The sequence below is a fragment of the Colossoma macropomum genome, unplaced genomic scaffold, assembly GCF_904425465.1.
Source record: "Colossoma macropomum unplaced genomic scaffold, Colossoma_macropomum, whole genome shotgun sequence".
NCBI classification, from domain to species: Eukaryota; Metazoa; Chordata; class Actinopteri; order Characiformes; family Serrasalmidae; genus Colossoma; species Colossoma macropomum.
In genome coordinates, this window is record NW_023494803.1 from 40,699,811 (window position 1) to 40,982,661 (window position 282,851).

The 282,851-nt window shown below is 40.0% G+C and overlaps 5 protein-coding genes across 8 annotated transcripts; 3 read left to right on the forward strand and 2 right to left on the reverse strand.

Annotated features, from left to right (window-relative positions):
• The first annotated feature begins 566 nt into the window (after positions 1–566).
• Positions 567–10,510, forward strand: sdsl (serine dehydratase-like). Its single transcript, XM_036593898.1, has 8 exons — positions 567–693; positions 4,487–4,653; positions 5,646–5,685; positions 6,039–6,178; positions 7,029–7,117; positions 7,319–7,546; positions 8,448–8,572; positions 9,900–10,510. Exons 2-8 carry the CDS (start codon positions 4,501–4,503, stop codon positions 10,085–10,087), a joined length of 963 nt encoding a protein of 320 aa, XP_036449791.1. The 5' UTR covers positions 567–693; positions 4,487–4,500; the 3' UTR covers positions 10,088–10,510.
• Positions 10,511–22,335: 11,825 nt separating this feature from the next.
• Positions 22,336–138,540, forward strand: daam1a (dishevelled associated activator of morphogenesis 1a). 3 transcript variants are annotated; one of them, XM_036594114.1, is made up of 26 exons: positions 22,337–22,416; positions 22,666–22,757; positions 70,206–70,440; positions 77,492–77,581; positions 83,523–83,594; positions 87,259–87,353; positions 89,961–90,294; positions 91,647–91,757; positions 93,097–93,200; positions 95,057–95,123; positions 95,213–95,330; positions 97,814–97,952; positions 101,201–101,259; positions 103,441–103,628; positions 105,111–105,386; positions 108,274–108,381; positions 116,623–116,720; positions 121,135–121,219; positions 124,281–124,387; positions 126,562–126,650; positions 128,898–129,066; positions 129,819–129,926; positions 130,037–130,097; positions 130,272–130,403; positions 134,809–134,979; positions 136,475–138,540. In XM_036594114.1, the coding sequence occupies exons 3-26, from the start codon at positions 70,255–70,257 to the stop codon at positions 136,682–136,684; spliced, it is 3,177 nt and encodes a 1,058-aa protein (XP_036450007.1). In that variant the 5' UTR covers positions 22,337–22,416; positions 22,666–22,757; positions 70,206–70,254; the 3' UTR covers positions 136,685–138,540. The 3 variants fall into 3 exon arrangements, with proteins under 3 accessions (XP_036450006.1, XP_036450007.1, XP_036450005.1); XM_036594113.1 differs by having other exon boundaries at positions 22,336–22,757; XM_036594112.1 differs by lacking the exons at positions 22,337–22,416; positions 22,666–22,757 and adding an exon at positions 43,350–43,683.
• A 14,565-nt stretch (positions 138,541–153,105) lies between these two features.
• On the reverse strand, positions 153,106–155,927 carry LOC118823795 (G-protein coupled receptor 135). The gene has a single exon (XM_036593611.1). The coding sequence runs from the start codon at positions 155,735–155,737 to the stop codon at positions 154,466–154,468; it is 1,272 nt and encodes a 423-aa protein (XP_036449504.1). The 5' UTR covers positions 155,738–155,927; the 3' UTR covers positions 153,106–154,465.
• Positions 155,928–157,640: 1,713 nt separating this feature from the next.
• LOC118823959 (jnk1/mapk8 associated membrane protein) lies at positions 157,641–173,439 on the forward strand. The gene is made up of 7 exons (XM_036593833.1): positions 157,641–157,765; positions 161,140–161,216; positions 162,770–162,924; positions 165,942–166,148; positions 167,409–167,590; positions 169,964–170,040; positions 171,291–173,439. The coding sequence occupies exons 1-7, from the start codon at positions 157,762–157,764 to the stop codon at positions 171,507–171,509; spliced, it is 921 nt and encodes a 306-aa protein (XP_036449726.1). The 5' UTR covers positions 157,641–157,761; the 3' UTR covers positions 171,510–173,439.
• A 2,251-nt stretch (positions 173,440–175,690) lies between these two features.
• On the reverse strand, positions 175,691–205,250 carry ccdc175 (coiled-coil domain containing 175). Of its 2 annotated transcripts, XM_036593526.1 has the most exons (19): positions 205,085–205,250; positions 202,590–202,675; positions 197,532–197,643; positions 197,263–197,398; positions 195,503–195,731; positions 193,247–193,369; positions 189,629–189,738; positions 188,395–188,476; positions 186,259–186,395; positions 185,213–185,323; positions 182,691–182,762; positions 182,470–182,605; positions 182,254–182,382; positions 180,461–180,599; positions 179,784–179,863; positions 178,260–178,412; positions 178,067–178,170; positions 176,933–176,976; positions 175,691–175,987 (listed from the first exon to the last, which is right to left on the reverse strand). In XM_036593526.1, exons 1-18 carry the CDS (start codon positions 205,149–205,151, stop codon positions 176,946–176,948), a joined length of 2,037 nt encoding a protein of 678 aa, XP_036449419.1. In that variant the 5' UTR covers positions 205,152–205,250; the 3' UTR covers positions 175,691–175,987; positions 176,933–176,945. The 2 variants fall into 2 exon arrangements, with proteins under 2 accessions (XP_036449419.1, XP_036449420.1); XM_036593527.1 differs by lacking the exons at positions 175,691–175,987; positions 176,933–176,976; positions 178,067–178,170 and having other exon boundaries at positions 178,312–178,465.
• Positions 205,251–282,851: the final 77,601 nt, after the last annotated feature.

A 282,851-nucleotide genomic window follows, 5' to 3' on the forward strand; every position in this document is an offset into this window, starting at 1 on the left:
GGGTCCTGACCACTGAAGAACAAAGTATCAGAGAAACAGATGGACTACAGTCTGTAACTGTAGAACTACAAAGTGCACCTATACAGTAAGTGGATCTGATAAAATGGACAATGAGCGTAGAAACAAGGATGTTATGCCTAATCGGTGTAATTTTAATCATGATTGTTATGTGTGATGACATATTTATAATCAATTATGCAGTTTCTTTTATTAAAAACTTTCTTTTCTCAAGATGAGTAAAGTTGCAGATGAGAGAACAATAACATACAGGGTAACTACAGCTGTAAAATAGGTCCAGATCATAGAAACCTGAACTTCCCTCGCTTTTTTTAATAAACATTGAATGTAAATGTTGAAAACATACCACTCACTCTCCAGGCCTTAATGAAGCCAGGTTTGAATCCAACGTTTTTGTGACGTCACAACATATCAGCCTATTCAGCCTGCAGCAGTTTAGCTCCGCCCACTCACCCTGACCTCATGAGGAGTGTTTTGGTCTGAAATCCTTTTTGAATGTGGCATGATAGAGTGCAGCCAATCAGAACAGAGCTAATTTGCATATATCAGTCTTAAAGGCACAGTAACGGAACAGCCTGTTTAATTCTAAGGGATTAAGAGAGGACAGAAAGATGACATACGACTTTTTGGCTCATAAAATGAGACAAACACTGTAAGTGGATCTCAAGGAAACAGGTAGGATATGATTCAACCTATTTACAGTTGTTTGTTTCTTGTTTGAAATATTTTTATTTAGTGAAAGTGTCACGTTCCATTGGTAGATCATATTGTTTATTTTGAGGTGAATGCTCATCTTCAGTGTAAATGAGCATCAAAAGGGGAAAAAAAACAACAAAATAATAATAGATTAAGAAAAGGACAACAAAGCCCAATGATATATATGTAATTTACATATATCAGTCTTAAAGGTACAATATTAACGACAGCCTGTTTAATTCGAAAGGAATAAAGAGAGGTTGCAAAATTCATTTCAAAATGAATTGAATGTTTTTGGTAAATTAAACGACAGAATTACATCAGAAAATCATACAAGAGAGGTTTAACATGTTCGGCGTGAGTGATTATTTTTCAGTATTGTTTATTCAGTTAATAGTACACTAAATATGCAGTAATGCTGCTTAAGGTTCAGCTTGTCTCGGATTTATTGATGTTTCAGCTTCTGAACCACATTGTTAATGAGTTTATATAACCAGCGCAGTCAGTCAGCGTCTCTTCTCAGCTCCTTTCACTATTGATGTTTCATAACTGCTCATTAAAATCACTGATAAGGGAACCTGCCAAGATCACTGCCAAGCTGAGAAAGCGCTTATTATTATTATTGTTATTATGAAAGAAACTCCGACCTGCAGCATTTATAAAATTCAGAATTCAAACAAAGAGGTTCTCTCTCTCCAGAAAAGCCTTACAGCCAGGGACATAGTAAAAATACAATAATTTAGAAAAAAAAATGAATTTTGTGTGTATAAAGTCTAAAATGGTCCTGTGTTGGTCAGATTCATTCAAATAGTATTTGAATTGGCTCTAGATCTAGATCAGAAGTGCCCAGACTTTTTGCCCTGGGGGGATGAAGTGTAATGTTTGTGATTTTACTGACTTTTAAAATCATAACAGATTTCTAAAACGGAGAGCATCACAAACTTAACATCAGTTTGTCACAGAATTTCTTGTCTTTTTGTTGTGAGGCGCTCAGACTAGACGACAGGACAAAGAGAGAGAATAAAACACATAAGTTAAATGTATTCCAGGTTTCTCAAACACTAGAGGGCGCCCAGAGCGATTCCAAAATGAATGGGTTAAGATGGAGCATTTGAGTGAAATCATAGTTTATTAATGCTTAAACATTTTTAATATAAAATAAAATATTAATTTGCTGAACAGTATAAAACATTTTAACACTGCTGTTATATTTTTAAGCTTTTAAACTCGAGTTATAGGGGTTTAAAATGGTGCCTCATGTACATTCATGAGGTCAGTGAGCGCAAACAGCCAATCAGCTGCACCGCTCACTAACCAATCAGTAATGTTAGCGTCCTGCTGCCCAAAACCCGTTTGCTGTATAAATAAGGAAACATACAGGTCAGTTTTCATTGCTTTTTCAGTGAAATCCATCCTTCTACTGTCTAACATTAAAGGAAAGTTCTGGTTCAGTGATTAGAAACTATTTTAACTTTTCTTTTATAATCAGTTGAGCTTCATTTACTCCCATTCATTGAGGACTCACTCGTGGGCGCCCTCTGCTGTTTAGCAGTTATGTTTTCGATATAACGGGGGAAATAGGAAGAGGCCAGACTCCTCATAAACCAGCTCTGGTTAAAATCGAGCAAAAAGCCATGTAGTGTACGCCTAGCCATGCAAACTCCAATTCCCAAGAGCCCTCAGTTTGTCACGTGACTCCGCCAACCAATCACCAGTCAACCAGCAGATCCCAGTCATGTGAGTACTGACTGATTTCACCTGTTTGCCTGTGTATAAACGTGGGTCTGTTTCTTTGCGAAGTATTGCTCCTCTTTGTACTGAGCCGAGCTCTTGTTTGGCTGCTTATCCTGTGACTTTACTTTGTATCTTGTAGGTTTTCTGATTTACCCCTTTGGCTAAGATTACCTGTTTATTGGCTTTTTGGTTTCGACCCTTGCTTGTTCATCTACTCAGGTTTTTTCCTCATTCTATGTATCGTACGGAGCCCCGCTGGTGACATCTTGTAAAAATAAAAATAATGCGTGGCCACGACTTAGTAAGGCATGGGAATGAGATGATTAAGTCGTGGCCACGACTTAGTAAAACGTGGGAACGAGTTCCTAATAAACGTATTAAGCCGTGATCTCGATCCCACGCCTTACTAAGTCGTGGCCACAACTTAATCATCTCATTCCCACGCCTTACTAAGTCATGGCCACGCATTATTTTTATTTATACAAGATGTCACCAGCGGGGCTCCAGAGTACCAGGTTTTACTATTCTGGTTTTTGACCAGAGGGATATTCCACAAAGCAGGATTGCTTAGTTTAGCTAGATAACTTAAGCCCAAAGTCAAGCCTGTTCATTAAGAAAAGAGCAGAGGGACATTCCCATTGGACAGTCCTCATCTTTGGGCTTAGGTTATCTGGCTAACTGAGGAATCCTGCGTCGTCTGGTGTGAACCCTGGTCTTCTGGATGATCCTGCTGTCCGAAAAAACGTATGGTTTATTTTAAATCCACAAGTGTCTGATCCGTCAGCCCAGCGTTACAGTATTTATTGTATTTATTGTATTTATTTTTTTATTATTGTAATTAAAATACTTTGACATCACATTTTAAAAGTGAAATAAGAATTTACATAGAGTATTAAAATATGTTTATCTTCTCATCGGATGGGGGAGTGAGGTTACGATAGCATTCCAGGTCACGCTTTTACAGAGGCGTGCTCTATTTTTACTTTGTGAAATGAAATATTTAATGTAAACAAACTAACACTAACATTATCTTGTCCTAAGTGTTCATTACATCAACATTCAAATTAGCCTTTTGAACTTAATACCATACAAAAAGGTTCACTGTCTCCAGAGAAGAGTTACAGACAGAGAAGTAGTAAAAATTTCAGTAATTTACAAGAAAGTAATAAATTATGTGTACTGAGTGATTTTTATTAGTATTATTATTACTAAATAAAGCCTATAATTTCCTTTACCATTTATGTTCATTAATATTTGCTTTAACTCCAGGCCGTTTTTAGAGGGTCAGACCTAAAAATAATCATTCAGAGTGGTTTGGTGTGAAATGGTTCAAATGTCTTTACAGTGGTGGTGATAGGAACCGGATGTCGCCATGACTACAACACTAATACAGACATTTTATTTACTATCCAGAACCACCAGTGAACCTACACAAGTCTTCTGAGTTTATATGGAATATTGATGATGGGAAATTAGTGGAAAATCTGAAAATAAAAAGTTTTCTTTGGGGACTATTTTGACTCACAACATCCTGCATGTATCCCTCCACCATGAATGGATTTTAAAAATATGTTTTTGACCAAAACCCCCTCAAAAACAATAAAACAGTGTCTCAGACATCAGGCAGTGAATTCATAACCATTTCATGTAGGAACTTTCTGTGAGGGAGCTTTTAGAGGTGGACGTCTGGTTCCTATCACCACCACTGTGAACAGTTCTGACTCGGTAAGTTTCTCTAGAACAGAGCGTTTCACACCAAACCACTCTGAACGACTCTGCTTACATATTAACCATTTAATTGTGCTGAGTTTTTGAAAATTCAATGGAATTCCCCTTTAACATCGATCTTGTCTTGCACAAGCAGTTTGCTGTGCTGCTCAGAGCTCGTTTGGGAGCAAACTTGCTTTATCTAGGCTTAACCTGCCAGAGCACACTGACTCAGCAGCCTGCCACTGGCAGAGGCCCAAACCTTTAGACCAGGGGCTAAAGGGTGTTTCTTCGTCTTCCCTTCTTCATTCTCCTCCATTTTGCGCTGCAGGCGTTTCCGTAGCCATGTCGGACGTTCAGGGATTTCACATCAACTCTCCTCTGATTGAAAGCACTGCCATGGCCAAGCGGCTCGGCACCACCGTGTACCTGAAGATGGAGAGCTCGCAGCCGGCAGGGTCGTTCAAAATCCGTGGAATCGGACACCTGGTTCGCAAGGTGAGGAGGAACACTCAGTCCTGTAGATGGACAGATGCCTTCCAGATGACCTAGTTTAGTGCTGACAACACCCAGTTGTTTATCTATTTGCACTCGTTTTATCTAGAACTGTGTTCTGTTCTTTTCTGCTTTTATAATCCAAAGATCTGGATCTGTTTACCTGCTCAGACCCATCAGACACTTCCTGCTCACAGTCCAGATCTTATTTATTCACTTCAGTTTTCAGTCAGATTTTGCTTTTTTGAATTGCTCCTTCACTTATGCTTCTTCCATTTAACCACGTTGTGTGAAGCACCCTGAGCTGCACTTCTGTGTATGAAGAGAAATTTAAAATTTCAGTGTGTGAGATGTAAACAGAGTGATTCAGAGTGGTTTGGTGTGAAATTTCAGATTTCTTTACAGTGGTGGTGATAGGAACCAGGGGTCGCCATGACTACAACACAAATATAGACATTTTATTTACTATCCAGAACCACCAGTGAACCTACACGAGTCTTCTGAGTTTATATGTGGAATGTTGATGGTAAAATAGTCGTAAATTTGAAAATAATACATTTCTTTGGGGACTATTTTGACTCAAAACACTCTGCATGTATCCCTCCACCTTGAATGAATTGAAATAAATGGATTAAAATACATTATAAGCCAAAACTGTATCACAAAACTATCATAAAACAGTGTCTCAGTCATCAGGCAGTGAATTCATAACCATTTCATGTAGTAACTTTCTGTGAGGGAGCTTTTAGAGGTGGACGTCTGGTTCCTATCACCACCACTGTGAACAGTTCTGACTCTGTAAGTTTCTCTAGAACGGAGCGTTTCACACCAAACCACTCTGAATGACCCTGTTTACATCTCAACCATGTAATAATGTAGAATTTGTGAAATTTGAGTGGAGTTCCCCTTTAAATGTCTTGCTGTGAGTGTACAGTGCCCTCTAGTGCCTGGCACTGTTACTGCACCACACATACTAAACACCTTCTGTCTTCAAGCTTGCAGGTTCAAACTCGCATGGTGTGGTCTGTTCTTCAGGTGCGTAAAATTATGAAAGCATTAAAATTTCTTTATAATTCTTGTCACTTTGATCTCTTATGGCATCTAGACTTCAGTCTAGATCTTGTGTTTGACCAAATTACTTTGCCAGTGCAGATTCTCTATTACCAGCAGTCAGTCTGTGTCCATTCTGCTGAAAAAAATCAAAGAAAGCATTAAAAGTTTGGTTCCTGCTGGTGTCCAATAGTCATTCTTGGTGTTTGGTGTTTTCCTGTTGGGTTGATATCACAGTGTAAAGGTCTCTAATGGTTTAACGGGTGTTTGATGTGTTTGATGGTGTCCTTTTTTCAGCAGGGCAGAAAGTGTCCTCACACTGTGATTGTCCAATACAGGTGGAAATGCAGGTTTGGCTACAGTGTACGCGGCACGTAAGCTCAACATCCCGGCCACCATCATTCTGCCGTCGTCCTCGCTGCAGCTGGTGGTGGAGAAGCTGCAGGACCAGGGGGCCACAGTGAAAGTGGTGGGGAAGGTAGGAGAGACAGCAGAATAATTTATTCTGTTTTATTTTATTTTACATGTACAGTAGTGCTAAAAAAAATGGAATTACTTCTGATTTTAATTACTAATTATTTTATTCAGATATATACGGAAATCTGGAGAGGCCAGGAGCTGTTGATATAATTTCCTGGATTGTTATCTTGAGATCACAAGATAATTGACTCATGATCTCAAGATCTCATTGTTAACTCATGATCTCAAGATAACAATTTTGTGCTATTGAGATCACAAGATAATAACTTGTGATCTCAAGATAGCAACTTTGAAATCACAAGATAATTAACTCATGATCTCAAGATAGCAACATTGCAATCACAAGATAACTCGTGATCTCAAGGTAACAACTTTGAGATCACAAGATAATTAACTCATGATCTCAAGATAGCAACTTTGAGATCACAAGATAATTAACTCATGATCTCAAGATAGCAACTTTGAGATCACAAGATAATTAACGCATGATCTCAAGACAGCAACATTGTGATCACAGGATAATTAACTCGTGATCTCAAGATAACAACTCCGAGATCACAGGATAATTAACTTGTGATCTCAAGAGAGCAACTTTGTGATCTTGAAATCACAAGATAATTAACTTGTGATCTCAAGATAGCAACTTTGAGATCACAAGATAACTAACTTGTAATCACCAGATAACAACTTTTGTTATCTTGAGATCACAAGATAGTAAAGTCGTAATCTCAAGATAACAATCCCAAAAATTATAGCCACAGCTCCTGGCCCCTCCGGTTGTCCGTATATATACGGTGTCTATTGGGATATTGTAAAATAGATACAGGTGGTCGGTGTGTTTTGAGCAGGTGTGGGACGATGCGAACGCCGAGGCTCTTCGTCTGGCTGAAAGCGAGAACCTCGTCTACGTCCCACCGTTTGACCATCCTCTGTTGTGGTGAGTCGTTTTCTTCAAATGAGTCAGAATCACTTGCGTGTGGTGTATTATTTTACATAAATGGACACAGAATACAAAGAGTAGTGAATCGCTGAATCATTTCCTAAAGAATCATCTCATACTGAATCACTGTAGAGACTCACACTCCTGCTGTCTGCATTATTATCATGACAGAAGTGCTAAACTCCTGACTGTTTGCAGGGAGGGTCACTCCAGTATCGTCCACGAGCTGAAGGCCTCTCTGCCGTGCAGGCCGGGGGCTGTGGTTCTGTCTGTGGGTGGCGGGGGGCTGTTCTGTGGGGTGATGCAGGGGCTGGATGAGGTGGGCTGGGGCAGTGTGCCTGTGCTCTGTATGGAGACTTTTGGGGCAGACTGCCTCAACGCAGCCATCAAAGCTGGACATTTAGTCACTCTACCAGATATTACCAGGTAATAACTCCTCTAAGTACAGCACCTCTCAAACATGTACACCATGTAAAGCAGTTTTTCAGTGTACACAATAAAAATAACTGTAATAGATAATATTAGTGCTTCACATCTTTCAACCAATTATGAAACTAAACAGAGAAGTCTTGATTCGATTACTATCCAGAATGAGGTTCTAACAAAATTGATATCCAGAGTGAAGTTATATTATTTTTATTTTAATTTTAATTTTATTATAACTTTCTTGAATTAATAGCTAGAATGAAGTTCTAATAGTTACATTAAAACTTCATTTAATCAATATCCAGAATGAAATTCAGAACAAAGTTCTAATAAACTTTATATCCAGAATAAAGTTATACTATTTTTATTTTAATTTTTCAACTTTTTTAATTAATATCCAGAACGAAATTCTAATAGAATTAATATCCAGAAGTTCTAACAAAAATGAACATCTAGAATGAAGTTTTAATAAGATAAATATCCAGAATGAAGTTACAATAATTAAATTTAAATTTCATTCTGGATAGGAATTTTATTAGAACTTTATTCAAATGATATCCACAATTAAGTTCTAATAAAATTATCACAAATGAAACGATAATAAAGTTAATATTCAGAATGTCCTGTATTATAAAAGTGGTGATCAAATTGATCAAATCAAGTCGATCATTGCAGTGTGTTATTTATCACTGAATAACTTCTTGTAATGCGTGTAAGTGCTTAATATATTTAATAAAATGGGTACAAATACCTTCTGATGTGCAGTTTGTACTAATTATATCTATATTATATATGATATTATACATACGAACACTAACATGGCTCATCTGAGCAGTAGTGCGTGTATAGAGTCTCATTGCTCTGGACTGAATGGTGGTCTTTGTGCTGGTTTGTTTGTTAGTGAGGCAAAGTGTTTAGGAGCGAAGACGGCCTGCAGTGCAGCGTTTGAGTACAGCAAACGGTCCAACGTCATCTCAGAGCTCGTGACTGACCGGCAGGCTCTGCAGGCAGTGGAACTATTCCTGGGTACATTTTTACATTTATACATAGATTTTATTACAAATTAACTGTTTACTCTAATTATACTTTACCAAAACTAACGTCTGGCTTTTTCCCTAAGCTACCCATCCATACAGGTTTTCTGTGTCTCAGCTTCTCTTCTATGTAAGCATTTTATTATTGCAATGCAAACTTTTTACTCTGTTGGAGGTGGGGCTACTTTTTTGGCCATAGAAAGTCACAGACCACCCTTAATTTAGTGAATTTCCAGTCAAAATGGCCAGTAAGTACAAGTTATTGCTTGGTCAGGAGATTAGATATAAGATAATCTACTTGCACAAGGAAGAAGAAAGACAAAGTTTCCAAAAACTGATTAAAAGCTACAGAGAAAATGTGGCTCCTAACAACCACCTGGAAGACCTGGTAGACACCAAAACTGCCCCCCATCAGATAAACAGCACTTAAAGCTTTCATCTCTGAGAGAGAGGAGAAAATCAAGCTGCTTCAGATCTGAAAACATCCACAGGTGTTTCTGTCCATCCTTCCACTGTGAGAAGACGACTCAGCGCTGTGGGTCTGAAAGGATGTGTAGCTGTCAAGAAGAACCTCACTGAGAAAAGGAGACGGACACATCAAACAAAGAAGCTGAACAATGGACTGACCACCCCAGAGTCCAGACCTCAACACCACTGAATGTGTCTGATTGCATCGCCATTTCTACATCTCCAGCTAACATGGCTAATCTACCTTACTGTACCCTGATAGCTGTGAATTTTTCCACAAAGCGTTTATATCCTTTATTTAGTTTGGACGCCCACATTGCTGTGTGTTTGATTCTCCAGTTTTAGACACATCCTTCAGTTTCAATCTTGGCAACTATGACAAAGATGAAGTGAGACTCCTTTTGGTGGTGGCTGAAGTGATACGAACGCCTGTATTTCTGAGTAACTGTCTGTAAGGCAGCCTGTCCAGGATGTGTCCTGCCTTCTGCCCGATGACAGCTGGGATAGGCTCCGTTTCCCCCCACGACCCAGAAGGATAAGCGGCTTAGAAGATGTGTGTGTGTGTGTGCCTGTAAGGCAATAACGGAACTTGTTTTAACCAGCATTTACACACTTGTTTCTTGTGAAAAGGGTCTCTCCTCGTCTATGAATGAACGAATATGTTACCACCACACTGTTTACTCGTAACGTCTGCTGGTGTGTTTTATGAATCTGGTTCAGTGTGTCTTGTCAGCTACATGGTGATGTCTGACCTGATTAAGGGCTCATTTGTAACGTGCTAATTGTGTCAGATAACACTGTCTGACCTTTGAGACTCTGTTGTTGGAAGCCTTCATTCTGTGTGTGTGCAGATGAGGAGCGTGTGCTAGTGGAGCTGGCGTGCGGAGCGTCTCTGGCCGCGGTGTACAGCGGCGTTATCCAGCGGCTGCAGGACGAAGGCCGACTGCCCAAACCGCTCGGCCTGCTGGTGGTCATCGTCTGCGGGGGCAGCAGCGTCAGCCTCGCTCAGCTACAGCACCTGAGGACGGTCTGCAAATAATCAGAAAACTACAACTCCCATGATCCCATGAACAATAGGTTTTCACCTTAAATACATGTTTGGTGTCTGAAGTTTTGCACTGAAGCTATGAGGCTAATGTAGCTAACCAGTATTAGAGGCTACACACTGACACTGTATGACATGCACTGTAAAATATATTTTGCTGTAAAGTTACAGTAAATTACTGGCTACTGGTTGCATTACTTTCACAATCATTTACTGAACCATATTAACAGTAAACAACAGTGAAATAACAGCTCTACACTGTGACTCTGCAGTGACCTCCACAGGATTACTGTGACGTAACTGCAGTCTGCGGTAATACGGTAATAATCTGTAATTTCCAGTATTTTAACATATAAAATACACATCCTCTACAGAGAACACACTTCTGCACATTTTAGTGCAAAATTACTGTTTATTTACTGAATTTACCATATTAGGGAAAAAAAAACATAAAATCTAGCATGTGCGAAAGTTATGGCACATTTTGTATTTTTTTAACAAGTTAAACTCTGCAAATAAATAGAAATTGAGCACTAAAAATAGCAAATTTATGCATATTTATGTTCCCTGTAGAGGATGTGTTAACTTATCTTTACTTAGAAAATCAACAGCAACATATAACTTGACCAGGGTTGTTTAAACTGCATATACCTGTGTTTATTCACCACGTTTTGCACGAAGTACACACAAAACTTCTCTTAAAGTGAAAATGCACATTAACCTCATAGTGCTTTTGCACAAACTACATCTACTGTGAAAAATCTCTGTTAAATCTTGTCGTTAATTAACAGTGCGCTGTTTGTTATGAATATGGGCAAACATACTGACAAACTTTAGGCTGCAAAATGGCTGCTACTGTTTTAAGCTATGAGCTGTACTTTTGTCCGTCTTCATAGACAGCAGTAGGCCAGTGTCTTATTTTGGAGTAACAGGAAAACTTTGAAAACTCTGTCTTTCTCCAAACTTTTGTTTTCTCGCTGTTTTTCTACTTTCTATTATGATTTTAGTTCTTTTTAAAGTTTAACATAAAACACAGTGTTCTGACAAATATTCAGAATCAGAGATGTCAAACTTCAGTACACTTATGTAAAACTGTCCCACTGCCTTTAAAGGGAAACTACACAATTTTTAAAAAATTTCTGCATGATTAGCCTTGTGTGGTGTTCATGTGTTTGTTACTCAGTGGTCTGCTGGACCCACTGCATTAGAGTTTTTAAATCAACACAGCCATAACAATTTATGTAAAAATACCAGATGTTTCAAAATATCAAGTGTCCAGCGTAGGGTTCTCCTTTAGCAGCTGTAGCCAGTCAGCAGCCTGTCCATGTTGTCCACCCTCACACACACACACACACACACATATACAAACACACACACACACACACACACACACACTAACAGCAGGCCATGTAGGAGGAGAACAGAGTGAAGGACACAGCACCTCCACACTTTTACTCCCCGCGGGTTCAGCCCAACACCACATGTGTAATATAAATGTGTGGGGGGTGAACAGAGTGAAGACACTGAAAATAGGTTATTTTATATGTTCTTCACAGAAAATGAGCAAAGAACAAGAATCTGAGGTTGAAATAATAATAAATCGCATCATTTTTCTTTTGGTAAACATTGAAAATGGGTCCCCACAGACCTGAACACCACACAAGGGTTAAATGGTTGAGATGTAAACATTGATTCAACAGTGACTCAGAGTGGTTTGGTGTGAAACTCTCTGTTCTAGAGAAACTTACCGAGTCAGAATTGTTCACAGTGGTGGTGATAGGAACCAGACGCCTGAAGAATTTGTCTCTGAAAGCATAACTAACATGAAATGCTAATGCACTACCTGAGAGATAAAGAGTTCTCTCATTGTTTACTGTTGTAATAGCATAACACACACACACACACACACACACAGGCTAGTTCTCATTGTGAGTTGTTTATATGCTTCATAATGGTGCTCTATTACAGCCACCAAGGGGAGATAAAAAGCTCTATGACTTAAAGGTGATTTCCACCAATTTCAGAGTGGTGGTGAATGGAACCAGATGTCTGAAGAGTTTAATGGTTATAAATACACTACCTGATCTCTGAGACACTGTTTTAGAATAGTTTCGAGATAGAGATTAAAGATTAAAAGTAAGTGAAATAGTAAGAAAACTATTTTACCATCATCAACATTCCATATAAACTCAGAAGACTCGTGTAGGTTCACTGGTGGTTTTGGATAGTAAATAAAATGTCTATATTAGTGTTGTAGTCATGGCGACCCCTGGTTCCTATCACCACCGCTGTAAAGAGTCTCTACAATCAACCATTTCACACCAAACCACTCTGAATCACTCTGTTTACGTTAAAACATTAAAATTATGATGCAATCTTGGAAAATCAGTGGAATTCCACTTTATCTACTCCAATAATAAAACAATGTGACCAGCAGAGAGTGCTGATACTGTACTAAACACCTAATACTTTACAATGTCATTAAAACTGACTTCATCCTACTAGAATTAGACTTTAATGATGGCGGAGTTATTAGAGTATATGATAGAGTATAGGGTGTTGCTGATGGATTAAAATGTGTCCATTAAGGAAATCTAAAGAAAAGGATATTTTATCACATCAGCTCAGTCATTAAGCTTCAGGACAGCGAGGACAGTCAGTGCTTTTTATTCTATCACTGCTTCCTGCACAGCTGCTCCGGGTTATAGTTTAGTTGGGAAGCCAGTAAGCAGACCTGGGTTCTGTTCCTCGTAAACTGGGGCCACATTTAGTAGGAGATACCTGAGACCCAGTCAGTGAGTGAGTAGGTGGTGCACTGTGGAACTGTTCAGCTTTATGGGTGCTGCTTTAACCTGAACAGCGGTTTAAACACTCCTCATTCAAAACTACCTTCAGTGAATAAAATCCACATAAACCACAGGAAATACACAGTAATTGTGAATTAAAATGTGTAGATAGATAGATAGATAGATAGATAGATAGACTTCAGCTACACCCATTCAGTCTGATGTTTTAGGAAGGATTTCAGATGTGAGTGCTTTTTGATTAAGGTGCAATACAGAGCAGCCAATCAGAGCAGAGCTCATTTACATATATCAGTCTTACAGGTGCAGTAACAAAAACTGCCTGTTTAATTATCAAGGATAAACAGAGGTTGGAAAATGGTCATGTAGAAATTATTCATGACTGTTTTTGGTACAGAAACCACATCTATATCAGTAACTATCAGTTATTAAAGGTACAGTATGTTTTTTTTTCTCCTCCTGTAAAGTTTCCATTTTGGAGATACGAGGTTTCGTTCCGACAGCAGCGATATACAAGTAATGACTGCACAAAACATATAAACTAGTTAACCACTCAAATGGTCAGGGCCTACAGGAGGCCCAAAGTTTTATTACACACTTCTACAATCAAAGGACAGCTCACCCAAAGTCCCTGTAGTTACTGAATTATAAGCCTTAGTATGTAATAAGCCTGAGATTTTAAGAGATTAAAGGAGAGTATATGCTCTAATAACATTCAAATAATATTCTAATAATTACTAGAATATGCATACTAATAATTATTATTATACTTTACTTTTTATTTATACATAGATTTATAGATATAAAATATATTTAGTATCTGCTGTTAATTATTCAGTAGCTACTATAAAAGATTCGGGATTATTTATTCAGTATCTACTATGAATTATTCAGTGTCTACTATGAAACTGCTGTGTATGTTGTGCAGTTATACGAGTGAGGAAGTGAAATTTAGACCCACATACATTTAATTTGATGTTTCAGCATAATTAATATAATTCTTACACACTCAGGAGTCACTGGCAGGTCCAAACTTCTGTTCTTCACTGCTTTAGTGTAAGAAAAAGTCAGACAGTCATGTATTTACAGAATAATAAGGCTGAGATACAGAATAATAAGGCTGAGATACAGAATAATAAGCATGTAATCAGTGTGGGATTTAAGGGATGCAGTTACACACAAACTGCCTTTAGTTAACATTCGTATTACAGGTTTTAGTTAGTTTAGTTGTTGTTTACAGTCACTGATCATCACTCTTTAAAGAGGTGCCTATGCACGTATACAGACGTGTTATCTATTTGAGAAGCCCATTCGAAGGCGTATAAATAAGAATTGAGCCTGAATTTAAAGAACCTCACTTGGCTTAGGTGTCCACTGACACCCTTGACCATTACTGTACACTGTGCAGTCTAAAATCATGAGGGTTAAGTGGGGATCAAAGCCAAAGGAGTGGGCACAGTAAATACCAAAAAATCGGATATTATATTTAGTTGTTGAAGCTTCTGTATTTCATGGTGAACTGACCCACAGAAATGCTCAGACACTACTTGAAATATATATTTTTTTTGCATTGACCTTCATTAAAAGATGCTGTCTGCTTTTTTCTTGACACTGAAAAATTAATGCTTACCTTGTAATTATTGACTGGAAATAAAGCGAATGAAGGGTCTCTGACTTTCGCACAGTACTGTACATTGTACACAGACCCCACATGAAGGGAACATATATAAATATTACATTGACGCTGTTATTACCTTTCATTTTGTGTACTTTTGGCAAAAATCTCTATGGCCTGATAAAGCCTATACTTTAAAAATAGATGGTTCTTCAAAGGTTCTTTAGTAAAGGGCATGGTACTATTTAGAATAATGAGTTCTGTGTAGATCCATTTGGATGCTTAAAGCGTTCTTTGCATGGTAAAACGGTTCTCCAGATTGATGACGAATGTGTTGAGTATGGTTCAACATAGCACCAAAAAGGTTCTGCTATTGTTATGATGTTGACCTTCACTTTTAAAAAAAGATGGTTCTTCAAGGGTTCTTTAGTAAAGAAAATGGTTCTATATAGATCCTTGAACACTCAAAGAACCCTTTGCATGATTAAAGTGTTCTTTGCATCATGAGATGGTTCTTCAGACTGATGGAGAATGTGCTATAGATGGTTTTATATAGAACCTTTTCGACAAGGGTGTTCTTCAACTGTTACAAGAATCCTTTTGGGTGCTACATAGCCCATTTTCAAAAGGGTTCTATGCGGAACACCTGCAGCACATTTTCCATCAATCTGAAGAACTATTTCACCATGCAAAGAACCATTTAAGCATGCACATGGTTCTTTGAGTGTTCATGGTTCCATATAGAACGGTTGTGTTTACTAGGGAACCCTTGAAGTATGTTTTTTTAAGATTTACAAGTAAAGCATTGTTGGTTTTTGGAGCCTCTCCGGTTCCTCCTTTCTGTGAATGATGGGGAATAAATCCTGAAGAAGGTGATCCATGATTGTGGATTTCCTGTCTTTCTTCTGTTGACGTGTTTCTGGCAGTAATAGTGCTGATATAATGTATCTTATTCATGTGGAAACGCTGTTTTTCAGTCTAGTTCAGATCAGTGTAGTTTTCACTCATCGGCTCTGGAGATGTTCTGAGGATTTATGGCTGATGTTGATGCGTCTCGCTGCGTGTTTCAGGCTGTTTATCAGCCGTGGAGACGGCCGGCTGGTTAAAGACAGAGTCCCCTTTGTTCTGTGCGGCCGTATGAAGGCGGCTGGTTATGGATGTAGGGTCGCCGTTTAAATCAGTTCACCTCGGCTTTTTAAACAGACTCTGACACTTTATGAATGGCCTGGTTTGGATGCAGGTAGCAGCTGCTGGTTTGTGGCTTCACCCAATCAAACCCTGATCATTAATCACAGCCTTTCATGCTGAGCTGTACGAGTGCAGGCAGGAACTGACAGAGATTTCCTCTTGTTTAACGTTAGAGGCCGCGAGGTAGGTTAAACATCCTCCCGAGGCCAAAATAACGGAAACCAGCATCGATTTTTAAGGTTTCACAGTCAATTTGCCGACAACCAAAACAGCCTGTTCGGTCAAAGTCTTCAGTTTATCATATGCTGAAAAGATGGTTCTTCAAGGGTTCTTTAGTAAAGAAAATGGTTCTATATAGAACCATGAACACTCAAATAACCCTTTGCATGATTAAGCGTTCATCAGAATGTGCTGTAGATGGTTCTATAGATACCCTTTTTGATAAGGGTTCTAAAAAGCACCCAAAAGGGTTCTTCTATTGTTACATTGTCACGCTTTTAACAATAGAAGAACCCTTTCGGTGCTATATAGAACTCTTTTTCAGAAAGGTTCTATATTAAACAATCTGCATGTTCATGGTTCTTTATAGAATCATTTTCTTTACTAAAGAACCCCTAAAGAACCATCTTTTTAAGAGTGTTAAACTGCACATTAGAACACAGTGCTGTGAAAAAGTTAGACCTGATGAAAACTGGAAACTGAGTTCACTTTATAGAAATCACGTGATTTTCATTAATATTTTGTTCAGACAATGAAAGTAATAGTATTGAATTATTAAAAGTAATAAATACTCTGATTAAGCTTATTTTGTCCACTTACAGTCATATGTAAACATTTGTTCTGGTCAAATTACATGTTTTGTTGATTTTCTGAGTGAAAATAAGTGAACACATCCTCCACAGAGAGCACAGTTCAATATGGCATGTTTCATTTTTTGCCTCAATTTCTATTTATTTGCTGAGTTTAATATATTAGATCAAAAAATAAAACCTAAAATATAAAATGAGCTTTTGCTCAGGCTGATGAGGCATAACAACATCCTTGTTTCTACGCTCATTGTCCATTTTATCAGCTCCACTTACTATATAGGTGCACTTTGTAGTTCTACAGTTACAGACTGTAGTCCATCTGTTTCTCTGATACTTTGTTTTCAGTGGTCAGGACCCCCATGGACCCTCACAGAGCAGGTACTATTTGGGTGGTGGATCATTCTCAGCACTGCAGTAACACTGATGTGGTGGTGGTGTGTTAGTGTGTGTTGCGCTGGTCTGAGTGGATCAGACACAGCAGTGCTGCTGGAGTTTTTAAACACTGTGTCCACTCACTGTCCACTCTATTAGACACTCCTACCTTGTCAGTCCACCTTGTAGATGTAAAGTCAGAGACGATAGCTCATCTGCTGCTGCACAGTTTGTGTTGGTCATCCACTAGTCCTTCATCAGTGGTCACAGGACGCTGCCCACAGGACGCTGTTGGCTGGATATTTTTGGTTGGTGGACTATTCTCAGTCCAGCAGCGACACTGAGGTGTTTAAAAACTCCAGCAGCACTGCTGTGTCTGATCCACTCAGACCAGCGCAACACACACTAACACACCACCACCACGTCAGTGTTACTGCAGTGCTGAGAATGATCCACCACTCAAATAGTACCTGCTCTGTGAGGGTCCATGGGGGTCCTAACCACTGAAGAACAAAGTATCAGAGAAACAGATGGACTACAGTCTGTAACTGTAGAACTACAAAGTGCACCTATATAGTAAGTGGAGCTGATAAAATGGACAATGAGTGTAGAAACAAGGAGGTGGTCAGAATGTCATGTCTGATCAGTGTAGATTCATCATAATAAATATGATTAGTGAAAAGTAGCTGTTGGATTTATTTTAAACCAAGTAGAAGAGGAAATACCTGCACAATGGAATTGACATTTGTTTTACTTACATTGGTGTGTTTTTGATTAGTCTGTGCATACAAATGTCAAAAAACAGAGAGATATGTTGTTTAGTCTCGTTTACTGTTCACTGTCTCGTTTACTATTACTGTTGTAATAGTTAATACCCCCCCCCAAACCATGCAGGCTAGGTCTCGCTGTGAGCTGTTTATCATAATGGTGCTATATTACAGCCACCACAGGGAGGAGATTAGTATAATATAGGAGTGAGTTTGTGACTTAAAGGTGAATTCCAATGTCTTTTCTTTTTTTTTTTACATAATTAAGTGATTGAGATGTAAACAAACTCATTCAGAGTGATTTGATGTGAAGTGCTCTATTCAGTTTTTTACAGTCGTGGTGAATGGAACCAGACGTCTGAAGAGTTTAATGCTGCTAAAACCTCAATTCAAAAATTAAATACACTGCCTGATGTCTGAGACACTGTTCTACGATAGTTTTTAGGTTAAGATTTTAAAGGTTTATCACTATTTTACCATCATCAACATTTCATATAAAGCTCAGAAGACACGTGTAGGTTCACTGGTGGTTTTGGGTAAATAAGATGTTTATATTTGTGTTGTTGTCATGGTGACGCCTGGTTTCTATCACCACCACTGTAAAGAAATCTGAGTCTCTACAATCAACCATTTCACACCAAACCACTCTGAATGACTCTGTTTACATCTTAACCACTTAATCATTTAGAAATTTTGGGAATTCGGTGAAAGTCCCCTTTTAAACTCAAAACTCAGTAATCATAAACACAGAATCTGGAGAAACATCTGTCTGATTCCTGTGAAAGTTTACAAATGATGTGGTTACAGGAATACAAGAACATGACTTAAAGCATTTTCTACTGGAACCTTTTTAAGTATATCAAATATCCCTGGAACACTTCGCCCTGTGTTATTTCGCGTCTACTGTACGGTCACTGTGTTGGGCCATATAGCGATTAGCTAATCCACTGATTCATGGCTCTTTGGTGTTTTCTAAAATAAACATTTAAAGCCAGCTGGGAGAGAAGGAAGTAAATGTTTTGCTTCACTCCAATGGCAACAGACAAACACTGTCCGATGCGCCAGTTTGAATTATCTGAACCATTAACTGCAGTGTCAGTATGAGGATGTACGTGAGTCATGTAATCTGAGGGAACTCGGTGTGAACTCCTTGTGGTGTAACTCGTGACCAGCAGCCAAAGCTGTTTTTCAAAAGCTTATCCAAAGCCTAAGCTTATAACACGCTCCTCCGTCAGAGGCCGAACGAGTAACAGTGCGCAGACCCGCTCTGTTTAAATATTTACGCGCTGCTAATACTCCCAGCCTGACCTTTAGAAGTGCACTGCGGCCTTTACATTAAACAGACCGTGCCGCTCCTTTATACTGCTCGTAGATTGGTTTCCTTGGATGTTGGAAAGGTGAAGTTAACAGCCTTGGCCTATAATCACACATTCACTGGCTGCCAAAAGACTGGGACGCGTTAAAAGCCGAGCCAGGGCCCTTCAGTCAGTGGCTGAATAAAGACTTGGAGGGAAACAGTGATGTGGATTACGTAGCTGCCACAGAACAACGGGCTGCTTTCTCACATACTAAAGTCAGAGAAAATGTACAAAACCACACGGTGCATGGCATCACCACATTGTCTGTGAATCAGGACAGGAAGTGCATGTGCTGCTGTGTCCTAATGGTATATGTTGGTCAAGTATCAGTCTGTGAGCGGGCTTAAAGGGCTCATATCATGAGTAAGCAAAATTCTCCTCATTTTTTGAAATGGGAGTTTGGTGTAGTGTGTAAACTACGTAAAACCCCCTGTGGTTCATATACGGAAACATTCAGAAATATATTTTTTGTGATGTCACAAAATCTACAGCTTGAAGCATTTTATTTACTACCCAAGACCTCCAGAGAACCTGAACATAAGTTTTTATATGGAATGTTGATGAATGTTGTCCATGCTGATCGTATTATTAGTCACATCCTCCATAAAATAGGCTGATGTAAACATCCTGTTTACTCTCCTGTATAAGGGTGATATTTATATTCACTGGCCACTTTATTAGAAACACCCACCTTGTGCTTCCCTCACTGGCCACTTTATTAGAAACATCTACCTTGTACTTTGATTTACTGGCCGCTTTATTAGAAACACCCGCCTTGTGGTTCCACTCACTGGCCACTTTATTAGAAACACCTAGCTTGTGCTTCTACTGACTGGCCACTGTATTAGAAACACCTACCTTGTGCCTCCACTCACTGGCCACTTTATTAGAAACACCTAGCTTGTGCCTCCACTCACTGGCCACTTTATTAGAAACACCTAGCTTGTGGTTTCACTCACTGGCAACTTTATTAGAAACACCTAGCTTGTGCTTCGACTCACTGGCCACTTTATTAGAAACACCTACCTTGTACTTCAATTCAGTGGCCACTTTATTAAAATTTTGTTTTCTTTGGGGACTATTTTGCCTCACAACACCCTGCATGTATCCTTCCACCATCAATCTAATTTAAAAAATGCATTTTAATCCAAAATCTTGTTTCAAAACTGTCATAAAACACAGAATTTCAGCAAAATCAAAGTTTTTATTTTTGTCAAAGACATTTTGTTTCTTTTAAGCTGTTTTGGTATACTTAACCTATATCATATCAAAATGCTCTGTTATCTTCATCACTACTTTACAAAACCACTGCAGCAACTTCAGCAGCTGTAAACTCTCTGTACGCCATTTCTCATGTGTCTCAGGTGGACTGAATGAGGAATGAAGGGTTTCCGGCGTGATGGTCAGTCCTTAGTGATTTCCTGAGTGTCCATTGGTCAGTTTCACACAGAATGTAGATGGACACACGAATCCACCAGTTCCACACGGTGAGAGGCAGATGACGTGTATCTCAGCCCCTCTTCATAGGCTCATAACTCCAGATGTGAGACTCGTATGATCTCGTGATCAGATGGAATGGAAAGGGCGACTCTACAGATTCAGAACATGTTTGTATTGCGCTGCATTATTGTAAGAGAGAGAGACAGATATAAAAACAGAGAATTTGACGCGCAGGCACATTTGTGGACTCCAGAGGGTTAATTCATCACGTTGTCAAAATTTTCCAGCCGCAGCGCTTTGTATTCAGATTCCACAGCATGCATGTTGGATATTCTGAGTGAATCCAACTTTGTCGATGTGACAATGAATATAACAAATATATTCAAACTATAATAAACCTTTGAATTTACATAAAATGGTTTCTTGGCCCCGGCAAATAAGACACCACATTCTCCATTACACACAAAAAATATTATTATTATTATTATTATTATTATTATTATATTAAATTCAAATTATATTAGAATTTTAGAGAGTAAAAAAGAAGTATATGGTCAAATTCTCCTCTGTGTATTCAGAACAGTCAGAATTAGTGTTTAGCACACAGCTCAGACACAGCATATGTCTTCTGGGAGTGAGGCACTTCTGGACATTAAAATCTGGTGGTCGTTCAGCTCCTGGCACAATCTGCATGGCCAGCTGCTGCCATGGCCATAATTCCAGCACCCCCCCATCCCCCCAATGCACAATTATTGTCATAATCCGCAGTAATTCTGTCTGTGGCCTGTTTTTTTGCCTAAATCAGTCCCATTGACCACTCCTCCCCCAACAGGCTTTTAAGACAAATAGCTTCAGAATTCAGCTTATAAATCTGATATAAGCCTCAGATTCACTAACTGGTCACTTTATTAGAAACAACTACCTTGTACTTCCACTCACTGGCCACTTTATTAGAAACACCTACCTTGTACTTCCACTCACTGGCCACTTTATTAGAAACACCAACCTTGTGCTTCCACTCACTGGCCACTTTATTAGAAACAACAACCTTGTGCTTCCACTCACTGGCCACTTTATTAGAAACACCAAGCTTGTGCTTCCACTCACTGGCCACTTTATTAGAAACAACAACCTTGTGCTTCCACTCACTGGCCACTGTATTAGAAACACCTAGCTTGTGCTTCCACTCACTGGCCACTTTATTAGAAACACCTACATTTTGCTTCCATTCACTGGCCATTTTATTAGAAACACCTAGCTTGTACTTCAACTCACTGGCCACTTTATTAGAAACATGCAAGCTTGTGCTTCCACTAACTGGCCATTTTATTAGAAACACCTAAATTGTGCTTCCACTTATTGGCCACTTTATCAGAAACACCTAAACTGTGCTTCAAGGGGCAGCTCTGTGGTCAGAAAGTGATCACAGATGAACTTATAGGTCCACCATATGGTTGAACATTTACAGTATTTTATATTACCTTTTGGTGAAATGCGAACTAATAATAACAAAAAAAAGTATGTTTTGTAAGTTTTTATTCATTCTTTTAGTTTGTATTCTACCAGCTGTGCAAGGCAAACCAGCCCTTCCAAGCACTGAGACCATAACAAAAGACGTTTGTTTAATATTAACACTCACAGAACAAGCTTTCAAATCGCTAAACAACACTTACATTGATGTTTTCAACGAATTACAGTTGAATACGATGCTTGAAAATATTCAGAACAGGGACGACCCGGATGCCTCTAGTGAGAAACTACATTTCCCATGGACCCGAGCGCGGAGTTGGTTTACACACATGCGCACTGAGGCACGGCGTAAAATGTGGGGATGACGTCACCTGCATCCAACGAATCTCATTGTTTTAAAGTGAGCAGAGAGAGAGTGAGAGAGAGAGAGAGAGAGAGAGGAGAGAGAGAGGGAGGCTCAGAGAGTTCAGCAGCATGGGGGGTCTGTCAAACTCCGCAAGGTAAGACCCTGGTGGACACGCGCGCGCACACAGGCAGTTTAAGCTTTAAACTGAAATAAAGCTGATAAACGTGACTGTGTGGATGGGTGGGACGCTGACACTGACTGAGGGGCATGCTGCTTTATCTGATCTGAGAGAACTGAACCACGAGGAGAAACTTGGAAAACTGGGATTACATTTGTCTCACGCGCGTGCACGTGTCTTCTCTGCGGTGCGGTTTTGCCTGTTTTGCTGTGAATGGACGTGCAGGTTGTTGGTGTCAACCTCTGAGATCAGCTGGAGCTTCTAAACCCAGAAGAAGAGGAGTGAGGTTTGGCTCCGAGCAGCGCTGGAACGCACAGGTTGGTGAACATAGGATTGTTTGTGGTGGAGCCAGAGGAGGTGACCATACCTGTGACCTTTTATTTCCTGTGGTCAGTATTTTCTCTGGCCATAAGGTCTCTAACCATGTGGGCAAACACTGAGTTTTCCATCCCTTAATATCTAGAATCTTATTTTATGTCTCAAGTGTGTCGTTTTCCCTCTTTATACTGTGATATTAGTGTAATAAGACTCAGGGAAGACCTGCTTTTTATTAAAACACCAACAAAAAGGCACATAACATACAGCCAAACTGGGGGGGAGGGAGGGAGGGGGGGGGGCGGGGGGGATGTCACCAAAAGCTATAGGCTTCCACCTCACTGTGACTCCCTCCACATGAAAACAACTCGCACCCCAGATGCAAAAAAAAATTACACAACACCACATACCACATACCTTCAACTGAAGAACAGGGCGGTCTTTGCACTACGCCAAGGTAGGCAGCTGCAAAAGTAGATACACTTGTATATTAGATATACATATTGATGTTAAATAACCTATGCCTAAATATACATACAGCTTTAAAATAGCTGCTATTTGCAATTGTTGTAATTATTTTTAATGATGACAAGGCTGCCCCACCTTCCCATTATGCTTATACTGACTAATCACTGATTTTCAAATTTGTCTGCATAATTAAGTGGTTGAGATGTAAACAGAGTCATTCAGAGTGGTTTGGTGTGAAACGCTCAGGTCTAGAGAAACTTACTGAGTCAGAACTGTTCACAGTGGTGGTGATAGGAACCAGACGTCCACCTCTAAAAGCTCCCTCACAGAAAGTTACTACATGAAATGGTTTATATGTGTATATATATATCGCTGCTGTTGGGACAAAACCTGGGACTGTTGGTATGGTATCTCCAGTTTTGTCGTTTTTCAGTTTTTTGACATAATTTGACATTGTTTAGAAATTGATGAATGAACCAAAAGAAACGGCCAAAAATGACTTGGAAAAAAGTCTGGTTCCATTGAATTACATTAAAAGTAAAGTAGGTTTTGTCCTTCTTTTTGTCCTTGTTCCAACAACAGCGATATATATACACACACACATATAATATTTGTGTGTGTGTGTGTGTGTGTGTGTACATACCTCCCCCATATGAACATCATAAAGCAAAGTAGTCCACAAAGAAATATCACTTTTTTACTGTCAGCATTCCATATAAAACACGTGTAGGTTCATTGGTGGTTTTGGATAATAAATAAAAGGCTTCAAGCTGTATGTAAATGAGTTGGATTTTGTGACCTCACAAAAAATAGATTTCCATATTTTTCCATATATAGACTGCATGGGCTTTCATGTAGTTTACATGCTACACCAAACTCCCATTTCAAAAAAGTGAGGAAAATTTTACTATATTGTGTTGTAGCCATGGCGACCCCTGGTTTCCTATCACCACCACTGTAAAGACATCTGAGTCTCTACAATCAACCATTTCACACCAAACCAATCGCTCTGTTTACATTAAAAAAATTAATTATGCAGGAATTTTGGAAAATCGGTGGAATTCCCTTTTAACTACTCAAATAATAAAACAAGGTGACCAACAGAGAGCGCTGATACTGTACTAATAATCTAATACTTTCACATGTCATTAAAACAGACTTTGATAATGAAGTAGTGATTAGAGTGTATAGTAGAGTACAGGTTGTTGCAGATGGATTAAAACAGAATAATACAGAAATTTTTAAAAAACCATACGGAGACTTTCTGCTTTTTATCTGTACTGGTACATGCAGTACCATGAATGCATATAAAATAATACTGTACATACATACATACATACATCATCTAAACCGCTTATCCTTCTGGGTCGCGGTGGGGTGCTGGAGCCTATCCCAGCTGTCATTGGGCGGAAGGCAGGACAGGCCCTGGACAGGTCGCCAGTCCATCTCAGGGCTAAAATAATACTGTTACTACTTTAATTGTGGATGTTTTCTCTTTTTTTGTGTTGTGTTTTTTACCAAACAAGCTGCTGACCACCTCAGTGAAGTGACCTGGGCAGTTCTGGGGTTAATGTCCACTCCATATGTGCTGAGCTAGCGAGTGTAACAGGTGCTTTATTGCTTTTGGCCTGTTTGGAGTTTGTTTTTTGCTCCCAACTACGATAAACACTGACAGACAGAACTGCTCACGCGGTGCAGCTGCACAGCACAGGGTAGATTGTTATTGCAGTGCTGATATCTCAGAAGGCTCCGAAGTGCACAGACGTTTTCTAACCAATCACAGGGCTTTTCACTGTGTGCTGTGAGCGCCCCGACCAATCACGGTTCTAGATGCATTTCTGCTGAGTGTTTTGGTGAATCAAGATATTCATAAGTACCAATTCCAGGACGGTTTGGAAACATATAAAATTTACACGATCAAATATGGCAACAAAACACATTAAATAATATGTACATGTGATGTTTTATGCACTTTTACTGTTATAATGAGGCCTTTAAAATGCTGCGCTACAGTAAACTCACCTGACTCTGCAGTGTGTGATTTACTGGGTAAAATTAGCAGTGTTTTCTGTACAGCTTAAGTGGTTAGTTGAGCTATGAAAACTCTGTGATGACGGAAAACGCCTTGTTTTTTTTATGTGTAAAGAATGTGGGTGTAGCTTTGCCTGCGGCTAGCGATATAATAAATAATCATTTATAATAATCATATAAAATAAATATCATTCTAATTGTTTTTAGATATCTCCCAGGCTTCGTCTGTGCAGGAATGATTTTTTGCAAGTACAGTAACCCAAACAGAGTTTAGCTTACATTAGAACCAGTATAATTCTGTTAATAGTTCTGTTAATGGCCACTGAGCTGTGAGTTTGCTGTTCTGCAGAGTTTAATTCAAAATGTTTTCAGCTTCAGGAATGAAATAAAAACAGCTCCACCCTCCAGATACTCAGCATAGCATGTTCCATTGTTTCTTAGTCTAATACAGCGAATACCCAAATGTTAAGAGCCATTTTGTCCTTTCAGCGAAAATCAAACCACAACATTCTATATCCGTTTTGCCATCTTGGCTGTAAATATGTTTCAGTGTGTGTTAATGTGCTTGTATAGGCTAAATATATAAAATAAAAAAATGAAAACATACTGACTTTGCTCTGCTTTAAGCTTGAGCTCAGCTATAGACACTTTTCTCGCATCTCCGGCAGGAAACTTTTCCAAAACTGAAACAGTTTCTTGTAAAATGTCGAACACAGAGTTCCACCTTAAATGGTGCCTGAGGCAACAGAATGTAACTGCTGCACTGTTTAAGGTGGAACGGGAGAATTCAAACAAGAAGCTGGCGAATGAGAAACTGACTTCAGCTTCGTGACTTTTTAGTGTTTGTCATTTTCTCGCTGCAGATTAATCGTATCAGGAAACCAGCTGGAGTGATTATAAACACAAATAAGTCAATTCATCTCCAAATTATTGATGTTCGTCTTAAATCTCTCTCTTTGCCGTTTCGTTAGCTACTAGCTAGGTGAGATTGTTGTCTGTGTTGCTATGGTGACCAGCAGTCTGTGCTGATCTTCAGGGTTAAAGGGTGAATCAGCAGTTCTACATTAACTCCAGAGTTTAAGACCATTTATTGTTAAACTGTGTTGAACGATCAGCAGAGCTTTATTTTACTGTAAAGGAGGATTATTTTATTTTTACCTACAAACCTGATTCTGCTGTGGAGCCACAACAGGGCAGTAAAAGAGTTGCCGACCCCGCTCTAATAATTTGAAGTAATTTACTGCCGCTGTTGTTCTCACTCCAAGTTTGTTTTGAAGAGTTCGGTCAAAGTCTTTTTTCTTTGCTTGATGGAGAAATTGACTTTTCGAGTGGATTGCGATTGCAGTCAATAATAATTTTGCAAGCGGTTAATTGCATTCTGAATATTTGTGCTTAAGGTTCCACACTAAATAAAAGGTTTTTCCTAGAACCCTACATCCAAGCCGGGAACTGTTGTTTTTAAGAGTGCATGTAAATGAGCTGGTACGCCTTACTAACTTGTATATGACATAACAGGACCTAAAGCGCTCATATCCTACATTTTCGTTGTATTTTATTTTGTTACCCCTGAGGCCAGCTTACGTGCAAATCAGCTCTGTTCTGATTGGCTGCCTTGTATTGTGCCTCATTTAATAAGCACTTAGAGCTGAAACACTCTTTATAACTTCAGTGTGAGTGGGCGGGGCCAAACTGCTGTAGACTGAATATGTGTGTATATGTAAATGAGCTGGTTCTTGTGACAGAAACAAGGAATTTGCAGCATAGTTTCCATATGTGGACTGTATTAACAGTACATTTAGAAACTCTAACAATATTACTTCAGACTCCTTTATTAAAAAAGATAGATTTAAAAAAAAAAGCAAGAGAAATTTGTTTTTCCGTGATATCGGCCCTTTTAATAAACAAACAGTGCCCGTCTCAGAGGAGAATGTGTCTTAAGTTTACATTTTGGCCCTGTAGTTGCACACTTCAGGAAAACTCAGATAATGCAGATGACCGTGAGGGTCAGAGTAGATACACGCTTTATCCTACAGAATCTGCAGTGGTGTGTTTTTGAAGAATCTGCTTAGAAATGTAAACAAGCAGCTCTCTGTACGGGTGTGCAGGTTATCTCCCCCCTCGCTGGCCTTCTCTTATCTGATAGTTAGAGAAAGGCCGCAGTGTGTGTTGCAGTGTTTATGTGCGGCGGTGGGGAATTCAGCTTTGCCGAATGTCAGTGCTTACGGGAGGTGTGGGTGAGAAATGTTTCATTAGAGCGGTGAGCTCACGCTGGCATTTAAAACACCTCAGTGTGCGGGAATGTCTCGGCGGTGCCAGGAGCTGATACTGCCTCACAGGACCGATACCAAACCAGATTCTTCCCCACAGTCCTCTCAGGCCGATACAAACACAATGACAGCACAGCAGATCTAACTGATAATATTAATAATGAGCAGTGATACTGTTTATTTATAAAACATCTTTTTTCACACTTACAGTTACTTTATAATTTGGGAGGTATAGAACAGGCGCTCTTCAAACACAGCCTGGGCATATTTTTTTATTTTTATTCCAGATTTATGCAGGCATTTGCACTTGGGTTGACACCAACCTAGCTAGCCAAGCCATCCCTCCCCAACCATCAGTGCTGCATTTATAACGTGACCTATTCAAATAAAATGCCACAAAGAAACAGGAAAAATAATAATACCAGTAAAAATAAACACGAATAAATAAATAAATTATATATTCCAAAAAAGTTTGGAGAGTACGTGAAATGCTAATAAAAACAGAAAGCAGTGATTACTAATTTCTGGTTGAACTGTATTAAAATGTTTTACTTTGTTTTACTTTATGAACTTCATTGTTTTTCTTAAATATTTTGTCACTCCAAGTTTGATGCCAGCAACATAGTTCCAAATAAATTGAACAGTGGCATGTTTACCACTGTGTTACTTCACCTTTCCTGTTAACAACACATTTGGGGACTTTTTTGCCATTGTTTTGCTTTGCAAGTTTTCAGCTGTGCAACCCCATGGTGCCTTCATTGTTTTTTTTGTTTTTTGTTTTTTTTTACACACATTTTCAATGGGAGTCATTTCTGGACTGCAGGCAGGCCAGTCTAGCACCCACAGTCTATGATTATGCAGCCATGCTGTCGTAATACATGCAGAATGTTTCTTGGTGTTGTCATGTTGAAATAATAAACATGGACGTCCTTGAAAAAGATGGGCTTCCAAAAGGCAGCATGTGTTGCTCCAAAATGTGTTCAGTGTTGATGGTGCTTTCACAGATGTGCAGGTTACCCACTAATACCCCCCACACCAGGACAGATGCTGGATTTTGAACTTGGTAACAATCTAGATGGTCTTTTTCTTCTTTGGCCCGGAGAACATAACATCCATTATTTCCATAAACAATCCGAAAGGTTGCCCCCTCAGACCACAATACGTTTCCACTGAGCACTGGTTAATTTCAGGTGAGTTCGAGCCCAGAGAAGTCGGCGGCGTTTCTGGACATTGTTGATGTGTCTTTCACTGTGCATACGCTACAGTACAGACTTAACTGGCATTTGTGGATGCAATGACTGATGGTGTTCATTGACAATGTTTTTTCAAAATGTTCCCTAGTCTGTGTGATGATGCTGGATTTTGATGTAGTGCCATCTTGGAGGTCAAAGGTCACTAGCATGTGGTTTTTGGTCTTGCCCTTTATGCACAGATATTTCTCACTGTTGAATTGGTTGCAATCCCTGTACCAATACTGTTATTTCTAAACTTCTGGATTTTTTTACTCATGCATTTTTGGCAAAGCCTCAACTCATCCTCACTCCTAAAGGACTCGGTCTTTTAAAGCCAAACATTATTTAAGATCTGTTTTTAAGATGTTCTTGAATATTTCACAGTGTTTCTAGTCTTAAATTGCTCCTATCTCAACTTTTTGGGAACAAGCAAAAGGCATCCCTTTCAGCATGAACGTATATTTTGTATATCTCACCACGACACTCATCTTCGAGGGCCCCCTAAAAGAGTGTACATCTCTAAACATCCAAACAGTTTAAATACAGCGTCTCATATGCTGCCACGCAAAAAATTAAAAATCTTGGAAAGTGTAATCACCTTAATTCTAGTCTACATCTAATATTTCTCATTTTGAGAACGTTGTAGGAATATTATATGATTACTTAACTATTTCTAGACTTGTTTGACGTGATTTTATTAATTGATCTCACAATACTGGCAGATATTTTGCTTGTTTCAAGCATATTTCTAGAAATAAGCAAAATTATCTGCCAGTATTGTGAAATACATTTACTTAATTAAATTACTTCAAGCAAGTAAAATAACAACAATTCTCACAACTGTTAAAAATGAAAAACATTTAATATATAGAGTATGTTTAAGATCATTTCCAAAATGTCTTGCCATGACCCGAACTGGGCATTGTTTATTCAAAATACGCCAAAACTGCAACAGCAAAATGGACATTGAATGCTTATTAAAAATAATTCTAAATAAAAATAAATTGTATTAGGTACTGCCTATTTGCCTGAAGTAGATACCAGACATCTTATCTTTTTCTGTAACTGCTGACCCACAGATTGTTGTTGGGGCTCAAAACACACACTATGCATGCTGGGGACTGTAGTGCATCTCAGGGTGAAACAAGTTAATAAGAAAAATAGAAAATTAAAATAAATTCATGGGCCGAATAGGACTGTGTCATAGGCCTGACTGGCCCATGGGCCTTGTGTTTGAGACATGGGCTTTAAACCGAGCCTGGACATTACGGAGGGGTCCAGTAGAACCAGTCTTTTTAAACTGTGTCAGAATTAAGATCTAAGATCACTTGATATTACTTTGAAGTTTTGACATTCTCTTCCAGGGTCACGTTTAAATCTCTTTCCCACATTTTATAAGAACTAAAAGGGTTCCGTTACCAAAGCTGTGTACAAGCATGGATGATACTCTGAGGCCTCGCGACCTCTTCTGTGTATGGTTAAGTCCTTAGACAGAACCATATTAGACAGAACCATAATATCCCATAATGAATGATGCAGTTGTAGATAACTGTGATCTGGAAACACCAAACTGTTGAACCAAACCACGTTTTTTTTTTTAAGTTTCGTGGTTGTAGAGGTCAGCCAGAGTATAATGTCGCTGTCCAAAGAAAAACAAGTACCTCTAAAATAGTAACTTTGCAGGAGAAGGCAAAAACTCTGTTACCTTTTAATGTAAATCAGTGTAAAGAGATTTTATTTTAACTGATTTTAAAGCATTTCTATTGGTCCATTCTTCATAAAATTTACACACAATGTAAAGGACAGCTGGTCGGTTAAAATGAGGTAGAAAAATAAAAATCGAAAAAAATGGAGATGTTTTTCTTTGGACAGCGACGATATATAAACGAAAGCTTTAGGCCTCTCACTTTGCTGTCGCTGTCATTCAGACTGTCGTGCTGCTACTGCATCGGCTCTGTTCCCCAGCTCTGAAGTACAGTATTGGTATCTGCAAGGGAGGATAAGATGCTATGAAGCAATTTCTGATGTCTTGTATATCATAAATGAATTGGCTGATTAATTAATTAATAATAAATATTTTGAAAGTAACCAGTTACGGCTCTACACTCTTAAAAAAGATGGTTCTTTAAGTCTTCTTTAGGAAAGACAGTGGTTCTATATAGAACCATGAACACTCAAAGAACCATTGGCATGCTTAAATGGTTCTTTGTGTGGTGAAATGGTGAAATGGTTCTCCACTTTGATGGCGAATATGTTGTATATGGTTCTATGTAGCACCAAAAAGGGTCATACTATCGTTATGATGTCAAGCTTGTAACAATAGAAGAACCATTTTTAGTGTCGTATGGAACCATTTTCAAAAAGGCCCTATATAGAACCACTCTAAATAGGGCTGGGCGATAAAACGATAACGATACGTATCGCGATATAACTTTTCCTCGATAGAGCGATAAGACAGGTTCGATAAATGTTCGATATAATACACCGCTCTCACACTCCCACGTTTTAGCGAAAGCCTTGGTGGCGTTTTCTACTGTAAGGAAAGCGACACTACTCTGCTGTCGCCAGGAGAGGGCGCACTTCTGAGTTTTTCGACTTGATTAGAGAGGGAGGGGGCCACGAGTAAAAAAACGGGTTGCCAAATATACTTTAGCAACGTCTGAAACGTGGAGTTGTACAGTCCCTGTTAGAGTGGAGCGACCGGCGATCTGTTCTCCTGTGACCGAGTGTGAGTGATGAGGTCAGTGGTGTAACTGTGCTGACCTACAGCGAACTCACCTCTTTACTAACATCCTAACAGCTTTAGCGGTGTTAAATCACGTCTACAGCGCCGTGTTACAGCGCCAAACCGTCATATTTTAGTATTAGTGCATTCTCGAGCAAGGAAAGTGAAAGAAAGACGTGGATTCATGCAAATTACAGCCCTGATTTAAACGAAAGTAAACTGAGGAAGCTGTGAGGCATTGGAGAGCGGGAGAGCGCTAGCTTTACATGCTAGCTGTTTTTAGCTACTGGCTTATTACAGCAGCGCTCCGGCACGGTGAATGTACTGCGGTTCACCCCTTAAACTACTACGGTAGCATAGAGAAACCCAGCCGTCTAGCTGGTGTCTGAATACTGTGATATGCTCTGACATGGGTGTGGTAGGAGTGACCGCAGTGACCTACCGAACCGAGCTGACGTTGTTGAGAAACTAAAGAGTTTAGCTCTGTTGTCGGCCACTTGTTTAGCATTTGTAGCGGGGTAGCCGAGCGCTCGTCACCAGACAGCTAAAATAATCTGTTTTCTTTCTTAAATCATGACTATTACAAAAATTGCAGCTGTGCTTTTCCAGCTGATAAAAACAGCTCAGAAACTTTCTCCCACTCTTCCATGACAGATTAGTGAAATGTTCCACTGTTTGCCGAGTGTTTGTCATGATCGGACCATAAGTGATAGTTTAAAACCACAGTTAACCACCCAGGAGCAAAATCAGCCTTCAAACGTGAAGGAAATCATGATTTGACATTTATCGCGATATGTATCGATATCGAACGAGTCTTGTTTATCGTGATAACATTTTTGGCCATATCGCCCAGCTCTAACTCTAAATCAATCTGAAGAGTCATTTTCCCATGCAAAGAACCTTTCAAGCATGCAGATAGTTCTTTGAGTGTTTGAAGTCTTTACTGAAGAAGCATCTTTTTTGAGATTGTAGGGCAGAGCCTGCTCCCTGCGGTAAAGGCATCAGATTTGAAGTCACTTTGCCAGACGCAGAATCCTCCCACTGCATCATACTGACTGTTCGGAAGAGGCTGAGTGACATTCCTGCACGAAGGAACAACACGAACACCGTCTGTCATCAACATTGTTCTGAGCTGTTTCTGTCTGCGGAGCTGCTCTCGTGCTTCGCGGTGTTGCTGCTGTTTCGTTGTTCTCTGTGCAGAGCAGTTATGACGGAGACGACATCCAGATGTGTGAAAGAGTTTAGATCCAGAATCCAATTAAAAGTTTGATTCTGAGTGTGGTTAGAGATGTGTGTCAGTAGCTGGACTGTCCTTCAACCACCAAAGCCAAACCTCAACCTCAAGAACTGCGCTCTTAGGAAAAAAGGGACTAAACTTTTACTGGAGCAGAACCCGTCACTGGGGTGGTTCCCTCAAAGGTACGTCTTTGGCACCTTTAACCCTCTGGGTTCCACGAATGCACCTGCGCATCAAAATGTGTCTGTATCTTTGTGATGATCCAGCACAGAAATATGGTTGAAACATTTCCTGAATCTGTAGAGTCGCCCTTTCCATTCCATCTCATCACGAGATCATACGAGAGTTGATCCGGAGTTATGAGCCTATGAAGAGGGGCTGAGATAAATATATGTAACTGCAAACATAATTACACTGATACACATTTTACATTCTGTATTAACAGGTTTGAGTCTGCACTTCTCACTTTTCTGTTCATTTCGACATCAAAATGACAAAATATCGCAAAAATGTTTTTCTTTCTGCAAAACAAAACTGTAAACACTACAATAACATTTTATCCGATTCAAACTGTCATAAAATGTCTCCTCTGCTACTCATTAACACTCGTATGGTCTGGAGTGAAGGTTTAGAATCAGCACTTTACACACGATTCCTCCATTCGTTTCAATGAACTACGAGTCAGAAATAATTACAGCCTGATCTTGTTATCAGCAGCAGGAGCGGCAGCTCGGGAAGGGTTAAATGAACGTTTTGGTTGTTCTCTTATCAGCTGATCTGTCAGTAAAGTTCAGGGTTTGCTGACCTCACAGCTCTGCGCTGATGTGTGCGGTCAGAACTGACCTTGACTCCGAGTCAAACAATGGCTCATGGAAGCCTCGACATCTGCTGAATGCATCACTAAACTGCCACTAAAATAACTGTTCCAGAGTGTTCTCCTCCATTCATGCTGTTCTAGAATGTTTTTCCCATTCATACTGTTCTAGAATATTCTCTTCCAATCACTCTGTCTTAGGACATTCTCCTTCTTTCACAACGTTCCAGAAAGTTCACCCCGTTCACGAGCTGTTTATCATTTTGATGTCGAAATAAGCAGAACAGTGAGAAGTGCAGACTCGAACCTGTTAATACAGAATGTACACTGATTGTCAGTGTAATTGTGTTTGCAATTACATTTAAACAGTGTAGCAAAACAACAATAACTCTAGCCTACCCCAACAGGGTTCTTGTAGGGCTGAAAGATTAATTGCTTTTATATCGAAATCTCAATTTAACACGGTGCAATTTTCAAATCTGCAGTTTAAAAGTCTCAAGTTTTAAGAGGGGAAATTTAACCTAATAACACAGAGCTTATGAGCTGCCTGTGGATGAGTTAGTCCAGGGGTCGGCAACGTGCGGCTCTTTTACTGTCCTGTTGTGGCTCCACAGCAGAATCAGATTTGTATGTAAAAATAAAATAATCCTCCTTTACAGTAAAATAAAGCTCTGCTGATCGTTCAACACAGTTTAACAGTAAATGGTCTTAAACTCTGGAGTTAATGTAGAACTGCTGATTCACCCTTTAACTCTGAAAAGTAAAATCAAAACTGACGTTCAGAACCTCTAACCGACGTAATCTTGTCCATGTCGGTTATTTAAATTTTTTTAAAATTCTGTTAATCCTCTCCCCACTCTGTGTGTTCATGTACTGTCCCCTTAAAAACTTCCTACCGAGCGTGTCGTCACGTGACTCCGACACGTCCAGTCTGTGGAAGTTAAGGCTGCGTTCACACAGCAGGTACAAGTGGCCCAAATCTGATTTTCTCACCAAATCTGATTTTTTTTGTTTGGCTGTTCAGATTATCTTTTAAATGTGATCTGTATGAGACATCAGTCTGAACAGATCAGCTCCTAAACTGAGCCGCATGCACAAAAGAACAGAGCGTCGCGCTGCTTCACGGCTCATCCAGAGGTAAATAGTCACGACTGCCAACGAACGCCAGTGGCTCCCGGAGGATCAGCTTCATCTTCACCAGCATCACAGGAACCATCATGAAGCTTCACTGACTGACAGCTGAGCTCATCACCCAGAATGTGTACAGCTCTCTGTAAAAAGGGCGCGGTCACTTCATTGGTTTGCGTCCTCGGATTCTTTAAAGTCTTCTGACTTTGAACTGTTCTTTGACGCTGCAGCCTCGTTCTCCTACGGCCGCGTTCGGCCATTTCTTTCCAAGTCTCTTCAAACGTGGAGGGTTTTGGATGAGTCTCCAGTAATTTTTGTACAGAAATATCACCCCAAATATTTTTGAGTCTCAGCAGCGCAAAACTATGACGAATGTCGAGTTGGATTGATGTAAAAGTCGTGTGAATTATGATCTGACTGTTCAGACGATTTACATTAAGATATCCAGAGCATATTTACAGTACAAACCTTTTCAGTGAACTATGAGGGCAAAAAAACCAACCAAACAAAAAATAATTGTTCGTTAATCGTTATCAGGGTAAAACATTCAGTTAATCGTGATATTGATTTGAGGTCATATCGCCCAGCACTACTTTCAGCCTTTATAAGGGTTCTTCCAATCTGCTCTTCAAACCTGGTTCTTTAAGGAGCTGAAAGTGATTCTGTGGCTTTGTTAAAGAACCCCTTGTGGCGCCTCATTTAAGAGAGTGATTGACTCTGTAGTATTTTCCTTCCATTGTGGTGGTTCTGGTTTCTGGAGAGTTTTGGACTCCAGTAGAAGTTTGTGCTTTGCCAGAACTGAAGTGCTTAGTGGTCCATTAAAGTGAGCGCGAGTGGTTTAAGTTGAGCGGAAAAGCGAGTCCGTAACAAGACCACAGAGGCTGAAAATGCAGTCATGCCTGAAGCTTCTTAATTGGTGTTTGGGTTGAACCCTCATTAGGGACTCGGGCAGCTGCTGCGCCGTTGTGTTGAGTAACGGTTTTCTGTGGGAGTTCTCCGCTCGGGGGTGTTTTATGGCCGGTCCTCTAACCGGAACAGCTTGTTTTGTCCGTTTTCTCCGTGTTCTCTCGGAGGCAGGGTGAACTCTGGTTCTCTCTCGTGCTGTGTTTAATGAAGCCTGTAATAATCCGGGTGTGAATTCCGAATGCCTGCGTCGTGTCTCACACCAGTTTAACTGATCTGTCACCTCAGGTGAGGGCTGCTCTCTGACACACAGCCTCCGCACTGAACACGAGTGGCCCTCGGTCAAGTACACAGTATTTCACAGCGTCCTCAGCGAGATTTATTGATTTGATACTGATGTTGTCTTTCATAGAAAGTAATCTATTATCTTTATCTTAAATCACATATTGAATATGTGCAATATTCTCTTATGAATATTTGCCAAGCTTGACGTTGTAACAATAGCACAACCTTTTTTGGTGCTGTATAGGACCCTTTTCAGAAAGGTTCTATAAAGAACCACATTCAACACATTCTCCATCAATCTGATGAAGCCTTTCACCATGCAAAGAACCCTTTAATCATGCAGAGGGTTCATTCAATTTCTTTACTAAAGAACCCTTGAAGAACCATCTTTTTAAGTGTGCAGGAATGGATGTATATTGACAAATGAGATGAAGTTAAACAGATAAAACATGACTTATGTTGATACCGTCTTAAATGAAATACAAGTCAAAGTGAATTTTATTTGTTTTTTTAAGTGCATTTTCCTCACCGTCCCAACTTTTTCCGTTTTTGGGTTGTACGAAAAGAGGCGTGTTATCTTGTTGTAGCAAAAGAAAATGTATTTCATTTAAAATCTTAACTAAACATTTGTTAATCTTCATAAAAATGATATTTTTAAGGCTGATTCCTGCTCGATGACCAGCATGGGCTTTTTGGTGCCTACTACCCATGTGTCCACTAGTCTACAGTGACCCTGCACTTGTGTGTAATGTATGAGTTTTGTGGACGTTCTGATTCACGTGCCGAGCTGCGAGGTGAGTTATGAGCGTCACACCTCAGACGGAACGATGTGCATCCTGTTCTGACACGCCTAGAATGAAGAACGCTGCGGTTCTTCTGGGAGCTGTTTACCAAAACATTGCACAGATTCTCAGTAATCTAGCAGACCTGCTCTCCTCCAGCACAGATGCAGCACGAAGCTGCAGAACAGCCTCACTATCTTAAAAAAAAAAGGGTGGTTGGATTTATTTGGTTAGAAAGTTAAATACTGTATTTATTTATTTATTTTTTTGTTTTGTTTTGGTTTTTTTTCCCCCATGGATTACATTCTGATCATAATACCAAATGCACAGTAAAATTGGGGTCATATTTTGAATGGTAGTGTAATCTGATGGCTGTTAACCTCTTGTCCGAGCAAGTTTCTTTCTTTTTTTCAGAGACGAATCACTAGTAGTATAACATCTGTGTCTCCTGTATTTTGTGTATTAGAATCTGAGTGTATTCATCCCCACAGGGACTTTCTGCTTGGTGCTATTTTGAGGGACCAGGATATCCTTCTATTTGTAGACGACACACTAGAGGCTTTGTAGCGTGTAAAGTGCTATGAGACCCAGACAGAGAGTGGAATAAGTGATTAAAGTGATGTCTGTCCGCCTGTGTGGGGTTTAGCTGTTTGGGACTGTCTTATATGGGGACCTGCTGAGACCAGGCTTTCACCCAGTTCATGTTAAAGGGCCCATATCATAGAAAACTGACCTTGTAAATAAAAGTCTGTTGTCCTATTTTTAAAGTTTAGAAACATACCGTTTGCTCCAGGGTCCATACAATCCGTATATGGAAAAAAGCCTGCAAAAACAGCCTGTTTTGAATTCATGTTTATGATGTCACAACCATAAGCGCATCTATATATGACTGCCCATTCAGTCTACAGCAGTTTAGTCCCGCCTATTCAGTCTACAGCAGTTTAGCTCCACCCATTCTGCCTACAGCAGGTGAGCTCCATCTACAGTTGTTTAGCCCTGCCCATTCCTGTTGAAGTGATATGGAGTGTTGTTCCTGCAGACAGTCTATAGCGGAATTATTGGTATAGGAAAATGATTAAACGTTGTGCTGTTCATGGCAGTCGGCAAGCAGCCTTCCAAAGGATCCACACCTCTGAAAGGAGCAGCTGGCATTTATTACCTCACAGCCCTGAAGCTTTTTCCCAGTTTGACAGTTTTTTCAACATATCAGTCCATTCGTCTCCAAATTCTCAGTGTTCGTCTCAAATCTTTCTCTTTGCCTTTTCCCAACTAAGGCCCAGTCCCATTTCTTCTTTTTACCCCTACCCCTTGTTTTCGAGTGTCACCTTTCCCGTTGGAACTGAGTTACAGGGTAGTGGTTGAAATCTCCCCTCTGAAATGAGACCCTCAAATAAAAAGAGCATCACTTCATTATCAGCTACCAGCGCTGCTCTGTAGGCGACCCTGCCAGTCTGCAGTGACAGCAGAGGAGGGTAAAGTTCAGCTCCTCACTGCTGGGCTTTAGTTACATTTAGGACATCATATGATCTTCAAAGAGGGGGCAATTATTTATTATCACCCACCCCTAATTCTTCAGTGATATGAAGCTGAAGTCAGCTATTCGCCAGCTTTTTGTTCGAATTTTCCCGTTCCACCTTAAATGCTGCAGCAGTTACATTCTGGCACTTCAGGCGTCAGAACTGCTGGACTATTTAAGGTGGTATGGCAAAGTTAGCTAGCTAGCTACTGAGACATTAGCATGCTATTAGCGATTGTTTTATGCTTGTTATGAAGAAAACGACCAAAATACACTGAAACGACATTAAACTAAAGTAATACAGTGGTTATCATAATTTATTAACAGAGAAAATTCTCACATTTGTGGGTTTCTTTGGTCTCTTGTTCAGCCGTCTTGCTGGTTTTCCTATTTTTCTCATAACCCCCCATTTGGAGTCTCTGAAAAGCCTCCGTTTGGAGGGTCATGTAGCCCTAACACTTCGCCCTACCCCTCTATCTCAACAAGAATCGGGACACCCTACCCCTAGACGTGAATGCACCAAACCGAGGGCTAAGGGCTAAGTGGTAAGGGAGAGGGGTGAAATTGAATTGGGCCATAAAAGTGCTGAAGACATATTCATTTGTACACAATTCAAATATGAATGTATAAAGCTTTAGATGAAAATGTTTGATTTATAAAAAACATACATTCAGTCAGGTGGGTCCAAACTTCTGGCTGCTGCTTTATGGGTCACTCTAATTTCTAATTAAGTGTTGTTTTCTTGTACCTCACTGATTGGCTTTGCACGTTGGTCCACAAAGTCAAGCAGTCCAGGCTGCGCTAATTAGTCATGCTGAGATTAAAACAGCACGTAGCTCCTCCGGCATGCAGCTGCTTATAAAATGCTTTCAGACTTTTACACTGATTACGCCGCTCTGAGTTGTTGTGAAAGAGGCTGAGATGGAGGATCAGTCTGAGCTTTCCAGTTCTACAGTTTGCGCTTATGAAAAGGCTTCTTTATTGCCTTTCAGACAGCTTTACACTAATAAATACACCGATCAGTCATAACAATCTGACCACCTCCTTGTTTCTACGCTCATTGTCCACTTTATCAGCTCCACTTACTATATAGGTGCACTTTGTAGTTCTACAGTTACAGACTGTAGTCCATCTGTTTCTCTGATACTTTGTTAGCCCCCTTTTACCCTGTTCTTCAGTGGTCAGGACCCCCATGGACCCTCACAGAGCAGGTACTATTTGGGTGGTTGATCATTCTCAGCACTGCAGTAACACTGACGTGGTGGTGGTGTGTTAGTGTGTGTTGTGCTGGTCTGAGTGGATCAGACACAGCAGTGTTGCTGGAGTTTTTAAACACTGTGTCCACTCTCTGTCCACTCTATTAGACACTCCTACCTTGTCAGTCCACCTTGTAGATGTAAAGTCAGAGACGATAGCTCATCTGCTGCTGCACAGTTTGTGTTGGTCATCCTCTAGTCCTTCATCAGTGGTCACAGGACGCTGCCCACAGGACGCTGTTGGCTGGATATTTTTGGTTGGTGGACTATTCTCAGTCCAGCAGTGACACTGAGGTGTTTAAAAACTCCAGCAGCACTGCTGTGTCTGATCCACTCAGACCAGCACAACACACACTAACACACCACCACCACATCAGTGTTACTGCAGTGCTGAGAATGATCAACCACCCAAATAGTACCTGCTCTGTGAGGGTCCATGGGGGTCCTGACCACTGAAGAACAGGGTAAAAGAGGGGCTAACAAAGTATGCAGAGAAACAGATGGACTACAGTCTGTAACTGTAGAACTACAAAGTGCACCTATATAGTAAGTGGAGCTGATAAAATGGACAATGAGCGGAGAAACAAGGAGGTGGTCATAATGTTATGCCTGATGTCTAAATACTTCTTGGCCTGGATGAACATTTCTAGGGGAGAAGAATCTTTAATTGGTTTAAAATTCCTTAGGGAACCAAAAGTTGATCTTCTGTGACGTTGTTCTAGAGAACTTTTTTTTGGCCCCTGGAGTGCAGATGCTGAGATACGAGTGTTCATATTTATCTGATCAAATTATTTCAATCTCATGTTAAGAATCATAGCAGGGATCAATTTCAGCACATTTTTATATCTCCTCGTTATAAGGAATAGTTTGGCATAACATAAAATATATATGATATTTGCCTTCTTACCGCAGACGATCAGCCGAGACCTGTTTGGCGTCTGAAATTTGCTCTTTTAGTTTTAGCACTGGGGCTACGAGGCTAATGTAGCCAACAGGTAAAGCTTATGCCCCACCAATTAGCACTGTGCTTAGCAAGTACAGACAAAATTCGAGCCTGAAGACGGCTGCCGCTATTTTTAGCCATGATAACGTCTGTACTTTAGGCCTTGTTGATAGATAACAGTGTCATACAGAGCCAGAAACCACATAATAAAGTCTATTAGAGATTAGCGATGGTGAGTCAATTCCAAATGAATTGATTCTTCAGCACGTCTGGGAGTCGGGGTCGACTCTTGGCCAATGACTTTGAGATTCAATGTGCTTGGAGTCGACTCTTTGACTCATTTGTGTCGTGTTTTTTCATTATAATTGGCTCAAGGGAAATGTTGACGAAGGTGTGTGTAAAGTCTGCGTTTGAGTGGCGAGTTTGTTGAACGACCAGCTTTAAATAATGCTAACGCTGATTAACAGCCACTGTAAGCACAAACTCTGCTCACAAGAACATTTTTCAATATGTCCTGCACTTCGATCTCATGTTAAGAATAAATATCAGGGATCAATTTCAGTGCATTTTCTTATCTCCTCGTTATAAGGAATAGTTTAGCTGAGACATGTTTGGCGTCTGAGGTTTGCTTCTTTAGTTTTAGCACTGGAGCTACGAGGCTAATGTAGCCAAGAGATAATGGAAGCTTATACCCCAACCAATTAGCACTGTGACAAAAGTGCAGACAAAATTCGAGCCTGAAGACGGCTGCTGCTATTTTTAGCCATGATAACGTCTGTACTTTAGTCCATGTTTATGGATAATGTGTGTCAGAAGCCACATAATAAAGTCTATTAGAGATTAGTGATAGCGAGTTGATTCCAAATTAATTGATTTTTCAACACGTCTGGGAGTCGGGGTCGACTCTTGGCCAATGACTCTGAGATAAGACTTGCTTGGAATCGACTCTTTGAATCTGTCATGTTTTTTCATCATAATTGGTTTGAGGGACGTGTTGACGGAGTCGTGTGTAAAGTCTGCATTTGAGTGGCAAATTTGTTAAATGACCAACTTTAAATAATGTCGTAGCCATGTTTTTCTCTTGAACCTCTCTGGATTGAAGGAGCAGTTTTTGTCCTTTCCAGACGAAATGGTGTTGAAATCTTCTGGCTGGTGTTTACATTACATTTAATCTCTCATTTCTGCTCTAATGGCTGGAACCAGATTTAACTTTTATAAGTTGTTGACTCGACTCATTATGTTACCTTGCTGTTATGAATGGCTACCACAAACAAAGCAGAACCTAAACAAGCAAATTCTGGCATAGAACATGTCTTGGATGATTGACTACATTTGGGATAAGGGAGGGAGGACTGTGTAAATTTGATTTCTGGAAAAAACTATTGAGAATCTGTTACCAGGTCTGCTGTGTACAGTACAGTGACCCTAGCCTGACCCCTGTGACCTGTGTGATAAGGCAGGGTCATGGAGAGGAGCACACTCTGTCTGTATTTAACTTTTCTCCCAAAAACACAGGAACGGTAATCTGATCTGCTCTTGGACAAAAAGGCTCTCATCAGCGCTTCCACACGCTGCCGGGAATTCTGGAAAATGAGGGGATATAAAGTTTGAATGCTCAGAGCGGACCACTTTCTGTGAAAGCCGACTCGGATAATGAACAGACAGCGAAAGCAGACAGATTCACTTAAACATAAACTACATCAAAGTAATAGAGAGCATTCTGAGGGTCAGTTTTCCTTATAAGTCTCAGTGATGACAGAAATGTCTTACTGGCCACTTTATCAGAAACCCCTCCCTTGTGGCTCCACCTTGCTGGTGTACAGTTAGAGACTGTAGATTATCGTTTGATTCACAGTTTGTGTTAGTCACCCTCTAGTCCTTCATCAGTGGTCAGTTTCTGACCGCAGAGACGCCCTTGGAAGCACAATTTATGTGTTTCTAAAAAGTGGCCAGTGAGTGGAAGCACAAGGTGGGTGTTTCTAATAAAGTGGCCAGTGAGTGGAAGCACAAGCTTGGTGTTTCTAATAAAGTGGCCAGTGAGTGGAAGCACAAGGTAGGTGTTTCTAATAAAGTGGCCATTGAGTGGAAGCACAAGCTTGGTGTTTCTAATAAAGTGGCCAGTGAGTGGAACCACAAGGTAGGTGTTTCTAATAAAGTGGCCAGTAAGTGGAAGTACAAGGTAGTTGTTTCTAATAAAGTGGCCAGTAAGTGGAAGTACAAGGTAGTTGTTTCTAATAAAGTGGCCAGTGAGTGGAAGCACAAGGTAGGTGTTTCTAATAAAGTGGCCAGTGAGTGGAAGCACAAGGTAGGTGTTTCTAATAAAGTGGCCAGTGAGTGGAAGCACAAGGTAGGTGTTTCTAATAAAGTGGCCAGTGAGGGGAAGTACAAGCTAGGTGTTTCTAATAAAGTGGCCAGTGAGTGGAAGCACAAGGTAGGTGTTTCTAATAAAGTGGCCAGTGAGTGGAAGCACAAGGTAGGTGTTTCTAATAAAGTGGCCAGTGAGGGGAAGTACAAGGTAGTTGTTTCTAATAAAGTGGCCAGTGAGTGGAAGCACAAGGTAGGTGTTTCTAATAAAGTGGCCAGTGAGTGAAAGCACAAGGTAGGTGTTTTTAATAAAGTGGCCAGTGAATATAAATATCACCCTTATACAGGAGAGTAAACAGGATGTTTACATCAGCCTATGTTATGGAGGATGTGACTAATAATACGATCAGCATGGACAAAATTGCAGCGTCATAAAAGTAAGGCAGATTTTAATGATAAGCTACATAGTATCAGTTCCTTTTCCGCCTTTTTGATTGGGCGGTATGTGTTTCCAATGAAGAGGACAGTTTATGTTCAGTCATTCTTTTTTAACAGATACTGTGACTATTTTATCTCTCATGCCTTGTGAACGGTCTGAACTGAACTGGCTGCTGTGGGTGGTGCTTAATCTGACCCTCCTATTGGAATCAGTGAGTGGGAGTGGGTGGGGCAGGTGGAGGGGGGTGCAGAGCGACCGGGAACATCTGTGTGTGTGCAGTGTGTGCGTGCAGTGTGTGTGTGTGACTCAGCTGAGTGAAGAAGCAGCTCCGTGTGGATTTTGTATTGTAACCTGTTTCAGAGCTCCTGATTTGATCATTGGGCCCTCAGCGCCTTTTTGGAGATCACGGTGTTTCCACACTGCGAGGGCAGTTTCGCTGTGATTCAGCGGATTTGAGCTGCTGTATGGATTGATTTGGGATCTTGGAGGTTAGGACATGTAGAAATGCTGCGGGTGATCATCTGGACCTCAAACCCCAACAGTTAGGGCTCATTGACTTCAGCTGGGCTTTTCTAAACGTTTGCAGACGAGCCGAGAGGTAAGAATGCTGCGTTTATATTTACGTTGCGTTTGTTTAGAGTGAATATGTGGAGGTATTTGTGGTTGAAGGACGTTTATTTGGTTGTGGTGATGGTATTTGTGGTGATCTGAGCGTGCTCGAAGGCTGAATTACTGGGTTAACAGTTTAAAAGCTAACTATGAAGTTTGGTTCTCTTAGTTTTGTGAAGAAAATTCTCTAAGTGCACTTTACTAACTTTACTCTTACCTTTTTCAGTTTAAATGTTTCTGAGCCAGTTAAACTGCAGTCCTGCCTACACAGAAGACAATATCAATTACCAGAACTTTAACAGTGACAGACACTTTAAAATCCTGTTTAAAGTATTTAGACTGAAACGTTTGTGATGCTAACCTCATCTCTCCCAAAGCTGACCAGTGACCAAACTGACTGACTGACTTTACATTTACGACCATTACAGTATTCGTTCTTTGTTTATCAGATCAACTTATCCAGAGCAACTTTAGACGCCTGTGGCTTACAAGTGAAAGTCAAACTGATACCTAGAATCTGAATCTGTTTATCATCTAAAAGATAAAAGCATTGTCAGAGTTTGATCTCGTTAAAAATCATTGTTGTCTCCATTTTTACAATAATTATATTTTGAAAACTCTGACTACCTTTTACATTGTGTGAACATTTCAGGTTGAATGTTAAGAAGTTGCTGTTTCAGAGATGCAGTGTTTTGTCGTGATTATATATAAATATAGATATTAAGGACAGTTTAAATAATTAGGCAAATGTTGACAAATAGGACAGTTTTAATAGAGTAGACAAAAATGTTTAGGATATAGACTAAACTGTAGGGGTTTAAGACAGTCTAAAACATGTAAATTGATGTTTAGGGCAGCTTAAATGACACAGACTGAAATGTAGATTGTTAAGATGGTTTAAATGATGTAGACAGAAATGAGACATTTAGATGGTTTAAATGACTCAAATATTGATGTTTAAGAAAGTTTCAATGGTGTAGACAGACATTTAGCATGGTGTGAATGATGTAGACTGAAACGTAGCTGTTTAGGATGTAGATTGAATTGTAGACATTTGGGACAATTTAAATGATATTTAGACAAATTTAGATGGTTTAAATGACACAATGTAGTTGTTTGGCATGGTTTAAAAAGTGTAGACAGAAATAGATATTTAGCATGATTTAGATGTAGACTGAAATGTTGATAGTTGGAATGACGTAAATAACGTAGACTGAAATGTAGACATTTAAGATGTTTTGATAACAGACTGAAATGTAGATGTTTGTGATTTTTTTATTGTAGATTGAAATGTAGATGTTTGACAGTTTAAGTGGTGTAGACTGAAATGTAGACATTTAGAATGTTTTAATAACAGACTGAGATATAGATGTTTGACGATTTTAATGATGTAGACTGAAATGTAGATGTTTAGGACTGTCTTAAAGATGTAGACTGAAATGTAGACATTTAGGATGTTTTAATAACAGACTGAAATATAGATGTTTGACGATTTTAATGATGTAGACTAAAATGTAGATGTTTAGGACTGTTTTAAAGATGTAGACTGAAATGTAGACATTTAGGATGTTTTAATAACAGACTGAAATATAGATGTTTGACGATTTTAATGATGTAGACTAAAATGTAGATGTTTAGGACTGTTTTAAAGATGTAGACTGAAGTGTAGACATTTAGACGGTTTAAATGACAGACTGAAAAAGACATTTAAGAAAGTTTAAATAATGTAGACAAAAATATAGTTTAAGTTTGTGATGTAGACTGAAATGTAGATATTTAGAACAATTTTAATGATGCAGACTGAAATGTAGACATTTAGGGTGTTTTATTAACAGACTGAAATGTAGATGTTTAAGACGGTTTTCATCACGTAGACTGAAATGTAGACATTTAAAGTGATTAAAATGGTGTAGACAGAAATGTTGACATTTGGGACAGTTTAATGATGTAGACTGAAGGGAGATGTTTAGGCGGTTTAAATGACCGAGTGAAATGAAGATATTTAAGAAAGTTTAAATAATGTAGACAGAAATATAGTTTAAGTTTGTGATGTAGACTTAGGTAGACATTTAGGATATTTTAATGATGTAGACTGAAGTGTAGACATTTAGGATGTTTTAATAACAGACTGAAATATAGATGTTTGACGATTTTAATGATGTAGACTAAAATGTAGATGTTTAGGACTGTTTTAAAGATGTAGATTGAAGTGTAGACGTTTAGGCGGTTTAAATGACAGACTGAAATAAAGACATTTAAGAAAGTTTAAATAATGTAGACAAAAATATATATAGTATAGTTTAAGTTTGTGATGTAGACTGAAATGTAGATATTTAGAACAGTTTTAATAACATAGACTGAAATGTAGATGTTTAGGGACAGTTTTAATGATGTAGACTGAAACGTAGATGTTTGACGATTTAATGATGTAGGCTGAAACATAGATGTTTGACGATTTTAGTGATGTAGACTGAAACGTAGATGTTTGACAATTTTAATGATGTAGACTGAAACGTAGATGTTTGACAGTTTTAATGATGTAGACCGAAACGTAGATGTTTGACGATTTTAATGATGTAGACCGAAACGTAGATGTTTGACGATTTTAATGATGTAGACCGAAACGTAGATGTTTGACGATTTTAATGATGTAGACCGAAACATAGATGTTTGACGATTTTAATGATGTGGACTGAAATGTAGATGTTTAAGACAGTACAGCTTTTTCCTCCCCACGTAACTACCGAAGAGAGATTTTACCTACTGTATATATCTTGTGATGCTTGTCTGGTCAGTGATATGCTGATTGAGGTTGTTCTGCGCTGCCACAGACGTATCTCAGTCTGTAAATGAGACATTTTGTTTATAAAGCACTTGTAAAACAATGATTGCTGAGCAAAATGCAGTATAAAGTGCTAAATGTGCCAAACATTTCTGCACCATAACTGACCTGCTGTCTGCTGCTCTTAGGCCAGTGTGCACTCCTGTGAATCTTTGGCATCTGAGAAAATGAAAGCTGTTCAGCTGAGCAGTCAGGATTGGTTAAAAAAACACTAACATCAGAATGAATACAAATAACACGTAAACAATTCATTTTGATTGTCTTGCTTTGAGCATGTCAGCAAAACTACTCCCAGAGCTCTCCTTGGAGGAAGGTTCTATTTACAGTTACCATCCAATGCGATCTAATCAATCCTCCATTAAATTAAATCAGATGTGGGGCTGATGGGACTGAACATGTCCATACAGTGGCTGGAGTGAAGTAGATTTGAGGAAGCAGTGGGGAAATGAAAACAATCTTGAATATCGCTGTTGTCGGAAGAAAACCTCGTATCTCTATTTTTGACTTTTTCCAGATTTTGACATAATTTGAAAATACCTGTTGTCCTTTACACTGTATGCAAATTTCATGATGAATGGACTAAAAGAAACGACCCAGAATGACTTGGAAAAAATTCTGGTTCCATTGACTTACATTAAAAGTAAAGTATGTTTTTTCCTTCTGTAAAATGACCATTTTGGAGATACGAGGTTTTCGTCCGACGTCAGCGATATAATCATGCCTTTTGTGTTTAATCTCTGCAGGTATTGTAGTAATACTCTTATTTCATTATTAAGTTGTGGTTAGACATAAAAAGGGTTAAAATCTTGAACCACCAATCCAGTCAGGATTGTTTTCTCTGTGGTATCTAGGTAGATACAGCCAAGCTGCTCTCCCATTGGTTAGGACTTCAGGAGCAGGACTGAAGGCCTTACACATTAGATTAACTACCAACATAATTAGGAAGTGCCAGAGAAATCAACCAATCACATGTTGATTTACAGATGTACTGTGAACTGTGAGCTTCAGTGTGTCACAGAAAGTCTCGGCGCTCTTTCCGCAGATGAAAGGGCACTGAGCTTTAGTCCCGTTTGCCCTTTGGCCCCGGCTGAAGTGACTGAGTGAAAAAGGCACTCCTGTAAACACAGCCAGCAGAACTCAGACTGCTGTATGAATGGAATGAAACTGGAGTACATTTCAGGCCTGGGTGTGACTGACGGACACACCTTCACATCTTATACATATATCTGTCTCTCTCTCCTCCTCTCTCTCTGATTAGGGTGGATTTTAGTTTATTTTGTCTTACTGAACATGTGACAGTCAGTGTACGGCTGGTCTTTGTCTTTCTCTACTTCCACACGTACATTTACAGAACTGTGCAAAAGTCTGAGAGCACCTGTCATTAAGTACAGGTTGTCTGAGGAGATATAAGATTAGATATAAGATAATCCACTTGTATAAGGAAGGAAAAAGCCAAAGTGAAAGTGGGGAGTTTCCAAAAAAATAATTAAAAGATACAGAGAAAATGGGACTCCTAGCAACCACCTGGAAGACCTGGTAGAACATCAAAACTAAATGTGTTTGGCTTGGAAATACTTGGTATCGGGATAAGCGGAAAATGCTAAACCAACTTCTAAGACTGAACTTTGGAGGTGGGGAAAAATATCCCTGCAGATTTCTTTGAAAAACTAAAAGTGAGTCTCCAGAAGAAGTGGACACCCTCAATACGAGTAAAATACTATTAAAATCTGTTTGTGTATGTGTGTGTGTGTGTGTGTGTGTGTGTGTGTGTGTACACCAATCAGACAACATTATTTCTACGCTCATTGTCCATTTTATCAGCTCCACTTACTATATAGGTGCACTTTGTAGTTCTACAGTTACAGACTGTAGTCCATCTGTTTCTCTGATACTTTGTTAGCCCCCTTCTACCCTGTTCTTCAGTGGTCAGGACCCCCATGGACCCTCACAGAGCAGGTACTATTTGGGTGGTGGATCATTCTCAGCACTGCAGTAACACTGACGTGGTGGTGGTGCGTTAGTGTGTGTTGTGCTGGTCTGAGTGGATCAGACACAGCAGTGCTGCTGGAGTTTTTAAACACTGTGTCCACTCACTGTCCACTCTATTAGACACTCCTATCTTGTCAGTCCACCTTGTAGATGTAAAGTCAGAGATGATAGCTCATCTGCTGCTGCACAGTTTGAGCTGGTCATCCTCTAGTCCTTCATCAGTGGTCACAGGACACTGTTGGCTGGATATTTTTGGTTGGTGGACTGTTCTCAGTCCAGCAGTGACACTGAGGTGTTTAAAAACTCCAGCAGCACTGCTGTGTCTGATCCACTCCACACACCACCACCACGTCAGTGTTACTGCAGTGCTGAGAATGACCCACCACCCAAATCGTACCTGCTCTGTGAGGGTCCATGGGGGTCCTGACCACTGAAGAACAGGGTAAAAGGGGGCTAACAAAGTATCAGAGAAACAGATGGACTACAGTCTGTAACTGTAGAACTACAAAGTGCACCTATATAGTAAGTGGAGCTGATAAATGAGCGTAGAAACAAGGAGGTGCTCACAATGTTATGCCTGATCGGTGTGTGTATATAATATATCACTGCTGTCAGAACAAAACCTCGTATCTCCTTTTGTGTCATTTTCCATTTTGTAATTTTTCAGTTTTTGACATAATTTGAAAGCACCCTTTGCTCTTTACATTGTGTGTAAATTTCATGATGAATGGACCAACAGAAATTACCCAAAATTACTTGGAAAAAAGTCTGGTTCCATTGACTTTCATTAAAAGTAAAGTAGGTTTTTTCCTTCTCCTTTAAAGATAACATTTCGGAGATAAGAGTTTTTGTTCCGACAACAGCTATTGTGTATAGTACATTCTGAAGAATACAATCAATCTCTCTCTATCTCTTTATCTCTTTTTCACGTGTAGGCTATGTTAGGAATACCAGCGCTCTACAAAGAAGTTAAATCTCTGTATCTCTGTCTCTCCCTCACGTACATATATCTGTGTTATGCCGGATGTTAGGACACATTGAAGTTGTAATTTTAGTGTGATTTTGACTATAAACGTATCTGTTGTTAAAGGGGAGCTCCACTGATTTTTCGATAATTGGACATAATTCAGTGTTTGAGATGTAAACAGAGTGATTCAGAGTGGTTTGGTGTGAAATGGTTCACATGTCTTTACAGTGGTGGTGATAGGAACCAGGGGTCGCCATGACTACAACACAAATATAGGCATTTTATTTACTTACCAAAAGCACCAGTGAACCTATACATCTCTTCTGAGTTTAATATGGTGGGAAAATAGTGAGAAATCTGAAATAATACGTTTTCTTTGGGGACTATTTTGCCTCACGACGCCCTGCATATTATGTATCCCTCCACCATGAATGGATTTTAAGGCCGAAATCTTCTCAAAACTATCATAAAACAGTGTCTCAGACATCAGGCAGTGAATTCATAACCATTTCATGTAGTAACTTTCTGTGAGGGAGCTTTTAGAGGTGGACGTCTGGTTCCTATCACCACCACTGTGAACAGTTCTGACTTGGTAAGTTTCTCTAGAACTGAGCGTTTCACACCAAACCACACGGTTTATAATGATGACTATATTCTGAACAGACAGCTGAAATTAGCAGTCTTGCTGTAGTTCCTCTCCTACTACAATCTTTCTCCATTAAGGAGTGAAAATATGCGTTTTACTACCTCAGTGCTAATAGTCAACTAAAACTCCTGCTGAAATGATGCTGCATCAAAGTAAGTTTGATAATAAACTTCAACACTGTTGCATGTAGCGACATTCATAATTCAACTAGCTTAGACCCAGAGTTCAAAACATGGGCATTACGCTGACTACAGAATGATGACCCAAGTGTTCTTTGGCTTGAAAATAGCCTGAGAATATTATTTTGACCAAAAATCGCTCACATAATTTAAAAAATGTTATTGTAATTAATTTTATGTAGTGCTTCAATGTAGGAAAAATGATTAGAGCGTCGTTTTGAGCACAAAATGTGTGTGTGTGTGTGTGTGTGTATATATGTGTGTGTATATATATATATATATATATATATATATATATATATATATATGTGTGTGTGTGTGTGTGTGTGTGTGTGTGTGTGTGTGTGTGTGTGTGTGTATATATATATATATATACGTGTTAGACTGATAGCTGCTGGTCCACCCAGTGTTTATTTTGGAGAAACCCATCACTGCGGTCTGCAGTCTCTAAGTCATCCCGCAGGATTAGCACGTGTAATGCAGACCAGTGGGCCGGAAATGTGCCTGGTAACGGGGGACGTGTCTGCGTGTGAACTGTTATGATAAACATGTGAACAGGTCGTGTGGTGGACGGCATTCCAGCGTGATCTTTCCGTCTTTCTGGTTTAATGAGGGGCTCCCTGAGGGAACGACCCTTGAACTCTTCATGTAGCCCGAGGCTGAAAGGCTGTGCCACCGAGCAGCATTCTGCCAACTCTGACCTTCAGCATGTGCTCCTGTACGTGTCCAACACAATCAGTAGTTCAATTTTTATTCAGTTTGTAGTCAGTTTATAACGTTTGTGTGACTTTTGTGTATCAAAAATAGTCATAATTAATTTTTTCATGGTCTTTTTCCAACTTCTCGTCATATCTTAGACTGAAACAGGCTGTTTTTTGCAGCTTAGAAATGCATAGATCTGTAAACTTTAACTTTATATAGAGTATCACCCTCTTTTATTCCCAAAAAGCAAGGAAAATTAAATATTTCCATTGTGTAAGTCGTAACATCAGCCACTAGTGTACAGAGCACAACTGCGACGTTATCACTCGCGACTGCCATGTTAAGAAAAAGAAAACAAAGACATTCAGAGCGCCGTATAATCCCAGCCTTACATCTTTATTTCTGATGTTGATGTTTTGTGTTCAGTGGTGTACAGCATGTAGTAAGCTATCCAAAGTTAGCCCAAGGCAAAGATATAGCTGTATTTTTAATATTAAAGTATTAACCATCATTAAAGCAAGCATGCAATAATTAATGAAAAAGAAATGAATAATTAATAGTGATTACTCGGTAATAAGTCTTAATATTAGAAATTGTATAAAAGCCTGCAGTTCAGGGGGCTAAACCGATTGGTGCATAAATTAGGGGAGAGCACAGTTCAGTGCTGGGTGAAATGTATGTGATCTTTGTCTGTGAATTTTCAGCTGCTTCTCCAGATTAACGCTGGAGACTGTTTATGTGCTGCAAAAGGTGTCTTTCTTCATCATTGCTGAGTTCTGAGTATCCTGGGGTTTCAGCCAGTGATTTTTCTGTTGTGGCCGCCATATTTAGGACTGAATTTCCTGGCTTCGCTGCTCCGCACGAACAAAACTAAAGGTGAAAGATTACTGATCTTACTTTGGAAGAGAAAAAACGTGACCTCGACAAAGTCGATAAAATAGTCTGTGATCCTTATACAGTTTCCCCCTGAACTCCTGGTCCCACTTAAACTGGCAGAAAAGCTACCAACATTTATATTGATCTCATACTCAGCCCCTCTCCCTATTCTGGAGGGTCTCTCACAGCATTTAAAAGCACAGAAGCCCACCGGCTCCTCACGTCAGGGTGGGTAAAGGATCCCATGGTGTTCATAAAGAGGAGAGAACACTCCGTCATCATAGGAGGGTAACGACAGCAGCTAATTAACACAGATGTGATCAATGCTGGCCTTTAGATAACTTTAGCTGATGTTAACAGCCGAGAGATAAACAGTCGCCCCCTAACGGAGCTGCAGACCGCCGGTATAACTTCACTCTCTGTTTCTGATTTAAATGACGTTTAAATGGAGAAACATGAGCGTTAAATATCAGACTGAATGTCGTGGGTCTGAAAACGACGTCGTGTTTCGACAGACGTGATTCTGTAAGTTTGCTAGTGCAGTTAGTTCAGAGTTCAGCTCCAGTCCTGAAACCCCTGCACTGCATAACTGTGGTTTCCTGGTTGAAATACCTGATATTATTAGCTAATTAATCCCTTCCTGAGCTGAACGAGGTGTGAACAGCAGAGAGAGACACTAAACTGTACAGTGCAGCGGCTCCAAACCTGGAGTGAAAACACTGAATTAAAGGTCTGTGTGTCTCTCGTCTCTCTGCTTCTGCCGCGTCTTGCAGGTGAATCATTCACAAAGCACAGCTAATTGAAGGCATTGCGTTAGCACAGTCACTCCCTGATCCGGCCCTCAAAATGGCAGCAGCTATACAGTGTGACGAATCGCGTGTTCAGTTTGTTCAGACATAAAGGAGCGGCTGGTCTTTTTGGGGTTAGCCTTAACCTAACGTGGACACCAGAATGACCGCCGTGCTTCTGTTTCCTCTCAGCTCGGTCAGCTGCGTCAGGCGATGCCGCTGTCTCTGGGCCTTGTCTGCAAAACAAGCCGTGGAGCAGCTAGTGTCAGTGTGAATTTTCCAAATTCCAACAATGCGTGATGGTCGCCTGTGTGTGTGTGTGTGTGTGTGTGTGTGTGTGTGTGTGTTTGATGGAGGGGGCGAGTGTCTGGGATGCACGTATGAGGCCAATGACGTGAGAAATGCCTTCTTGTTTGAAATTCCTGTCCCACCTTAAATGGTGCAGTTACGCTCAGCAGCCTGCAGAGGTACCAGGATGTAACTGCTGCTCCATTTAAGGTGGAACAGAAAATCCAGACTTAAAGCTGCCCAATAAGAAGCCAACTTCAGCCTTGTTGAAACTGACATGAAACGACATTTAGCTCTATTTTTGCCGAGGTCTGGTGTTAGAAAGCAATATTCACTGATTGTTGGTCAGATTTGTTTTTACTATTTTGCGCAATAAAAAATATTTCAGGTTTCTTTGTTAAATATGAAGGGACTTCCCAGAATATAAAGCCACTGGTTACTGACAAAAATATGTTTTCTTAAACATCTAAAATGTCTTTATTTTAGAATATAACTATATAATGTGACACAGACAGAAACCGTCTGAAATTTTAATTACACTGTGATGTAAATTTTTGGCCATGCTGCCAAAAATTCAAACAACATAGGACTGTTTTGGATTATCTAATCTGACTTTTTAGTGCCTGCTACAACTCGCCCCTCCTTCTGGTACAGTTAGTCCTGTCTATGCTGTTAGATGCAACATTTGCGCACCACTTTTGGCTGAAACTGTAGCAGAGATGTGGAAGTTACTTGAGTTAAAAATGAATCCTGCTGAAATAATATTAAAATTATTAAGCAAAAAACAAAAGATGTCGTGCCAGCTCTCTCCTACACTCTCAGAAATAAAGATACTAAACTGTCACTGGTCAGTTCCCCTCTCGTCACTGGGGTGGAACCCTCAAGGGTCCATCTCAGTACCTTTAGTCAGGGAACATAACTGAACCATAATCCACTGAAATGATATGTTCTAAGCTGTACTGACTCCACACACCCCGTCTCGTCTCCAGGCTTTTATTTTACTGTTCTGTTTAAAACATTCGGTTATGAAAAGGTACAAATACGAACTTTTCACCTGGAAAAACTGATTTAAGGTTCACAATCAGACCTTAAAACCACTGTTGGAGCTTTGAGGGAACATTTACACTGTTTGTACCTTGATAATCGAAAAATGTTCCTGAACAGAGCCTTTATTTCAGACAGCGTACAGAGAGATGTCAGCATTAAGCCTGTCACGATCATGAAAATTTATCTGATAAATAATTGCTTTATAAATAATTGTGATTTTCAGTTTAATTTCCTTTTTTTTCATAGCATTCAGCTATTAAAGTACAAGCCTAAAGTTTAGATTAGCTGTCTTGCTTTGCAGTTTCGGACACTTAGTAGCTCTCAAACGAAGTCACAAACAGCTCAAGCTCAAATAAACAAACATTACTTGCTGCTCTTCCCTAAAAGTGTTATTAACTGACACCAATTAAACAAACATTACTGAGCCCTGATCTCTAAAGGTGTTAAAGCCCCAGTCAGAGGTTTCGCTTTTGTAAGACCCATGTTGTGTCTCAGATGTTTTCTGCTTTCTTTTATTTACATGCATTTGCCTGAAGCCAACTGAAAACAGTGAAATGAAAAAACTGTAGAAAATAATTGCAATTAGCTCAAATTATTTTGATCAGGCGATGATGTAATAATTGTGACAGGCCTAGTTAGTGTAGCCTTTAATAATCTTTCACTTAGGCCCAATCACGTTTCACCCCTCGCCCCTACCACTTAGCCCTAGCCCTCCGTTTTGCATGTTCACGTCTGGGGGTTGAGATAGAGGGGTAGGGTGAAGTGTTGGGGCTACATGACCCTCCAAAAGGAGGTTTTTCAGAGACTCCGAACAGAGTGATATGAGAAAAAAAGAAAAAACGGCAAGACGACTGAACAAGAGACCAAAGAAACCCACAAATGTGAGAATTTTCTCTCTTAAAAATTATAATAACCATAGTAATATGCTGATGTCTCGGTAGCTGGCTAGATAAATTTCTCGTTGCACCTTAATGGTGCTATTCGAACAAGAAGCTGGTGAATATCTGACTTCAGCTTCATATCACTGAAGAATTAGAGGTGGGTGATAATAAATAATTGCCCCCCTCTTTGAAGGCATATGATGCCCTAAATGTAACTAAAGCCCAGCAGTGAGGAGCTGAACTTTACCCTCCTCTGCTGTCACTGCAGACTGGCAGGGTCGCCTACAGAGCAGCGCTGGTAGCTGTTAATGAAGTGATGCTCTTTTTATTTGAGGGTCCCATTTCAGAGGGAAGATCTCAACCACTACCCTGTAACTCAGTTCCAATGGGCAACACTCGAAAACAAGGGATGGGGTAAAAATAAGAATAATTGGGCCTTACTCTGTTTACAACAAACTGAAAGATTGACTAACAATGCATTTAGTTTGTGTGATTAGTTTCAAAGGAGGGCTATTTTTAATTTGTATCTTGAATAAATTTCTGGTTTAACCTCATTTTTGAGCTAATCTGATTTTGGCGTTCGTCTGAGAGCTTCCTCAGTGTTCTTCACTCATCATTTCCTGTTGCATCCATTCACAAACACACAACACACTGATCAAATCTCATCATCCATTGCCCCGTGTGTCCAGTCACATGCCAGACTTCGTGTTGTTTCATTCGTTTGCAAACAGTCGATGCTTTGTGGCTGGCCATTAGCTGTATTGACCTGTTATTGACCAGTTTAGCATTATGTAACGACCTCAGCCATGTGCGCTTATTGAACTGTCTTACGTAAAGTCCAGTATGGAGGCATTTGTCCAGCACTGGAGCTGTTTTAGCTGGTTTATCGGACCTCCGTGTGCTGGATTAGCATGTCTGAGGCCAGCGATGGGGGTAGGGCGGGGGGCTTAGTGTTAGATCCACGTGGACACATCTGATATGGAACGATGGCCCTGATTTTTATATGCCCCAGTTTAATGACAGATTGAGGAACGTGGAATTTTGCCATATGCTGCTGTTTTCACTGCACTTACGCTTAATATAATATCAATGGGCAATAATAGCAGTTGATGCAGAGACAGTATCAGGATCCACCACCCAAATAGTACCTGCTCTGTGGGGGTCCATGGGGGTCCTGACCACTGAAGAACAGGGTAAAAGGGGGCTAACAAAGTATCAGAGAAACAGATGGACTACAGTCTGTAACTGTAGAACTACAAAGTGCACCTATATAGTAAGTGGAGCTGATAAAATGGACAATGAGCGTAGAAACAAGGAGGTGGTCATAATGTTATGCCTGATCGGTGTATATGTATGTGTGTGTGTGCTTTATTAAAAACACAAATATAGGTGTTCAGATTTGTAAAATTTTTATTGGTTCACCTTTTTCTAGATCATCTTTAATCAATTGGTCTTAAATAAAATAGTCATTATTTTACTGGGCCACTCATGTAGTCAGCAGTGACTGATATCATCACTGTCCAAAGAAAACCATGTATCTCCATTTTATGTTGATTTTTATTTTTCTACATCATTTCAACACCCCAGCTGTCCTTTACATTGTGTGAAAATTTAACGATGAACAGACCAATAGAAACACTCTAAAATCACTTAGAATAAAATCTCTTTACATTAACTTACATTGAAAGGTAAGAGCGTTTTTGCCTTCTCCTGTAAACGTACATTTTGGAGATACATGTTTTTCTTCGGACAGCGACAGTATGTACAATATCAGTGAAGAATCATGACTTTTAGAGCTAGACCTTATGTTTGGTCTATAAATGTCAAAACTCGGTCAAAAAATTAATTATTATTATTTTTTCTTAAGCTACAATAATGCTGATTTCTGCTTGCACTCCTGTGGATATGTTAGCTCTAAGCTAAAGCCGGTGCACATAAACAGGTTGAGAGAGAGAGAGAGAGAGAGAGAGAGAGAGAGAGACTATAGATTGCAGTGTGAAAGTGAAAGAGTGCAGTGATGGAGTGGTATCTGCCCCAGGCAAGGGCGCTTGTGGTGACTGAAAGAGGCTTCAGCATCACTCAGCTCCAGCTCCTCAGGCCTCAGTGACGGGAAACGCAGTGATTTAACCTGCAGCACGAGGATCTGCTGCGCTGGTATCTGCGTGTAGCTCTCTGTTCTTCTTTTAGGCAGCTATGAAGAGATCTCAGGATGCAGTCGGGTTCACGTTTTCTTTGGACAGTTTATGTTAGCTGTCCACAGCAGATTTGAGCTGCACTATGTACATGTTTTTGCATGTAAGTGTAACTGCATACAATGTGTGGAAGAAAAATCTGTGGCGAGGTTGTGTTTTGGACCCTTCCTCGAGTGGATAAGTCTGATGATTGAAACAGAACTCAAAGAGAACTCAGTCTAAACTTGGTGAAGGAGCGTCTTGTGAGGATGTGAGTAAATTATCTACTATTGCAATCATATCTTCATCAGTATAGTGTTGATTTTGAGATCATTCGAGACCTAAACATTGAGCCAGACCTTCGTTTCGAGTCAGTGTGTGTGACGTTAAGACATAAAGACGTTAAGACGTATGCTGTGGTGTGAAAAACACCCAACCCGACTTTTAAATGATTATTTCAGGCTTTACAGGGCGACCCGCGGCAGCTCACCCTCACCGGATTTTAGCCTGTTTTTATTCTCCTCACTGATTAACGACACTTCTTTCAGCTTCAGCAACAAAATCTCACATAGTTCAGTGTTAGATGATGAATATGAGCTCAAAGTGCAGACTAGGCTTTAATTTGAGGGTATTTAACAGTGTAGGAATTACCATTTTCATACAGAGCCCCCATTTTTAGGGGCTCAAATGTAATTGGAGCATTGGTTGCTCAGCTGTTCCGTGGTCAGATGTGTGTTATTCCCTCATTTGTTCACTTACAAGTACACAGATAAAAGTTCTGGGGGTGATTTGAAGTCTGGCATTTGCGTTTGGAATCTGTAGCTGTTACTTCTCAGTCCGAAGAGCTTCACTGCCAGTGAAACCATCCATCGTTAGGCTGAGAAATCAAAACAAACCCATCAGAAAGGGAGCAAAAACATTAGGTGAGGCCAAATCAACTATTTGGTGCATTCTTTATAAGAAGAGCTCAGAAACCCATGCAAGACTTTTGTAAAGGCAAAGAAGGGGATTTTCTGCAGTCTCAGTCCAGCCAGGCATACGTTTCTGATGCATTACTGAAGACAAAACTGACAGCATTACTGAAGACAGCTGCGGTCAAGGCCTGGCAGATCATCACCAAGGAGGAAACCCGACGTCTGGTGATGTCTGTGGATTCCAGATTTCAAACAGTCACTGAGTGGGTTTACATGCACTCAGTAATCCGATCAAGACGCAGCGAAACACTTTTGGAGTGACACTGAAACCAAATACATTCTTAATGAAGTGAAGGATTTACATATTCTTCATCTTCTAGATGATGTATGTTCGTATTTTCAGGTAAAGTGGCGATGTTTTAAAAAAAGTCGCTGTATGAAGTTTGAGGTTTACGTTATGTTTATGTCGCGTCTTCTTCTGTGAGTTTATTTGCTGGTTGTAAAGCAGAAATCTGATTACTGTCTGACTGATGTAGACCCTGGAGTTTCTTCATTATCTGTTTACTCAAGTCACGGATAATGAGTCACCGCTTCAGTGTGTCATATTAATAATTATCATATCAATATCAGCCTGTATCAGAGACGAGTGTGTTACAGTATGAGTGTATTATAGGATGTATAATTGACACTGTATGAACTACAAACACACAACAGGTTGTTTAATGGGTAAATAATTACAGCCCAGATTAGAGCTGATGTTTGATTTCTGAGGAAACATTAACTCTTTATAAACAGACTGGTGTGTGTGTGTGTATGTGTGTGTGTGTGTGTGTGTGTGTGTGTGTGTGTGTGTGTGTGTGTGTGTGTGTGTGTGTGTCGTTCAGTTCAGTTGCAAATGAGTGTGTGTTGTTCTGCTGGAGCAGAGAGAGAGAATGCAAATGGAAACAGATCATCACTTCATTTCCCTTCACTAGAGGACTCTCTCTCTCTCTCTCTCTCTCTCTCTCTCTTTCTTCTTCTCTCCTTTCTTTCTCTCTCTCACCCTCTCCCTCTCTCTCTCTCTGTTTCTTTCTTCCTCTTCCTCTCTTTCTCTCTCTCTTCCTCTCTCCTTTTTCTCTCACCCTCTCTCTCTCCCTCTCTCTCTGTCACTTTCTTTCTTCCTCTTCCTCTCCTTCTCTCTCTTTCTTCCTCTCTCTTTTTTCTCTAACCTCCTCCCTCTCTTTCTCTTTCTTCCTCTTCCTCTCTTTCTCTCTCTCTTCTTCTCTCTCTTTTCTCTCTCACCCTCTTTCTCTCCCTCTCTCTCTCACTTTTTTCTTCCTCTCTCTCTCTCTCTTCCTCTCTCCTTTTTCTCTCACCCTCTCTTTCTCTTTCTTCCTCTTCCTCTCTTTCTCTCTTTTCCTCTCTCCTTTCTTTCTCTCTCTCACCCTCCTCTCCCTCTCTCTCTCTCCTTCTCTTTCTTCCTCTTTCTCTCTCTCTTCCTCTCTCCCTTTTCTCTCTCTCCTTCTCCTTCTCTCTCTCTTACTCTCTTCCGCTCTCCTTTCTTTGTCTCATGCTCTTTCCCTATCTCACGCTCTTCCTCTCTCTCGCTTCCTCTCTTCCTTTTCTTCTTCCTCTCTCGCTCTCTCTTTCTGTCCTTCCTCTTCCTCTCTCCTCTCTTTCTGTCTCTATCTGTCTCTCTCTCTCTCTCTTTTTCTCTTGCTCTCTCTCTTTCTCCTGCTCTCTTGTCTCTCTTTCCTTCTCTCTCTTTCATTCCTCTTTTCTCTGTTCTTCCTCTCTCTATACCTGTCTTTTCCCCTCCCTTTCTGTCTCTTGCCCTCCACTTTTTCTTCTCAGTCTCCTTTCTTCACCACCTGCTCTCTTCTTTTCTCCTTTCTCTTCTTTCCCTTTTATCTCCTCATCTGTCTTTCTGTAGGTCTGTCTGTCTGTCTGTCTGTCTGTCTGTCTCTAAACGGACGTCACTGCATTCAGACTCAGACGGTGTTATTAACCCTGAATGGTCTGGTATGCTGTGCAGTGCTGTAGTGTTTGGCTCTGTGTTGTATGTATGCAGTGAACCTGTCAGACTGACTGTCTGACTCTCTATAAGCTTCCTGTTCACACTGTTGTCTGTGCTGACTGCATCCAGATAGGCGGCCTTTTATTCCCTCGGACTCTGGCTGGGTTGACAGTTCAGTGGGAGGATAACTAGGTCAGGATCTTCCTGCTTGTTCTGATGGAGCTGCTGGACAGTGTGTTCTCTGGCCTGAAACTGGTCGAAGAACAAGGTCACGTGACCTCAAACAGCTCCAATATTTACCCCAAAACTGCTGAACAATGAAGCTGATAATAACGGGAAGCTCACTGAAGAGACAAAGACCTGAAGATAACGTGGGAAAATCAGAGAAACGCGTTGTATGTTGTTGAAATAGGTTTTTTTGTTTCCTGTCTGGTTCAGTGCTGCTGGTGCAGTCGGGATGATTCAAGCTTTTCATGTTACGCTTTTGGAAAAAAGAATCAAACTGTGCCGTCACAGTGCCGATCAAAACAATTAACATCCTGCCATTGTTCGTGTCAGGATCACCAGATGTTCTGCAGCGTTTGAGGGGGGCTGTGTGTGTGTATATCTCAGAATTAGAAGACTTTAATTGTTAGCCAAGTACAGTTTCACATGCAAGTACTGTTTACTGGTGGACAAATATATTAAAATAAAAATTCCATACAATATTTTATATATATATATATATATATATATATATATATGTATATATATATGTATAGTACTATCACTACTCGCTGGCCACTGTATTAGAAACACTTACCTTGTAGGTCCACCCAGTGGCCACTTTATTAGAAGCACCTACCTTGTGCTTCCACTCACTGGCCACTTTATTGGAAACACATACCTGATACATCCTTTAATTGGCCTCTTCATTAGAAACACCCACCTTGTGCATCCACTCACTGGCCACTTTATTAGAAACACCTACCCTGTATTTCCACTAACTGGCCTTTTTATTAGAAACACCTAGCTTGTACTTCCACTCACTGGCCACTGTATTGGAAACGCATACCTTGTCTGTCCACTAAGTTGCCACTTTGTTAGAAACACCTACCATGTAAATCCACTAACTGGCCACTTTATTGGAATCACTCACCTTGTACTTCCACCCAGTGGCCACTTTATTGGAAACACATACCTTATACGTCTGTTAATTGGCCTGTTTATTAGAAACACTCACCATGTACTTCCACTCACTGGCTGCTTTATCGAAAATGCCTACCTTGTATTTCCACTCACTGGCCACTTTATTAGAAGCCTCCGTCTCATCTAACAGTGATCAGCTTTTCTCAGGTGTTTATCTCTTTAGTTCTCTGTGAACAGAATCCTCTCCGTGTTTTGTCTGGTCTCAGCATGCAGAGAACTTCAGGCTACACAGAAGAGAATAAGTGGCTCACACGCTGAGCGCTGGGCTGCTCTGAGTGTTTGTCTGCTGTGAGGCTTATCTCTGAGCTGAGTGATATATGGGTAATCTCATTACGAGCTGTTGTTCTCTCCTCTAATGGTGTGTTTTTGTAAACAGCAGAAGCGGCGTGAGTGTGTGCAGTCGCAGGGTTCGCTCCTGTTTCATAAGCAGGACTGAATCAGAAGGGTGTGCGTGTGTTTCAGACAAGAACCTGCATACACACCCTGAGAGCCTGGGGTGGAGCGCTGGGATACCCAGGCGTGGGTGGCACCGACTGGAAGAGAGATTACATAATATAAGGTGTAACTGTATGTAAAGCTGTTTGTCTGAGCAGTAATGGTTTAAATGGGTAGTTATTCCATGGCCAGACCCGATGTGTGAATAATTAACTGTATGCAAAGAATGAGCACCTCCTGGTTGGATTTACATGCTTTGTTGATTTTCTAAGTGAAACTAAGTTAACACCTCCTCTACAGAGAACACATTTAAATATGATATATGAATGTAGTGCACTGTTTCTGTTCTTTTGATGAGTTTTACATTTTGGAAAAAATAAAGCATAAAAAATATGCACTTTTGCACAGGCTACATTTCACTGTTGTCGGAAATAAACCTCTTGTTTTTTCAGTTTTTGACAATTTGAAAATGCCTGTTGCTCTTTACATTGTGTGTAAATTTCATGATAAATGGGCCAAAAGAAATGACCCAAAATGGCTTGGAAAAATATTCCGGTTACATTGACTTACATCAAAAGTAAAGTATGTTTTTTCCTTCCCCTGTAAAGTTACCATTTTGGAGATATGAGATTTTGCTCTGACAGCAACATAAAAATAAAAATTTGGTTTATTTTCTTCCCATGTGTTAGATTCAGCAAATAAAGAGTAATCATGCATTAAAACGAGCCGAAGTGTGTTTTCTGTAGAGGATGTGTTCACTTACACTTACTTTTGCCATGTAATCTGACTGGGGGTGCCTAGACTTGTGCAAATGCCTGTATGCATCAGAGAAGGAAGTGCATTCTGCGCTTCACTGTACATGCTGCCCGTAAACTGTGCGTTTAGGCTCATGCACTGGTTTCTTGCATAACATGTGTGCAGAATGTGTCATCAGTTCCTCCATTCCACTTGACTTTTCACTCTGTCAGCCACTGCAGTGCAAACCCACATTCCACTAAAGGAAGGTGAAGGGGAGTTCCACCATTTTTTTAAATATTTCTGCATAACTCAGTGGTTTAGATGTAAACAGAGTGATTCAGAGTGGTTTGAAATGGTTCAGATTTCTTTACAGGGGTCACCATGACAACAACACAAATACAGACATTTTATTTACTGTCCAAAACCACCAGTGAACCTACACGAGTCTTCTGAGTTTATATGGAAAGTTGATGATGGAAAATAGTGGAAAAACTGAAATAAAGTTTTCTTTGGGGACTATTTTGCCTCACAACGCCCTGCATGTATCCCTCCACCATGAATGGAATTTAAAAAATAAGTTGTGGGCCAAAGTCTTCTCAGAACTATCATAAAACAGTGTCTCAGTCCTCAGGCAGTGTTACTTTTCATATAGTAACTTTCTGTGAGGGAGCTTTTAAAGGTGGACGTCTGGTTCCTATCACCACCACTGTGAACAGTTCTGACTCAGTTTCTCTAGAACAGAGCGTTTCACACCAAACCACTCCGACTGACTGACTGTTTATGTCTTAACCATTTAATTATGCTAATTATAATAATTTTAATTATAACTAGTTCTCCAGGTGTTTCTGTGTGTGGTTTCTAATGCCTTTGATGGCAGAGGCAACAGAGGAGAACAGTAGGAGCATCAAGTGATGTTTTTTAATCTATAATTATGATTTTAAAGATCTTTGCCTATAAATATAAACAAAATTCAGGCTTCAGGATGGCTGCTGCTGCTGTTTAGCTATGCTCATGTTTCTTAATCCATGTTTATAGATAACAGTGAGTCCTACAGTGTCAGAAACCACATAATCAAGTCTGTTAGAGATACTGAACAACTATACACTGTTTGAGACAAGCACATCATGATTTAGGCATGCAGTTAGCACCATGCTAATTGGTGGTGTATATGCTTTCATTCCCTGTTGGCTACATTAGCTTCACAGCTCCAAAGCTAAAACTACAGAAGAAAAAAAGGAATTACTTATTTTTTCAACATTTTGACTGAGTGTTGGAAAAATGATATTTTTCTTGAAATTATTTATCATACAGAAATACTTACTTTTCATAAAATGTATTAAATTTATCATATTTAATGCTTTAATGTTCATATGATCCACAGAGTCGCTCTGACAGACTGTAATACACTAAAGGAAGAGTAGGGGGCGATATGGCTTCTACTGTTTCATTTAAAAAGCTCTATAATGTTTAGATGATCCACACAGTCATTCTGACAGACTGTAATACACTACAGGAAGTGTTGGGGGCGATATGGCTTCTACTGTTTCATTTAAAAAGCCTCTATAATCTTCATATGATCCACACAGTCACTCTGACAGACTGTAATACAGTACAGGAAGCATAGGGGGCGATATGGCTTCTACTGTTTCAGTTAAAAAGCCTCTATAATGTTCATATGATCCACACAGTCATTCTGACAGACTGTAATACACTACAGGAAGTGTAGGGGGCGATATGGCTTCTATTGTTTCGTTGCACTATAAATGAAGGAATCACTTGTCACATAAACAGATGTCCGCAACAAAGAGAGAGGAACCAGAGAAACCGGAGCCTTCTCCGTGCTGGGAGGGGGCAGGAGTCGTCCCGTTTGGAGGATAAATGTCGTGTGTAATTCACTGGGAAATGATTTGTTATGGCCAGCTGCTCCGGAGTGCTGGACGTATGGGATATACCTCCTTTTTAGCCTCTACAAGAAAAAATATATAAATTAATGGTCTGTTTTATGTGCTTTCGCGATGAGGGGGATTCCTGTTTCACTCTGGTTCTTGGAAATCTGTCCCAGCTCTCTTTTTTAGCTCCTCTCATCACTGTGTTTGTTTTCGTTGCGCTGATGATGGTGCTTTTTGAGGGTGTAAAACGAGGCCCAGTGTTGAGGGGTCATTTTCCACATTTAACACATTTGTAATGTTACACTCTGTTGAAAACTCTCGCAGATGTTTATGTACATTTTTTTTACAGTACTGTGCAGAAGTCGAGTCCCAGGCATGAAAACTGTTGAAGACTGTTTACATATCTGTGCAGAAAGTTTGCTTTATATAAAACATCAGAATAAATGAAGAGTTTTGTTCCAAATCACTGTATATTCGTCAGTAACAAGAAGAGATTTGAGAAAATCACTAACAGCTGCCACATAAAACCCACTTCTTATAACTCAGAAGAGCATTTGTATTTTCATAATAAAGGTGTTACTAATCGAAATTTAGCATTGAAATTTCTTGTATGTGTAAACATCACTGCCAACAGCATACAGCATTAAAAAAATCATTATTGATCGTACTTTGGAAAAAAGTCATTTCAATACAAATCGTACAAAACATTCTCGATGCAGCTCCAGCTGCTGCTTCCACCAGCAGCACCTGATTTAACTTAATGAAGGACTGAATAAACTGATTTAAACTCAATAAAGGACTAAATAAACTAATTTAAACTTAATGACAAATAAATTTAAGTAAATTAATTTGATGAAGGATTAAACTGATTGAGGGCAGCACGGTGGCGCAGTGGGTAGCGCTCTTGGCTCACAGCAAGAACGGCCTGGGTTCGATTCCCGGCCGGGCGACCAGGGTCGTTTCTGTGTGGGGTCTGCATGTTCTCCCCGCGTCTGTGTGGGTTTCCTCCGGGTACTCCGGTTTCCTCCCACAGTCCAAAGACATGCAGTCAGGCTGATTGGACATGCTGAATTGCCCCTACGTGTGAATGTGTATGTCTGTCTGTCTGCCCTGCGATGGACTGGCGACCTGTCCAGGGTGTATCCTGCCTTCCGCCCAATGACAGCTGGGATAGGCTCCGGCACCCCACCGCGACCCAGAAGGATAAGCGGTTTAGATGATGTATGTATGTGTGTATGTATTAAACTGATTGAACTCAATGAAGGGTTGATTAAACTGATTGAACTCAATGAAGGGTTGATTAAACTGATTGAACTCAATGAAGGATTGATTAAATTGATTAAACTCAATGAAGGATTGATTAAACTGATTGAACTCAATGAAGGATTGACTAAACTCAGTGACGGATTGATTAAACTGGTTGAACTCAATGAAGGATTGATTAAACTGATTGAACTAATGAACGATTGATTAAACTGATTGAACTCAGTGTAGGATTGATTAAACTCAATGAAGGATTGATTAAATTGATTGAACTCAATGAAGTGTTGATTAAACTGATTGAAGTCAATGAAGGATTGATTAAACTGATTGAACTGGGTGAGGAAATGATTAAAATTATTGAACTTAATAAAGGACTAATTAAACTGATTTAAGCTTAATGACAAATTTAAGTAAATTAATTTAATGAAGGATTAAAGTAATTTAACTTCATGACGGATTGATTAAACTGATTGAACTTGAGTGCTTAAACAGATATAACTTAATGAAGGATTGATTAAACTGGTTTAACCCAATGAAGGGTTGATTTAACTGATTTAACCCAATGAAGGATTGATTAAATTAATTGAACTCAATGAAGGTGAACTCATTGAAATGGCGTTGCATTAACATAGGGTGACCATCAAACTTCAACACTGTTATACCAACACCAGCTACTCAAACTGCAGCCTAAACTGCCAAAGCAACTTAAAGGGGAAATCCACTTTTGTGGAGATGTAAACAGAGTGATTCAGAGTGGTTTGGTGAGAAATGGTTGATTTATAGAGACTCAGATTTCTTTACAGTGGTGGTGATAGGAACCAGGGGTCACCATGACTACAACACAAATATAGCCATTTTATTTACTGTCCAGAACCACCAGTGAACCTAAGCGCCCTGCATGTACCCCTCCACTCTGGATGTTGTTTAGGCCAAAAACTTCTTAAAAGTGTCGTAAAACAGTGTCTCAGACATCAGGCAGTGTAGTCATGACCATTCCCTGTGTTAACTTTCAGTGAGGGAGCTTTTAGAGGTGGACGTCTGGTTCCTATCACCACCACTGTGAACAGTTCTGACTCTAAGTTTCTCTAGAACAGAGCGTTTCACACCAAACCACTCTGAACGACTCTGTTTACATCTCAACCATTTAAGTATGCAGAAAATGTGAAAGAGCATTTGAAACTCCCTTTTAACTACCACATTCAACAGAGTTTGCTAGTTTGTGTCAGTTCATCGTACAGCAGTGTAGCAATATTCATATTTTGGCTGTTTAACAACCTCAGAATTCAGCAACACTTGGCGTAAGAATGTCTGTACGGCAAAACGTATCGTGTTTGGAACATTTTTGTTTACCTCCAGACGCGACAGCAGCGATTTTTGAAAACTCCTTTCTTTTCTCCATAGATAAACCAGCTTAGTTCCTAATGTGGCCACGACACCAACTACAGAATGACGACACGACTTCCGAGGTCTATTCTGAATAAGGGTTTTGTGGTTTTGTCCCTGTGTGTTGTTGGTGGCAGTTGAGATCTGAAGGTTTTGGGGTTTTTTGTGTTTTGGATGATAAGCTGCTGTCTGGAGTCTGAGCTGAAGGACACTGTTTGCTCAGTGGCCTTCTGTAGGTCAGAGTTTGGGTTTTTTGGCAGGTGAAATGTGTTGTTCCAGCCGTGTGAGCAAGGACAAGTCCCACGAGAAATCTGACCGCAGGCTGGAAATGATTGACTCGACCTTCAGCTGCTGCTCCAGCTCTTAAAGCGATAGTTTGGCAAAAGAATCTCCACCAAATGTCGTTGATCAGCCAAGACGTGTTCAGTGTCTGAGGTTTGCTTCTGTCGTTTTGCACTGGAGCTGCAAGGCTAATGTAGCTAATGATGGAGGAAACTGTGCAGTATGTACATTTTATTTTTTGGCTGAAAAAATCTCTTTAAAGGAGAAATCCACCGATTTTTCAAAATTTCTGTATAATTAAATGTTAAATATATTAAATATAATATAATTAAGTCATTCAGAGTGGTTTGGTCTGAAACGCTCTGTTCTAGAGAAACTTACAGAGTCAGAATTGTTCACAATGGTGGTGATAGGAACCAGACGTCCACCTCTAAAAGCTCCCTCACAGAAAGTTCATTATGTGAAATGGTTATGAATTCACCGCCTGATTTCTGAGACACTATTCTGAGAAGATTTTTGGGCCTAAAAAATGTTTTAAAATATCCATCCTAACATACAGAGTTACCTACAAAAGCTCACTTCACCGCAATTTTTGGATAGTAAATAAAATGTCTATATTTGTGTTGTAGTCATGGCGACCCCTGGTTCCTATCATCGCTAATGTAAAGAAATCTGAGTCTCTACAATCAACCATTTCACACCAAACCACTCTGAATCACTCTGTTTACATCTTAAGAGAAATTTCTTAATTTTGGAAAAGTGGGTGGCGTTCCCCTTTACATGCACAATATACTTGACATTCTCATTTAAGCTTGTCCTGAGTTTAATTATGAAGATACTGGTGATAAAATGCTCACACCTATACACAAACATTTCCGTGTGTTCATAAAGAAAGTGAAACAGCCTCGTGTTTGTGCTTATCTCAGATAAGGCAGGCCTGATAGCCACACATACAGGCCCATAAACACAGATTTAAGAGTTAAGGAAGACCCTTACAGGAGAAATGTAAGAGATAAACTCACTGGCCACTTTGTTTGACCCCTTGCTTTACTGGTGTTGTTAAATTTTTACATTTTTACAGTGAAAATTGTAACTTACCTTATTTTTTACTCTATTTGGGTGAGTTTATGGCTTAAATATGAGGTTTGGGAAAGGAAGTGTTGTTCATTAGTGTTTCCAGCAAAGTAAAAAAGTGTTATTACTCCTGAATTGTTTTATGTCCTATTAAATGTCTCTGAGATATCCAGGCACCTCTGTCTGCAGATAGCTGGTAGTACTGTGTTTACATGTTGGCATGGGGCGGGGCGAGTTCTTCTCTGCCTCATTTCAGAGGTGGTGTAGGACAGTGAAGGTATGCAGCCGATGGTGGTGTAAGGAAATGGAAAAAGACCTCAGGATTGAAGAACTCAGCACCAATGCGTTCATCCTGTTTTATAAGAGCACAAAAATGACATTTTTTATTTGTAGCACTCAGAAATCTGGGGGGTCTGGTCCTGAGAGAAGGCATAGCCCACCCAGGCTAGAGCTTGAATATACTTGTCCAAACCGATGGCACCCGACTGCTCACGTCGTGTTCGGATGTCATTTTCTGAAATCGTGTTGGGTTCAGATTTTGTGTTCGGGTTCTCACAGCCTGAATGCCACTTTTAACAGATTTTACCTGCCTTTCTCGCTGCTTTAGTTATTGTCCTTATTGTATTCCTCACTGCCTCCACTAAATTAAGTACTTTTTAATCTGCTGTGCTGGAGTCACTCAGCGTGCTGACAAAATGTTACACTGACTGAGTTCAGGTTAGGACAGTTTAGTGCAGCCGAACATTTTATGATGGCGTTTTAGGGCCACTGTTAATAAAACTAAAAATAGTGGACTTCGAGAATAAATTCGTACTGTTTACGGAAAAAAATTGTAATATTCCAAGAATAAAGTAATAATATTTTGATAATAAAGTAGTAATATTTTGAGAATAAAGATGTAATATTTCGAGAAATAAAGTTGTAATATTTCGAGAAATAAAGTCGTAATATTTCGAGAACAAAGAGAATCAAGAAATCAGTGATCATTAATATAATATTGGGATAATACTGCTTTATTTCTCTGAGACAGTCTTAAGAAAGAAATTTTTCGGTGTTTTTACTTGCTCAATATATTACAGTTGTGTGCAAAGGTTTGAACATAAAATTAGAAAATAAGTTAACACGTCCTCTACAGAGAACACATTTCTACACATATTAATGCACAATTATTGTTTATTTACTGAATTCAACATATAGGGGGGAAAACAGGAAACATAAAATGTGGGCTGTGCAGAAGTTATAGCTCATTTTATATTTTTAAACTCAGTAAAAGGAAATTGTTCACTAAAATGTGCAGAATAAGTCGCGTTTAAGAGCTTGTTAACTTATTTTCATTTAGAAAATGAACAAAACATGCAGTTTGATCAAACTTGCGCATTTGACTGTATGTAAGGTGTTCTATGTGAAGAGATAAAGGTTTAGGATTAACAGGTAAAAGTTCTCAAAACAGCACGAGAGCAGCGCAGTATGGAAAGTTTACCCAGACTAAAAACGTTTGGAAAGTTGTATCAAAGCATTGCTTGATGAATAAACAGATGATGGTTTTATTTGGCACATTGGGTCATGATGAGCAGGTTTGGGTCTGTTTTGGACTCAAAACTTCATGATGTGGGTTTGGGCAGAATTATTTCGGGCTCGGGTCAGGTGTGGACTGGCCAGATTGGGTCAGGTTTGGGTCGGCTCAGACTTGGACAGGAAATTCTCAGGCTGTATTCTGGTTCAGGCTAAAATATCAGGCTCTGTTAAAGCTCTACCCCAGGTCCCCCTGCAGCTACGCCCCTGACCCGCACAGGCCTCACAGCCTCCACATCAGTCCCAGAACATTATAAAGGAAACATCTGTCCATCCTGTGCTGTTGGTGGGGCTTAATGTGCCTTTGGGTTCATGTTATGTGTAGAGTTCACTGTAGCACTGGATATTACGGTCAATTATAATAGATTATAATAACATTATTCTCTCTCTCTCTCTCTCAGCCTGCTGTAGCTGAAGCGTATCCCCTCTCCTGGTGATTATTCGGTGGTAATGATGGCCCCCCCTAAGCGCGGAGGCCGGGGTCTGTCCTTCCTTTTCTGCTGTATGAAGGGCAGTGACCACCCGGAGATTACGTACCGTCTGCGGGAGGGCAGCAGCTTCACCCTGCAGACCATGGAGCCCGCCCTGCCCATGCCCCCCACAGAGGAACTGGACGCCATGTTCTCCGAACTGGTGGTGCGTACTCATCTCCCTCATCACTCCTTCTTCTAGCAGCGACCATCGAACTGTTTACTGTTGCTCCTAATTAGACAAAAAAACCTGTCAGCCACATTAGTGATAAAAATAAATAAATAAAACAAGAAAAGAAGTTTCGGGGGCGACTTTGAGAAATCGGTTCATGAGGCGGCTCAGACTGTGAGACAAGCGGCCAAAATTTCGGACATGTCAGAAATCCGTCCGATCGTCTGACTGCTCAATCGGACGGTCGCTTTAATCGGATTAATCGGAATCGGCATGGCAAACAACGGCTGCTGAAGCTGAAATTCAGCCCGATCATGAAATTCAGTCGGCTCCAACAAAATCGGGCTTAAAATCGCAGTGTTTGATTAATAAATCAAATCAAACAACTACAAAACTAATAAAAACGTAAAACTAAATCAAATAAAACAGTACACTGATTGTATATGTGCTACAAGACTGTGGATTTTGGCTGTTTATTTGGGATTATGATATGTGACAACAGAGAACTGACAGTCATATCAGATAGTAAAGCACTGGAATCTCCCAAACGTCGCAAGCTAAAGCAGACAGGCTAGCAGACATAGCTGTAGACTACACACTACCTATAGAGGAAGTACTGAACTGAAAGATGTGTGCACTTCCATTACTGTACAGCAGCACAAGTCACTTCATAAATCATGTATGATATCTTTTGAAGTTCTCTGCCTCTGTCTCTTGAAATGCAACAGGTACAAGCTAATACAGGCCCTTAAGAAAGCCTAGCCTGAAAGGAAAAGCTAAAGTGTGGGCTAATTAGTAACAGCCTGTCAGTCTGTTGGGGTAAAACCCTGTCTGTAAGTGCTCAGAGACTGAGACCGTCAGTGTAGCGAAACGCTCAGCATGTGTAATTAAATTTGATTTAAACACATTTAGGATGCTTTGCTGCAGTCAAATCAAACGCTTAGTTAGCGATGAGTCTTTGGAAGTCTGCGCTAATGAAGCTTGAGGGAAATTTGGAGCTCAGCCAGTCTGAAAGTAAAGTCTGTCTTTACTTGCTGCTCTTAAACACTGTTATGGTAACCGTGCTGTGCGTGTCTAATAAACAAAGGCGAGGTGCTCTATGAAACGTGCTAATGACACGAGCTGACGGTGCCTCAGGTTAGCTGACGCTGCACAGGGGCTTAGCTGTGTCCTATTTTTAACTGTTTTAAAAACATCATCATAAGTATTTGCATGAATTTGTTAAAATCTAATGTGCATCATTTGATCTTTTACCCTGAATGTAGTCTGGTCTAGTTAAGCAATGGAAACCTCACCATTTAGCATGCTGCTAACTCTAAACCGTTAAGTCAAGTCAAGTCAAGTCAAATTTATTTATATAGCGCCTTTTACAACAGATGTTGTCACAAAGCAGCTTTACAGAGAATCAGGGTCCGCGCCCCCAGTGAGCAAGCCTTGGCGACAGTGGCAAGGAAGAACTCCCTCAACAGGAGGAAGAAACCTCGAGAGGAACCAGACTCAAAAGGGGAACCCATCCTCCTCTGGTCGACACCGGATAACAGCACAGACACAAAACAGTATAAGTAGATACAGTTTAACACCACTGTGCAGTGCGCCGGCCGCATCTCAGGTCAGACCCTCTTAGGACAGGCAGCCGCTCAGCTCAGGGAAGAAGAGGGGGAGAGGGAAAGAGGGGGGGGTAAGAGGGACATAGTTAGGAAAACAAATTAACCAAAGGCTCGACTAGACAGGTAAGTTTTTAGCCTAGACTTAAAGATGGAGGCTTGTCTGAGTCCCGAACACAGACTGGTGGGCTATTCCAAAGCTGGGGGCTTTGTATGTAAAGGCTCCTCCTCCTGACGTAACTTTATTAATTCTGGGTACTAATAATGAGCAGCACCTTGTGATCTAAGTGGGCGTGTCGGTTGATAATAGGAAATAAGGTCACTGAGGTACTGAGTGCAGGTACTGCATACTTACCGTTACATACTTACCTCAGACTGCTTTTTAGCCATTATTATAGTGTGTCCTTCAGTGTCAAAACCACTTAAGCAAGTCTGTTAGACATTACTTAACAGCTTCACATTGTTTGAGGTGAGTGTGTGATGCTAATTGTTGGTATATAACAAAGTCCTTATTGGAAAGTATGTCCATTCAGCAGCCGCCTTGGCAACACCGCCGGGCAGTTATTTCCAGCCATACAAGACTAGACTCCCATCTCCCTGAATGGGGAGAGAGCAAAATACTCGAAACTGAAGGTCAAATTACTGTTTCAAAAACAAATTTGAAATCTCTGGTAAAATTGGACAAAAATCTCTTAAATATTTGCAGCGTTTGGCTCAGTAACGCACAAAAAGCACGATTTTTGGGATTATTCTGGCTACGGCGGATTATTAAAGGGCGGGACTTTCTCAGTAAGCAGACGCCATGTTGAGCATTACAAGCATCCAAGTCAACCAGTGACTGGTTTCCACATTTATAACGGGATGTGAGCTGTGTCCCAATTCAGGGGCTGCATCCTTCAAAGGCTGCGTAGACCCATGAAGGCTGATCTGAAATGAGACGGTCTGCTCTACGGCGGATTTCCTGTTTGCGTCACAGCACCGCTATCCCCGCCCTCACCGCCGCGTCACGAGACTCCCCTCTTGTCAAGTTCTTTTAAAGTTCTTTAAAGATGGAGCCACAAACTTTAAGTTTTTTTAATAGTCTCCTGCTGTCTTATAAATCGCTCTGTCGGCCCTTTGCTCTCTAAAACAAAACAAAACGTAGCGTAAGTTTTGCTTCAGACCACATTGGCTTTTTTAACATCTGTATCATTAGCTATTCGACTCAGTTTAAACCCAATACTTACATTCAAAGTGTCTCCTCAGCCGCCGTTCGCTCCTCTGCTGACGCTACGGTGTTTTTGAATCTTCGCCGCCACGCAATTAACCATGGGATATGTTGGCTGGCGAGGGATCCACCCGTTGGATCCTTTGTTGCCATGACACATTTCTCGGCCACATGTGATGAAGCCTTCTAAATGGGACAGCCTAGTTGTACCGCTGTGACACAGTCGGCCTTCAAATGCAGCCTCTGAAGGATGGAGCCCCTGAATTGGGACGCGGCTGCAGTCTTCTATTACTTGTTAGGTACATTAGCTTCATAGCTCCTGTGCTAAAACTAACTTAGACACCAAACTTGGCTGACTGAATACATTTGAAATAACAGGCAAAACAGTATAAACTTGATAATTTTGCAAAACTATCATTTTAATGATTAAACTGAGAGAAAACCAAAGAGTCACTTTGACTTTTGATATAATCAAGTGTAATTGATGGACAAAAAAACAGAGAGTCTAAATTCAAATCTATGCTGCATATAAATTCACCCTCAGTTTTGGGGAAACTCATAACGGAAGCTGATATGTGATGGTGTAATTTCAAATCTTACACAACCCAAAAAAGTTGGAACGCTGGGCAAAATGTAAATAAAATCAGAATAAAATGATGGGCAAATCATTTATCCCTTGTGTGGTGTTCAGGTCTGGGGGACCATTTTCAATGTTTACCAAAAATAAAAATGATGTGATTTATTATTATTTCAACCTCAGATTCTTGGTCTTTGCTGATTTTCTGTGAAGATCATATAAAATAACCCATTTTCAGTGTCTTCACTCTGTTCACCCCCCACACATTTATATTACACATGTGGTGTTGGGTGAACCTGCGGGGAGTAAAAGTGTGGAGGTGCTGTGTCCTTCACTCTGTTCTCCTCCTACATGGCCTGCTGTTAGTGTGTGTGTGTGTGTGTGTGTGTATGTGTTTGTATATGTGTGTGTGTGAGGGTGGAAACATGGACAGGCTGCTGACTGGCTACAGCTGCTAAAGGAGAACCCTACGCTGGACACTGATATTTTAAACATCTGTATTTATTATAAAAAACAATAATATGGTGGGTCCAGCGGCCCAGTGAGTAACAAACACATCAACACCACACAAGGGTTAAACGCCATGTGTTAAACACAAGGCCTGCGGGCCAAATCAGGCCCATGGCACAACCCTATTCGGCCCCTAAATTATTTTAGTTTTCTATTAATATTAGCTCGTTTCGCTGAGCTGCACTACAGTCCCCAGCATGCACTGCAACATAATGTGCACTCTGACCCCCTTCCCTGAACAACAATCTATGGGACAGCAGTTACACAAAGAGCAAATATATATCTAATTTAAGCAAATAGGCTGTTTTAAATTAGCTGCCTCCTGGGGGCTTTTAAATAGGTTTAACACTGATCTACTGTAGCTTACTGATTTATACAAAACATTATTTTTTAATAGTTTAAGTATTAAAAGCCTATTTTGCTGTTGCAGTTTTGGCATATTTTGAATAAACAATGGCAGGTGAGGTCAAATGTTAAGCAGAAATGAAATAAAAACTCATCTGGCCCACAGATTTGTTGAGATTTTTTAATGTGGCCCTTTTAGTGGTTGGGTTTGACACCCCTGGTTTAAACCCTACATTTAACTGAAAATGGTACAAAAACAGCAGATCAAATGTTGCAACTGAGAAATTTTGTTTTTTGAAAAATTCCAATTTGAATTTGATGCCAGCAACACATTTTTATACATGCAAGTGGAATTAGCTCAAATGGTAGAGCGCTCGCTTAGCATGCGAGAGGTAGTGGGGTCAGTGCCCGCATTCTCCAGCGTGGCCTCTTCCACATTAGCGTTATGAACATTTGGAGGAAAATTGCCTTACAAGTATGTTTTTGTGGGGGCAGTCGTGGGCTGGAGGTTGGGGAACCAGCCCTGTGACCGGAAGGTTGCTGGTTCGATCCCCTGAGCTGACAGTACGTGACTGAAGTGCCCTTGAGCAACACACCTAACCCCCAACTGCTCCCTGGGTGCTGTGGATAGGGCTGCCCACCGCTTCGGGCAAGAGTGCTCACTGCCTCCTAGTGTGTGTGTTCACTAGTGTGTATGTGGTGTTTCACTGCACAGATGGGTTAAATGCGGAGGTGAAATTTCCCCAATGTGGGACTAATAAGGGTCACCTAATATTATTATTAATAACATTAAAAAGTTGTAGCTGTAGTTCTGAAAGTGAAATGTTTTCCTGTTCATGCTTGATACAGGATTTCAGCTTCTCAGCAGTTCAGGGTCTCCTTTGTCACATTTTTCATTTCATAATGCACAAAATGTTTGGACTGGAAATCTCATTTTTATGAATCCGCTTGTAAATTTTTATATCTACAGTGAAGCTTTTGTTCCATTACTGAAGATCTTGACTAAACTGGATGGTGTTTTTATTTTGTTCGAGGCTGTAAACATCAGCTGCAGTCAGTTACAACAGACACACGACGCGGCTTCAGCCGACTGAACTCTGTGTTTCTCAGTCATTCCTCTGTTTGCCCAGTGAATCGATGTTTGTCCTGTTTATCTGCAACACAGAGAATTCTCCACTAATAGTGCATTAAGTTTGTTAAGTGGGTTTTTGGACAGTGCCCGGCCCCTCATTAGCCTCACAGACTCCAGACTGTGTCCGAATAAATATGAGGCAGTATTGTGTGGCCGTCAGCCTGGGATCACACTACTATTTTAAAAAAATGAAATTACAAATTTCTGTTACTTTATAGCCTTCCGCCCAGTGACTGCTGGAATAGGCTCCAGCTCCCCCCACGACCCAGAAGGATAAGCGGCTTAGAAGATATGTGTGTGTGTGTGTGTGAGTGTGTGTGTGTTACTTTATATACATTTAAACAGGAATTCAATCTGCTTTTCTTAGTAAGTAAATTGTTGAGATGTAATCAGAGTGATTCAGATGGTTTGGTGTGAAATGGTTCAGATGTCTTTACAGTGGTGGTGATAGGAACCAGGGGTCGCCATGACTACAACACAAGTATAGATATTTTATTTACTATCCAAAACCACCAGTGAACCTAAGCGCCCTCTGTGTAACCCTCCACTGTGGATACACTTTTTAGGTCGAAACCTTCTTAAAACTATCATAAAACAGTGTCTCAGACATCAGGCAGCGTATTTATAACCATTTCATGTAGTAACTTTCTGTGAGGGAGCTTTTAGAGGTGGACGTCTGGTTCCCATCACCACCACTGTGAACAATTCTGACTCGGTAAGTTTCTCTAGAACAGAGCGTTTCACACCAAACCACTCTGAACGACTCTGTTTATATCTTACATATATAATAATGATGAAATTTTGAAAAATTGGTAGGATTGTCCTGTAATGCCTCTAAAACCTCCCTCACAGAAAGTTATTATATGAAATAGTTTTGAAAACACTGCCTGACGTGAGACATTGTTTTATGATGGTGTTGAAACAAGATTTTGGGTTAAAATGTATTTTTTAAAATCCATTGATGGTGGAGAGATGCGCTCTGAATGACTCTGCTTCCATCTTAACCACTTAATTGTGCAGGAATTTTGAAAGACTTTCTTTTAATAACTCACAGTGAGTTTATTATTATATGTATTTATTAAAAATGCTTTCAATCCAAATGAGTGGCATTACATATAAAGAGAAACGCCTACCTTGTACATCCACTCAATGGCCGCTTTATTAGAAACACCTTATCGCTCCACTGTGTAGGTGTTCAATTACAAACTGTTGCTGCACAGTTTATCAGCCCCACTCTCCCCCATTCATCATTGGTCAGTTTCTGACCACAAGACTGCTGTTGTCCAGATATTACGTGGGTGGTGGATCCGTCTCAGCACAGCAGTGACGCTGACGTGGTAGTGTGTGTTGCGCTGGTACGAGTGTATCAGACACAGTGGTGCTGCTGGAGTTTTTACACACGTCTCTGTGTCAGTGTCACTGCTAGGTTAATAGTGGACATCCACCCAAAAATGTCCATCCAGCAGTGGCTCTGTGGACAGAAACTGACCACTGATAAAGGGCTAGAAGATTACTAACACAGATAGATCATCGACAGATGAGCTACAGTCTCGTACACCAGCAGCAGGGTGGAGCAGGTTCTACAAGAGAGGGGTTTCTGATAAAGTGGCCGAGGAGTTTAATTGTTGTTGTTTTTTTAAATGACATGAAATTTGTGTTTCCTCTTTAAGGATGAGCTGGACCTCACAGATAAACACAGAGAGGCCATGTTCGCTCTGCCTGCCGAGAAGAAATGGCAGATCTACTGCAGCAAGAAGAAGGTAAGACCTTCTGCAGAACATCAGCTCTAATGTGCTCGACTGTGAGAATGCAGATCATATTCTGGGCCGTGTTAGAAATTATTTTAAGTTGCTATAAAAAAAAGAGCTGATTAAACATCTGGAGAGAGAAAGAAAAAGAGAGAGAGAAGGAGAGAAAAGAGGAGAGAGGCGAGAGAGAGAAAAGAGGTGAGAAAGAAAGAGAGACAGAAAGAAACAAAGAGAGAAGACATAAGAGAGAAGGGAAGAGAAATGATGAGTGAAAGGAAGAGATAGGGAGACAGAAAGAAATGGAGAAAGAGAAAAGGAGTGAGAAGGGGAGAGAGGAAAGGGTAGAGAAAAGAAGAGAGGAAGAGAGAGAAGGGAAGAGAAAAGGAGAGAGAAAAAGAGAAAGAAACGAAGAATGAGAGGGCAGGAGAGAGACAAAAGAGAGCTAGAGAGAAAGAGAGAGAGAAGGGAGCGAAGGAGAGAAAAGAGGAAAGAAAAACAAGACAGGAGAGAGAGAGAAAGACAAGGCGAGAGAGAGAGAAAGAAAGAGAGAGAAGGAAGCAAGAAAGAGAGAAGGGAGCGAAGGAGAGAAAAGAGGAAAGAGAAAGACAAGGCAGTAGAGAGAAAGAAAGAAAGAAAGAGACAAGACAGGAGAGAAAAAAAGAAAGAAAGACAAGGCAGGAGAGAGAGAAAGAAAGAAAGACAAGGCGAGAGAGAAAGAAAGAAAGAAAGACAAGGCGAGAGAGAGAGAAAGAAAGAGAGAGAAGGAAGCAAGAAAGAGAGAAGGGAGTGAAGGAGAGGAAAGAGAAAGACAAGGCAGTAGAGAGAAAGAAAGAAAGAAAGAGACAAGACAGGAGAGAGAAAAAAAGAAAGACCATGCGAGAGAGAGAGAGAAAGAAAGACAAGGCGAGAAAGAAAAAAAAGAAAGACAAGGCAGGAGAGAGAGAGACAGCGACAGTGTGAGAGTGAAAGAGACAGAGAAAGGGCAAGAAAGAAAGACAAGGCAGGAGAGAGAAAAAAAGAAAGAAAGACAAGGCAGGAGAGAGAGAAAGAAAGAAAGACAAGGCGAGAGAGAGAAAGAAAGAAAGACCATGCGAGAGAGAGAAAGAAAGAGAGAGAAGGAAGCAAGAAAGAGAGAAGGGAGCGAAGGAGAGGAAAGAGAAAGACAAGGCAGGAGAGAGAAAGAAAGAAAGAAAGAGACAAGACAAGAGAGAGAAAGAAAGAGACAAGGCAGGAGAGAGAGACAGCGACAGTGTGAGAGTGAAAGAGAGAGAAAGAAACAAAGGGGGAGAAAAGGAGAGGAAAGAGTGAGAGAAACAAAGAGAGAGAGACAAAAGAGGGCAAATAAGAAAAAGGGGGAGAGTACTGAGAGAAGGGGAGAGAGAGAGAAAGAAAGACAAGGCAGGAGAGAGAGTGTGAGAGACAGTGTGAGAGTGAAAGAGACTGAGTGAGAGGTGATTCAGAAAGAAGGGGAGAGGGTGAAAGAGTGAAAGAGTGAGGGAGAGAGAAAGAAGAGAGCGAGTGAGTGAGAAAGAGAGAGAAAGACAGAAGAAAGGAAAGAGTGAAAATAGAGTGAGAGGGTAGCAGAGAGAGAGCTAGAGTAAGAAGTAAGACCCTCAGAGTTGAAGGGGTTGCGAGAAAGTGATAAGAAATGCAATAAGGAGAAAAAATGGAGTGTGTCTGAAGAAGTGACAGAGAGATTGGGAGAGAAAAGAGGAGTTACTCGTCCGTTAAGTCCTTTTTCCTCTTCGGTGCCAAATAAAGCAGATGAGAGCAGGAGAACAGGAGTCCCGTCTCCACTACTGTCCTCTTACAGCGACAGTTCAGCCAAAAATCTAACTGATACCGTTTCACCTCTTAGTCTGAATGTAGTCGATCAGTAAAGACGTGTTTGGTGCCTGAAGCTCTAAAGCTACTGTAGCTAATCTGTCTAAATATTTGTCAGATTTTATTCTGAACATATCGAAATGAAGCGTTTTAAAACTGCATTATTAAAGAAGAAAAGTAGATGAAACAGCAGGAAAATGCTTTTTAAGTTGTCCTTAAAGGGTTAAAGACTCCAACTTCACATCCAATTTAGAACCATGGATGAAAGCAGCGTCGTTAATCACTGTACAAACTCATTTTTGTTGGAGCAAACGAAATGTCGGCCGTTAACAAGTGAGTTTATCTCCTGCTCTGTAAGAGACAGTGAAGGCACGTGCCTCATCAGCTCCACCAGCTCACAGATTACTAACAGATGTGGCAAAATGGGCAGAACCCACAGAGAACCCGCTTCAAACCACAGACCGTGTTGTGTTTGGAACCAGACGAAGGTTAACTTACAGACACGAGCTCCAAACGAAAACACCTTCGCTATATTAATCACTGGTTGTATCAGTGCGGCTCATACAGACTTCAGAGGAGATGCTTTGATCTGGGCAAGCACTCAGACATCAACCAGTCATACATTCATACTCATTCAGAAGGAGCCAACATCTCAACCTGAAAACACGAGTGAGGAACATCTCAACCTAAAGACGCAACTGTACCTTCTTTAAAAGTGATGGTTTGGCCAAAATACAAATGTACACACTTTTCCCTCTTTCCTCAAACGTAGTTGATCAGCCTAAACATGGTTGGTGTCTGATATTTGCTGATTTAGTTTTACCCTGGTGCAGTGATGCTACTGTAGCTAACGAGTGATGGAAACTTACACCCCACCAATTAGCTTCTGACTTGCAGCCCAGAGTCTCACGGTGCGTGGCCCAGTTAAACTCATGCACTGCGGTGAAAATCTCACAACATTCGGCCCAGTCAAACTCCAGTGCCGTGGTCAGAAAGTCTTCCAGTGTGCAGCCCAGTTGAGCTTTCACTATGGCGAAAAGTCTCATGACGTGGCCTGGTCAGACTCATGCACTGTGGTGAAGATCTCCTGACATGTGGCCCAGTCAAACTCCTGCACTGTGGTGAAAAGTCTCCCGACATGCGACCCAGTCAAACTCCTGCACTGTGGTGAAATGTCTCCCGACATGCGACCCAGTCAAACTCCTGCACTGTGGTGAAATGTCTCCCGACATGCGACCCAGTCAAACTCCTGCACTGTGGTGAAATGTCTCCCGACATGCGGCCCAGTCAAACTCATGCACTGTGGTGAAAAGTCTCCCGACATGCGGCCCAGTCAAACTCCTACACTGTGATGAAAAGTCTCCCGACATGCGGCCCAGTCAAACTCCTGCACTGTGGTGAAACGTCTCATGACATGTGGCCCAGTCAGACTCCTGCACTGTGGTGAAAAGTCTCCCGACATGCGGCCCAGTCAAACTCCTGCACTGTGGCGAAAAGTCTCCCGACATGTGGCCCAGTCAGACTCCTGCACTGTGGTGAAAAGTCTCCCGACATGTGGCCCAGTCAAACTCCTGAACTGTGGTGAAAAGTCTCCCGACATGCGACCCAGTCAAACTCCTGCACTGTGGCGAAAAGTCTCATGACATGCGGTCCACTCAAACTCATGCATTGCGGTGAAGATCTCCTGACATACGGCCCAGTCAAATGAATGCACTGGGGTGAAAAAATCTCCCAACATACGGCCCAGTCAAACTCCAGCACCACGATGAAAACTTTACCAGCATGCCGTCCATTCAAACTCTGCTACCGTGGTATAGAGTCTCGCGGCTTGTTGCCCAGACACTAATGCAGTGAGTGGTGTCCTGGTTCGCGGCCCAGTCAAGCTCCTGTGCTGCAGTAAAAAGTTTCACGGCTTCCGGCCCAGTCAAACTTCACTACTAGGGTGTGGAGTTTCACACCTCATGGCCCAGTCAAACTCCTGTACCATGGAGAAAATTCTCCTGGCTCGCTGTGGTGAAAAGGGTCCCAGCTCGTGATCAAACTCATGTTCAGTGGTGAAAAGTCTCTTAACTCTATAATGAAGGATAACACTGCTGTCTTGAGATGGAGGGTCCATACAGACCACAGACTGACCAGTGAATGTGTGGAATGATGTTTTTTTGTGCTTTATTAATGAGAGTGTCTCTTTCCTATCAGCCTCCAGGGCTTACTCTGCACCCTGAGGTCCAGAATAGTTTAGATAAATTGCATAATTGCAGAACATGGCTATAAAACAATAAGCGTACTTGTTGAAGACATTCCTGGACGCTTACGGTCAAAATGCTGTGGTGTTCATTGGAGGTTTGGACCTCTGGACACGCGCACTCTTTCCCAGAGTTACATAGTCTTGTGCTGAATGAGGCAACAGTTGGATATTATAGATGTCAAAGCCCAGTACACTACAGTATTGTTTCCTCTCCGCAGTCTTTTAAAGAACCGATTGTTGGAGTTGTTGCTTGTTGGCTTTTTTTTTATCCATCGCCAGGACTGGAGTCGGATCCAAGCTTCAGAACGTTCAGAAATTCAGGTCTACAATCCAAGAATGTGTGTGAGCTTCAGTGTTAAAGGGTCAGCGTTAAATACACTCAAACACACGATCACACAAACACTCGTTTATTTTATACATTCTCAGGACATGGGGTCAAATATGTACATGTATATATACATTTAAAATACTTATTTATAAGTATATAATGTATGTGTGTGTGTGTGTGTGTGTGTGTACACCGATCGGGCATAACATTAAGACCACCTCCTTGTTTCTACGCTCATTGTCCATTTTATCAGCTCCACTTACTATATAGGTGCACTTTGTAGTTCTACAGTTACAGACTGTAGTCCATCTGTTTCTCTGATACTTTGTTAGCCCCCTTTTACCCTGTTCTTCAGTGGTCAGGACCCCCATGGACCCTCACAGAGCAGGTACTATTTGGGTGGTGGATCATTCTCAGCACTGCAGTAACACTGACGTGGTGGTGGTGTGTTAGTGTGTGTTGCGCTGGTCTGAGTGGATCAGACACAGCAGTGCTGCTGGAGTTTTTAAACACTGTGTCCACTCACTGTCCACTCTATTAGACACTCCTACCTTGTCGGTCCACCTTGTAGATGTAAAGTCAGAGACGATAGCTCACCTGCTGCTGCACAGTTTGTGTTGGTCATCCTCTAGTCCTTCATCAGTGGTCACAGGACGCTGCCCACAGGACGCTGTTGGCTGGATATTTTTGGCACTGAGGTGTTTAAAAACTCCAGCAGCACTGCTGTGTCTGATCCACTCAGACCAGCGCAACACACACTAACACACCACCACCACATCAGTGTTACTGCAGTGCTGGGAATGATCCACCACCCAAAATAGTACCTGCTCTGTGAGGGTCCATGGGGGTCCTGACCACTGAAGAACAGGGTAAAAGGGGGCTAACAAAGTATCAGAGAAACAGATGGACTACAGTCTGTAACTGTAGAACTACAAAGTGCACCTATACAGTAAGTGGAGCTGATAAAATGGACAATGAGCGTAGAAACAAGGAGGTGGTCATAATGTTATGCCTGATCGGTGTGTGTGTGTGTGTGTGTGTGTGTGTGTGTGTGTGTGTGTGTGTGTTCCTGATGTATTAAGCATGTAACCCGTATAAAACAAGAATGTTCTAAGCCTTATCCTAAACCTAACCCTAATCTTAACCTCGAGAACCAAAAAGAAATGGTTTGGTACACATATAAACACAATTGTACACATACATGCTCCTTCCTAGTGCAAATCTTCAGTCGTACACACACCTACTCACACTCACATTGTTTCCCACACTCACAGTCCACATGTTTGAAGTTGCTCCAGTGTAAACCTAAGAAGCCTTCAAACAAAACCTATCTTGGCTGATTGACTATATTTGTGATAAGAAACTGTGTAAATTAGATACTTTGCCAAGCTTTAAGCATTTGCTTTAATAGACCTGTTTGACTTACTAAATTTGACTTTTTGTTAAATTGTGCAAATGTTATGATTGTGTGTTTGTTTTTTGGGAAAATACATGCAAACCAAGCCCAGTGAAGCTTGTGTCACAGCTAATCTGCTTTATTTCTTGTTGATGTGCAGGAGCAGGAGGAGAATAAAGGAGCAACAAGCTGGCCAGAGTATTACATAGACCAGATCAACTCCATGGCTGCTGTAAGTGCATCTCTGGCTTAAAACATACATTTACTTTCAATATTCAGTGAACTGACACCAGTGGTAGAAATGCAGTATGTCATTAATAGAGTGATGTAAAGGTGTTTTTTACACTCAGTGGCCACTTTATTAGAAATACCCACCTTGTGCTTCCACTCAGTGGCCACTATATTAGAAACACCTACCATGTGCTTCCACTCACTGGCTGGCCACTTTATTAGAAACACCCGCCTTGTGCTTCTACTCACTGGCCACTTTATTAGAAATACCCACCTTGTACTTCTACTCACTGGCCACTTTAATAGAAATACCTACCTTGTACTTCCACTCACTGGCCACTTTATTGGAAACACCCGCCTTGTGCTTCCACTCACTGGCCACTTTATTAGAAACACCCACCTTGTACTTCTACTCACTGGCCACTTTAATAGAAATACCTACCTTGTACTTCCACTCACTGGCCACTTTATTAGAAACACCTACTTTGTGTTTCCACTCACTGGCCACTTTATTAGAAATACCTACCTTGTACTTCTGCTTACTGGCCACTTTATTAGAAACACCTACTTTGTGTTTCCACTCACTGGCCACTTTATTGGAAACACCCGCCTTGTGCTTCCACTCACTGGCCACTTTATTAAAAATACCCACCTTGTACTTCTACTTACTGGCCACTTTATTAGAAACACCCACCTTGTACTTCTACTCACTGGCCACTTTAATAGAAATACCTACCTTGTACTTCCACTCACTGGCCACTTTATTAGAAACACCTACTTTGTGTTTCCACTCACTGGCCACTTTATTAGAAACACCTACCTTGTACTTCCACTCACTGGCCACATTATTAGAAACACCTATCGTGTACTTCCTCTCACTGGCCACATTATTAGAAACACCTATCTTACGCTTTCTTTGACTGGCAACTTTTTTAGAAACACTTACTTTCTGCTTGTGGTGGTCACCTTATGGGGATGAATGGGGAGTAGGGGGGCTATAGTCTGAGGGGGCTAGATGAGCTACAGTCTGTATCTATACACAGCAAGGTGGAGCTACAAGAGAGGGGTTTCTAATAAAGTGGCCAGGGAGTGAGTGTATGTGTACTTTGGTAAACAGCTGTAGATTTTTAGGGGGCATTTGTTTACGTATTTATTTAAAGAGGCAGTGAGAAAGTAAGCCATGGTGCAAAGCAGGTCACAGGCAGTGAAACACTCAGTGTGCAGTGTGTGGAAGCCACGGTGATAAAGTTAATTGACTTTGTGTTGTTCTTGCTTTTGGGAAAGACTTATCAGGCATGTGGAGTAATGAGTGTTCATAGATGGCGCAGAGTACAGATACAGTTCTGTGTATATTTATCTTCTACGCTCAGCTTCATGTTCATCAGTGTGTGTTTCTTGTTTCAGGTTTTTTTGCCTAAATAATTTTACACACTGTTAAAACCACATATTGAAACTCTTGTGGCTGAAAAGGTGGTTTAAACACCTGGAAGAGTGCTGACATCACAGCAAGGGGATGAAATGGGCGGGGCTGTAACACTTTACTCAAAGGGTATCTACATAATGCATTTCTAACATCTTACATAAACACTGTATAACATGTTAGCGAATTTTTAAATCAACAATTATAAAGTATATGGGTTTTACATGACGTTAATGTCATTTTACTGTTATACGTTTTTCAAAATAAAAGTCCTCTTTTTTTTTTTTGAAAAAGTATATTGTTTTCAGTAATCTGCCTCATTTCCGGACAGCCAAAATAAAAATGACCGGCTTTACCCATTTGTGCATTAAGTGCTTTAACACTCGGGTACGTTTCACTTTTCAGTTTAGACTTCTTTTTTATTATTTGTTTTTTTTCTTAAGCATGAGTTGCTTTGCATGTCACTTTACTACACGGACAGTAAATTACTCATATGCTATGAACAATCATTCAACTGAATCATTCGATCTTCGCATGATGGTGGGACTCACTGCATGAAGGAATTTTACAGGGCCATAATACTCATCCATTCCCTGTAGGTGCTGGATAGTCACATGAATGTGAGTAGATTACTTTGCATTGCAGTTTAAAGATCCACACAACATGCATTTCAGTCTGGTTAACTTCCATCACTTTTAAAGTAAAGATAAAACAGAATTGATTAATCCTTGGGATAACAGTGATAGCATTTAACCCCAGGAGAGCTACACTTAGAACAAACAACGTTTTCCTCAACAGTGTATAGACTGTCAAACTGGCCATATGGCACAGTAACGTTTTAAAGAAGACAGAATAAAGAGGAGAAAGAATAACCAAGTGCAAAATACAAATGCGTAAGAAGAAGCAAGTAATTAAAAAGAGGCTTAAAGTATAGACGAAATGTGCCGAGTGTTAAAGCGCTTAACAACCAAAGGGGTCAAACAAGGTCATTTTTATTTTGGCTGTCCAGAAATGAGGCATTGCACTGAAAATGATATAGTTTGCTCCCGAGTGGCGCAACTGTCTGAGTGTTGGCTTGAGTTATCATCATGAGGTGAGTTATCATCATGAGGTCGATGCCTGGTGATGCTACATCCGTCCTGGCCAGGAGTCCAAGAGAGCACAACTGGCCTCGCTCTCTCTGGGTGGGTAGGATGGCCCCCCTGTCTCCCCCCCATCACTCAGCGCGATGCTACTCAGTGCAGGCGTGTGTTAGGTGACGTAACAGATCTGGCGGTTGGCGCTTTCCTCCGAGCGCGTTCAGCTGTCCAGTGACGTTGCGTGAGCGGCAGTTCGAAAAGAAGCGGTGGCGCTTCACAGGTCTCGGAGGAAGCCTGTGTTAGCTTTCACCCTCCTAGCGCTGTTGGTATCGTGTGATTGGGGGAGTCCTAACTAGCGGGTGGAATTAAAGACATCTAAATTGGGGAGAAAATTTGAGAAAAATCAAAAGACAAAAAATAGTTTTTCAAAATAAAAAAAGATGACTTGTGCAACATGTATACTGTATGAATGTTGAGTTAAATATTCATGAACATGTTATGAAGTGTGTCTGTAAGATGTTATGAATGTGTCATGTGGACATCCTTCCAGTAAAGTGTTACCAATGGGGCTCGGCATTATTCCCAAGCTGCCTCTGTCATGAATGTTGCCCAAATATTTAAATGTGCAGTGCTGTCCTTCTCTAACTGCGTCTGATTAGGCTTTAATATGGAAAGCTTCTCCAAACTGACAAAGAAAACTCGTTTTGATTTAAAGCATTTAAAAAAAGCTCAACTTTTGACCTGAAATCTATGTGGAGGCGCAGCGTTCAGTGGTGTTGATACTTTCTACAGTGACAGTATTTTTTCCTTTTTCATTCATATGCAAAAGTTTGCGCAACCCTGGTCAAATAACATGTTTTGTTGATTTTCTAGGTGTAAATAATTGAACACTTCCCCTACAGAGAACACACTTCTGCACATTTTAATGCACAGTTACTGTTTATTTGCTGAGTTTAACACACTGGAAGAAAATAAAACAGAAAACGTGGCCTGTGCAAAAGTTATGGCACATGTTCAGTTTCATGTGTCTTCATTTCTAGTATGTTCAAATTTAAATTGTGCACTAAAATGTGTAAAAATGCCATATTTAAGAGTTCTGTCTGTAGAGGACGTGTTGTACGAGTGTATATTTGGCAACGCTAACTGACTGCACTACTCTTCCTCAGAGAAAGACAGTTCTGGCCCTGGACAGAGAGGATGAGGAGGAGAGGAACAAGACCATAGAGAGTCTGAAGACAGCCTTAAGAACGCAGCCCATGAGGTAAAGTCTGTGTGAAGATTGCAGGTTTGACACTAAACCTCTTTTTACCCCTGTTCAGGTCAAAACATGTCACTGATTCTAAGGCCCAATCTTATTTTTACTACTGACCCTTGTTTTCAAGTGTCATCTTGCCCCTTGGAACTGAGTTACAGGGTAGTGGTTGAAATCTTCCCTCTGAAATGGGACCCTCAAATAAAAAGAGCATCACTTCATTAACAGCTACCAGCGCTGCTCTGTAGGAGACCCTGCCAGTCTGCAGTGACAGCAGAGGAGGGTAAAGTTCAGCTCCTCACTGCTGGGCTTTAGTTACATTTAGGGCATCGTATGCCTTCAAAGAGGGGGGCAATTATTTATTATCACCCACCCCTAATTCTTTGGTGATATGAAGCTGAAGTCAGATATTCACCAGCTTCTTGTTTGAATTTTCCCTGTTCCACCTTAAAAGGTGAAGCAGTTACATTCTGGCGCTTCAGCATACTACTAGCAATTTATTTATGCTTGTTATGAAGAAAAGGACCAAAATACACTGAAACAACATTAAACAAAAATAATACAGTGGTTATCGTAATTTTTAACAGAGAAAATTCTCACATTTGTGGGTTTCTTTGGTCTCTTGTTCAGCCATCCTGTCGGTTTTTCTGTTTTTCTCATGTCTCTCTGTTTGGAGTCTCTGAAAAACCTCCGTTTGGAGGGTCATGTAGCCCCTAACACTTCACCCTACCCCTCTATCTCAACAAGAATCGGGACACCCTACCCCTAGACGTGAACGCGCAAAACTGAGGGGTAGGGCTAAGTGGTAGGGGTGAGGGGTGAAATGGGATTGGGCCTAACTCCCTCTCTGTGATGAGAATTTCTGTTGTATAAAAAGCTGTAGTTTTAAAATCTGCACAGTGGAGTACGTCCTTTTGGCTGAAAAAACGGTCGATATTAAAGGAACTTTTTTAATATTAAAGCATTTTTCATGATTTTTCACATAGCTCAAATGCAGTCCATCAGCCAAGATATGTTTGGTGTCCAAATTTAGCTTCTTTAATTTAATTTTAGAAGAGCCCTGAGACTAAAGTTGCTGACAAACACTGGAAGTCAATAGTAAATGCTTCCTCAAAACTTCTCTCAACCCTCTCGAACCACATCCAGGTCACACAGACAACACAATAAAAGAAGACTCAGCCATTAAGGATGACCAGAATCACTTCTTTCCTCAGCACAACTTGGTGTCTTTCTTCGTAAGACAACCAAAAACAGGAATTCACCGCATAGACACACTGTAGAGTAACTGTGACTCTATAGACCCAAATTGTCTGTTCCACCTTAAATGGTGTTGCAGTTATGTTGTAATAGAATTAACTGCTGCACTTCCCAAGCTGAACTGGCATTCCACACACAGGAGGAAGATTCGCCAAATATGGAATTTTCTGCAGGAAGAAGTGGCTGTTTTAAATTTAGTGTCAATTAAATCTGCTAAACTGAAAGCAGCTCTTCTTCCTCCTCTGTTGTCCTACAGCAGTTAGAAGGTTTCTTGGGTAAAATCACCATCAGAGCGGTTCAGGCGTTATTTTTGGGGGAATTGTGTTGTGCTATAAATCGCTACTGGTGCACGTAAATGAAGGAAAAGTGCAGCCTCACATCACACAAGCAGTAAAACACGCCAGTCATCCTTGTTCATGAAAGAACAAACATGTTACCACTGCGCTGTTTACTCTTAACATCACGCTAAACCTGCTGCTGCGTTGTATGAATCTTGTGTTAAGACACTGTTAATCTGCTGAACCTTAAAAACCTGCAAGAATTTTCGGAAGCTCCGCCCCCAGTGCTACAAAATATATAGAATTAAAACTTTCTGAGGTTTACTTATGAGTTTAGAAATTGTGAGCATTGAGAGCTGACAAGTCAATAAAGCACTCAACGGTGGTTCCAAAACGCACTTTGTCATATTCTTCATAACTTTCATATTTCATAAGCTACATTCTAAAGGTGGGGGTCATATATAAGCTGTAACTGTCTTCTTTCCAGTCAAATAGATGGGTGATGTAATTTTAAACCCTTATAATAAAAGAAGCTGAACTTCTACTGAAAGTCGACCCATTTTTCCACAAATCTGGGCCACAAACTATAAACAGATGGCGTCTCTTCGGTGATCTGCTCTGTAAACATTATTTTTATAAAATAATACAAAGAGCGTCTAAGATTTTTGGCTTTCAGCAGTAAATTGTAAGCATATAGCAATATGTGTATCATAAAACACGTTCTGTTAATTTGAGGGGAGCTTTTACAAAAAAAAAATTTAAATAAAATAAAAATTTACATTTATTTCATGCAGTTACTGAATAATTTGCCTCACGATTTGGTCATGTAAATTCAGATGGACAAACCAAAACATACCCTGGAGAATAAGAGGCCAACTAAAGCTGTTGATGTTTTTTTTTAATATTTGACCAGGTCCTTTAGTGGAGTGATCTACTGTAGTTCTGAATAAAGTGGTTTCTTAAAGGATTCCTAACTACTCATGAAGGTTTTACAGAAATAAATAAAAATGAGCATTTTTCCGAGTTAGAATGTGGTTCTTTTCCACTGGATTAAATCCGAACTGCCTTCTCTTCTCTGCAGGTTTGTGACGCGCTTCATCGACCTGGACGGTCTGACGTGTATCCTGAACTTCCTGAAGAACATGGACTACGAGACGACGGAGTCTCAGATTCACACCTCGCTCATCGGCTGCATCAAGGCGCTGATGAATAACTCTCAGGGCCGAGCGCACGTCCTCGCCCACTCCGAGAGCATCAACATCATCGCCCAGAGCCTGGCCACAGAGAACATCAAAACCAAGGTGGCCGTGCTGGAGATCATGGGGGCCGTGTGTCTGGTGCCAGGAGGTCACCGGAAGATTCTGGAGGCGATGCTGCATTACCAGAAGTTCGCCAGCGAAAGGACGAGATTTCAGGTGGGGATAAAAGGAAAAACTCATTGACGAATAGTAGTTAGTAAAGGGATAAAGATACTATTAATGCATATAATAGCATCTGTGGAGGTTTTCAGTCGTCCAGTGGCTACTTGCATAAAACATTTTAAGGGGGAATTCTACAGATTCCTTCATAGTTCAGTGGTTAAGATGTAAACAGAGGGATTGTGACACAAATATAACCATTTTATTTACTATCCAGAATTACCAGTGAGTCTTCTGGGGTTTTATATGTAATGTTGATGATGGTAAGTTTTCTTTATGGACTATTTTGCCTCATGACACCCTAAATATATCCTTCCAACAAGAAGGGATTTAAAAATATATGTTTAAGGCCAAATTCTTCTCAAAAGTATAAAAAAGCAATAGCCATGCATTCTGATAATCCATTAATAATTCGACTAATAGCTCAGGCGGAATAAAATGCGTCCATGTAAACACCTCAATCAGAATAGTCAAATCTGATTGAGGCCAATCGGAATACAGTTTCTATCTGATTGATCGAGGTGGGTCATCCTGTAAATAATCCAGTAAATAGAAGAATAACATCCGTGTAAACGCCTGTATCTGATTACATTCCCTATCAGAAAGTTTAAGTCCGTTCTGATCATGTTCGTCGCGTCATAGTGAAAGTTTATACCGTTCAACATGGCGGAGCAGAAACTGGTCTGCAGAGGAGACGAAGTTTATGCTCTGGTCTTTAAAAGACGACGGTGGGACGGACGTCCAGCTTATGTGTCTCAGAACACGACGTCTTCCTCTCGGCCTTCTTTAATAAGGACATGTGAAGGACGTTTTCCTGAGTCTGACATCATTTTAAAGTGATTAAAAACACAAGCACTGCTCACTGCAGCTCATCTCACTCTGACTGGACTCACGTGATGCTTGTTGTCATGGTAACGTCTACACTAAGTGGTTCTCTACGTATGTGTATAATTTTGGATCAGATTACTTGTAGTGAGCATGTAAACGGAGTTTTTCCATCAGATTGTTGAGTAGAGTGAGAATAAACACAGACACTGTGCTACATCAGAAAAACTGTTGTTTTCTTTCATTCTAACCAATTTTTCCTTTGCAATCATCCTAAACTACACCAATAATGTTTTTTTGACTTCAGAAATTTTATTTTGGACATAATATTAGTGTATATACTTTATTGAGCATCATTATAATAAAGTGTTCTTCCTTCCGTCTCTGCAAAATCAGTGCAGATGCCTCACAACCTTCAAGTCGATGCACACATTGTTAGCTAATTATGAGTAGAGTAACGGACAGGCTATGACCCGCCTGTCTTTCTATGCTTTTTTCTTATCCGATTCTCCCTCTTGTTGTAGACTCTCCTGAATGATCTGGACAGAAGCACTGGGCGGTACAGAGATGAGGTGAACCTGAAGACAGCGATAATGTCCTTCATCAACGCTGTGCTGAGTCAGGGGGCAGGAGAGGTGAGGCTGGAGCTCCTCAGAGCTCGTATTCATCATATACAGGAGATATTACTCAGATGTTTAGTGTCATACAGAGATATTATGTACATATTAGATCTGCTGAAAGTGAAAGTTCAGTGTAGCCAACTCCCCTCACCCCCCTCACCCCAAATGTAGACCAGACATGTTTGATGTCTGAAATTTGCTTCTGTAGTTTTGCAGTGGCTGAATGATTCTTCACCTTAATGAAATAAAGCTGAGTGTTTGTACTAAGAGATCAACAGAGAACTCCACACCAGATGTCTATGTATGTGGGGAGAAACTTAAAGTAGTATCAAGTGTAAATAAATGTGTTCATGTATTTATATTATAATTGATTCCAATCTTACATTTAAAAAGCAAATCAAAAGGTAGTAAATGTCTGAAATATGTAAGTAAGCTCTGCTCTGATTGGTTGCCGCCTTCTGGGTGAAACACTTCTTATAACCTCAGTGCGAGTGGGTGGAGCTAAACTGATGTAGGCAGAATAGGCAGCAAAGGAGTTTGTTTTCATGACATCACAAAAACAGTTAATACAGAATAATTTCCATTTATGGACTGTATGGACATTTTGAAACTTAAACAGTGTTTATGTGCTGCAGCAAACTGTTATTGTCTTATTTCATGAAAACAAGACAGTCAGTTTTCTGTGTTTCTACCCCTTTAAATACAGTCAGGCTGTTAAAGTCATCAGGCTTTTTAAGCTGGAGTAACTTATTCTTGCAGAACTCAATTTAAAAGAAGTAATTGAACAGATGTGTCGTGATACCTGCAAGCAAGGTGGGAAATATGGGTCCTTAATTAACCTCTTGAACCCCCTGAATGTCTCAAAATCAAAATTCTGGAGGCCTCTTGCTGACATTGTGTCCTTTAGACAGTCAGCTTTTTCAGTAAGAGCAGGTCACTCTTGGATTGAGCGGCCTGGTTGCACTACATGTGGCTGAAAAACAAACGAACATTTTCTTGGTCTGTAAAGCCGACATCCTGCTCTTTTTATATGTTGTCTTGTGTTGCTGTATGTATCACTTATGCTTTATGTAAGTTATGAGTGCTTTTGTCATTTCATACCTGCCCAAGGGCCACATTTGAAAAACACTCACTCTGCATTTATTGAAATGTTTATTAATATGCTTTATCCCTGTAACTTAAAACCAAATAAAAGATCAAGAATAAACTCAGCTATTTTAGCCACATGGCTCCTAAACAAGCAAACATGTGTTGACTGATCAACTGCATTTGGACTAAAGGGGGAACATTTAAACAAATTCGATTTTTTGCTGAACTGTTTTCTTAAATTAAGATTGAATGTTTCACCCTGCAGACCAGTCTGGAGTTCAGAATTCACTTACGCTACGAGTTCCTGATGCTGGGCATCCAACCAGTCATCGACAAATTACGAACGCATGAAAACTCCACGCTGGATCGGTGAGTATGTTTATAAGAATTGAAATAGTCCAGTATTTACAGTGGAGGAAATAAGTATTTGATCCCCCACTGACTTTAAAAGTTTTAATACAAAAAAATAAATGAAACGTCTCATAATTTTATACCAGCTTTATTTTAACAGTGACACATAGAATATCAAAAGAAAAACTGAGAAAATTACATGAAATGAGAAATAAAAATTAATTTGAATTTCGTTGAAGGAATTAAGTATTTGACCCCCCTAGTAAAACATCATTTAATACTTGGTGGCAAAACCCTTGTTGGCAAGCACAGCAGTCAGATGTTTCTTGTAGTTTTTTATAAGGTTTGCACTTCAGGAGTAATTTTGGCCACTCCTCTCTGCAGATCATCTCCAAATCCTTAAGGTTTTTAGGCATGCATTTGGAAACGCGAAGCTTCAGCTCTCTCCATAGATTTTCTATGGGATTGAGGTCAGGAGACTGGCTAGGCCATTCCATGACCTTGATATGCTTCTTATGGAGCCACTCCTTTGTTTCCTTGGCTGTATGTTTTGGGTCGTTGTCGTGCTGGAAGACCCATCCACGACCCATTTTCAGTGCCCTGGCGGAGGCGAGGAGGTTGTCACCCAGGATTTTGCGATACATGGCCCGTTCATCTTCCCGTCGATGCGGTGAAGTTGGCCTGTGCCCTTAGAAGAAAAACACCCCCAAAACATAATACTTCCACCACCATGCTTGACGGTGGGGATGGTGTTCTTAGGGTCATATTCTGTATTTTTCTTCCTCCAAACACGTCGAGTTGAGGCCAAAGAGCTCAATTTTGGTCTCATCTGACCACAGCACCTTCTCCCAGTCTCTCTCGGAGTCATTAATATGTTCATTGGCAAACTTGAGGCGGGCCTGGACGTGAGCCTTCTTGAGCAGAGGAACCTGGCGTGCACTGCAGGATTTTAAACCATTACGTCTCAGTGTATTACCAATGGTTTTTTTTGGAGACTGTGGTCCCAGCTGCCTTGAGATCATTAACCAGCTCCTCCCGTGTAGTTCTTGGCTGATCTTTAGCCTTTCTCATGATCAGTGAGACTCCACGAGGTGATATCTTGCATGGAGCTCCAGGCCGAGGTCGACTGACAGTAATGTTGTACTTCTTCCACTTCCGAATAATTGCACCAACAGCTGTCACCTTCTCATCCAGCTTCTTACTTATGGCTTTGTAGCCCATTCCAGCCTTGTATAGGTCAACAATTTTGTCCCTGACATCTTTAGACAGCTCTTTAGTCTTGCCCATGGTGGAGATGTTGGAGTGTCACTGAGTCTGTTGGCAGGTGGCCTTTTATACAGGTGACAATTTGGGACAGGTGTCTCTCATGCAGGTAACGACTTCACTGAGATTAGGGTGTGTCAGTGGTCTGTGGGAGCCAACATTAGTCATGGTTTTTAGGGGATCAAATACTTATTTCCCCCAGTGAAATGCAAATTATTTTTTATTTAAATATTATTTAATTTTCTAGATTTTCTTTTTGATATTCCATCTCTCACTGTTAAAATGAAGCTACCATAAAAATCATAGCCTGTTTAATTATTTGTCAGAGTACAAACTTTCAAAATCAGTGGGGGATCAAATACTTATTTCCTCCACTGTGTATGTAAATATTATATATTTATGTATAATGTAAAATGTATGCGTACATATAGTTACGTTGTGCTCCCCCAAATCCACATTATTAATTAGAAATGAATTAATTAGAAAATGAATGGAATATTCTGGCAGATTCTTCCATAAAGAAAAGAATTTCCTTTAGATTATATATTTCAGGCTGCTGTGAAGTCAATTTTATTCGCCCTTAAACTTCTGCCATCTTTTTGTTGTTCTAGACATTTGGACTACTTTGAAATGCTGCGGAATGAAGACGAGCTGGCCCTGGCCAAACGCTTTGAAAATGTATGTTTTTATTTCTGAACCATTTTGTTTTATGACCTTCCATTGCTGAGCTGGTCTCACTGTGTTATTCATCTCTCTGTTCCCTTCAGGTTCATATAGACACTAAAAGTGCCACTCAGGTGTTCGAGCTGATCCGAAAGAAGATCAACCACACGGACGCCTTCCCGCACTTTATCTCTGTCCTGCAGCACTGCCTCCACATGCCTTGTAAGTGATGTTTCTGTGCGAATTTGTTCCCTGATGTTCTTTCTACAGTAAAGCAAATGTACCGTTAGTGTCCTCTAGCAGTAACTCTGTATATCTAGCAGGCCTAGCAGGACTAAAGGGTGAATAATAGGGGTTTTTGTATTTGGATGCTGGAAATATTTATATCTTTAGTCAATAAAATAGTAGTTTTTTACACAATATAAGAGCACCAGCTGCTCTTTATATTGCGTGGACATTTCATGATGAATAGACGAGTAGAAATAATCTAAAATGACTTGGAATAAATTGTTTGTACGTTGGTTTATATGAACATTAAGGTCTTTTTCCTTCTCCTGTAAAGTTAGCATTTTACAGATGTGAGGTTTTGTGCCAAGAGCAACAATATTTACTAACTAGAACCCATAAAACTGGGAGAAACATTTTAGTTTTGGCATCATGTATGGATTTACTTTATGAGGGATGTTTCCTTCTTCCCACAGCAAAGCTGAAGTACCATGAGCGCATCTCTCACTCACTAGTAACTCTGTCTAGCATAAAACAAGACTAGTCTGTTGAGGATACAGCCTCAGATAAAATACAGTTCAGTTCAAATAAATAAGTACCTCTTTATAAATGCCGATACTTACACGTACAGTAAGATTGTGGGGGCAGTTAGCTTTTCAGTATGTTTTTAAATGCAAACGAACCTGTTTTCTCGTTTTTGTGACGTCAGCACTCAAACCTTTCTGGTGTTTAAACCAGCTTTGGGCCCAAAGAGCGTTTTAACAATAGTTTGAACAATAAAAATGTTATTTAACAGGGGGAACATTTCAGAGCCTTTAATGCACTCTGAGAAGTTTGAGAAGTTTCTGGCAAATGAACAGTAAATGTCTGTAACGTTTAGTTCATTTTTATTTAATGAAATCATCTTGCTTGGTGTTAATTTGTGGTTGGAAGCAAAGAGGATAAAATCTTAAAATCCCTAATGGAATATTATCCAGTCAGGAACGTTTTCTCTGTGGTATCTAGGTGGATACAGCCAGGCTGCTCTCCTATTGCTTAGGACTTCGGGAGCACATTAAGCTCATTAGATTAACTACCAACATGGTTAGGAAGTGACAGAGGAATCAACCAATCACCATTGATTTCCAAAGGGACCAATTTTGTAAGAACATCACTCTAGTCCTTCTGGAAGTTCTAGATACGTCACTGACTGTGAATACGAGCTACTAGTAGTCTAAGCAGGTTTGGGTTAGTTGTCAGGAATGGAAAACAGCGATGGCAGCTCTATGCAGGACTTTCTTACTGAAAGAGTCACTGTAAAACTGATGCAGCTCAAATATATGTTAATGTCTGTTAGAGACTTTGAATAAAACATATAGGATGTCTTTTACAAGCTTTATACGTCCATATTTAAGAGAATGGCCAAAATTGTTCAGGTGCATCAGCATCAGCTTAGTGCTAACAAAGTAATAGAAATCCAATAGGAGTGCTAGCAGAAATTGGTATGATCATTGAGGTGGTTTTACTTCTCGTTTTTTGGCCAAGTTTTGGCATTTGTGACCCAAACTGAAGGTTTACCCAGATAGCAAGCATATATCAGTCCGGCTTGATAAGTTCGGCACCCCTCTGACTGTATGCCACAGCTGGTCGACCCTCGGACCACCCAGGTTATTATCCTGCATACGAGGTCTACCTAGTTTTTAATGTCCTCAAACAGATTTTTGATGCATATAGCATTTTATTTAGGAAAATAAACTAAGACAGTTGTTGCAAACGACTGAGAGAAACAAAAAATGACAAGGTCTAATTTAAAAATGATTTTATTGAAAATAATTGCTGCTGATTAGTTACAGCTGTATAACTGGCGTTATTAATGATATTGCTGACTATCCAAATAAAGTGAGACCAAATGGGTAAGACTTTATTTGGATAGCACGCTTTTGATGCTTTGTAGATACTGAATTTACTAAGTTACATTCAACTCAATATCTACCAAATTGACCATAATTTTCTTGAACTCTAAACCTGCTCTAATCCAAACCCTAACCTTAATCTCAACCCAAAGCCTAAACCCAACCCTCGTCCTGGTCCTAGCCCTAATTTTGGTCCAAATCCTAACCCTAACCCCACCACTGTTTAGAATAAACTGTTCTACACTATTCTGTACTATAGAGTTTCAACAGATAGTTTGTTAGCGATGTGAGCTTCTGTAGATAATCTATAGGAGACTATAGTGGACAATCCAAATGAAGTGAAGTCAGATTATTTACTAAACTAATTTACGAAGCAAAAAGCTGCACAAAGCTGCTTTTTTCTAAATTCTAACCTTTTCAGGGCTATTTTTCTTACTTAATAGGTTAAATCAAACAGTTGGAAAAAATCAGAAGGCATATAATTCCCACACTTCTGATTTGGGGTGAATGTTTGAATGATAATATATGATGTAATATATAACAGTGCCGTGTCTATGCTTTATGGATGATGGCTGTTTCTCTGTATAGATAAACGGAGCGGGAACACAGTGCAGTACTGGCTCCTCCTCGACCGGATCGTCCAGCAGATCGTCCTGCAGAACGATAAAGGCCACGACCCCGACGTGGCTCCTTTAGAGAACTTCAACGTGAAGAACGTGGTGCGAATGTGAGTACGCTTACCACCAGTCTTTTTCAGGGCGCACACTTGACTATAAGGCAAAGAGAAACGACTTTTAGCAACAAAAAAGCCCTCAGAGCTCCAAATCTCACTGTTATCACATGATGCAAACAAAACTAGACCTGTTTATTCCTCTGTGCACAAACAAGAAGCATCTCAAAAACAGAAAATATTCCAGACATGACGGCTGATCAATTACATTTCATGGTAAGAAGGAAATGTTTTTGTTCAGACTTTCACTCCATTCTTCCATAAACTGCTATTACTGTTTCATAAACTCATTTGACTCCAGTTTCCCAGTTTAATTTCATTTAATTAATCAAACTAGCTGTTTATTTATATGTTTATTTTCAGCAGAAAATGTGTTATAACCAACACAAAATCAAGGGATAGTTTCGAATTGATTTTATATCATTTTACCTCTATCTATCTATCTGTCTGTCTGTCTGTCTATCTATCTATCTATGTATCTATCTATCTATCTATCGATCTATCTCTGCTTGTCTCTTTTGCATCTCTGTCCTCTGATTACAGTAAAGGCACACATTAACCATACGTTATAAAAGACTGTCTCTATCAAACCCCAGCTAATGGGAAAAGCAGCTACTCATACAGTTAATGAGACAAAATACGGCCTAATGTACCGTCTGATTTCTGAATAATGTGAGCTACATGATACTCTACCTTCACTATGCTAGTTAAGTGAATTGTCTCATTCCTGTTGTAGTACAGTATAAGTAACACAGTAACTTTAATTTCTCATTTAATGGCAAATATAGCCTGTAGCTAATATAACCTGTGCAGCTACTCTATCTAGACCAAAGCTCGCTGATTAGCCAGCAACATTGCAAGCAGCCCAAACAAAAAATGAAGTACAGCGTTTGCATTTTACCATCTTAATGTGTTAATTGCGCTTATGACTCTTAGCGAGATGCATTTTTACCATAGCAATGGTATGTTAGCCTATAGCATGTGTGCTGCATACCTGAACATCTCAAGAAGTCAGAGTTACTCTGGTGCTCTGTAGCGTCTCGAACAGAGACGAACAGAGCAGGCAGTTCAGTCTAGGGCTGAGCCACAGCTGTTCTGAGGTCAGTGGAGAAGCAGTCACTGCTCATTCGGTAGTTGTGTCCCTTTTTCCACACCGAATCTCTTAAAACCCTTCAGAATCCTTCTGATTCTGACGAGGTCCGGACCTCGGCGTCCTCATAGCTAGTTATCGCCATGGGAATAAACTCTAAAGTCTTTGCTGAAGCTGCTTAAACTCTTAGCTCAGGTCTGATAACATTACCTGTAAGTCAAGTTACTGTTTTTCATTTTCATATTTATTTTTTGGGTGTATCCTTTGAGAATTTCACGGTCAAACTCAGTGTTACATCTTACATTGGTGTAAACATCAAGGCCCCGTTCTCCTGTATACATCCATACTTTGGGTTATTAATATACTGAGCTTTTAATACTGTCTGGCGTTTGGCAGATTTTGTGGGGATTTTTGTAATTTTGCTGCAAAAATATAATCCTGAGCCCATAATCCAGAGTTTGAGGTATTTGGGTTGTTTTGGGGAAGGAAGCCCCGCCCCCATTCTCAATCTGACCACTGCTCTGGATTTCAGGAGGGCTCGATCCAGTCTTAGGAACAGGTTTTCACTGGTAATGTAGTGCAGCACTCAGCTGGGTGCCTTGAATACTGTTTATAATTATTAAAAAATCTGAAGAAGCTTTAAAATGTACATTAGAGGGGAGTTTTATGCTCCCCTGCTGGTTTTACTGATTATATAGTGAAGTCATCCTTAAACTGTGGTTGGAATTGTCACATCTGCCCAGTGGTTGTTATGAGAGCAGTGGAGGTAGTTATTAATAATAGTAATAAATAGTAATAATAATAAATTGTGGTTGGTATAGTGTAGTGGGTAACACCTCTGCCTTCTATGCTGTAAACTGGGGTTCAGTCCCTGGCTGGGTAAACACCCTACACTATACCAATAAGAGTCCTTGGGCAAGACTCCTAACACTACCTTCACCTGCCTGTGTAAAATGATCAAGTTGTAAGTTGCTCTGGATAAGAGTGTCTGCCAAATGGCATAAATGGCGTAAATATGCACATTTAAAATTGATTTATTTATTTATTTCCACGTTTTTTCATATAAATGTGGAAATAAACAAACTTTTTGAACTTTGGTAAGTTTAAAACATAAAGTTATGACGATTACAATAAAGTTATTCAAGGTTCTGCTTCACATCGAAGCAAATTTGTGACGCTGCTTTTGCACAAAGAGGTCAGATTCTTTTCCAGTGAAGCTCGTGCTCAGACGACTCTCAGGTGGATTTGATCTGCTCCTCAGAGGTTGTTGCACGAACGTGTGGAGTTCAAGTGAATGCATGAAGTCAAAAGGAGGCATTATTGAATATTAAGAAATTCTGAAATTCATGTTAAAATTTCGAAGATTCTAATTTTCACTGAAACGGCATTGATGGTTTAATTTGTAAGGAAAAAAACATTGCTTGAAATTAGAAAAGAAGCAAAATATTTGTTTTTCTTTGGTCTCAGACTTTAATCCAATTTGTGTGTAGTGCGTGTGTGTGTGTTTCAGTTTTTGACATAATTTGAAAATGCCTATTGTCCTTTATATTGTGTGTAAATTTCATAATGAATGGACCCAAATAAACGGACCAAAACGGCTTGGAAAAAAAGTCTGGTTCCATTGACTTTCATTAAAAGTAAAGTATGTTTTTTCCTTCTCCTGTAAAGTTACCATTTTGGAGATTTGAGGATTTGATCCGACAGCAGCGATATGTGTATATATGTATATATGTAAATGTATGTATGTCAGTATATATGCAGATCTGTATGTATTTATGTATGTGTGCTTATATACTCTGAAACTCTAAGGAACCAAACTGTCAGAAACCCATGCCATGAAAGTATAGACAATAGAGAAGCAACTGTCTGAAGTCATTTACAGATTTTTCAGTACAAAAACTCTATTCCTGAGATACACAGTGAGGAAAATGAGAATAAACAACATCACAGTTATTAATGTCTGAAACTGAAACGTTTGAAACTGTTCTGCTGTTCTTGTTGTTATCAAATTCCTCTGGGTTCCAGAACATCTAACAGATCCTCGTCCGCCTGGTTTCCTTTGTCTGAAGGATTGTTACTTGTTTGTTAGTAAGTGGGGGATTTAGGTTTAGTGCTGTAACCTGTCTTAACCTCCTTCTCTCTGTCGTTTTCACAGGTTAGTCAATGAGAACGAAGTCAAACAGTGGAAGGAGCAGGCGGAGAAGATGAGGAAAGGTATGTGAGCTCGACCTTCACTTCAGTCTCAGCAGAGCGATGACTCTGACTTCTGAATCCACAGAGTTCATCTGGGGCTTTTGGTGTCTTATTTTGATGACGTTGAGCGAGTCTGCCTTTTCCCCAACTACATAAAATTCATTATTTGATTCCTTACAATAAAATTTTCAATTCAGTAAATCTTTGATACAGCAGACATAAAACGAAAATGTGAATTACGTTAATATAATTAATATAATTTTTGTTGTATTAGACCTTGAAACTTTATAAATATACAGTATCTGAAAAAGAAAAAGTTGTGCTGATCTACAAGAGAATATGTTAGCCTAAAGCTAACACACTAACCAACACTAACATGATACAGCGATACAGTAAAATATGCTGCGATTTAAACTGGGTACAACACATTGTGTTGTAGTGTTACTTCCTGTCCTGTCGTCTGGGAAACAGCGCACAGCGCAAACCGCTTTGGGACGCTTCAGGGACATTTATCACATTTATAAACCACAACCTTTAATGTCTGTAAAACATAGTGATGAAATCATGAGTGTGTCAGTGTCCTCACCTGCCTCAAATTTAATTAAGCAGTAGAACACAAGAGGGAGTGTGTTATTGGTGATAACACACTCCTCGAGTGTTCTACTGCTTTTATACAACAGTTAACAAATAAAGTAAGAAATAAATAATTTGGTCCGTGAACGCGGCGTTTAATATGTTTTAATGTTCGCCGTTCCTTCCAATGACAGAAGAACAGCTAAACAACCTGGAATCAGCCAGAAATGAACCCAATACTATTCGCCAAACGTGTAGTCTGATCTTCAGAGTCTGACCAAATCAGACTGAGCCATAAAACTGCTGCAATATCAAGTTCAGCTCAGTTTTGTCAGTTTTTTCCAGATCAGTATTAATGTTGTTTTGTTCCAGCCAGTCTGTAAAGCATCTTACAGCCCATTTAGTTTGGCGAATGGTGTTGGGTTCATTTCTGGCTGATTCCAGGTTGTTCAGCTGTTCTTCTGTCACAGCTGCCGACTGAAAAGCTGCTCAGTGGTGATGACAGTTTGGGAATTTAGTGTTGTCTCATCTTCAGAGTCTGACCAAATCGGCTGTCGGTCAAATGTGATCTTAAAAGTGTCCATTTTCTGTTTGTGGCAAAGTAAGAAGTAAAAACGTTCAAATGGCTTGAGCGTCTCCTACAGCTGTCAAATTCGTCGCTTAGCAACGGCGTCTCAGCGGAGTGATACAGTGTTCTCAACCAATCAGCTTGTGTGGCTGGAACTGTCGTATAACAGTGCAAACATAATGCTAATTTCCATTAGCCTGTCACTGGGAATTCCTGTGTAATATTAGTATCAAGCTAATAACCGCTCATATTTTTAACATGCTATACCTTAAACCTGGACAGTTAAAGCTTGTAACACAACTAAGGTGTTTCTGCCGTTTTTAGAGGTTCACAGTCTTTCTAGAATCTTTTTGAATATGATAGCACAGGCTAGTCGAGCGCTTGTTGCATTCAGTGATTTGCCAATTGCCTCATGTTTATTCTAAGGGCAGCCATAAATTCTGACAAATGAAATGTTAGTAATTGTTTATAATTACTGTTTACCAGCTGTTCCTTATGGCCGTTAAAATGAAATCTGGTTCTGAAAAGCAGCAACATTCCAGTAATAATATAAACAGTTTAAAGATTTATTGCAAGAAAACCTGAACATAATCTGAATTTGCAGTGATTTGTTTTGCATATCAAGAATGCAGTTCGTTGTCAGGAATAAAGTTGTACTTAAAATGCTACAAACATAGTCACAGGTGTTTGATACACATACTCATAGATACTGTATGCATAAATGTAATTATGGACCACAGATGTGTTTTATTCATTGTGTGTCTGTGTGTGCATACACGTGTATTCAGTGTGTTACTAACAGACATTAGTCATTTTTAGGGATCCACAGTGTGGTGGTGCAACAACTCTAAAGAAAAATGTAATGTAAACAAAGCAATTCAATATTTTGGACTGTCAGTTTTTACTCTGGGACGGCTGGTTTTTTTTTCTGGGGCGTAGTTCAACTGCGCTGATGAAGTAAATATAATCACTGATTACAATAAATACTCACTCTTTCCTAAAGAATTGGAATTGAATCTAATCGATTCACTGTTGTTTGTTTTTGTCCTGTTGCTGTGCAGAACACAACGATCTGCAGCAGAAGCTGGAGAAGAAGGAGAGAGAGTGCGATGCGAAGGCTCAGGAGAAGGAGGAGATGATGCAGACGCTCAGTAAGATGAAAGAGAAGCTGGAGAAGGAGAGCAGCGAACACAAGCTGGTCAAACAGCAAGTGGCTGAACTGTCCGCCCGACTGCACGAGCTCAGCACCGTACGCTCCCCTCACTAACACACACACGATACAGACAGACAGCAGTGTGGATCATATAAAACACTACTGGACCTGCGCTTAATTACAGACACACTGCTACGGGGGGGGGTACCCATATTTAAGACAAGGCAAACCTCTATGTGAGCAGTTGTTTATAATTAGTCACTGGTGTTACTGATCGTCATCGGTGTTGCACAAAATAAAGGAACACCAGAGAAAAATGCGTTTTACAAAACGGCTGCTACAGAGCATCAAACATAACTGAAAGACACAGTGGAGTCACCATGTGCTTTTCTTCATAGATCCTCAGAAAACAGGTAAAAGGAAGTCGAGTGACGTCATCAGTGTGACTTTTATTTCAAAATAAGAGATTTTTTGTTATGCAGTAACACCAGTGACACGACTCCTGGGGACAACTTTCATTATATATTTTATAATGTTTATTTATCATTTGTTTTCTTTGTCATTTAAATCATATATTTCATAGTCATGTACAGATTATTGTAGTTAAAATTGTAGAAAAAGTGCCTCAAAATATGGCCTCAGCCTTTACACATGACTGTGAGGACGAGCTCTTCTGTGGTGATTGGAATTCTAGATAATTGACTTAAAAACCAATATTGTTAAATTGACGACTCAAGGAGGTGTAATTGTTAAAATAACTTATTGTTTTATATTGTAACCCTAACATGTTTATTAAATGTAATATATATATATATATATATATATATATATATATATATATATATATATATAATCTGAATTTACAATGATCTGTTTTGCGTTTCAGGAATTTAGACAAGCTTTTCTCTTCAAGAAAAATGTAAAATATGGGCCCTTTAATGTTGTACCCTAATGACTTATATAGGTTCCCCTTATTTCTAATACAGTCAGTCAGCTAATATTGTTTAGAATTAGATATCAACTGGAGCCACGAGGCTCATGTTGTTAACAGGTAATTAAAAATTTTACCCCACCAATTAACATGGTGCCAAAAGCATGCCTGAGGAGTTGTTCAGGATCTCTAATAGACCTGATTAAGCTGTTTCTGACAGTGTGTCTCACTGTTAGCACCATGCTAATTGGTAAGGTGTAAGCTTCCATTACCTTTTAGCAACATCAGCGTTGTATATGGTTCTATGTAGCACCAACCTTGACATCATAACAATAGCAAAACCCTTTTTGGTGTTATATAGAACTATTTTCAAAAAGGTTCTACATAGAACCATATAGAACGTCAATCTAAAGGTCCATTTCCCCATGTACAGAGCCATTTAAGCATGTAAATGGTTCTTTTTAGTTTTCTCGGTTCTAAATAAAACCATTGCCTTTATTAAAAAATAATTGAATAACCATCATTTTAAGCGTGTACAGTTAAAAATGGGACCCCTAGTAACCATGCAATACCTAGCAGACCACCTTCATTACCCTTTTTTTGCCAAATTATCACTTTAGCTGATTAAACTATGTCCATTTCTCTAGCGGCCGAACGTTCCCGGTGGTCCTCCTCTTGGCCCTGGGGCCCCTGGTGGCCCAGTTCCTCCGCCCCCAGCGCCTGCTGGCATCTCTCCACCTCCTCCACCTCCAGGTGGGGTTCCACCTCCCCCTCCTCCACCTCCTCCAGGTGGTCCCCCACCACCCCCTGGCCTACCACCCTTCGGTGCCCCCCTGCTGCCTGGAGGTCTTGGGCTGAAGAAGAAGAACATCCCTCAACCTTCAAATCCACTTAAATCCTTCAACTGGACCAAACTTAATGAGGTGAGTCAGTGTAGCTCACATGCATTTAAACATGAGACAATGAATGAATAAATAAGCAACTAAACAAATAGTTAAATAATTGACTCAACAGAATGAAATTGGACTAACAGCAGTTTATAGGAGCTTATAGAATGGAGGGAAAGGAACAAATGAAAGGCACATAAAGCACTAATGAAGTGGTGAAAAACACAAAGGAGACCAGAAACCTGCACTTAGGGTTTGGCAGTGTGGTTCACTCGCTGTGTGGCGTGACCACCTTTCTGCAATATGGATCTCATTAATGTTCTGATCCTGGTTACAGCCCTCGTGACAACAACACAGGTACACTGTTAGAAATAAAGGTTCTGTTCAGGTACATTTTTCATTCATCAAGGTACAAACAGTGTAAATGTTCCCTCAAAGCTCCAACAGTGGTTTTAAGGTCTGATTGTGAACCTTAAATAAGTTTTTCCAGGTGAAAAGTTGGTATTTGTACCTTTTCATAACCGAATGTTTTAAAACAGAACAGTAAAATAAAAGCCTGGAGACGAGACGGGGTGTGTGGAGTCAGTACAGCTTAGAACATATCATTTCAGTGGATTATGGTTCAGTTATGTTCCCTGACTAAAGGTACTGAGATGGAGCCTTGAGGGTTCCACCCCAGTGACAAGAGGGGCACTGACCCAGTCACAGTTTAGTACCTTTATTTCTGAGAGTGTACAATGTGTTTCAGCCGTTCATGGCTGGGTTTCCCAAAAGCATTGTGAGCCCTATTGGAGCTGGATTAGTTTTAGCAGATGTAATGCAGTTTGTGTGTGATTTGACTGGCTGATTTGTACAGCATGAAGGATCTGTGTAATTTCCCCAAATTAGCCCAAATAGCCCAAATCCAGACATCATCGGCCAGACATTTACATCAGAATTATGCGACAGGTCCTAGACTTTCGATTAATAACAACATGTTATGCGGCTAAATGGCAAAAATGGTGCCAAAAACCCCAAAAAATAAAACTGGGTGAAGGAGGAGACTTCACATCTCATTTCACTGTGCAGTGACGTCTGTTAGCAATTCAGAATGATGGTGCATAATCGTAGCGTACGGGAGGGAAATATACACTGAATTGTTGTGGATTTCAGTATTCTTAAACTTGAAGATTAAGGAACCGGGTCAAATGAAGCTCCATTTAGCCGTAAACCTTGTCTTCACATCGCAGAACAAAAATGGAGGTTCCATTTCTATCATGCGGTTCTATTATCACGTTACTGAACAGGACTGCTGTTACTGAGGAGATCCGAGTTCAGCAAATTATAGGAGGTAATTCACTCTGGATTATTACTTAGCCGACTGGAAAAAACTAGACATGGCAGATTCTGACTTCTGGATTAAATTCACAGATCTCGTCTGTAATCACTCAAATTATAGAGCCTCCCCAGATGAAACTAATCCAGCTCCAATAGGGCTTTAGTGTTAGGATAAGCTGTTAGAGAAAGTGTTCATTGTGATGCTCGCTCTACCATTTAAGAATCCTCTTTGTACTAAGATGCTTTCAGGAAACCCAGCAAAGATTGTGAGCTTGGAGCTGTTGCAACTTCATCTTTACACCTTAGAAATGTAGAATTAGTATTATCATGTTGCTATGCTAATAAATGTAATTATTTAGCTACATCTTTACACAGTTCAGTTATTAATTATATGTACTTTTGATTCACATTCTGCATGGACAGGTTTGAGTCTGCGCTTCTGACTTTCTCTGGTTTATTTTGATGTTAACAAAGTAAAAAATCTAAAGTACATTCTTAAAAAAAGATCAAGGGTTTTTTGGTAAAGAAAATTTCACACAGGCCAATTTTTTATGTTCTTTTTCCAATATGTGAGTAAAAAAAAACAGTAACTGTAAATTAAAATGTGCAGAAGTGTGTTCTCCGTAGAGGATGTGTTCACTTACGTTACTTAGAAAACAAGAAGACATATCATTTGACCAGGGTACCAAAACTTATGCATACTAGGCTTGGGCGATAATGTAAATTTAGACAAATGATTATCGTCTCCAGAATTATCGCGATAAACCATATTATCGTGTTAAAAATTAATTTACGAAGAAAACCCAAGTGAGTGGGTCTTTCAGTCACGAGATCATTTTATTGCGGCCTATGTCAGTGAACTGCTGCATCTCAGTGGAACAGCAAAGGAGAATTATAGCAGTGAATCTTAATTCTGGAAAAAACCGTTATGTTAGAAGAAATAATAATAATAATAATTTTTATTATTATGATTATAGTCTTTAACAACCTAGATTGTTTTATACACAATTAACATTATTATACATCTCAGGCCCTGCTGTCTGCTGAAGTTACGGCTTGGCAGCTCGTACTGTGGATTCAAGATCTGTATTGCCGCCTTTGGTGATGATCAGTTTTCTGCATAGATGGCACGTAGCACTTAACATCTAATGGTTCTCCGTGTTCGTCTGGTTGGAAACCAGAATATTGCCATGGTCATTCTTTGCCAGACTGAAATGCTGCATTCTAATCTTTTTAAGTGGCGTTTTAAAAACCTATATTTGTAGTTAATTAGTTATGTTTGCGTGGTCTGTACTTAAATGCCGTCTTTTCTGGTATAGCTTGGGTCTCAAATGTTAACCTACCATAGATTAGAATGCTTGTACAAAGTCAATGGTTAAATACAAAGAACGACGAAAGAAAGAAAAAAGTGACCTGCCAAGGGTGCATGATAAAAAATAAAACAATAGTTTACTTAATATTGTCACTGGTTGAAATTATCGCGCTATTCAGTAATATCGTTTATCGCCCCAAGGCTAATGCATACAACTGCAGGCTGCAAACATTGCGGATTTAGTCGAAACATCGTCTACTGTGAGTGAAGTTCATGTGTTTTTCTGTCCCACAGACTAAACTGGAAGGGACATTGTGGATGGATCTGGACGACATTAAGGTTTTTAAAGTCCTGGACTTGGAGGACATTGAGAGAACCTTCTCAGCCTACCAGAGACAGCAGGTACGACTGACCTCGTGCTGTAAAAGAGCAGAGTTTAAGACTTTATGGCACATGCATCATGCATATAAGAGTAGTTTTCTTCTTAGAACGGTAATACAGACAGGGAGGGCCACCGTAATAGAGTGGGGTGGGAATCGGCTGAGATTAAACCTGGCAGAAAATGAAGATTAGAAATACATATTTCATATTTTAACATTCAGATGCTGTCTACAGATCACTAGCAAACCTCCGACCTCATATACCTCCTCTGCCTCATCCATTTTCTTTGTATAAGCGACAAAATGTCCAAAATATAGCTGCAAGCGGCAATCTTAGGGGTCCAAGCACTGTTTGGAAATTAGGTCCCAGTTTGAATTTGCTAGCAACACCCAGTGATTAGAGAAAAATACGTTTGTACAGTTATACACAATTATTTCAGTAGAATAATTTACTGTACATATAAGTGCCAGCTTGGTAATGACCTGTGGTACGTACAAACGGTTGGAGAACACCCATACATTACAGGGTTTAAACTAACTAGCAAATCAAAGACCAAGTTTTGCATTCTGCACAACTTAAAGTGCATTTACTGTATACATATTACACCTGAAATTGTCTGTAACTCTTTCCTCTCCTCCGTCTGCTCCTCTGTTTCACTCTGTACTCTGTGGTCTGCTGTATAATTCTCTATAGCACCCTCTTTTCTTCTTACTAACATCATGATATTCCTGCTCCCTGCATGCTCTCTAGGACTTCCTTCTGTTCAATAACTTTAGACAGGTGAGTGGACCCTCTAAGTAGATGCACATTCAAGCTTTTGCAAAAATCCTGCCGGTGTGTCATTTATTTATTTATTTACATTATACTTTATAAACCAACTCACTTATAGATTTCTTTATATGTTTGTCCCAGCTGTTCATCTTGATTTCTGCTGTTTCTGTTGCTTCTGTATATGTTGGAAGTTTTATCAGGAATTTATTAAAGTATGCATGTTTTTCTTTACAAAATTGGTGTGTTCAGGAATCGTAAGCAAGAATCGTGAAAAGTAAAAATAAACACAGAATGCAATCATAAACAAAAACAGGATTGAGTGAACGTGTTAAAATAGCTTACATGTAGTTAGCCAAGTAAGAACAATATTTCATTTGCATTGATTCCGAGGATTTGAGATTTTACATTTACAGCCTTTGTCAGACACTCTTATCCAGAGTGACTTACAATTTTTTTCATTTTTTGCACAGGTAGGCGGGGGTAGTGTCAGGAGTCTTGCCCAAGGACTCTTATTGGTGTAGTGTAGGATGATTGCAAAGGAAAAATTGGTTAGGATGAAAGAAAACAACAGTTTCTCTGATGTAGCACACTGGCTGTGTTTACAAGGATTTTCTCCAATCTGATTCAATACATTCCGATTATAAATTAAGACTGTTTATTAAGGTGTTTATTCTCACTCTACTCAACAATCTGATGAAAATCTCCGTTTACATGCTCACTACAAGTAATCAGATCCAAACTTACACGCATACATAAAGAACCACTTAGTGTAGATGTTACCATGACAACCAGCATCATGTGAGTCCAGTCAGAGTGAGATGAGCAGCAGTGAGCAGCGCTTGTGTTTTTAATGACTTTAAAATGATGTCAGACTCAGGAAAACGTCCTTCACATGTCCTCATTAAAGAAGGCCGAGAGGAAGTCGTCGTGTTCTGAGACACATAAGCTGGACGTCCGTCCCACCGCCGTCTTTTGAAGATCAGAGCATAAACTTCGTCTCCTCTGCCGACCAGTTTCTGCTCCGCCATGTTGAACGGTATAAACTGTCACTATGACGTGACGAACATGATCAGAACGGACTTAAACTTTCCGATAGGGAATGTAATCAGATACAGGCGTTTACACTGATATTATTCTTCTATTTAACAGATTATTTACAGAATTACCCACCTCGATCAATCGGATGGAAACTGTATTCCGATTGGCCTCAATCAGATTAGACTATTCTGACTGAGGTGTTTACATGGACGTGTTCTATTCCAATTGAGCTATTAGTCGGACTATTAATGGATTATCAGGCAGCATGTAAACGTGGCTATTGTGCGTATCAAATATATCTATTAAAATAAGAATATATACAAAATAATAATGTTATTATCCAGTTGTCTGCATTTTAAATAAAATATCCACTCTGAAGGCACATTTTCTTCCTTTTTTCATTCACATTTTGTGAAAACAGTTGTTTGTCTGTGTTTTTGTGGCCTGTTAACTGTTCCTGATCCCTGCAGCTCGTCTAAATGGATCCATTGTGCTCTGTGAAGGAGCGCTGTGAAAAATACCATCCTGATGAATGAATGTCTGTTTACTTGTGACTGTTTCAGCATGTTTCTGCTTGTAATTTGCCAATTTATGTGCCATGCAGTCATTCAACCAATTGTAGTCTTGGTGACAATGAGAAAAAGGCAGATGTCAACATGAAGGACCCATTTCATGGAAGACTTTTCACACTTTTTCATGTAGGATATAAAACTTGTTAAAATTTCATTCAGTTCCCAGTCTGTGCAGATCTAGTCAAGTCAAGTCAAAGTTTGTATAGCACTTTTTGCAACAGGTATTGTCACAAAGCACAAAAATCGGGTCCAAGCCCCCATGAGTGTCGCCAGTGGTGACAGTGGCAAGGAAAAACTCCCTAAGAGCAAGAGGAAGAAACCTTGAGAGGAACCAAGACTCAAAAGGGGAGCCCATCCTCCTCTGGTCGACTCCATTTAGCAAACAATAACAGCAGAAAATGAGATTTGACCATTGATATAAGATACAGAAGGAAAGGAAAGGCAGGAGTAGTGATGTCTATGATTAAAGAAATGCAGCAGCATCATCAGGAGGGTCAGTTCATGCAGGTGAGGTGTGCACAGCGTTGTACAGGAGGAAGCTCCATGGTTGTCAGTGGGGAGGGGGGGTCGATTCTTAGATGTATCGCGATGCGGACGTGGATGATTCTGAATCGATTTATAAATGTCAAAAATCGATTTTCTAGATTTTAATTTATAACGTAATGTTGACAGAACGCAAAAAGCGGAACTTGGAAGTGCGGAAGTGCAGCGCCCTGGACAGTCTGTGGCGGCACATAACAAAAACACAACTGGATGAGTGAGAAATCCGGCCAGCTCCCTCTGCATTAAAGCCAGGTTAGGTCAGGAGTCACAAACCAAATGATAAGGAGAGCCATTTTGTCCTTTCAACAAAAATCAAACCAGCTTGGGAGCCACAACATTTAATGTCCAGTATGTCTCAGTATGTGATGATGTCCTAGTATAGGCTAAACAATATAAACGAGAGCGCAGATTTACTTCGCTCTGCTTTAAGCTTTAGCTCAGCTACAGCCGCTTTCCTCCCATCTCTGCCAGAAAGCTTTTCCTTAAAAGTAGAGCAGTTTCTTGTTAAATGTCTCTCAGCATTCGACTGTTTTACGAGGCTGAAGTCGCTTCTTATTCGCCAGCTTCTTGTTCGAATTTTCCCGTTCCACCTTAAATTCTGCCTGAGGCACCAGAATGTAACTGCTGCACCATTTAAGGTGGGCCCAGTCCCATTTCTTGTTTTTACCCCTACCCCTTGTTTTCGAGTGTCACCCTTAACCCCTTGGAACTGAGTAACTAGTTGTAGTGGTTGAAATCTCCCCTCTGAAATGAGACCCTCAAATAAAAAGAGCATCACTTCATTAACAGCTACCAGCGCTGCTCTGTAGGCGACCCTGCCAGTCTGCAGTGACAGCAGAGGAGGGTAAAGTTCAGCTCCTCACTGCTGGGCTTTAGTTACATTTAGGACATCATATGCCTTCAAAGAGGGGGGCAATTATTTATTATCACCCACCCCTAATTCTTCAGTGATATGAAGCTGAAGTCAGATATTCACCAGCTTCTTGTTTGAATTTCCCCGTTCCACCTTAAATGGAGCAGCAGTTACATTCTGGCACTTCAGGCGTCAGAACTGCTGGACTATTTAAGGTGGAACGGGAAAGTTAGCTAGCTAGCTACCGAGACATTAGCATGCTATTAGCGATTTTTTATGCTTGTTATGAAGAAAAGGACCATAATACACTGAAACAACATTAAACTAAGATAAAACAGTGGTTATCGTAATTTATTAACAGAGAAAATTCTCACATTAGTGGGTTTCTTTGGTCTCTTGTTCAGCCATCTTGCTTATTTTTCTTTTTTTCTCATAACTCTCTGTTTGGAGTCTCTGAAAAACCTCCGTTTGGAGGGTCATGTAGCTCTAACACTTCGCCCTACCCCTCTATCTCAACAACAATCAGGACACCCTACCCCTAGACGTGAACACACAAAACAGAGGGCTAAGGGCTCAGTGGTCGGGGCGAGGGGAGAAATGGAACTGGGCCAAAGAGCTCGGAAAATGTCTGTATAAAAGATAAAAATTAATTATGACTGTTTTTGATACATAAATCCACACAAATGCTGTAAGTGAACCTCAGGAGAACAAATTAAAATCCAAGGAAAATTAGGCATATTGGCCCTTTAAGATTAAACAAACGCTCCAGTCTAGTCTGGCCCAAAGACCTCCTGTATCCTTGAATCCCCTCATTGTCTTTCTCCCCACAGTAAAGCGCAGTTCTGCTCTGAGAAACAACTGGATGCTCTATTCCATGCGGCCTGTTTCCCAGATGGCCGCGTGCTGGCAGTTTTTAAATCATAACGACCGTTTTATAATCCTGTTGTGCGGCATGTGCTGGAGCTTTATAAGCAGCGTGTCATTTTGTTTTTATTAGTCACAATGTGAAAGTTTTTATTGTTGAGGTAATGTGAGACAGCAGGTGTTCAATAGGCTTAGTACAGGCGCACGTCTGTCACACATCTGTCCAAATATAATATGATCGCTGCAGATATTTTCAAGATACATGAGAAAAACATTCAGTGACACTTTACAGGAACTGCATGTTCATAATGCATTTAGGGCAAATTCATAAACTGTACAGTAACAATCCATTATGATTACATAACTGCGCTGATATGTGTTCATTAATGAGTGTGTTATATAATGAATTGAAAACAGTCGATGATGTTTAGTGTATGCATTTTGATATTTATGTAAATACATTAAAAAAACTCCTTTATTTTAGGACACAAATGTGCGACGGCATTTTAGGGCCACTGTTTAAAAAATAAAAATAATAGACTTTGAGAATAAAGTCGTATTTTCTAGAATAAAATTGCTATATTTCAAGAAAAAGGTCATAATATTTTGAGAATAAAGTTGTAGAATTATGACATTAACGTTGGATTTTTACCAGAAAAAACTCACAACATTATAAAGGAAGGTAGCAGCTTCCTCGTGTTAAAATGAGGGACGCTGAGAAGTTTGGTTTCACCCATAAAGAAACACTCAGTCTCCCTGTCTCTCCTGCTCATCAGCACCAGCCTGTTATTAGTATAAGAACCGGCTGAAACGGCTGAGCAGGAAACTGTGTTTATCTAGAATAAAGAGCCAGACGGACTCGGAGGAAACTGTCTGTCTGTGTTGTTGAAGGAGAATCTCAGGCAGGGTCGTCTACACAGCTATCAGTGGTTATATCTCTGTGCCATTCGAAGAGGGCATGAAGTTTCACAGGAGACAGTAAGAATGATAATCACAATGATCGATTCCGAAGGAGCGAAACTCCAGCCTGCTTGGCTTCTTTGTCGTTGCTGCTACAGCAACTGAGGCCCCAACTCGTCACAGCAGCCCCCCCTACAATTAGACCACTTTATCCTCGAAATATCGCAGGTTTATTCTTGTACTTTTACAATTTTATTCTCTAAATATTAGGACTTCTCAAAGTCTGTTATTTTATTTTTTTTTAACAGAGGCTCTAAAACACTGTTGTGCAGATGTGATGCTAACATTATTCAAACGATATCCATGTTGTATTTATTATCGCTCCAAACGACATTCATGATTGACGAAAATGGTGCAAAACATTACTGCTGTACATAGCATCAACCCAGGGGCGTGGCCAGAATGTTTAAAGTAGGGTGGTCAGGTAAGACCCAGTACTTGGAAAAACTAAGTGAAACAGCCTTTAATAATGTTCTTCTATGCTTATTTTAGGCCTGCATTAATAAAATCTGTTTATCAGCTGGTTAATCACTTTTAAAAACAGCCGGAACTGATTTTGTTCCTGTTTTTGGTTCAGTGAAATTGTTTTTGTTCCTTGTATCGTTTTTGCTTCTGGATACTGTTTCGCCGGTTCAGATCATGTGATCCACAGCACGACGTGCAACAAAAACGCTACAGTATTGATGCAGAAATTTCAGTGCTTTTAACAGTTTTCCTGATGTAGAAGTCCAGTGTCACCTGCTTCTTTAAGGAGAATCAACAAGGCTAACGTTAAGGTTTTGTCCAGTGTTCACTCCTCTGTGTGCTCAGCTGATTACTGGTTGCAGCCCTGATGGTAGATTTTCACAGTAAAGTGTAAACAATCACGCAGAGCAGGTAGGAGGACATTCCTCTGGTGACTGCTTTATTGTTGATAGCTGACTGTCTCACTTTGCATAACTGGACTGACCAGAAGGGTGGCCATACGGCATGTTAGGGTGGCACTGGCCACCTCTGGCTACCTCTTTGCTGAGATCCTGCAGGAAACTGGTTTTCTTGAAATATTCGCTGATATAAGATGATCATTTTAAACACTCAGTTTTGACTGAATTCTCTTTGAAGTCTCTTTCAATGCACTCACAATCGTCAGATTTATCCGCTCAGGGTAGGGGTCCGAAGCACAGCCCACGTTACAAAACACATGTTGTGTGCAGTTACACATTTCCACCAGCGAGGTCTCCAAATCCCCAAAACTCACATAGTGCAGCTTTAATGATGGTTTCAATATGAATATTTACAGTGGTGCTTGACAGTTTGTGAACGCTTTAGAATTTTCTATATTTCTTAATATAGTCCTAATAGTAGAGAAAGAGAACCATATTAAACAAATGAGACAAAAATATTAGACTTGGTCATTTATTTATTGAGGAAAATGAAAATTTGTGTGATAATCTGATTAAGTTTTAGGTCAAATTTTTGCAGAAATATAGAAAATTCTAAAGGGTTTACAAACTTTCAAGCGCCACTGTAATTGTAATGCAGTGTTACTGTACTGCATATGAAAGCTTCATGTACATGTAGTTACTGTAAATTCTTAACAGACATTCTTTATCTCAGTGGCTCTCTAACCTGTGGGGCGAGGTGGTGCTGCTAGGGGCCCGTTGGCCACCAGTTTCTTTAACCGGAAAACTTTGCTACAACATAGAAACATTTAAGCAAATGTAATTTTAAATATAACAGATATTGTTTTGAGTGGGCGGCACGGTGGCGCAGTGGGTAGCGCTGTCGCCTCACAGCAAGAAGGGCCTGGGTTCGATTCCCAGCCGGTTGACCAGGGTCCTTTCTGTGTGGAGTTTGCATGTTCTCCCCGTGTCTGCGTGGGTTTCCTCCGGGTACTCCGGTTTCCTCCCACAGTCCAAAAACATGCAGTCAGGCTGATTGAACATGCTGAATTGCCCCTAGGTGTGTGTGTGAATGTGTATGTCTGTCTGCCCTGCGATGGACTGGCGACCTGTCCGGGGGGCTTTCTGCCTTCCGCCCAATGACAGCTGGGATAGGCTCCAGCACCCACCGAGACCCAGAAGGATAAGCGGTTTGGATGATGTATGTAGATATTGTTTTGATAATTATTTGCATAAATAAAACAACTGGAAGGTCGCTGGTTCGATCCCCTGAGCTGACAGTACGTGACTGAAGTCCCCTTGAGCAAGACACCTAACCCCCAACTGCTCCCTGGGTGCCATGGATAGGGCTGCCCACCACTCCGGGCAAGTGTGCTCATTGCCCCCTAGTGTGTGTGTTCACTAGTGTGTATGTGGTGTTTCACTGCATGGATGGAATTTCCCCATTGTGGGACTAATAAGGGTCACTGAATCCTAATCCTGATGTGTCTGTATTTTCTGTGCAAGTCGGTGTGAAATATATCTCTTTTATATTGAATGGACTTCATCAGGGATCAGTGGCTACAAACAGAAAAGTTACTGGCTAAACCTCTTTTACTGCCCACATAAAGAGTTTTAAACTGCCTAACACTTCGAAACGAGACTGTACGCGTATTGATTTGTACTCTTTTTTTCCCTCCTTAACCAGTTATGATATTTCAGGTTGTCGTCGATGTGCCTGGCTCTTTGTTTTTGCCATTTAGAGCTGAGATACTGATTTTTACTTTAAATGCTTCTGCAGAAAGAGTCCGAAGACGACACAGCGACCACTAAGAGGGTGAAGGAGCTTTCGGTCATCGATGGACGTCGAGCGCAGAACTGTAACATCCTCCTCTCACGGTCAGTCTGAGCTCACAGTTCCTTCTCCTCCCCACATTAATCAAGCAGCAGTTAAAAATATATAAAACATAGAAATACGTTTACGTTACGCATTGAAAGACAGATTTTTTTTATTAACTTACTGTTTGGTGTTCACTTAACTCTGAATTTTAGCTCAGGCACAAATAAACTTAAGTTAAAATTGCTAAACTACTAACTACTGATATTTACATTATTCGTACTAGGTACTTTTGTTTAGGGTCCTAAGGCAAATTGTGTTGAAATAACTAAAATTAACATTTTAGACTGTTATTTATCAAAAAAAATGCACCTACTATGAATTATTCAGCAACTACTATGAATTATTCAACATCAAACATGAATTATTCAGTGTCTACTATGAATTAATCAAATTAATTTGTTCAAGTTCAGCCTCTGCTATGAATTATTCAGTATCTCCTATGAATTTTTCAGCATCTACTATAAATTAATTAGCACCTACAGTAAGTTATTCAGCATTTACTATGAATTATTCACCATCTACTATGAATTATTCAGCATCTACTATAAAGTAATCAAATTCTTTGCAAAGAAAACAAAAAAGTCAGCAAATTTAAGTTGGAATTTTTTAGTGTGATGAAATGGCAGAAACACTGTGGAGCCCAATACGAGTCCCCTTTGTGTCACTCTGTGACAGTAATACAGGCTGAACTGGTGAATCTGAACACTACATCATTAAGATCATACTAGTTAGTAAAGCACTGCTTTACTAAAACTAATTATCTGTAATTATCTCTAAAATCAATTACATGAATTTTTAGCCCCTTAAAATCAGCATCAGCCACAACATTGTCATATCAGTCAGGCCCTAGTTTAAAGGATTAAGAGAGCCATTAAAATCTGACAGGAGGAAAGGTGGGCTTTGGTATTAGGCTTTGATTTTGTTTCTGGCCAACACAATCGACCACTATGGCAATATTAATCTAAAAGCTAATCAGCTTAGAGGTGCACTCAGCCGATCTAGTTCAGGACAAAATAGTGCTTCAGAATAAACTGCTGTCACTGTTCAGGGAAAAAGAGTCAAACCTCTATTTGATCTTAAAAGAAAAAATCTACTATGTATCTACTATGAATTATTCAGCATCTACAATAAATTATTCAGTATCTACTATGAATTATTCAGTAACTACTATGAATTATTCAGCATCTACTCTGAATTATTCAGTATCTACTATGAATTAGTCAGTATCTACTATGAATTATTCAGTATCTACTATGAATTATTCAGTAACTACTATGTATTATTCAGCATCTACTCTGAATTATTCAGCATCTACTATGAATTATTCAGTATCTACTGTGAATTATTCAGTAACTACTATGAATTATTCAGTATCTCCTCTGAATTATTCAGCATCTACTCTGAATTATTCAGTATTTACTCTGAATTATTCAGCATCTACTCTGAATTATTCAGCATCTACTATGAATTATTCAGTATTTACTATGAATTATTCAGCATCTACTCTGAATTATTCAGCATCTACTCTGAATTATTCAGTATTTACTATGAATTATTCAGCATCTACTCTGAATTATTCAGCATCTACTATGAATTATTCAGTATTTACTATGAATTATTCAGCATCTACTATGAATTATTCAGTATCCACTATGAATTATTCAGTATTTACTATGAATTATTCAGCATCTACTATGAATTATTCAGCATCTACTATGAATTATTCAGTATTTACTATGAATTATTCAGCATCTACTATGAATTATTCAGTATCCACTATGAATTATTCAGCATCTACTATGAATTATTCAGCATCTACTCTGAACTATTCAGTATTTACTATGAATTATTCAGCATCTACTCTGAATTATTCAGCATCTACTATGAATTATTCAGCATCTACTATGAATTATTTAGCATCTACTCTGAATTATTCAGCATCTACTCTGAATTATTCAGCATCTACTATGAATTATTCAGTATTTACTATGAATTATTCAGCATCTACTCTGAATTATTCAGCATCTACTATGAATTATTCAGCATCTACTCTGAATTATTCAGTATTTACTATGAATTATTCAGCATCTACTATGAATTATTCAGTATTTACTATGAATTATTCAGCATCTACTATGAATTATTCAGTATCAACTATGAATTATTCAGTATTTACTATGAATTATTCAGCATCTACTATGAATTATTCAGCATCTACTATGAATTATTCAGTATTTACTATGAATTATTCAGTATTTACTATGAATTATTCAGTATCCACTATGAATTATTCAGCATCTACTATGAATTATTCAGCATCTACTCTGAATTATTCAGTATTTACTATGAATTATTCAGCATCTACTCTGAATTATTCAGCATCTACTATGAATTATTCAGCATCTACTATGAATTATTTAGCATCTACTCTGAATTATTCAGCATCTACTCTGAATTATTCAGCATCTACTATGAATTATTCAGTATTTACTATGAATTATTCAGCATCTACTCTGAATTATTCAGCATCTACTATGAATTATTCAGTATTTACTATGAATTATTCAGCATCTACTATGAATTATTCAGTATCCACTATGAATTATTCAGTATTTACTATGAATTATTCAGCATCTACTATGAATTATTCAGCATCTACTCTGAATTATTCAGCATCTACTATGAATTATTCAGTATTTACTATGAATTATTCAGCATCTACTATGAATTATTCAGTATCCACTATGAATTATTCAGCATCTACTATGAATTATTCAGCATCTACTCTGAATTATTCAGTATTTACTATGAATTATTCAGCATCTACTCTGAATTATTCAGCATCTACTATGAATTATTCAGCATCTACTATGAATTATTAGCATCTACTCTGAATTATTCAGCATCTACTCTGAATTATTCAGCATCTACTATGAATTATTCAGTATCTACTATGAATTATTCAGTATTTACTATGAATTATTCAGCATCTACTATGAATTATTCAGCATCTACTATGAATTATTCAGTATTTACTATGCATTATTCAGCATCTACTATGAATTATTCAGCATCTACTCTGAATTATTCAGCATCTACTATGAATTATTCAGTATTTACTATGAATTATTCAGCATCTACTATGAATTATTCAGTATCTACTATGAATTATTCAGTATTTACTATGAATTATTCAGCATCTACTCTGAATTATTCAGTATCTACTATGAATTATTCAGTATTTACTATGAATTATTCAGCATCTACTATGAATTATTCAGCATCTACTATAAATTATTCAGCATCTACTATGAATTATTCAGCATCTACTATGAATTATTCAGCATCTACTCTGAATTATTCAGTATTTACTATGAATTATTCAGCATCTACTATGAATTATTCAGCATCTACTCTGAATTATTCAGTATTTACTATGAATTATTCAGCAACTACTATTAATTATTCAGCATCTACTATGAATTATTCAGTATCTACTATGAATTATTCAACATCTACTATGAATTATTCAGCATCTACTCTGAATTATTCAGTATTTACTATGAATTATTCAGCATCTACTCTGAATTATTCAGTATCTACTATGAATTATTCAGCATCTACTATGAATTATTTAGCATCTACTCTGAATTATTCAGCATCTACTATGAATTATTCAGCATCTACTATGAATTATTTAGCATCCACTCTGAATTATTCAGCATCTACTATGAATTATTCAGTATCTACTATGAATTATTCAGCATCTACTATGAATTATTCAGCATCTACTATGAATTATTCAGCATCTACAATGAATTATTCAGCATCTACTATGAATTATTCAGCATCTACAATGAATTATTCAGAATATAATATGAATACAGGCCATGTACAGCCCCCTCCAGAGTTTAAGAAGAGGTTAAAAAAATTACATATCTGAATGCACAATGCATTTATGACTAATGATCACATCCAAGAACATAACAATCTATAAAAGTGGACAAACATACATGCCGCTACTGTTTTTAGCTATGCTAATGTACTTTAGTCCATGTTTATAGGTAACAGTGTGTCATACAGTGTCAGAAACCACATAATGAAGTGTATTAGAGATACTGAACGACTCTACACGGCTTGAGACGAGTGATGATTTAGATATGCAGTTAGCACCATGCTAATTGCATTACTTTTTAGCTATGTTAGCCTTGTAGCTTCAGGTCAGAAACATGTCCAGATATGTCTTGGCTGATTGACTACATTTCGGGTGGTGTGTGTTTTTGGGGGGGATGGGTGTGGATTAGATTCCCTTTAACCCTTTCTGTTCATTAATTCCTGTCAGTGTCATTATGAGAAGAGGGCTGTGCCGAATGCATTGTATTGCCGCTCTCACTGCTAATAATCTTGTGACAGGTTAAAGTTGACCAACGATGAGATTAAGAGGGCCATTCTGACCATGGATGAGCACGAGGATCTTCCTAAAGACATGCTGGAGCAGGCGAGTCACATTCTTTAATATTTACTTACACCCACAATGCACTGAGTTGGATCATATCCAACACAAACCTGTTTTACTTCGGCAGCCTGATGTCACACCTTTCTAGTTCATGAGCAGCTGATACTGAACCTGTTGCTGCAGGGCTGAAATTCATCAGCACAGCATAGCCGACCTGGATTCAAACCACGTTCTGTCTGAACACTTACCGCTACACTGCCAGCTTATTAGAGCCACCTGCATTCACTGGCCATTTTATTGAAAACACATACTTTATAGGTCTACTATATACACTGATCAGGCATAACATTATGACCACCTCCTAGTTTCTACACTCATTGTCCATTTTATCAGCTCCACTTACTATATAGGTGCACTTTGTAGTTCTACAGTTACAGACTGTAGTCCATCTGTTTCTCTGATACTTTGTTAGCCCCCTTTTACCCTGTTCTTCAGTGGTCAGGACCCCCATGGACCCTCACAGAGCAGGTACTATTTGGGTGGAGGATCATTCTCAGCACTGCAGTAACACTGACGTGGTGGTGGTGTGTTAGTGTGTGTTGTTCTGGTACGAGTGGATCAGACACAGCAGTGCTGCTGGAGTTTTTAAACACTGTGTCCACTCACTGTCCACTCTATTAGACACTCCTACCTTGTCAGTCCACCTTGCAGATGTAAAGTCAGAGACGATAGTCAGCGACACTGAGGGGTTTAAAAACTCCAGCAGCACTGCTGTGTCTGATCCACTCAGACCAGCACAACACACGCTAACACACCACCACCACGTCAGTGTTACTGCAGTGCTGAGAATGATCCACCACCCAAATAGTACCTGCTCTGTGAGGGTCCATGGGGGTCCTGACCACTGAAGAACAGGGTAAAAGGGGGCTAACAAAGTATCAGAGAAACAGATGGACTACAGTCTGTAACTGTAGAACTACAAAGTGCACCTATATAGTAAGTGGAGCTGATAAAATGGACAATGAGCATAGAAACAAGGAGTTGGTCATAATGTTATGCCTGATCGGTGAACATTTGAATATCAAAATAGTCTGAAATGCCCATCTTTAGCACTGTGAGTCCTGATCAGTCCCAGTCCCAGAAGAGTTTCTGTGGGTGTTTTAGTCAATCAGAGTTTTCAAGTAATCAAACAATAGAGAATTATTTTGTGCAAAATAAGGCAGGACAGTCTTTAATCATGTCACATTATTGCTTCACACATGCGCTTGTCATATACTACAACGCTACTCACACATGCAATGTGCAGCAGTGTAATCAGAAAACTGGTGTTTTGTCCATATTATGCAGCGCCAGTATTAAGACATTAACATGCCACAGCAGAGACAGAAAACAGAAACCTTATGCCCTCATTTGTGGTCAGAGCAGATTGTTCATTTTAATAAAAGCTGATTACCTTTTCTGCCTGCGGTTTAATCAAACAGCTCGGCGCGTCTCGTACTCCTCGAGTTTTAAAAATCTCTCTTGATAATTAGAGCAGCAAGCAACCAACGCCAACGTTTCCAAAGGCGGTATAAAGGCAGTCAGGTTTTACTAGGCCTCTGAACACTGCTGCTTTAATCTGAACTCTAATTAAAGAAGCATTAAAAAGCAGCTGTAGTTTCAGGAACGGAATACTCCAAACTACAGCCAAACTACTCCAAACTTGCTGCTTTTAAATGGACCCAGTTCGCAGAGAGTATTAGAAGAGCCCCAACACTTGAGTCCAGGCTCAAAACGTTCCTATTTGAGCAGCTTTCAGCTCTGTTTAAAGACTGTTAGCATCTTTAGCCCCTTTTCCTCAGTAACGGCACTTTTTTTGCCCAAATCTGACTTTTTAATTTGATTCTTTAACTGTCCTAATTTTTAATGTAATGATTTTCTTTCTTAAATCTACTGTTTTAAATCATGTTTTTATTTATTTATTTCTCTCATTTACTTTCCTTTTTTTTTAAACAGCTCTTTATTTTCTGACTCTGTATTTTCTCAGTTGTAAAGCACTTTGAATGACAGCAGTGTATGAAAGTCGCTATATAAATAAACTTGCCTTGCCTTGGACGAATGGAGAGGTTAAAGTAGTTTATTATGCTGCCTTTCTTATATTCAGGTGAATTAGAGGAGAACAAAGAAAAACACCAGCCTTTGCCAGTGTTTCCCAGCTGTTCTATGGGTTAAAAGTGGTCTCTGAACTTTTAACCTTCTTTGAGTGCTCTGATGTGTAATTTTTTGTTATACAGGCTGATTCAAAAAGATTCATCCGATTTCAAAATGATTTATTTCAGTTGTAAATCATTACAGATCAATGCAGTAAACTGTAAATGGTTTAAATGAGCATAAAGTTTATTATGTAATTGTACAAGGTCTCAGTATGAACCTCCTCCAGCTGTACAGACAACATCAACACCATAGTCAAACTCATCCCATACTGGATTGAGCGTGTCGGGTGTCGCTGCACTCACGGCTCTTTCAGTGCGATTTCGGAGATCATCCAGTGTTGTGGAACCAACGACAAACGCTCTGAGCTCTTGGAGCTTCACTGACCACGAAAATCACACTGCACAGTTATGACGGATTCACTCTTATTGAAGTGGAGAACGCAGAACGCTTTCTGCTCAGGGGTCTCATCTCCTCTCAGACTGAAGGGAGACATCTTCCGGTGGCCGTCAGAAACTCTATGACCCCCTCTTACAATTGGATTGTGATTGGTTCCTAGGCGCTTCATGGTAAAAATATGGCACTTTGAAATCAGATGAATCTCTTTGAATCACCCTGTATTTTGCTGTGCTCAAACGTTTCATCAGTGTTTTCAAGAATATAAGACCATTTTGGTTGCAGATAAATAACATGGTGCTGATCCTTTAGAAACTTCACATTTCATATAATTAGTGTCAAACTAAATAAATCTAATATTAATATGTAACAGTAATCTCAGGGCAGATAACTAAACAATATGATAATATATCGTTTTGCATTTTTTAACTTCTCACAATGTGCGCAGAGTTAAATAAACATGTAGAAATATGAAGCAGGTGGTTGACAGGCTGAGGTTTTTCCTCCTGTTGTGCAGCTGCTGAAGTTCGTTCCTGAGAAAAGTGACGTGGACCTTCTGGAGGAACACAAGCATGAGCTGGACCGGATGGCCAGAGCTGACCGCTTCCTCTACGAGATGAGCAGGTGCGGCGACAGCGTTTGTCACACATCAGCACAGTCCACAGCTTTGTTCTCATAATAACATTTTTAATAGGTGATGTATTTAACCCCATAAACTGCAGCCTGATTATTCGCAGGGCTGTAACAATACAAATCTCTTCATGTTGAATACAGTTTTCAGTTGTGAGGTCAACATTCAATTTTCAATATTTTATTATAATGTCTTAATTAAATACGACATTTAAGAATGTAATCAAGATTACAGAACTGAATAATTATAGTTACTGAATAATTAATAGTAGACACTGAAAATTAATAGTAGATACTGAATAATTCAAAGTAGTTACTGAATAATTTATAGTAGATACTGAATAATTCATAGTAGATAATCAATAATTCAAAATAGTTACTGAAAAATTCATAGTAGATACTGAATAATTATTGGTTACTAAAAAATTCCTAGTACTGAATCGATCATACTAGTTAATGATTCATTCATAACAGTTACTGAATAAGTTATGGTATATACTGAATAATTTATAGTAGTTACTGAATAATTATTGGTTACTAAAAAATTCCTAGTACTGAATCGATCATACTAGTTAATGATTCATTCATAACAGTTACTGAATAAGTTATGGTATATACTGAATAGTAGTTACTGAATAAACAGTACGCTTGTAGTTTAAGGGGTTAAAGTGTTCAGCTGAGTTTTTGGTCTGTACAGCTTCAGGAGGAGGCAGGAATAGAGAGATTACACTGACAGCTCCAGTAAAGCTCAGCAGTGTCTGTGTTTGGCTCAGTTGATCCTCGTCAGCCGTTAATCAGAGTGGAGCTTCTGCTGTGAGTCTGAGAACCAGCAGACAGAAAGTCAGGCTGAGTGATATAAGACGAGCGTACAGAGCGGGACGTGAGGGAGGCGCAGGTGCTGTTGGCTCTGAAGCACTGGCATCTTTTCTTCATGGGAAAAGAGCCTCCCAGCCAGGAAGAGGAGGAGATTCCCAGTAATGTTTCTGCTTTATCCCAACAACATCGCCATGGAAACGGCTCAGATGAGCTTTTACTGCCGTTAACCTTCCAGACGTTTCATTTCAGAACTTTGCTGATTGCGTTAAATCAGTTTTATGGTCTCCGAGCAGCTCGAGACCGACCTCTGTCAGCGAGCGCAGGGCCTGGTAAATGTTTGGGGACACCTTCTTTTGAAAATTAAAATTTCTTGCTGTTACTTTTTTAATTAAGTAAGAAAAAAAAATCTCTGCAAAGGTTTATTGATCATAAATCAGCTCTGCTGAAGCATTGTGTACACTCTTAAAAAGATGGTCATTCAAGGGTTATTTTATAAAGAACATGGTTCTACACAGAACTCAAAGAACACTCAAAGAACCCAATATATATATATATATATATATATATATATATATATATGTGTGTATATATATATATATATATATATATATATTGTATTATATATATATATATATATATATATATATATTTTATTGTTATGATGTCAAGCTTCTAACAATAGAAGAACCCTTTTTGGTGCTATGTAGAATGCTTTGCAAAAAGGTCCTATATAGAACCATCTACAACACATTCTCCATCAATCTGAAGAATCCTTTCACGATGCAAAGAGCCCTGGAATCATGCAAAGGGTTCTTTGAGTGTTCTTTGAGTTCTGTATAGAACAGATTTATCTTTACTAAAGAACCCTTAAAGAATCTGTTGTATATGTTTCTAAATATTTTATTTTGAAAAGGGTTCTATATATATAGCACCAAAAAGAGTTCTTCTATTGCTACAATGTCAAGCTTGTAACAATAGAAAAACCCTTTTTGGTGCTATATAGAACCCTTTTTTAAAAAGGTCCTATATAGAATCATCTAAAGCACATTCTCCATCAATCTGAAGAACACTTTCCCCATGCAAAGAACCCTTTAATCATGCGTAGGGTTCTTTGAGTGTTCATGATTCCATATACAACCATTTTCCTTACTAAAGAACCCTTGAAGAACCATCTTTTTAAGTGTGTATGTCCGTTTTCAACACTCAAATGAAAACAGGCTGATTTGAATTAAAAAATGTGAAAACCTAGGTGTCCCCAAACTTTTGGTGAGCCGTGTATCTTATTAATTGTGTGGGGGTTGAACCATTTTGAAGTGCTATTGTTCTAGATAAATTCTGTCTCAAACCTGCAGGATCAACCATTACCAGCAACGGCTGCAGTCTCTCTACTTCAAGAAGAAGTTTGCAGAAAGAGTCGCGGAAATCAAGCCGAAGATTGAAGGTATGTTGCCACTCAAAGTGCTGATAACTGGTTCTGAACCTTTTACATCTTTTGGGATTTTTACCCAATTTTCTCCCCAGTTTTTAGTCGTTTCCAATTCCACCCGCTAGTTAGGACTCCCCCAATCACACAATACTATCAACGCTAGGAGGGTGAAGGCTAACACAGGCTTCCTTCGAGACCTGTGAAACCAGCCACCGCTTCTTTTCGAACTGCCGCTCACGCAACGTCACTGGACAGCTGAACGCGCTCGGAGGAAAGCGCCAACCGCCAGATCTGTTACGTCAGCTAACAGACGCCTGCGCTGACTAGCATCAGGTTAAGTGGTGGGGGGAGAAGGAGGGGCCATCCTGCCCACCCAGAGAGAGCGAGGCCAACTGTGCTCTCTTGGACTCCCGGCTACGGACTGTAGCATCACCAGGGATCGAACTCGCGATCTCCCTGTTGACAGGGCCAACGCTTAGACGGAGCCCCAACCTTTAACATCTTCATGTCTCTAGATTTCCTAAAGCTTCCCATCTCGGGCCGGATTCACGAAAGTGTCTTAAGAAAGAAAATCTTCCTAAATGTGTTTTTTCTTAACTTCATTCTAAAGAAATAAGTTATGATAAATTGTTGTTCTTCAAATAACTTCTTAAGAATTCTCTTATTTTCTTTTCTTAACTGTTTTCTTACGAATCATTCTAAGAACATATAAGAACAAGTGGTTTTCTTGAAAATACTATGTTCTTAAATGTTTTCTTAACCTTAACGACAGACTCACACTGTCTCAGGCTGTGAGAGTTGACGAGGTGAGCATCTAAATTTATCTCGGACGCTGCCTCTGCTGCTCCTCATCCTCGTCCGTCACCCCATCCATCCATCCATCCATCTATCATCTAAACCGCTTATCCTTCTGGGTCGCGGTGGGGTGCTGGAGCCTATCCCAGCTGTCATTGGGCGGAAGGCAGGATACACCCTGGACAGGTCGCCAGTCCATCGCAGGGCAGACAGACAGACAGACACATTCACACACTCATTCACACCTAGGGGCAATTTAGCACATCCAATTGGCCTGACTGCATGTCTTTGGACTGTGGGAGGAAACCCACGCAGACGACGGGGAGAACAGGCAAACTCCACACAGAAACAACCCTGGTCGTCCCAGCTGGGAATCGAACCCAGGCCATTCTCGCTGTGAGGCAACAGCGCTACGCACTGCGCCACCGTGCCGCCCTCCGTCACCCCACAATTATCTGGCAACCCTAATCTCTAATGGACTTGATTGTCAGTTCTGATCCTGCATGACATGATGTTACATATAAACATGGGCAAAAAGAACATTAGCGTTGCTAAAAACATTCTTAAAGCCTGATGTTTGGCTGTATTTTAGTTCATATTTGCACATAACACCATACAGTGTCACAAACCATATAGGCAAATCTCAGACTATGGTCCAGTCCCATTTCATATTTTTAGCCCTACCCCTTGTTTTCGAGTGTCACCCTAACCCCTTGGATCTGAGGGTAAAGTTCAGCTCCTCACTGCTGGGCTTTAGTTACATTTAGGGCATCATATGCCTTCAAAGAGGGGGCAATTATTTATTATCACCCACCCCTAATTCTTCAGTGATATGAGGCTGAAGTCAGATTCTTGCTCGATTTTTTCAAATTTAAGGTGGAATGGGAAAATTTAGCCAGCTAGTTACCGAGACATCAGCATAGTACTAGTGTTTTTTTTCTGCTTGTTATGAAAAAAAAGACCATAGTACAATAAAACGACATTAAACTAAAATAATACAATGATTATCGTATTTTTAACAGAGAAAATTCTCACATTTGTGGGTTTCTTTGGTCTCTTGTGCTCCATCTTGCTGGTTTTTCATCTTTCCTCAAAACCTCCGTTCGGAGGGCCATGTATCCCTTAACACTTCACCCTACCCCTCTATCTCAAAGAGAATCGGGACACCCTACCCCTAGACATGAACAGGCAAAACGGAGGGGTAGGGCTAAGTGGTAGGGGCGAGAGGTGAAATGGGATTGGGCCTATATTATTATGCAGTTAGCACCATGCTAACTTGTGGGCTATAAGCTTCCATTACTTGTTAGCTACGTTGTCCCTGTAGATGCTGTGCGGAAAGAAGCAGACTTCAGATACTAAACATTCCTCGGCTAACAGGCTACATTTGGAGTGAGGGAAGAACAGTGGATTAGTGTAGTTCTATCACTTTAACACTGAATGAACGATGGCTGTGTTTTTGTTTTTCAGCTCTAAGCACGGCGTCTAAAGAGGTGCTCGAGAGCCGTAACCTGCGGCAGCTTCTGGAAGTGGTGCTGGCTCTGGGGAACTACATGAACAAAGGCCAGAGAGGAAACGCTTACGGCTTCAAGGTGTCTTCACTCAACAAGATCGCTGACACCAAGTCCAGCATCGACAGGTAAGAGTGACCCCAGAGCTCAGCAGAGCGGATCACTGATAACTGACCTAGTGCAGGGAGTCCAGCGATGTGGGCTGCGTTGGCTTTTGGCCTTGGTGGCGCGAGCTGTTCTCATGCTGTGTTGAGAGCAGAAGCTGCCTCAGCTTATACACTGATCAGGCATAACATCATGACCACCTCGTTACTACGCTCATCGTCCATTTTATCAGCTCCACTTATTATATAGGTGCACTTTGTAGTTCTACAGTTACAGACTGTAATTCAGTGGTCAGGACCCCCATGGACCCTCACAGAGCAGGTACTATTTGGGTGGTGGATCATTCTCAGCACTGCAGTAACACTGACGTGGTGGTGGTGTGTTAGTGTGTGTTGTGCTGGTCTGAGTGGATCAGACACAGTCAGTGCAGTCATTTATCATTTGAGCTGCGTTTTTAATGTATGAAAGGTGCTATATAAATACACATTTATTATTATTATTATTATTATTATTATTATTATTTAGCACCCAAAAGGTTACTTCTGTTGTTAAAAACTTGACATCGTAACAATAGAAGAGCCCTTTTGGGTGCTATATAGAACCCTTTTCAAGAAGGTTCTATGTAGAACCATCTACAGCACTTTTTCTCAGGCTCTTTCTCAAGAACACAGTTAAGAACTAACTAAAGAGGATATTGGAGAACGAGGCCCAATACTCGCCTTTTATCACCAGCGTTTCTGCCCCGATGCTGATGCATCAGTGTGTTTGTGTGCAGGAACATCACTCTGCTGCACTACCTGATCACCATCCTGGAGCAGAAGTACCCCAAGGTGGCGCTGTTTCAGGAGGACCTGCAGAACGTTTCAGAAGCGGCCAAAGTCAAGTACGCTCCTCTAAGAACAGCTCCCTCACTAGGAAAACTGTCAGAATCATCGTCTTGATTTAAAGTGTTGAGTCTTTGTGTTCAGCCTCTCTGTGTTCTCTCTATTTTAGCATGACTGAACTGGAGAAAGACATTAACAACTTGCGCAGCGGCCTGAAGAGCGTGGAGGCAGTGAGTCATTCTCATATTTTATTTATTTTACGTTATAAAGTTTTTCTCCCTGAATGTCTCCGTATGAATCTGCGTGTCCTCTGAAAGCGTCTGATGTGAAATCAGATTTAAAAACTGAATTTCTATCCTTCTGTGTTTATTATTGGCTCTTTAATTTGTTCTATGTATGTGCAGGAGTTGGAGTATCAGAAGGGCCGTCCTGCAGACTCTGGTGATAAGTTTGTGTCTGTGGTCAGTCAGTTCATCACCGTGGCCAGTTTCAGCTTCTCTGATGTGGAGGATTCACTCCAGGAGTCGAAGGAGCTGGTAAGAGAGAGCACACTGACTCAAATGGGGAGTGAAAATGCCCTGAAAATAATGATGATAATAATAATAATAATAATATAGCACTTTTTCAAACAAAGTCTCACAAAGTACTTTACAAAAGACAGAAATTACAATTGCTAATATAAACAATTAAAAGAAATGCAAAACATGCGAACAGCAGAGTTAGAATCATGTTGTCATGTTAAAATCAAGACTAGAATGTGTTATTATAATATAAAGTTACTGGACACTTTTTAGGTCCACCTTCTCTGTATCTACACACACAGTGCGTTTACGTGCGCTCAATAATCTGATAACTGCAGAAAATCAGATTTTGTCATTAATCCGATCAACACGTTTACATGCTCTTGAGTAATCAGATAATGGGGAAACTCCAGGTCTACATCAGTCAGACAGTAATGAGATTTCTGCTTTACAACCAGCCAATAAACTCGCAGAAGAAGACGCGACGTAAACGTAACGTAAAACTGAAAATATGAACTCAAATCATCTAGAAGATTAAGAATATTTACATCCTTTATTTCGTGTTTGGTTTCAGCGTCGCTTCAACAGTGTTTTGCTGCGTTGTGTGACATCCACCGTCTGATCTCGCGCATGCGCAGACTGGGAAATCCGTAGAAATCAAAGTAAGAGTTTACATGCACTGAGAAATCGGATGACTAAGCTAAAATCCAGCTCTCTTTATCGGATTTCTTAATCGGAATCTAGATCGGAGTATGGTGTTTACATGACCATTTGAATAATCAGATAACTGCAGAAATCCAATTATGATCGGATTATTGAGTGCATGTATACGCGCTCATTGTCAGTTTAATCAGCTCCACTTACCGTGTTGTCGCTGTTCAAAGAAAAACAATTATCTACAAAATATTTACAGGAGGAGGCAAAAACCCTCTTACCTTTCAATGTAAGTCAATGTAAAGAGATTTTATTCTAAGTGATTTTAAAGCATTTCTATTGGTCCATTCACCATGACATTTTCACACAACGTACAGGACGGCTGGGGTGTTGAAATGATGTAGAAACATAAAAATCAACAAAAATGGAGATACGTGGTTTTCATTGGACAGCATCAATATATAGGTGCACTTTGTAGTTCAGCAATTACAATTATCTGTTTCTCAGCGTAATTTGTTGGTAGTGATGTACTGGAGTATCCTTCATGCTTTCCTGTCATCCATTATCCTTCGTGCACGTCTGACCTAAAGAGAAACGGCAGTAGATGAGGAAACTACCGCCGAACTGGGCATCTAATCCTGTCCGAATAGGGCTCATGCATCACAATATCTCAAATTTCACCAGTTTAATCTGATTATTTTGGTAAGATTCAGAGGGATGTTTACAAATACGCTGAATACATGAATGTATCTGGAGGAACTCTTTGCACTGTAGTGGAATATAGACAGTAAAATCCACACAATTTTTTTTTACATATGAAAACAGCCCCAAAATTTAGCTTGGCCAAACGCATAAGAGCACACTTCATTGAATAGTATTATAATTGATTCTAACACTTACATCAATGCATTTACCCTCCTTATTGACTGATATTTTTCTATTACAATCATGAAAATGAAGGCAGAAAGACTGAGGTGTCACTTTGTTTTAAGGCACACATACTGGGAGTTTATTAAGGTCTTATTATTTTCTCAGTAAAGCCCAAAGTGAACATTTCTAAACAGATTATTGACTGTGTATTAAGCTTTATTCATTATGACCTGTATTAGTACATAATTGCAGGTCTTTGTGTAAAAATCACTATTAATTGCATTATCAGCTGTAATAATGCACAATAAATACTTTGTTAGGACATTGTTATGCAATTTATTGAGCATGTATTATTAAAATAATATATATTAGCGAAATAATTTAATAAATTTACATATACTTTATGTAAGTTAACATCTTAGTGTATAATTGTCAGAATTTGATTCATATAGATTTTAGGTAGTGTTAAGTTTGTAGTTTTATTGCAGTTCAGTACTTAAGAAATAATAAGATTTTAATAATCACTAATACTTAAAGATGTGAACCAAATTCTAAAGTGCAGTTTTAGTCATGGAACTTTTATATGGAGCACGTACTGACATATTAGTGAAGTATTCAATCTTTTTGCCGACCAAAATACTAATAAATAGGCCTGAAATGTGTGATTAAACTTGTAAATTTGTGATACATATTGACTTACTGAAAACTTTTTCATATCTAATTAGTAATAACTAAACGGCACTTTTAAATATGTGTTGAAATTAGTGACTTATCTGATTGACTTATTAATAAACTTGTAAATAAACCTATAAATAAATGTATTAACTCTACTGCAATCAACGCCAGAAACCACTTGATTCTATCTAGAACTTATAGTTACCAAATGCTAATTTTTACATTTATAGGATGTGAATCTATATAATAATTCATGCTCAATGACTTGCATGACAAGCGCTTAACAAAATGTTTATTGAGCATTATTACAATTAATAATGTAATTATTATGTGAATTTCACATAACAGACCAGGAAGTATGAACTAATACAGTTTATAGTGAATAAACCTTAATTCACCGTAAATACAACATTTAGAGGTGTCTAATTTGGGCTGTACTAACCAAAGAAAAAGACCTTAATTAATTCCCAATAGGTTATCCTTAAAATAAAGTTTGAATATGAGTGAAAATCTGGAGTTGGTCAGTAAGAATGGTGATGTGAACGCAGCCTGAGACGGTAGTGCCCGCGGTTTATCGGCGAGGCTGGACGCAGTAAAGTCTGTAACTCTATATCTGGGTCCTTAAACCTGGGAACACACATTAAAGTGAGTTTGCTTTGAAGTGGATGTTAAAAATTTTGAAATGTGCGCTGCTCCGCCCCTCACAGGCTCGAGTGGTCCTCATTGTAGGAGTTGAATCACTGCTTACATTTGGATTTATTGGCCCCTCCCTGCCTACGTGGACATTGGAATCACTGAAAATACTCAGAGTTAATGTGTAACTGGGGTCAGACAGAGAGATCCATTTCAAAGGCAGCTTTGGCTCAGTTTTAGCTCATGAAGGACCACATGGAACAGATTTGGCTGTAGAGTAACAGCTGCACTCATGTAGCCCATAGAATGGCCCCACAAGTTTGGGGACACTTTGTCCTCTTTTCACTGTAAATTTATTAATAAGAAGAGTTTTCTCACTTTTATATTTCAGTTAAAGAAGAATTCAGTGTTTGAGATGTAAACAGAGAGATTCAGAGTGGTTTGGTGTGAAATGGTTCAGATGTCTTTACAGTGGTGGTGATAGGAACCAAGGGGTCGCCATGACAACACCACAAATATAGACATTTTATTTACTATCCAGAACCACCAGTGAACCTACACGAGTCTTCTGAGTTTATATGGAATGTTGATAGACAGAAGATAGATGGATGGATAGATAGACAAATGGATAGATAGACAGATAGATAGATAGATAGATAGACAGACAGGTAGACAGATAGACAGACAGATAGACAAATGGGCAGACAGACAGACAGATCGATAGATAGACAGACAAATGGATAGATAGACAGACAGACAGACAGACAGATCTTCTATTGCAGCAGATAGAACTTTATTGATCCTGAAGGGAATACATTACATATACTTACTATGCAGAAAATAAAAAATAGAAATAAAAATAGACATAAGTTGAAGTATAAGAGAGTAGAAATAAAAGTATATCTGTTTGCATATTTACATGGCAAATAAGAGAGATTTGTTGTATTTACATGAGAGCAGGCGCTGAGTGGTATGAGGTCTAAAAGCACAATGAGTATAGACAGAACTAGGAGATGCAGCAATATGATGGTAAAATGGTTGAAAATCTGAAATTAAAGGAAATCTGGATTAAAATCACTCCACAATTATTACCGTCAGACTGTAAAACTACACACACTGCAGATTCATACTGGATTAAAATCACTCCACAATTATTACTGTCAGACTGTAAAACTACACACACTGCAGATTCATACTGGATTAAAATCACTCCACAATTATTACTGTCAGACTGTAAAACTACACACACTGCAGATTCATACTGGATTAAAATCACTCCACAATTTTTACCGTCAGACTGTAAAACTACACACACTGCAGATTCATACTGGATTAAAATCACTCCACAATTTTTACCGTCAGACTGTAAAACTACACACACGGCAGATTCATACTGGATTAAAATCACTCCACAATTTTTACCGTCAGACTGTAAAACTACACACTGCAGATTCATACTGGATTAAAATCACTCCACAATTATTACTGTCAGACTGTAAAACTACACACACTGCAGATTCACACTGGATTAAAATCACTCCACAATTATTACCGTCAGACTGTAAAGCAGCTTTTCTTCTCTCTCCAGTTCCAGAAGGCGGTGAAGCACTTTGGAGAGGACTCCAACAAAATGCAGCCTGATGATTTCTTCGGCATCTTTGACCAGTTCCTGCAGGCCTTCACTGAGGCCAGGCAGGACAATGAGAACACCCAGCGAAAGAAAGAGGAGGAGGAGCGCAGGGCACGCATGGAGGCTCAGGTATAGGCTTACAGTTAGAGGCATCATGCAGGGTCACTGCGCTGACCTTCGAGTTCTCTCTCACATGTAAAATCTGGCAATCTGAACAAAGAGGTGGTCAAAGTGATAGAAGGTCTTTTTTAAGAGTATAGAAGGCTAAGATTTCTATGCCTACACCCTTGAAAAAGATGGTTCTTCAAGGGTTCTTTAGTAAAGAAAATGGTTCTATATAGAACCATGAACACTTACAGAACCCATGGCATGAGTAAAGGGTTCTTTGCACCATGAAAGCGTTCTTCAGATTGATGGAGAATTTGCATGAATGTACTATAGATGGTTCTATAAAGAACCTTTTTGAAAAGGGTTCTATTTAGTGCCCAAAAGGGTTTTTGCTATTGTAACAATGTCAAGCTTGTAACAATAGAACCCTTTCCAAAAAGGTTCTATATAGAACCATCCACAGCACGTTCTGCATCAATCTGAAGAACCATTTCTTGAAAAAGATGGCTCTTCAAGGGTTCTTTAGTAAAGAAAATGGTTCTCTATAGACCCATGAACACTCAAAGAACCCTTTGCATGATTAAAGGGTTCTTTGCACCATGAAAGCATTCTTCAGATTGATGCAAAATTTGCATGAATGTGCTATAGATGGTTCTATAAAGAACCTTTTTGAAAAGGGTTCTATTTAGCTCCCAAAAGGGTTCTGCTATTGTAACGATGTTAAGCTTGTAACAATAAAAGAACCCTTTCCAAAAAAGTTGCTATATAGAACCATTTACAGCACATGCTCAGTCAATCTAAAGAACGATTTCTTGAAAAAGATGGCTCTTCAAGGGTTCTTTAGTAAAGAAAATGGTTCTATATAGAACCATAAACATTCAAAGAACCCTTTGCATGATTAAAGAGTTCTTTGCATCATGAAATGGTTCTTCAGATTGATGCAAAATCTGCATAAATGCGCTATAGATGGTTCTATATAGACCCTTTTTGAAAAGGGTTCTGCTATTGTAATGATGTCAAGCTTGTAACAATAGAAGAACCCTTTTTTGGTGCTATATAGAACCATTTACAGCACATTCTCAGTCAATCTAAAGAACGAGTTCTTGAAAAAGATGGTTCTTCAGGGATTCTTTAGTAAAGAAAATGGTTCTATATAGAACCATGAACACTCACAGAACCTGTTGCATAAGGGTTCATTGCATCCTGAAAGGGTTCTTCAGATTGATGCAAAATTTGCATGAATGTGCTACAGATGGTTCTATATAGACCCTTTTTGAAAAGGGTTCTGCTATTGTAATGATGTCAAGCTTCTAACAGTAGAACCCTTTTTTGGTGCTATATAGAACCATTTACAGCACATTTAACATTTAATCATGCAAAGAGTTCTTTGAGAGTTCATGGTTCTACATGGAACCATTTTCTTTACTAAAGAACCCTTGAAGAACCATCTTTTTTAAGAGAGTACAGCAGTCACTGAGGTTGACCAGCTTCTCTCAATGCCTCTGTTGTTCATCAGCTGAAGGAGCAGAGGGAGAAGGAGCGCCAGGCTCGGAAAGCGAAGGAGAACGGCGAGGAGGGCGGGGAGTTTGACGACCTGGTGTCCGCGCTCCGCTCCGGAGAGGTGTTCGACAAAGACCTGTCCAAAATGAAGCGAAACCGCAAGAGACCGAACAACCAGGGCGCAGAGACCAGCAGAGAGAGACCCATCACCAAACTCAACTTCTGAGCCGCCTGTGAGTAAACACTGATACAACGCCGCCACCCGGTGGTGGAGCCCAGGAACTACAGCTGTGTCAATTTCTCTTATAAACTCTAGATTCGACTTGAACTTTGTGGACATGATTCACGTTGTCAAAGCACAAGGAAGAGTTACCATTAACTCTGATCTAAACTGGAAAGCACATCCACGGTGACACTTATCTGTGCTGGCTGCCAAAATATCTTTTGATTTTTTTTGTTTGTTTTTTTCCCCCAGTATTTCTGTAAACATGTCCATACTGAAAGTGTTGGTCTGCATTGAGTTCAGCACCGATTTCTATGGTGCTGGTACATTGAAGTTGGCGGCTCGTGAAGATACGGAGGGATTCCCGTGTTTGGGAATAAAGGGCTACGTTCCATCACACAGTACAGCTGGGATCACAACTGGTGCTGGATTATTGAAACCTCCTCATAAATCATAATGGTCATTACAGTGGGCAGAAATTAAAGGAATATCCCAAAAAAATCGAACCTGATCTTTAGTTTGTACTGTAAGATCGGTTATTTTGTAAAAGAACAGATTCTAAACTCTTTTATAATAATAGTCAATGGGTAGTTGCTGCATTCTGTGAACAAACCTTTGGATTTTTTGACTGTGTAACAGAACTTTTACATTACAGCCATTCGAATCTATCAATTACAGGTGTTCGGATGAGGCTGAGAACCTGTTCTTAACCCTCTATTGAACAATGTTGCCTCAGGGCAACAAACTCATGTCCCTCACTTTACAATAACATTACACATATTTAAAGACAACGATAGTGTTAACAATAAAGGGAAGAGTTTGTGTACGTCAATAAAAAGCATGTGCTTGGTCATACTATCTCTGTAAACCACTTTTTAAATCAATTTTTTTTCATGAGATTTTGCAGAAATAGATTTGTTGCCTAGAAGCAACACCCTGCGACAGTGAAATGGATTAAGCCAGGTCTCACCACTTCAGGGAACACTGCTCTATATCATTTCTTCCCATTGTCGCACAATGTTGCCTCAAGGCAACGTACTCCAAAAGGACCCCTGCATTTTGAATTTAATAATCGGGTCCGAAAAAATAAATCAAGGACTACTTTATGCAAGAAAAGTGAATTGATTTTTTTTTAATTGCTCTCATAATGCGCGCAGTAGAGGGTTAAGAGGTTTCATCCAACTTTACATCACTGGAGTGACAGTAAAAAAAAAAGTAGTTGTGGTTACTTTCACTTTTCCGAGACTTTTTTTCAGCTATTCAGAGATGTTGACTCGAGTCGGTGACTCGGACTTGGGTCGCATGCTGACTGACTTGCAACTTGCACTCATTAAATTTAGCCTGGGGACAAAAACACATGTAAAACTGGTTAAGAAGTAGGAACGCCACCCCTAATGCTACGGTCACGCGCACTCGTTACTGCAGTCTCGTCAGCAGCGTCAGGTTTGACACGGCTTTAAATAACCAGCCGTCATCATAGAAGAACCTTCAGCCTCAAGAACAGAACTAAAGTGCTACACACGGTAAATGCAGTGATTAAAGCAAAGAGGCAAAACAGCTTCGAAACTGTCGGTCAGTCTGTAGTTTGTATAGCAAGAATGTAGCAAGTATGCTAACTAGCGTAGTAGCTAATTTAGCTTGTTTTTGTACATTTCGGATCACATTCCTTTGCATGATTAAAGGGTTCTTTGCATTATGAAAGGGTTCTTCAGATTGATGCAACATTTGCATGAATGTGCTATAGATGGTTCTCTACAGAACCTTTTTGAAAAGGGTTCTATTTAGTGCCCAGAAGCGTTTTGCTGTTGTAACCATGTCAAGCGTGTAACAATAGAAGAACCCTTTCCAAAGAGGTTCTATATAGAACCCTCTACAGCACATTCTCCATCAATCTGAAGAACGATTTCTTGAAAAAGATGGTTCTTCAAGGGTTCTTTAGTAAGAAAACTGGTTCTAAATAAAATCATGAACACTTATAGAACCCTTTGCATTATTAAAGGGTTCTTTCCATCATGAAAGGGTTCTTCAGATTAATGCAAAATTTGCATGAATGTGCTATAGATGGTTCTACGTAGAATCCTTTTAAAAAGGGTTCTATTTAGCACTCAAAAGTGTTCTGCTATTATAATGATGTCAAGCTTGTAACAGTAGAAACCCTTTCCAAAAAGGTTCTATATAGAACCATCTACAGCACATATAAAGCTCCATCAATCTGAAGAGCCATTTCTTGAGAAAGATGGTTCTTCAAGGGTTCTTTAGCAAAGAAAATGGTTCTATATAGAACCATGAGCACTCAAAGAACCCGCTGCATGAGTAAAGGGTTCTTTGCATCCTGAAAGGGTTCTTCAGATGTTTTTTGTAAATTACAGATCACCTTTAGAACGTAATAAAACTTCAGCTGGGTAATTGTTGCTTTAGCTATCTTGCATATTTGCTCTACAAACTACAGACTAACCAACCATTTCAAGTTATTTTGTCTTTCCTGTAAAACTGTGTTCACTGGGGCTCCCAAGTGGCGCAACCGTCTAAGTGTTGGTCCTGGTGATGCTACAGCCATCTGTGGCCGGGAGTCCAAGAGTCCATAGAGCACAACAAGCGCCCCGCTTTGGGTGGGTGAGATGGCCCAGCGCAGGCGTCTGTTAGCTGACGTAACAGAACTGGAGCTTAGTGTTCTCCTTCAAGCGTGTTCAATCACGTTGTGGTAGCAGCAGTTCGAAAAGATGCTTCACAGCTCTCGGAGGAAGCCAGTGTTTGCCTTCACCCTCCTAGTGCTGGTGGTATCGTTGGAGAACTTGTAGAGAGGAGAATCATCACCGTGTAATGTCTTCCAGGTTTCTCAACCACTAGAGGGCGCTCCCGAGCGAGTCCAAAATGAATGGGTTGATATTGAGCATTTGAGTAAAATCATAGTTTATAAATACTTAAACATTTTTAATGTAAAAGAATTCATTCATTTCCTGAACACAGAGCAGCATAAAACATTTAACACTGCTGTTATATTTTTAAGAGCTTTTAAACTTGAGTTTAAAACGGCGCCTCATGTACATTCATGATGTCAGTGAGCGCGAACAGCCAATGAGCTGCTCTGCTCGCCAATCAGCACTCAGTAGCAGTAATGTTAGCGTCCTGCTGCCCAAATCTCGTTTGCTGTAGAAAAAAGGAAACAAACAGGTAAGATTTCTTTGCTTTTTTAGTGAAATCCATCCTTCTGCTTTCTAAAATTAAAGGAAAGTTCTGGGCGAGTGATTAGAAACTATTTTACTTTTTGTTTTTAGCCGTTGAGTTCCATTCACTGGCGCCCTCTGGTGTCTTGCAGTCCTGTTTTTGATACAATGAGGGAAATAGGAAGTGGCCAGGATCCTCATAAACCGGCTCTGGTATTGGGCGATTGGGGAGTCCTAACTAGTGGAACTGGATATGACTAACATTTACAGCTTGTAGCGCTTCAGTTCTGTTCTTCAGACTGAAGGTTCTTCTATAATAAAAGTCTCGTTATTTAAAGTCGTGTTGAACCCGACAGGTTTATTGTTGGATTTACATTTCAACAATGTAAGATAATAACAGATAATAACAAAACTAAACTAAAATTCTCTACTGAGACTCAGACTCGCACCTCAAAGATTCGAGTCTGACTCATACCTCAGAGACTCGAGACTCGACTCAGATTTGCTCCCCAGAGACTTAGACTCAAGCCCTAGGGACTCGAGACTCAACTCGGACTTGCACCCTAGAGGCCCGCAGAGACTTGACACGGACTCGAGACTTGACTCAGAATCAAGCCATAGTGACTCAGACTCGACTCTGACTCGGCTTGCGAACATCTCTGTCTATCAGGCAGGAACCTGTGTAAGCTCGAATTACCAGATTTTTCTGTTCTACAAAAACGTTTTTAAACTTGTTCACGGTAGAATCAGCGACTGCCCATTGGCTGCTACTGTAAGTGTGATTTGAGTCAAGAGGCTTTCCGTTCCTCTTACAGTTCTGAGAAGCACGTCAGCGTTATCATCTGTGGTGATCTTGTTTTTTGTTTTTTTGCTCTAGAACACTTGACAAAACTCATGAAGGGCTTTTCGATTAACTGATGAGTTTAATCAGGTGTGTTAGATTAGATGAATCTATCAGGAGCCGCTGAGTTAAAGCCTTACTGAATAACACTGTGCTGGAAATAAAGCACAAGCCAAAATTTAAACTCTCTTCTGGCTTTTCTTAATGATCTCTGAATGTTACAACAGGCACTTAGATGCAGTTTATCAATCAGAGAAAAAGTATCCTTAGTTTAAAAGAGGTTTAAAGGGAAATTCCACCAATTTTTTAAAACTTTCTATGAAAAAAAACAGTGTTTGAGATGTAAACAAAGTCATTCAGTGTGGTTTGATGTGAACTCGGGGTCCACCAGTGAACCTACACGTATTTTCTGGGGTTTTATATGGAATGTTGATGATAAAATAGTGATAAATCTGAAAATGATACGTTTTCTTTGGGGACTATTTTGCCTCACGGCGCCCTGCATATTATGTATCCCTCCACCATGAATAGATTTTAAGGCCAAAATTTTCTCAAAGCTATCGTAAAACAGTGTCTCAGTCATCAGGCAGTGAATTCATAACCATTTCATGTAGAAACTTTCTGTGAGGGAGCTTTTAGAGGTGGACGTCTGGTTCCTATCACCACCACTGTGAACAATTCTGACTCTCTAGAACGGAGCGTTTCACACCAAACCACTCTGAATGACTCTGTTTACATGTTAACCACTTCGTTATGCAGAAATTTTGAAAAATCAGAGGAATTCCACTTTAAAAAATGCTGAAAAGTGAGCCCTCCCTAAATAAACACTGTGGATTGCTGGTCAAACTCTATGCAGTTTAAACAAACCAAACTATTCTGTGTCGTGCGTGTAAATCCCTGTAATCTCTGTATTTGTGTTTATGACTGTAAATATGTAAATATGACCATCCTCTGTTTATCCTGTCCTAATAAGTTGTTCAGAGATGTTAACGCTCTGATAATTCCCTGTTGATCAGATGCCACTGAATCCTTTTGGACTGATAAGTCTGTAATAGTTTCCTCTGTTTGTGGGTTCTTTCAGAGTTCTCTTTATTTAAGAAGACCTTTGTTTCTTTTGGATGTGAGACAGATAATCAACAAGAAAAAATAAACTCACAATGTTCTTGGAGTTTCCTTTTTTCTGTCTTTTGTTGTGTGATTTCAGTCTAAATGACCTTTATTGGCCGGGCGACCGGGGTCCTTTCTGTGTGGAGTTTGCCTGTTCTCCCCGTGTCTGTGTGGGTTTCCTCCGGGTACTCCGGTTTCCTCCCACAGTCCAAAAACATGCAGTCAGGCTGATTGGACATGCTGAAATTGCCCCTAGGTGTAAATGTGTGTGTGATTGTATATGTATGTCTGTCTGTCTGCCCTGCGATGGACTGGCGACCTGTCCAGGGTGTATCCTGCCTACCACCCAATGACTGCTGGGATAGGCTCCAGCTCCCCCCCACGACCCAGAAGGATGTGACCTTTATTGCTGGTGCCACAGTGCCACCTACTGGGCACCATGTTAAATGAACAGTTGGGCAAAAAAATTGCATTTATACAACTGTCCTTTACGCCAAACTTACAAGAGTGTGTGGACAATTCAGTCTTCCAGGTGGCTGCTACTGTTTTTAGCTATGCTAATGTACTGTAGTCCATGTTTATAGATAACAGTGAGTCATACAGTGTCAGACACCACGTAATGAAGTCTATTGGAGATTATTGAACAGCTCCACATGGCTTAAAGCAACTGTGTGATGGTTTAGGCCTCCAGTTAGCATCATGTTAATTGGTGGGATATCAGCTCCAACTACTTACCAGCAACATTAGCCTCATAGCTCGAGCTAAAACTGTAGAAGGAGACTTCAGACACCAAACATGTCTTGGCTGATCTGCACTGTAAACTGCAGACTTTTCATGATTTTTAAAACTTTTTTCGTATAACAGTGAACATATGATAACACAGCACTGTTTAATGTAAATACTTTCAGTTCATAAGTACTTTTTTGTTCACCAGATCACCTCCGAGAGTCTCTGCCAGTCTGATGACGCCACTTTTTTTACGCTGGGGCTGAATCTGAACAGGTCCCTGCTCCCTACATAATGCACTATGTAGGAGTTTAAATACTGGATCCTGCAGCACAACAGAGCAAAATACAGCTAAAAATGGTCATTTGGGCTTCATCCACATCCACACTCGACAAGCAGTCACTATCTGACAGCAGAAGATAGAAGTTCTAAACTTAATGTTACACAGCTCACTATTTAGGAAGTACAGAGCCGTTTGGGATTCAGCCTGGGTTTGACGCTACTTCTGACTGAAACAGGGACAATTACAGCGTGTAAGACATTCAGGTGACATTCTTTAGACTTTTACTCTGCCATTTTACAGTGAATCAAACTGTAAGTGCTTTAATTCAAGTCTGTGATAAGAATGATGGAGTTGTTTAGCCTGTCTGTCTTTTAGCCTGTTAGCTAGCTGACCAGCCTGGTTCTAGTTAAGAACATAAGTCGCCAGCCCCTCAGTTTAAACAGAAACGGGTTCTTACTTCATCAGTACAGTCGGTGCTCCGTGCGATCCGCGTTAGAGTCAAAGATTAGTCCATTAACAGCAGAAGGGTGTTTCACGCCCTGATGCAGTGAGAGAGTTCAGCTGTTGTGAGGCGTCATAGCCGTGGATTTTACAATGGCTTCGAACGTGGCTCAGCCAATCAGATTTCAGGATCTGTTTTATGAAAATACTTAAACATTTTAATATAAAAGAACACATTAATTTCCTGAACACAGAGCAGCATAAAACATTTTAACACTGCTGTTATATTTTTAAGAGCTTTTAAACTCGAGTTATAGGGTTTTAAAACGGCGCCTCATGTACGTTCATGACGTCAGTGAGCGCGAACAGCCAATGAGCTGCTCCGCTCGCCAACCAATCAGCACTCAGTAGCAGTAATGTTAGCGTCCTGCTGCCCAAAACCCGTTTAATGTAGAATAAAGGAAACATACAGGTGAGATTTCTTTGCTTTTTTAGTGAAACACATCCTTCTGCTTTCCAACATTAAAGGAAAATTCTGGTTCAGTGATTGAGCTCCATTCACTCCCATTCATTGAGGACTCGCTCACAGGCGCCCCCTGCTGTTTAACAGTCCTGTTTTTGATATAACGGGGGAAATAGGAAGCGGCCAGGCTCCTCATAAACCGGCTCTGGAAATACCAGGTAAGTGCAAAATGAAGTGTACTGATGGTGCTATTTTTACAGTAATTTAGTGACAACATACAAGGTCAATAGCATTAAACAGAGAAACTAAAGGGACACTCCACCCAAAATGAAAAGAGTAACCATCACTACATCTGCTGTTAACATACTTACTCTCCTCCTACGCAGGTGCAACAATATTACTCTCCAGGGTGAGATTATTCAGATTATTCTTCTCATGATGTATCTTGAAGGTGGGAGGAACTTTTGAGAAACAACAGCTGGGATTTTTGGGGGCTGTTTGAATTTTTTTGTTGTTGTTAGCTTGTGAATGCAGAAGGAAGGCAGATAGCTAGCATTACCCAAGGAATTCACGGCTGGATTCACGTAAGTGTCTTAAGAGAGAAAATTCTCTTAAATATGTTTTTTCTTAACTTCATTCTTAAGAATTCTCTTATTTTCTTTTCTTAACTATTTTCTTAAGAATAATTCTAAGAACAAGTGGTTTTATTGAAAATATTATGGTCTTAAATGTTTTCTTAACTTTAACGACAGACTCACACAGTTTTGGGCTGTATGAGTCGACAAGGTGAGCAACTAAATTTATCTCGGCGCTGCCTCTGCTGCTCCTCATCCTCGTCCGTCACCCCACAATTATCATATTTTCCAATGAGGTTTTTTTTTTTCCCTGTTGGCTCTAGTTTTTATTTGCTAATTTTAAACACTTGGTTTAGTGTTTTTCCTCCATTTTGCTCCTCTGAGTGGATTAAACTAAACAACGGAAATAAAGTTAACACAAATTCATGTGTATCTCGTGTCGTTTATGGGACGTGGTAAACGTAGCATCTCTCTGTTGTCGGAAGAAAACCTCCATTTTTTGTCGTTTTTCAGTTTTTGACATCATTTGATGCTAAAAATGCCTGTTTCTCTTTACATTGTGTGTAAATTTCATGATGAATGGACTAAAAGAAACGGCCCCAAAATGAATGAAAAAAGTCTGGTTCCATTGACTTACATTACAAGTAAAGTATGTTTTTTCCTTCTCCTGTAAAGTTACCATTTTGGAGATACAAGGTTTTCTTTCGACAACAGCGACATATAAGAAAACAATTTATTTCTTAAGAATATTTTCAGAAAATAATTAAGATTAGAGAGAACTGAACTTCATTTTTTAAAATTGCATTTAAGAAAATTCTTAAACTTCTTAGTGTTTGTCTTCAGAACCTTCGCAAGTTTTTGCTTTAAGCTTTCATGAATCCAACCTCAGAATATCTTATTGCAGCCGTATAACTGTAGTAACTGTCTTTAAATCATGCAGTGGAGAGAATGGATTACTTAAACCACAGAAATGACTGGTCAGGTGGGAAGGATAACAAGCTAAAAGCTAAAATTAGCAAAGCAGACATTTTCCCTAAATTTGGCTCTTTTTCCAGACTGAAAGGATAAAAACTGTCCATTTTGTGCTGAATAAAGACAGAATTTCTGTTTTCCTGACATTTTGTTAAGAAGTGAGGTGAGAGTTACTCCAATGCTAGCTTGGCTGTATTTATTAGCCTTTAGCAGTGGCTAGCAGTCAGGATTTGGTGCTACCAGTTGGTGTAATGCATGCTGGGTATTGTATTGAGACACAAAGGAGAACAAAAACAATAGAACATTGTGATTTCTGTCAAACCAATGATGCTGATACAATGCAGCACTATAGAATACAGCATAACACAACAAATAACACATTAAACTCAGGTTTTAGGCCGAGATATTCAGCAGCGTTCACTGTAAAAATTTATTATGAATAATTTATCAGTATCAAATGCCAGTGTGGCTCCAATAACAACAACATTCATATGTACTGTAGCAATAACAATATAGCACATTATAGTATTATAGCAGTAGTATAATATAGGCACGCGATATATGGCATCTCTCAGGACTTCAGACTCTAACAGCTTCTTTTTACCTCTCAGCTCAATTAAGAGTAAAAGACATGGTGCTTTTGATTTACTGATTGCTCAATCTATGATTCTACATTTGCTTCATTTTTAAAGCAGTCTTAAAAGTCCGGTGCTTCACATCTCATTCATGGTTCATACAGAATAGAAATGAGTTGAAATGTGCAGCGCGGGCTACTTACGACGGCATTTTAGGGCCACTGTTAATAAAAATAAAAACAGTAGACTTATTAGAGAATATTTCGAGAAAAAAAGTCGTAATATTTGGAGGATAAAGTGGGCTAACTGTAGGGGGGGCTAACTGTAGGGGGGCTGCCATAACACGTTGGGGTCTCGGTTGCTGTCCTGGCGCTGGAGCTCCGCTCACTCCTGTCTCTCTGTGGATCATTTTGATCATCATTCTTACTGTCTGTGAAACTTCATACCCTCTTTGAATGGGGGGAGATGGAGCCCCCGATAGCCGTGTAGACGACCCTGCCTGAGATTCTCCTTCAACAACACAGACAGACAGTTTCCTCCGAGTCCGTCTGGCTCTTTATTCTAGATAAACACAGTTTCCTGCTCAGCCGTTTCAGCCGATTCTTATCCTAATAACAGGCTGGTGCTGATGTGCAGGAGAGACAGGGAGACTGAGTGTTTCTTTATGGGTGAATCGATATGAAAGTGTAACTCCACCAACTCAGCGCCCCTCATTTAACACGAGGAGGCGCTGCCTTCATTTTGCAAAGCCTTTGGCCACAATATTGACCTTTCCTGGCATTAACGCCACTTTAATGTCATAATTCTATGACTTTTTTTCTTGAAATATTACGACTAGTCTACTATTTTTATTTTTTATTAACAGTGGCCCTAAAATGCTGTCGTAGGCTACTAAATACCGATATACAAGCCTGTAGTTCATGGAGCCCATAATTTATTAATTTTGTAAACAAAGTAATGAGAATATAGCTGTTTTACATTTCATATCAAAATGCATATCACGCTTCAGTGCTTGTTGACTGTAGAAAATCATCCCTATATTATTGAAACTGAGGAGTGTGGGGAAATTAAAGGAGCAGTTCAGCATTTTCCAACTTGACCTGTATCTGCTACATCTGTAATGAACAGTCAGTTAGCACAGGCAATAACTTCCCTACTTACAAAAGACCAAAAAAACTGTCGATTTTTAGCAGCATGGGCAGATTCTGCCTGAAAATGCTGGAGTATACCTTTAACACAAAATTGGCTGCTGTAAACTTGAAAGGGTAAGACCCATTACATGCAGCTACGTCGTATACAGAGCCGAACAAGTCAGTAAACGGCTTAACTCCCCTTTATTCTTTGTTTTATAGTGCAATGATGAATATTCACGTTTCATGGCTAGCAGTGCTCAACTGGACGCGCTCAGTGGAGCAGCACAAAGAACTTTTACTCTTTAAGCACTAAAAAATATGCAAATAGCTGTCATGCCTAACTATATGTTAGATATGCTAACATGGCTAACTATTAGCATGTCAAAATGCTAACTGGTGGCTGTTCACTTTAATTACCACATATGACGGAATTATTTTATGCACAGTGATTAAATGCATTTGCACTAGGCCCCAGTGTCTTGTTGGCACTTATCAAATAACATGAAGATGTGTATATATATATATATATATATATATATATATATATATATATATATATACATATAAAGCCTAATTTCAGAGCCAGATACGATCTCATAACGATAATGTCTGAGGACAACCATGAGACATTCTGGGCTAAAAATGGACAAGAACATAGACTTTTTCGGGTGGGAACAAACTGAATGTGAAATTTCTAAATCAGTCCAACACCTCGTGAAGGTGAAGCTTAAAGCTGGGGCAGAGAATTTGCAGAGAAATGAATTTTAATGTCTTCTTGGTTGGTCACATGCTAGAGGGCGCTCTTGAGTCCAAAACTGAATAGGTTCATGTGGAGCTGTTGTGCAAAATTGTAGTTTGTAAATACTTAATCATTTCTATACAGAAAAAGACACTTGAATACTAAATAGAGCAGCATAAAATACATCAACACTGCTGTTTCAATTTCAAACTGCAGGTATAAGACTTTCCGACAGTCTTTACTAAACCAATGACCTGATCAGCTTATTCAGCACTCAGTAGCAGCAATGCACTCAGTAGTTAATGACAAACAATCTGTATTCAGTAGCAGTAATGCTCACTAATCAGCACTCAGTAGCAGTAATGCTAACCAATCAGCACTCAGTAGCAGTAATGCTAAACAATCAGCACTCAGTAGCAGTAACGCTAACCAATCAGCACTCAGTAGCAGTAATGCTAACCAGTCAGCACTCAGTAGCAGTAATGCTAACCAATCAGCACTCAGTAGCAGTAATGCTAACCAGTCAGCACTCAGTAGCAGTAATGCCAACCAATCAGCACTTACTAGCAGTAATGCTAAACAATCAGCACTCAGTAGCAGTACTGATAACCAATCAGCACTCAGGAGCAGTAATGCTAACCAATCAGCACTCAGTAGCAGTAATGCTAACCAGTCACCACTCAGGAGCAGTACTGATAACCAATCAGCACTCAGTAGCAGTAATGCTAACCAATCAGCACTCAGGAGCAGTACTGATAACCAATCAGCACTCAGTAGCAGTAATGCTAACCAATCAGCACTCAGTAGCAGTAATGCTAACCAGTCAGCACTCAGTAGCAGTACTGATAACCAATCAGCACTCAGGAGCAGTAATGCTAACCAATCAGCACTCAGTAGCAGTAATGCCAACTAATCAGCACTCCGTAGCAGTGATGCTAACCAATCAGCACTCAGGAGCAGTAATGCTAACCAGTCAGCACTCAGTAGCTCTACTATGTAAAACCTGTTTGCTGTAGAAGAAACAGAAAGAAATCTGTAAGTTTCTTTATTGATGTTTTAATGGAATAAATATTTCTGTTTCTGAAAACTGAAAAGAAGTTCCCACAGAAATGACTCAACAATTTCGTTTCTATCCGTTTAGCTCCGTACACTCCCTTTCATCGAGGACTCACTTGTGGGTGTCCACTAGTGTTCTGCATGCTTCTCTTTGTTCACACAGCAGGGAGTGAACAGGGTGGTTAATCAGCAGATATGGGAAAAGATCTTTTGCACATTGTTCTCAAAACGTCCATAGATGGCTGGGCCCTGAGCTAATGCAGGCTCTGTGAGCCCCAGCACTTCTCTTGAAAAGAATGATTTGGTCAAAAATCTGATTTACACGAGTCACCGCCCAACCGCCCCCCCCCCAACTGCATTTGATCAGCCAAGACTGATGTATGAACTTTGCTTCTTTAGTAATGGAAGTAATACATGTAACTAGGACTGCAAACATATTTAGATTTTTTGATATTCAATTATTCGTGTGAGTTAATCATCTAGTAGTTGATTAACTGGCTTAAATGTGGCCTGTAAATGTGAAGACTACTGTAACAAGAAAAACCAACGTTCTGTGACCACTGATGAAAGACTGGAGGATGACCAACACAACCTGTGCAGCAGCAGATGAGCTATCTTCTCTGACTTTTCATCTACAAGGTGGACTGACAAGGTAGGAGTGTCTAATAGAGTGGACAGTGAGTGGACACAGTGTTTAAAAACTCCAGCAGCACTGCTGTGCCTGATCCACTCAGACCAGCGCAACACACACTAACACACCACCACCACGTCAGTGTTACTGCAGTGCTGAGAATGACCCACCACCCAAATAGTACCTGCCCTGTGAGGGTCCATGGGGGTCCTGACCACTGAAGAACAGGGTAAAAGGGGGCTAACAAAGTATCAGAGAAACAGATGGACTACAGTCTGTAACTGTAGAACTACAAAGTGCACCTATATAGTAAGTGGAGCTGATAAAATGGACAATGAGTGTAGAAACAAGAGAGGAAAGCTTGAAGGTAACGACAGACTTGCATACAAAACCTCTCATCTCCCAGAAACGCTCCATCACTACGTGGACAAAAATGTAGTTCCACTAACTTCCAAGTTAAGATTTTTTTAACACTTTGGAGATGAAGGTTTTATTACAACAGTGATGATGTGTTACATGTGACAACTTTACCCTCCAGCTGAGGAAAATGTTCCCAGACTTTCCCTCTTTTTAACTTTCAGCCATAACTGTTCTTTTTCTTTCGCTCACAGAGATACGACACTACAAATGAACTGCTGCCCTCTTCAAGCTGATACCTCCAGGTTGGACGTCTCTTTGATAACGTAAACAAAAAATTGACAAAAGGAAAATTCATTAATGATTTTTATTGTTGACATCATTGATAAATATTGAATAATTGCTTCAGCCCTACAAAGTAATAAAAGCCTGTAAATTGTTAGCTGCATTAGCCCCGTAGCTTCAGTGCAAGAACTTCAGACACCAAACATGCCTTGGCTGATCAACTGGATTTGAGGTAAGTTTTGGGGGGGGGTTAATCGGGCAGGGGTGGGGCTGACTGTGCAAATCAGATTTTTCTCCAAACTATTCCTTTGAAGTCTCTTGAAATCTCCTGATGCAGACTACACTGTAACCCAGAAAAAAATTTAAAAAGTTTTTGGATGCAAAATTCTGTGTCAATTTTATTTTGCCAAAGGTCCTTCAGTTGGAACACCAGTGACTTAGAAATCTAACACTGTCCAGCAAAACACACACTAAGCTGGGACGCCTCTGGAAGGGGGATCATACAGACATATGCAAAGTTTGATTTGTCTCTAAATTTTAGTGCACAATTTCTATTTATTTAGAGTTTAACATATTGGGGAAAATAAAACATAAACTATAAAATATGCCATAACTTTTGCATGGCCACATTTTATGTTTTGTCTCAACGCCCCCCCATATGTTAAATTCAGCAAATAAACACTAATTGGGCACTAAAATGCGTAGAAGTTTGTTCTCTGTAGAGGATGGCCCAGTCCCATTTCTCCTTTTCACCCCTACCCCTTGTTTTTCGAGTGTCTCCTCACCCATTGGAACTGAGTTACAGGGTAGTGGTTGAGATCTTCCCTCTGAAGCTGAAGTCAGATATTCACCAGATTCTTGTTCGAATTTTCCCGTTCCACCTTAAATGGTGCAGCAGTTACATTCTGGCACTTCAGGCGTCAGAACTGCTGGACTATTTAAGGTGGAACGGGAAAGTTAGCTAGCTGGCTACCGAGACGTTAGCATACTAATAGCGATTTTTTATGCTTGTTATGAAGAAAAGGACCATAATACACTGAAACGACATTAAACTAAGATAATACAGTGGTTATCGTAATTTTTATCTGAGAAAATTCTCACATTTGTGTGTTTCTTTGGTCTCTTGTTCAGCCGTCTAGCCAGTTTTTCATTTGTCTCTAACACTCTGTTTGGAGTCTCTGAAAAACCTCTGTTTGGAGGGTCATGTAGCCCCAACACTTCACCCTACCCCTCTATCTCAACAAGAATCAGGACACCCTACCCCTAGACGTGAATGCACAAAACAGAGGGCTAAGGGCTCAGTGGTAGGGGCGAGGGGTGAAATGGGATTGGGCCGATGGTTTCACTTATTTAACAGCACACACTCTAACTGGGGCTCCCAAACTTTGACATATGGCTGTATTTTTGCTCCACTTTCCCCCCGACTAAATAATTATTCTGCTCCTAAACTGGAGCTGCATCGAATAGCTGAATGAAATGTCCATTTCTTGATGTCGTCTGACCTGAAGCCCAAAGCTCCACTCAACATATCAGCAGAGCTGACGGCAGGTGGATCCGCATGACCACCAGATCAGACAAAATCAAGGAACTCAGACAGGAAATAAAGGTTTATTCAAGTATTCAGATGCAGCCTGTATGAAATGTAACAAGCAAAACAGCAGCATTAGGGCAGAGCATCAAAATTCAACACTGTTAAGATTCTGACTGTAGTACTTCAGCGCTCTCATTAACACGAGTGTCATTCAGTTCTAGCAAACTCCAAAGTACTAGGTAATTATTTTGGGTAACATGACGGCAAGATTTGGATCTAAATTACACTGAAATGCGCAACAGGTGCCAGATATTACTGAGTAAGTGTGCAGTACAATCTCAAAGTGCTGTGTATGATTAATGTATGTATTATTTTGGGTAAAGTGATGGTAAGTACCAAGGTTCTGGATATTAAGGACACAGTAAAATATCTTAGAATGACTTGGAGGTATAAGGTGGTAAATACAAACACACTGACACTGTAATGTCACACGTTTAAGCAGGAAAGAAAATCAGAAACTCCTCCAAGTAGCTGATGAGTTATATGTGTAAAATAACGGCATAAAATACAAAAATAGTTTTTTGAGAACCCAGTAGAACTAAAGTGAGAATCACTGCTTTCTTTTACGGACCACATTCAGTTTAGTTCATAGTTAATGAACAGCTACATACTATATAAGGGTCATTCTACAGAAATGTACATTTTTGTGTCCCTAGCGTTTACAGATATAATTTATTTATAGTCTAAAATAAAACAGTGTTATTTTAACAATTACACCTTCTTGAGCCTCAATTTAGCAATATTGGTTTTTAAATCAATTGCCTAGAATTCCAAGCACCACAGAAAAGCTCGTCCTCACGGTCAAGGGTGAGAAGTTTTTCTGCAATTTTAACTACAATAATCTATACATGACTATGGAATATATGATTTAAATGACAAAAAGAAAACAAATTCCAAATAAATATTATAAAATATATAATGAAATTTGTCCCCAGGAGTCACTGGTGTTACTGTGTAACAAAAAATCTCTTATTTTGAAATAAAAGTCACACTGATGACATCACTCGACTTCCTTTTACCTGTTTTCTGAGGATCTATGAAGAAAAGCTCATGGTGAGTCCACTGTGTCTTTCAGTTATCAGAGATTTTCTCATTTAGCTCATGATTTCATATGAAGCTTTTAGCTGAAGTCACTGGTGTGACCCACTTTATTCTGAGGTAACTGTGAAAAAATAGAAAATGGATTAAATTCCATATTTTAGTGGATATTCCATGATTGACAACATGTGGTTTGATGCTCTGTAGCAGTTATTTTGTAAAATGCATTGTTCATTAAAAATGTCTCTGGTGTTCCTTCATTATGAGTAACACCAATGAGGATCAGTAACACCAGTGACTCCTATGGAGAGATAGAACAGTGGACGTTTCAGTAGAATGACCCATAAGACTCTTAATGAAGACTGTACTTCATTCATATACAATCTTTTTTACTCCAAATAACTACCCACTACTTTATACCCAAAATAATCACACAGTACTGTATGGTTCCATACACTTACCCTGTTAATATCTAGAACCTGTTGTATATTTCAATGTAATTTAATTTCAATGTAATTTAGTTAGAATGCCTTGGAACGTATGATCACGCTACCCAAAATAATTATCTAGTTCTTTGGAGTACCTCACACTTACTTAATACCTCCACTCTTAGAAAAAAAGGGTTCTTTAACAAGAGTGGAACATTTTTTGGAACCACTTTTGGGGGTATTCTTTAAAGAAGCATGAACAACAGCTTTTCCATCACAGAGAAAAACCATTTGACCATGCAAACAACAATTTATGCATTCAAATGGTTCTCTGAGTGTCCATGGTTCTATATAGAACCACTGCCTTTAATAAAGAAACCTTGAAGAACGTTTTTTTTAGAGTGGAGAACTTTTAAGGGATGTAAAAGAAAGTGTTACCCAAATCTGAATACACTGTCAGCCTCCTGCATTAAAAATTAACTGAGAAAAAAGGAACCGAGAACACAAAGCGTCATGCACTTTTCCTTTTGTGAAACCGATTCACATCAGTTTTCACATTAATATTTTCGAGTTTAAAAGAAAGTACTGAAAAAAATAGCATTCAGGAATCAATATCAAAGTCAAGATATCAATATTGGTATCGAGATAGACACCCAGCCCTGATTCATGATTGGCACTGCACTTCAGTCCAAGATTAGTCTTAAAGGGGAATTCCAGCGATTTTCCAATTTTTCCAGTTTTCCTATCTGAATGGTTAAACAAAGCCATTCAGATTGGTTTGATGTGAAATGCTCAAAGTCAGAACTGTTCACAGTGGTGGTGATAGGAACCAGACGTCCACCTCTAAAAGCTCCCTCGCTGAGAGTTATTACATGAAACAGTTATGAGACATTGTTTTGTGATAGTTTTCATAAGAAAACATACATTTTTCTAATACTTTCATGGTGAATTACATGCAGGGCATGTGAGGTGAAATACTTTCCGTGTTTTTTTCAGATTTACCACTATGTCACCATCATCAACCTTACAAATAAAGCTCAGAAGACTTGTGTAGGTTCACTGGTGGTTCTGGATAGTAAATAAAATGTCTATATTTGTGTCGTAGTCATGGCGACCCCTGGTTTCTATCACCACCACTGTAAAGAAATCTTCTGTTTCTCGACCATAAAACATTTACTCTACAATCTAACTGCTCAGAATGCCTTTGTTCATTTCTCAACCCTTGATCGGTGAAGCAGAAATCTTGAAATATCTTTGGAGTTGCCCTTTGATCCATGACCCCCGAACCTGGCCCTATATTTGCGTGGCTTTCTGATTGCGAACACTCAGGTGACTTTGTGGGAAATCCACTGCTGGAATGGAGTAAAAAGTACACAACATCACAAGCTGGTGTTGGCCGTCTCGGCCTTTGGCACAGCGGCTTCAGTGACCGTGTCGGGCTGGCCGTCCCTGCAGAAGAAGACTGCTGGATTTTTGCAAGCCCACATGGCCACTTCTCCGCCGTTGGCTGGACTGGAGGAAGACACCCGACTTCCAGCGCCGTGGCGGCTGGCGTAGCGGTCTCTGATCCTGTCTGGCCGCGTCCGGTCTCTAATCCTGTCCGCTCGTGTCCGGGACAGGTAGGCGGCGATGTTTCTAGTCCTATAGCCTTCTTCCCTGCTTCGTCCCAGCAGCATGGATATGTTGGGGTTCCTTATGGCGTAGATCAGTGGGTTTATGGCGCCGTTGGCCCACGCCATCCACATGGCCACGGTGTCCATGGCCGGGTTGAAGGTGTAATCTCCAACCGCGGTGACTATTCCCATCAAACAGTACGGACCCCAGCAGAAGATGATGAAGACGATCATGATGAGCACCGTGGTGGCTGTCCTCATCTCGCTGTAAAAGCGAAGCAGGTGGGCGTAAGTGGTCACCGGGCGCACTCGAATCTCCGACAGCCGGACCGTCTTGCAAATGTTGTAGTGGCAGAAGCACATGAGCGCAAAAGGAAGGAGGTAGCAGACCACAATCAAGGCCACGCTGTACGTGGTGCCCATTCTGGAGCTCCCCGAGTGGAAAACGTACATGCAGTGGTAGAAGCCTGGCTTGTGGACCACCAGATGGTCAGACGTCCAGAAGAAAAGGTACCAAGGGAAGGAGAAGACCACCGCTGACAGCCAAACGGCCACCAGCAGCTGCATGGCCTTCTTCCTACCAATTTTCTCCTGTGGCTGCCTGACAATGGCGTAATACCGGTCAAAGGAGATCAGGGTCATGGTCAGTGTGGAGATGATTCCAAAGCAGGTGTTGAAGAAGCCGTTGGCTACGCAGAAGCGGTCGCCGAACATCCATGTGCCGTCCTTGCTGAACAGCATCATGAAGGAGAACGGCAGGCAAAGGATGGCCGTGAGGAAGTCAGATAAAGACAGGGACATGATGAAAGCGTTGGTTACCGTCCTCAGCTGCCTGTGCTTGATGATGACCATCACAACAGCTGAATTGCCCAAGCTGGACAGAAGGAAGATGGCCAGAAGCAAAAGGGCCTGAGCAGCCACGGCCACACCGTGCAAAACCGAACTCCCCCCAGTTCCCTTCACCGGACCACCAGCTGCAACACTGGTTTGGTTCCCAAAATCCAAAATCAGACCTGATCTGGATCTGTTGTTGTCCATGTTGCTCGCCAGTGGACACGAATCCACACAGCAGAAGAGGATTCATCCCTTATCCCTCCTCCTTCTGGCTTTATCTGTCTCAGGAAGGATTTACAGCATTATAACAAAAAGCTGGACACACAAAGAAATCACGAACACGGACCGTCTGCTGCGAGCGGCCATATCAGCTCCGCGGTGTATGTGAAGATTGCGTTTCTCCATCTGAAGGCGCCTCCCTTCTGCCTCTGCTTAAAGGCTCCGTGGTGTGTTTTTTTTTACCCACCCGTATTCAGGAACAGCACCGCCCCCTGAGCCCCGATTGGCTGAAACTGTTGTTTGGGTTATTATTTTTCCTTCCACAAAAAATGCTGTAAAACCTAAATATATTATATACCTATATAATATTTAAGAGCATATAATATGTATATAATAAATATGTATAAAATGTGTAAGTATACCGTGTATAGCATATAATACACAATAATACAATAATAAAAGTACACTACTTTTTAAAAACAATAAATTATTGTTACTGTTTGCTGAATGTTTGCTTTTGGCAGAAACACACACAAACACACACAAACACACACACACACACACACACACACATATATATATATATATATATATATATATATATATATATATATATACATACACACCGATCAGATCAGGCATAACATTATGACCACCTACTTGTTTCTATGCTCATTGTCCATTTTATCAGCTCCACTTACTATATAGGTGCACTTTGTAGTTCTACAGTTACAGACTGTAGTCCATCTGTTTCTCTGCATACTTTGTTAGCCCCCTTTTACCCTGTTCTTCAGCGGTCAGGACCCCCATGGACCCTCACAGAGCAGGTACTATTTGGGTGGTGGATCATTCTCAGCACTGCAGTAACACTGACGAGGTGGTGGTGTAGTAGTGTGTGTTGTGCTGGTATGAGTGGATCAGACACAGCAGTGCTGCTTATATATATATAAAACTACCTTATTCAAATTATGTCAAAAAATTCAAAATGACATAAATGGAGATCTAAATATGAATATATGCCACCGGGACATAACCTTGTATCTCCATTTTTGTCATTTTTAAGTGTTTTGACAAAATTTGACAAAAAAAATGAGGCACAAATTATAATAATAGCCAAACATTCTAAATACAAAATCTGTTTGACTATTAACAGCTTTATCTGCATCACAGTAACACGACAAACAAAACAAAATATTCAAAATAAAGTAGCGACTGAGCGCTTGGGAGTATCAGAGCCATGTAGGGAGATACGGCACTGGGGAGTGTGAACTACTAGCCAATCATAGCACAGGAGGCGAGTCTCTACAAGCCAATCAGAACACAAGAGGGCGGGACTAGTCTGAAAACGGGTGGGGCAAAACATCGCAAGAGGTGACGTTTAGAACGGTTGCCATGACGATAAGTACCGATCATTTTTGTTTCATTTCAGCGTCAAAATGAATTTTTCATTTTGTTTTTTTCTTTAGTGCGCATCGCCGGTGTAAAAAAAAATAATAATAATAATAAATAAATAAATAAAAACAGAAGCTGTCAAACAAGCAGTAGGTCCAAAACAGGCAGTTAGTCCAGTTTTTTTGTTTATGTATTTTAGTTATTTATTTAAATTCCGTCATTTTACATTTTTTGGTCTTTTTACCCTACTTATTTTTATTTACAAATAAAAAACGTGAACATGCACGTACACATATTATAGACAACATAATGCGAGTAGTCAATTACACATAATCTGTCTTCCTTCGCCTTCTGGCTCAGCTTTGATAAGATGAAATAAAGACAATAATCCTAATTTTAAGCGAGGTAAAAAAAAAAAATGATAAAAATGCGGATAAATAAAACGGGGGCGGAGTGGATGTATTTCCTGGCTCTTCCGCAAGGGGCGCTCTCACAGGCAGCGCTGCTGGAGACGCGGCGGCTTCATCGGGGCTAAATGTAGCTGCCTGCTAACCGCTAGCGGGCTAAGCTAAACGCCGTTTTCCGTGTATGAAATCAGCGGGATCGGAGTTTCCGTCATGTGTAAGTATAAATAAACATCTACATGTTTATTCTGTCTAATTACGGCGATGTCTGTGCGCTTAATTGTCTGACTGGCCACCTTTTTGACGAAGCTGAAGTCAGTTTCCTCTTCGCCAGCTTCTTATTCGAATCTTTCCGTTCCACCTTAAGTGGCGCAGCAGTTATTAATGTAACGCCTGAGGCGCTGGAATGGAACTGGTTCACTATTTAAGGTGGAACGGGCAAATTCGGTTAAGAAGCTGGCGTATAGGAAGCTGACTTCAGCCTCGTCATCTTCTCGAAGGCGAGCTAAGCGGAGCTGGCTGGATAGAAACCCCGGAGTCAAATCGTTTATCTACAAATATTGACAGAAATGTGAAATATAAATAAAATACATATAAAATCAGGCGAGTCGGTGCAGTACTGCTGTAGTAATGTTTGTTGTGAAACAGGACGCATCGTCAGCTACGCAGAACATTGATCCTGATGATTATAATTCATATTTCTCCGCTCATTGTCCATTTTATCAGCTCCACTGACCATATAGGAGCACTTTGTAGTTCTACAGTTACAGACTGTAGTCCATCTGTTTCTCTGATACTTTGTTACCCTGTTCTTCAGTGGTCAGGACCCCCATGGACCCTCACAGAACAGGTACTATTTGGGTGGTGGGTCATTCTCAGCACTGCAGTAACACTGACGTGGTGGTGGTGTGTTACTGTGTGTTGCGCTGGTCTGAGTGGATCAGACACAGCAGTGCTGCTGGAGTTTTTAAAACACTGTGTCCACTCACTGTCCACTCTATTCGACACTCCTACCTTGTTGGTCCACCTTGTAGATGTAAAGTCAGAGACGACAGCTCATCTGCTGCTGCACAGTTTGTGTTGGTCATCCTCTAGTCCTTCATCAGTGGTCACAGGATGCTGCCCACAGGATGCTGTTGGCTGGATATTTTTGGTTGGTGGACTATTCACAGTCCAGCAGTGACACTGAGGTGTTTAAAAACCTCCAGCTGCACTGCTGTGTCTGATCCACTTGTACCAGCACAACACACAGTAACACACCACCACCACCACGTCAGTGTTACTGCAGTGCTGAGAATGATCCACCACCCAAATAGTACCTGCTCTGTGAGGGTCCATGGGGGTCCTGACCACTGAAGAACAGGGTAAAAGGGGGCTAACAAAGTATCAGAGAAACAGATGGACTACAGTCTGTAACTGTAGAACTACAAAGTGCACCTATATTGTAAGTGGAGCTGATAAAATGGACAATGAGTGTAGAAACAAGGAGGTGGTCATAATGTTATGGCTGATTGGTTTATATAATATGGAAAGGATTCAAGTCTATTTTGTCTGACTGCGTCTCTGTAGAGTCGTAGCTGCAGTTTGGTGTTCTTGGTTCAGATGAAGTGGCGTATTTGTTTAACTTTTCAGTCTAGATGTAACCGATTTAGCCTAATAACATAGATAGTGGTATTACTTCTGTCTGTGCTGTTGTCTGTCAAACCAATTGATTAATGCTGGCAGAGCGTTAAAGGGGAATTCCACCAATTTCCCAAAATGTCCTCATGGTTCAGTGACTGAGAAAGTCATTCATTGTTGTCAAGTGAAACGTTTAATTGTAGAGAAACTCACAGGTTGAGACTTGTTTACAGTGGTGGTGATAGGAACCAGGGGTCACCATGTCTATAACACAGAAATAGCTGCTTTATTTACTACCCAAAACCACCAGTGACTTATATGGAATGTTGATGATGGTAAATTAAGGGGTTATCTGAAAAAACTGAGTGTGTTTACCTGCACTCAATAATCTGATAACTGCAGAAAATCTGGTTTTGTCAGTAATCCAATCAACATGTTTACATGCACTTGAGTAATCAGATAATGGGGAAACTCCAGGTCTATGTGAGTCAGACAGTAATCAGATTTCTGCTTTGCAACCAGCCAATGAACTCAGAAGAAGACGCAACATAATGTAAAAGTCAATGCTGCGACTTTTTTTTAAATATCGGACCACTTTACCTGAAAATATGAACTTACATTATATGGAAGAAGAAGAATATTTAAATCATTTATTTCATGTTTGGTTTCAGCGCTGCTCCAACAGTGTTTTGCTGCGTCTCGCGACATCCACCGTCTGATCTCGCACATACGCTGACCGAGAAATCCGAAAGAAATCAGAGTAAGAGTTTACATGCACTGAGATATCTGATTACTGAGGTAAAATCCAGCTTCTTAATCAGATTTCTTAATCAGATTTCTAGATCGGAGTTTGGTGTTTACATGACCATTTGAATAATCGGATAACTGCAGAAATCCGATTATGATCGGATTATTGAGTGCATGTAAACACACTCAGTGTTTTCTAAAACGTACTGTTTTGCTCGGCACATATGCCTCTTCGATGTAATGTAGTTTAAAATATGCCAGGCCAAAATTTGAAAAACAGCGTCTCAGACATTAGACGGTGCATTCATAACCATTTTGTGTGACAGCTTTCTGTGAGGGAGCTTTTAGGGGCATCTTATCCCGCATGTAAACGCAGTCACTAAAGTAGATTTCTATCGTGAGAAATGTCGCTAAAGTTCGGCCTTTTCTCTCTCAGAGCGACGCAGAGAAACCCGTTCGTGCATTTGTTACAGCAGAGTTGATCACTGTAATGATCTTCTTACTGGACTTCCTAAGAAAACTATGCATCCCTTACAGCTCGGACAAAACGCATCAGCGTCCTAACAAAAACTAAACAGAGAGATCAGATCAGTCCTGTTTTAAAAGAGCTGCACTGACTGCCTGTATCATTCAGGATAGATTTTAAAGTTCTGCTCCTAGTTTTTAAGGCTCTAAATGACCCTAAAGCACTGCTTACATCACAGAGTGTCTGTTTATGATCTCAGATCTGCAGATTCTGACCTACAAACACCTTCAGTAAAATACAGAAAACACCTTTTATTAGACAGTCAAGCTCAGTGCTCACTTTTAAGATCCATCTAAAAACGTCTCTCCGTTACTCAGCATTTAATTAAAACTACGTCTCGTGGTTTTTATCCTTTAATCTGATCTGTGTCATTTTCTTATATGATTCTACATCAATACTTATAATTTCTTGTATTACTGTAAAGCACTTTGAGCTGCCACCTGCATGAAAAGTGATATATAAATAAACATTTATTATTATTATTATTATTTTTATTTTTATTATTATTATTATTATTATTATGTCTGGTTCCTATCACCACCACTGTGAACAATTCTGATTCAGAAAGGATCTTGAGATCAAAGACTTACACATCCAACAGCTCTTAATTATCTTGTTTACTTCTTAATGAGTAAATTATAGACACATTTTGAAATCCTGCTTTTGATATGTAATATTATGCCTGTTCTCTGCTCCAGCTGTGTCAATGAACTTGAACTGTCCGGGGCTCTACTGTGGAATGAAGAATGGAGAAAATGGATCAGAGCAGTGTGGGGTGAGTATCAGTAAAACAGCATTTCAGCAGGTTGCGCTTTCCTGCCTCTACTCATCTGGGACAGCTTTACATTAGATGTTGGAACATTGCTGTGAGGATCTGATTGAGCATTGGTGAGGTCAGGTACTGATGTTGGATGGTCAGTTCTGGATCATTCCAGCTCATCCCAAAGGTGTTGGATGGAGCTCCATCACTCTAGAGAACACAGCTCCACTGCTCCATAGCCCAATGCCGGGGGGCTTTATACCCCTCTAGCCCAGGCTTGGCATTGGACATGGAGACCCCCATGGACCCTCACAGAGCAGGTACTATTTGGGTGGTGGATCATTCTCAGCACTGCAGTAACACTGACGTGGTGGTGTTGTGTTAGTGTGTGTTGCGCTGGTACGAGTGGATCAGACACAGCAGTGCTGCTGGAGTTTTAAACACTGTGTCCACTCACTGTCCACTCTATTAGACACTCCTACCTTGTTGGTCCACCTTGTAGATGTAAAGTCAGAGACGATAGCTCATCTGCTGCTGCACAGTTTGTGTTGGTCATCCTCTAGTCCTTCATCAGTGGTTACAGGACGCTGCCCACAGGACGCTGTTGGCTGGATATTTTTGGTTGGTGGACTATTCTCAGTCCAGCAGCGACACTGAGGTGTTTAAAAACCTCCAGCTGCACTGCTGTGTCTGATCCACTCGTACCAGCACAACACACACTAACACACCACCACCGTGTCAGTGTTACTGCAGTGCTGAGAATGATCCACCACCCAAATAGTACCTGCTCTGTGAGGGTCCATGGGGCTCCTGACCACTGAAGAACAGGGTAAAAGGGGGCTAACAAAGTATCAGAGAAACAGATGGACTACAGTCCATTGGTTGGTATAGTGTAGTGGGTAACACCTCTGCCTTCTACACTGTAGACTGGGGTTCAAACCCCACCTTGGTAAACACTCTACACTATACCAATAAGAGTCCTTGGGCAAGACTCCTAACACTACCTTCGCCTACCTGTGTAGATCACACTGTAAGTCGCTCTGGATAAGAGCGTCTGCCAAATGCCATAAATGTAAATGTAAATGTAAATGTCTGTAACTGTAGAACTACAAAGTGCACCTATATAGTAAGTGGAGCTGATAAAATGGACAATGAGCGTAGAAACAAGGAGGTGGTCATAATGTTATGCCTGATCGGTGTATCATGATTCATACAGTGTATTATAAAAGTATTATTAGGTATTGTGATGCTATTTTTCACCCCTAACTCATAGTTAATTGTGGTGTATGTCATTTGCTGGATGCTTTTTTTCAAAAGAACAATTCATGATACACGAAAATGAAATAAACAGAAAGTTTCCTTTCTGGAAATGTGTTTTTGTCTGATTTACATTTACAATACTTCGGAAAAAAATCATAAGAGAAGAAAACAGACCAAAAACTATATCGCTCAGCACTGCCTATGCAGGAAGTTCTGATTTATACTGTATTTCATTATATAACTGCACCTTCAGCAGACGCACTAGGAATTCCCAAAACTCAAGCTTGCTGTTTGTTCTCTGTTGAAAGGCTTGCCCTCGAGGGGAGAGGACGAGCATAATGAAGATCTGCCAAAAATGCATGGACACTCCGGAGCTGTACGACTGGCTGTACTTGGGCTTCATGGCCATGCTTCCTCTGGTCCTGCACTGGTTTTTTATTGAATGGTATACTGGGAAGAAAAGGTAAAGCCACCCCTTTCACATGTAAACCTCCCTTACACGTGTATCATGTGAAAAATAGCCTTAATGATGCCACAGAATGGGCTTTAATCTTTAAAGTCATGTAAAAAAAGTGCATGTTTGGCCGCCTTTAATGACATACCAGCTACTTTACATGCAGTTTACAAAATTACAGTGCGAGAAATCAGTCAGCCTACCAGCACCTCTTCACACATCATTTACATGAAGCACACTCTAATTGATGCAGCTGTTTTGGTAGGGAGTCAATAAAACAACAACATTCAGTGGCTCGTGAGCAACAGCTGTGCTCGTAGGTGGAGTTTGAGGTCACAAAGATAGAATTCGGTAACTTCAGGCAGCGTTTCAGCTAACGCCGCTGTACTGGCGGACTCTCTAGAGTGAAAGGCCTGTTCCCGGTTTTATATGCAGCAAAAACTCTGGTGACCACTGCCAGCCAGCCAATCACGATACAGTTCCACAAATTAGTAATAACCAGTTATATGTTGGGACCCGCCCCCAACTGTCAAAAATGAAGTAAAGTCTTCCGCGAGCAGAAAGAAATGAAAATGAAAAATAAATAAACTTAAAAATAAATGACTCAGTAAACTAATATATGAATTACAATTGCAAAGAATAATGATGAGAAATCTAGAAATAAATAAATATACATAAAAATATATGTTAATGAATAAAACCTTACATAAATTAATGTCTGCATTTACTTATGTCTATTTAGTAATTTACTCTTTGTATTTATTTTTTTTTTTATGTTTCTTTATTTTTTTTTTCATTTATTTCCATCACTATTCATTTATATATTTATTTATTTACCTATTTATTTATTGCTGTATATCCTTGTTCTTAAGCTGATAAAGGGGCTGTCAGTCAATGATGTCACGGTGTCTTAATAGGACAAGACAAGTACAATAATGGCAACTTACAGGCAGCAGATCTGAGAGTCTCGGCTGATCTGGCTGAAAATGCAGGTCCAGATTATTTACTTTTCATTTGGAGGCTGTGGAGGACAGATTGGTCCATTTCGCTGCCTCTGCTGATTCAGAGGTCGACCCTGTAGTGCTCAGAACTTTGGAGGAGGTGGTTCATCGTCTTTTTCTGCAAAATTCAGATCAAACTCAGACATTTGGACGCCCTTCTCACACACTGCCTGTGGGAGCCATCGAGAGTTATTCATCGGCAGGTTTGTCTGTTCGTGACACTGCAGCTCTTTATGGAGTGAAAGAACAGTTTAACTCTCCTCCTGGTCTTGATTGTTAAGCCTGAACGTGAAAAACACGCCCCCTCATTATCATATGACCGAAGAAATACAGAAATAAATAAATGAATTCATGAAAAAAAAATAAATTAATTAATTAATGAATCAATAAATAAAGTGAACAATTGTAAAAAAAAATATATATACAGAAAAAATATAAAAATGAACAGAGGCATTAATAAAAATAATACAGAAATAAATAAATTGAGAAATATGTAAGTGCAGAAAAAGGAAATATGTGTATAATTACAATCAAAATAAGTAATAAATACTTGAGTTATTTTTATTTATTGGTAAATTTACTGAGCCATTTTTTTAAATTTTATTTATTTTTCATTTCATTTTTGGCAAGAGTTTTCCTCGTTTGCGAATTTTGAATTGGATTTGACGCCATAGAGCAGTGAGTGCACTGCTCCCCCTACTGACCAAACTTTATAGTGTAAAAATTGCGACGACTGAAAAGAATAAAATGTAAAATAAACAAAACGTCTTAGTTTTTAGAGACGGTAGAAAGATGTGATTGTGTAGTGTGATTTATTTTCTGAAATAAGATATTTTAAAGACTATTATTGCAGTGTATGAGATGCTTTTGCACAAGCTGCGTTTTGTCTTGTTTATTTTGTGGGCGGAGTCAGAAGCACAGTGTAAACTGTCTTTTAAACAGAACATGGAATAGCTGCAGCATTTGTTTACAGCACTGTGTGTGTAAAATACGTACATCCACTTGTCCTGGAATTCCACGTGCACAGATTATTAGTGTTGTCACTATTTTATTAGTGTTATTGCACCAGACATTACTTTGATCATACAGATATGCCAAAAAATAAACTGATGAATAAAAAAAATGGAATTTGCATGCACTCATTGTTTATGATCTGATTTGACTGGACACATTTTAATGAATAACAGCCAATCAGATTTGCTGAATAGCTGTGTTACATCTGATATTATACAGCAGTTAGTTCGGCCACGCAAGCTGATTGGTTGAGAAGCGTTCTTATGGTGAAATAACAGCACGTTTTTTTTTACAAACACTATCACTCCGCTGACACGCCGTTGCTAAGCAACGACGTTGACAGCTGTAGGAGCCATTTGAACATTTTTACTTCTTACTTTGCCTTTTAAGATCATGTTTGACCGACAGCCGATATAGAACCTTTTTAAAAAGCGTTCAATGTAGCACCAAAAAGGGTTCTTGTATTGTTACAAGCTTGACATCGAAACACTAGCAGAACCTTTTTGGTTCTATATAGAATCACGAACACTCAAAGGAACATTTGCATGATTAAAGGGTTCTTTGCAAGCGTTCTCCAGATTGATGGCGAATGTGCTATAGATGGTTCTGTATAGAACCTTTTTGAAAAGGGTTCTATAAAGCACCAAAAAGGGTTCTGCTAGTGTTTTGATGTCAAGCTTGTAAAAATAGAAGAACCCTTTTCGAAAAGGTTCTATATAGAACCATCTACATCACGTACTCGATCAATCTGAAGAACACTTTCACGATGCAAAGAACCATTTAATCATAACTAATGCAAATGGTTCTTCGAGTGTTCATGGTTCTATATAGAACTATTTTCTTTACTGAAGAACCCTTGAATAACCTGTTTTAAGTGTGCAGCTGTGATATTATGTACCATAACTCACCGTGTTGAGTGCAGTATTGCTCATGTATATTCAATATAATGGGTGTGAAACAGAGCCCAGGTCTAATCCGTCCACACTAAAGCTCATGTTTTTGGTCTTGTAGCTCCAGTGCTTTGTTCCAGCACATTACGGCCCTGTTTGAATGCAGTGCTGCAGCAGTGGTCACTCTGCTGGTGAACGACCCAGTGGGGCAGCTGGTCATCCGCTCCTGCAGAGTCCAGATGCTGTCGGACTGGTACACCATGCTCTACAACCCCAGCCCGAACTACGTCGACACGCTGCACTGCACTCAGGAAGCTGTGTTTCCTCTGTGAGTTTATTTATGTTCTTCTCTGTTCTCATAGATTAAAATCTGTTCTTATTGATTATGATTCTGATAAGTGTTTAAAACAGTGATTCATTTCATTGGTATTTGTAATGCTTCTAATGCTAGGTAATGCAGTGATTTTAATCCAGTATGAATCTGCAGTGTGTGTAGTTTTACAGTCTGACAGTAATAATTGTGGAGCGATTTTAATCCAGTATGAATCTGCAGTGTGTGTAGTTTTACAGTCTGACGGTAATAATTGTGGAGCGATTTTAATCCAGTATGAATCTGCAGTGTGTGTAGTTTTACAGGCTGACGGTAATAATTGTGGAGCGATTTTAATCCAGTATGAATCTGCAGTGTGTGTAGTTTTACAGTCTGACAGTAATAATTGTGGAGCGATTTTAATCCAGTATGAATCTGCAGTGTGTGTAGTTTTACAGTCTGACGGTAATAATTGTGGAGCGATTTTAATCCAGTATGAATCTGCAGTGTGTGTAGTTTTACAGTCTGACGGTAATAATTGTGGAGCGATTTTAATCCAGTATGAATCTGCAGTGTGTGTAGTTTTACAGGCTGACGGTAATAATTGTGGAGCGATTTTAATCCAGTACGAATCTGCAGTGTGTGTAGTTTTAATCCAGTATGAATCTGCAGTGTGTGTAGTTTTAATCCAGTGTGAATCTGCAGTGTGTGTAGTTTTAATCCAGTATGAATCTGCAGTGTGTGTAGTTTTAATCCAGTGTGAATCTGCAGTGTCTGTAGTTTTACAGTCTGACGGTAATAATTGTGGAGCGATTTTAATCCAGTGTGAATCTGCAGTGTGTGTAGTTTTAATCCAGTGTGAATCTGCAGTGTGTGTAGTTTTAAAGTCCGGTAATATTGTTTTATCAGGTGAATCTGCAGTGTGTGTAGTTTTAATCCAGTATGAATCTGCAGTGTGTAGTTTTACAGTCTGACGGTAATAATTGTGGAGTGATTTTAATCCAGTATGAATCTGCAGTGTGTGTAGTTTTACAGTAATAATTGTGGAGCGATTTTAATCCAGTTTTTATTTTCCGTTATTGTTATTGAGTGTGTCCTGCGGTGTCATGTGAACATCGAGGCACTCCTCTGGGAATTTTGAAGGAAATCACACAGATATTTTATCCCAAAACAATCAGCCAGTCAAACGCCACACTCCTTGGGAAAAACTAAACCAGCTCTAATGGAGCTTTAGATGTCTGTACCTGAACTTGCTGTTGTGTCCTGGCTTTTCTGTAGGTACACCATTGTGCTGATCTACTACGCCTTCTGCCTGGTCTTCATGATGATGCTGCGGCCGCTCCTGGTGAAAAAGATAGCGTGCGGTTTGGGGAAGACGGACCGTTTTAAAAGTATATACGCAGCCCTCTACTTCTTCCCCATCCTCACTGTTCTGCAAGCAGTGGGTGGAGGCCTGCTCTGTAAGTTTTCTTTGGCCCAGTGGATCCTTCAAAAAATTCCAAAAATGAGTTTTCATTAACTTAATATTTATGCAAATGAGCAAGTATTCAGTTAATATTTTAAATGAAGAAAAAAGTTTGAACCCAAAACCTTTACATTGTCCTTGACAGCTTTGATACTGAAGCTTCAGCCGTTAGCTAAAAAACAGTTGCTAAGTTAGCCTAGCCAGTGATAATAGCCTGATTTGATATACTGTGGTTTTCAAACTAAAATCATAAAAACTGCACAGTTTTAATGTTTTCTGTGCTGAAATGCATCTTATTAAGTTGACTCGGCAAAGTCCACTTACTGTTCTTCATTTAAGCAGTAGAACACAGAGGGAGTGTGTTATCGTGAATAACATCACGGCTGTGATTTGGTCGTCGTCGATCATCACAGCCGTGATGTTATTGGCGATAACACACTCCTTGAGTGTTCTATTGTTTTTATACAGCAGTTAAATGAATACAGTAATAAATTAATAAACTGGGCCGTGAACGCGGCGTTTAATATGTTTTAATGTTCGCAGTTCCTTCACCAAATTATAGTTCCTTAACGAGCAGCTTGTTGCTACGTCAGAGTAACGAGCTCCGCCCACTCGCTGCACAGCCGGCAGTTCGTTCTCCAGCTCCACACAGACCAACTGACAGTTTGGGAATTTAGTGTAGCCTCATCTTCAGAGTCTGACCAAATCGGCTGTCGGTCAAATGTGACCTTAAAAGTGTCCATTTTGTGTTTGTGGCAAAGTAAGAAGTAAAAACGTTCAAATGGCTCAGCGGAGTGATACAGTGTTTGTGAAAAAAAACGTGATGTTATGGTGAAATAACAGCACGGTTAGAACGTTTCTCAACCAATCAGCTTGCGTGGCTGGAACTAACTGTTGCATACTTAATTATTATTCACCGTTTTCACTGATCACAGTTCTTAAGCTAAAACCATGGAAATCTGCAGGATAGTAGCCCCAGTATGAGAATAGTGAGCTTGTGCTTTTGGAACCGATTACACGTATGTTTTTTTTGTACACTGGTCGTCCAAATGACGTTTTTCCCCCCATAGGGAAAGAGTGTCAGACTGCTGAGAGTTCAGACTGAGCTGCCACAAATGGTGTCATAAGGGACGTCTCTCATACTGACCCTCATGGACATTAGACAGTAGACTCACATACATTCTAACACACTTATTACCGACCTCCTGGGATGCCATAGCAATGGCCTGGCAAAACCTTTAGCAACCACCTGGAATAATATAGCAATGGCATAACAGTAACTTAGCAATCACCTGGGATACCATAGCAGTGCCCTACCAACACCTTAGCAACCACCCGGGATTCCATAGCAGCTGCCTAGCAACATCTTAGCAACCAAATGGCATTCCATAGCAATTGTCTAGCAACAACTTGGCAACCACCTGGGATTCCATAGAAACTGCCTAGCAACACCTTAGCAACTACCTGGGATTCCACAGCAACTGCCGAGCAACAATTTAGCAACCACCTAGGATTCCATAGCAATTGCCTAGCAACACCTTAGCAACCACCTGGGACTCCATAGCAATTGCCTAGCGACAACCTAGCAACCACCTGGGATTCCATAGCAATTGCCTAGCAACACCTTACCAACCACTTGGGATGTCATAGCAACTGCCTAGCCACACCTTAGCAACTACCTGGGATTCCATAGCAACTACCTAGCAACACCTTAGCAACCACCTGGGATTCCATAGCAATTGCCTAGCAACACCTTAGCAACCAAATGGCATTCCATAGCAATTGTCTAGCAACAACTTGGCAACCACCTGGGATTCCATAGAAACTGCCTAGCAACACCTTAGCAACTACCTGGGATTCCATAGCAACTGCCGAGCAACAATTTAGCAACCACCTAGGATTCCATAGAAATTGCCTAGCAACAACTTAGCAACCACCTGGGACTCCATAGCAATTGCCTAGCGACAACCTAGCAACCACCTGGGATTCCATAGCAACTGCCTAGCAACAACTTGGCAACCACCTGGGATTCCATAGCAATTGCCTAGCAACACCTTAGCAACCACCTGGGACTCCATAGCAATTGCCTAGCAACACCTTAGCAACCACCTGGGATTCCATAGCAACTGCCGAGCAACACCTTAGCAACCACCTAGGGTAACAGCAACTACCTGAAATTTTCACAGCAGTTGCTTTGTGAAGCCTATTTAAAGTGAGGTTTCTCTGTCTAGTTCAGATCAAACTGAATTGAATCAAGACTGGTTCTAGATTATTTGGTTCTAGATTATTTGCTTCTCTGAGTGTTTGAACTGTTTGAGAGCAGTATTATTTTATTGTATAACTAATTTATTCCTTTCATGTTAATCAGACTATGCCTTCCCCTACATTATTCTGGTGTTGTCCTTGGTCACCTTGGCTGTGTATATGTCAGCTTCAGAGATACAGGTAAGCCTTGCGATATGCAGTACAGATTTTTGTTGTGACTTTATTATTATTATTATTATTATTATTATTTATCATGATGATGATGATTATTATTATTATTATTTATCATTATTATTATTATTATTATTATTTATTTATTATTATTATTATGTTTCAGATGCTTTATCTAGGCTCAGAAAGGCTTTTTTTTAGTTGAGAAGCAATATAGATCTCTTTGTATACCTTCAAATATTGCATGAATTTTGCAGATATAATTTATAGACAGAAATGTAGGAACGCTACATAAAACGTTTGCACAAATAACTATAAAAACTGAAAAAAGATTAAAACATGAAATATAAAAACTCTGACTCAAAAGTTAACTGGTTTTGGGAATTTTTAATGTGGCATATTATTTTTAGTGTTGGTATTCACACCAAGTTGATATTTCGGCTCAAGATACTGAGATGGTCAGAACCTGATGCCATAAACTTGTTCCTAAAATGTTCCTTGGTTTGGATATACAGTTCAGGGAAAGACCTCTTAATTGATATTAAGGCCCAATCCCATTTCACCCCCTGCCACTAGCACTTAGCCCTACCCCTCGGTTTTTGCGTGTTAACGTCTAGGGGTAGGGTGTCCCGATTCGTGTTGAGATAGAGGGGTAGGGTGAGGTTTTTCACACTCCAAACAGAGTGATATGAGAAAAAAAAGGAAAAAAAAACATCAAGATGGCGGCGCAAGCAACCAAAGAAACCCAAAAATGTGAGTATTTTCTCTTAAGAATTACGATAACTATGATTATTCCGATAATTACGATTGTATTATCTTAGTTTAATGAAAAACCATTTAAGGTGGAACGGGAAAATTTGAATGAGAATCTGGTGAATATCTGACCTCAGCTTCATATCACTGAAGAATTAGGGGTGGGCGATAATAAATAATTGCCCCCCTCTTTGAAGGCATATGATGCCCTAAATGTAACTAAAGCCCAGCAGTGAGGAGCTGAACTTTACCCTCCTCTGCTGTCACTGCAGACTGGCAGGGTCGCCTACAGAGCAGCGCTGGTAGCTGTTAATGAAGTGATGCTCTTTTTATTTGAGGGTCCCATTTCAGAGGGAAGATCTCAACCACTACCCTGTAACTCAGTTCCAACACTCGAAAACAAGGGGTAGGGGTGAAAATAAGAAATGGGACTGGGCCTAATTCTTTTCATTACATGAGTTAGAATAGAATTACTCTGACGTTGCCATTCTGTTCTCTTCCTGCAGTCTTTTAAGAACCTCGTTGCCAAAAAGAAGCGGCTGGTGGTGCTCTTCAGCCATTGGCTCCTCCACGCATACGGCATCATCTCAATCACCCGGTTGGATAATTTAAAGCAGGATTTGCCGCTGTTAGCTCTGGTGCCTGGACCCGCTCTCTTTTATTTACTCACAGCCAGATTCACAGAGCCAAACAGGATTTTGTCTGAAGGTGGAAATGGACACTGATGTGGTAGAAGAGGCCTTCAGCTGGTGGTTGATCATTACTGACCATTAAAAGACTTAAGCTACCGTGACAAATGGCATATATAGGGGGAATTCCACCAATTTTTCAAAAATTCTGTATAATTCTGTGGTTCTGACGGTCATTCAGAGTTTTTTGGTGTGAAACGGTTGATTATAGAGACTCGAATTTCTTTGCAGTGGTGGTGATGGGAACCAGGGGCCATGACTACAACACAAATATAGACATTTTATTTACTGTCCAAAACCACCAGTGAACCCACACGAGTCTTCTGAGTTTATATGGAATGTTGTTGATGGTAAAATCGTGGAAAATCTGATAAATTTGGGACTATTTTGCCTCACAACGTCCTGCATGTATCCCTCCACCATGAATGAATTTAAAAAATACGTTTTAGGTCAAAATCTTCTACAGATCATAAAACAGTGTCTCAGTCATCAGGCAGTGAATTCATAACCATTTCATGTAGGAACTTTCTGTGAGGGAGCTTTTAGAGGTGGACGTCTGGTTCCTATCACCACCAAGTTTCTCTAGAACAGAGCGTTTCACACCAAACCTCTCTGAACGACTTTATTTACATCTGAACTACTTAATTATGCAAATTAATTTGAATACTCAGTGCTCTTTAATGCTGAATCCCTGGCCACACTGGGTAGTGACATCATTTATATCACCACCAACATGGATACTTATGAGCCATAACCTGTTTGCCATCATATACTGTAAATTAATTGCGAGCCTCTTTGCAAAGACTGAGTCTGGGCTCGATTTTCTCTTTAGACTGAAAAAACCTAAAACTTCTAGCTGCGTGATACAGTCTGGTGCTGGACGATAGAGTTTAATTCCAAATTTATCACAGAGTCAGATGATGTTTAGGTGAGCATTAATATGATTAATAAGTAAGCATTAATAAAGTTAATGAGCTACGAATGCTGAGTGCTAAACAGTTTATCTTATAAACGTGACAGCTTGTTTTGATTGGACTCTTGTTTTAGTCTGCTTCTCTTAGGCTGTCTTTAGATGGGGAAACTTCTACACAACTAGTTGCATGTTGTGATTTGCCTGCAACATAATTTCCGTGCAACTTGACAGTTACACAGAGCAATTCAAAAACAAAGCTGCACGCAACACAATCAGTTTCTCCTTTATTTTTTATTTTTTGTCATTTGTACACGTTTTTTGATACACTGTATCATTCTCGCTGTAAACTCACCCGTGAGATGTAATTGATGTCCTTTACAGCATTTTTATCATCTTCGTATATTTTTTTCCAGCTGTCAAGAATCTTGTTTTTTTGTCTTGTCCATTGATGCGGTGAAAATCGTTTGGATATATGTCATCCAACATGATCATGTGATGCGTTATCAGCGTTTTGATTGGCTGTTTCATGAAACTTTTTTCACGAAGTTGAGACACTTGCAACTATTGCGGCTTCAAGTGAGTTGCAGGACACTTTACATTATGTAGCTCAAGTTGCATGCTGATTTCAAGTTTGTTCCATGTAGTTTCATGCAGATTTTAAGCAAAGTTGCATGAAAATTTGTCTGTGTAAAGCCAGCCTAAAAGTTACACCAAAGGGAGCCTTGAAAATGCTAACCTGACAGAAAATACAACAAAGATACAAGAAAAGGAAACTCACTGTTGAATATGCTTTTGTATGTATCGTGGACTGTTTTTTCAAAACAGTCTGAAGCAAGTGACATACATTGTACATTTTTGGGTTTTATTTAATATTTAATTAACAGACTTTTATCTTTCAGTATCACTAAAACTACGAATCAGTATCACAGTGGGACCGATATTGACGATATATCGCCCAGCGCTAACACAGAATATACACATACACCGATCAGGCGTAACATTATTTCTACGCTCATTGTCCATTTTATCAGCTCCACTTACTATATAGGTGCACTTTGTAGTTCTACAGTTACAGACTGTAGTCCATCTGTTTCTCTGATACTTTGTTAGCCCCCTTTTACCCTGTTCTTCAGTGGTCAGGACCCCCATGGACCCTCACAGGGCAGGTACTATCTGGGTAACACTGACGTGGTGGTGGTGGTGTGTTAGTGTGTGTTGTGCTGGTCTGAGTGGATCAGACACAGCAGTGCCGCTGGAGTTTTTAAACACTGTGTCCACTCACTGTCCACTCTATTAGACACTCCTACCTTGTCAGTCCACCTTGTAGATGTAAAGTCAGAGACGATAGCCCATCTGCTGCTGCACAGTTTGGTGGTCACAGGACGCTGTTGGCTGGATATTTTTGGTTGGTGGACTATTCTCAGTCCAGCAGCGTCACTGAGGTGTTTAAAAACTCCAGCAGCACTGCTGTGTCTGATCCACTCAGACCAGCACAACACACACTAACACACCACCACCACCACGTCAGTGTTACCCAGATAGTACCTGCCCTGTGAGGGTCCATGGGGGTCCTGACCACTGAAGAACAGGGTAAAAGGGGGCTAACAAAGTATCAGAGAAACAGATGGACTACAGTCTGTAACTGTAGAACTACAAAGTGCACCTATATAGTAAGTGGAGCTGATAAAATGGACAATGAGTGTAGAAACAAGGAGGTGGTCAGAATGTTATGGCTGATTGGTGTAAATATCCACATTTTTAAGAAATACACTAAATGTCTCTGAGTTTGTAGGTTTTAAGTGGATGGTACTTTTTTTATTTTGTAACTTTGTAAGGTTTATGAAGTTGTATTGATGGATGTGTCCTCTGTACATTCTATGATGTGTAAATAAAACCCTCGTGTTATTATTTATCAAATTTTCACAAGATTCAAACAAAAAACGTGTGCCTGCCAGAAAACTCAACTGCATGTGAATATTCTACATGCATTTGCTGATTAAACCATCTTTACCGTGTAAAAGCTGAACTGTCCCATTCCGATGTGTCTTTATTTGATGGTGATTTTGCTGCTGGTTCTGTTCATTTATACATATATGTATATTCATTTGTATATGTCAGTGTATATATGCACACTGTATTGAGAGCATGACTCTATAGTATAATCCCTGATCATCTCTCATGGTCATAGACATTTAAGAAATAAGTGTTTGAGATGTATATTTAAATGTATTTATGTTCAGAGTTTTACTCTTTGCAGAGTTTTACTATGAGAAATATTATAAAATAAAATGTTCAGGTAACGGTGGAACACAGATGTTTTTAAATAAAGGGGTAAAATACAATATTGGGTGTCAACTCTGAGAAATGGATGTTTGTCCGAAGTGCTTTTTCAAGTTAAGTAAATCACAAGATTGTCACAAAATGAAACTAAATGCTACCGGCATGTTCATTAAACTGACCGTGTACTGTAAAACTGAATTTTCCTAACTTTTTTAAATAGATGCTTTGCTGTAGTAGACATTGTTCACGCTCTAGTCCATATAGTCTATACGGCGATGTCACATCCATTTACATGTAACAGCCCATTCAGTCTACAGCAGTTTAGCTCCACCCATTCAGCCTACAGCAGTTTAGCCCCACCCATTCAGACCACAGCAGTTTAGCCCCACCTACTCAGCCTACAGCAGTTTAGCTCCACCCATTCAGCCTGCAGCAGTTTAGCTCCGCCCATTCAGCCTACAGCAGTTTAGCCCCACCCATTCAGACCACAGCAGTTTAGCGCTGCCCATTCAGCTACAGCAGTTTAGCCCCACCCATTCAGCCTACAGCAGTTTAGCTCCACCCATTCAGCCTGCAGCAGTTTAGCTCCGCCCATTCAGCCTACAGCAGTTTAGCCCCACCCATTCAGCCTACAGCAGTTTAACCCTGCCTATTCAGCCTACAGCAGTTTAGCTCCACCCATTCAGCCTGCAGCAGTTTAGCTCCACCCATTCAGCTACAGCAGTTTAGCCCCACCATTCAGCTGCAGCAGTTTAGCTCCACCCATTCCAGCTGAAGTGATGTGGAGTGTTGCTCCTGCAGACAGTCTGTTACTTCAGTAAAAAACGGTTAAACTTAGTTTGTTCCACATTTCAGCCCAAACAGTGTTTTGAATAAGGGATAATACAAGGCAGCCAATTAGATCAGAGCCCATTTCCATATATCAGTCTATAAGGCACTGTAAAAATAGCCTGTTTAATTGTAAGGGATAAAGAGAGGTTGGAAAACAGTCATGTACAAAATTCATTGACTATTTTTGGTGCATAAAAGCCTCACAGATGCAGACCTCAGGGAGAAAGACACTACAAAGTGTAGAATCTGGGCCCTTTGAAGGAAAACAGGTTCAGTACTAAGGTACGACCCCAGGCTGTCCATCAGCCAGCTGTGTGGATCTTTATGCCTGCTGTTGTTGGTGTTTAGCACTCTCTAACATGGAGCTCATGGCGTTTAGCTCCTTCTCCAGTCTGCTGTTGATGTCTCTGATGTGATGCTTCCTCTGCTGGACCTTTATCATTAGGCTCTGCAGGGCTTCGAGGAGCTTTTTGTCTCTTTCTGTAGATTCCTACAGCGAGAAAAAGGATCAAATTACCATGTTGTTGAAGTTGGACCATTAAATTAAAACAACTGCTATGTCTGTGGTAAACATGTTCGTCTCCAAGTGGTGCCACAGTAGTCTTGAGAGATTTCTCTGAAAACCTCGATACCGGTACGGTACTTAGCCCAGGTGGGTATTAAAAAGAAAAGAAAAGAAAAGAAGAGAGGGCTGGAAAGACAAAACAGGGAATTGCCCCAAAACTACTTAACCAAAAGAAGGCTTGAGCAACAAACGGCCCCAAGTCATACAAACAGTGTTTGTTCCACAAAGAGCAAACAGGTGAAGCATAAAGTCTACCTTCCTCTCATCACAGAGGAAGTGTTTTTTGTTTTCTGATTACCTTTTATTTCACTTTTCTATCTCAGCCTTTGTTTGAGCTGCTTTCAGCGTCCCCTTTGTTTGCCTTTTTCCCGCCGTTTTTTATTTCCCATTCATTGAGGCGTTTTTCCCACTGTCGCCTGTGCTTCCCGGTGGCGGTAACTCCAGTACATTGGCTTTTCGAGTCTGGCTCTGAGCCACCTCAACTCCAACACTGGGAGTTGCACTGGGGTCCACCTCTCTGCCGTGCCGTAACATAAAGTCATCATTTTGGAGATACAGGTTTGGTTCTGACAGCAGCGAAATGCTAGTTTTATTTTCGATTCTTCAAACCAGCCCCTCTTTATGCAGTTTATAACCTGCTTGGCTTTCTATCCAGCAACTAGACAAGGTGTTAAGCAATGGTTAATAATTCATAATTTAAGACCAATCATTTATAATAAGTAAATAAATTAAACTAACTCAAAAGCCATCAACTTTTCATATTTATCACATTCATTCGGGTCCAAACTTTTGACTGGCACCATAAACGAGAGGAAAAGTTATGAAGACATTGCTGCTAAAGCCATTATATACTAATATTTCAGACTGTACCTCAGTAGCCAGTTTATCTGAGGCCCAGCCCTCCAGCAGACCACCTGGAGGAGAAAAACGAGTCATTAAATAAAAGATCGCTATGTATGTAAATGATAAACTTTCATGTGGTAGACTAAGAGGCATATTTACTAAAAAAGGAATTAATTACCAACAGACTACAGAAAGTTTGTGCTTGTGGGCGTGGCCAGTTACACAGGTTATAATTAACACAGGTGAAACTTTGCAATTAACTCAATTCGCTGTCCAACGAAAACCATGTTATCTCTCCATTTTTGCACATTTTTAATTTATCTATAACATTTCAACACACCAGCGGACCAATAGAAATGCTCTAAAATCACTTGGAATAAAATCTCTTTACATTAATTAAGAGTATTTCTCCCTTCTTCTGTACAGTTTCTATTTGGGAGATACTCCTTTTTCTTTGGACAGCGACGATATCAAGGTAACACTTAAACTCTGCTACGTAACACTGACATAGCCATACCACAAACTTGTCATAGCTATTTATAGCTCTATTCCTTCTGTTTATGGCAGCATGTCCATATTTTACTTTATATGCTGAATGTTCTTCTAAAAAATATGTTATCTCCGAGTTTTGACATGGTAAATCAGAATAATGACTCAATTTCTTCTTTTTTGACTTTTTTAAAGGAGTCAAAAGTAGAGCTGAAACATGCCTGAGTGTCAAACCACTTAATGACCAAAGGGTAAAGCAAGATCATTTTTATTTTGGCTGTCCAGAAATGAGGCGCTTTACTGAAAATAATATACTTTTTCATAATCAAAAATGAGGATTTTATTTTGAAAATATTACTCAGTAAAATGGCATAGAAGTCCATATTAATATCATGTAAAACATGTATACTTTAGAAATGTTGATTTAAACATTCATCAACATGTTATGAAGTGTTTCTATAGGATCTTATGAATGTCAACACCCTTCAAGTAAAGTGTTACCATAAATGTTTACGTAGGTTTATATCAGCTGTGATGGCGGTTTATGTAATTTTTATGTGGCCGAAATCAAAATTTGACACACTGCTACCAGAAAACAGGTTCTCCACATCGCAGATCATTAGATCTGCCTCTTTTTTGGGAGGGTTTCATGAAAAGCAATGCTAGACTCACTGCAGAGGGACTGCATTTCTTCCTTCATCCGGACCTGTCTGCTCTGAGTGCTCCTCCTTCTCTCTCTCTGTGCTGCAGAGCTCCTCCTTCATTTGTTCAATCCTCTACAAACCAAAAACGCACATCTTCAGGCCTTAAAGCTCTACTACTGTGCATTTAATGTAGAACAAAAGTGAACTAGCAGGTCACCCACCAGGTGCAGTCGACTGTTTTCCATGCTGACTCGCTCCAACATCAGTCCGTTCTCGTAGATGCTCCTCTCCGCGGCGCTGATTTCAGCTGCCTGATTAATCAGCTCCTCCATGTGCTCGGCCCGCAGAGCCCGCAGCTCCCTCTTCAGATCCTCCTTTACCGGCATATTATGTTCCAAATATTGGAAACACTTTATTTTGAGTGGTCCTTGAGTATCAGTAGCATAGTAGCAGGAGTGAATCATCTGAATACACTGAGGTAAATATCTTGTAGATGTTCTGTTGATACATTACTTACATTAAGTAGATGTTTCTTTAATATGTTACTTTCATTACGCAAAACTTAACCTTACCAACCTCAACCCAAAACCTAATCCTTACCCTGGCCCTAATCCTAAACCTTACCTTAACCTCAACCCAAAACCTAACCCTCACCCTGGCCCTAATCCTAACCCTAACCTCAATTTAAACCCGAAACCTAATTCTTACCCTCACCCTGGCCCTAATCCTAATCTTAACCTCAACCTAAACCCAAAACCTAATCCTAACCCTCACCCTGGCCCTAACCCTAACCTTAACCTCAACCCAAAACCTAATTCTTACCCTCACCCTGACCCTAATCCTAATCTTAACCTCAACCTAAACCCAAAACCTAATCCTAACCTTCACACTGGCCCTAATCCTAACCTTAACCTCAACCTAAACTCAAAACCTAATCCTAACCTTCACCCTGGCCCTAATCCTAATCTTAACCTTAACCTCAACCTAAACTCAAAACCTAATCCTAACTCTCACCCTGACTCTAATCCTAACCCTAACCTTAACCTCAACCCAAAACCTAATTCTTACCCTCACCCTGACCCTAATCCTAATCTTAACCTTAACCTCAACCTGAACTCAAAACCTAATCCTAACCTTCACACTGGCCCTAATCCTAACCTTAACCTTAACCTCAACCTAAACCCAAAACCTAATTCCTACCCTCACCCTGGCCCTAATCCTAATCTTAACCTTAACCTCAACCTGAACTCAAAACCTAATCCTAACCTTCACACTGGCCCTAATCCTAACCCTAACGTTAACCTCAACCCAAAACCTAATTCTTACCCTCACCCTGGCCCTAATCCTAACCTTAACCTCAACCTAAACCCAAAACCTAATCCTAACCCTCACCCTGGCCCTAATCCTAACTCTAATCTTAACCAAACCCTAATCCAGTGCAGCTCCAGTTCAGGATGGTGTCAGTGTGTCTGTATCAGCTGGCTGAGGATGCTGATGGTCTGTATTAAACCTGTTAATGTTCAGTTCCTCTCAGCTGAATTCAGCAGATTAAAAGTCTCTGATAATCTACTGAATGTATTCACTGCTGCTACATCACTGATACGCTGCTGATGTTACTGAGAGTCTGCTGAGTGTTTATTATCTAAAAAAGACACTCAGAATGAAGCGTCACCCAAATATTATAGATATCAATGAGTAACGCTGACCTGCTGAATGGACGACTGAATGAGGGTACAGTGTTTTACCTTCGGCTGAAGGAGTGCAGCTGTTTGTTCTTTCACCTTCTGAATGGACAGCTCAAGATGATTTTTTCTGGCCTTCATCTCTGGAAGGTAAAAACAATAAATAAACAACATATAACAATTTAACAACAACAAATAACAATAAAGATCAAACAGCCAAACATCAGCAAACAGGTTGAACACAGGCAAATTCGCCTTTATAATGAATAAATATCAATGACAGTTGTTGATGTTGAGCGTGGGTGTATTAATCCTTCAATGCTGTAAAACTACATGGTTCTTCAAGGGTTCTTTAGTATAGAAATTGGTTCTAGAACCATGAACACTCAAAGAACCATTTGCATGATTAAAGGGTTCTTTGCATCATTGAAGTGTTCTTCAGATCGATGGAGAATGTGCTTCGGATGGTTCTATGTAGTACCCAAAAGGGTTCTTCTGCTATGACAATGTCAAGCTTGTAACAATAGAAGAACCCTTTTGGGTACTGTATAGAACCCTCTACAACACAGTCTCCATCAATCTGAAGAACACTTTCATGATGCAACGAACCAGTCAAACATGCACAGGGCTCTCTGAGTGTCCATGGAGGGGTCATATGTAAAGGTGTCTGCGCGCTAAACTGTTAGTGTTATGTCTGTTTTTCTGTTTGTCCATCAGCTGAGTGGGAGTGGTGGCTGTACCAGCTGTTTGTTGTTTAAGCGTCTCATGTCTGGAATGTTCGATGTCAAACTGAACCTTGGCCTCCTTCAACACGGATTCTTGGACTTGAAGTACTTCCTCTTGATCCAGCTGAGCTCTGGTGATTGATTCAGCCTCCATCTTTTAGTTAGGGGACACGGTTAACACGTTATTTTAACATACTTCCACTGTCCACTTCATCACTTAAAGATTATAGCCCATCTGTGGATGCACTGTTTGTGTTAGTAGGTTCTAATAAAGTGGCCAGTGAGTGGAGGTACAAGGCAGGTGTTTCTAATAAAGTGGCCAGCGAGCATAACCACGATTGGTGTTTCTAATAAAGTGGCCAGTGAGTGGAAGTACAAGGTAGTTGTTTCTAATAAAGTGGCCAGTGAGTGGAAGTACAAGGTAGGTGTTTCTAATAAAGTGGCCAGTGAGTGGAAGTACAAGGTAGTTGTTTCTAATAAAGTGGCCAGTGAGTGGAAGTACATGTAGGTGTTTCTAATAAAGTGGCCAGTGAGTGGAAGTACAAGGTAGTGTTTCTAATAAAGTGGCCAGTGAGTGGAAGTACAAGGTAGGTGTTTCTAATAAAGTGGCCAGTGAGTGGTAGTACAAGGTAGGTGTTTCTAATAAAGTGGCCAGTGAGTGGTAGTACAAGGTAGGTGTTTCTAATAAAGTGGCCAGTGAGTGGAAATACATTGTAGATGTTTCTAATAAAGTGGCCAGTGAGTGGAAGTACAAGGTAGGTGTTTCTAATAAAGTGGCCAGTGAGTGGTAGTACAAGGTAGTTGTTTCTAATAAAGTGGCCAGTGAGTGGAAGTACATTGTAGGTGTTTCTAATAAAGTGGCCAGTGAGTGGAAGTACAAGGTAGTTGTTTCTAATAAAGTGGCCAGTGAGTGGAAGTACATTGTAGGTGTTTCTAATAAAGTGGCCAGTGAGTGGTAGTACAAGGTAGATGTTTCTAATAAAGTGGCCAGTGAGTGGTAGTACAAGGTAGGTGTTTCTAATAAAGTGGCCAGTGAGTGGAAATACATTGTAGATGTTTCTAATAAAGTGGCCAGTGAGTGGAAGTACAAGGTAGGTGTTTCTAATAAAGTGGCCAGTGAGTGGTAGTACAAGGTAGATGTTTCTAATAAAGTGGCCAGTGAGTGGTAGTACAAGGTAGATGTTTCTAATAAAGTGGCCAGTGAGTGGAAGTAAAAGGTAGGTGTTTCTAATAAAGTGGCCAGTGAGTGGAAGTACATTGTAGATGTTTCTAATAAAGTGGCCAGTGAGTGGTAGTACAAGGTAGGTGTTTCTAATAAAGTGGCCAGTGAGTGGAAGTACAAGGTAGTTGTTTCTAATAAAGTGGCCAGTGAGTGGAAGTACATTGTAGATGTTTCTAATAAAGTGGCCAGTGAGTGGTAGTACAAGGTAGATGTTTCTAATAAAGTGGCCAGTGAGTGGTAGTACAAGGTAGGTGTTTCTAATAAAGTGGCCAGTGAGTGGTAGTACAAGGTAGGTGTTTCTAATAAAGTGGCCAGTGAGTGGAAATACATTGTAGATGTTTCTAATAAAGTGGCCAGTGAGTGGAAGTACAAGGTAGGTGTTTCTAATAAAGTGGCCAGTGAGTGGTAGTACAAGGTAGATGTTTCTAATAAAGTGGCCAGTGAGTGGTAGTACAAGGTAGATGTTTCTAATAAAGTGGCCAATTAGTGGAACCACAAGGCAGGTGTTTCTAATAAAGTGGCCAGTGAGTGGAAGTGAGTGACTCTAAAGCTGGTTATAGTACTGAGTATATAAGATTTCTCTTACAGTGAGTTGTTGTATTTCAGTGCAGTAACTGATTTCCATCTGTTTACACTCCTCTTCAGCGCTGGAGACCATGTCTGTGAGTTGGTCGATCAAAGAGCTCATGGCTTCGTGTTCTTGAAGCTTCTCCCTCTACAAATACATCAAACCACTTTAGGATCCAAATGGACTATCAGTGAGAGTTTTCAGAGTATTTTACTGTAGCAAAACGGCTCTGACCTCCTCTTGTAGATCGCTGTATTTCTTCTTCATTAATGCTATGTTTGAGCTCAGTTCTCTCACATGCTGTTCATTCTGTTCTTTAAGGGTCTCCAGAGACTGACAGAGTTCAACTCTCTCCACCTCGAGCGCTGCTCTGAGCAGAACATTGACATGTAAAACGTTAGGAAAGATCTCTGTAACTGGATGCATTAGCAAAGATGAGATGTAGCAGTTTGAACCTGCTCTTCTTCTCTTTGGCTAGTTGACCTTCGAGGTCCTTCAGGTTCTTCTGAAACAGCTCTGTGTTGACTCTGAGATCAAAGACAAAAATAAAGGTATTGTGAAACTGTTGTCAGTACAATAAACAAATATTTTGGTTGTTGGTGTTACAGGATTAGTTCTCCAAAAGGCTTTTTTCCCCTTTAGCCTAAATGTAGTTAATTAATCCCTTAACAAGCCACGGTGGGCCCAAAGTTTTATTACACACCTCTATAACCTAGGAATAGCTCGATTAGTTTGCAATGAAGTCTCTGTAGTTACTCAATAATAAACCTTTGTATGAAATAAACCTGCATTGTTAAGGAGTTGAGCAAAACATGTTTGGTGTCTGAAGCTTTTGACTCTGCTTTTTAGAGGTCTGGATGGACATTAAAGTGAAGCCTAAACCTGACCAGTACTCGCTTGCATGCACTTTAACAGGGATGGATCAGCACAGACACAGTTTTACAGAGCTTTACTTTGATAAATGCTTGAGTTGATGGACAGACAATGCTGGGATAAACTGGTATTTTGCACATCTGTGATTAGGCTTGCAGAAGTGGCACTTTTGGGTTTCAGCCAAAAGAGGAAAAAACCCAAAAGACTAAACAGAAAGACAATAAAGTGTCGAAATACTCGACAAATCATTTGAATGATTACGAAAACGAAAAGCAGTGATTAAAATCTGCTCTCCTGCACTGATCAGCGCAGATCCGTTCAAACACTTGGAGCTGCAGCAGATCAACAGTGAAATATCAGCCACGTGGAACCAACGTACGGTTTCTGAGAGAAACATTAGACACAAGCTTTATAATATCTGTTCAGGAGCATCAAGATGAGATACGACACCCAAGAACGTCTCCACTACACTCTTAAAAAAGAAGGTGCTTCAAGGGTTCTTTAGTAAAGAAAATTGTTCTATATAAAACCCTGAACACTCAACAAACCCTTTGCATGATTAAAGGGTTCTTCGCATCATTGAAGTGTTCTTCAGACTGATGGAAAATGAGAATGAATGTGCTATAGATTGTTCTATATAGAACCTTTCTGAAAAGGGTTCTAAAAGGCAACCAAAATGGTTACAAGCTTGACACCGTAACAATAGAAGAACACTTCTGGCTGCTATGTAGAACCATTTTCAAAAAAGTTTTATATAGAACCATCCACAGCACATTCTCTATCAATCGGAAGAACCATTTCATGATGCAAAGAACCCTGTAATCATGCAATGGGTTCTTTGAGTGTTCATCGTTCTATATAGAACGATTTTCTTTACTAAAGAACCCTTTAAGAACCATCTTTTTCAAACCCAACTCGATACACAGTCCCTAACGATATGCTCATGTGTTTTTTGCGTGCGGATGAGAGTAAGACATTAAAAATGATTTTAGCCCACAGTGCTAATGTGTGGCTGTTGAATAATTAAGATTATCAATGCGACTATCAGCGCCTCCCGCTGCCTTTTTTGATGCTCTGAAAAAATCAGAGTTTTGCATTAGTAATTATGACACTGTGGTGGTGTTCATGTGTGCTCATCTCATTTCTATGATACACTATATGGACAAAAGTATTGGAACACACCTCTTTATCATTGAATTCAGGTGTTTCATTCAGTCTTATTGCTGCAGGTGTATAAAATCAAGCACCTAGCCATGCAGCCTGCCTTTACACACATTTGTAAAAGAACAAGTCTAAAGAGCTCATTGAATTCCAGCATGGTGCTGTAACAGTATGCCACTACTGCAACAAGTCAGTTCGTGAAATTCCTTCCTTCCTAGATTTTCCACAATCAACTGTGAGTGGTATTATTGAAAAGTGGAAGTGTTTAGGAACCACAGCAACTCAGCCACGAAGTGTCCGACCACGTAAAGTTACAGAGCGGGTCGCCGAGTTCTGAGGAGCATAGAGCATAAAAGTCACCAACGCTCTGCTGATCAATAACTGCAGAGTTCAAACCTCCTCTGGATCAACATCAGAACAAAAACTGCACCAGGAGCTTCATGACAGGGTTTCCATGGCTGAGCAGCTGCATGCAGCCTTACATCACCAAGCACAATGCCAAGTGTCGGATGGAGTGGAGTAAAGCGCCACCACTGGACTCTGGAGCAGTGGAAACGTATTCTGTGGAGTGATGAATCAGCTTCTCTATCTGTCAGTCTGATGGACGAGTCTGGGTTTGGCGAATGCCAGGAGAACGTTACCTGCCTGACTGCACTGTGCCAGCTGTAGGTGTGATGTGTAGGTGTCCCAATACTTTTGTCCATATAGCATATTTCCATCATGACTTGAAGTCAGTACTAAGCTTCCATTACTTGTTAGCTACATTAGCCTTGTAGCTCCAGTGCTAAAACTAATAAGGCACACTTCAGACACGTCTTGGCTGATCGACTACATTTGGGGTAAGAGGGGAAAATTAAACTTGGTTTTTCAATAAACTGTTCCATAAGCTTTTATTAAAGGGTTGCTTTTTCTGTTAGACTGGTTAACATTAATAACATCATACATGTTGGTTTCCTGGAGCTGTTTCATCTCTTTCTCCATCTCTTTGACCTCAAGCTTGTACTTGGCGATCAATGCAATTCGCTCATCGAGCCTCTGCTTGGACTTTTCCAGTCTAAGAGGAAACAAAGAGAAATAAGTTCAGAATGAAAGAAACTGCAGTTAGTTTACACAAAAGCTTTAAGAGGAACAGAGGAAATTGTTGATGTAAAACTATTGGAGTGTCTTATAAACATTTTACACCATCAAATGAAGCAGAAATGTGTTGACATTTTACACAAATACAGAAACGAGCAAAATCAGCTTTAATTTATCATTGCTTTGATTATATTTTTGTTTAAAAAGCCAAATATTAGACAATTGTAGAAAATACAAACTTTTGAATGTTTTTTTAAAGATAAAATTATCACATTTTTAAAAAAAGGAAATTGTAATTAAAAAAATAATTTTTTTTTAGAAAAATCTTTTAAGAGCCCATATCCTGCTTTTTTGTATTTTTCCCCCTGAGGTTAACTTATGACATTCGTGTGGTTTTGTGTACAAAAACAGTCATAGTTCTTTTTTACATGATCAGTTTCCAGCCTCTCTTTATCCTTTATTACAATTAAACAGGCTGCATTTGTTACTGTGCCTTTAAGACTGATAGATGTAAATTAGCTCTGTTCTGATTGGCTGCCCTATATTGCAATTCCTTCAGAAAGAAGTCATGGCTGAAACACTCTATTTAACTTCAGAGTGAATGGGAGGAGCTAAACTGCTGTAGGCTGAATATGAGCACTGTAAGATGCTTGATTTCTGTTGCATCACAAAAACAGTAAATACAAAACGGGATGTTTTTGCTGCTAAGTTTCTACGTTTGGACTGTGTGGGGTGGAGAGAGAGCAGGAGGTTTTGAATTTTCACATTTTGTGAGCTGGCAGAACTTTAAATACTTTAAAAGCTGCGGGTTTTGGTGACATCACTGCTTTTGTCCTAATAAAAATCATGAAAGTGATAAAAGTGTAGCTGTTGTGTGGTGAAGTATGTGGACAGTAGCAGAGTGAAGCCCACTGTCTGGACAGGCTGTGATGATCTGCTAGGGCATCGTCTTCTTTTTTCCTCTGAGCGCTGAAACTGGCTGATAACTCAGCGATGGACTGTAGATGAACTCGGTTCACCTTCCGTCCTTCTTCTAGCTGATTTTCCACCTGAACACAAAACCAACACAGCCAGGCATTAAAGATTGGTTTGGATAGATTCTTCAGTCGATAAATGTGCAGCTAAACCTGGAAAAACAGGCCACTAAAGATTTGAGGACACTTTGCCTTCTTTTTCAAACTTTCAAAGAGATTAATATAATATAAAAGTAAGATATAAACATATATCATTTACATACATATATAGGAAAGCACCAGTATGGGAATTCTGGGATGATGCTGACATGGATGGTTCTACTGAAGTGTAATTTTGGAAAAAAAAGTCATTTTGGACTTCTAGACTAAAATCCTTCTGCTTTGAGTGTGAGCATTTTGTCACTACAGCCACAACACTACCAAAACTTTGGTAGTAATTGTTTCAATGGGGATAATTTTAGCTCATTTTGAGCAGAACTCAAATGGGTCATTCTCCGTTTGGAGGGGAAACCATATCAAAAGGTTTCAGGGCTTAAAAAGATGCTTAAAATATTAGTCACAGCTCCAAAAATCGGTATGTACATTTACACAGTTGAGCTAAGATTAAATAACACTCTGCCCTTATAATTCTCTGATTTTTCTTTTTTATCCTGTTTCATAGTCACTCTGCATCTGTAAAACAGTTCATCACAAAACCAAGTTCCTACCTTTTTAATATAAAACAGTGTTTTAAAAGGTTTAACTCAGGAATTTGTATAAAACAGATTCATGTTTACTTTTTATATCATTAATGTTAAACTACATTTAAAAAACATGTATTTTATTTAAAAATTCATTTGTCATAGAGGTTGTGGTCACTGGTGTTATCAGGACTCTTATTTTACATTTTAACACAGTATTTTCAGCTCTATTAAACTGCTTCTTTGGGTCGAGGCTCATCAGAGAGGAAGTGTCTCAAGGCATGAGTAGTCGAGTCACACTCGCTCGCTATATTTCATTAATTTATTAATAATTTTGTTCATCTGGCAGCTCATAACTTCTATGTATCACCGGTGTTTTGTGCTTTGATGGCTCGGTAATTAAATTTTGGTTAAAATAAAGCCATAAATATCATTTTTATTACTGGTTTTAAACAGTTCACAAGGTCACCTGATCTGCCAACGAGTCAGACGATTTACAGAATCCTCAGTTTTAACCAGAATGTCACTGGAGTCACCGTCACTGGTGTTACACCATATTCATACAACACCAGTGACTAAAATATGTTTGGAATAAAGCTCTCCTTTCTGCATATATGATAATAGGAGATGTTGATGGACGTATCCACCTGAATTCCCACTCCAAATGGAGAACGACCCAAAAACGCTGGCCTGTACACACAAATCATAAATATTTTTTTAAATAAATATTGTTATGTGTGTACACACATAAAATGATAATATTTTTCATTAAAAAACAAAAAAGCTCACTTAGTTGTAGAAAATGTGTCTTTAAGTAGTGACAATGCTTAAAACTCCACACTGACTTTCACACTTTGGGACATTTCCAGACAACTGGCCCCTTCGTTTTTAGGAGTGTGGTACTGTTTCCTCTGAATAAGCCTGATAAATACAGCACATTATTGCAAACCGACTAAAGGAAACATGATCATTTGTGTTAAAAACATTTGGAAAAGCTCAGCCTCCCCAAACCTTTGATGCCCAGCGTAAGGGTTAATTTGTTGGAGAGTCTGTTAAAAGGGTAATGATGGGATTTTTGGCCTTTCATGAGCTCATACGGTCAGACTTGATGGCCTCCGGTTGGTCTGTGTGAACTATAGCAGATCTGAGGGCAGTCCGGCGCCCGGCTCTGCTAAAGGTCATCTCTGCACAACATGCCTTTGAAGGCCGTGTTTTTCAAAAGCTCGATTTGACGACAGCTCAGCAGGATTTGCCTCAGGCAGGAAATCGATGCCTTAAATCTGACATCTAAGAGCCTGGATTTAGTGTTTTGATCCCTCCTTCTCAAAAAAAAGTGTTTTAAAAAGTGGAGAGAAGCAAATTGTTTTATCACACTTGCACAGAACGTTCCTCACCTCGGCCGTCTTCTCCTGAAGGGTCTGAATTCCCTGTTCAAATGAGTCTCTCGTCTCTTGCAGCTCTTTCTCATACGACTCTCTGTTGACGACAGAAAACTGTAACGCAAATTAACCAGCAGAATATCACAGAGCTCAGGCTGTCACTGCTGATTACACACTGTTAATATAAAAGTGCCAAGCTGAGTTATGTGGAGTGATGCTGTACGAGAACTACTTCTGGAAACTATAGTTTAAAGCTGAGGTTCTATACAGGTTAAAGGCTTTTCCTTAACCATATAACCATAAACCAATCAGGCGTAACATTCTGACCACCTCCTTGTTTCTATGCTCATTGTCCATTTTATCAGCTCCACTTACTATATAGGTGCACTTTGTAGTTCTACAGTTACAGACTGTAGTCCATCTGTTTCTCTGATACTTTGTTAGCCCCCTTTTACCCTGTTCTTCAGTGGTCAGGACCCCCATGGACCCTCACAGAGCAGGTACTATTTGGGTGGTGGATCATTCTCAGCACTGCAGTAACACTGACGAGGTGGTGGTGTGTTAGTGTGTGTTGTGCTGGTATGAGTAGATCAGACACAGCAGTGCTGCTGGAGTTTTTAAACACTGTGTCCACTCACTGTCCACTCTATTAGACACTCCTACCTTGTCAGTCCACCTTGTAGATGTAAAGTCAGAGACGATAGCTCATCTGCTGCTGCACAGTTTGTGCTGGTCATCCTCGAAACCCTTCATCAGTGGTCACAGGACGCTGGATATTTTGGTTGGTGGACTATTCTCAGTCCAGCAGCGACACGGTGTTTAAAACTCCAGCACTGCTGTGTCTGATCCACTTGTACCAGCACAACACACACTAACACACCACCACCACATCAGTGTTACTGCAGTGCTGAGAATGATCCACCACTCAAAGAGTACCTGCTCTATGAGGGTCCATGGGGGTCCTGACCACTGAAGAACAGGGTAAAAGGGGGCTAACAAAGTATGCAGAGAAACAGATGGACTACAGTCTGTAACTGTAGAACTACAAAGTGCACCTATATAGTAAGTGGAGCTGATAAAATGGACAATGAGCGTAGAAACGAGGAGGTGGTCATAATGTTATGCCTGATCGGTGTTCATTTTAATGAGTTTTGAAAACTGAGTAACCTGAGTTGAAGTGAATAACACTGACAGCTCTACAAGAAGCCAAAGGCAAAATAAAAATAAGCTGAACAATAACACGGCCTACTTTTGTCTGTCAAGCTCCTCAGACTTTTTGATGTTGTCCTCCAGCTGCTGTTGGTGTGTCTGTTGTGAAGCGCTCAGTCTGGCTATACTCCTCTCCAGCTGGGAGATGTGCTAAAACACAAAGATTAAACACACATTCCACCTTAAATTCCCTTACCATGCATATCCCACACTTTTCTTGCATTTATTCTGTTCTTATGATGTTTGCGTGGCTTTATGTACCAAAAATAGTCCTTAATAATTTTGTACATGACCGTTTTCCAACCTCTCTTTATCCCTTAGAACTAAACAGCCTGTTTTTCTTACTGTGCCTGTAAGACTGATATGCATTATATGTCCATAGGTTTTTTAACACCTGCTCATCCAGCGTTTCTTCTGAAATCAGGGGTATTTAAGGGACTTCGTTCTCACTTTGCTGCAGTAACAGCTTCTACTCTTCTGGGAAGGCTTCACACTAGATGTTGGAACATTGCTGTGAGCATTTGACTACATTCAGCCACAAGAGCATTCGTGAGATCAGGTACTGATATTGGATGATTAAAGGGGAATTCCACCAATTTTTCAAAATTTCTGAATATTTCAGTCCTTGAGATGTAAACAGAGTGATTCTGAGTGGTTTGAGGAGAAATGTTCATTATAGAGAAACTTAGAGACTCATTTCTTTACAGTGGTGGTGATAGGAACCAGGTGTCACCACGTCTACAACATTATTATAGCCATTTAATTTACTATCCAAAACCGACAGTGAACCTACACGAGTTTAATATGTAACGTTGATGGTAAAATAGTCGTATTACAGAAACTTGTTGACTCTGATATCTTATCTGTTCACCATGACGACTTCAGTACGGGCTGAATTTAGGACAGTAGCAATTTGAGCAATATAACACGAGAGGGAGTGTGCTACCGCGAAATAACATCACGGGCCGAAGGCGAGTGCTATAGTTGTCATGGTGACTAAACAGATAAGATTTCAGAGTTAAGAAGTTTCTGTAATACAGCCCCTTAAGTTATAATGAATGTTTCAGCCCAGATTACTTTTTTGAATGAAGCACAATACAAGGCAGCCAATAACAACAGAGCTCATAAATAAATAAAGTAATAAATTAATAAACTGGGCCGTGAACGCGGCGTTTAATATGTTTTAATGTTCGCAGTTCCTTCACCAAATTATAGTTCCTTAACGAGCAGCTTGTTGCTACGTCAGAGTAACGAGCTCCGCCCACCCGCTGCACAGCCAGCAGTTCGTTCTCCAGCTCCACACTGACCAACTGACAGTTTGGGAATTTAGTGTCGTCTCATCTTCAGAGTCTGACCAAATCGGCTGTCGGTCAAATGTGATCTTAAAAGTGTCCATTTTCTGTTTGTGGCAAAGTAAGAATTAAAAAACGTTCAAATGTCTCCTACAGCTGTCAAAGTCGTTGCTTAGCAACGGCGTCTCAGTGGAGTGATACAGTGTTTGTGAAAATGTGATGTTATGGTGAAATAACAGCACTGTTAGAACACTTCTCAACCAATCAGCTTGCGTGGCCGAAACAAACTGTTGTATAATACAGAATAACAGCTCCTAACTTCATAACCTCATCATGAACTCCAGATAAGAAAACAGCATCACACAAACATCCTAACTAGACTAAACCTCCTAAATCCTGTCCTAACTTTAGGATGAACCCAAACAGGGTCCTAACTTCGGTTTAAGGTCCGTTTCTATGGTTTTATGCAGTGTCAGGCAGCATAGTTCACTATAACTGGCATAACGCTGTTACATTAATCTACACTAAAAACAGTTTTGACTTAAGAGTTTTTTGTAACAGCATTTTAAAAATCCCATACACTGCAGACCCGATCTCCACCGTCCCATTAATGTTGATGAAAACATGTCAGATAAAATCAGTGGTGTCAGCTGTTTATTAGACAGAATAAGGTTAACTAGCGCTAAAGCATTTGGGAAAACGACGCTCTGATAAACAGCATGAAGCGGTGACACTATATTTAACGTTAAGTTTATCGCACTTTAGTTTTGTTTGACCTTTTTTACGTCAGTAACGATAGCTAATGTTAGCTGTCTGGCTAACTAACTTGATCGATTTAATTACATGTTCGCATTTCCGCTGTATGGTCATTTGCTAGGTAACGGACATGACAGTTGATTGTCGACTTCGACTGAGTTGGTCAAGATTTCCTAACTTAAGATATGACTCCTCAGTTAAGGTCAGATTTGCTTCTGTAATTCAAATTTGCAAAAAATCTTACCTTGAATTGTCAGATTTTAAATTAAGACAAAAAGATGAGAAGTTTCTGTAATACGGCTCCTGAAAGAATGAGTTGGGTTTTGTGACATCACAAAACCAGTGGATCCAAAAAAGACAGTTTTTGCTGCTATTTTCCAAATATAGACTGTATGGACTTATAGCTTATGCCTAGTGCACTGGAAGTGTTTTTTCCAAATTTTGAAATTATGCTGCTATTTAATTTATCCTATGCCAACATTCTTTCAAATGTTTAAATTAAAATCATGCACAAAGCACATTGAGGCTTTGTAACTAAAGTGAAAAGGGCTATATAAGTAAAGATTAATTATTAGTTATGATATTATTACACGTTTGGTGACTGAAGTTTGCTTCTATTGTTTTGCACTGGAGTCTACAAGGCTAATGTAGCTAACAAGCAATGGTGGTAGCCCACCAATTAGCATTGTGCCCAAAGCATCTCACATTCGCCTCAAACCATGTGGAGATGTTCAGTAATCTCTAAGGCTTTGTTCACACAGCAGGTAAAAGTGGCCCAAAACGGATCTTTTTCTTCATATGTGACTCAGATGTGAGTCTGTGTGGCATTGTGAACAGATAAACACACAGAATCTGACATTTTCAATTCTGATTTGAGACGCTTTCATACGTGGTACTGAAATCTGATACGTATCCGATCTGAAGCAATGCAACTCAGTCTGAACAGCCAGATCGGAATTCATGCAACTTTTATGTCAATCCAACTTGACATTCGTCATAATTTCGCGCCGCTGAGACTCACAAACATTTAGGCTGATGTTTCTGTACAAAACATTAGAAGAGACTCATCACAAGTGTTTGAAGAGATTTTGAATGAAATGTCCGAACGCAGCCGCAGGAGAACGAGGCTGCAGCGTCAAAGAACAGTTAAAAGTCTAAAAGCAGAGTTTAAAGAATCCGAGGACGCGAACCGAAGAAGTGACCGCGCCCTTTTTACGGCTCGGACACATTCTGGGTGATGAGCTCAGCTGTCAGTCAGTGAAGCTTCATGATGGCTCCTGTGATGCTGGTGAAGATGAAGCTGATCCTCTGGGAGTGACTGGTGTTCGTTGGCAGTCATGATTGTTTACCTGTGGATGAGCCGTGAAGCTCTGTTCTTTTATGCATGTGGGTCAGTTTAGGAGCTGATCTGTTCAGACTAATAGATCACATTTAAAAGATAATGTGAACAGCCGAAAAAAAAATCAGATTTGGTGAGAAAATCAGATTCGGGCCACTTTTACCTGCTGTGTAAACATAGCCTAACAGACTTGATCATGTGGTTTCTGATCCATAAACATGGACTAGAACACGTCATTAACCAAGTCAGACAGTTTTCTCCGTCCACTCACTTCTGAATTCTCTTTCACTTTCTCCTCTTTGTCCATCAGGTCTGCTGTAACAGAGTCCAGCACTTTACGCATCTTCGCATTCGTGTCCTTCTGCTCCTGAATGGAGTTCATGGTTTCGTTAATCTGTAACACAAAAACATACAAATCACAGTGTATGACTTCACTTTCTGAAGAAAATGGATAGTTCTGGTTCTAAAATCTGATCCTTCTAAGCGAAATACTCAACATACACATATACAGTCATACACAAAAGTTTGAATCAAATTATGTTTTGTTAACTTCCTAAGTGAAAATAAGTTACACGTCTTCTACAAAGAACACACTTAAATATGGCATTTTTGTATTGGAAATAGATATAAAAAGTGTGCCATAACTTTTTCACAGGCCATATTTTTGTACTTAATTTTTCCCAATGTGTTAAATTCAGCAAATAAGCTGTAACATGTGCATTAAAATGTCAACAAAACATGTCATTTGACCAGGGGAGCCCAAACATTTGCATATGGTTATATGAGCATCATCTAAATTCTGTATTAACGCACCAAGTTATTAAAAACCATTACGCTGTCCATGTTTATCTCTGACCTGCTTGGCAGTCGTAGCCTACTGTTTATTGTGTATTATCATCTGATCCTGTATAGAACAGTGGTGTATATTTTTTCCACCTTTTTATCACCATGAGAATCTTTACATTACAGTGATTTAATCAATAGAACACGAGAAGGAGTGCGTTATCACGAAATAACATCATGACCTCGAGTGTTCTATTGCTTTTATGGGACAGCTCAATAAATAAAGTAATAAATTAATAAACTGGGCCGTGAACGCGGCGTTTAATATGTTTTAATGTTTGCAGTTCCTTCACCAAATTATAGTTCCTTAACGAGCAGCTTGTTGCTACGTCAGAGTAACGAGCTCCACCCACTCGCTGCACAGCCGGCAGTTCGTTCTCCAGCTCCTTACACTAAATTCCCAAACTGTCGTCACCACTGAGCAGCTTTTCAGTCGGCAGCTGTGACAGAAGAACAGCTAAACAACCTGGAATCAGCCAGAAATTAACCCAATACCATTCAACAAACGTGTAGTCTGATCTTCAGAGTCTGACCAAATCAGACTGAGCCATAAAACTGACGCAATATCATGTTCAGCTCAGTTGCTGGATCACCATTGATGTTGTTTTGTTCCAGCCAGTCTGTAAAGCATCTTACAGCCCATTTAGTTTGGCGAATGGTGTTGGGTTCATTTCTGGCTGATTCCAGGGTGTTTAGCTGTTCTTCTGTCACAGCTGCCGACTGAAAAGTCTGACCAAATCAGCTGTCGGTCAAATGTGATCTTAAAAGTGAGCGTCTCCTACAGCTGTCAAAGTCGTTGCTTAGCAACGTTGTCTCAGTGGAGTGATACAGTGTTTGTGAAAAAAACGTGATGTTATGGTGAAATAACGGTTAGAACGCTTCTCAACCAATCAGCTTACGTGGCCGGAACTAACTGTTGTATAACCACAATTAACAACACTCCTCTCATGGCTCATTGCATTGTTGCATTAAAGGGCCTGTATAATGGAAAACTTAATTTTCCCACTATTTTTAAATAAAAGAGTTCAATGTTGTATATAAACATTGTTAAAGGTTTAAAACATATCATTCATTCCACAGGCCGTTTAGGCCATGTATGTTCACTAAGCTGCAAATACAGCTTCCCTGTTTTGTGATGTCACAAAAACTACTGCATTTTTTAGACACATCCACCTTTTTAGCCAGCTGCAATATAGCCCCGCCCATTCACTATAGTTATAAGGAGTGTTTCATCATTGTGAGAGGGGAAACAATAATATGCAACTGTCCATTCTCAGAAATAAAGGTACTAAACCGTCACTGGGTCAGTGCCCCTCTTGTCACTCTGGTGGGACCCTCAAGGGTCCATCTCAGTCCCTTTAGTCAGGGAACATAACTGAACCATAATCCACTGAAATGATATGTTCTAAGCTGTACTGACTCCACACACCCCGTCTCGTCTCCAGGCTTTTAGTTTACTGTTCTGTTTTAAAACATTCGGTTATGAAAAGGTACAAATACGAACTTTTCACCTGGAGAAACTTATTTAAGGTTCACAATCAGACCTTAAAACCACTGTTGGAGCTTTGAGGGAACATTTACACTGTTTGTACCTTGATGAACGAGAAATGTACCTGAACAGAACCTTCATTTCTAACTATGTAGGAAATGGGCCCTTTAATAGACAGCGATATTACTTGGGTACCTCTTTCTGGAGCATTTCCTTCGTCTCTGCGAACTTCTTCCTCTCCTGGGTCATGCTGTCTGACAGATGTTTTTTGGCCGTCTCCACCTGAGCGATCTTCTCCTTTGTGGTCTGGATGTCGTTCATCAGTTCGTTCAGAGCGATCTGCATGTCGGCTTTCTCTGACAGCTGCTCGTTGAGCTGGTCGACGAGTTCTGCACGGCTGGCCTTTATCAGCTCTCGCTCCGGCCTGGAACAACGTTCCTCACAGATCAGCCACAATGAAAACTGTCACTGTATCTCTTTATGCTGAGGGAAAAGTGGTTGATTATACATTTTTTCCCTCTTTACTCCTCGGATTCATTAACGTGATTTCCTCATACTGGAATCAGGTCTATTTTTAAAGGGGTCAGTTTGACAGAATCACAATTTTGTATCTGTTCTGTGTTTCCAGCCAATAGTGTTCTCCCACTACAATACCCAGCATGCACCAAGCATACACAGCTACAACATACAACTGTGACAGTAAAGAAATCCACTGATGCACCACCAATGTAGAGGCCAATAAATACAGACGTCATAGTCGGCTTCATCATAGTAATGTTAACTGTATTAACCAGCTTAAACATTTCAAACAGCCCACCCTCAAGTACACGCCCCAGAGTGCTCGGAGTTCCTCCCACCTATAGGATACGTCATCAGAAGGGGATTTGCTTTTTTCCTTTAATTAGCAAAACGAAACTGGTTCAAATTTAGAACTGAAAACATATTTTGGACTTTTAACTGACTTGGACCAAAAACTCTTTTTGCTTTGAGTGACCTTCTACCTTAATTATGTTTATTTTATTGAAAGTAAATTTGAAATTATGTTTCTTTTATTTTTATTTTGAAACATTTACCAAACGTTTCAGTAGTGACTGTTTCGGTAGTGGTGACTGCAGCTCATTTTGAGATGAAATCAAAAATGCTAGCCAGTACATGTCTAGCAAACACAGCTTTGAACAGCTGTACACACATAAAAGTGCTGCTGGAGTTTTTAAACACCTCAGTGTCGCTGCTGGACTGAAAATTGTCCACCTACAACAGCGCCCTGTGGGCAGCGTCCTGTGACCACTGATGAAGGACTAGAGGATGACCAACACAAACTGTGCAGCAGCAGCTGAGCAACATTGAGCAACACTGTGTGATAGGATTTTTTAAAATCTAAATATTTGGATCAAAACTAAGTAACACAATTTGTTGAACTTTAAATATTAAAAATGAAAAATAAACAAAATTAAGTTTTGATTTCATGCGCACAATCATTTAAAATCAACAACTGCAGTAAGGACCATACTAAAACATAAAAAGAATCAAATATTTTTTAAGTAATCAGAATTTTCTAAACAAAAACTACTGACGTCACTAATAAAACAGAAATATAGTGTAAATAAAGTTTTATTGGTTCATTCAAACTCTTCCCCCTTTTATTGTCATTAAATATGTATATTGCATTTAAAAAGTGAGCAAAACGGGTTTGTTGCTCTGAGGCAACATAGTCTGTTGTGTGTTGCAAATGCACGCTAAACATCTGCATTTTGGCCAGGCCTGTTCTCCTAAACCACTAAAGGGGGTCTGTAAGAAATGGGGTCTCAGATGGTCCAGGCCTTTGAATTTCCCTGCATGTTGTGCCAGACAAACTTTCATTTTCTGCTCTCGATTTTAGAACCGAGATAAAGTAAAGGGACATCTAATAGTGCCACCACCTTCCACCTCAATCTCTCCCGCTCGATAGCACTCACAGGAGAATGGCATTTTCCTCCTCCAGGAGTTTCCTTCTCCTCTCCATGAACTCTATTTCCTCCACAGCACTTTTCATCTCCGACTGAAGTTGATTCAGCTGAGCTGCGTTGACATCTCTGGCGGCGGCCACGCCGGCTACAAATCAACAAAATCAATTCAGCTTAATTCTGTTTGAAAAGGACGCGTGTGCGAGATGAGAGGTGAGCCGCCGCACACACTGAGACACTGAAGTCATTTGTTTGGTGCAGGTAAGATTCATTTAACCTACCCAATATTTCATTCATGATCTCATGGCGCTGGCTCACAACCTGATGGCGGAGTTTGCTCGTTTCAATTGTTTCCACCTCCAGTTCCTCGTGAGCTGCTTTTCTGGACGCCTCCTAAAAAGTATTGTGGGAAAATGAGATATGATCATACTTTACATACCTTTTCAAAACATTCACTCATCGATGATAAGTGAGTCTTGATCACACCCAGGTTTCCTACTTCCAGTTTGGTACCTGAAGCTGAAAAGCAGAGCTTCTCATAAAGCAGCTGAGTTTTAGTACCAACGATTAGTCTTCCAGTTCTTTAGTGATTCAGTTGTAGAAAATTTTGCGACATCGACTGAGAAAATCTGACAAACAACTGGTCAGCCTATCAACAGAGCCTTGATCATCAGAAGGAATGAAAATGTATAATTGTGTGTCATCAGCTTAGCTATGAAATTTGATATTATGTTACCTAATGATGTCACCTAGAGGTAACGTACAAAGAGAAAAGCAAAGGCCCTAAAACTGAACCTTGTGGAACCCCACAGGATTTTTTTGATGAATGGTTTTCCAGTGAAACCATAAACTGTCTATTAACTAAATATGATTTAAACCATTTTAAAACTCTGCCTGAGTGGCTGACCCAGCATTCACGACGGTGGATTAGAATCTTGTGTTCAACGACACAAAAAAAGATTATTTTATACAAATTTCTAGATTCAAGATTCATGAGTTTATTATCATACACACTTAAAAAGATGGTTCTTTAGTAAAGAAAATGGTTCTATATTGAACCACGTACACTCAAAGAACTTTAGGATTCTTCACTTTGATGGTGAACATGCTATATAGAACCCTTTTCAAAATGTTCTATATAGAACTGTCTATAGATCATTCACACAGAAGAACACTTTCATGATGCAAAGAACCCTTTAATCATGAAAAGGGTTCTTTGAGCGCTCATGGTTTTATCTAGAATCATTTTCTTTCCTAAGGAGCCCTTAAAGCACCATCTTTTTTAAGAGTGTACCTTCTGAACTACAAGTTAGTATACAAACACTATATAAATAAAAACTTACTAAGTAAAAGGGAGCACAAAAATAGAAGAAGCAGAAACAATCTATATAAATGAAGAAAATATACAATATTATATTTGATTAGATTGATTTTCCAGTGAAACCATAAACTGTCTATTAACTAAATATGATTTAAACCATTTTATGTATTTGGTTAATTTAGCAATATATTCTGAAATACATTTTAGTATTTGCAGTGTAATGTCTATACATGTCCATAAATTTTTTTCCATATAGGATTCACATCCTTACAGCAGCTTTACATCAGTGTTTACAAAAAGGTGATTGTTTATAATAAACAGTCTTCTGTGTTATTCATGAACCAAGAACATAAAAAGATATTTTGAAGTGAGACAGTGAACAGCAATGAGGTGAATTAAACCACACTGGGTTTATTTTAACTAGCTCGGCCGCTGAAAGCTACCGAATCAAACTGAGTAAAGAAACTCGTGGAAGAAGCAGAGGAGCCTCTGTTCAGTGGTGGCCAGTCCAGTGGGCGTTTTTCACCCCACATGCAGAACAGCAGGGGGAGGAGTAACTATTGGGAGGAGTTTTGATTGCTGAATGTGGTTTGGGGAGACGAATGTATTTACACTTTATCATCTATATCCAGGTATGATCCTGATACTCAAGACGCATGGAATGACCAGGACTAAACGGGTCTATAATAAACGTACAAGGAATTTGTCTCGGTGAGTACACACGGTGAGTACTTTTACCCTGTTCTTCAGTGGTCAGGACCCCCATGGACCCTCACAGAGCAGGTACTATTTGGGTGGTGGATCATTCTCAGCACTGCAGTAACACTGACATGGTGGTGGTGTGTTACTGTGTGCTGTGCTGGTGCGAGTGGATCAGACACAGCAGTGCTGCTGGAGTTTGTGTCCACTCACTGTCCACTCTATTAGACACTCCTACCTTGTCAGTCCACCTTGTAGATGTAAAGTCAGAGACGATAGCTCATCTGCTGCTGCACAGTTTGTGTTGGTCATCCTCTAGTCCTTCATCAGTGGTCACAGGACGCTGCCCACAGGACGCTGTTGGCTGGATATTTTTGGTTGGTGGACTATTCTCAGTCCAGCAGTGACGCTGAGGTATTTAAAACTCACCACTGATGAAGGACTAGAGGATGTTTAGCTCATACTATACAGCAAGAGATGAGCTATCGTCTCTGACTTCACATCAATGTGGACTGACAAGGTAGGAGTGTCTAATAGAGTGGACAGTGAGTGGGCACTGTTTAAAAACTCCAGCAGCGCTGCTGTGTCTGATCCACTCGTACCAGCACAACACGCACTAACACACCACCACCACGTCAGTGTTACTGCAGTGCTGAGGATGATCCACCACCCAAATAGTACCTGCTCTGTGAGGGTCCATGGGGGTCCTGACCACTGAAGAACAGGGTAAAAGGGGGCTAACAAAGTATGCAGAGAAACAGATGGACTACAGTCTGTAACTGTAGAACTACAAAGTGCACCTATATAGTAAGTGGAGCTGATAAAATGGACAATGAGCGTAGAAACAAGGAGGTGGTCATAATCTTTAATTTTGCCTGATCGGTGTAGACTTTATGTTTAAAGCCCACTCCCAACAACGTATATCAGGCATGTCAAACTGTTGACCTTCCGGGCCGAAGTGCTGCAGATATTAGTGTCTACTCTCATCTAATGTTCTGAATTCAGTTCATGAAGGCATTGCTAATTAGCTGATGAGCTGAATCAGGTGTGTTTAATGAGGCAACGTGCTGAAATCAAAGTGTTTTGGCCCACGAGGACTGTATCCTGACACATGTGACATATATCATGAAAAAAAGACCCTTTAAATATTCAAGAGAAAATATGACACAAGGAACATTAAAATAAAATAAAACAGAATTAACCTAATTAATTGATAAGTATTTATAAGTAAAATTAATAAGTATTTAAGAAGTATGCAATGAGCCAAAAAGAGATGTGAATATTTTGACTAGTTTTTAGAACAACAACCTATATATGTTTAACAGGTCATGACTTTTATTATGAAGTTTCATTCTGGCTTAATGAAGTTTGGCACCAGTCACACCTCAAATCACCCTTTCACCCACCAAGCCACTGGTTTGTTTTTCCACATTCAGAGGGCCTGGACTGATTGGGAATTCTTCCAAAATGTCTTTGTGGTAAGATTTCTAAGTTTACTGTACTTTAAAGCTGTTTTCCTGGCTTTCCTGTTCGTTCCAGACACAGTTCTATCTTTTCTAACTTCAAAGCTAACTAGCTGCTTTGCTAGACTCAAACTCGAACTCAAATCCAAACCTAAACCTGAATAATAACAAAAAAGGTATTATCTATAATTGTGTTGGGTAAAATAGCATGACTTACTGCTTATAACACACAAAACAAAAAAGTAAAAAAAAGGAATGTTGGATTTATTGGAGCAGGTTTTGGAGTTTTCCTCTGATTTGAGCAGTTTATGACAAAAAATCCAGTTATTCAACTACCAAATGTTGCCACTGTTGTATTAAATCAGAAGAGAAGGCATTTAAAAAACATTACAGCCTTTTTGCTGGTTATAAAATGAACCCACACCACAAGGATGCAGCAGTTGGAGGGCCTGGGTGGTCTGGCCTACCAGGATTAAACATAGAGATCCATAGAGTCAAAAAGAGATCCACCTAATAAAGGGAAAATAGAGGATATGGTGTTGGTCATAGCATTTATATCCAATACAAAAGACAAATAGGGAGTTCAGTGAGGTAATTAGACATAGAGATCCATAGAGTTGGAAGGCCTGGGTGGTCTGGCCTGTCAGGATTAGATATAGGCCCACCCAGTCCATCAGAGATCCATCTAATAAAAGGAAAATAGAGGATATGGTGTTTGTCATAGCATTTATAACCAATACAAAAGACAGAAAATGGGGAGGTTGGTGAGATAATTGCTGAGCTGGCAGTTGTGGTGCCAGCTGATGAAGTTCACCAGTTCAGCATGGCAAACAAATGTGATTTAAAAGGCCTATTTAGGTAATTGTGCAGTGCTGCTGGAGTTTTTAAACACTGTGTCCACTCACTGTCCACTCTATTAGACATGCCTACCTTGTCAGTCCACCTTGTAGATGTAAAGTCAGAGACGATAGCTCATCTGCTGCTGTTTGTGTTGGTCATCCACCAGTCCTTCATCAGTGGTGACAGGACGCTGCCCACAGGACGCTGTTGGCTGGATATTTTTGGTTGGTGGACTATTCTCAGTCCAGCAGTGACACTGATGTTTTTAAAGCTCCAGCAGCACTGCTGTGTCTGATCCACTCAGACCAGCACAACACACACTAACACACCACCACCACGTCAGTGTTATTGCAGTGCTGAGAATGATCCACCACCCAAATAGTACCTGCTCTGTGAGGGTCCATGGGGGTCCTGACCACTGAAGAACAGGGTAAAAGGGGGCTAACAAAGTATCAGAGAAACAGATGGACTACAGTCTGTAACTGTAGAACTACAAAGTGCACCTATATAGTAAGTGAAGCTGATAAAATGGACAATGAGCGTAGAAACAAGGAGGTGGTCATAATGTTATGCCTGATCGGTATATCAAAAACTGAAAACCAGCAAAAATGGAGATACGAGGTTTTCTTCCGACAGCTTCAGCTGATCTTGAGTATCTCAACCTGCCCTAACAGAGAAAGTTGTTAACTGCTGTCATAAAACAGTGGTGTTTGTTAGCTTTGTGAAGCTGAAACGTCTGTCTAAGTTGAACGTGCTCCGTGATACAGGCCCCTGGTGTAGTACGCTTGTTTCCTGGCTGTCCACTTAGGACGTCTAATTGATGAGGAAAGAAAAATAAACTCAAAAATCAATTTCTGCCCTCGCCAATGGAACACACATTTGACACGCTAATAGCACATTAAGTCAGCGTTCATTGCTGCTCGCTGACTCATTTCTGTGCTGCACTAATGAATGTTTCAACAACCCAAAGCTGTTAAACAGAGCAAAGCAATCAAACTGGAAATGTGCTGATTTACCAGTTCTTTAATAGCGTCTGCGATTTCTCTCAGGTGATGACTTGCTTCTTGACTGAATGACATGCCTTCCTCCCTCAGCCGCTTATCTGAAAGAAAGCATGTTGTCACGTTCGCTCCAGATAAAAAACCTAATTTCCATTGAGGGCTTAATAAAATGTCATTGTATTGTATTGCACATTATACAACAGTTAGTTCCAGCCATGCAAGCTGATTGGTTGAGAAGCATTCTAACCATTTTTTCACGGACACTGTATCACTCCGCTGAGACTCCGTTGCTAAGCAACGACTTTGACAGCTATAGAAGACACTTAAGCCATTTGAACGTTTTTACTTCTTACTTTGCCACAAACAGAAAATGGACACTTTTAAGATCACATTTGACCGACAGCCGATTTGGTCAGACTCTGAAGATGAGACACTAAATTCCCAAACTGTCATCACCACTGAGCAGCTTTTCAGTCGGCAGCTGTGACAGAAGAACAGCTAAACAACCTGGAATCAGCCAGAAATGAACCCAAAACCATTCGCCAAACTAAATGGGCTGTAAGATGCTTTACAGACTGGCTGGAACAAAACAACATCAATGTTGATCCAGCAACTGAGCTAAACTTGATATTGCGTCAGTTTTAGGGCTCAGTCTGATTTAGTCAGACTCTGAAGATCAGACTACACGTTTGTTGAATGGTATTGGGTTCATTTCTGGCTGATTCCAGGTTGTTTAGCTGTTCTTCTGTCACAGCTGCCGACTGAAGAGCTGCTCAGTGGTGATGACAGTTTGGTAATTTAGTGTAAGGAGTTGGAGAACGAACTGCCGGCTGTGCAGCGAGTGGGCGGAGCTCGTTACTCTGACGTAGCAACAAGCTGCTCGTTAAGGAACTATAATTTGGTGAAGGAACTGCGAACATTAAAACATATTAAACGCCGCGTTCACGGCCCAGTTTATTAATTTATTACTTTATTTATTGAACTGTTGTATAAAAGCATTGAGGTTGTGTGTTATCGTGAGGGAGTGTTTTATCACGTTATTTCGTGATAACACACTCCCTCTCGGGTTCTACTGTTTAAGTATAGTGTAGCAGTGCATTATCAGCACTCGCTCTGTGTTTGGATGCTGCTGCTACACCTGCACCACAGTGTTGTAGTATAAATATACACAGTCGCCTCTTGCTTTCAGTGTGGCTCTTTATTTGATTCATGTTCTTTAAATGGGCGACTGATTTATCATTTACAAATTAAGTAAATAATGTTTCACCTCATTGTTAACCCATGTGTTCTATACAGAACCCTTTCATGCTTAAATAGTTCTCTGCATGGTGAAATGGTTCTTCAGATTGATGAAGAATGTTGTATATAGTTCTATATAGCACCTTTCTGAACCATACAGCACCAAAAAGGGTTCTGTTATTGTTACAAGCTTGACAGTGTAACAACAGCAGAACCCTTATAACACATTCTCCATCAATCTGAAGAACCATCTCACCATACAAAGAATTATTTAAGCATGAAATGGTTCTATAGCTATAGAACGCTAGGTTCTAATGGTGAAATGGTTCTTCAGATTGCTAAAGAATGTGTTGTAAATGGTTCTGTATAGTACCAAGAAGGGTTCTGCTATTGTTACAACGCCAAGGACCAGACTCTTAACAACAGAAAGAGAATGAAATGGTGCTATATAGAACCAGTTTCAGAAAGGTTCTATACAGAACTGTAAACTCATTCTCCATCAGTCTGAAGAACCATTTTACCATGCAGAGAACTATTTAAGCATGAAATGGTTCTATAGCTATATCTAATGGTGAAATGGTTCTTCAGATTGAGAAAGAATGTGTTGTGAATGGTACCAAAAAGGGTTCTGCTGTTACAACATCAAGGGCGAGACTCTTGTAACAGCAAGCAAACACTTTTTGGTGCTTTATAGAACCAGGCTCAGAAGGTTCTATAAAGATCCATATACAACACGTTCTCCCTTTCACCATGCAAAGAACTATTTAAGCATGAAATGGTTCTATAGCTATAGAACACTAGGTTCTAATGATGCAATGGTTCTTCAGATTGATAAAGAATGTGTTGTGAATGGTTCTACATAGTACCAAAAAGGGTTTTGCTGTTACAACATCAAGGACGAGACTCTTGTGACAACAGAAAAACACTTCTTGGTACTATATAGAACCAGTCTCTGAAGGTTCTATACAGATCCATATGCTACAACACGTTCTCCATCAGTCTTTAGGACCATTTTACCACGCACAGAAACAGTCCCTTTACTAAAGAACCCCTGAAGAACCATCTTTAGCTAACTTTGTAGTGACTGCATTTCGATTTGGAACAAATTCCTCTGCATAAAAAGGCGGATTAGCTGACTTTGGTTGATGTTTGGCTAATTTACCGTCCAGCTCGTTCAGATCTGTTTACCTCAGCGAGCTAATCCGGCTAATTTACCCGTGAATGTGAGGTTAAAATCGTTTGGTTCAGTTTTTAGTGTTTTTTTTCCTTACCTAAGTCTCCTAGATGTTCCAGAGCGACCTTAACAGCAGGGAAGTCTGGCACTAAGCACGAAGCCATGACTGAGAAACAAACAAACTAACAAACAAACAATCAAACAAACAAACAAACCGAATTTACACACAAACTGTAAATGTAGTTTAGCTGCGCGTCGATTCTGAATCTCCCGGCGTGTTTACAGGCGCGTTGCCATGACAACCGACTCCGCTCGCTATGCAGGGGGGCGGATTCCACAGCAAAGCTTCAGCAAAACGACTTAAAGGGCAACTCCACCTGTTTTTCAAATACTCTGCATAATTCAGTGTTTAAAGATGCAAACAGAGTGATTCAGAGTGGTTTGGTGTGAAGCGGTTGATTGCAGAGACTCTTACAGACTCAGATTTCTGTGCAGGGGCGTGGCTGGAACTTTGGCCAGGTAAGACCCAGAAATTTGATTGGGGTGGCACACTGCTAGGAAAAACCTAAATAAAATAGTGTTACTGTATTAAAATACGAAGCCCCGCTGGTGACGTCCTGTATAAATAAAAATGCACAAGGCATGGCCACGACTTAGTAAGGCGTGGGAACGAGATCCTGATGCAGGGCCACGACTTTGCAAGGCATGATCCCATTCCCACGCCTTACTGAATTGTGGCCACGACTTAATTATCTCATTCCCACACCTTACTAATTAGTGGCCATGCATCAGGATCTCGTTCCCACGCGTTAATAAGGGGTGGCAACGTGTTATTTTTATTTATATGGCATGTCACCAGCAGGGCTCCATATTAAATTGACGTAAAAAAGTGATGCATTTGTTTTTCTCTGTACGCAACTACATCTGCCCATTTCCACGTGAATAAAATATTACACCAGTACAACTAAAAGGAAGACAAAACTGTGCTGATGTGACATGTTTTAGTTATTCATGAGGAAATTATGGATTTGAATCAAGTAAATTACAGGCATCACTTTTTTAGGGCGCAGTATTAACAATAACAAAAAATATTGTATAGAAAGTAGTTATTCATTTAGGTTGCCTTCGCTACAGGTTATACAGTTTAATGATCTGAAAGCTCAGCACTGTACAGCACATGCATATATTCTGCTGTAAAAAGAACTTGGCATGATAAATGATTACAGTTGACCAATGTTTGATGGTTAACTAGCAGCCGACTTCATAATGTAGCAGCACTGCTAAGGGCCCAGCCCACAGTCACTCACCTGTCTGCTGTACATTAGCCAATCACAGCAAGATACACTAATTATTATGCAGCATCATCACACTCTCATAATTGATTGGTACCCTGAGGGCAGATTTTCACCATTAGCATCACTGATGCTTTATTGGCTGACTGTATCACTTTAAATACCGGGGTGGCTATAAAGGTCCCCTTGGCTACGCCTCTGCAGTGGTAGTGATAGGAACCAGGGGTCACCATGTCTACAACACAAATATAGCCATTTTATTTACTATCCAAAACCACCAGTGAACCACCAGAGTCTTAATATGGAATGATGGTGAAGGTAACATAGTGAGAGTCTGAAAAAATTAGTTTGCTTTGGGAATTAGAGGCCTTGCATGTACTTTTTCACTATGAATGAATTTATAAATACACAAATTAGGCCAAAAACTGTTGTAAAATGATGTCTCAGGTATCAGGCAGTGCACACCGCGGTGCATAAAGTGCTAAGAAGTTGATTTTTGCTTTCTTCTCTTCTCTTGAAGTACTTGAAGAACTACCTACTGATTACAGCTTCTATGAGATGCTTCTGCTAAAGTTATAACCTGTAACTTGAAAACCATCACATTTACACATATCCACCTATTCAGCTTGCAGCAGTTTAGCCCCACCCACTCACATTGAAGTTATTAGGAGCGTCTAAGCCTGGACTGCTTTTTGAATGAGGTGCAATACAGAGCAGCCAATCAGAACAGAGCTTATTTACATGCATGAGTCTTAAAGGCAAAGTCACAGGCTGTTTAATACTAAGGGACCCAGAAAGGATGAGAAACGGTCATTTAAGAATGAGTTATGACTTTTTTTAAAAAAAAAAACACAAGTGAACTACAGAGGAAAAAATATAATTAAGAAAAATGTGGGTCTTTTATAAAGCACTCAACATTTATTTAGGAATATTAACTTCAGTTTTAACTTGTTTTTTTTTCTTTTTTTTAACTGTGCTTTCATTTATGCTTAGCTTTATTTGTACATAGTTAGAAAGCAACTTTATCTGCATTTCTAAGCAATGTTTATGTACTGCTACTGTAAGTAAGTAAATCAGTAAATAATTTGTTATGCTCATGTTTGTTTTTTTTCATGCATTCTAAAATATATGGTCTATGAACATACAATATAGATCTATGTACATATTATACATCATATTAGTACTATCATTATTATGATGAAAATTACTGTACGTTATAAAAACTTGCTAATCATCTTGAGCTACATTTCTGTGTATAAAGTATGCTAGTTTTCTTCTTCTTCTTCATTATTATTATTATTATTATTTATTATTATTATTATTATTATTATTATTGCCATGATTCTATATATTTGTGATATGATTAGGCCAATTGGCCTGACTATTATCATGTAGAGAGACTGTTATTATAGACATGTCCATTAGAGGGTACTCTCGCTCCACTGGCTGTATCGCACAGGACAATGCAGCACACTTGAGAAGCAATTAGCCTGGCTTGGAGCTGCAGTGTACCTATTGATTTTCTTACCGCAGCACTGAGGAAATATCTTGTACGCCACCCCCCCTTCACCCCCCACCCCACACACACTCCTCCTCAAAATATGTGCACTTTCTGTCTCGGTGAATCGCCCTGGAAAGCCGGCTCACTTAGAGCCCGTCCTGCCCGCAGCAGTTCGACTGTATGAGTTTATAACCTTGGGTCAGAATAAAAAATAGGAAAAAACAAAACAAAAAACTTTTTTATGTTGTGAAACTGCTGAGATGACAAATACAGATCTGCACAGGTGGACGCTGTAATGCACTGTGTTAGAGATTAAGGAAAGTCGTTTCTGTGATTGTATTATGTTTTTGACCTTTTAGTCCCTGAGAACTTTATAATTGCAATACTTACAAAATTATTCAACCCTTTAATGAAGAGACAGTGCCTTTAGGGAAAAAAAAGCATTTTTTCATCTCTATGTGAAAGCAATAATTTGGGAAAGTCAAATATTATTATATTTTTTCCCTTTTTCCCCCCAAATATGACTGTTGCTCCTTTAGTTATAGCACTGGAGGCACAATGACTTCTGTGTAAAAAATAAAAGAAAGAAAATTAAAAATGGGTTAAATTCTTGAAGCACTAATCAGGATTGTTTTCTCTGTGGTATCTAGGTAGCCAAGCTGCCACCCTATTGGTTAGGACTTCAGGAGTTGGACTGAAAGCCTTACACATTAGATTAACAACCATAATTAGGAATCCACCAATCACACTTTGATTTACGATGAGACCAATTGTTATAAGCATAACATCACTCTAGTTGTTCTGGAAGTTCTAGATACGTCACTGAGTGTGAATATGAGGCGTAATCTAAGCAGGTTCTGGTTAGTTAGGAATGTAAAACAGCAGCGGCAGCTCTATGGCTACGTTCGCATTACCAGTTTGAAGTGGCACTAATCCGATTTTTTGCCCTAATGCGACTCATATGTATCCGATTCGTGGCCATGAGACCTTAATGTGATGCTTAGATTGGAATTCATGTGCTCTTTTCCCCACTGCGCGTGCGCCATCATTCAGTGTTACCATGGCAGCAGCGCCGAACAGAAGTTAAAGCCTGTAAACAGTGGAAAAGCAGCTCATCTCACCTTTTTCCTCCTTCGTCTCGCTCTAATAATGAAGCTGAGAGCTGATCAGAGTTAATTATCTTCTCAGCGAAGCTCGTTCTGCTCGTTAGTTTGTGCTGATGATGCTCGTGATTCATTCACGTGACGTTACTGAGTAGGATGAGCTCATGAGGGTCATTTCAGGACGCCGGTTCATCACATTAATGACAGATTTAAATCACTTACCTAAACGAGTGTGAACCATCGTGTCAGAGAGATTGGATTTGAGCAAAAAATTGGATTTGAGCGACGAGGCTTGACAGGACTCTTTACTGAAAGGGTCACTGTAAAACTGCTACATACAAGCTCAGATATAATGTCTGTTACAAGCTTCAAATGTCTGTGTGTAATATGAACTGGACACAAATTGCTGTTAGCTTAGTGCTAAAATACTACTAGAATCCCATAGGGGTGCTAGCAGGAATTGGCATCATTGTAGAGGTAAGGTTTTTCCTAGTTTTTGAAGTTCAGCCCACATTTATAGATAACGTTATACCATATCAGAAACAACCTACAGTTAGCGCCATGCTAATTAGTCCACATAGACTTCCATAACTTAGCTACATTAGCTTCATAGCTCCAGTTGTAAAAGTGAAGAAGCAAAGTTTGGACACCAAAAGCAGTTAAATAAGATTTTTTTTTGCTGAATGATTGCTTGAATGTTTGCCGTTCTTCATGCAGCAGTGCAGGATGGATAGGGATGAGGAGCAGGCCGAGCAGAGGGGCTTTAATTGGACACAGCAGACCCTGGGTGTGGGCAGCAGAGGAAAAGAGAGAGAGAGTGAGAGAGCAGTTGTGCTCCAAGCTCAAGTTCTGCCGGCCGCTCTTGTCTGTCTGCCTGCTCTTCATAGCAGCCTCTAAGGAATTATAGCACCGAGACATTGGAAGGATCAGTGAAGTCTGAGCAGCAGCTCTCAGAAAATAAGAAAATGATGCTGCCTGGAAGATCACATCATGTGTTCTGTTGTAACTAACCCCAGCAGATTGTCCTATAATGGCCTGTAAGTTATTGCAGGACCAAAAGAACCGGCTTGAGGGCTTCAGTCAGCTTCTTCTGGTCTAAACAAACTAGTATTGTAGTCAGGTGCACACTATATGGCCAAAAGTATGTGGACATCGGATCGTCTCACCTATATGAGCTGGTTTGACATCCCATTCCAAAACCATGAGGGTTAATATGGATAAAACAGCTTCCGCTCTTCTGGGAAGATCTCCACAAGGTTTTGGAGTGTGTCTGTGGGAATTTGTGCCCATTCAGTCCAAAAGAGCATTCGTGAGGTCAGACACTGATGTTGGACGAGAGGGCCTGGCTCACAATCGACATCCCAAAGGTGTTCCGTGGGGTTGAGGTCAGAGTTCCTCCACACCAAACTCGTCAAACCATGTCTTTATGGAGGTCGCTTTGTGTACAGGGGCTCAGTCAAACTACTGCTACAGAGCTGGAAGTGTCTGAAATGGCATTGTATGCTGTAGCATTAGCATTACTCTTCACCAGGGCTGGACTAGGAGCTAAATTGAGGCCTGGACTTTTGTCTAGACCATCCCACTACAACCACAGTGACCTCCCCCTTAAACACCACCCCCAAAAACTGACACAGTCTCGTCCCAGTCTTGTCCCGGTCCTACTGATGGCATGTCCATCCCTTGCCCTTCACTGGAACCAAAGGTCCATTGTCCCACCTTCACCAAACTTTACTGTGTGTATGAGCTGTAGTCTAAGCAGGTTTGGGTTAGTTGTTATGAATAAAAAACAGCGGCGGCAGCTCTATGTCAGGACTCTTTACTAAAAGAGTCACTGTAACACTGAAACATACAAGTTCTAATGTATGATATTGTCTGTTACAAACTTCAAATGTGTTTTTAATCTGGAATCTTAGCTTGGTGCTAACACACTATTGGAAATCCCATAGGGAGGCTAGTAGAAATTAGCATTATTGTACAGATGGGAAAGCTTTTCGTTTGACATTTGTGGCCTGAACTGAAGGCTGAGCTTTAATAGTCACGTTTAGCCACTGATAATGTAGAGAATCTTTCTGAACCAGAGAGACGGAGGCAGGAGACAAGAGATGCAGTGATGAGGTCATTATTCAAGAGCTCACTGTCCTTCAGTCTGCAATGCCCCTGCAAACGTCCCGGCCCTCTTGATGGCATGTCTATCCCTGCCCTTTACTGGAACCGAGGTGCTGAACCCAGACCTTTGTCCCATCTTCACCAAACTTTACTGTTGGTACTACGCATTTCACAGCTGATCCATAGTTGTCGCCGTGGGCAAATGTTCCATTTTTGCCATCTGCAAAATCACACTGAGTGTGCAACATATCATCATTTCTACATATGCTCGAACCCTAGAATTTTGGGGATTTTTTTGGGCATTTTGGATCAATTACAATTGCAATTATAAAGTATTTACATGTGACAGTCGCACATGCCATATGTTGTTATTTTCGGGAGACCCTGGGCTGCTCAGATATGCCATTATTTGACATGGAAATGCTAACAGAGAATTTATGTCTTTATGAATTTGGGTCATTTCTGATCAAAAATGTACCCAGCGCCTGCTAGATTTTTTTTTTTTTTGTGCATATAGAGATCTTGAAAACAAGTTGCCCCTCAGACATCTTTTCAGAAATTGCTAGTCTGGTGTGTCTGTGAGCTGAAAGTATAATAATTTTGATGGTGATTCATTCTGTTGGTTATTATGAGCAACAATAAACAATTAGCACAAGGTGGACATGTTTCTATTGATTTTCTGTCTTGTTGGATTCAGACTGAGTCCTAAAACTCTGATACACAGCGAGACAGCCTTTATTTTTAATTACAAATTGAGTTGCATATTTAATATCAGATATTTTTAATACTCAAAATCAATGTAAACTGAAAGACAGAGCCAGATATAATTAATTTTATAATAATATTTGTCATATGTAATATAACAGTAGCGAGTGGGTTGTGGGTGATTTTGGAGCTGGATCTCTGGCTGATGGACGGTCACAGGTGGATGAAATCACTCTGGATGGTGAGGCAGAGTCTGATGAGTGAATCATGTCGCTGTTTTAACTCTTTGTTGGAACATGAAGGCCAAACAGCAGAGCAACGATATCAGGATTTTAGGTGATTTTCCGAGCTGAATTACTCACTGATGCTGACATCACAGCTTGATGATGTCATGCTTGCTAGTTAGCGGCGGGTTTACTGAATGTCCTGATATGTGGATCATGTTTGTACCTTCTGAAGTTCTGAAGGCTAGAAGTAACTTACCGTTCCGCAGATTGCGGGCTCTGGGTCCTAATTTATTGCCGTCTGAGTTAATTGCATGAATAAATCGTGGTCGGTGTGTAAAGACCTCAATATTACAGCTTTTCCTTCCCCACTGCTGCTGTAACTCCAGCCTGCTGCTGTAACTCCAGCCTGTTGCCGTAGGCCCACGCTGAGCCGTGTAAGAGTTCTCTCATGCTTTGTTTACAACAGTGAAGCACTTAAAGCCAGAGAAGTGTCTGGTGTCGCTCTTGCCATGCTGTTTACAGACAGGCTCATTATGGGGCTTGATTGTGCATAATGGAACAGGTAGAGCGCTGGTTAAGTGCTTGGCTCAGGGCCAAGGCAGGCTCACGTTTCGGCTCACGTTTCGGCTCACGTGGTTCATTTCTCTCCGATCCAAGGTCAAGTGGTGCTACGAGCTTTTACATGCCAGGGCGCGTTGGGTTTCTCATGTCTGACAAAACGAAACCAGGGAGGGACGTTTCGATAAATAGCTGCCTTTTTATTTTTTTCTTTCAATAGGAAGTTACTGTGTTTCATGGCGTATCGATTGACCTTTTTTTTTTAGTTCTGGCAGGAAATGACAAATGTAGTGCAGGCTTTGCAGTTCTGCTACAAATAACCCCTGTTTTAATCATAGGTACATCAGTACATTCATTAATAAGGGTTTACTTAGGGAATAATGCCAATTGTAATTTGTTTAATCTGCTGTTTCATTAGCAGGGGGGATTAGGTAAAGACAAACTGTGGTTTTTTAAAGCCATTTTGTTTGCATTCTTTGTTTTGTTGTGGTACATTTCTTTTAGGAGGCCTCGAGAGTGCAGAGAAAGGTCATTATGAGCTGACAGAAGATGGCTTATGATTATTTAAGTGAAATGAGGTGAGGTTTGAGGGTATTGGCCGAGGATTTTCTTGTGTGCAGTTTAAAGTGGACTATATACAGCAGTAGGGTCTCCACATAGCTCTTATAAAGCCATGCAATCTACACTGTTCACTATATGACTAAAGGTATGTGGACATCTGACCATCACACCTATATGAGCTTGTTTGACATCCCATAGGCATTAATGTGGAGTTGACCCCTTTACTTCTATAGCAGCCTCCACATTTCTGGGAAGCTCTCACAAGATTTTGGAGTGTGTCTGTGTGAATTTGTGCCCATTCAGTCAAAAGAGCATTCGTGAGGTCAGACACTGATGTTGGACGAGAGGGTCTGGCTCACAATTGACATTCCAGTTTATCCCAAAGGTGTTCAGTGGGGTTGAGGTCAGGGCTCTGTGCAGGCCACAGGAGTTCCTCCACACTAAACTGGTCACTCCATGTCGTTATGGAGCTGCTTTGTGCACAGGGGCTCAGTCATGCTGGAACAGGAAAGGCTCTTCCCCAAACTGCTGACACAAAGCTGGAAGCAGATAATTGTGTAAACTGTCTTTGTGCTGTAGCATCAATATTAGGGTTCTCCTGGCATCCACCAACCCCAGATTCATCCATCAGACTGCCAGATAGTGAAGCTGATTCATCACTCCAGAGGACGTTTCCACTGCTCCAGAGTCCAGTGAGTCCAGCCGACACTTGGCATTGCACATAGTGATCTTAGGCTCAGCCTTGAAAACCCACACAGTTCATGTGTTGATGTGGCTTCCAGAGGCAGTTTGGAAAATTCCGTTTTGAAATTGGGCAGTTTGTCCTGGTTTGCTGCAGTAACAGCCAGAAATTACCATTATCGTACAGAGGGGTTGTTTTTATTTGACATTTATGATTTGAACTGAAGTCTGAGCTTTAGTAGTCATGTTTAGTCACTGATATTGTAGAGACTCTTTTCTGAATCAGAGAGACGGAGGCAGGAGACGAGAGATGCATTGATGAGGTCATTATTCGAGAGCTCACTGTCCTTCAGTCTGCAATGGCCCAGTCTGACTAAAGCTTCACAGTGCCTTGTGACCGGAAGGTCACTGGTTTGACGCCCTGAGCTGACAGGACATGACTGAAGTGCCCTTGAGCAAGACACCCAACCCCCAACTGCTCCCCAGGCGCCGTGGATAGGGCTGCCCACCACTCTGGGCAAGTGTGCTCACTGCCCCCCAGTGTGTGTGTTTACTAGTGTGCATGTATGTGGTTGTTTCACTGCATGGATGGGTTAAATGCGGAGGTCCAATTCCTCTGTGTGCAAACAAAGTGGGCCAATGGTTCTAAATTAATTCAATCAATTCATTCATTCATTCATAGAAGGCACACCTGTTTCCGTCATCCTTGGTCACAGGGATCTGTGTTTAACATTGCGCTGTTCATACATTTAAAGGCCTGGAAACTGACCATTTGCTGGTTTTCTCTTCTGGGTCATGAATGTTGTTTGTGCTTATTAGACTGCTTGAGCTAGAAAACATGCAGGTACTTCAGCATTCGTACTGCAACTTGAAAGAATAAAGACTAAACTTCACTACAAATAAAGCAACGCAGCAAACAACATGTATAGAATAACACAGCACGGCAAATAAAGGACAGAATACAGGAAAACCAGAACGTAAAACAAACCAAACAAAAAAATCCCACTCATATTATCATAATATCCAAATTCACTCTGTGTTCTGGGTTCCGTGTGGCATTCTGAGTGGCGTATTGGGTTCTAGGCTAATCTGCATGTATGCGCTGCAGTCACTTAGTCCCAGAGTGCATTGCAGCTGACGCTCCGTCGTTGCTGATGGATGTGAATGAAAGATTAAAAGGCTGAACGTGTGTGTGACACGCGGAGCGGCCGAGCTGTCAGCTCCGCTGGTTCCGTCTGTTACGGAGAGGAGAAAAACACCAGACCGCTGCAGTTCACTGAAAGGGGAGCCAAACCCCCATTACTTTCATTCATACATACATACATACATCCATACATACATACATACATACATACATACTAAATAAATAAATAAATAAATAAATAAATAAATAGGACATGCAGGTTTTTCACACAGGAGAGATACACCTCAAAATGACTTTCAGTGCAAACGACTATCATGTAAATAGAAATCCAAACACTAAAATGCATTTCAGGATGTAAAGTTCTGTGCAGAAGTTTGGGCACCCCTGGTCAATCCAAAGTAAAAAACTAAATTAAGAACTCCAGCAGCACTGCTGTGTCTGATCCACTCAGACCAGCACAACACACACTAATGCACCACCACCACATCAGTGTTACTGCAGTGCTGAGAATGATCCACCACCCAAATAGTACCTGCTCTGTGGGGGTCCATGGGGGTCCTGACCACTGAAGAACAGGGTAAAAGGGGGCTAACAAAGTATGCAGAGAAACAGATGGAAAACAGTCTGTAACTGTAGAACTACAAAGTGCACCGCCTATTCAACGTTACTGAGCACCAATAAGGGTTTGTTGAATGCATCAATATTTTTTAATATTTATAACTATTTAAGGTGAAAATGAATCGTCTTAGTGATGAATGAATGCAATTATTTGTTTGCTTAACATTAGTTAACCATTATAAACACAGTATCTCGTGTTTTAATGTTAACAAATACATTGGTTAATGTTAGTCAACACTCTGAAAAATAACTAACGCAGTTGTTACTTGTTTGTTGGTTTAGTGAAGATTAAACTAAGTCAGAAAGTCTAAGTTGAACCTGCTTTGTTAGACAGACCCCAGATCAGCTACTGCTTGTCAACTACAAGCCAAAACAAATGTGATAACATAAGCAGCACAAAAAACTTTTGTTTTTTGGCTCCAGATGTGTACCTTCTTTTTTTAGACTTATTAAACAGTAGCCTTTTCTCTTCACTCGAGCATCTTAGACAGCATTGTGGTCCAGTAATAACTCAGTTGTAAGAGGGCCCCCTGGTGGCCACAGAGCCCTAAGCAGCTGCTTAAGTTACTTATTATGTAGAGCCAGAGCCAGTTTATGAGGAGCCTGGCCACTTCCTGGATGTGTTTCACTAAAAATACAAAGAAAACTCACCTGTTTGTTTCCTTTTTTCTACAGCAAACAGGTTTTGTGCAGCAGGACGCTAACATTACTGCTACTGAGTGCTGATTGGTTGGAGAGCGGAGCAGCTCATTGGCTGTTCGCGCTCACTGACATCATTGAACGTACATGAGGCGCCGTTTTAAACCCCTATAACTCGAGTTTAAAAGCTCTTAAAAATATAACAGCAGTGTTAAAATGTGTTATGCTGCTCTGTGTTCAGGATATGATTGTATTCTTTTATATTAAAAATGTTTCAGCATTTATAAACTATGATTTTGCTCAAATGCTCCATCTTATCCCATTCATTTTGGACTCGCTCGGGAGCGCCCCTTAGTGTTTGGGAAACCTGGAAGACATTACAGAGGGGAATTTCTCCTCTCTGCAAGTTCTCTGGTAGAACAGCACTCTGAGGCAAACACTGACGGTTTATTTCTGTTATAAATACAGAAGTATAGTTGAAGCCTATATGGTTGAAATAGTTTTGTTCATTTGCTTTTGCAGTGCGTTGTTAATCATAATAAAACGCTTGTGTATCGTATCGACATGCTTCATATGTTTCTGTGACATTTGTGTGACATCCAGCCCTCGTTTATACTTCAAATATTTCCCACTGCTTTAAATCATTAATATAAAGCTGCATTTCTGAGGCGAGCCTCGCAATCTGTTTGGGACTTGATCTTGATGGCAGTTCCTTTTTTCTACAAAGAGGGTATGAGTGGCATGAAAGTGGCTGCACATCTGCCTCTGACTCTGATTAGCGTGCTGTGTGTGTAGCATTGTGGGAAACAAAGCCATATGCAAGGCCTCGTTCGCTCTCAATAGGGCATCAGTGCGTTTTCCCATCCGAAGCCCAGTCACCAGATAGGGGCCTCCCGCTAGAGCTGCTGTTCATTTGATACATTATTGAGCCTCTTACGAGGAGGAGGAGGCCCTGAATAATACATGATGGGAGAATATATGCTGCGCTTCAGATAAATGACCGTTTCCTTGCTGGGGAGACACTTTAGACGGCGGCGAATGGGGGCCGTTTAGTCTGGAGGTTGAGTGAGAGTGAATGAGGACGCCTGACGGAGGTCGTTTGTGTGAGAGAGTGATTAAGAATGGAGGAGAGATGGCGAAGAAGAGATGAACGAGTGAGAAGTGTGTGCATTCAGGCCGATTGTTAAAGGCACTTGAAGGGGAATTCCACCAATTCTTTTTCAAAATTCCTGCATAATTCATTGTTTGCGAGATTCAGAGTGGTTTGGTGTGAAATGGCTGATTGTAGAGACTCAGATTTTGATTGTAGAGATTTACATTTACAGCATTTGGCAGACGCTCTTATCCAGAGCGGCTTACAATTTGATCATTTTACACAGGTAGGTGAAGGTAGTGTTAGGAGTCTAGCCCAAGGACTCTTATTGATATAGTGTAGGGCGCTTGACCAAGTGGGGTTTGAACCCCAGTCTACAGTGTAGAAGGTAGAGGTGTTACCCACTACACTATGCCAACCACACAGATTTCTTTACAGTGGTGGTGATAGAAACCAGGGGTCGTTATGTCTGCAACACAAATATAGCCATTTTATTTACTATCCAAAAGCCACCAGTGCTTTTATATGTAAATTAGTGGAAAATCCGAAAACATAAGTTTTCTTTGTGGACTATTTTGCCTCTGAACGCTCTGCATGCACCTCTCCACCATGGATAAATTTAGGCCAAAGGATCTCAAGACTACCTTACAATACCTTAGACTTAGTGTTGTAGTATTCGAGTCTTGAGACCATCAGAAATCTTCAACATCCAATAAACACCACATAAATAAAATACACCAGAATGTTTGTTATCCAGCTTTTATATCCATAAAGAACCACATAGATGACCAGAGCCTGGACAGTTCTGATCTTTGTAGGGACAACTGTTGCATTTGAAGATCTTTTCCTATGATGGCTTAACCAGGGATTATAAGTTTGTTGATGTTCATTAATTACAAAATTCAGACCTCTCCTGAGGGTAGAGTGAAAAGTTATTATAACTCTTAATGTAATAATAAAATGAATGTATAGTGTTTAGTTTATATTCAGTTGAATTTAAGTGGTGATTCTGAATGTTTTCGAAAAAACAGAACAGAGAAGAACCTCATCGTTTGCTTCTAAAAGGTACAATGCAAAGTTGAACTAAGACTATAATGATAGTAATAAGAATGTCATGTAAAATATGATGTAACATATTTCAAATAATATTTATAGGTTATATATGTTAATGTATTTTTTATAAAATATATTTATTATTCAATTTGTTTCAGAGGGGACCCTCAGGGCCTTCAGAAAAGGACTAATAATTTCTAGAAACTACATACATTCAACAGAATCATGCTTGGAATTATTGGAGAATGCGTTGTAGATGGTTCTATATAGATCCTTTTTGAAAAGGTTCTTGATGGCAACACTAGTACATAAATGCACAATAGCCATGTTTCCATGCAGCCTATTATAATAATTTGCTAGTAATCCGACTAATAGCTCAATCAGAATAGAATACATCCAGGTAAACACCTCAGTCTGAATAGTCTAGTCTGATTGAGGCCATTCGGAATACAGTTTCTATCCGACTGACCGAGGTGGGTCATCCTGTAAATAATCTGTTAAATAGAAGAATATCAGTGTAAACGCCTGTATCTGATTACATTCCCTATCAGAAAGTTTAAGTCCGTTCTGATCATGTTCGTCGCGTCATAGTGAAAGTTTATACTGTTCAACATGGCGGAGCAGAAACTGGTCTGCAGAGGAGACGAAGTTTATGCTCTGATCTTTAAAAGACGGCGGTGGGACGGACGTCCAGCTTATGTGTCTCAGAACACGACGTCTTCCTCTCGGCCTTCTTTAATAAGGACATGTGAAGGACGTTTTCCTGAATCTGACATCATTTTAAAGCAGTTAAAAACACAAGCACTGCTCACTGCTGCTCATCTCACTCTGACTGGACTCACGTGATGCTGTTGTCATGGTAACATCTACACTCAGTGGTGCTTTATGCATGCACAAAATTTGGATCAGATTACTTGTAGTGAGCATGTAAACAGAGGTTTTCCATCAGGTTGTTGAGTAGAGTGAGAATAAACACTCAGTTTTAATCTATAAACTGAATGTATTCAATTGGATTGGAAAAAAACTGTGCATGTAAACACAGACAGTGTGTAAAAACCGCAGCAAGACTGCTGAGCCTGATAGTCAACAATGACGCTACCACGCTGGTATCACTGCTGTGCTGTGAATGGACCACCACCCACATGATATCTGCTCAGTGTTGGTCCTTTTGAACTGATAAATGGGTATAAATTGATAAAATGTGCAGCAACAAATGTTCTACAGTCGGTAACTGTGAACCTACGAAGTGTAACTATATGAGAGGTGTTAAATCCGTGTGAACTGGGTTGAGATTTCAGCTCCTCCGTGAGCTGCGATTACCCATAAATCACTTCTACACAAAAACGTTTCCATGCATCTCTTGCAGCAGCATAAATCAGCCTTTAGGTGGGAAAGGCCTGTCGGTCGGAGCTCTTCCTGGAATGTAATTGGTGCTGGAGGAGGTGCTGAGAGCTTTTCTTTGCTTCTTGCTGGTGATTTCTGAGCACCAGAGGTAATACATCACCACGTCTCGCGCTTGACCAGCAGAGCTTACGCGAGTAAAAAGCCTTCATTCGACAGGCCGTCTGACCAGCACCGGATCCCAACTGATTCACCTTTAAAGCCCACTAAAGCTCTGGCTGCCTCCCTCGCCAGCCCCTCAGGACAGGCCCGCAGGAGCGTGATATACTCCGCAAAATCACAACTCAATTTCCTCCTTAACGAGTTTGTTTGAGGGCTTTTTTAAGGGAACAGGGCCGAGATTTATGAAGTAGGAAGGGGTAGTAGTGCTGACGGGCTGAGTTTGGGGTCCGCCGGCTCTGGCACAGAGACTAAATCTGATGTGTTTAAGTACCACTTCTGTCAGGATGCTCTGTTTCCCTGGCCGCTGCAATAAATGACCCCTCTCTGAGCCACAGGAACATGGCCACCTTGCTCAGGGTCGGATTTAATGATTTTTTGGGCGAAGACAGGAATGGGGCACCTCCTAAATTACAAATCACAGCTGATTTAATACTGCAGTGCAGAATTATTCCACTGAACGCTAAGAGCTTCTTTCTCCAGGCGTTATTTATTAATCGCTTCCTCATAGCTGTCTGCTTTTATGCATTAGTCCAGTGTAAATCTGGGCTGAAATGACTTACAATAATCTCTATAATAGGAAATAACACCTGTTTTAGTGTGTTGTGTACTACATAGTACATACAGTACTGTGCAAAAGTCAGAGCACCCTTCATTCAGTTTCCAGTCAAAACTGCCATTAAGTACAAGTTATTCATTTTTCAGTGTCAGCGGAAAACGTATTTACAGAATATTACACTGAAGCCTCTGGGATCTAAGAATAATTTGAGATGTGTGAGTGTTCAGTGTGTCCCTCTTTACCTTTATTCCAGCTTCCATTCTTTTCATTCCACACAACTTTTCTCTGTTTTTTTTCCCCCCACTTATTTTCCTTTGACGTTCTCCTTTCTTGTGCAGGTGGATTATTTTATACACGCTCTTCTCTGAAAGGTCTGCTGAAAAAATAAATATCTGGCACTTTAACTGTAAATGAAGTAAATGAAGGGGGGAGAAAACCTGGTGATGCTTTATTTTAAGTGTTTCCTTTTTAGATAAAATACAAAAACTCAACAGACTCAGTCACTTTAAAAAGATATGAGGGTTAGGAGTAGGTTTTGGGTTGAGGTTAGGGTTAGGATTAGGGCCAGGGTGAGGGTTAGGATTAGGTTTTGCACAAGAAAACATTTGACCTCAACCCAAAACCTAATCCTAGGATAAGGTTTTGGGTTGAGGTTAAGGTTAGAGTTAGGATTAAGGCCAGGGTGAGGGTTAGGAGTAGGTTTTGGGTTGAGGTTAGGGTTAGGATTAGGGCCAGGGTGAGGGTTAGGATTAGGTTTTGGGTTGAGGTCAAATGTTTGTGTAGCTATAGCAATAATTTTCACTACAATTTCGCTACAGGCTTCAGGCGATCCACGCAAAATCTGAACCACAGAACGCGGTTGTTAACTGGGTTGGTGGCGACTGTCAATCCTGACTGAACTCCGGACAGTTCGATCAAAAGGTCATGCACTGATCACCCCTGACTAGAAGGCTTAGCTCAGGGGTCGCAACCCAAATGTTAAGAAGAGCCATTTTGTCTATTAACAAAAATGAAACCACCATTTTATGTCCATTTTACCATCTTGGCTGTAAATATGTCTCAGTATGTGCTGATGTACTGGTCTAGACTAAAAATATAATCTAAATGTAAACACACACTTACTTTGCTCTGCTTTAAGCTTTAGCTCAGCTGTAGCTGCTTTTCTCGCAAATCCGGCAGGAAAATTTTCCTCAAAAGTAGAATAGTTCGACTTTTTATGAGGCTGAAGTCGCTTCTCATTTGCCAGCTTCTTACTCAAATTTTCCCAATGGTGCAGCAGTACAGGCACCATTTAAGGTGGAATTGGACAATTTGAACGAGAAGCTGATTTCACGACTTAGTGTTTGACAGTTTGTCGCTGTAGATTAAACGTATCAGGAAACCAGCTGGAGTGATTATGAATGTAAATGAGTCCATTCATCTCTAAATTATCGATGTCCATCTTAAATCTCTCTCTTTGCCGTTTCGTTAGCTACTAGCTAGGCGAGATTGTTGTCTGTGTTGCTATGGTGACCAGCAGTCTGTTCTGATCTTCAGGGTTAAAGGGTGAATTAGCAGTTCTACATTAACTCCAGAGTTTAAGACCATTTACTGTTAAACTGTGTTGAACGATCAGCAGAGCTTTATTTTACTGTAAAGGAGGATTATTTTATTTTTACATACTAATCTAATTCAGCTGTGGAGCCACAACAGGACAGTGAAAGAGCCGCATGTTGCCGACCGCTGACTTAGTGAAAAAAACATTTTCGTAATAGACATTACTGACTGTGCTGTGCAGAGCCAGCGTCATTGATGAGAACATTGAGGCTAAAGTGTTGCTGAAGTTTAATAAAGGACTGAATGTCATGTCTCTGTTTCTTGCTAAAATTGTTTGGTTCGGTTATTTTTGTTGATTTTTGTTAGGAAAAGCCTGGAATGATTGACTTTGCCTTTTCTTAGTCTAAATGTTTGTTGGATATCACACCTTTGGTTGTGTATGTTTGATTGTACACTTAAACTCACTTTTTGGTGATCTTTTTGTATATTTGCAGCTTTTCAGTTGTGTGTTTCTTTCTGGCTCATGATTAAATGCAGTGTCTTGTTCACACTGTCAGTTGGGCTTGTTTTGTGGTGTGGAGATTCACAAACATTCTGACAGTCGTGCTCTGAAAGTAGCTAAAAAGTAGTGCAGTACTTTTCAAAACGTAGCTAAAAAGTAGGCACTACTAATTTTTCAGTAGCTATCCCAACCCTGACCACCTTCTATCTCCCAGAAACAGTTTGTTTAAAGAAGAAACTAAAAAGAAAGAAAAAACGTTTCTAATATTAACAGCGTTTAATGGCTTATATAATGGGAAAATGAATCTTCCTCGCTTTTTCTCAAAGATTGTAAATATATCATTCTCTCCTCCACACGGTCCAAATATGTAAACTGGTGTCTTTGTGATGTCACACAACCCATCATATTTACCTACATCTGCCTATTTAGGCTGCAGCAGTTTAGCTCCACCCTATTCAAGCTGAAGTTATAAAGACTGTGTCAACCTATGAAGGGCAGCCAATCAGAGCAGAGGTTATTTACATATTAGTCTTAAAGGCACAAAAGCCTTCTTTAATTAAAACCTTCTTTAATTATATGGGTTAAAAAAAAAAAAAGTTTGGAAAATTCTAACCAGTTTTTTAAGCATAAAAACCTCATTGTTGTCAGTAGACCTCAGAGAGAAAACAATAAAATATGAGAACAAAGCGGAATATGGGGCTGATAATTTTGGATCATTTTAATATAAAATGCAGTTTTTAAACTGTGTAAAAAAAAAAAAAGAAAAAATGGAATTACTAGGTTTTGATGTGACCATGAAAATAAGTCATTTGTATTTCTATGTGGCTCTTGGCTGCTGGGCGCCCGAGGCGGTTTCATGACTTTGTGTGGTATGAAGACCTTCCCCTGTCAACACACACACGTGTCCATATGATGGCTCCATCTCCTGTGACCGCCCTACCTTGACCGCTCGCTGGGTATTTCTGCTGACTCTGTGGTTGCAGTAGCTCAGGGGGGGAATTCATCATGGTGGGAGATGGGCTGTAGTGAGCTCTCTGTCTGCTCGGGTTTCTGTTTCTCTGTCACCGAGCCTCTCAGTGCCTCTGGGAATCCTACATCCAACTGCTTTTGTTTAAAGGCTGCAGCTAAAGACTAATTTTATAACTCTTAGTCAATTAATCGACTAATTAAAATATTCGGTAACACTTTCTGTGAATGTCACCTTTGTAAGCATCTATAAAGACATTTATGACATGTTATAATGTATTCATAAGGCATTATAAACATGGTTATAAATATTTATAAAAAAGACATTGAATAACATTTTATAGCCATGTTTATTATAATGAATTGTTAATATAATGCATTATAAATAGTGTTAATAACGTGTTATAATGTCAGTGCCAAAGAAGTCAATACCAGCTTGGAGAGCGTAAAGACAAATACCAAGCTAACGGTGGTGTACATTACCTTTCCCACATTGGGTAAAACACTGATGGCAGCTCTAGTTTAAACTCTGACATTTGAAGCCTGTAATGTGCTTTACTGTGAATGTTTTAGTGTTTCAGTAAATACTTCAACTTGAAGCCTCACTCTGAACACTGGAGGAGGCTTTAGTACAGTACGCTTCACTTTACTTAGAGCGGACAAATACGACTTATGAGCTCTTATAATTTGTTATGATCAGTAATTATAATGTATTATGTTAACAATTCATAATGCATAATAAACATGGCTATAACGTATAATGCATTTTTATAAATATTTAAAGCTATGTTTAATGTCTTATGAATGCATTATAACATGTTATGGATGTGTTTATAGATGCTTACAAAGGTGACATTCATAGAAAGTGTTACCAACTATTCCACTTTTTCAGGTTGCTCTGCTTTATGGATGAATTATAATGTGTTTTTAGTGCATTAATAGATTCTAATAAACATGGTATTCTTAGTGTTGCCCAAACAGTTTCTCCTTTTACGGTGAAGTGAAACAATAGAAGCCATATCGCCCCCTACACTTCCTGTAGTGTATTACAGTCTGTCAGAGTGACTGTGTGGATCATATGAACATTATAGAGGCTTTTTAAATGAAACAATAGAAGCCATATCGCCCCCTACACTTCCTGTAGTGTATTACAGTCTGTCAGAGTGACTGTGTGGATCATATGAACATTATAGAGGCTTTTTAAATGAAACAATAGAAGCCATATCGCCCCCTACACTTCCTGTAGTGTATTACAGTCTGTCAGAGTGACTGTGTGGATCATAAGAAGATTATAGAGGCTTTTTAAATGAAACAGTAGAAGCCATATCGCCCCCTACACTTCCTGTAGTGTATTACAGTCTGTCAGAATGACTGGATCATACCATCATTAGAGAGCACTTTTCCATAAGTGACAGTCAATGACTAATTGACTTTGTAAACTTTTTGTTGCAGTCTTGCTTTTGTTTGCCACTTTTTGAAGTTGTCTGTAGGCTCTACCTGGCAAGTGCACTGTAGCATGTCTAGAAGCTACTGCTGCAGGCTGGCTTTCAGCAGCATGCCAGTAATTAGTATGGTGGAGTTTGGATGCGGATCGCTTGAAATCAGTTTCAGTTGTTTTTCTTTCTATCTGATAGCAGACCCTTACAGAATAAGCGGCTAGTCAGGGCTCTGCTGACAATGGCCAAATGACTCAAGAGAGAGGGAGTTCGGGCCATAATGGGTGTCTTGCATTCAACAGCGGCAGAACTGAAAGCCTGTTAAGAGCAAACAATGGCGCAGTGAGGGATCGGCCGGCCGTCAGAAGCGAACTGTCAGGCGTCTGGTCCTCAGGAGCCGAGCTGTAACAGCTCCGCCAAGTCTGATCCTATTTGTGTTTACCTGCTTCCGCGGCCAAGTATGCAGCTGCTGTCTGATTGCGCTAATAGCTTCCCAACACAGCTGCCTAGCCAGAGAGAAACACAGACAGGGTAAGAACAAGGCCAAACAAGACGAATGAAATCCTGGGCCGTGATAAATCCTGTAGAAGCCTGCAGACAGAGATGGCATTAATGGACTGCATGTGATCTTATGTCTTAAAACAGTGGGTCCCCATAGAGGACCACTAATCATGAATTTTTATAGCTGATTCTAATTAGGGATAAAGGTCTGCACAAGGTGGGTTCACTTGTGAGTCCCATGTGATCTGCGAAATAATTTGCAGGCGGAACTAATTCGAGGCACCGCTGTCATAGCGGGTAAACAGCCACAGTTTGCAGGCTTGTGTGGGTGCGTTTTATGGGTCGCTGGGAGGGGCAGGCTTGGACAATTATTGGCTGTTTGTCGAAGCGGACGGGCAACAAATAAGCTCCAAGTGAGCTGCAGGGAAAACAAGTTGGTAACTAGAAGAGGAAAGTACATAAACAAACTTTAAGTTGGCTTCGCAAAGCTATTGCTGTGTTACCCCAGGTGGTGGCTAAGATGATGCTATACTATTGTTGTGGACACCCAGGTGGTTGCAAAGGTGTTGCTGTGGTATCCCAGGTGATTGCTAAAGTGTTGCTAGGCCATTGCTAAGTTATTCCAGAGGGTTGCTTACATAGATATACATACAAAGAGGCTGGATTTTAGCTCAGTAATCAGATTTCTCAGTGCATGTGAACTCTTACTCTGATTTCTTTCGGATTTCTCAGTCGGCGCATGCGCGAGATCAGACGGCGGATGTCGCGAGACGCAGCAAAACACTCTAGAAGGATTTAAATATTCTTCATATTCTAGATGATGCAAATAAAGTGGTGCGATGTTTAAAAAAAAAAAAGCCACTGGTATGAAGTTTTACGTTATGTTTACGTCTCGTCTTCTTCTGTGAGTTTATTGGCTGGTTGTAAAGCAGAAATCTGATTACTGTCTGACTCATGTAGACCTGGAGTTTCCCCTATTATCTGATTACTCAAGTGCATGTAAACGCGTTGATCGGATTACTGATAAAATCTGATTTTCTGCAGTTATCGAATTATTAAGTGCATGTAAACACACATTGTGGCAGAGAGTGCGTGTGCACCTGACGTCACTGGAGCTGAGAGTGCATGTCTGCAGCCGGACTCCATTGAAACATACAGGTAGTTCTTAACACGGGAGTCGACCCTCAGTGTTCTCCTAAAAGACCTGGATTTATTTACTTAAGCAGAAGCTTCCACAGATTTCTAATTGTTATGCAAATCCTCTCTAAGTACTCCGTCTTTACGCAGTGTTTGAATATGTAGCAGCCTAAGTTTGATTACAGTAAGGCTGCGTCCCCACAGACTGCAGAGGGTGTAAAAGTGAAGAATGCCACCTCTTTATGCATCTTCCGAGATTAAGCATTTCTAATTTCGGAGTGCTCTTTCAAAAACAAAAAAGTTTTCATAAACAGGGCCGGGGCGGAACGCTGCTGTTTGCTCTGGTGGTTATGGAGCAGGTGTTTATTGGATTTCTCTCTTGTGAGGTCCCTCTGTAGCACAGGTCATTTGATTTGGTGCTTCTTCCTGAGTGCCTCGGTAAGAGAGGGCTGGGGGAGAATACTTGAACGAAAGTGCTCTACAGCACAAATGAACACGCTGTACCATGGACTGTCCAGGCCTTTGGAAAACCAAGCATATTTCTATGGAATTGTGTGGAGTTTGATACACATGCTTTAAAGTTTGACAGTTTTTAAATCTGAGGTCAAGATTGTTTGGATTCTTGATATTATATGTGTTAAAAATGTCTTGGTTCTACAGAGCTTATTATTTACATTAACTGCATTTGCTGTCCCCACGAAGGAGATGTACTAGGTTAGAGTCCAAACTATCCTTGAGCTAATATGCCACCAGAAATAAGAGCCAGTGCTGATACCTAGAAAGATTACACAATAAGACGGCATTATTTACACCGATCAGGCATAACATTACCTTGTTTCTACGCTCATTGTCCATTTTATCAGCTCCACTTACTATATAGGTGCACTTTGTAGTTCTACAGTTACAGACTGTAGTCCATCTGTTTCTCTGATACTTTGTTAGCCCCCTTTTACCCTGTTCTTCAGTGGTCAGGACCTCAGTGGACCCTCACAGAGCAGGTACTATTTGGGTGGTGGATCATTCTCAGCGCTGCAGTAACACTGACGTGGTGGTGATGTGTTAGTGTGTGTTGTGCTGGTCTGAGTGGATCAGACACAGCAGTGCTGCTGGAGTTTTTAAACACCTCAGTGTCACTGCTGGACTGAGAATAGTCCACCAACCAAAAATATCCAGCCAACAGCGTCCTGTGGGCAGCATCCTGTGACCACTGATGAAGGACTAGAGGATGACCCACACAAACTGTGCAGCAGCAGATGAGCTGTCGTCTCTGACTTTACATCTACAAGGTGGACTGACAAGGTAGGAGTGTCTAATAGAGTGGACAGTGAGTGGACACTGTTTAAAAACTCCAGCAGCCCTGCTGTGTCTGATCCACTCGTTCCAGCACAACATACACTAACACACCACCATCACGTCAGTGAGGGTCCATGGGAGTCCTGACCACTGAAGAACAGGGTAAAAGGGGGCTAACAAAGTATCAGAGAAACAGATGGACTACAGTCTGTAACTGTAGAACTACAAAGTGCACCTATATAGTAAGTGGAGCTGATAAAATGGACAATGAGAGTAGAAACAAGGAGGTGGTCAGAATGTTATGCCTGATCGGTGTGTATAGCGTCTTTCATACACTGCGCTCATTCAAAGTGCTTTACAAATGAGAAAATAGAGTCAGAAAGTACAGTGTTTATTAAATAAATGAGAATAGAAATTAAAAACATAATTAAAACAATAAATTCAAAAGAGAAAGTCATTAAACTAAAAATCAAATTAGAAATTAAATTAGGATTGTTCTAAAATCACATTAAAACTAAGTCTAAGTGCTGCACAAGACACTTCAACTAGGGATGCATCGATATCAATTATTCAGACAGAGTACAAGTATTTTTTTTTTTTAAAGTACTTGCTGATACCATACTGAGTAACCTACTTAGAATGAAGTTGTTATTAGTGTAAATAAGTGTAAACTACCTTAACAGTTAAATCATTTAAACTCTAGCTGATTTTAAATAACGTGAATTAGCTCACTGTGCTATATTCGTTAGCTTTGATTGAGTAACGCTGCAGTGGAGAAGAGCGGGTTTTGTTCCTTGTCAGAAAAGCACTTCTGTACAGCTGTAAGTAAAGTAGGTTTCATAGTTTTGATCCTCATCTGTCTCTTTGTGCAGCAGGAATCACATCCGAGGCTAACGCATCCGAGGAGCTCAGTTATGGAGTTTTACGTCTGCAGTCTTTTGATTGGCTGGTTGAGCTGTAGCTGAACATCCTCTACATCCAGACACACACTGCGAATTTAGAAATCTTCTATGGTGAGTCACACTGTACATTTGAATAGGCCGTCATGTTCGGACAAAGCCTCACACTGTATGAAAATGCTCAGTCCATTTCAAATAAAGCTGTTTCACAGAGTATTGAGCAAAGAGAAGCTGAACAGCGCTGCTAACACTGAGCACTGAAGCTAAAAGCAGACAGTGATGTTCACGGTAGGACAGTAGTGACTCTACAGTCAACAGTATTAATATTTACACCTCACAGTTGTACTCAAGCAGAGTAAAGTCAGCGAAGACAGACTTTGGTAGGAAATGTCAACTTTTTCTCCTCCGTTTGGCTGGCCTACGTGTCTCCAACCGTGCTGGGGAAGCAGTTGTGATTGTGTAAAACAAGCTAAAATCATACAGTGTAGGTATGGTAGGAATCTGCCAGGGTGAATAGTCGAAAGTGACCAGCAACTTGGTGTTCGACTGTCACAGAGTCAAGTCGTTTCAGCTCTATACAAGTACAGAGTGAAATGAAACAACATTCCTCCAGGACCAACACAGGAACACGAGTGTAAGACAATACAATAAACACAGTGCAGACAATACAGTACAATAAATACAAAAGACTTACAGTAAATACAAAACAGAACACAGGCAGCACACAGTACTGAGAGTATGTGGAGCTGTGCAAAGCATAGCATACTATGACATAAGCAGATAGCCTAGCATATATGAACATAGCAGTCACTGAGGTAGAAGCCAAACCAGCAATGGAGTACAGTATTTGTTGATACAGTAATTCTAAAAGCTAATATTGTTCAGGAAATAAAATGCAATAATATGCAAGTAGTCAGATATATGAATTACATGAAGTGAAGTATTTCAGTGTGAAATGCCATAAGCATACTTAAATACAGTGAAGTGGGCAGTAAGATGGAGTCATATTTTGTTTTGTATAGTTATGTATATGTGTGTATGTGTCTGTGTGGGTGTCTGTCAGTTCAGTCCGTGGGAGTTGAGGAGTTGTCTGTAACATGTCAGAGCCTTCTTCGCTGTGTTTATTCATGTTGGCTTACGTCACACTGTGTCAGCGGGTATAGGAAAGTTGGTATCGGTGTATTTTTATGACTATGAATAAGAGTAAATGTGCTCAGTACTGGACTAAAACTCGATTCCAGTGGTGTCAATGCATCCCTAATTTCAAAAAGTGTTAGTGTTCATTGAAATGCCTCACAAAGAGATGCGTTTGAAGACGGCAGCCAGTGGAAAAGTCTTGATGCTCGTCTTCTATGCATAGTGGTTCAAACCGAGTATACTTGAGGCTTGAAAGTCTCTAGAAACTAATTGAGGTTTGTCCATTGCCTTCAGGCAGGGAGGGGCTGGCCCATTTTTTCATTCCCAGAGAAGGGAATGGCGCAGTGGGGTGGCGTGAATGGGGTGTGTGTTGTTTTGGGGAGCTTTAAAAATATATTCTGGATTCTAACCCTAGATTACTTACATTTACATTTACATCATTTAGCAGACGCTCTTATCCAGAGCGACTTACAAAAAGTGCTTTGTCTATCCAGAGAAAGAATCTTCGCTAGCTACCGATAGGTTAGAGAGAAAGCCAGTCCTGAGCTCAGATACTGGTAGAATCAGAAGGTCATTGACACCTAGTGAAAAAGGGACAGAGTTAAACACAGAACAGTGCAATACGATAAAATACATAAGTGCTGTACAATACATTACAATCAATACTTAATTTAGTGCTCATTTAAGTGCTGAATAAACAGGTGTGTCTTCAGTCTGCGTTTGAAGACAGCGAGAGACTCTGCTGTACGGACAGCCAGTGGGAGTTCGTTCCACCACCTGGGTGCCAGCACAGAGAACAGTCTAGTTGCTTGCCTTCCACGCGCCTTGAAGGATGGCGGGTCAAGCCGAGCTGTACTCGAAGCTCGAAGGGCTCGTGGTACAGTTCGAGATTTGACCATTGCCATCAAGTAGGGAGGGGCTGGTCCATTTTTGGCCTTGTAGGCAAGCATAAGGGTTTTAAATCTGATGCGTGCAGCTACAGGAAGCCAGTGAAGGGAGCGCAGCAGTGGGGTGACGTGGCTGAACTTTGGGAGATTGAAGATGAGTCTTGCTGCTGCATTCTGGATGAGTTGCAGAGGCCTGATGGCCTGCATCGGAAGACCAGCCAAGAGCGAGTTGCAGTAGTCAAGCCTTGAGATGACAAGAGACTGCACTAGCACCTGGGTGGCCTCTCGAGAGAGAAAGGATCGGATCCTCCGATGTTGAACAGCAGAAATCTGCATGACTGAGTTAGGTTCACAATGTGAGTCGAGAACGATAACTGGCCATCCAAAACCACACCAAGACTTCTTGCCTCTGCTGACGGGACAATCAGAGAGTTCTCGAATGAGATGGCAAGATCTTGATGAGGACCTGTAGCTGCAGGGATGAATAGTAGCTCAGTCTTGCTAGGATTGAGCTTCAGGTGGTGAGCTGCCATCCATGAAGAGATGTCAGACAGACATGCCGAGATCCGACTGGAAACCTGTGTGTCCGAGGGTGAGAAAGAAAGCATTAGTTGAGTGTCATCAGCATAACAGTGATAAGAGAAGCCATGAGATGATATTACATTGCCAAGAGAGCTAGTGTAACGAGAAAAGAGAAGAGGACCTAGCACCGAGCCTTGTGGGACACCAGTGGAGAGCCTGCATGGAGAGGATATGGACCCTCTCCATGTTACCTGATAAGAGCGATCCTCCAGATAGGACTTGAACCACTTCCACGCAGAGCCAGTGATTCCAAGGTTGGTGAGGACATCCAGAAGGATTGTGTGGTTGACCGTGTCAAAAGCTGCTGAGAGGTCAAGGAGAATCAGGACAGATGACATACTGGCTGCTCTTGCTGACTGGAGCTTCTCTGTCACTGCTATAAGAGCAGTTTCTGTTGAGTGCGCTGGTTTGAAGCCAGACTGGTTGGGGTCCTGGAGCTGGTTCTGCGTGAGAAAGAGAGACAGTTGATTATAAACTGCACGTTCAAGAATTTTTGAAAGGAAAGAAAGGAGTGATACCGGTCTGTAGTTGTTGACATCAGAGCTGTCAAGCGAGGGCTTCTTCAGGATGTTATTACGTGAATTATAATGCAAACCAAAGTATGACTAGATTAATATAACAATCTGATTTCTTTTGTTACGTTTGTTTTGCTTGTCTTATGTCTTGTCGTATTGTTATATTAGATAAAAGTATTAACAAGATGTCTTTAAACAAGGCAAACAGCAAAACTGTTTGTTTTATGGAACCAAATGATTTAAAGGACGTAGTTGCCAAAACTAAGCCAATAGCATAGCCAGAATTTCAGTTTGGAGGGAGGCTAGTTACAGGTTGAGGGGGCTAAATCAGAAGCATGTCCCAGAGACACTGTTAGGCTAACAACCACCAACTAGCCAACTTCATTGGAGATTCCACAATCAGATTTAAAAATAGGACACAACAGCTGGCCTTGCATTTAACTACCTAGTTAACTTACCATAACAGCTGACAGCTCTCCATTTTGGAAGAACAAAAACATTGTGAGTTTCACACAACTCAGATGTCTGTAGGCCAGTTTGAGCCGATGTTGGAGATGCAGCAAACAGAGGTAGCAGATATCAGTGGAGTGAGTTCATATTGCCTGCAAAGTTTTGCGAAAATTAAAGAGGATAAACAAAATAATGTTTTTTTGCAAAAATGTTTGGTGCATGTGTGTGAGTGATCATTCAGTCCTGCTAGTAATTACCCTGTTTTTATAATATTCCTCTAATCTGATTGCCTTCATTTTTCTGTAACTGTAATGGAACCCAGTTACCTTTTTTGTATCCTGATTTTGTGACGGCGTCACACACATTCCATTACCACCCAACCGTGGACATAAGTGAAGACTGAAGATGATCCATGCTGCTGCGTTCTGGATCAGTCGGCAGACCGATGGTCTGTCTAGAAAGACCAGCCAGGAGAGAGTTGAGGTAGTCAGTGATGTGTATGTATCCACTGCACTTCATGGTACCATGTGAGGCTGATGTTGTGCTCTATTGTGCGACAACTTGGTGACCTGTGAACGTTTATATTCTGGGTAGAGCACCAAAAGTCTCCCTGAAGGCCTCCTGAAACGTATACATTGTTATATGTGGTGATGGAATGGGCTCTGAACAATGGTAAGAAAGAAAATGGAGAGAGCATGAGGGAAATGGGGCCTTATCCTATAGAAGGACCCTGCTGTTTTTTTAAGGAAGGGCTGTGAGGCACATGGGTAAGGTGCTGATGTCAGAAGTGGCTGGGTGCATTTCATTGTTAAAATGATATAAAACAGTGCATTTTGGGAGCAGACAGGAAGTTTGGGAGTGTGAACTAGTGCTGGGCGATATGACCTCAAAACTAATATCACGATTAATTTAATGTTTTACCTCGATTACCATTAATGAACAATTTTTTTTGTTTGTTTGTCTTTTTGCCCTCATAGTTTCACTGAAAATGGTTGTACTGTAAATAATTTCTGCATATCTTAATGTAAATCGTCTCAATGGTCAGATCGAAATTCACACTTCAATCCAACTTGACATTTGCCATAATTTCGCGCTGCTGAGACTCATAAACATTTGGGCTAATATTTCTGTACAAAAATTAGAAGAGACTGATCCAAAACCCCTCTGTGACCCCTCTCTGATTTCTAAAGAAATGTCCGAACGCGGCCGCAGGAGAACGAGGCTGCAGCGTCAAAGAACAGTTAAAAGACAAAGTAAAGTTTAAAGAATCCGAGGACACAAACCAAAGAAGTGACCGCGCCCTTTTTATGGCTCCAACACATTCTGGGTGATGAGCCCAGCAGTCAGTCAGTGAAGCTTCATGATGGCTCCTGTGATGCTGGCGAAGACGAAGCTGATGCTCCGGGAGCGACTGGCGTTCGTTGGAAGTCATGATTGTTTACCTCTGGATGAGCCACATCAAGCAGCATGACGCTCTGTTCTTTTGCCCATGCGGCTCAGTTTAGGAGCTGATCTGTTCAGACTGATGTCTCATACAGATCACATTTAAAAGATAATCTGAACAGCCAAACAAAAAAAATCAGATTTGGTGAGAAAATCAGATTTGGGCCACTTTTACCTGCTGTGTGAACGCAACCTTAGCTTCCATGTCTCAGACTGGACGTGGTGGAGTCACATGACGACACATGCAGTAGTAAGTTTTTAAAGGGGACAGTACATGAACACACGGAGTGGGGAGAGGATTAACAGAATAAAAAAAAAATAGAAAAAAATAATGTGCAAGATTATGTCGGTTAGAGGTTCTGAATGTCTGTTTCGATTACTTTTCGATTAATCGCCCAGCCCTAGTGTGAACTATTCGCCTTCTGCACCTTCTGCAGACGATGTTCTTCGTCGCTTTATGAAAATAAAGGAATTAAAGCAGTAAAGGAAACTTCTTTTCCTTCTTTCCTTGTTCTTTTTTATTTGACTTAAATTTAAGTACTTTGCCACGACATCAAGCCTTGAGATGACGAGGGATAGAAGCAGCTGGGTGGCCTTTCCTCGAGAGAAAGGGTTGAATACTGCGGGTGCTGTAGAGGAGAAGCCAGCATGACCAAGTCAGGTTTGCAGTGTGAGCCAAGAATGATTACTCAATCATACACTTTGTGGCTCTTCATGACTAATGAGACTGCAAGATCATGGTGAGGACCTCCAGTTCCAGGGATGAATAGCAGCTTGGTCTTTCTGAGATTCAGCTTTAGATAGTGGGCTGAGATTTCTTCATGAAGAGACCTGAAACCTGAGAGCCTGTTCATACTGTTAAAATGCATTATTGGTGGTTAGTTTACGTTCAGATTTCACTTGACCGCATTAAAAAAGCCAGATGTAAACACCCTCAGGACACATTGTGAGGGGATTATGATTGGATCCCTCCAAACACATTTGGAGGTGGTCAGAGATGGATCTCGACGTTATTGAACACAAGTTTAAACAATGTGTTTTCGTTATCCGTTTACAATTATGTGAGCGGAATTGTGTCTGCCGAGCGCCGACTAGCAGCTGTGAGAACTAAAAAGGAAACGAAAGATGGAAGATAAGCAAGGCTAAAGTTATCCCCAAACCAAGAGCCTCCATGCACTCCAGGCTGATGAAAGCATCCAAGCCAAGCTTGTCCACTCGTATTGTATCAAGGAAAAGAGTAAACAAAAGTAAAACAGAAACGATGTATGTATTGACAAGCTTTTTACGCGGGAAAAGTGCAATCAGATCTCATCTGGTTGCACTGGGGATGCATTGTAGTGAAAAGTGTAAATGGAAACCAGCCAGAGTTTATCCAGAAACAATCCAGGCACAAAACACATGTTAATGCATCTTTTAAATGTGGGAAGAAAGGTGGGAGGAAAAGGATCAGTTGTCATCAGCAAAGCAGTGGAAGGAAGAGCCTTGAGAGGATATTCCATCACCAAGAGAGCGAGTATAAAGCGACAAGAGAAGAGGGCCCAGCACGGAGCCTTGTGGGACACCAGTGGAGAGTCTGCCTGGAGCAGATGTGGATCCTGTCCATGCTTAATTATATTCTACACAGATTAGTTTGGCTCAGAAAAAGCAATTCTCCAGTAACAAAATAAACCCCATAATCACAACTCCTAAAATCTAGAAGCTCTTCAGTCTTTTGAGTGTATGTGGCCATGGCGTAACCCCCACTTCTCTCTGCCCACATTACTCTGATAGGTTGTACCCAGATGCCTAGTTTTGGTTGCGGACAGGTTTCCTTGACAGATGATAAATTAGAGACGATTGCAAGACGTACAGCAGTACATCAATCTCACTGTCACGACTGTAACTACTTACATGCTCTATAGTAGATGCTAAATAATTCATCTGAATGACTGACTGAGCCTTTACGTTTCATTTTTATTCATATGTATCATATTTTAATTACACTTCCCCTATTTAATACCATATTAACTAAGAATCAAGTAGTCAACTAATGAGTTTTTTCCCCATCATCCCATAAAAGAATGAAATTAAAGTGCTACTGATCTCTCAGATATCCAGCATGTTGTATTCAGTGAAGTTTGAGTCAGTATTTGCATATTGAGTCATGTGTTAGCTGAAGCTCTAATACCAGGCTGGTGACTTATTACTCTCATGCTTTGCCAGTCAACCATCATATCCTTGCATTTGCAATCTAAAGCTTTGCTTTGAACTTCATCTGTGTAGAAATCAACCGTTCTACTGCTCACAGTTCATGCTGATCTCCTTCTTGCAGTGCACATTCACTCTCAGCGTTTCCTACTGCGAGATATTAGGATTTTGTAGCAGTGCAAATTTCTAGGAGCTTTTATAGCTTCCAGGTATCAATGTTACATGTGAAATTATAGAACACCTTAACCAGCTAGTGGGTTTAAGTGATTTCCGGAGATTTTAGTTACTTCTTGCAGATATCTTTAAACTGTAAAGTACAACAGCCAGCTAGCGAAGGACATGTAGCTCTCAAATTGTCTCTCATTTTATTAGACTATGACAAAATAATTTGTTTGAGTTAATTAATGCTGGTGTCCCTGATAGCATGATGGTGCCTCCCTAATAAAATAGCTCAGCCTATGCTCAGCCTGTAAATAAAAAATAAATAAAGCTGCATGAAAGGAAATTAAAACTAATTTTACAGTCTGACAGTAATAATTGTGGAGTGATTTTAATCCAGTATGAATCTGCAGTGTGTAGTTTTACAGTCTGACGGTAATAATTGTGGAGTGATTTTAATCCAGTATGAATCTGCAGTGTGTGTAGTTTTACAGTCTGACGGTAATAATTGTGGAGTGATTTTAATCCAGTATGAATCTGCAGTGTGTGTAGTTTTACAGTCTGACTGTAATAATTGTGGAGTGATTTTAATCCAGTATGAATCTGCAGTGTGTGTAGTTTTACAGTCTGACAGTAATAATTGTGGAGTGAATGGTCTTCTGTAATTGGCTGAGCTGGGTGCTCCATCAGTAATAGTGGTCCTGTTCCAATCCGCCTCATGTTATGTAGTAGTAAAACCTGCTAATAGATGGTGCAATGTTGTTATTGTTGTTGAGTCAGACATAACACTGACCTGGACATCCAGTTCTTTTAACCTTTTGAATCCAGCCTGTCTGTGTAAATTTCTGGAAATTACTCAGATTCTGTTATGCTGAAAAATTGGCCAATTGAATCCCACACAACCGTCTCTAGGAAAACTAATCCAGCTCCAATAAGGCCAAAGGGAAATGCACATTCCAGTTCATGTTAAGATGAAGTGAATGACAGGGCCTGGAGGGGAATAGCAGAGGTGAAGGCAACCTCTCTGCAATCAAACCTCTGGTTGTTTCAGATTCACCTTGCTCTGCCTTTCTCTCTCTCTCTCCATCTTTCTCACTCACCCTAACGAAAGAAGCCGGCGCTCCATGGAGATCTATTTCACCCAGATAAACAGTGGCTCTTCTGTTTACTCACAGATAACGATCCTATTTACAAAGGTGCCCTGGGTGCAGATGAGCCGGCGCTGCGCCCCCTCTATTGGATCTGAAACACTTCAGCTGTTAAAGGTGGCAGAACTTTCCTATAAGTGAAAATAGATCTTAGCCTGCCTCTCAGTGCCGGGGAGGATTTAAAAAGCAAACACCTAGACGTGCGCACACCAGACTCAGAAGATCTTACTCGACAGACAGTACTGTGCAAAAGTCTTAGGCAGCCATGAAAACTGTATAAAACTGTTTATCTCAGCAGTAAGTGTGTTTTTGACAGTAAAAACACCAGCTAATGGAATAAACTGGCTCCAGTAAACAGGATCACCTGGTAAAAATGTGCTAGAGCCACTAGGAGGAGTTAAACCACTGACTGCATATATAATCTATATGATATATACATTCAATTAGTGTATATACATGCACTCAATAATCCAATAACTGCAGAAAACCAGATTTTGTGAGTAATCCGATCAACACGTTTACATGCACATGAGTAATTAGATAATGGGGAAACTCCAAGTCGACATGAGTCAGGCAGTAATCGGATTTCTGCTTTGCAACCAGCCAATAAACTTACAGAAGACGTGACATAAATATAACGTAAAACTCAAACTTCATCGCGCCACTTTACCTGAAAATATGAACGTGCATCATCTAGAAGATGAAGAATATTTAAATCCTTTATTTCGTGTTTGATTTCAGCATTGATCCAACAGTGTTTTGCTGCGTCTCGCAACATCCACCGTCTGATCTCGCGCCTGAGTAGACTGAGAAATCCGAAATAAATCAGAGTTTACATGCACTGAGAAATCTGATTACTGAGCTAAAATCCAGCCTCTTTATCAGATTTCTTAATCAGATTTCTAGATCAGAGTGTGGTGTTTACATGACCACTTGAATAATCGGATAAGTGCAGAAATCCGATTATGATCGGATTATTGAGTGCATGCATACACGCTCATTGACTGCATATATGATATATACGATACATACACTCATTGGTTGAAACTTGCAGCCACTGTTGCTCTCACTGGCCATCATCATACATTGTGTTCCCTTTACTGAAATCAATTACTGAAAGTAATAAATACCTTCTGGTTAAGCTTATTTGGAATGAAAGAAATTGAGCAAATAGCAAATGTGATTTATTCTGATTATTTCAATTATTTGACATCCTCCGAATAAATAAACAAACACAAGTTTGGTTCCTCACTTCTCGCTGCACTCCAGTCTTTACATGGATTTGTTCAATTCCAACAATCAACAAGACAGCACGATTAACAGCATGATTAACTGAAAGTAACAGCACCGCCCAAGTGCTAGATCTTTATCTCTTTTTACACTGTGCTGTGCGAGAGCACTTTTCTTCAACACAAAAAGTTGCATTGTGATGTAAGTGTGCTAAGGCTCAAAACGTTAAGCGCAATGTGAGCGCAGGCCAGCAGAGGACTCAGAAGGGGGGGACAATAGGCCCTTTTCACATTACAGACTTTTTCTGCGGGAAGTCGTCGTTGCAGGGTGACGCTGCTTACACTAAAGCAATAACGATGACAGTGATGATGAGCACAATGTGTACAGCTCACTCAAGTTTGAAGCAAAACATCCTCATCTCAGTTTCAGTGGTTTGTCAGCTGACGATGAGCAGCGAAAATGAGTTTGTGCAGTTAATAAAGGAATAAACTTTGTCACACGGAGGAAACAGATCCTCTGTATCAGCGTCTCAGCACTGCTGACTAACATTAACATACAGTTTGTGCCTTAAAGTTGCTGCTGCAGCCGCTTTCAGAGGAACAGTTTTCATTTTCTCCCTCAAAAGCTGTCGTATCTGAGAGAGCGAAGCTCAGCGGGGAGTAGATGTTCATTCACTGGAGTTGTTGTTTGTGTAAAACAGTGGCAATACAGACCGTGACAAACCGGCGCGCCCCCTGCTGGAATGTGTGTGTCTTTAGTTTTTTGCCAACTAGTTCACTGTTAGAGAGCTGTTTCAACATCTCCTGCTAACATGGCTGATCTAGAGTTTTGGTTAAAGTTATTTTCACCTGCTCATTGATTGATCTCTCTGTAGACGTTAACTGACGTTACTGTGCTCTAATAGCTGTGAAGGAGTTTTTCAACTAATAATTTATATTCCTTGTTTAGTCTGGACTCCCACATTGTGGTGTGTTTGGTTCTTCAACAGTTCTGGACTCATCCTCCAATTTCAATCTTGGCAACTATGACAAAGATAAAGTGACACACTTTTTTGAGGTGAACTGAAGTGATGTGAATGCCTGTATTTCTGAGGTTAGTCCATAAGGCATTAGCGGAACTTGTTTCAACCCGTTTTTACACACTTCCGTTTCTTCTTTAAAAGGGCCTATCATGCTAAGGCATGGTACAAGGCATCCAGGCATAGTGTCCATATGGTCACCAGGAGTTGCTATTGCCTTGATAGCACATGATGATGATGATGATGATAATAATAATAATAATAATAATAATAATAATAATCATCATCATCATCATCATGATAATGATAATAATAATAATGATGATAATAATATAATAATAATAATGATAATAGTAGATAGAAGAACTTAACAAATGTAAGTTGTTACCGCCAATCTCTGATTATTTGTTTAATTACATTTATTCAAACATATAAACAGCTTTTCATGTCATTGCCTCAGGTGATCCGAGATGTCTGCGCAGACGAACACTATATATTTAAAGTTGATAATAATATGCATATAATACCCGTGTATTGATAAACACACTGGCAACTGACACTCTGTTATACACGTTTAAAATTCTGTGCCTATTACCTAAAATAGTGCTAAAGCTCTTGGTTAAGTAGTGGATAATTTGTAGGAAATGACTCATGATGCGCAAACGCAATCGAGCATTCAGCAATGCCGTGCAGCAATCAGTGCTAATCCAGGCCAAGTAATGCCTGTCTTTTCTTAATTCGAACGTAAAGTCATTCTGACATGTTTGACTGAAGATCCGTCCTTGACTGCAGAGCTAATAAAAGCACTGCCCCAGTGTACGCCTCATAAAAATACACCGTCCCACCAGCAGGGGGCAGAAGAGCATTAGCAAACCAGGTGCCTCTGAATCTGTATGCATGTGTGGGTCTATATGCACATGTTGGGCGAGCTTGGCTCGAGGGGGATGGAATGGTAAGATCATGCGGGTCCTGGTCCAGCTCGGCTACGGAGGGAAATCTCCTCGAGTGTGTGTGTGTGTGTGGCTGATCGGGGATGTTGGATACACTCCCAGCACTCGAGCTCTCATTGCATGTAGTAATCATTTCGCTCTGGGAATTATCAGCAACGCTGTGCTGGGTATAATTCTCACACATTACAGCATGTAGCACTGAATGTGCCTATAAGGAAGGCAGCATGTGCACATTATGGTTTCTGAGCTGCTTCAGATGCGCTTATACAGACTGTGATTCATATGTGTTGATATGAATGCCAGTGCAGGCTTCTGTCTGGGTACTGTGGACATCTGCAGCAGTGATCGGGAAGTTGCTAGTGTTGTAGTCAAGACCACTAGAGGTAAATTCAGGTCAAGACTGAGACCTGGACAGAGTTAAGATTACGACTTTTTCAGAAGATAAAAATCAAAGGAAGAAAGGAGGAAAACTGAAATTTGTTTGCAATTCATTGTCATTCATGATGATCAACTTTATGGCCAAAAGTATGTGGACACCCCTCCTAGTTATTGAGCTCAGGTGATTCAGCCACACCTATCACTAAAATCAAGCACACAGCCTTGCATCTACGAGCAACAACAGCTCAGCCACGAAGCAGTAGACCACACAAATTCTCAGAGGAGGGCTGCCGAGTGGTGGAGCATGTAATACGATATAAATTATCACTCGCCAAGTTCCAAACTGCCTCTGTAAGCAACATCGGCTCTTAGACGTCATTTAAGGTCACTTTACTCTGAACACACACTTGTACTCAGTGAAAGTTATGAATGGCTGGTCTTACTTAACCTCTTTTTCTCCAGGGTATATTTTGGTTTGTCCATCTGAATTTACATGAAAATTTTAATGAAAATTTTTATTTATTTTTTTTGTAAAAGCTCCCCTCAAATTAACAGAACGTGTTTTATGATCACACATATTGCTATATGCTTACAATTTACTGCTGAAAGCCAGAAATCTTAGACGCTCTTTGTATTTTTTCATAAAAATAATTTTCACAGAGCAGATCACTGAAGAGACGCCATCTGTTTATAGTTTATAGCTCAGATTTGTGAAAAATGGGTCGACTTTCAGTAGAAAAGTTCAGCTTCTTTTATTATAAGGGTTTAAAATTACATCACCCATCTATTTGACTGGCAAGAAGACAGTTACAGCTCTCATACGACCCCCACCTTTAGAATGACGCTTATGAAATATGAAAGTTATGAAGAATATGACGAAATGTGTTCTGGAACCACCGGTGGTTCCAAAGAGTTTAAGAGGCTACGGCAGTAGAAACAGTTCAAAAACAGCCACCTCCAAAAAAAAAAAAGAAAACAAACAAAAAAAAATATATATATAAATACATTGTAAATTTTACGAAGCTGGCCTGATCATCTACATTTAGGACATAGGAGGGAAATTTGTCTATTGCTTTAAGCACTGCCTTTTCGTCCCTGTGCATTAGTCACTTATCAGAACTGCCTAAAGATTGCCTGTTTCCTGATTTTGACTTCATTGCTAAAAGCCTCATCTGAGAATCCCTCTTGGCTATTTCCCTTCAAACATGCAAAGTAAGCGTTCCCTCCCTTGAAGAAACCACATGGCCTCTGAAAGAGCTTTGTTTTCTCCCTCCTTAGTGACGGGGATGCACGAAAATGTAATGTTCAGGTGAAATTTCCTTGTGACACACGTTCAACATCTAAACATGCAGTTAGGAAAAAAAGCTAGGTGATTATTTATAGCACAGCTCCTGCTGCATATACAGCACGGCACCCGTTCTAATCACGAGGAAAAAAGGAACGAGGGAGAGCGACTGTTGTGGCTTTTGTTGCCGTTTGCTGCTGAATGTAATATTGCACATAATGGCTAGTGCCATGACCTTCAGTCCAGGGTTTAAAGCACATTATGCTACAACAGCAAAACGGTGACATTCCTTATACGCTGAGGTCCTCCAGAGAAACATTACTCTCCTCGCGTCGTAATTGGGTTGCTGTCGGTGCTTCCTGCCAATGCAGGAAAGTATGCGCTTTAGTGCGATTTAAATTTTAAATGTGCCCTTTCAGGATTTTGAGGGATGTTTTCTGCATGGGAGAAAACATTTTAATGAAATATGATGCTTTTTTCTGTTAGAGATGCATCTGGCACCAATGTTGACCCTACAGTCTTATCAGTTTTGGCAAAATTATGATTTCTTCCAAAGAAAAGCTTCTGTGACTGGTGCCGTAGCGTCTGGGTATGCAGGGTGTGCAGTTGCATAAGGGTCCTGTGTTTTTGGGGACCTGTGAATCGCCTCTGCTTCTAATGTTATCAATGCATAACCAGAGCCGGTTTATGAGAAGCCTGGCCACTTCCTATTTTCCCCCGTTATATATAAAAAACAGGACTGCTAAACAGCAGAGGGCGCCCACGAGCGAGTCTTCAATGAATGGGAATAAATGGAGCTCAACGGCTAAAAACGAGAAGTTAGAAAGTAGAAGAACGTATTTTACTAAAAAAAAAACAAAGAAAACTCACCTGTAAGTTTCCTTTTTTCTACATTAAAGGGGTTTTGGGCAGCAGGACGCTAACATTACTGCTACTGAATGCTGATTGGTTGGTGAGCGGAACAGACACAGACATGATGGCACAGACATCATGGATGTACATGAGGTGTCGTTTTAAACTCCTATAACTCGAGTTTAAAATGTTTTATGCTGCTCTGTGTTCAGATTTTATTCTTTTACATTAAAAATGTTTCAGCATTTATAAACTATGATTTTGCTCAAATGCTCCATCTTAACCCGTTTGCTTTGCATTCACTCAGGAGTGCCTCTAGCTTTAAAGAAACCTGGAAGACATTACAGAGTGGTAATTCTCCTCTCTGCAAGTGCTCTGGCATAATCACCTTTGCTTCTTTATCCGTGTCAGTGGAGTGGTACTCCTCACATCTCTGAGGTGGTACCTGAAATCAGGGAACATAATTACACCAGTGGTGAATACTGTGCCTGTTAGAGCTCGGCTTTCAACTGAGGCCGTAAATGTCAAACCTCGGTCCAAAAAATGTCATTAAAAAAGCCCTACACTTCTATGATCATGCTAACTTCTGCTAGCATCCCTTTGGGATTGTATGAGTTTGTTAGTGCTAAGCTAAAGGTGGTTTGCATAAATACTTTTGCCAGTTCTTTTCGTTGAAGCTTTTGACAGATGTATTTGCATATTTTTTGCCTTCTGTTACTTTTACAGTGACTTTCAGTAGTGAGTGCTGGTGTAGAGCTGCTGCTGCTGTTTTCCATTAAAAATTAATTGAGTTGCCATTTATATTCAGTCAATGACTTATCTAGAATGTCCAGAAAGCCTAGAGTGACTCTGCGAAACTAGTTCTGCATATTGTAAATTTAAGTGTCATTGTTTGATTCCTCTGTCACGTCATAATTATGCTGAGTTCATTTTTAGGACTTCTCTTCAGCTCCTGAAGTCCTAACCAATAGGAGAGTTTGCTTAGCTATCTACCTAGATACTATAAAGAAAAACAATTCCTGATTGGCCAGTTTTCATCTAGACACTTAACCCTTTTGATTCCATCTAGAACTTTAATGTGCTTAAGTTGAATATAGAACACATTTAAAATGATTTAATGTACATGAGCCCTCAAGACTACTGTTGTAGTTTTAATTGCATGTTTACACCCCTTGTGAACCCCTTATGAATAACACATTTGTATGCATTTATAAACACATTTATAACATGTTATAATGCATTCATCTGGCATTATAAACATGGTTATAAATATTTATAAAAATTAATTACACTAAACTACACTTTATAGCCATGTTTATTATACATTATGAATTGTTAATATAATGTATTATGAGTAGTGTTGATAACATGTTATACTGTCAGTGCCAAAGAAGTCAGTCCCAGCTTGAAGAGCATAAAGTAAAGACAAATACAAAGTTTATTTACGCCCTGAGATTTCCAATGTTTTGTTTGAGCGTAAAGTCACTATCTTGTAGAAATTGTTGGGACTGTGAAATAGTAATAAAAACAAAAAGAACTGATTATTCAATTTTGTTTGACCTCTAATACACTGAAGATGTTACAAAAGGATATTTGGTGTTTTACCTTATGATCTTCATTGGGGACAAGAGCATGTTTACCAACGTGTAACATCACTTCACTTCACATCAGATCCAGCTTTCAAAGCTTTCTCGTGTTATCATATAGAAATAGGCATGGAGATCTCTGAAAAACACTGTGTCTAAAATGCAGCATATATTACTCCAAAATGAGTGTAGCACTAATGTTGCTTTCATACACTAATAACCCCCCAACACCATGACAGACGCTGGATTTTGAGCTTTACTCTGGTAACAATATGGATGGTCCTTCTTCTTTGGCCTGGAGAACATGATGTCCATCATTTCCATAAACAATCTGCAAGGTGGACTTGTCAGAACACACGTTTCCACTGAGCATCAGTCCATTTCAGAAGAGCTTGAGCCCAGAGAAGTCGGCGGCGTTTCTGAACATTATTGAAATGACTTTCACTGTGCAAAACAGACTTAACATGGATTTATGGATGCAGTGGCCAATGGTGTTTGACATTATTTATTTATTCATTTTAAGTATTCACAAGCCAATGTGGTGATATCCATCACAGAAACATGCTGGGCTTTAATGCAGTGCTGTCTGAAGGGTCAAAGGTCATGGGCGTTCAGTTGTGGTTTTTGGTCTTGTGCACAGAGATTTCTCCTGATTCTCACAATCTTTTGATGATTTTATGCACCGTAGAAGGTGAAATACCCCAAATCCTTTCATTCACTCGCAGAAGAATGGATTTTTTTTTTTTTTTATTGCTGGATTTTTGCTCATGCATTTTTGGTAAAGTGTTTAGCCTCGACCCATCCTCGCTCATAAAGGCCTCGACTTTCCTTGACACTCATTCAATACCCAAGCATGACTGCATCACCTGTTTAAGATGTTTTTGAACATTTCCCAGTGCTTCTTGTTTTAAATCGTTCCTGTCCCAACTTTTTTGGAGCATTTTGAAATTTTAGAATGAATGAATGTTTACAAAAAAACAATACGTTGACAAGATAAACCATCTCGTCTTTGTACTGTTGCTGTTCAAATACAGATCAAAGTAGAATCTTAAATCACTGCTTTCTCAGTTTTATCTGCTGCCTCATCTTTTCGGGAATTGGATTTGTAGTAACCTTTGGTGAGGGAGCTTTTAGAGGTGGACGTCTGGTTCCTATCACCACCGCTGTGAACAACTCTGACTTGGTAAGTTTATCTAGAACGAAGCGTTTCACACCAAACCACTCTGAATGACTCTGTAATCTTAATTATTTCATTATGCAAAAATATATGAAACATTGGTGAAATTCCTCTTTATTAATGAATAGATGGAGTGATTTATGTTGCCGAATCTGCAGTGTTATCCTTAAAACAGTAATCTTTAAAAAAGTAACCGTAATCTGATCATGCCTGTTTTCAGAAGTGTCATTCCTTAATTAAGCGGTTGATGTTTATCAGTTTATATAATTAAGATTACATGTAAGCTGTTATTCCCTAATCTTACTCCTACTACTTAATCTTTGCAGCAGTTCATTGTGACAAACTGAAAAGGAATCTGAGAAAAACAAAAGGCTACAAGAGCACATTTTTTCCAGCCCATTTGTAGAGGTAGGCATGTGTAAGCAGAGAGTACATTATACTCTCATAGCATGACAGTGCGGTCTGATGGGCTTTCTGTGGGTAACGGCTCTGACGTCTAATACCAACACACTTTCAACTCGCGTCAGTGTGTCAGACTGCTGTCTAGCAGTGAAAGAACACGTAGAGATTTACATAAGCTGTAATTTCCTCTCACGAGACAAACACAAAGACATGGCACCCCATTTTAAACTACACCACACTCCTGAAAGTATGTGGACACCTGACCATCACACCTATATGAGCTTGGGCATTAATATAGAGTTGCCTCCTTTAGATCTATAGCAGTCTCCACTCTTCTGGGAAGCTTTCCACAAGAGTTTTGGGAGTGTCTGTGGGAATTTGTTTCCATTCAGTCTAAAGAGCATCTGTGAGGTCAGACACTGATGTTGGATGAGAGGAATGTCACAATCAACACTCCAGTGTATCACAAAGGTGTTCAGTGGGGTTGAGGTCAGTGCTCTGTACAGGCCATTGGAGTTCCTCCACACCAAACTGGTCACTCCGTGTCTTTATGGAGCTGCTTTGTGCACAGGGGCTCAGTCATGCTGGAACAGGAAAGGCTCTTCCCCAAACTGCTGACACAAAGCTGGAAGCAGATAACTGTGTAAAATGTCTTTGTGCTGTAGCATCAACATCACCCTTCACTGGAACTGAGGAGCCTGAAAAACAGCCCAGCCCATCATCCCTCCTCCACCAAACTCTACTGTTGGCACCGAAGAGTCAGGTAGGTAACGTTCTCCTGGCATCCACCGAACCCAGATTCATTTAGACTGACAGATAGAGAAGCTGATTCATCACTCCAGAGAACACGTTTCCACTGCTCCAGAGTCCAGTGGCAGCGCTTTACACCACTCCAGCCGACACTTGGCATTGCGCATAGTGATCTTAGGCCTGTGTGCAGCTGCTCAGCCACGGAAACCATTTTATGAAGCTCCAGAGACACAGTTCTTATGCTGATGTTTCTTCCAGAGGCAGTTTGGAACTCTGTAGTTAGTGATTCAGCAGAGGACAGGTGAATTTCATGTGCTTCAGCACTCCTGGCCCTGCTCTTTCTGGTTGCATGGTAGTCTACTGCTTTATAATTGAGCTGTTGTTGCTCCTAGATGCTTCCATTTCACAGTAATAACAGTTGAGGGGCAGATCTAGCAGGGCAGAAACTTCACAAGCTGACTTGTGGCAAAGATGGTGCAACGTTTAGTCACTGAGCTCTTCACTGTGACCCACTGCCAGTGTTTGTCTAAGGAGACTGCAAGGCTATGTGCTTGATTTTATACACCTGTTAACAATGGGTGTAACAAACACCTGAATTCACTAATTAGGAGGGGTGTCCACATAATTTTGGCCATGTAGTGAATATCCTGAGATTTTGTATCTGAAATTAATTTTAGGGTCAATATTTTTCTTGCATTGTAGGTCCACTTATGACATTTGTGTGGGTTTAAATACCAGAAATAGATGTAATTTATTTCTACATGACTTTTTTCCAACCTTTATTTACTTCTTAGAATTAAACAGACTGTTTTTGTGGCTGTGCATTTAAGACTGATGTATGTAAATGAGCTCTGTTCTGATTGGTTGCTTTCTATTGCGCCTCATTCAAAAAACAGTATGAGCTGAGAAGCTCCTTGTTGTAAAGGGCAATAAAGATTTTTTTGTTTGTTTTTTTGCAAATATGTCATAGTTCTTTGCCATATTAGAAATGCATGCTGGGTAGTGTAGTGAGAGAACATTATTGGATGAAATTAAAGATGATACAAATTGTGAATTCCGCCCAAATGAAAAGGTAGAGGAACGGCACGAATATTAAATAACATGGTACAGGGCCGTCCAGTCAGCCTGGGGACCACATGATCCATTTGCGTACATTAACTTAACACTTTTCAGTGAAATTTTGTTGTTGATCATTCCACAAACTTCCCAGTCTTTCCCTGCTCCTGTTTTTTGGAATGTGTTGCAGGCATTTAGAATTGGTAATTGAATACACGGTGAGGCCCTGCCTGAGGTTGGAGGGCCTGAACGTGCTAATCATGATGTGACTGTCAGAGCTGTGTGCTTTTTATAGTTTGCGTCCGTGGGACACATCTGGGCCTCCAGCTGTGAGTAGCCGGCCTGGGGGAGCGGCGGTGGGTAAAAAGCCGGACCAACAGCGATGAATAATGAATAGTTGATGTGGCGGGCTTCCTGTCACGGAACACCTGCGTGGTGCCCGGGCGACGCCACCCTGTCACTGTGAGGAAGATGGGTAGTGGCTGGACCTCTGATCTGCTCTTTAGTGTGGTCGCAGGAGGCAGGCGGGTAAGAGCGCTGTCACCTCCTGCTGTGAGTTCGGTTAATGGCACAGAGTGATCGCCCCCCTCTGTGTCCCCCCTCTCTCTGTCCCCTCTCTCTCTGTGTGCTTATTATTTTTTTTCTTTGTTGAAAAACATTGCTTTGACAAAAATTGGTAATATTATGCTGTAGGTCATGTTCACAAGGCCACATTACAATTACATAAACCAACACAAACATTTATGAAGGCTAATTTTAATAAGCAGCAGTTATTATAAAGGCTGCTTTTATCAACTTCAATGTCAAGTTAATACAACACCTACAAACAGTGATGGGTTTTTGTTGACGTTAAGTTTAACGCTGTCTGTGGTGAAGTAACAGTCGAGTCTCGAGTCAGTTAAGCACGTGTCTGAGTCGAATCTAGTCAGTTAAGGGCACAATTAAATCTCGTTAGTTAAGCACGTATCAGAGTCTCAAGTCAGTTAAGCACAATCAATTGGAGTCTCGAGTCAGTTAAGCACAATCAATTGGAGTCTCGAGTCAGTTAAGCATGCAGGTGAGTCAAGTCGAGTCTTGGGTCAGTTAAGCATGTATCCAAGTCAAGTCCCGAGTCAGTTAAACACGTATCCGAGTCGTGTCTCAAATCAGTTAAGCATGCAATCACATTGAGTCTTGAGTCATTTAAGTATGTATTAGAGTTGAGTCTCGAGTCAATTAAGCACATGACTGATTTGATTCTTGAGTCAGTTAAGCATGCAATCAAATTGAGTCTTGAGTCAGTTAAGCATGCAGGTGAGTCGAGTCGAATCCTGGGTCAGTTAAGCATGTATCCAAGTCAAGTCCCGAGTCAGTTAAACACGTATCCGAGTCGTGTCTCAAATCAGTTAAGCATGCAATCAAGTCGAGTCTTGAGTCAGTTAAGCATGTATCAGGGTTGAGTCTCGAGTGAATTAAGCACATGACTGAGTCAAGTCTAGAGTCAGTTAAGCATGCAATCAAGTTAAGTCTTGAGTCAGTTAAGCATGTATCTGAGTCAAGTCATGATTCAGTTAAGCACGTATCCGTGTCAAGTCTCAAGTCAATTAAGCACGTGTCTGAGTCAAGTCACGAGTCAGTTAAGCACGTATCTGAGTCATGAAACAGTTAAGTGCATGTCCGAGTTGAGTTCAAGTCTCGAGTCAGATAAGCGCATGTCCGAGTCGAGTCACAAGTCAGTTAAGAGTAAGTCAGCATTAAGTCAGTGGTCTGTAATCTGAATCGGCCATAGAAATTCATGATTGGTATCTCCTTAATAAACACGATAACTATTAGCTCGTTAGCTGGCCTAGTTTAGTGTCCGTAAAGGTTCTTAAAGGGCTCTTTAGAAAAAGTGATATATAGAACCATAATAACTGAAAGAACCATTTGAATGCATATGCATGTTGTGCATGGTTCAGTGGTTCTTCTCTATGATGGAGAACATTTTTTGAAGGTTCTTTAAAGAAGTTTTTAATGAAGCACCAAAAAGAGTTAGTCAAAGAAGTCAAAGAACCTTTTTTGGTACTATCTAGAGCCTTTTTGCTGAGAGTATGGGGTAAAGTGACAATGATGTAGGTTGCAGAACAGTATAGTGTTCCAGCTCTTCATTTCTCCATCCAGTCACTGAAGAGAGGAGACTGTGTTTAATGGATCTCTGTCCTCTTATTAAACAGCAGACCAGCCTTGTTACTGTAGGAACCGTAAATGCGGAGATTTTCCGTAATTGTCCAATTTCAAACCATTATTTGTTTGTCCTCGTTTATGTGAGCACAGCTCTCCCCAAATTTAGTCCAAAAATAGCCTGTGCACCTCTTAAGGAGCAGCGCGTTCCATCTTGCTGCAGGGCTTCGTGCTGATGTTGTTTGCGAGGTGGAGTCTCCGAGAGCGTGATGGAGCTGCGATGCTTTTAGGCTCAAATGAGGGGGGCTTTCACACCCACTTGTGGAAATGTTTGCCCTCACTAATGAAGTTAAATGTTCCTCTCATGCCCAAACGCAAATGCCAACGATGCGCCGGCTTTGCTTGTTTTTGAACAAATTGTTTTGGAGACTCACTCCAATCACAAACATGCAGGAGCTTGAATGCTTGTACATGACTGAAGTGCCCTTGAGCAAGGCACCTAACCCCCAACCGCTCCCTGGGTGCTGTGGATAGGGCTGCCTACCACCCTGGGCAAGTGTGCTCACTGCCCCCTAGTGTGTGTGTGTGCTTCCACTATGTGGTGTTTCACTGCACGGATGGGTTAAATGCGGAGGTGAAGTTTCCCCGTTGTGGGATTAATAAAGGATAACTTATTAAATATTACACGATGTCCCCAGAAACTCAGTCTTTTAAACCTACCTATCTCCTTAAACTGGACACCTGGCATCTTTTCTTTTCTGCATGTTCATTAAACTTGGGCTCAGTTTCTGAGCTGCTGAGCTGACGTTCTGTGTTTATATTGGTTGAAATTAAGCTAGTGTGTTTGGTGACATGACTGGTGTGCAATTGTGTAGAATTATGTAGAATTCAGGCATAACCGCTGTCTCATAGACTGTTGTTGGGGTAGGAGAGTCAGAATGCATTACGTTGCAGTGCATGCTGGGGACTGTAGTGCAGCGCATTGTGAAACAGATTAATATTTATAGAAAATTAAAATACTTTTGTGGGCTGGAGAGGATTGTGTCTTTAGGCAGTTCCACATTGTGTCTTTTAGCACTGCAATTTGTCACTGCTTTATCTTCATGAAATTCATTTTAATTTCATATCATATTGTTTTCTTTTACAGCCCAGATTCAGCATTGTTTCTGGGTAATACACAGTAAGACTCATCACGTTTTTACACCATAAAACTACCTGGTACTAATTTACTTTCCTGCTGAAACTGTGACCTTCTATCATTTTACATACATAATAAAAAAAAAAACATAATTATCTAGTACTTTGGAGTTTGTACCTCACACTTACCCATTTATTATCTAGAACCTGTTGAGTATTTCAGTATAAATTAGTCAAACTGACTTGGAACTTCTCTTTGTGTTTCCCAAAATAATTACTTAGTTCTCTGGAGTTTGTACCTCACGATTACTAGAGGTGGGAATCGCCAAAGGCCCCACTATACAATATTATCACAATAGTTCAATCATAATACAATACTATTGCGATTTTAAACATATTGTGATAAATCAATTGCAAATACAACCACCAGGTTTTTGTGGGCAATCTCCCATTCTTCTGCTACACTTTGCAGGAGGTCTGCAATGTTTCCAGCTTCTTATTCTCCAGCTTCCTGTTCAAATTTTCCCCATTCCCATTTTCTGGTGCCTGAGGCACGAGAGTGTAACTGCTGCACCATCTAGGGTGGAATGGGAAAATTCGAACAAGATAGCAAATAGAAAGATGAAATTTCAAAGATGGAGCTCTCCTTTACCTCAGTGAAACAACCGAATAGGAAGCCAACTTCAGCTTCGTTTGCTTCGTTTGCAAATCGCATGTGTCATCCATGTCCTTTGTCCCTTCGCTGAGTCTCACCTCAGCATCGTTTAGTGGACTGAAAAAGCAACTGATTAAATTTTTCTAGTACCAAAAAGATTCATTCGTATTTGCAATTTACATAATAAAATATCTTATACTTGGTGTCAATACAACATTGCCACGCAAAATATTGTGATAATATACTGTATTGATTTTTTTCCCCCTACCCCTAATGCTTACCCAGCCAATATCTAGAACCTATTGAGTATTTCAGAGTAACTTAGTCAAACTATTTTGGAACTTCCCATTATATTACCCAAAAGTGTTATCTAGTACTTTGGAGTTTGTACCTCACACTTACCCAGGCAGTATCTAGAACCTCTTGGAAATGTCAGTTTAAAGTAGTCAAACTGTCATAAACTCTTCATTATATTTCCCAAAATTATTATGTAGTACTTTGGAGTTTGTTCCTCACACTTACTCAGTTAATGTCTAGAACCTGTTGGGCATTTCAGTGTATATTAGACAAACTGTCTTGGACCTTCCCATTATCTTTCCCAAAATAATTATCTAGTACTTTGTAGCTTGTACCTCACACTAACCCAGGCCATATCTAGAACTTCTTGGAAGTTTCAGTGTAAAGTAGTAAAACTGTCATAAACTTCTCATTATATTTCCCAAAATTATTATCTAGTATTTAGTAGTTTGTACCTCACACTTACCCAGTTAATGTCTAGAACATTTTAGACACTTCAGTGAAAATTAGTCAAAGTGTCTTGGAACTTCCCATTATCTTTCCCAATATAATTATCTAGTACTTTGGAATCTGTACCTCACACTTACCCAGCCAATATCTAGAACCTGTTGGGTATTTCAGTGTAAATTAGTCAAACTGTCTTGAAACTTCTCATTATATTTTCCAAAATAACTCTAGTACTTTGTAGTTTCTAGTTGTAGTTCGTCATTCACACCTGGTTGGCTATCAGTTTACTGGCTACTATAACCAGGCTAACTTAGGATCTCAAGGAAAACATATATAAAGTCGTATGTAAAGTTGTATGTTGTTCATTTCGATAAAAAATTGTTTTTTAATAGTTAATTGATTAATTTTTGATTACATCCCACAGGAATGACATGCTAATCACCAAAATGCCCCCATATATGGACATTCTGATATCTCCATTTCTTTAGTGAGGAGTCTGTCAGACGCTGCTGTGGGCGACTCATTTAGCTCAGTATTATGTTTGCTTTGATTGAATGTTTGCGCCACATAACGAGCTTCTCACCTTATCAAATCACAGCAAACATGAAGACGCAGACTGTTATTCAATTGTGCAGAACAACAAATGCCAAACCACCGGCAAACCAATATCACTGGTGGGAATATTTGTTTGCTGAGTTAATATCGCAGATGATGTGCAGTTTCTGTTATCTGATACATTTAATCTCTGATAACAGGATGAGATGAGCTCCCTGTGTTATCAGGCAGATCTGATAGGGTTATTTGCATGTTTGCTGTTGTCAGTCGCTGTATGATAAGAACGATGAGGTTCTCTAAAAGTGTGTTAGGATCGCAGTTCAGTCTAGGACACCCTGTAGAACCTGATATTGTGTAATAATTTCCCAATAATCCAATAACCTAAAAAATGTAATACATATTTGCACTTAACTTGGCCAAAAAGGTAATAAAACCCAATAATGTAATAGAATCCTAATGCCTTATTATGTTATTGGGAATTTATGAAATTTTCAGGTTCATGTAACATGTAATATATATTTTTTTTTTTACCAAGTGGATGATGCAGTACTCATAAGAGCAGTTATGAAAGGTCTCTTATTAAGCTTTTGTGATGCACACAGAAATCAACACAGCCTAGAATGAGGAGCATCAGCGAGCTAGAATCATAAAGAAGTGAACTCTTCATTCAGAAAGAACCTCCATTTTTAAGACCTCCTACTAGACTGGCTCTGGTTTCTGTACAAACTGAAAGTTAAAATATCAAACTTACAACTTTAATTTAAAGTACACTGATTAGGCATAACATTAAGACCACCTCCTTGTTTCTACGCTCATTGTCCATCTAATCAGCTCCACTTACTAGTGTGTGTTGTGCTGGTACAAGTGGATCAGACACAGCAGTGCTGCTGGTGTTTTTAAACACTGTGTCCACTCACTGTCCACTCTATTAGACACTCCTACCTTGTCAGTCCACCTTGTAGATGTAAAGTCAGAGACGAGAGCTCATCTGCTGCTGCACAGTTTGTGTTGGTCATCCTCTAGTCCTTCATCAGTGGTCACAGGATGCTGTTGGCTGGATATTTTTGGTTGATGGACTATTTTCAGTCTAAAATGTACTGACATTTGCTCTGCCTCTAAAATGTCTTCTGATTTTTGATGATGTCATCATGCACCTGTGGATGGGGGAGAAATAGTAACCGATAATATTTCACCTCTTCCTCCCACCCCCACCTAAAATGAAGAGAACTGAGAGACTTCAAATAGCTGCTGTGTTTTATTCACAAATATGTCACAGTACAGAAGGAGAATGAGTTATGACTTCCTGCTCACACTGACTTTACATAATCTCAAATAGGCTTTCTGACACTGATGTTATACAGTAAACTGCAGTATAAGCTCCCATATTAGCCTCGTAGCTCCAGTGCTGAACTTAAGAAACAAACTATATTGGTGCTAAGACAGGGGTCGCAACCCAAATGTTAAGAAGAGCCATTTTGTCCTTTCAACAAAAATTAAGCCATCTTGGGAGCCACAACATTTTTCGTCCATCTTGGCTGTAAATATGTCTCGGTATGTTCTAATGTACTAGTATATGATAAAAATATAATGGAAATGAAAATGCAGACTTACTTTGCTCTGCTTTAAGCTTTAGCTCAGCTATAGCTGCTTTTCTTGCATCTCCAGCAGGAAACTTTTCCACAAAGTAGAACAGTTTCTTGTAAAATGTCTCTCAACGTTCAACTTTTTACGAGGCTGAAGTCGCTTCTCGTTCACCAGCCTCTTGTTCAAATTTTTCTGTTCCACCTTAAATGGTGCCTGAGGTGCCAGAATGTATCTGCTGCCTTTTAACTACCTTTTAAGGTGGAAGAGGAAAATTTGAATGAGAAGCTGACTCAGCTTCGTGACTTTTTAGTGTTTGACAGTTTCTCGTTGCAGATTAAACGTATCAGGAAACCAGCTGGAGTGATTAAAAATGCAAACGTCCATTTGTCTCCAAATTATCGATGTTCATCTTAAATCTCTCTCTTTGCCTTTTTGTTAGCTACTAGCTAGGCGAGACTGTTGTCTGCATTGCTATGGTGACCAGCAGTTTAACCTTCAGGGTTAAAGGGTGAATCAGCAGTTCTACATTAACTCCAGCGTTTAAGACCATTTATTGTTAAACTGTATTGAATGATCAGCAGAGCTTTATTTTACTGTAAAGGAGGATTATTTTATTTTTACCTACAAATCTAATTCAGCTGTGGAGCCACAACAGGGCAGTAAAAGAGCCGGATGTTACCCCGTGCCACGAGAAAGTATAAGCTTCCGTTGCTTGCAAGCAACAGTAGCCTCGCAGCTAGAGTGCACAACTAAAGAAATAAACTTCAGATATCAAAGCAAAAAAGAAAAATAAGGGTTGTTTGACTTACAAACTGAATATATGTCGACATTCAATCAATGAATTTACTTGTCTTTAAGTAACTAGTTTACATAAAATGCACAAAAAACCTCTTTACGTTGATCCAAAGACGGACTCTCCTCTGTTTGTTCGAATGGAAATGTGTGGCACAATTGAATTTTGTTCATTTTTTGAGTGTGGCTGATCAACTACAATTTGAGTGAGAAGTGGAGTCGTACATGAGAAGTAGAACCTTATATTTGGGTAAATGAGGAAACTGCAAAGTGTGTTTTTTTTGCAAAGCGATTCCCTTGAAACTGCCTGTATTTTAGTACTTTCCAGACTTCTTTGGGCCTTTGGGCCTTGAAATATCGATTAGGGAACACTTTCAATAAGACAGCACTTTGGTAGTGCTTTTGCATTATAAATGATTAGGTAGGGTAACTAATCCCTTATCCACCTCTTCAGCGTGGTGTGTTGATAGTGAATCGCTGCTGTAAGTCATTACCGTGATGTTTGGCCTTGTGTTGCCGGTTCGGCTGATCTATGCTCACGGTGTACAGATACGACTGCGTAGTTTGGAAGATGAGGTCAACCGCAGCGCGAGTCGTTAACGACACGAGCCGAGTGGAAAAAGTTTGCAAGCCGCATGAGGGATGGAAGTGACCTTTCCTCAAATATGACATCAAAACCGCTCGCATTTATGGTGACATATTGATTGCTAATGGTCCTAAAGTGTACTCCGGCCTAACTTTCGACACTTTTAGCTCCATCCGGCAGGCACTAAACGTCTCCCTGAAGAACTCGCAATGTGAAAATTTCCCTCTGTCTCCCCGATACTCAGCTAATGGAGAGAAATCTTTCCCAAAAGTGATGTTAAATGAAGTGTTGCTGGGCGCTCCTCTTAATGAAATAATGAGTTCCCCAGAGACCCTGGAGTCCCTTCTCAGCCGCCTTTGTTTTCTGAGGTACAATGGAGAGCAGCTCCTGCTTCCTGGCCCTATAGTAATTGATAATCTTATCTGATTGCCTTTTGATGGATGACTTTCTCTGTCTAAAACTCAGGGGAGAAGAGAGCACAATATAGACCCAGGATGGCTCATTGTACCGTTCTGCCAGCTATGCTGCTGCTGTTGGGAGACCTGCACTCCAGCTAAGCCTTTTGTTCAGACCTCGAAACGCGGGTTGGCCTTTTTTAAACAGTGTATACTGGAAAAATAGTGCTATGAATTTTCTTGATTTAAATGTAGTCCAACATAAAATGGCTGCAAAGGTCTGAGGCCTCTAGTGAAAATGTTTGTTTTGCATTCTTTTTAATTTAACACAATTTTTCATTAAAAATGATACCAGCAAAAGAATTTGAGTGAGAATGAATTTCCGAATTTCTTGGTACTTGGTTTGTCCCCCCTTGCTTTATTGACGGTGTGCACTTGAGATGGACTACACACGTTTATGCAAAAGCCTCTGATGAGTAGATCAAATCTACCTCAGGGTCGTCTGAATACAAGCTTTAGTGAATGACAGAAGACTCAAACAAATCAGACCTTTTTGCACAAAAACCTCAACATATTCAGTGTCACAAATGTGATTTAAATCTGAATAATGATTGAGAAATGGTGCAGAATGTTGAATATTTCTTCATTTTACTTGTCATAAACTTTTCTATCTTTTAAAACTCCAAAAAAATTATTTCCAGGTTTTAAAACAACCCCTGCAAAAGCTTCAGCCCTGCAACAGCTATCATTAATGAGACAGCAGAGTCATCCTTCACATCAGCGAGCTAACGTTAGACACACAACAGCTATTCCTCACTGCAGAGAGCGAGAATCTTCCAGATACGCTACCTGATGTTTGCCTTACGACATTCCTAAAGAGAACAGAGTCATGCTTAAGGTCAGCTAATAGCCCTACAAAAATGACCCCTAATGAGAGAGAGCAGTGACCCAGTCCAGCTAGCTAACATTAGCCCTACAACAGCTATTCCTAATGAGGTACAGTGATCCTCCACTTTAGCTAGCTAACATTAGCACTACAACAGCTATTGCTAATGAGAGAGTGGAGATCCTCCTGATCGGCTAGCTAACGTTAGCACTACAACAACTATATTTGTAAAGAAAGAAGGCTCTAGATCAGCTAGCTAATGTTAACCCTACAACAGCTATTCCTAATGAGAGAGTAGAGATCCTCCAGATCATTTAGCTAACATTAGCACTACAACAGCTATTAAGCTAATGAGATAGTAGTGATCCTCCACTTTAGCTAGCTAACATTAGCACTACAGCAACTATTCCTAATGAGGGAGCAGTGATCCTCCTGATCAGCTGACACAACAGCTATTCCTAATGATAGAATAGAGATCCTTCACTTTAGCTAGCTAACATTAGCCATATAATTATATTCTTAAAGAAAGAAGGCTTGGTAATGTTAGCTCTATAGCTTCTATGCTTAATGAGCAGAATCAGCCTCCACTTCAGCTAACATTAGCCCTACAACACCTAATGAGAGTCCAGTGATCCTCCAGATCAGCTAACATTAGCATTACAACGGCTATTCCTAATGAGAGTGCAGTGATCCTCCAGATCAGCTGGCTAATGTTAGCCCTACAAGCCCTATTCCTAATGAGAGTGCAGTGGTCCTCCAGATCAGCTAGCTAATGTTAGCCCTACAAGCCCTATTCCTAATGAGAGAGTAGAGATCTTCCTGATCATTTACCTAACATTAGCACTACAACAGCTATTAATAATGAGAGAGCAGTGATCCTCTACTTTAGCTAGCTAACATTAACACTACAACAGCTATTCCTAATGAGGTACACTGATCCTCCAGATCAGCTAGCTAACATTAGCCCTACAACACCTATTCCTAATGAGGTACACTGATCCTCCACTTTAGCTAGCTAACATTAGCCCTACAACAGCTATTCCTAATGAGAGAGTAGAGATCCTCCTGATCATTTAGCTAACATTAGCACTACAACAGCTATTAAGCTAATGAGATAGTAGTGATCCTCCACTTTAGCTAGCTAACATTAGCACTACAACGGCTATTCCTAATGAGGTACAGTGATCCTCCAGATCAGCTAGCTAACATTAGCACTACAACGGCTATTCCTAATGAGGTACAGTGATCCTCCAGATCAGCTAGCTAACATTAGCACTACAACGGCTATTCCTAATGAGGTACAGTGATCCTCCAGATCAGCTAGCTAACATTAGCACTACAACGGCTATTCCTAATGAGGTACACTGATCCTCCAGATCAGCTAGCTAACATTAGCACTACAACGGCTATTCCTAATGAGGTACAGTGATCCTCCAGATCAGCTAGCTAACATTAGCACTACAACGGCTATTCCTAATGAGGTACAGTGATCCTCCAGATCAGCTAACTAATGTTAGCCCTACAACACCTATTCCTAATGAAAGTGAGTGTATGATCCTCCAGCTAGCTAACCCTTAGCCCCCAAAAAAACAATATATTTATTGAGAGAGCGCAGAGTGGTTCTGCAGATCGGTTAGCTTCCATTAGCTCTACAGCAGCTCTTCCTAACGAGAGACAGCAGGGTGGTTCTCCTGCATGTTACGTAGAGGCTAAACACTTGGTTTTTGTTATAAAATGTCAGAATACAATGAGAAAACTGTGTATTGTTCATTCACTTTCTCTCCTGTAGGCTAACCCTGCTGAAAAAATCACAACCATTAAAAGTGTCTATTGGTTCCTGATGACATGCAATTAGTCCAACTAATATTTTGTGTTTTCCTGATGTCTTAATATCACAGTGTAGAGTACTCTAACTGGTTTAACAGGTGTTCTGGGACTGCCCTGCTGAAAAAAAAAGCTTTAGAACCGTTAAAACTGATACACTGTGATATCAACCCATCAGGAAAACGCAAAATACCACTAATGACAATTGGACACCAGAAACCAACAGAAACGTTTAATGGCTTCGATGAATTTTTCCAGCAGACCCCGTTTTGTGTTTTCCTGATGTGTTGATATCACAGTGTAAAGGACTCTAATAGTTTAACAGGTGTTCTAAATCCAAATACATTTGATGGTTTCCTAATTTGATTAGATTAAGTGATGCTTATTAGTCCCACAATGGGGAAATTTCACCTCCGCAAGGCTGGTTCCCTAACCTCCAGCCCGGTTCCCTAACCTCCAGCCCACGACTGCCCCCAATGGGATCTAAAGGTGTACTACAGGAAACTTGTGGTCTTTAATAGTAACCATTAAGCAAATTCCCAGAAAGCAAAACAATCATATTTTAATCCTAATTGTCTTGGAGGTAATTGAGGCATAAAACAAATTGCTATTTGAAAATAACTGTAATAGAGAAATAATTGTTTTTATCCTAAACCCCAACGTGCTGACCTGCATGCTATGTCTCAGTCCACACATTACTAGTCTAAATAGGTTACTCAAAATAGTAATTTGTTGGACAGGTTGGTCCAGTTAAAAGAATCAATCATACGCCGGACAATAGAGCTCAAAACCGAACTTTGGAAATTTGGAAAACTGATGCAATGATTTGAATTTTGCATCATTATGGTCATATGATCCACACAGTCATTCTGACGGACTGTAACACACCGCAGGAAATGTAGGGGGCGATATGGCTTCTACTGTTTCATTTAAAAAGCTCTATAATGTTCATATGATCCACACAGTCGTTCTGACAGACTGTAATACACCGCAGGAAGTGTAGGGGGCGATATGGCTTCTATTATAGGAGTTTAATTAGTCCTTTAGGCAAATAATAGTCGATAAATTACTCAGTTATAGAAATAATCAATAGATTTAGACCCATGGAAAGCTTCACACAGTAAAGACCTGTACTTTACATTTTTACTTTCTCTCGTAATTTCCTCTACTAATACTGTCAGTTGTACTGAAGTAACTGGTCACTACAGTAACAGTACTTTTCCGTGAGTCGGGATTTTCAGTGCTGCTAAAGAGGCGGAAGGTTAAATGAGGAAGTGAGCAGTAAGTGTGGTGCGTTTAGGGTTAAACGATTGTTTTTGTTTCTCTCTCTGATACAGATGACTAACGGCTGCGTACAGATGTGTGTTTTTTACTGATAGCCTCCTTAAGTGTGATTCATGTTGTGATTCACAGTGTTTCAGCATCAGTTCGTGATCCACCCACATGTTGCTTTGTAGGTTTGCAAACGTGCGGTTTACCTTGTCATCTTCAAACAAACTTGGGTTTTATTTAAAAATATTCACGAAGCTGCAGAGCATTCCAGGTAATTTAACTGCTAAGATTCTCAGTGAACTCTTGTTTATCAGCTTATGCTGCTATATTTGGTATTAAATGCAACACATTAACAAACACTGAAATACATTTCTACATAATTAAGTGGTTGAGATGTAAACAAAGTAATTGAGTCATTTGGTGTGAAATGCTCCTTTCTAGAGAATGGAATTATTGACGGTGATGATGGGAACTGGACATCCACCTCTAAAAGCTCCCTCACAGTAAGTTATTACCTACAATGGTTATGGATATGCTGCCTGAGACATTGTTTTATGATAGTTTTAAAAAGGTTTTTATTTAAAACTTTTTTTTTTTTTAAGTCCATTCATGGTGGAGGGATACATGCAGGGTGTTATGAGGCAAAATAGTCCCTGAAGAAAGCATATTATTTCAGATTTTCCACTATTTTCCATCATCAACATTCCATATAAACTCAGAAGACTCGTGTAGCTTCACTGGTGGTTCTGGATAGTAAATAAAATGTCTATCTGTGTTGTAGTCATGGCGACCCCTGGTTCCTATCACCACCACTGTAAAGACATCTGAACCATTTCACACAAAAACACTCTGTTTACATCTAAACCACTGAACTATGCAAAAATGCTGAAAGATCAGTGGAATTCCTATTAATTGTAGCTGATACCATAAGAATGCTAAAACAATAAGTACAAAGACAGTCAGTTATTCAGAGATCTTATGTTGGATGACACTTATGACAATAGATGACGATTGTATCTTACAGAATATTTTATTATATTTAAAGGGCCCATTTCATGGAAAACTCCTTGATATTTTTTTTAAATAAGAGGTTAATGTAGCACATATGTTGTTAAGACGACGTACTCCCCCAGTCCAACAGCTTGTTGTGGATTCACTGTTTTTTGTGATGTCAACAATAACTCACTCATATCCCTCTATTCAGCCTAGAGCAGTTTAGCTCCGCCCACTCACACTGAGGTTATAAGGAGTGTTTCAGCTCAAACTGCTTTCTGAATGAGGTGTAATACATGGCAGCCAATCAGAAGAGCTCATTTATATATACAGTACTGTGCTGTTTATCTGCACTAAGTGTTTATTTGCTTGGAAAAGCACTATTAGTACAATTACAAGCAATATTAATACAGCCAATAGTGTTTTCTTTCAACCATTTAAACCCAGTATTATTTATAGTTATCATCCAAATTTGGTTAATCAGTGCTTCTTTAAACTAAATGATAGAATTTGATAAATCTGTCTGATGGCTGGGGCATCAAGAAGAAATCAGGACCCAAGCTTTGTTCTTCAGACTGTCTCACAGCTGTATTTGCTTATTTGCATTTATTCTAAGGTTCTATAATGTTTTAAGGACTCTTACAGCTGAGATAAATAGTTTAAAACAAAGACTTTTGCACAGTCCTGTATCAGTCTTAAAGGCACAGTAACAAAAACAGCCTGTTTACTTCTAAGGGAAAACGAGAAGTTGGAAATTAGTGACAAACAAAATTAATTATGAATATTTTTAACACATAAATCAGTAATGCTTTGATTTACAGTCCCTTAAGTTCTAGGTGTTAACCAGGCAAGTAAAAGATGCAAGCTTCAAAGTGCTAGATAATTATTGAAGGTAACATGATGGTAAATTCTGAGACAGTCTAACTAAACTACACTGAAATGATTAACAGGTTCTAGATATTTAGTGGGTAAGTATGTGGAACTCCACAGTCCTGTGTAATTATTTTGGGTATAAAGTAATAGGTGTAAAGTTATATGGTGTAAAACGATGATGTAAATTTATATGGTGTACAACAATGGTGTAAAGTTATATGGTGTAAAACTATGATGTAAATGTATATGGTGTAAAATGATGGTGTAAAGTTATATGGTGTAAAACTATGATGTAAAGTTATATGGTGTAAAATGATGGAGTAAAGTAATATGGTGTAAAACAATGGAGTAAAGTAATATGGTGTAAAACGATGGAGTAAAGTAATATGGTGTAAAACGATGGTGTAAAGTAATATGGTGTAAAACGAAGGTGTAAAGTTATATGGTGTAAAACGATGATGTAAATTTATATGGTGTAAAATGATGGTGTAAAGTTATATGGTGTAAAACAATGGTGTAGAGTAATATGGTGTAAAACTATGATGTAAAGTTATATGGTGTAAAACGATGGAGTAAAGTAATATGGTGTAAAACGATGGTGTAAAGTTATATGGTGTAAAAAGATGGTGGAATGTGGTGTAAAAACAGGGTAATGTAACATGGTGTAAAAAGTTATAACATGACATTACAGTGAAATTAAGTGTGTTTACCACCTTATTATTCCAAATAATTGAGATTTTACTGTATTTTACCTTTTTCAGCTTAATATCTACAACCTGTTAATCATTTTAGTGTAATTTAACTAGACTGTCTTGGCACTCACTATCGTTTTACCCAAAATAATTCCACAGTACTGAGGAGATTGTACACCACACTTGTCAATATCTAGAACCTGTTGGGCATTTCAATGCAATTTAGTTGAACTCCGAACCTAACTTTGTTTCATTCTACTCAAAATAATAATGATCTACTACTTTGGAGTTCACACTAATCTGGTAAATACCCAGAAGTTAAAGCTGTAAAAGAAAGTGTTTAATATAAAATACAAGGCAAATCTAGAATTCAAACGTTCCCCTTTGAAAGGGACTCAAACTGGCGGTGATATTAGAGATAAGCGCCGCTTTTGGCGTGTGGTGGACGTTAATTATTATTTGGGCTTCATCTCACGGAGCCTGCAGTCTATGAGGCTTCACACAAAGGAAATGAGTGGGCTGGATGGAGCAGCAGCTAAACTAATGATGAGGTGTTATTCTAATTGCGCTAATGGGTTTGTGAGGAAGTTGTGTTAGAAAACCTGTGTAGACTTGGCTCGCCCTTCAAAGCGCTTCAAAGCCAGGAAGCGTCTGGAGAGACTTCTATAAACAAATCACCTCATACAGACGCAGCTTGCGCGGCACATTCGGAACAGATGAAGATTTTCTGTCTAAGAGGATTTCAGGACGTCTCCTCTGAGCACGAGGCTCTGCTTTATAATCAACGACCTCGACATGCTTTCACCAGCAGGAGTTTGTAAAAGGATCAGAAAGCAGCTCTTTGTTTATTTTACTTGATGCTGGCGTGATTGTTACTCCACCTGTTTGTGGGGAGCTGTTTGAGGTTTTTCTCTTTGTAAAGTGATAGTTCAGCATAAAATTTACAATATCCCCCCCACGTCCTCTATCCCAACTATAGTTGATTAGCCGTGTTTGGTGTCTGATGTTCACTTCTTTAGTTTTACTTTGGAGCTACAAGTGATTTCTGACACTGTTTGACAAACTTTAATGTATAAACATTAAAATTTGGGCCTAGTTTTTAATCTCCTCAGACAGATTTTAAATGCACACTGACTTTTATTTTAGAAAATAAACAAAATAAAAGACAAATATTACAAACAACTGAGAGAAACAAAAATGACTAGGCTTGATATAAAATAATTTTATAGAAAATGTTGCTGACACTGTGCTGGATTAAAATTATTTACTAAAAGATAACTAAAGAAGGGAAGGAAGGAAAAATTAGTAAATTGGACTGAGTGGAAAATGAGTGATAATATATGGAATTTTTCCTATCACTCAGCTGAACCACCGGTGGGCCGCCTGTAAAACACTGAGCAAAAAGCCAGTGGACCACCAGCTTTGCCATCAGTGGGCCGACAGTGGTCCACCATCCTTTTGCTACTAGGGTTTTAGCTATGCTAATGTACTTTATTCCATGTTCTCAGTGTTGAAACCACACAGTCAAGTCTATTAGAGATTACTGACCAACCCCACACGCTTTGAGGTGAGTTGGACTAATTAAGGCTTACAGTTTCCCCACACATGCACAGTTTGATATCTACCCACACAAGGTTCTTCAAGAGTAAAGAAAAGGGTTCTATGTAGAACCGTGAACACTAAAAGAACCCTTTGCATTTTCACGTTCAAGAGTGAAAAGTTAAAGCTTCGTTTGATTGTACACACGATTCTGTGTACATGTAGACGTTTGTATGAATTCTAGTGCACAACAGTGCTGTGTATCATTACTCATCAGCCGATAGGCTAAGCTAGCAAGCAAGGTAGCTAATTAGCCAAATTGGATGCTTTAGAGTGACATAAGGGTCATTCTACAGAAACGTCCATTTTTGTGTCCCCGGCGTTTACAGATATGTTACACTTGTTATTTTAACAATTACACCTTCTTGATTGATCAATTTAGCAATATGGTTTTTAAATTGATTATATAGAATTCCAAGCACCGCAGAGGAGCTCATCCTCACAGTCATGTGTGAAAGCTGAGGCCATATTTTGAAGTAAAACACACGTTTTTCTGCAATTTTAACTACAATAATCTATACATGACTATGAAATATATGATTTAAATGACAACAAAGGTCAAATAAATATTATAAAATATATAATGAAAGTTGTCCCCAGGAGTCGTGTCACTGGTGTTACTGCGTAACAAAAAATCTCTTACTTTGAAATAAAAGTCACACTAATGACATCACTCGACTTCCTTTTACCTGTTTTCTGAGGATCTATGAAGAAAAGCACATGGTGAGTCCACTGTGTCTTTCAGTTATCAGAGATTTTCTCATTTAGCTCATGATTTCATATGAAGCTTTTAGCTGAAGTCACTGGTGTGACCCACTTTATTCTGAGGTCATTGTGAAAAAATAGAATACAAATGGATTAAATATTTTTCCATATTCCATATCCATATTTTAGTGGATTTTCCATGATTGACAACATGTGGTTTGATGCTCTGTAGCAGCCATTTTATGAAATGCATTGTTCATTAAAAATGTCTCTGGTGTTCCTTTGTTATGTGTAACACTAATGAGGATCAGTAACACCAGTGACTCCTATAGAAAGATAGAAAAGTGGACGTTTCTATAGAATGACCCCTAAAATGACCGAAAAATCATTAATCTTGGTTATTATAATGGTTTCATCTGTTTTTCGAGCAGGTGGAAAACGAAGTAGAGCTACACCTGTAAGTTCAGTAGGTTCCTGTTTGGTTCCGTTCTTGTTTTTGAATGTGTGGTGAAAAACACCACAACGCTAATGCTTCTTTATTAAATGGTGTAATAAAATGTAGTGTGTGACATTATTGACCTAGGAAGACCAGTTGGAAAAGATTTTGCCTTTCCAATGTCTTGGAAGTCTCAGAATTAGCACAAAATCCTGTTGTAGCAGTGCAGCAATTCTTTGTTGCTTGACTTACAGGCTTTCAGTGCTTTTTACCTTTTTACCCCTTTTTTTTTATTTAACAGGGACTCTACACATTAATCAATGTCAAATGTGCCAAATTTAGCTTAATGGCAGATTTTCACAGGGCAAATTCTTAATTACAAAGGAAATTAAATTAAACTCACACAAAACAACAAGTCTGCAAAGATATGGAACATGAGTTATACACTGATTTAGCAGATTTAAGGATCCATTTACAGCCTGTTAAAAACTTTTTGGGTTGTCAAACTTCTAAAGTCAGAGGGGAGAGAGTTCCACTCATGTGGATAGAAGCTGCATTACTTGTTAGCTACATTAGCCTAATAGCTCCAGTGTAAAACAAAGGAAGCAACCACATCCTAGCAGGTTAACTATATTTGCTATAAGAGGTGGCAAAAATGATGTACATTTATTTTTTTGCCAAACTATTCATTTAAGGGCTCCTTTATGATTAGAAAGAGGGAAAAGTCAGATCATCGTGTTGCTGCTTTACAGCTGCCAAAGAAAAAGGAGAATAAGGGTCATTCTTCCTTTGCAGTGGGAAAGCTCTTCACAAAGGTTTCAGGGCTTAAAAAAATGCTTTAAATATCAGTCACAGCTCCGAATGTCGGTATGTACATTTACACAGTTGATCTAAGATTAAATAACACTTCCCCCCCCCTATGATTCTCTGATTTTTCTTTTTTTTATCCCGTTTCATAGTCGCTCTGCATGTGTAAAACTCGTCACAAATCCAATTTTCAACATTTGAGAAAACGTAGTAACACTTTCTATGAATGTCACGTTTGTAAGCATCTATAAACACATTTATAACATGTTATAATGCATTCATATGGCATTATAAACATGATTATAAACATTTATAAAAATGAATTACACTTTATAGCCATGTTTATTATATATTATGAATTGTTAATATAATGCATTATAAGTAGTGTTGATAACATGTTATGCTGTCAGTGCCAAAGAAGTCAATACAAGCTTGGAGAGCTTAAAGTAAAGACAAATACCAAGCTAACGGTGGTGAACATTACCTTTCCCACATTGGGTAAAACACTGATGGCAGCTCTAGTTTAAACTCTGACATTTGAAGCCTGTAATGTGCTTTACTGTGAATGTTTTAGTGTTTCAGTAAATCCTTCAGTAAATACTTCAACTTGAAGCCTCACTCTGAACACTGGAGGAGGCTTTAGTACAGTACGCTTCACTTTACTTAGAGCAGACAAATACAACTTATGAGCTCTTATAATTTGTTATGATCAGTACTTATAATGTATTATGTTAACAATTCATAATGCATAATAAACATGGCTATAACGTATAATGCATTTTTATAAATATTTATAGCTTTGTTTATAATGTCTTATGAATGCATTATAACATGTTATGAATGAGTTTATAGATGCTTACGAAGGTGACATTCATAGAAAGTGTTACCAAAATAGTTTTAAGAGGTTTAACTTAGCAATTTAATAGATTCATGTTCAATTTTTATATCATTAATGTTATACTACATTTTAAAAATGTGTATTTTATTTAAAGTTTATTTGTCACAGAGGTTTTGGTCACTGGTGTTATCAGGACTCTTATTTTACATTTTGAGCTCTATTAAACTGCTTCTTTGGGTCGAGGCTCATCAGAGAGGAAGCAGCTCAAGGCATGAGAAGGCGAGTCACACTCGCTCACTATATTTCCTTAATTTATTGATCATTTTGTTTATCAGGCAGCTCATAATTTCTATGTGTCACTGGTGTTTTGTGCTTTCATGGCTGGATAATTAAAATTTGGTCAAAATAAAGCCATAAATATCATTTTTATTACTGGTTTTAAATAGTTGCACAAGGTCACCTGATCAGCCAAAGAGTCAGACAAATTACAGAATCTTCAGTTTTAACCAGAATGTCTCTGGAGTCACCATCACTGGTGTTACACCATATTCATACAACACTAGTGACTGTAAAATATGTTTGAATTAAGCTCTTACTTGCATATATGATAATAGGAGATATCAATGGACATATTCAGATTATTTAGTTTTGGGATGAAAGAAATCAATTTTTATTAAAAATGTATCCACCTGAATTCCCACTCCAAATGGAGAACAACCCATAATAGTTATTTCACAAACTTACCTGAAGCTGCGCGATGTGGGCGGCAGAGAGGAGAATGAAGGAGGGTGATGGAGGCATAAAGCAGACAATGAATACGCAAATGCATATAATCAAGCCTGCATCTGTTTATGTGGCTCGTTGTAAAGCTGTCGTTTTGGATTTGTGTTGGGTGTAAACAACCCGTCTTTTATGGGAGACTGAGGGGAACCGAGACTCCAGCGTAACTGAGACTATTTTTTTGGGAGTGACCTTTAGTTTATTAGCTGTCTGTGTAACGTTGACAAGCAAAGGAGAAGAAAAACGGGGTTAAAAAGCTGATGCACTCTGAAAAGACCAGTGTTTGAGATGTGTTTAGTGATGTTGGTCATTTAGCTGAAGTAGCCGGTTGAGGTTATTACTGATACTCACGGTAGGTGGGAGAATGACTGCAGCACTGCTGCAAATCAAACCCTCAGCACAACCCATAGAAATCAGAAGTTATTGCCATTTTACCATGGATTTGGTTTACATTACAGAATTTTATATGACAGACTGTCCATCTAAACCAGGGGTCGCATCCCAAATGTTAAGAAGAGCCATTTTGTCCTTTCGACAAAAATCAATCCACCTTGGAAGCCACAACATTTAATGCCCATTTTACCATCTTGGCTGTAAATATGATTGAGTATGTGCTGATGAGCTAGTATAGGCTAAAAATATAATATAAATGAAAACGCAGACTTACTTTGCTCAGCTTTAAGCTTTAGCTCAGCTACAGCTGCTTTTCTCGCATCTCCGGCAGGAAACTTTTCCACAAAAGTAGAATAGTTTCTTGTAAAATGTCTCTCAATGTTTGTTTTTTTTTTTTACGAAGCTGAAGTCGCTTCTTATTCGTCAGCTTCTTGTTTGAATTTTCCTGTTTGGAAAAATTTGAATGAGAAACTGACTTTAGTTTTGTGACTTTTTATTGTTTCCCATTGCAGATTAAACGTATCAGGAAACCAGCTGGAGTGATTATAAATGCAAATAAGTCCATTCGTCTCTAAATTATCGATGTTCATCTGAAATCTCTCTCTTTGTCTTTTCGTTAGCTACTAGCTAGGGAGATTGTTGTCTGTGTTGCTATGGTGACCAGCAGTCTGTGCTGATCTTCAGGGTTAAAGGGTGAATCAGCAGTTCTACATTAACTCCAGAGTTTAAGACCATTTATTGTTAAACTGTGTTGAACGATCAGCAGAGCTTTATTTTACTGTAAAGGAGGATTATTTTATTTTTACCTACAAACCTGATTCAGCTGTGGAGCCACAACAGGACAGTAAAAGAGCCACATGCTGCTGACCTCTGATCTAAGCGGTGACTATTGTCAGAAGATCGCATGTTCGATTCTAAGTGAGTCCACGAGAGTATCATTTTCCTCTCTCTTTCTCTCTGTGTCTCTCTCTCTCTCTCTCTCGCTCTCTCTCAGCTGATGAAACAGTTATTAGCAGTTAGCATTCTCCTCTAAGTGTGCTGAGCTGTGTTGCATTGATGGCAAATTGAAAAGATGTGGTGGAGAGGAGAATTCACGTGTCTCAGAGGAAGCACACGCTCACCTTCACCCTCCTAGTTTGGTAGCATCGTGTGACTGAGGAAGACCAGGCTAACAGGAAGAGCTGGACATGAATACAGTCGTATGTTTGAGCACCCAGCATGGTCAAATTTAGTGCAAATAAGTGAACCCAATTCTGAAAGAATAAGAAAACACCCTTCTGCACATTTTAATACATGATGACTGTTTATTTACTGAATTTAATGTATTGGGGGAAAAAATTAAGGCATAAAATGTAGCCCGGGCAAAAGTCATGGCACGTTTTAAAATCTCTGTTTTGTCTTTTTTCAGCAAATAAAGCAAAGAAATAGAAGTTGCACTTTTATTTACTTCTATTTACAAACACAAATGTGGTAGGAATTGAATGTTCATTGAATGAATCTTGTTTCAGTGATCTATGATGATTCATAAGGGTCAGCAGTGCGCGAAGCAGAAAACCTAAAGTACAAACCATAACAAAGCAATAAGTGAGCAGCTGGTTGTCATTATCTTCTCGTAGCTTGCTGTGTGCCCAGAACTAAATTTGGAGGACGCCTTCCATAGCAGAACGAGCCCTGCCGCTGCCCTCGTAAGTCTGCAGGACGTTTCGAATCACTCCGCGGTGATTTCTCCGTCTCAAGGCCCTGTTTTCATTACGGCTGCCCGACTGGCCGCATCGGCCTGTTTTATGTGCTTCATAATTCCAGAGCTAACAGCGACCCCGGGCTCCATAAACGTCCGTCTGTCAGACTTACCGAGATGAGCGCACGTCTCCATGAGGAGAGGCTGAGGAGAAAGTCAAAAAACCCTTAAGTTGAAGTCATCATCACTGAAAAAACAGCATGTTGTTGTAATTTTACAGAAATTACTATATGAATTATTTCTGACTCGTAGCTCCCTGAAAGGAGTGGAGGAATGATGTGGAAAGTGCAGATTCTAAACTTTCAATGCGTACCACATTAGTGTTTGTGAGTAGAAGAGGAGATATTTGATTATGGTTTGAATCTGACGAAGTTATAGTTGTATTTACAGCCTTTATTCTGCAGAAAGAAAAGCATCATTAACATTGTTTTTAACATGAAAGTTGAAACAAACTGAAAGTCAGAAGTGTTTAAAATTGCAATTGCCTGTGCTTTTGTAATTAGTTTCCACCTCATATTACAAAAATAAAGTCTGCAGTACAGTATTTATTAATGTATTTATTAATAACTTATTTTTTGACAAAGAATAAAATGAAATATTAACTACTTTACTGGAAGCATTCAGTGATGGCGTTTTAAATGTTTGTTTTTATAAATGTTAATATACATTATAGTTGCTTTGTAATTGTGCACAGGTCTTTATCCAAATAGGATGCATTATAGTGAATAGTGACGTTACTGTATGTTTATAGGTCACCAAAGAATGAATAATTTATTATTACAGCCTTAAGCATTATTAAAGTTTAGAAATATGCTTATAAAGCAATGTTACCAAGTTATAAAGAGATATAAGCACATTTATAAAGACTTTCTATGAAGCCCTTATTCATTTCTTACCAAACATCTTTTACATTTTGCCATTTTTGTTGTTTTCTTGACACTGAAACAGAGTCCGAAGTGAAGACTTGAGTCTGTCCATAAAGAATATAAGAATAAAGATAAACATTACTAATTTATATTCCACTGAAATAGTAATGACTTGTAAAAGTCCTGCGTGTACAGTGTTTAAAAAATGGGAAAACATCTGGATTAAAGCAACCGTGTAACTGCAGGTGATGGATTTCAGTACAGCTCTATCTGCAGGTATCAGCAGCTTCAAGTGAGCATCAAATCCCCACATATTACCCACAACTGAAGCTGTTAAAGATAAAAAGCTTGTTGGGTCAGGTTAAAGGTTTCCCACAGAAGTGAAGGGCATTTTGCCATCCAAGTCAAGACCGAGGTCATTAGCTTTGGCCAGAGCAGCCCTGAATCCAAACAGTGTGACCACTGTTTTGTCATAGGAAGTTTGATGACATCCAATGAATGTGTTTACGAGAACTCAATAATCTGATCATAATTGGATTTCTGCAGTTATCTGATTATTCAGATGGTCATGTAAACAGCACACTCTGATTTCTTAGATCAGAGTAAGGTCTAGAAATCTGATTAAGAAGCTGGATTTGAGCTCAGTAATCAGATTTCTCAGTGCATGTAAACTCTTACTCTGATTTCTTTCAGATTTCTCAGTCTGAGCATGTGTGAAAACAGACTGCTGCATTAAGTTTGAGTTACTTCACAGTCTTATTCTGTGAGTTTACTGGCTAGATTTTAAAGCTGATATCCGATTACTGTCTGACTCATGTAGACCTGGAGTTTTCCATTATCTTATTACAAAAAGAGCATGTAAACACGTTGATCAGATTACTGACGCAATCTGATTTTCTGCAGTTATTGGATTATTAAATGCATATAAATGCACTCAGTGTTTAAGAACCTGTAAACAATGTAGTTTAGTTGATATGATTGAAATTGGAGTTTGAAAGATTGGCTGTCAGGAGCAGTGGGATGGTGATGAGGTAGATTTGGGAATCATATGCATAAAATGTGAAATTCAGACCATGTTTGCAGATTATAGGACCAAGGGGTGGCCTGTAGATGATAAATAGGAGTGGGCCTAAAACAGAGCCTTGAGGTACACCTTGATCAACTGAAGCAGTGTGAGATTTGAATTTTCCAATGGAAATTAAGTGCTGCCTGTCAGTAAGCTGTGATTTGAATGAGGCTAAGGGAGTGACGTGGATACCTAAAGACTCAAAATTGTAATTAACTGTACTGAAAGCAGCACTTAAAATGTTAATGATGGTCATTATGACATACCCTTATCTATACGCATGCACATTGTCACAAACATGAGTAGTTGTTATCTTGAAGCCTGAGTTTGTCTGTTATTTTCTACTTTTTGTTAATTGATGTGTAAAATCTGTCATTACTTGTTAGCTACATTAGCCTCATAGCTTCTGTGCTAAAACTAAAGAGGCAAGCTTTAGACACCAAACATGTCTTCCTGGATCGACTCCATTTAGAGTAAGCTGGAAATTGTGGACATTTTTATTAATTTTTTTCGCTTTATAAAGAGAGAATCTTAATCCCCTCCACACACAAACAGGTGGGATAAATCTCACACCCATCAAATAAACAGAGATGCTCTCTGATCCTTTTTGTTGAACTCCTGCTAGTGAAACCACAGCTATGTGGCATAAATCTGTCCATGTTTATAGATAATAGAATGTCATACAGTAACATTAACAAAAAAGGCATAATAGCTGGTTCTAGCAGTGCTATGCAGATGTCTGCAGCTTTACCATGAATGTTCTTACTGTGTTAAACTCTGTTTTAGGGTCATGATGTACTGAAAATGTGAAGTGCAGTCTAATGCATTTTCATGCTGGTCAGTTTGGTCAAAAAAAGACATTAATCTTAAACATTGCCTGTAGCTACCTGACCGACAGGGCTAGCTGTCCAGCATCAGTGGCTGTTTTTGGGAGATAAAATAGGAGCTCAAGGCCAAACCTTAGGGCTGTCCTTCCAGCCCTGAGACGGACGTTTGAAGAGAGGCATGGTGGCAAAATAACACATGATGGCTGGCAACATTAGCGGTGGGTCTGATTGAGTTTCAGATTGATCGCTGTGTGTGAAAAATGCTCCGGAGTGAAGTGTTTTTAAACTGTGCTGGTGATCAGCTGATGAAAAAAAGGGTGGACATGTGCAACAACAGGCCCCAGAGCCAGCGCCTAAAAGATGAAAGATTTTTGTGAATTTAGTCAGCAATGGAAAATAAATTTCACACTTTTCATGTCGTAAGCGGAAGCGAGAGCCAGGTGTGTGTGTGGATGCCTCTCCAGGGGGGTCCGTGTGCTGAAGTTGAAGGAAAAAGAGCCAGTTTAAGCTTAATTGAAGTTATAATCGCAGGTCCGTGAACTTTGATGTTGTGCCAGGCTGTTGGTCCAGCAGGACAGAGAGATGGAGAGATGAAAAAGCATCAGAAAACGGAAGCTGAGATCACCAACACTTACAGAGAAACTGAGAAGAATCCTGAAATCACCTGCTGTAGCCTTAAAAAAGAGGCCAGATGTTTAGACGGTCATTTAAAACTAGTTTCATGAGGCTAAAGCCCCCCCAACTTAGTAATGTCTACATTTCCTTTGATCCATGTTTTCTGAACACAAATCTGAAGGATATATATTCAAACCATATGGCTCAGAGAGTTTGGTGATGCTTTACTTGAATGCTGCTAAATAACATTGACATCGCCCTGCTATAAACATGCTGTCATAAGTTATTATAAAAGATTATGTCCAGTAATAAGTGTTGTTACCATTACGATTAATAGTCGTGACAGATGCCATAATGTTTAATGTTATGACAGCTAAACAGAGCTAACTAGCTACACTTAGTAGAAATTAGCATGTGACATAAGCTGTCTTGACATTGAACATGATGATATTTGTTATGATAGCTACTGGTAATAACAAGAAACTGAACCACATTTGTTATGACAACCCATGACAACAAACAACATGTTTATGGCATGGTTAGGCCACTGATGTAGCAGAGTTCATGTTTGTCATATAATGCATCATATTTAGTCTTTTGGTCACATAGAACTTCTTATTTCTAACAAAACTATTAAAAAAAATCCAGATATGATTGTGAAAAGTATACAAAAGCACATGTACTCCAAAAAAGGAAAGAAAAAGAAAGAAAGTGCAATGGCTGAAATTTTAAGCTGCATAAATGTGACCATATGTTATTTCATTCATGGCCACTTTGGAGGTGCAGCACCAACTTGCCTTATTAATCTTAAGGCACATTATTCAGTAACTGAATTGAATTAATCAGTGTGTACTAAGAATAAATCAGTAACTACTGTGAATTATGAAACTGCTATGAATTATTCAGTACCTACTATGATTATTATGTAACTACTGTGAAATATTTAGTATCGAATATGAAACTACTGTGGAGGTTCTCTAGTTATGAGAGTGAGAAACTGAAGTGTGACATGTTTATGAAATATTCAGTAACTACCATAATTATGAAACTACTATGAATTATTCAGCATCTATAATGAATTATTCAGTAACTACCATGAGTTATCCAGTAACTACTATGAATTATTCAGTATCTACTGTGAATTATTCAGTATGTACTATGAATTATTCAGTAACTACTATGAATTATTCAGTATGTACAATGAATTATTCAGTACCTTCCATGAATTATGAAACTTCTGTGAATTATTCAGCATCTACTATGAATTATTCTGTATTTACTATGAATTATTCAGTACCTACTATGAATTATTATGAAACTACTATGAATTATTCAGCAACTACTATGAATTATGAAACTACAATGAATTATTCAGTACCTACTATGATTATTAAGTAACTGCTGTGGTATATTCAGTATTGAGTATGAAGCTACTGTGGATGTTCTGTAGTTATGAGAGTGTGAAACTGAAGTGTGATGTTTATAAAAGCATCAACTGGTTTCAGAAAAACACTTGTAAGTTGTTTTTGCTTTAATACTTGGCATCAACACACATCTGCAGGGAAAAGATGCTACTATTGCCTGTTGAGATGGATGCCATGTCTTAGAATAGCGTACGAAATCCAGTCTGTGTTTACTTGCAGAGAAACCTGAGTTCCGCTCTGAGTGGGTCGCAGTCGGACCCCTGCAGTGAGACAGATTGCTCTTTGGCAGGCCCACAAGATACACATTCATCACACAGCTAGTTAGGAGGGAAGAGCGCGAGGTGCTGGGAAGCCCCTACTGATGGAGCTTACACTGCGTGACTGAGGAGACTAATGATTTTTATCAGATTAAGAGGATACAGAGTGTTGGCGTGGCATTTAAGTAAACATGGCTGCAGTCTGGCACGTTCTGAAGCGTGCTGGGTGAGCTGTCAGAGTGGGCTGCCGTTTTTTTGTCATTTAAACGCGGATAAGGTAAAGGCCACTGCATTACACGGCAGCTGGACTTTAGAGCCGTGTCTCTCTGAAGTGTTGGCCGCTCTCTGATTAAATCTGTTATTTTGCTCCGGTTCCAAAAGCAGCGGGGTGGCCCAGCTCAGCTGCAAAATCATTTTGGTCTTTGTGTTTTCTGTCACGTTACTCTGACTTGACAGCCTGAACATGTTCCACCGTTCTGCAGTTCAGGACCTCCGGTCGGGGTGTATAAATAGGTCTGAAGGTGGCGACTTCAACTGTTTTGGAATGTCATAATCATATAATGTTCTGGGGACACTGGGGAATTTCTAAGGTGCTCCATTTAGTCAACACCACTTTCTAAAGTGCTCCATTTTGTCTCTACCACTTTCTGAAGTGTTTCATTTGGTGCCCACCACTTTCTGAAGTGCTTCATTTGGTGCCCACCACTTTCTGAAGTGCTTCATTTGGTGCCCACCACTTCCTGATGTGCTCCATTTTGTCCCCACCACTTCCTGAAGTGCTCCATTTGGTGCCTGCCACTTTCTGAAGTGCTTAATTTTCTGCCCACCATTTGCTGAAGCGCTCTATTTTGTCCCCACCCCACTTGAAGTGCTTCATGTTGTCTTGGCCACTTTCTGAAGTGCTCTATTTTGTGCCCACCACTTGCTGAAGTGCTGCATTTGTCTCCACCACTTTCTGAAGTGCTCCATTTTGTCTCCGCCACTTTTTAAAGTGCTCCATTTTGTTCCCACCACTTTCTTAAACGCCTGGTTTGATTTTGTCCAAACCAGTTCCTGAAACGCTCAATTTAGTTCAGTTTAGTTATGAAGTACTTGATTTTGTCCCCACTACTTTCTGAAATACATTTTGTCCCCACCATTTTCTCAAGGGCTTGATAATCTTCTCACCGATGTTTAGAATGCTCAATTTTGTTCCCACCACTTTCTGAAGTGCTTAAAGTTATTCCTGCCACTTTGTGAAGTGCCCAATTGTCCCCACCACTTTCTGAAAAACTCTGAAAGGGGCTTCTCTCTCTCTCTCCCTCCATTTCCTCATGAAGAGAGAAAGTTTTGTTCCCACCACATACTGAGTTACACTCAGCATCAAAAAATTGCTTTAAAACTCAAATCCACAAACACTTTTCAGAACACTTAATATTATTTCAACTGGTTGCCTCATTTAATTGTTTCATAATGCTAATTACATATTTGAATGCAGCTTCCTCTGAAAATCTTGTTTGACCGGCAGCATCTCCGCTTCACAGCATGCAACACACATTTAGAAATTAATGAATTAGATGAATTTATAGTGGAATATTGAAACAGGGAAATTTGAGAATGTACAGAAAAATAATCCATAAAAAACAGATTTTTTTTTACTGTGCTTGTGTTTCAGAAAACCACTGGTTTGTTTTGTTTTGATGAGAACATTCCTCAGTTTCGGACTGTGTTGTACTCTCTTTCTGGATGACCAGGTAGGGCTGCTCCTGCTGACCTTGTGTAGCAGTCCAGCCGTGTATTGCATTTACAAACAGCCTCTGATCTGAAGGCTTTCAGGGCTCCTGTGATGGTATTTGTACTCTCGGCCTTTAACGCATTTCAGTGTCTTGGATACGAGTCATCTGCACTGACAGAAGCTGGACGGAGGACCGGCTCTTTCTGCTCAGGTTCACTCTGTACTCAAACTGACTGACCTTGAGGTGCTGAGATGCGCCCAGAGAGAGAGAGAGAGAGAATTTAACTGTACAGTCAGTATCCGTCTATTAGCAGTGCATGATCAGAATCAATATTTGCTCCCAACATCTGTTATGATTCTGTGACATAATGTTATCCAGCAAAATTCACTGTTTGCTGTACCCAGTCCAAGTCTTGTGCGGGAGAGATTAAAAATAAATAAATAAATAAATAATTAAAATAATTCTTCTAATACATGCGCTTTCAATATCTGGAGCAAAATCAATAACACAATCAAGAGAATTTTATTTTTACACACATACATACTTAGTTGGATTTTTCAAGGGACTTTTTATGCTAACCTACCGCCGTGAGCTAACGGCAGGCTTGTTGTCCATCAGAAAATGTTGACGAGCACACCAGCGCCCTCTACTGTGCGCTCTTCCTTCATGAGGTGTTGGATTGGATTTCAAAATTTTACACTTTGTTTCTTTAAGTCTACATTTCCCCCACATTTAGGCCAATATTTCTCATGGTTCTACCCAGACATTCTCAATAAGAGATCACATCTGTCCCTGTGAAACTAACCCAACTCAGCAGCTTATCCTCACATCAATTAGTTAATTTAAAGATTAATGATACATCAACAACAAAAAACGCCAACATTCATTGACATTATGGCATTATTGCTTAGCAGTTTAATCTCACACAGCTTTGTAAAGCGGAACTTTTAGAAAGTGGGTCCAGTTCTAAAATCTGACTGGCCATCAGATGTGGTTGGAAAATACTTACATACTTATGACCATCTCTTCATGCATGTGTATAACATAAACATAACTAAAACCATATTAAACATAGCTTAGAGTACAAACCTGGTTTTGTTTAAAGAGGCTGACAACTTATTTTCTTAACCAATAGAACTGGGTTAGTCAACTCAGCAGATACCTAACAGGCCTCAGTTAATACTCGACATCAGGATTTGAAGCGAGTTATTTACTGAAAGATTAACTCTAAAACATTAAATGTAAAGAATATATTATAGAATATCAATGGCTTAAAAGCTTCAATGTTCTGTTTTTTGTTCAATTGTCTGTAAGTAGTATTAAACCCAGTGTGATAAAGTGAAAATGCACTGGAATTTTCCACTGCAAAATAAATGGCGTAGCAGAAATTCCCGTCATTGTCTTGCCAATTTGATATCAAAGGATCTTATACAGATTTCTACATTAACGATTCATAAATATATAAAAATGGTGTTGTGGTACAACTGTAAGTGTTGGTCTTGAAGAAGGCGTGTGCTACTCTTCACTCTCCCAGCATTTGGTAGCATTATATGATGGGGAAGTCTAGTTAGCAGGAGGAATTGGCCATGACTAAACTGGGGTAAAAATCCCAAAACAGCAGCAAATGTATAAAAACCTGCTGAAATTAGTTCGGTATAAAATGAAGGGCAGTGGTGCAAGGTTGCTTGGCAACAGTGGCTTAACTCAAAATACATTAGTGCTCCACTTCTTGTGCCTAACAACACCCATTACTTGTGATGCTTATTGTTATGCCTCTTATTGCTTTACTGTACAAGCTATCAGCCCATCGAAATGAGCTTTGTGTAACTGAGCAATGTTGTTGTCTTTGTTGCCTGTGCTTTAAAACAAAGAAACCTCCAGCTGATAAATATCACTGAAATAAATAGCTACTAACTGATTTAGCTGTAATGAAATCATACTTGAAAATGGCCATATAAGTCAATGATTGGTGCCCTGCTGTTCTCCACAGTAGTCCTCAGCAATGCTTACTAATTCAGTACTGGATTTTTCCAGACTGGACCCCATCAAGACCCCATTTCTTGGACCATTTTTCTTTTCAAAGTAAAGGCAGCCAGTTTTTAAAAATGCATGGCTTTATTCGATAGGAAAGTGCATCCTGCTGCAAAGTAGCAGGGGGCAGAAAAAAGAAAAGCAAACAATAGGTGAACGCAGAAAAATGGCTTTTGTTCCTTTTAAAAAAAGACCAGCTCGCCATAAAGGTTGAGTGACCCATTTTACCAGAGGTTGCACAACACACTTTCTTTCACCGCACATGTTGGATGTGCCGACTAACGAGGGAGAGGAAGATGAATGGCTGTGATAAAACCATCTCTCTTCATGAGGAAATGGAGGGAAGAGAGAGAGAGAGAGAGAGAGAGAGAGAAGCCCCTTTCCAGAGCTTTCACTGAGGATTTTTTTTGTCTCTGTAAAATCATTTAAAATGAACTGTTGTGGAAAGAAGAGTGGAGGGACAGTGAGGATCAGCTGATAGTCAAGGTTTTGATGGACATTTTTAACCCTTCGGAGTCGCAGTTCCTGACAGCTGTGCTGTAATTTCATATGAATTGTTTCTCACTCATTGAATCAAACAGAGAAACTGTCCAAAGTGCAGATTCTAAATGTACAAACACAGATGTGGTATGGATTAAAGCAGAACTATGGATAAATCAACCAGCGGCAAACTAACAAAAGCAGCAGTTTGGAGGAGCTCCAGTTCCCCTCCAGATCCTCCACTGTAGTCCATAGTTTGCATAATGTTAGCCCTTTTTTACCCTGTCCTTCAGTGGTAAGGACCACCATGGACCCTCACAGAGCAGGTACTATTTGGGTGGTGGATCATTCTCAGCACTGCAGTAACACTGATGTGGTGCTGGTCTAAGTGGATCAGTGATGTATGTCTGTGTGTGTGTGTGTATGTGTGTATATCGCACCACAATATATATATATATATATTATATATATATATAAATATATTTCAGTGTTCAGTGTGTCACTCTTTCCCTTTATTCCAGCTTCCATTCTGTTCAGGAGACTCACTTTCAGTTCCTCAAAGAATCTGCAGACACACCTCCAAAGTTCAGTCTTAGAAGCTGGTTGATCATTTTCTGAAGTAGTCAAACACATTCAGTGGTGTTGAGGTCTGGACTCTGGGGTGGTCAGTCCATCGTTCTGCTTCTTTGTTTGATGTGTCCGTCTCCTTTTCTCAGTGAGGTTCTTCTTGACAGCTACACATCCTTTCAGACCCACAGCGCTGAGTTGTCTTCTCACAGTGGAAGGATGGACAGAAACGCCTGTGGATGTTTTCAGAACTGAAGCAGCTTGATTTTCTCCTCTCTCTCAGAGATGAAAGCTTTAAGTGCTGTTTATCTGATGGGGGCAGTTTTGGGGTCTACCAGCTCTTCCAGGTGGTTGCTAGGAGCCCCATTTTCTTTTGTTTTGGAAACGTTATCTTCACCATCAGTTTCAGGTTTATTGGTATCTCTTTATTCAAGTACATAGGAGGTTGGTCTTGTAAGAGTGGAAACAACTGCTCATGGGCTAAAATTGCCACCAAGTGGACAGATTTAGGCCCCTACCAATTGACTCTTACCATTCTGTTTTGCATGTTCACATCTAGGGGTATCTCTTGTTGAGATAGAGGGGTAGGGTGAAGTGTTGGGGCTACATGACCCTCCAAACGGAGGTTTTTCAGCAACTCCAAACAGAGTGATATGAGAAAAAAAGAAAAACCGGCAAGACGACTGAACAAGAGACCAAAGAAACCCACAAATGTGAGAATTTTCTCAGTTGAAAAAAACAATAACCACTGTATTATCTTAGTTTAATGTTGTTTCATTTTGTTTTATTATGGTCATTTTCTTCATAAGAAGCATAAAAAATCGCTAGTAGTGCTGATGTCTCGGTAGTTAGCTAGCTCAATTTCCCGTTCCGCCTTAAATGGTGCAGCAGTTACATTCTGGCACATGAGAATTGTGGCACCATTTGAGGTGGAACGGGAAAATTCTAACAAGAAGCTGATGCGTATCTGACTTCAGCTTCATATCACTGAAAAATAAGGGGTGGGTGATAATAAATAATTGCCCCCCTCTTTGAAGGCATATGATGCCCTAAATGTAACTAAAGCCCAGCAGTGAGGAGCTGAACTTTACCCTCCTCTGCTGTCACTGCAGACTGGCAGGGTCGCCTACAGAGCAGCGCTGGTAGCTGTTAATGAAGTGATGCTCTTTTTATTTGAGGGTCCCATTTCAGAGGGAAGATTTCAACCACTACCCCTCAGTAACTCTTCCACGGAGCAAGATGACACTCGAAAATAAGGGGTAGGGGTAAAAATAAGAAATGGGATGGGCCTGAAATGCACCGCTTTTGGAATGAAAACAAGCCTTAGGGTCACATTTAGGGGACTAGGACTAATGTGATTAATTGCAATTAACACCAAATAATTTGCATAATTGTGATTAATGAATTTAATTGTTTGACATTTACATTTTGAATAGTGAATCAATAGAACAATAATAACTCAGCTTTTAAAGGTTAATCTCAAAGACCTGCCACATGTGTGGTTATCTTTGACCTTTTGAAAGACGTACCGGACGATGAATAGAGAGATCTCTGATGTAGCGCTGCGACATAAATCTTCATCTGCGCTTCATTTTTGCCTTTCAACCTTTTTTGCGTGGAGGAGAAACGCACCCCAACTGTTCGTGTAATTAGCTGAAGTTGCTGAGCTGGACTTCTCTTCACATGAGAGAGTTAAGCCGCTTCCCGGCCTGCCTGGGTCAGGTTTTAGAGCCCGACTCTTCTACATGAATAATGGTGGCCATGCTGAGAGAGGACGTATGATATTACTGTGCTACTGCGGCTGCGTTCTGCTGAAACGCTGAGCTGCACAGCCAGCACAAAAAACACAAAGGCCTGCAGCGCTGGAGTCTGCACTGGACCAACACAAACACAGCACAGATGGCACAGAAGACCCTGGAGATTCCCTCTGATTAACACGTCGGATGTGTTTTTGCCTCGGCTCTCTCGCGTTCTCTGTGGAACACCAGAAATATGGAGGACACATCGATTCAAGAGGCTTCAGGATGAGTGGATTATAATCAACATGCTGTTGCCAGATTACAGCACTGCATGCTGCCTGTCAAAAGTTTGAGGACTAAAAAAAAAGCTTTTAATAAAAATTAACTTTTTTTTTTGCCGTTAGAACCAGAAGTGTAGTCTGCACTACATGCAATGTAAAGAGTGGAGTAAAGCACCATCTCTGGACTCTGGAGCAGTGGAAACGTATTCTGTGGAGTGACGAATCAGCTTCTCTGTCTGTCAGTCTGATGGACGAGTCTTGGTTTGGCGAATGCCAGGAGAACGTTACCTGCCTGACTGCACTGTGCCAGCTGTAAAGTTTGGTGGAGGAGGGATGATGATATGGGGCTGTTTTTCAGGGGTTGGTCTAGAACCCTTAGTTCCAGTGAAGGGGAATCTTAATGCTTCAGCACCAAGACATTTTGGACAATTGTACGATTCTAACTTTGTGGAACAGTTTGGGGAAGAACCTTTCCTGTTCCAGCATGACTGAGCCCCAGTGCACAAAGCAGCTCCATAAAGGCCTGACTGGGTGAGTTTGGTGTGGAAGAACTTGACTGACCCTCACAGAGCCCTGACCTCGACCCCATCAAACACCTTTGGGATGAACTAGAACGGAGATTGTGAGCCAGGCCCTCTCGTCCAACATCAGGGTCTGAACTCACAGATGCTCTTCTGGATGAATGGGTATAAATTCCCACAGACTCTCCAA

What these genes read in the sequence shown, in the direction of transcription:
- sdsl (XM_036593898.1), top strand. Translation starts at nt 4,501, where the DNA reads ATGTCGGACGTTCAGGGATTTCACATCAACTCTCCTCTGATTGAAAGC. An exon ending in CAGTGAAAGTGGTGGGGAAG is followed by an intron (nt 6,179 to 7,028) that starts GTAGGAGAGACA and finishes TGTTTTGAGCAG; the next exon opens with GTGTGGGACGATGCGAACGC. An exon ending in ACTCTACCAGATATTACCAG is followed by an intron (nt 7,547 to 8,447) that starts GTAATAACTCCT and finishes TTTGTTTGTTAG; the next exon opens with TGAGGCAAAGTGTTTAGGAG.
- daam1a (XM_036594113.1), top strand. Translation starts at nt 70,255, where the DNA reads ATGATGGCCCCCCCTAAGCGCGGAGGCCGGGGTCTGTCCTTCCTTTTC. An exon ending in GGCGGAGAAGATGAGGAAAG is followed by an intron (nt 101,260 to 103,440) that starts GTATGTGAGCTC and finishes GTTGCTGTGCAG; the next exon opens with AACACAACGATCTGCAGCAG. An exon ending in CTAAAGACATGCTGGAGCAG is followed by an intron (nt 121,220 to 124,280) that starts GCGAGTCACATT and finishes CCTGTTGTGCAG; the next exon opens with CTGCTGAAGTTCGTTCCTGA.
- LOC118823795 (XM_036593611.1), bottom strand. Translation starts at nt 155,737, where the DNA reads ATGGACAACAACAGATCCAGATCAGGTCTGATTTTGGATTTTGGGAAC.
- LOC118823959 (XM_036593833.1), top strand. An exon ending in CAGGAAGCTGTGTTTCCTCT is followed by an intron (nt 166,149 to 167,408) that starts GTGAGTTTATTT and finishes GCTTTTCTGTAG; the next exon opens with GTACACCATTGTGCTGATCT. An exon ending in TGTCAGCTTCAGAGATACAG is followed by an intron (nt 170,041 to 171,290) that starts GTAAGCCTTGCG and finishes CTCTTCCTGCAG; the next exon opens with TCTTTTAAGAACCTCGTTGC.
- ccdc175 (XM_036593526.1), bottom strand. Translation starts at nt 205,151, where the DNA reads ATGGCTTCGTGCTTAGTGCCAGACTTCCCTGCTGTTAAGGTCGCTCTG. An exon ending in GCTTAAACAACAAACAGCTG is followed by an intron (nt 179,864 to 180,460) that starts GTACAGCCACCA and finishes TTTACCTTCCAG; the next exon opens with AGATGAAGGCCAGAAAAAAT. An exon ending in AAAACAGTCGACTGCACCTG is followed by an intron (nt 178,171 to 178,259) that starts GTGGGTGACCTG and finishes TTTGGTTTGTAG; the next exon opens with AGGATTGAACAAATGAAGGA.